This window comes from Phascolarctos cinereus, unplaced genomic scaffold, assembly GCF_003287225.1.
Source record: "Phascolarctos cinereus isolate Bilbo 61053 unplaced genomic scaffold, phaCin_HiC Scaffold_1;HRSCAF=81, whole genome shotgun sequence".
In the NCBI taxonomy this organism is placed as follows: Eukaryota; Metazoa; Chordata; class Mammalia; order Diprotodontia; family Phascolarctidae; genus Phascolarctos; species Phascolarctos cinereus.
Genome location: NW_027555514.1, coordinates 213,652,789 through 213,941,146, shown reverse-complemented (window position 1 = coordinate 213,941,146; position 288,358 = coordinate 213,652,789). Strand labels below are relative to the sequence as shown.

The 288,358-nt window shown below is 41.3% G+C and overlaps 3 protein-coding genes and 1 non-coding gene across 5 annotated transcripts; 2 read left to right on the top strand and 2 right to left on the bottom strand.

The window, feature by feature from the left end:
* The first annotated feature begins 5,878 nt into the window (after positions 1–5,878).
* On the top strand, positions 5,879–54,557 carry FIGNL2 (fidgetin like 2). The gene is given in 5 exon segments (XM_020966285.2): positions 5,879–6,097; positions 52,417–52,709; positions 52,711–53,556; positions 53,558–54,151; positions 54,153–54,557. Coding segments are annotated over 4 exon segments (2,022 nt in total). The 5' UTR covers positions 5,879–6,097; positions 52,417–52,427; the 3' UTR covers positions 54,453–54,557.
* On the bottom strand, positions 50,947–51,053 carry LOC144455160 (U6 spliceosomal RNA). Its single transcript, XR_013483871.1, has one exon. It is a non-coding gene; the product is annotated as a U6 spliceosomal RNA (small nuclear RNA).
* Positions 54,558–61,908: 7,351 nt separating the features above from the next.
* On the top strand, positions 61,909–63,315 carry TMDD1 (transmembrane and death domain 1). The gene has a single exon (XM_078149092.1). It carries the CDS (start codon positions 62,168–62,170, stop codon positions 63,020–63,022), a length of 855 nt encoding a protein of 284 aa, XP_078005218.1. The 5' UTR covers positions 61,909–62,167; the 3' UTR covers positions 63,023–63,315.
* A 1,467-nt stretch (positions 63,316–64,782) lies between these two features.
* Positions 64,783–278,755, bottom strand: SCN8A (sodium voltage-gated channel alpha subunit 8). 2 transcript variants are annotated; one of them, XM_020966210.1, is made up of 27 exons: positions 278,635–278,755; positions 201,903–202,236; positions 168,688–168,806; positions 166,561–166,650; positions 165,957–166,085; positions 163,824–163,915; positions 155,855–156,076; positions 153,397–153,460; positions 147,600–147,741; positions 145,177–145,383; positions 144,215–144,502; positions 139,150–139,512; positions 129,121–129,256; positions 120,945–121,183; positions 117,042–117,215; positions 113,758–114,114; positions 109,234–109,701; positions 108,514–108,631; positions 107,846–108,000; positions 93,003–93,176; positions 86,595–86,717; positions 79,620–79,904; positions 77,907–77,960; positions 77,168–77,305; positions 75,930–76,034; positions 73,298–73,568; positions 64,783–71,456 (listed from the first exon to the last, which is right to left on the bottom strand). In XM_020966210.1, exons 2-27 carry the CDS (start codon positions 202,176–202,178, stop codon positions 70,309–70,311), a joined length of 5,937 nt encoding a protein of 1,978 aa, XP_020821869.1. In that variant the 5' UTR covers positions 202,179–202,236; positions 278,635–278,755; the 3' UTR covers positions 64,783–70,308. The 2 variants fall into 2 exon arrangements, with proteins under 2 accessions (XP_020821869.1, XP_078013049.1); XM_078156923.1 differs by lacking the exons at positions 168,688–168,806; positions 201,903–202,236; positions 278,635–278,755 and having other exon boundaries at positions 166,561–166,645.
* Between the last annotated feature and the right edge of the window lie 9,603 nt (positions 278,756–288,358).

Genomic DNA, 288,358 nt, shown 5'->3' with positions numbered 1-288,358 from the left:
AGACAACCTCACACATACATGTATATCCTATAGAGAGAAGATGCCAACCTGCATTGGTAGAGGGATTATCCTTACCTGGTGGTCCCCTATGCCAGCAGTTCTCAAAGTGTGGTCCTCAGACCCCTGGGGTTCCCTTTTAGGAGGTCCACAAAGTTAAAACTGTTTTGCTAAAATACTAAAATATTATTTGCCTATTAAAATACTTCTCCATTTTCCAACTTAATGTCTGTGTGAGACTGGGTTTTCTTTTTATACTTCAACCAAAATAATATATCACAACAGATTGAATGGAGAAGCAAATATGAGAATCCAACTGTTGCCTATTAAATCAGTCATCAAAGATGTTTCACAAAAATATGCAAAACAAGTCCATTCTCCTCACTAATTATTTTTAAATAGTAATTTTTCATCACAATATTTTTATATGAACATGTAATCAGTTTATTATTGTTACTTTTAAATAAATTAATATTTTAAATTAGTATTTTAAAATAAATTAGTTTTTTAAAAATTTATCAATTTTCATTTCTAATATGGAAACCATCAATAGATAAAACTCACATAAGCAAAAGTTCATAGAGATTCTCAATTTTTAAGAGTCTAACAGAATTCTGAGACTGAAAAGTTTGAGAACCACTGCCCTGTACAATTATGGGTCAGTTCTTTTCTTTCCTTTTCTTTTTTTTTTTTGACCAGATGCATGATTTTATCCACATAGGGAGCTCTGGCTGAGGAGTTCCCACTACCAGCCTCCCTATCAATGCAGAGTCGAATGTTCTTGGAATCTTCTGGTCAGACAGATTTCTTCACCAAACCAGGGGCAGAGCATAATGGATGATTTTGATAATTTACAATTGAAAGTTTTTGTACAAACAAGATCAAAATCATTAAAATTATAAGAGAAACAGTTAACTTGGAAAAGTCCTTGCAGTGCCTAGGGCACTGAGGGCCTGGGGCCTGGGGCCTTCCATATATTATTAGGCTAATAAATGCTTATTGAGTTGAGTTGGAATTAGTATGGTATTGCAGGGAGAGCACAGACCCAGGAATCAGAAGATCTAGATTCAAATCCCAACTCAACTGCCTACTACTTGTGTGACTGCTCTGGGCCTCAGTTTCCCCATCTAATTAAAAAAAAAACAACACTCGCTTGTTAAGACCTGTCAGAGGACTTGAGCACTGGTCAGTTGTAACTTGCATTTTTTGTGTTTATTTGGAAAATAATATAGTCACTGTGACTTTAACTCTGTTGCACAACAGATGAAACATGTACTAACAGTTTTTCAAAATTTTCTTATCTTCTTTCCTTATGCTTCTACCACCCCCTTATTTTATTTTTATTTAAAACTCCCCCACTTCACCCCCCCCCCAGATCATTCCAGCACCCCCAGGGACAGTATTGTTCACTTTGGGAACCTCTGAAAGCCCAGGGCTGTATCCTAGCTGCTCTCTCCAAATTACCTTGTCTTTAATTATTTGTATAAATGTCATATCCCTACCACCCCTCCCCAATATACTTTTGTGCAGCTTAAATAATCACTTAACCTTTGTCTGTAGGCCCTTTTGCTTTAACTATGAAAGGAGAGGATTGGATTAGGTAAATTCTAAAGTTGTTTCCTGCTCTAACTCTATGGATCTTTTGTCCATAAGCTTCTGGAGGGAAAGGATTTCTTCCTTATAAGTCTTTGTATTCCCAGGGCCTGGCTCAGTACTTTGCAAATAGTAGACACTTAATAAATGCCTATTGACCTGAACTAAAATGAAAGACTGATGTACCATGGCCAAAAGTGACCAGCCGCTCCCCATTTTCAATAACTGCACAGAAGAAAGTTTGACCTAAGAAAGAACTTCCCAGTGGGGAGGGGCAACTGTAAGGGATGATCAAGGGAGGCTCTGCCATCTCTTTCACTGGGCTGGATGAGTGGGATTCTCTTTGGAGGAAGAAGCCAATTCTTAGGCTCGCTGATTGTTAAAGGTAGAAGGGAATTTAGAGGTCTAGTCCAAACCCCCCATTTTACAGAAGAGGTAACTGAGGCTCTCAGAGCTGACTTGAAATCTTCAGACTCAAAGTTTCCTCTATGACAGGAATTCATAACAGAGCCCCAATACTCCTGACATCAGAGTGGATTAGCCCTTCTTGGTCCTTGGAGCAGGAGGGGACAATAGTAGAGTGTATGGGGGGAATCTGAATCCTCACCCCCCCCCCCCACACGTACCATCCACCATTCTGGCTGAATAGTCAGGAAATGAAGTGTAGCTCCTCCAGCCTCAAGCTCATTAAATCCCTGTTAATACATCATCCCAGCCTCCCTGGCTGACAAATACCCAATCCTAGAGCAAATGACCCTTAATCATCTGATAGGAGGGGGCAGGGGCAGTTTTAGCCTCAACCTCTGCCTGCCCATCTCAAGGGACAACTTGGAGAAACAAAGGTGGCCATAGTAAGGGGTCTAGAGAGATCAACCAGTACAGAGGACTCATGGCAGGTCCATATTTTGTATAGGTTTTGAGTACATATTGTCCCTTTAGATCATCTTGTAGATCAGGTCTAAAACAATGGACCGACCTATGATAACATCTTACCTTTATGGGTGCATTTTCCCAAGTCCATTCACACATACCGCACACAGACAAGGAGAGCCTCCGAACTGAACTCGAAATGAGATTAGACAGTCTAGCCCTCTATGAGTGCGTTTGCCTATTTCTGGTTCAGTGTTCATGTTTCAGCATCTGTATGTTTTATGTCAGAGATAAATGAGATAGCATAGGTAAAGTAACTGTCAAACCTTAAAGCACTACATAAATTATAGTTATTATATGTGACTGTATTAATGTGTGTCTGTTTGAGAATGTGCCATCTTTCATCCTGCAGAAAACTGTAATGGGTTATTTCTGTGAATGTAAAGAAAATATAATGAAGTCCACCTGGCTCAGGTAGTTCATAGAGAAGGTAAGAAGGGATCTGAATTAATAGGGAAGGGAAGGAAGGAGTGAAGAGAGAAGAAAGGAAAGAGGGAGGTAAAAAGAAGAGAAAAAAGTTGGGGAGGGAAAAGAAGAGAGTAGGTAAAAGAAGAGAGAGGAATGATAGAAGATTGTGAAGAAATAGAAAGGGAGAGAGTAAAAGAGAAGACAGGTTGGAAGAGCCTTAAAAGAGGTGATCATTTTTCCTATCCATCTGCAGTACTATTTGGTAAATGGGAGATGAGAAAGAGAACTCTCAGCCAAGAGCAATCAGGACGTTTTGGGGAGCTCTGCTGGGGAGCTCTGCTGGGTTTGCAGGTGAGGATTATGGTACTTAATTGAATGCTGATTGGAACAGGGATGCTCTAACTTTGGAGCTTCACGGGGCTTTTCCATGAGCACCCTGAAACTCTAGAATCTGACTTCTCTGTCAGATGACATACCAAACTGGACTCTGTATCATCCAGGTAATTCAATTCAATTCTATGAGCATTTATTAAATCCCTACTGTGTACATGACATTCAGAGCAATCAAATAAACATTATATTAAGTACCTGTCTTGAGCAGAGCACTGTTTTGAGTGCTAAGGGGATACAAAGTTTAGACGAGGTATATCTTTGCCTTTAAATGTGCTTGTAGTCTAGTGAAGGATGTGACACACAAAATAAATATGACAAAATATGTGTGTATTAGAGAGGAGCAAACAGAATTCTATGGGAGGTATGGTGCTGAATGAAGGCTTGAGGGGCTGGGGAGGTCCGTCTAGGCTTCCTGGAGGAGATGGCATTTGAGTTGGGCTTTAAAGGATAGGTAAGAATTGACTAGGCATTCTAGGCAGAATACAGAGATACATCTTCATGTGGTGGTGTTGTTTTTTAAATCCAGCTCAGTTTGACTGGAACTTGGGAGTACGTTTGATCGTTACTCCACCAACTGAAATAATAAGATTGTACTGAGGGCCTTCAAAGAAAGACTGGGTTTGAACTTTACCCAGGAAACAAAAGGGAGATCTTGCTGACTTCTGAGAAGAAAAGTGAGTGACTGTGATCAGATCTACAGCTGTGTGACCTTGGGCAAGTCACTTAACCTCTTTGGGACTCAATTGTCTCATCTGTAAAAGGAGAGGCAGCATGGAGTCATTGATGGGGAGTCAGGAAAAACATACTGTGTGATCTTGAGCCTTTCTCTGTCCAAGAGAATTTTCTAACACTCTAAGTGTAGGCTGCTGGTCTACATCTGCGTAAAGAGTTTTTATACCAGGGATTCTCAGGCTGATGAAAAAAGTTGTACCTTCCCATATTCCCCCTATACTCCAGCCCTCTCCCCACCCCCACCCCCAAATTAAGGACCTTTAGCTAGATTATCTATAAGATACTTTTCACTCTTTTTTTGGTTGGGCAATGGGGTTAAGTGACTTGCCCAGGATCACACAGCTAGTAAGTGTTATGTGTCTGAGGCCACATTTGAACTCAGGTCCTCCTGAATTCAGGGCCGGTGCTCTATCCATTGCGCCACCTAGCTGCCCCTACTTTTCACTCTTAAGCAGAAAAATGGAAGCAGTCTAAAGCAGAAGCCTTTAGGTCAGGAGGCTGGTTAGGAGGTTGTACCCTCCTCCATGAAGCCTTCCTTGACCACCTCAGCCCAGAAGTGATCCTTCCTTCCTAGGACCTCATCATTTACTTCCTTTCCTGCTCAAGGCATAGATTGCCTCATGACATCTCTGGTATTGCTGTTTTGTTTCAAGGTTGTTAATTTTGCTTCCTTGTGTGGTGGAAAGAATACTGGAGTTGGAGTTAATAAGACCTGGATGCTCCCCTACTTGCTAACTGTGTGACCTCAGTCAGGCCTGTCACTTGACCTTTCTCTGCCTCAGTTTCTTCATCTGTAAAATGGGGGTAAAAAATCCAGAGTTAGTTGTGAGAACCAAATGAAGTATGTATGCAAAAGGACTGTAGAACCACAAAATGGGATACAAATGTAAGCTATTATTATCATAATTAGCGTTTAGTAAATATTTACCGAATGACTAAAGGATACTAATCAGGGGAAGAAGGCTAGCCTTTCCGTAGAAAATAGTTTCATTTGCTCACATTGGTTAGAGGTACAGAGGGAGCGCTTTAGCAAGGAATGGGGTTTTCGGATTTCCATTTCATCACCTGACCCTTTGCCCCCACCCCAACCCAGGAAGCTTGCTCAGATCCCAGCAGGCCTTGGGCAGGAGGTCCACAGGGAAAACCCAGTGTCCTGGGATCAGCCACACCCCACCCACTCCTGCCTAGTCCTGTGCATAGGGGTCATCCCTCAGCTGTTCCCTGGCCTTTTCCCCTGAGTCCATTTCTATTTAAACGTTCCCCTTACTTTCCTGAGCTTTCTCCAACTCTCCCTCTTTCCTTGTCCCCCAATCTCCAGCTCCGAAGGCCCCAGATGGGAAGGGGGAGGGGAGAGAGGAAAAGGGACGCCACTGAGGCGCTCCTGGAGAGAGAAGCCAGGACAACTCTCCACGCACCATTGGCCACTCGCCTTTTTTTCCCCCTTTCCTCGGGGCTAATTTATCTTAGAGGAGAAGGAGAGGGGAGGGAGGGAAGGGGGAGGAACTGGGAGACCCCTGGGGAGGTGGGGGTGGGGGTAGAGGTTAGGAAAGGAGAGAAGAAAGGAGGTTCGGAAAGGAAGAAGAGACTAAGGGGAGGGAGCAGAGAGGGCGGAGAGAAGGGGGGAAGGGAAGGAGTGCAGGGAAGCGAGGGGAGAGGGAAAGGAAGGAGGGCGAAGGGTTGGAAGGAGTTGGGGGAGGGAGGGAGGGGTAAAGGTAAGGGGGAGGGGGCGGGGAAAGGGGCGGGAACTGAGGTAGCGGGGGAGGAGAAGAGGCGGGGGAGGGGGTCCTGCCCGCTGGGGGAGCCAGGGCCGCCCCTTGTCCGGCCACCCCCACTGCCCAGTCCCGCTCCCAGCCGCGGCAGCGGCAGCGGCAGCAGCGTCCCCAGGATGGTCAGCGTCGCGGCCGGTCGGCCCGCCGCCGCTGCCGCCGCTCCCCCGGTCCGGCCCGCAGTCCCTGGTCCGCGCCTCTGCTCCCGGCCCGGCCCCGGTACCGGACGTCCCCCCGGCCCTCGCACACTCACCTAGAACTGGGGCCGGGATGCCGAGGTACGAGCGGGCCAGGGGCGGGGGCTGCGGGCCGGGGTCGGGGCCAGATTGAGGCGGGGACAGGGGGCAGGGGGCAGGGCGCAGGAGGCGAGGAGTGGGTGATCGGCCTGGGCGGGGAGTCCCGAGGCATTGTCCGAGAGTCGGACACTGGCGGGGCCGGGTTGGGGTGGGTGGGGTGGGTGGGGTAGGGCTGAACTGCTCGGCCAAGCCGGGACGTAGGGTCGGGAGGGCAGAGAAGGCCAGTAGCTAGTGCTTGGGAGCCCAGGGTCACCTACTCCGAGGAAGGCGATCCTCACGCCGGGACGCCACCAGGCGCTTTCCTCTTCCGAGGAGGCTCCGAGGCTGCACCTTTGGGGAGGAGCCTGCCAAGGGTTGCGGGCTAGGGTCTTCGGGGTCCTGGGTCAGAAGGAGCCGCAGGGGCTCTAGGAGCTGAGGGGCTGGCCCTCTGGCCCCTCCCACCCCGGTCAGGTCTTTGTCCAGAGGCCTGAGTGTGTGTGTGTGGGGGGGGAACAGTAAGTAGACTGGGAGATGTCGGAGCAGGATAGGTTCTCAGTCCACCCCCTCCCCAAGTGACAGGAGAATAAGGCAAGCACTATCCGGCATAGTCCAACCCTGCCCCCACTGCCTGAATGACGCCCTAACCCCTCCCGGCTCCTGCCTAGTGCCCCTTGGACATTTGGAGGCCGCTAGTTCTTTGCAGTTCATTTCCTCCCTCCTGGCCCCAGACTCCAGGCTCCAGAGGGAGCAGTGTATTTATAAGAAAGGCAGAAGGTCCCTCTTTTTTCCCAGTCCTCTTCTCCACCAAAGGAAATATCAGACCCAGATTTCTCTGGACACCCAGTGACATGCCAGGAAAACCCTTGAGATCTGTCCAGCTCCTCCAGAGATCTTGGATCCTCTAGATTTGAGCCCTGGAGGTAACTACCCCCAAACCACCAAATATTAGATATAGAAGGCATAGTTAAGAGTTAGGTTTAGAAGACACCTTAGAAATCATCTAATACCCAGAGCCCTTCGTTACACAAACGAGAAAAATGAGCTACAGAAGAGGGGAAGGTGATTTGCCAAGCTAAGAAAAAGCACAGGCAAATTTCATACCAAGTCCTTTGACTCTTGGGCAGGGAAGCAGGGGGCAACACAGTAGCTGGAGAGCTGTACTTGGAGTCAGAAAGACCTCTATTTGAATCTAACTTCACCTACCAGATATGAGATCCTGACCAACTCAGTTTCCTCATTGGAAAAATTGCACACATGTCACAGCTGTGAGGATGAAATGACATAATATAGGTAAAGTGCTATGAAAAGGGGAACTATTATTATTGGGCCTAGGAGGTCATGTAAGTCCAACCCCTCATTTTACATGGATCAGTTTTGATCAGAAAGGTCACTTCATCTCCACCCCACCACCATCTGGCCAAAGGGCAGAAAACCCTTTACTCCTAACAGCACCCCCAGCCTTGTGTCCTGGACCCCACTTTTAGGATCTTTCAGGATCCTTATCCTCTCCATCTAGCTAAGGAGAAGGCTTGGGAAATGAGAGAAGAGAAAAGGAGAGGAGAGGAGAGGAAGGGGAGGGCCTGAGGGAAGCTGGGCCCAGGCTGCTGGGGTGGGTGGGCTGTTAAAGGGATGGTCACTAAATCAGGATTAGGCTGTGGGGCTGTCAGGCTGCCTGTGCCTGTCTCCATAGAGACCTAATTTGGAGGAGAATAGAGGACGGAAGAATGTTTGTGTTGTGTTTTGCTGTGGCCGGTGGCCAGTGGCTGGGCTAGGGGCTGTTGAACCAGGCAGGGACTGGAGGGGCTGTCTTGTCCCAAGACCTGTGCTGGGAGGGAGGAAAGGAGGGAGGGAGAGAGGGAGGAGGTTGATAGGGAGAGGGAGGAGGGTTGAGCAGAAGGCAAAGAGGCTGGTGGCTACAGGGTGAAATCCTGTTAAAATTTCCCTCACAGCTCTAGAAAAAAAATATTCTCAGATATGGATTCCTACATGCCTGTGCCTAAAACCTGCCTCTCTCCTTGCCTACTATTCCCAAAATCTTTACTACAGATGACGAAGTGTTGGGAGAGAGGAGCTACAAGAGGCCAGGGCTTCAGGCCATAATTAGTTACAGTTTCCTGTGGTGGTGGGGGGGAACCTACCGAGGTAATTCCTTGTTGGGGGAAGGAAGGGGAAAAGAATGAGAGGTTCTGAATAAAAACTACTGCTGTCCACTAGAGACTGGAGATGAACTGGTCCTAGTGACCCTACTTGGGATCTGAATTAGAGAGTCAGGGAACTCTCCTAGACAAGAATCTTTTCCTCTTGCAGAAAGTGTCCAACTCCCTGGGCCTTAGGAGCTACTCTGCCTATAATGTCCCTTATCCACTGGAATGGGCAGGGAAGAAAAGAGACAGACAAATTATGCTTTCCCCTCAAATGCCAAAAGTATTTCCCAGAAGCCTCAGGGACAGCCTCCATATTCTCCACATCAGGAGTTATTTCCTATGAATTTAGCTCTGCCTTACTATTATATATGAGACAGGGTCAGACACCTTTTCCCTAAACCCCCTCCAGTGAGACAGACCAAATCTCCATGATGCCAGGCCAATTAGACAGAGGTTGGGAGTGGTGTGGGGGTGGAGCCAGGACCTGGAGTTACTGATATGTGTGCCCCTGCCTAGAATGTATGGAAGTGGGGACTTGATGACCTGGGTTGTAAGTCATGAATTATCACTAGGAGATAGAGTCTTACTAGGCTAGATGACACTCCATGTGATAACAATAACATATTTGCAACATGATGTTTTAAATTTTGCCAATCATTTCTTCACAACTCTTTGAGGAAAGCAGTGCAAGTAATATTATCCTTGTTTTACATATGGAAAACTGAGGCCCCGAGGTCACAGAGATAGCAAGTGTTGGAATCAGGATTAAAAGCCATCTATCTGTCTAGCCTCATATCCAGTGCTCTTCCTACGTGTAGATCAAACAAGCATTTATTAAGCACCCACTCTGTGGCAGGCACTGTGCTAAGCAATGGAAATACAAATGAAATGATTCCCTGCTTTCAATGAGGAGACAACATGTATATTTTTGTGTAACTGGATTTTAAGATCAGTCACACTCATGTGTAGCCTATATGTACGGAGTGGCTATTACTGTGCCTCCTATTTGCCTTGTGACCATAGTCATTCTCATAATCTTGCATTCTAAGGTAATTGGGGGCATGTTTATATATTTCTTTATCAACTATGAAAATCTCAGCCTCGTTAATTAAGCAATCAGTTCTGAGTTCCAATGGCAAACATTTTTATTTAATAAACTAGAGAAACTTATTTTCTCATGATAGTGCTTATCTCTCAAAAGATCTCAAACCCCTACTCTGTTAGGCCTAAATAAATGTCAGTTGCCAACTAGGTAATTTATTAATAATGTAACCAATAATAACACAAAGACATAATTATTTACAGTGTTTTAGCTATGAGGAAGTTAGTAGCTAGAGTCATTTCTTAACCATTGCAGTTATTCTTGTCTTCACTTCTGGATCACAATCTCATCATTCTGTCCCAAGAAAATCCAAAGTATTTTAAGAATCCTCTTCTTACTCATTTTACAATATGAGAACTAAACTCACTCCTCTCAGGAAATCAGTACTTTCTCTCTGTTCTTTCAGTCTCTCTCCAGGTGCTACAGGTAGCTCCAGAATGATAATTAATTTTGATGTCTCCTCACAGATGACAGTTAAACCTTAATCTCTTTACAGGTGACAGTTAAAACTCAAGTCTCCTGAGGCAATTGGGGTTAAGTGACTTGCCCAGAGTCGCCCAACTAGTAAATGTTATGTGTCTGAGCCCAGATTTGCCACCTAGCTGCCCCAAAATTCAATTTCTTCATAGATGATACTTAAACTCTTCATTTCTTCACAGAGTCCTTATGGTCCAAAGTTAAAACTGACATACTTACCACTGACTTCTCAAGGAATGAAAGTTCGCTGTTCCTTTCCTTATATTTAAGCTTGGTACTTTGGTTCTCTTTCCTCTAATCTGCCACCTTAGAGTTCTCTATAAATGAAGTTTTAGTCAGGGAAGTGACTGCCTATCCTCCCTTTCCCTACTTTGTCTAAATTGGGTTTGAGTTTTGTCTGAAACTCCTTAGTCCAAACCAACGTTATTGTATTTCTTGACATGATGTCAAGCTCACTGGAAGTATACCTTTCTGAGCTCATACTTTTCTAACTCAGAAAATCTAGTTATAATTGGTGGACGGTCTGTCCTCAAACACCTCTTAATTAGTTTCTCATCTTTACTTTCTTCTAGATTCTCAGAGAGTCCAACTAAAATAGGCAATAGATGGTTTAAATGAATTGTATTTTATAGAACCTCCACGACTTTCTAGTGTTATTCCATATGCTCGCAAGTTATCCAGTCTCTTTCAACTTGAAAGGGTTGGACATCTCTACATGTCCTATTTGTGGTGCGTTCTTTGAATCCCAAGGTTTCTCAGCAAAGCTGTACCACCTGTTGTAGTTTCTTAATAACGAGCTTGGGCACCGTACCTTTGTTTATTTCTGAAAGAATTCTTTTAAGCTGAGGTTATAGCTAGCTGGTAAAAATTCTTCAACTTCTGTCAACTGAGATAAGTGTTGTTTGTGAGTGACTATATCTGTTTCAATTTCTGAAACTCTAAATCATGCAATAGGTGTACATGATTCATGGCCAGATGTCAGTAAATATGTTATAAAACCTAGGGTATAATTTCTAGTGGAGTTGTACTAATGAACTAAAAATACAACATGTTGACCCCACTGAACTTTTTGTTCAGCCTTCAAAATGTTCTCAATGTGTCCATCAACATCTGGTGAAACATTTAGATTGTGGGTCTCCTTGAGGGTGACAATGTGCAATTCCCAGTTAGCAGCCAAAGCTAGCATTTCTTTAAATAACTTGATTTCAAAGACTCTTTTTGCCTTGGCCAAAATGAATCCTGGCAGCGAATCCATACACCAAAAGATACTTCTCCCATGTTACTTTAGCAACTATGGGAGCTTTTGGGTTTCTATTTGGGTAGGCCTTTGCATACCTAGTGAAATGATCAGTCAGTACTAAAATACAGCTTATGTTCTTCCTATCTCCTTCCAGTGATAAAATGTCGATACAGACAAATTCCAAAGGTTTGCTGGTGCTTGTGTTCTATAAATACTCCGCCTGGGTTGGTAATACTTTTCTTTACAGTCAGTTATCTTGGGCCAACAAAATTTGTTATTTACTGGCTCCGAGTCCTCTCTTGACCCCCATATCCAAAGTTACTGTGTAGAGCTTTTAAATGAAATAATATTTGTAAAGGGTGCACAGTGCCTGGCACATAGTAGGCACTCAATAAATGCTGGTTCCCTTCGTGGCTGTAATAAGAAATGATCTGCATAGAACCAATTACTTCCTGGTATCCCATGTGTAGTAACAGTGACAATCTTTGTACAGCTTAAACTTCTGCCATCATTGCACCAGTGGAATCGTTTCTGAGGATTGGATCTTGAGGCCTTTTATGTATCACTACCTTACTTCTTAACTTGTATTACTTTTTTAAATCCATCATCAACCATCCGCAGACAACCGAGACAAACAGGGGTTACTTTAATGAAACAAGGTTCACGTGATCTGCTGACATTCTGTCTAGATACACTTCCATTTGGTTATGACCCCACTTCCTAGGTATGACATTCAGGTTGAATTTCCTCCTTGGGAATTACTCTGGCTTTTGTGTCACATGGCCTTCAAGATGGAACAACAACATTGGCGTTAGTTTTCCCAGGCTAAATTAAAAATTGGCTGTTGTCACCATTCTCTGGTGAACAGCAACTAACTTCCTACTAGTCAAAATATATCAGTAGATTTTTGTCAATTTACACTTGGCATTTAGCTCCATATATATAATCTTTGAATTTTTCAGTGACAGTCCATTTTGAGGGGGGGGGTTCCCAAGTTTGTTGGAAAGAAGTCAAAAGTAAGTATTAATCAGCTCTTCTTGGTGGAGTTTATTTCGACAGTGGGCTGGGTAACTTGAAAGCTGGACAAACTTCCAAAGTCCAGGAGTTTCAACATTTCTTTGGTATCAGGGTCCACTTCAGTGATCTCCTGATCCAAAGGGGAGACTTTAGGGACACAGTTATCCCTCCTTTCTCTTTCTTCTTCTAGCAGTTTGATAGAGATACCTCTCACAGGGCCTCTCTGGATCCACTTCATCGGATGAGTAACATATCTTCTTGCAGAGCTTCTTGCTGGGGATGATGGCAATGTCCTAACACAGGCACTTGGTGTGGCCCAGGCAGGCGTAGACACTTTCTATGGTGACCCATCCCACCTTCTTCATGGTCTTGGTACGAGCATGATCCACATTGGCTCTCAGGGCAGGGGCGAGGGCAGGACTGAAGGGTGGTGGCGGTGGTGGTGGTGAAGGGAGGACAATCCACTTCAAAGAAGAATTCCAAGTTACCTACAGAACAGCTAGTCTGACTGTCACTAAGTGATTTCGTGCATGGGCACATCGTTTAGTGCACAGGACAGTGGACTTGGATTCAGGAAGACCTGGGTTCAAGTCTTGCCTCATACATTTACTAGCGTAATTTATCTTCTCCGTGTCTTGTTTTTCCTTACCTCTGCTGGTGAAGGCAAATGATTTCCAGTGACATCACTCTTGGTATAAAACTACTCCTAAGCTTTCCAGGCTAGCATCAGTGTGCGTGACGAAAATCTTGTCTGGATCTTCATAAGCTGTTACTGTTGAACACTAAATTCAAAATTTTAAAAGTTGGTTCACATTTACTTAATGATCTATAAATTACTTCAAGAAGATTAGTTGTTAAGGGTAGGACTGATTCAAGCCATTACCTTGTTAATTCAGGTTCGGAACTGGATCAAAATGTGGACATTGAACAGTTAATAAAAGGAGGTATACTTAGGCCTAACAGAGAAAGGACATTCAACGACAATACAGTAACACTTAGCCCACATAGATACAGGCCACTTTCATTTCCATATGGAAACATGTCAGGTCATCAAGGCCTAATATGGTGATTTACATGGTCTTGGACACCCACCAAGTCTGAAAGACACCCCCACCCCCACCCCACCCTATGAAGATGAGGCTTTGCTACTGGGTGACCAGGAAGCCACATCAATACAGCCAGAGGCTCTTCAGAAGCTGTATTCCCCCTTTTCATACCTCCCACCCTACCCCAGGCTAATCAAGTCCTAGCCTTTGTCACATCTTAGGGAAAAACTAGCCTTAACCCATATTCCTAGAAGGAGCCAGAGCCCAGGCAGGTTTATCAATTAGCTCTGAGCTTCAAACCCAGTTTGTCAAACATGTATTTAATAAACTAGAAAAATCTCTTTTCCCATAAGGAGTTGCTCACCTCTCACTATATCTGAAACCTCTACTCTCCTAGGCTTAAACAAATATCAGTGACAATTTATTAGCATTGTAATGAATATTAGCACAAAGACAAATTATTTACAGTGTTTTTAGCTGTGAAGATCATAGCCAGTCACTTCTAGCCATCTCTATTGCCCTCAACTTCTCACTTGTGAAACACAAGCAATCCATGATTTCCCAAGATTACATCCAAAGTCTTTGAAGAAGCCTTTTCTTACTTACTCACAAAAAGAGCTAAATTCACTTCTCTTAGGGTATCAGTTTTTTCTCTCCATTCTCATAGTCTTTCCAGCCACAAACAGGTAACTCTTCTGAATTACAATCTTTTTGTTTCTTCATTGATGATGATTAAAACTCTGTGTCTTAACAGATCATAGTTGAGACTTTTCATCTCCTCACAGACTCCTCATAAGTCAAAGTTAAAACTCATGGGCGCATAATTTGACTCATCACTGACTTTTCAATGGGAGTTTATACTGTCACTCTGTAAGATTCCAAAGTCTCTTAAAGCTATGGTAACAATATAGTCTCTATAGGAGAGACTGTTGAAGCTGATGGTATGTGACTCTAGATAAAATATACACATTAAGAACATGCAGAAAAAGTACAAAATCGATACAAGGCATCGAGGGCACTAGCAGTTGGAGGGGTTAGTAAAGATGTCTTGTAGAAGATGCTGCTTGAACACTGTCTTGAAGGAAGTGAGATATTGTAAAAGACTGTCATTTGGCAATTGAGAGATCACTGAAAACTTTGGAAAGAGCAATTTTAGTTGAGTGATCAGGTCAGAAGTCAGGTTGCAAAAAGTTGGGAAGTGAATTTGAGGAAGAAAAGGAGGAAATAAGGGTTGACAGCTTTTTTTTTCTAGAACTTTGACTGAGAAAGAGGAGAGGTATAGGATGATGGCTTGAGGGAATAGTTGGGCTAGGAAAGGTTTTTAGTTTTTCTTAAGGATGAGGGAGACAGGTATGTTTGTAGGTAGTATTGAAGGAACCTGTAGAGAGGGAGGATCTCCTGGAGAATACAAGAGGGAATGAGATCAAGGGCACACGTGTCAAATCAGATCATCAGGCCAAATGAGATCATTTTTGTGAAGTGCTTAGCTCAGTGCCTGTCACATAATAGAGTCTCTATAGATGTGGATTTCCTTCTCCTGTGTTGAAAAGGAGTGCTTAATTATCATAGAGCAGAGTAAAGGAGAGAGTGAGGGATGATGTCCAGGAGTTTTGAAATGAAGAAGAGAGAAGAGGGAGCTTGTGGCATATAGTTTTTATTTTCTGTCATGAAATAAGCATTTATTAAGTCCCTACTGTGTACTACTGTATACTTAACACTGTGTTAAGTTCTGGGAATACAAAGAAGGGCAAAAGTCAGCCCCTATTATCATGGAGCTCACACTCTAATAGAGGAGAGAACATGTAAACAACTACGTACAAACAAGATGTATACAAGATAAATTGGAGATAATTAACAGAGGGAAGGCATCAGAATTAAGGGGGACCAAGATGTGGAAAATAGGCTTTTAGCTGGGACTTTTGAAGGAAGCAGAGAAACCAGGAGGTTGAAAAGCATTCCAGGCATGGAGGACAGCCAGTGAAAATGTCAGGAGTTGATTGATGGAAGTGGAGTCCTCAGCTGAGAGAGTGGAGGAAGAGGGAGTCTTGGGGACAGGAGAGAAGGTTTGCAATAGCCTCTGTGAGGAGTGGGATGGAGCACTAAGTAGGGAGGAGCAAAAAGACTGTTTAGCTGCATTGAGGGCCCTGTTGAAGTTAGATAACAAATCTGTCATGGATCTAGGTGGCTCAGGTCTGTTTAGCAGTTCCTGAGTAGGAGGGGGAAAGGTAGATGGAGGGAATAATACAGCATTGGCATTTGGCAAGGCACAAAATGCAGCATGGTTTGATGCATAGGGCACTGGACTTGGATTCAGGAAGACCTGGGTTCAAGCCTTGCCTCATGTATTTACTAGCTGTTTAACCCTGGGAAAGTCACTTATCCTCTTTGTGTCTTAATTTCCTCATCTGTAAAAAATTGGGATTGGTTTTTAAGGTAAGGGCCAGCTCTAAGTCTACATTCCTATGTAATGTGAGGGATGTGGATGGGAAGGGACTTCCTGTGCTGAGTGACAAGCCATGTAATATGTGGGAGGGAGCTGGCAGCTCTGGGTGGAAGGGATCCTCAGCCAACGATAATTTAGCTAATTTGGACACTTTGAAATTTGGAGGGGGGATATGATAACCTCATTATTACTCATAAAGATTAGGCTGAAGGTGACATGAATACTAGCAAGCAAGGAGTCACATCCTGAAAATCCCAAACCAGGACTGATCTCAAAGTACTTTCTCTGTCACTTTGGAATGCTCCAGAGGGTCTTTTTCTTTCTGCAACAACCTGGCTGTAGTCTGGGTCTAGGCCAATATTCAAACAAATTTGCAATTCCTAGGAGAAACTGAGGGGAAGGGGCCCAGACCCTGTAGGAGAGGGAAGGTGTCTTATTAACCAATGGCTAAGATCTTGGTTATCTAATGCTTTCCTAAGATATTGTTGTCCTTTAGCTCTTAATTCTCAAATAACTGTATGGAATAGACAGGGCAGGTAGAATCATCTCAGTTTTTACAGAAGAGGCTCTGAGGCTCACAGGAATGAAAAATGACTTGCCCAAGGCCTCACAACTCTTTAGAGAATAGGGACTCCAATCCTGGTCCCTTCACTGCAAGCTAGAGTTCTTCCCATGTTGCCTTTCTCAACTCAGTGGGTTGCAGACCCTTCCCCCTCCCTGATTAATATAAATCCATTTAAATAAATATTTATTAAACCCCCTACTCTGTGCTTGCTGGGGATACAAAGACAAACACACACACAAACATAAAAAGGAGACAATTCCTCTGCTCTACAAATTGAGCAGAAGGTGGGGGAAGGTTAGTATCTGGTTCAAAATCTACCTCTCATACTTGAGTGGGCTAGTTACCTAACCTCTCTGAGTTAGTTTCCTCCCCTGGTGGTGGTGAGGATCATATATAAAGAGCTGGAGGGGATGTCAGAGGCCCTTTACCTGAGGCCCTACCCAGATGTCATATAGGTAGTAAACATCTAGGATGAAATTTGAACTGAAGTTCACTAACTCAAGAGCTGTTGTACTTTCTTTTAAAAAGCATTTTAAAATTTCTTTTTTTTTTATGATCAAGCATTCATTTTTTTACTCCTACTTACAGAAAAAGAAGAAAGGAAGAAGGGATGGGGAGAGAGGAGAGGAGGAGAGAGAAAGGAGAGAGAGAGAGGAGAGAAGAGACAGAAAGAGAGGAGGGGAGAGAGAGAGAGAGAGAGAGAGAGAGAGAGAGAGAGAATGAGAGAGAGACATAGTTAAAAATGCACTTCACATATGGCATATTGGTCCATGATCTCTCATTCATTAGGTGGGTAACATTCTTCTTTCCTCTGGAGACAGGGTTGATCATGTGGGTGATCAGAATTCTTAAGTCTTTCAAAAGTATTCATTTTTATAATACTGATTTATGCTATATTTATATATAAGTATGTACTTATTAATATTATAGTATAAAATGTTTTCCTGATTCTACTCAGTTCACTCAGAATCAGTTCATACCAGTCTTTCCATATCTCTCTGACATCTTTTACCTCATTTTTTACAGCATAATTGTATTCTGTTTCATTCAGATACCAAGATTGGTCCCTCACTATTTTCACTCTTCTACTCCCACTCTACCTCCCACTTTGTGTTAATTATTGTTATTATTTGACTGTGGGGGTGCAACATGCATACAAATAAGAAAATACAAAGAGATTTGAGGAAATAGAACACTCAAAACTGGGTGGAGGGGAAGGGAGAGCTATTGGGAAAAGATTCAAGGTTGGCCTTGAAGGAAGATAATTCTGAGAGGCACAGATACCAAAGGCCTGCATTCCAGGCATGGTCGGATGGCCCCTGGGAATTCAAGGACTCAGTAAATGGAATGTGTTTAGGGAACAGCTAGGCTTATTGTAGGGAGGGACTTGAAACAGATCTAGAAAAGCAGATTGGACCCAAATTATCAGGGCCTTAAATACCAGGCTGAAGAGTTTGGCAATAGGCATCATCCAATGAGATTTTCCAATATAAGGATTATAAAATGTAAGCTTTTTGATAATCCAGAAATCTCTTCCCTGCCCTTTTCCCAATAGCTTCATTCAAATTCAGCAAACATTTTTCCTTAATAGTATTTTATTTTTTTTCCCCAATTACATGTAAAGAGAGTTTTCAACATTCATTTTTGTAAGATTTTGAGTTCCAAATTTTTCTGCCTCCCCCCTCCCCAAGACAGCAATCTGATACAGGTTATACATGTGCAGTCATGTGAAGCATATTTCCACATTAGTCATATTGTAAAAGAAGAATCAGAACGAAAGGGGAAAACCACAAGAAAGGAAAAATTAAAAAACAACAAAAAAAGTGAAAATAATATGCTTCACTCTGCATTCAGAACCATAGTTCTTTCTCTGGATGTGGTTAGCATTTTCTATCACAAGTCTTTTGGAATTGTCTTGGATCGTTGTATTGCTGAGAAGAGCTAAGTCTATCATAGTTGATCATCACACAATGTTTCAGCAAACATTTTTTTTGCTTTTTTTTTTTTTAGGCAATTGGGGTTAAGTGACTTGCCTAGGGCCACACAGCTAGTTAAGTGTCAAGTGTTTGGTCTGAGGTCGGATTTGAACTTAGGTCCTCCTGACTTCAGGGCTGGTGCTCTATCCACTGAGCCACCTAGCTGCCCCTTCAGCAAACATTTTTAAACCACCTGCTATGCATAGGTGCTTTGTGGAAAGCTGATACCTAAATAAAAATAGATGGGAGAAAATAGAGACTGTCCTCAAGGGGTGTGCTTTTTTGGGGTGGAGGGCTGGGGGAAGGGAGAGTAATTAGATGAGTATGTAAATAAGCATGAAACAAAGCAGAATGAATGTCAGATAAAGAAAAGATGCAGACCAGACCGCTCTTAAAAAGCCTCCCTTCTTGGCTGCCTTTCTTTATGAGCAAGTACCTGAATTGTACCATGTGGGACAAGAATGATATCAGTCGGTAGGAATGAAAAGGGAGTGGGTCCCAGCTTTTGGGGAATTCTGGGAGAGGGATGGTTTGGCCAAATCCAAGAGGAGCTTAGTGGTCCAGTTTGGCTGAGATATACCACATATAAAAGAGCATAAGAAAAGCTTCAGAGTGGGCTAGAGACAGATTATGGAAGGCTGTTGAATGTCAAGCTGGGATCACTGTGAGTGTTTTTACTGAGTGTTTCTACTCCTTTTCCAAAATAGAAGAAGCTGCTTGAAGTCCTTTTACCAATTCCAGTTGGAATTACTCTCTCTTCCTCTGTAGCCAGGGAGGATGGGCACCTTCTTTCCCAGAATACCATTCTTTCACCTCAACTAGGGTCAGTCAGCAGGTCAGTGGGAGTCCACATGGACTGAATTACAGTGGAACAGTGATCATAAGCTCTGGAATCTTCTTAGAAGTTTTAGGAGGACTTCTAGTCCAGTGGTATCAAGCTAAAATAGAAATAGGGGCCAAAAAGGGGTATATAAGCATCCCTGCGGCATATTGATTTAGAAAACCATGTAGTATTAATATCATCTATATTCTATTGTATTTTTATTTGTTTAGTAAAATATTTCCTAATTACATTTTAATCTGATTGGGCTGTAATCTGTTTTCGACACCTCCAATCCAGTCCAACGCCTTCATTTTACAAATGAGGAAACTGAGTTTCCCAGAGGGGAAAAGACACTTGCCCAAGGTCACACAACAAGGATGATAATTATGGAGACAAGCTAGGAGTTTACAAATTTTGTTTTTTTTAACCCCTTGCTGCAATTCAAGGGGTGTTGCATGGAGTTGAGTTGGTTCAACATGCCTGTTGCTGGCTCATTGGCAATCCCAAAGCATGCTTTAGGTTAGAAGGATCCATTTCTGGAATGAAGCTTGGATAGTTTTAGTCTGGTGATTTTTTTTAAACCACTTTTATGGGGTCTCTGGTGCTAAGTACTTATTTTTCTTCAAAGTTCTACCCCAAAGTCATTTTATTCAGGAAATCTTCCCAGATTAATCCCCCTGGACTCTGGACTCAGCAGGAATTGATCCAGCTTGCATAATATTTACTTAATCTTGTCTCTCTGATGTTCAATTCAACAAATATTAAGTCCTCTACTGTACAAGGCACTGAGTTAGGTGCTGATGATATCAGCAATATGCAGCCATACATGCCCCAGACCCTGCTCTCAAGGAGCTTACCGCAGTCAAATAAAGGGAGAAGTCATAAATGTAAATAGCTAAGATACAAGATAGAACATGATAAGTACAAGGGAGTGTGTCTGATAAAATGCTCTGAGAAATTTTAAGGATGGATCCCTTTCCCACGGGGAAAGGCAGAAAAGGAATCCTGGATGAGTTGGGTCTTGAGGTTAAGGGAGATATTTTAGGCGATGAAGATAGTGCTTTAGTCCATGAAAGGCATGATGGATGGTTGCGAGCGAAGGAATAGAGAGGAGGGAACTTGCTTGGGAACAATGAGCAGGAAGAGAGCAGTCTAGTTTGCCTGGGATTCTGAGCATATAATAGGATCACAAATTTAGAACTGGAAGGGACCTTAGAGGCTACTGAGTCCAACTCACTCATTTTACAAATGAAGAAGCTGAGTCACAGACAGTTAAATGACTTTCCCAAAGTCAAACAGCTACTAAGTGTCTGAGGCAAGATCTAAACTTAGATTTCCCTGACTCCAAGTATACCTTTACCCACTATGAGGTCCAGTTTACCTTGAATACAAAGGTAATTGATACAAAATACAATAAAAATAAATAAATAAAAATACAATAAAACATACAAAACAATTTCAGATTATTATCTGAGATAAGGCTGGGAAAGGAATTTGGGTCCATATTTTGGAGGGTCTGGAATGTCAGAATCAGGAATTTTACCTTTTATTTAATAGGCAATGGAAAATAACTGAAAGGTTTTGCCTGCAGAGTTAATTTCACAAAAGCAGTACGTAAGAAAATTTCCCAGGCATCAGAGTGAAATATGTTGTTTTATAAGTCTCCATGAATCACCCCAGTGTAGGAGAAGGAACCCTGGATTTTGAGTCAGGAGACATGGGCTCAAGTTCTAGTTACTACCGCTGGGATGTTCTTGGGGAAGTCATATTTACCTATCTGAGCCTCAGTTTCTTCATCTGTAAAATGAGGATAGTACCCTCCTCTGGCCACTTCCCAGGGCTGTTGAAAGAATCAGATGAGATGGTGGATAGAAAAGGCTTTATTGCCAACAAATGTTTTACAAATGGGCACCATGCCTTCTATTATTACCTGTGTCCTGAGTATGCCTCTCATCACATGGTTCATCTTCTCTATGGAGTCCTATCCCCAACCTTACCCTACCCCAAACTTAGCCTTTCTTCCACCTCTCAATCACAAAGATACTGTGGTTGAGAGAGGAATGAAATGATGTCCAAGGTTATTCAGCCTTTCCTGTGGATTTCCTCAGAGGTCAAAGGTCATTTCTCATTGATTTTATGCTCTACTTCCCCTCAGCCAAGGAAAAGCAGAAGGAAAGGCTGCTCTTTCCTGGTTGTACTTCAAGGTGTTAGGTTGTGGGCATGAATTTTCACAATGGTCTGAGGTTAGGTTGTTCTTGGAGACAAACTGAGTCAGAGAATAATGGAGGACCAGAACTGGCAGGCTCCTGGAGAGTGACCCAATCCAACCCCCTCATTTTTGAAAAAAAGAAACTGAATCTCAGAGTGGTGAAGTGATTATGTAGAATCACAGGGCAAATTGTGACAAAATGGTGATGTTCAAAGAAAATCAGAATTGATCTCCTCATTCTGTTAGACATTGACTTTGGCCTTTGTGGGTTATCCAAGACAAATGTTTGCTCCAAAAAGGATTCCCTTCATTCCTTTGTTACCTTCTGAAAGGTTCCTAGGGCACTCCCCTGCCCCCACCCTCGTTATTCAGTGAATATTCAGAAAACTCAAGTTTGCTCAATTTATTTAGCTGTGTAACTGATTTGCTATAGTAATAATATCTGTAAGGTTTGCAAGGGGCTTGACATATATTACCTTCTTGAGTCTCAAAACTCTGAGATAGATGGTCCTATTAACCTCATTTTACAGATGTGGAAACTGAGGCTGAGAAATTAAGTTAATTGCCCAGGGTCTCACACAGCTGGCCATATACCTAAGACAAGATGTTACACACTCTTCTATGTGGTTATAAGGTGTGCAAAGTACTTTCCTCATCACCCCCATTTTACAGATGAGAAAACTGAGGTCCCACAGCTAGAAAGTGTGAAATGAAGTCTCTTGGCTCCAGATCCATCCCTCTTTTATGCCAAACTGGGATAACAGAGATGATAAATGATACTCACATCATATACTGGTGGACATTGCCAAAGAATCCCTCATCTAGTAGCCAATGGAATGATGACCCTGTATGTCCTTAGCTGGGCTAGGCCTCAGATAGCAGATCTGTTGCCAGGAAAGCTCTTCTAGCCATTAGGACCTGATGGAGCATGGACTCCACTGGTACAGTCCTCAAGAACCCAGGGTCACCTCCATACCTTGGTGAAGTATCAGAAGATGTACACAATAGACACATGGATATGTACATGCACATATGTATATCCACATATATACTCACATGCATAAAATTATATGTAACATTAGCAACAGAAGATATTAACATGTTTTATAATGTTTATAATATAATATATACAAATCATGGGGTAGCTAGGTGGCACAGTGGATATAGAACACTAGGCTTTGAATCAGGAAGATTCATCTTCATAAGTTCGAATCTGGTCTCAGACACATAATAGCTGTGTGACCCTGGGTAAGTCACTTAAACCTGTTTGCCTCAGTTCCTCATCTGTAAAATGAGCTGGAGAAGGAAATGATAAAAACACTCCAGTATCTTTGTCAAGAAAACCCCAAATGGAGTCATGAAGAGTCAGACACTACTGAAAAACAACAATTTCAGGGTCAAGCAGGACTAGCTTTTGGAGTATTGGCTCTTTGGGATTGTTTATGCACTGGACCCCTCCCTAGGTTTTCTCTTTCTTCCTCCCCCCCCCACACATAAAGAGGCAACCATTCTCTTTTCTCCTTAAAGGTGTCTCTGAGCAAGTAAATAGCAGGCAGGCTTGAGGCTCACTGGGGCAAAGACCAGTAGATTTGACCTATAGCATTACCTAATCACAGACCATTAGGACAATTTCTTTTTTCTCAGTAGTGTCAAGTTTTGTGTTCTAGACTTCAGTCAACGATGCTTAGAAAGTGGGACCATTCACTATGGGCTTTTATCTGTGATAATGTTGATGATGATAACACCTAACACCTAAAGTTTGTAAAGAGCTTTACAAATATTATCTCATGTAAGCCTCACAACAACCCTGGGAGGTGGGTGCTATTATTATCTCCATTTTACAGATGAGGAAACAAAGACAGAGGTTAAGTGACTTACCCAGGGTCATATAGCTTGTAAGTATCGGAGGCCAGATTTGAACTCAGGTCTTCCTGTGCGTTCTTCATCTGTAGCCAGATACATCATTGCCTCCGGGACCTCTTCAGCAGAATCCTATCACAGAACACACTTAGGATTTACTTATTTTCCACATCCCTCAAACCTCTTAGAAGCAGGGTGTGGAGAAGAAAGGGTGCTGCCCTGAGAATCTGAAGACTTGAGTTCCGGTGCTAGTCCTGCTGTGAAACCTTGGCTGTGCCCACCCCCACTCCCACCCCCACTACACCCAATTGGGTGGCTTTATATTCGACATTTCAAGACTTGAACAGCCTGTCTTAGCTTAGCGCAATGCTTAGCACAATAAATGTTTTCTCTCTCCCAGTCTCTCAACTTTTTGTTCATTAATTCATCTATCTCACAATTCATTCCTTTATTCGTTCACCTGTTAATTTATTGAGCACCTACTATGTGCATAAGACTAAGGGATAAGATAGGAATCTGGTTCTCTAGAAGCTTCATATCGATTTGAGGGGTGGGGTAGACAAATATAGGGAACAAAATGAGGTAATTGTTATGAAGTACCTGCACAGCGCCTCGAACAAACACTTGTTTCTGTTTCCCTTTCCTTCCTCTATAGGAAAGGGTAGGGTCACTTACAAAATGAACAGTGCAAACTGCAAGTATTTTAGAGGCTCAGAGGACCAAGAGATCTCTAGTGCTTCAGAACAGGCTTCATGGGGAAAGTGGAACTTCAGCTGGGGCCCTGAAGGATAGAAAAGATTTGAATAAATAAAGTAGAAGTGGAAGTTTGCTGGTGCCTAGACTAGATGGTCACTGGGTCTTCCTTCAACTCTAAATTCTGGGATTTGGTGATAAATTCATCTTACGAGATAAGATTGTGCCCATCTTTCCAGCTCGTTTAGATCTTTTGAGTCCCAGCTCAATCCCTCCATGGTAACCATCTCCACCAGTTTTGTGCATTCTGCAAATCTGACAAGCATATCATTCAAGTTATTGATAAGATTATTGAAAGCCAGGGCCAGATTCCTGGGGCTCTCTTCTAGAGCCTTCTCTCACAGAATCTCCAAAGAAATACCAAGTTGTCCAACCTATTAATGTCTGTTCTTTGGGTCTGGACACTGAAACAGATCCAAGTCCACCTGACATTGTTGGAACTGTAAAGCAGTACATGCTTTTGGGACAACTGTCTGCTCAAGTAAAGTACCAGTTCTTGTGAAGAACCCTGGGGTTTATAAGCTCAGTGTGAATCAGCTGGGTGTTATGGCATCCCCAAAGGCTAATGCAATCTCAGGCTTTCTCGGTCCCTTTTATTTTTACATAATAAGATCTAGTTACTTTTTCTGTTCATTATTCAATAGGTAAAAATATTTCTTCCCTCTGCTTTGTTGTTCAGTCATTTTTTTCAGTCATGTCTGACTCTTCATGACCCCATTTGGGGTTTTCTTGGCAAAGACACTGAAGTGATTTGCCATTTCCTTCTCCAGCTCATTTTACAGATGAGGAAACTGAGGCAGGCAGGGTTAAGTGACTTTTCCTGAGGTCACACAACTAGTAAGTGTTTAAGGCTGGATTTGAACTCAGGTCTTCCTTATTCCAGGCCTAACACTTTATCCACTGCACCACCCAGCTGCCCTTTTTCCACTTATGCATCAGTAATTTGAATATCTGTGTGGCTATTCCTTCCACCAATCATAAATCCATCTCTGGTCTAACACTCATTTTCTTTAAAATTTTTTTTCAATTAAAAAGCAATTATTTTCTTTCTATCCTATATCTCCCCTAGCTGAACAGAGAGAGAGAGAGAGAGAGAGAGAGAGAGAGAGAGAGAAGAGAGAGAGAGAGAGAACCCTCATAATAAATATGCATATGAAAGAATTTGCTTTGCTTTACTATGTATATTTATTGTGAGGGTGCAGAATGGATTGGAAGGTGGAGAAATTTGAGGATATCAGGCAATCAATCAATCAATAAACAATTATTAAGCACCTATTATGTGCTGAGGATATGAAGAGAGTGAAAGATAGTTCCTGCCCTCAAGTTGCTTATAGTCCAGTGGGGGAGACAACAAGCAATAACTGAAGGCTAAAATAATGAGGACTTGGATTATGGTGGTGACTTTCTATTTAAACAAGACTTTGATATTTCAAGAGGGCTGGGTTGGAGTTTGACTCCAAACTCCTACTTGGGTTTAGATCCTAGCTCTGCATTTATTAACCATATGAATTTGGATAAGTCTTCACCTCCCTAAATCTCAGTTTCTTTATCTGTAAAAGCAGGGATAATTATACTTCACTGGGGTTATTGTAAAGAAATTTGTAAACTCAAACATGATATATAAATGTGAGCTATTGTGATGAGCTCATTTGGTCCTTAAGAGAGCCCTGAGACATAGGCAGGGGAGAAAGGAACAAGCTCTAAATACTTGTTAGGTGCTAGCCAATGTGCTGTGTGCTTTGCAAATGTTACTTCATGTGATCCTCACAGTGACTCTGTGAGGTTGATGTTGTTTATTATTATTATTATTATTATTATTATCATTATCATTATTATTGTTATCCTCATTTTGTAGTTAAAGAAACTGAGGCCAACAGAGTTAAGTGACTTGTCCAGGGTCACACAGCCAGTAAGTGTCTGAGGCTGGATTTGAACTCAGATCTTCCTGACTCAGCAGTCTATTCACTGTGCCTCCCAACTGCCTGGTTAGGTATTGTCCCCATTTTAATGAATGAAGCATTCACATTTAATGATATCCCCTGTAATGATATGCCAGTCACTTACTTATTCATTCTTCAGCGGGTGGCTAGAGAACCTACTCTGTACAAGGCAAACTGGGGATATAAAGAAGGGAAACAAGACAGTTTCTTCCTTCTTGGGAATTTATAATCTACCACCAGGGTTCTTCACTTTGGGGGGTTCTGGCCCCTTTTGCAGTCTGGTCAACCCTTCTCAGGATTGTGTTTTGTTGCCTACATTCATAATCAAAAGGAATGCTAAATTTCTGTTAAAAGTTATTGAAATAAGGAGCTGAAGTGAAGGAATCATTCAGTGTTCTACCTGTATTAAAATGTAGGGGAAAAAAAAGAAAAAAAAGTTATTGAAATAAAGATATATTTCTCCCGTCCAAGGTCAAGGACTCTCTGAAATATTTCCATGGACTCTTTGGGGTTCTATGGCCCCTGGCTGGGTTAATAAACCCTGAGGTAGTAGGATCATAGGATTTAAAGCTGTCAGGAGCCTTATTGATCACATTACACTCTAACCTCTTCATTTTACAAATGAGGAAACTGGAGCCCAGAGAGTAAGTGATTTGACCAAGTGATTATAATCCAGGTCATAAGTGTCAGAGCTGGGATTCAAAGATCAGTGCTCATACAAAATGACAATGCCAGGCAGAAAGTGCCCTACGCCGCAATAAAGGCTCCTAGTGCTGTGGGAGTTCAATGGAATCAGGCATCCCCTTTGGCTGGGAGGATCAGGGAAGCTTCACGGAGGAGGCAGCATCAGGGTTGGGCTTTGAGGGTAAAGAGGATTTGGATAGGCAGAGATGGGTGAGGACAAAGGAAGCATAATTTCAGGTCCAGAGAAGGTATAAACAAAGGTACTCAAAGGCAAAGATCCCCATGTTTGGGGAATAGTTTCTAATCCAGTTTGGTTAGAGCAAGAGGTACCTGCGGTGGAGTAGAGAAAGATGCCTATTATTTAATAGATACTGGAGAGTCATTGAAAGGGCTTGGGTTTTTGTTTGTTTGTATCTTTGTTTGCAGCAGGGAAGTGGCATTTCCAGAGCTATGCATAAGGAGAATTAACCTGGTAATAGTGGGAAGAATGATCATAGAGCCTCAAGGCTGAAAGATTTGAATGAGCAATTGGGAAATGGAGAGTTGGGGATAGGGAAGAAGGAAAGATACCAAATTCATAGTTAATTTTCAAAAAGCCTTATCTTAACCACTCAAGTTCGCGTCTCCCATCAAATGGTTTCTTACCTGATCTCTTCATTATTAGGGGCAGAAATCTGTCTTTTGAGAAGAGTTTTGATGAGGAAGGAAAAGGGCTGAGAGGAAGGAAGATGAGAAACCAAGGCTCTTTGGAGTCCATCTGGGCCTAAAGTAAGAATTAACATGCAAACCTCAGATTGCTATGTAAATGTTAGCTGTTATTATTGGGTTTTGATCTCATTTCTAGCCAGGTGGGGAAGCAGAGAGAGCTGGAAGGGTCCATAGTGCTCATTTTGACCAGCCTACTCAATTCAGATTAGAGCTGGGACAGACTTCCTGGCCCCCAGCACTGAGAGGCTGCTAAATTGCCCTAGTATTTCTCTATCAGAATGTACAGAATATAGACAAAATAAGTATAAGGTAGTGTGGGGAGGAGACACTTGACCTCTCCACCTGGATGTCCCATAAGCATCTCAGACTCAGCATATATGAAACAGAACTTGTTATCTTTTCCCCTAAACCCAACCTTCCTCCTAATTCCTGACCTATTTCTTACCCCAGCATGCACTTCCTGTCAAGTACATAGCTAATCTTCCAGTCACCCCACTTCACAATCTCTCTAATGCCTGGTGTCCAGCCAAGTGTTATTGATTTCTCCTTCTCGAGCTTCTCTTAAATCAGACCTGTTTCACTACCCATATTACAAACACCCTCATTATCTCTTGCCTGGATTATTGCAATAGACTGTTGTTTTTGTCTCCCTGAAGTGCAGTGGATAGAGTGCTAGACTTGGAATCAGGAAAATCTGAATTCTAATCCTACCTCAGATACGTACTAGCTATGAGACCTAGGACAAGTCACTTAATCACTGTTTGCCTCAGTTTCCTCATCTGTAAAATGGAGGTAATGATAGTACTTATTTCCCAGGGTAAGGATCAAATGAAATAATATTTGTAAAGTGCTTTGCAATCCTTAAAGTGTTATATAAATTATTATTATTATTATTATTGTTATATCCTTATTCCTTCCACATGGATGTTAACTAATGTTAACAAAGCACAGGTCTGCTTATATCAATTCTCCACTCAGGAAGCTTCAGTGGCTCCCATTTATCCTTGGATTAAAATACAAACTTCTGTTTGACCTTTAAATCACAATCTGTCTCTGGCTTCTTTTTTCCAGGCTACATAATTCCCCTTCATGCACAACACCCTCTGGCGAAATAGGCATGCTTGTTGCTCTCCATACGTGACATTCCATTTCCCACCTCTTTACCTTTGTACAAAGCTGTGCCCCAGGCCTGGAATGTTCTTCCTCTCCTTCAGCTCTTGGAACTCTTAATTCCCTTTAAAGCTCATCAGCTTAAAAGGACTCTTGAGTTTTTAGTGGTTCCTTCCTCCCTTCCCCCCTAGATCACTGTAAATTTATTTTGTTTATATCCTTTACATGCTTATCAGTAAGCATGCTAAGTGAGGGCAGGGCCTATTCCATTTCTTTATTCCTATCCCCAGACCAGGGCTAACTACTGTGCCATTTTGATTGATTGATGGGTTGATGAGATAGTGAGGATGAAATAACTCTAGCCGGCTAGATGAATGAAAACAGAATATACTCTGCCTCAGGAAGCCACCACGTTTGGATTCTTGGGACTGATTGAAGATAGCATCGAAGAGCTGGGGGTAGGGGGTAGGAGGATGTGACCTCTAATTTTTGGGTTGGAGGAAGCCAAGGGTGGCCCTTGAGATGGAAGGCATAAGCCAGATTGGGGTCCTTCTGTCTCCCCCCCTGCAGTTCAGGCAAGGCCAGACTCAAGCCATGGAAAGGACACATTCTATAGCCTCCCTAGGTCATCCCCTCCCAGAACTTAATCATCCCAGGTGAACCCTTCTCTTCATGTTCAATGCAATAAAGATTTGTTGAGGACCTCCAATGTACAGGTCAGTATTCCTATATTGGGCAGGACATGAACCCTTTCAAGAAAACCCCAGTGAATTTCTAGAGCTTGATAACTACTGCACCAATTTATTCCCAGTTTTTTGGCCTTAACCCTCTATCGTGGGATTGGTAACCGTGGTGTTTTTATACATATTTCATAGAAGAGGAAATTAGGATTCAGAGTTTTAGGGGATTTGCTTAGAGTCACACAGCTAGTCATTGATAGATTCAGAATGGTAATAGTAACTTCTAACATTTAAATAGTATCTACTATGTGTCAAGCACTTAATAAATATTATCTCATTTGACCCTCACAACATCCCTGGGAGGTTGGTGCTGTTATTTCCATCTTACTGATGAGGAAATCAAGATGGGCAAAACTTAAGTGACTTGCCTGGAGTCACACAGTTACTAAATGTCTGAGGCTGGATTTGAGCTCAGGTCTTTCTGACTTAGAACAGAGCCTGCCGAGGGTGGGTCTGGAAGCCCCAATATACAAAGAGACATTGATGAAGTTGGGGTTGTTTAACCTGGAGAAGAAAAGACTTGGGGAAGGAATGGGAGATAGCATAGTGACTTATCTAAAACTTTAAGACCAGGATCCCTATGGGAGGAATATTAGAGCAGGGGGAAAGTGAGACCATCAGCTTGTAAGGCGGCAAGGTCATATGGAAGGAAGGGATCAGATCAGGACAGCAGGCAGGGGGGATGGACAGGATGTGTGTGTGGGGGAACTATAACCCAGTTTCACATGCCCTTAATGGGCCCAGAAACTACCCGGAAGGTCAAGTATCATATCAATGTGCCTTGGCTAAGGATGTTAATCCCCTGGTGTTTCCTATCTGAGAGCAGGGGTTTCTTTTCATGGCTACAGGGGAAAGGAAAGAAGGGGGGGGCGGGTGGGAAGAAAGAAAGAGAGGAGGGAAGGAAAGAAGGAAGGAAGAAAGGAAGAATTTCTGATTGGTAAATAGATTTCTTCATAATAACTCTCTGAGGAAGGTAGTGTAAGTATTCCTATATTCCCATTTTACAGATAAGGAAAATGAGCCTCAGAGAAGTTAAGTAACAAAGCAGGTAACAGACCCTTGGCTAATAGGTGACAGAATCAGAATCCAAACTCAGGGCTTTCAATCCTCAGATCAATGCTCTTTCCACTATATTACTTTTTTCCCCTTAATACTTCTCTTAGGAAGAAATTTTCAAATGGGCCCAGCCTTGGAGACAAGGGTGGGGGTGGGGTGGACTGTTTGTAACTCTGGAAGATGGGGATGGTGGATTCTAGGGCTTGGGGACCATTGTTTGTAGGATAAGGATGGGGGGTTGGAGGGGAAGATTAAGTGTGAGATGGGGGGAGCTTAGTATAGCGAATGGGTGAATTAGTATAGAGACTTTAGGACAAGGAACTGACTGGAAGGATAAGTGAACTTAGTCCAGGGAGGTGAAGGTGAGCATAGGGGATGGGGGTACTGAGTGTAAGGGATGAGTGTAGAGAATGGGATGCTATGTAGGGAATGAGGAAACTGCCAGAGATGCCAGGCTTGGGGTAAAGGATGGGGACCTAGGGTGTGGGATGGGGCTCATGTGGCAGATAGGAGCTATCCAGAACACAAAGGGATGTTAGGCTGAGGGGGTGGGGGTGGAGGTGGAGGTTGAGCTGTCTACAGGACAAGGGTGATCAATGTAAGGAATGGGAAGCTGAATGTGGATGGAGGCTAAGTCAGATGAAGCCATATCTAAGGTCCCTAAAATATTCTGCAATATTCTGAGATGACTAAGAGTGATTTCTCTTTCCGCCTTATCTCTCCCACTCTCCACTTTTCACCTTGCCCACATCTGCCTGGGCCTGGAGGGATGGTTTTAGCCAGGCAGGGCTCACCTGGAGGGGTAAAGCTTCTGGGTCTTGGAAGGCAGACAACCTGGCTTCATTACTGGAGTTTCTAATGTTCTGGATTTCCTTGGGTCTGGGGACAGGATGACAGTGGGGATGGGGGGAGGAGTTGCGGAGGTGGGGAGGGAGAAAGGAAGAGAAAAGAGAGGAAGGGGCAGGAGGGAGAAAAGGAGTTCTGTCGAGGCAGTGCTTTGGGAAGCCTGTTCCCTGACCTTGGGTAAGAGTGGGTACCATGAATTTCACAATCTACTTGCAGCAGTAAAGATTTCCAGGGGCCTGGGATCTCCCTGATAGTTCTCCCAACCCAGAAGCTCCCATTACAGTGATCCTCTTAACTCCCACCCCCAACTTTCTCCTTCCTTCTCTTCATTTAGAATTCCCTAACTTTTGCCCAGCTAATAGAAGGGAGGCTGTCTACGCAACCCAAAGTCAACAAATTTGACTCAAATGGACTTTGTAGACCTGATAAGAGAAAGGTAATTTTGAGGAAAAGCTACATGCAACTGGGACATCAGGAGAGACTTTATGTAAAAGGTAGCATTTGAGCTTGAGCCTTGAAGGACATTAGGGATTCTAAGAGGCAGAGGTAAGGAGAAAGTTCATTCCAGGTGTAAGGCACAACCTAGGCAAAGACACAGAGGCTGGAGATGGAATGTTGCATGTGAAGAACAGTAAGAGGCCTGTTTTGACTGAATAACAAGTGTATAAAGGGAACTAATGTCTATTTTTTAAAAAATGTTTTATTAATTTATTTTGAATTATCAGCAATCACTTCCATAAGCTTTTGAGTTTAAAATTTTTCTCCCATCCTCCCTTCCCAAGATGGCGCCCAATCTGATATAGGCTATACATATACATTCCTATTAAACATATTTTCACATTAGTGATGTTGTAAGTAAGAATTAGAACCACAAGAAAGAGGAAACAAAACACAATGGAAGAAAAACATAGCAAACAGTATGCTTTGATCTGCATTCAAACTCCACAGTTCTTTCTTGGCTGTGGATAGCATTTTCCATCATGAGGCTTTTGGAGATGTCTTAGATCCTTGTATTGCTGAGAGGGGTTATGTCTATCAAAGTCAGTCATCACTCAATGTGGCTGTTACTCTACACAAGATTCTCCTGGTTCTGCTCGCTTCACTCAGCATCAAACCATACAAGTCTTTCCAGGTTTATCTGAGATCTACCTGTTCATCATTTCTTATAGAACAATAGTATTCCATTATATTCATGTATCACATTCACAATTATGATTATTATTTGTGTCTTTCTATCTGTCCTGCCCCCCCCACTGCCCCCCCCCCCAACTAATGTCTATTAAAGCTGTGAAGGGTAGGTTGTATCTAGGTTGTGAAGGAAGATTTTGTATTTTTTTTTCCCCTAGAGGTAACACAGAGCCACTTACTTTCCAGAGAGATTGAACCGATCTTGAACCAACTTTGCATTAGTGGGCCCTTCCTCCTACTTTCCTTCCAATAATTGTCATTTTTCCTTTTTTGTTACTTTGCTAATCTAATTAATAAGTGTGAGCTTGAACCTCATACTTGTGGTAATTTGCATTTTTCTTATCATTAGTGATTTGAAGCTTTTTATGTGGCTGTTGATAGATGTATGAGGGATGGCTTGGAGACGGCAGCAAGGTTAATTAGGGGGTTATTGCAGTAATCCGTGTGAGAGGTGGTGAGGGCCTTAAGTAGAATGATTTGAGTGAAGTGCATGGGACAGATACGAGAGATATAGATGGAATGTACAAGTACTGTACATACCAGCATAGATTTAAAGTAAAAAAAGAACCTTAGAATCCATGACGTGTCAAATGATTAAATATGTGGGATGAAACAGAATGAGGTATTGAGGATAACGCAGAGGTTTTGATGTGGGAGACCAAAAGGATGGTGGTGGCCTGGACAGAAAATAGGGATGTTAGGAAGAGGATTTGTAAATTTTGGGGGAAAGATTAAGTTCTGCTTTGGACATGAGATTCTCACAGGAAAGAAACAGTTGGAAATGTCAGAGCAATTAGGTGGGGCAGTGGATAGAGCGCCAGGCTTGGAGTCAGGAAGAACTGAATTCAAACATGATCTCAGATACTTTCTGGCTACAGGCAAGTCATTTAATGCCTCAGTTCACCATCTGTAAAATAATAACAGCATCTTCTTCCCAGGGTGGTTGTTAGTATCAAATGATAAAATGCCTGGCACATAGTAAGTGCTATATAAATGTTGGCTCTAGTCATGTTCAGTAAACAGTTTGTGAGGTGGGATTGGAGCTCTAGAGAGAAACTCAAGCTAGGTAGATGGCTTTAGGAGTCATTTGTGAAGTAATGCTAATTAAACCACATGAGGTGATGAGGTCATTTTACTGAGCCAAAGTGTAGAAAGGGAAAAGGGCTGAGGATGAGAGCTGTGGGGTATGCAGGCAATTAGACCGAGAAGGAGCTGTCTGACAATTAGAAGGAAAAGCTAGAGGCAGTAATGCCTTGAAAACCTAGAAAAGAGAAAGTATACTGGAGGAGAGGGTGATCCACATTGTCCGAGGCTGCTGAGAGGTCAAGAGGGGTGAGGCCTGAGAAAAGACCATTGTCTTTGTCAGTTAAGAGATCACTGGTGACTTGGGAGAGAGGAGGAGAAAGAGGGTATGACCTTGGGCAAGTCATGTGACCTTTGGGGGCCTCAGTTTCTCAAGTATAAATGAGAGGGTTGGATTAGATGACCCCAAAGATCACTTCTAACTAATCTTTGATCTTGTGACTTCTAGGTGGCCACTCATTACCCCCCCAACCACACATCACCTGAGCATACTCCATGCTTCTGGGATGCTGTGGCAAGAAATTGGGGGAAGAGCCACGGCCCCTTCAGTGTTTTGGTGTAATGGGCGAAATGAGGTAGATACATAAGATATATACAGAGACACAGACTGGACAGACTGGACTGTTTAAAAAGCAGCAAATAAACAAGGGTAAATGAACTCATCAAGGGTAAATTTTCTCATTAGTAAAAAGAGTGGATGGGAGTAAATGGTACCTTGTGCTCTAATATTCTGGTCAAGATTTTGTGATAAAGTGCAAACTGAGCACTTCGGTGTATGTGTGTGTGAGGGGGGCAGGTGTATGTGAATGTAATCTATGGCCTAGAGCCCCAAACTCCAGGCTTACATGATCAGAGTTCAATCTTGAGGACTTCTCTCTTTGGGGTCCTGATGGTAGGGGAATAGTAATGGAAGTTTATGAGGTTTCCTAGAGAAAGAAAAGCTAGGACGGGACAGAGCTGAGGTGGGGGTGAGGGTAGGGAAGGGGTTTTATTTACTAGGGGCAGTGAGTAGGTTGTGCTTATAAACCACAGGGACTGGTCAGGGAATGGGGAGCAGGTTTGGATACCTAGAGTAGAGAGGCTGAGGCTTGGACAATAAGCACGGTGTAATCCTGAAGCTTATTCATGAATGTCTGGATTCTAGATGGAGAGAGATCTAGGGAGCAGGTCTGAGGCTCTGCAGCCTCAGGAACCGGGATCTGAGAAATTCTGCTCTTGGAGAAGAAGCAATATATAATCTTTAGAGTAATGTGTGAAAGGATCTGTCTAGGGGAGCCCCTCCCTCCTAATCCCAGCACTTTCTTTCACTTTGAAAGTCTGTTTTGCCCAAGGCTTGGGTAAAAGCAATCAGAAGCTTAATGAGAAATCAGGCTGTGAGCCTAATGGAGGGGGCATCCCACTGGCTTCTGCCTTCAGGCCCCTCTGTGCTTCAGCTCTATCCCAGAGGGAATGAGATTGGGAAAGGTGGAGGGAGGGAGGGAGGAAGGGAGGATCCCCTTTGGGGGGGTTATAGAAAGAACTCTGGTTTTAGATTCAAAGACCTTAGTTTGAATCCCAGCTCTGCCGAAGTGTAACTTTGAACAAATCACTTCTCTCTTGGCCTCAGTTTCCTCGTATGTAAAATAAGGGTGCTGGACAGTAATTATTCCTGATGTCTCCTACAGCTCTGAAATTCTGTGACTCAGACCCTGACTGAATTGCTACCACAAATGAGATTTGAACTGGAGACTAGAGAAGCAGGGGGAAGAGATGATTGGGGAGGAGGGAAGAGAGGTTGTGGTCACTGGGGGCTTAGAGAATTGGGAATAGTAAAGTAGTTTTAGCCATCGGCAATTTATGAAGGGTTATTTTTCAATTCAAAAAGTGTTTATTGAAAAATAATTAAAACAGCTAAAATGTATGTAGAGCCTACTATGTGCTAGGCACTTTATAAATATCATCTCATTTGATCCTCACAACAACCTTTTGAGATAGGTGTTGTTATTATCCCCAGTTTATAGTTGAGGGAACTGAGGCAGCCAGAGGTTAAGTGACTTGCCCAAGGTCATACAGCTAGTAACTGTCTGAAGTTGGATTTGAACTCAGGTCTTCCTGGCTCCTCTATCCACTCTATTAATATCATTATCACTATTGAGTAGATACTTTAGACACCTTTGAGGAGTCCTAGATCCTGCCCTTCAAAAACCTTAGAGTAGGGGAGGGGAACCTTCGGCTTGGAGGCCACGTATGGCCTCTAGGTGCTCAAGTGTGGCCCTTTGACTGAATCCAAACTTCACAGTTCTGTGCCCTGCCTTAGAGCCCAGTGAAAGAGTTACAAGTATAATTACCCAAAATGACAAGTGCTTAATTATTTACTTTATTGGATGTGTCAGACACTTTGTGATCTCATTTGGGGTTTTCTTGGCAAAGCTCCTGGAGTGATTTGCCATTTCCTTCTCCTGCTCATTTTACAGATGAAGAAACTGAGTTAAGTGACTTGCCTAGGATCACATAGCTAGTAAATGTCTGAGGCCACATTTGAACTCATTAAGTTTTCCTGACTTTAGGCCAGCACTCTATCCAATGCGCCACCTAGCTGCCTAGATCAATACTCCATGAAAGGTACCTATAAGATGTTCTGAGTGTTTCAGAAATCGCCTCTAAGTCAGTTGTTTGCTGCTGAGAAATATTTTCAGGGTGCCACTATGTTACATGGGGGTAATTAGGTTCCCAGGCTAGCCCAGAAGACCTGCTTTCAACCAGAAAGGAACAGAGCTTTGATCCTTCTCGGATGTTGCTGGTGTGGGAGTGATTCCGGGCTCTCCAAGGCCATTGGAGCACAGGCTGGAAAGGTACTGACCCAGTCAGGCCACTCTGAGGGCCACCTTAGTTAAATTTGATGAGGGCCATTGTTAAATTGACCATAGGGGTGATTCTTTTTGCCATGGCCACTCCAGAAGCCGTTTCTACTCAGTTGTGGAGGGGTTGCAATCTGCTTCAAAGCAGGGCATGCAGAATTGAAGATTTGTAAGTACTGGAGTAGAATCCTAATAGTGCCATCCTGAATTTGGGGTCCTAAGAACCCCAGGTCATGTGGCACAGGAAAGAGAGAGTCCCTTGGTCAGCTTCCTTAAGTTAGCTCTCTCTCAGCACCTACGTCCTTTTCTCCTGTTCTGAACCCACATATTATTTAAAAGCTAATACTGTAAGATTTTTTATTTTGCTCCCTTCAAGGGTTCTTGGGCAGAAGGTCCAGAGACTGGGGTGGGGTGGCATTCAAGAATCAAGATTCCGACCCAGGCTATCTGACGCCAGATCCAGCACCTTCCTATTTCTTTCACAGCTATGGGGTGAACCTGTGAGTATTATCCCAGTTTTACAGATGAGAAGAAATGTTTGGTCACTTACCTAAGATCATATAGTTACTAAGAGGGAGAGAGTTTTTAGGATCATAGGATTTAGGACTGGAAGGAACCTTTGAAGATCGTCTGGTCTAACCTCATTTATGGAGGTGAAGTGACCGTATGTCCCTTACCAAGGTCCCACAGGCAGAGCCAAGGATATGAACCCAGGTCCCCTGACCCCACTTGTTCTAGTGCTGTGTTTCTATATGAGGTATTTCTGAATTAGAGGTGTGAAGCCAGTTTACAGGGATCCCTGTGTGTGAGTGGGGCAGGGGTAGTGTGGGGTGTGGGGCAGGCGGCTTAGTGGCCATTGGAGGCAAGATGCAAACAGGGAAAGGCTGTGACCGGATCCCTGTAACTGAGGCCTGGGGAGGGCTCCGGCCCGCGGGGGCCGGGTTTTCGGAGAGGAGAGGTGCTGGGTGATAGTGAAGGACTAAGAAGAGGAAGGGCAGAAAGGGCCCACGAGGGGGAGGGGAAGCCGCGGGAGAGCTGCAGAGTTTGGCCTGAAAGGACCACCGCTGGAAAAGCCATTAGCTGTTCGAATGAGGTCGGAGCCGGCGCCGAGAGCCGGAGCCCGCTTGGAAGCCCCAGGGGCGCCACAAACGAGCTGTCACTCAGCGAGCGAGCAGAACAAAGGGTGCCGGGGCTCTGGTCCTGAAAGAAGGCCAGATTGCAGGGGGAGGGGGGGGGAGGCGGAGAGCCGGCTCCCTGCCCGCCGCCGCCCCCCTAGCCACTCCTGCTGCTTGCCCACTGGCAGATGCCCAGGCTGGGGGATGGATATGTGTGTGTGTGCATGTGTATGCATGTTGGGGTTTGTGTACGTGGGCCCTCGTGGGCTGTGTTGGGGGGGAAGGGACCAGAATGGGGGGGCGGCCGCTTGAGGGGCGGAGCAGGGGGGAGGAAGGAGGAGTTAGCTTGTTCATTTGTTCTCCATCGTCCCGCCTCCCTACAGAGGTCGATGGCTGGGTGACAGTGGAGGAAGGGGAGGACTGGGAGATAGACCCTCACCCCTCCAAGACCCCAGGGCAGAATAGATGGACCATTAGACTCTATTTCTGGAAGCTGTTTTATCAGTGATTCATTGTCTTAATTAGAAATTAAGTGCCCCTGGAATTGCTTACCTTCAGCCCCCTATATTCTTGGGGACGGAGGGGAGCTGAGGTTGGGGAGGGGAATAAATTCCCTTGCCCTTTTTTAATTTAAAAAAGACCTCCCTTCATGGCCCCCCCCTTCCCCTCCGCCTCTTGCTTTGTTAGTTGTGGGTTGAGTGGTTCAAAAGTGCTAATTCCCTCCCTTGGGACTGGGCTGGGCATTGGGACTTTCTCTGAGCTGGTTGATGATTGGCCCGGAGCCTTACAATACTCCAGGGGCTGGTGGCAGCTGGGAGGCAGCGGGGTTTGTGGGGGGGGGGGAGAGACTGGAGGAGCATCCCTTCCTGTCCTAGTCTCCTCTTCCCCTCCTCCCAGGCGCTCCCTCCCCTCCACCTGCCTGGGCCACTGGGCAGAGACAAAGAGGCTTCGTTCAGGCCCAAAGAATGAGGGAGTCCCTGGCCCTTCCTTGTCGTCCTTTCTGTTACCCTCCTCCCACTTCCATCCTCCCAATGTATAGATAAATCTGACCTTTTGGAATGGAGATTGTAAAAGTGCATCTCTCCTAGCTAACCTTTAGTATTCTAGGATGGGCCCTCTGCTTCCTGTACTATATTGTCTCCAGAGGCTTTTTTTCAGTTGCTCTTATTCCCTTTGCTGTTCCTGGGATATAGTGAGGATGAGGATGATGGAAAGAGTAAGAGGTTAGAGAGAGATGGTGAGGTTGGGGGAGGGAGAGAGATGGGCCGGACCTTAGCCTAACAAACCATTCACCTTCCCTCACCCAAGGCTTCTTGAATGGGCATGTTTGTGAAGACATAGCATGTGGAAGCCAGATGGGCAAATCCAACCATCTTACCCAAGGCCTCAGATGACCATTCTAAGGCCCTAAAGTAAAAGCAAAGGACATCAGTTGTATGTCATTGGCTTTATTACTGAGATTAAAGATAAAATATGATGTAGGTTTTGACTGCAATAGGCTAGATATGAGGAAGGTCTTACTTGCCAGGATAGGTGGCTAGGAATATTTGTAGACTGGTCATCTTTAGAGATGTATTAAAACTGTGATTGGTCAGGATTGTTCATCAAAACCCCGACTGTGAATGAGCCACTTTTTGGGCAGTGTTGAAGCTCAGTCTAGTTTTCTCCTATTTTTCTCCTCGATAGGTGGGAATTTAGAGGAAATAGTTGATCTAGACACATAGGATGAAGGGGAGTCATAGCCCCACAGAACCTCTGACCTGGAAGGGGCCTAGAGTTCATGTAGTCCAAACCTTTCATTTTACAGATGAGGAAATTGAGACCCAGAGAAGATAATGGGGGTCATAAGTTTAGAAATGGAATGGATCTTGAAGATTATTTAAATGACTAAGGCTCATAGAGGAGTAAGAGATTTGCTCAAAGTAACACAGATATAAATGGTAGAGCCAAGATTCAGACCCAGGTCCTCTGACTCTAAATCTGGCATTCTTCCCACTGGACCATGGCAATTTAGATGTCAGAACCAAGGTTAGAATGCAGGTTTTTCTGACTTTTAATTTACTACATCATGGTATCATCCAAATAATTATAGCATGCCACGTAGGAATGATTTTTTAAAATAAACTGCTTTTTTTGGAGGGGAAGAATTATCCTTTGTACAGGTCAGTACAGAAGTTGAAGAACTGGTATTAGGGGAGCAGGCAATTTTTTTTTTCTTCTGACAGAGCAGAGTATAGACTGAGATTGGGAATAAGTAGCATCCCCGCCTCTGTGTCAAGTTTGGCTGGGAGCCTGGGGATATCACCACATCCCCTTTGAAGAGCACTGACCTGAGCAGCCTCTTCCTGGGGAAGGGAGCTGCGCCCCCCTCCCCTCCCCAACCCTGCCCCATCTTCTTTGATTTTATTGCTATATTTTATTTTTGCTACATAAGAGTTCTCCTTGTACCATCCCCCCTCCTTCTCCCAGAGAGCCATCCCTTATGACAAAGGATTTTTTTTTACAGAAAAGAAAAAACATTCAGCAAAATTAATCAATACATGGGGGGGGGGAATCTGACTGTATACCCTGTTCTGAACCTGTGGGTCCCCTCCCTCTGCCCCTCCCCGCTTTTCTGCAAAAGAGTAATGTGGAGATGTCTTCTCCTCTCTCTCCTTTGGGGCCAAGCTTATTCCATGTCATTTGGCAGCATTAATATTCATTTGTTCTGTAGTTATTCCTGCTATTTACATTGTTGCAGTCATGTTTTCCCCCTGGCCCTGCTTGCTTTACTTTGTATCAGGTCATGAAGCCTTTCTGATATTCTTCCTGCTGTAATTTCTTACAGCACAGTAATATTCCATTACATTCCTGTGCTACGATTTGTTTACCTTTTCCCCAGTCCATGCCTGCCCCCTCCCATCTTCTTGAGACTACTCAGTTACAGGCCAACAGATAGACACAGCTCAGCTGTGGCACTGACTGAGGGGACAGAGAAGGGACTTCTCCATTGCTTATCACCACCCCCTCACATACAGTCCAGATGGAGGTAGTCTTTTGGCCAGACAGCTCTCATACTGACCTCCTGCAGTTTGTCTTTTGACATATGAGCAGCCGGGGCTGCTTCTCTCCCTGATCTGGGAGAGGCGAGAGGGCAGGATGAGTGGCCCCACTGTCCACGAGGAAACGGGATCAGAATCACAGTGATGTTTTTACCATGTGTAGGGGTCAGAGCTTTGATGGGCATTCCATCCCTTCCCTTTGTCAGCATCAGGGAGGGGAGGGGAGACAGGTGGAAGGGAGGAACAGGGGACAGAAGGAATTGGCAGATGGACTTTAAAGCACAAATGAGGTGTGGCCTGGAGTGCCAGCCTTGGGGCTAGGAAGAGCTGAATTCAAATCCTGCCTCAGACTTGCTTCTTGCAGCCTCAATTTCCCTATCTAAAAAGTGGGCACAATAATAGCACTGTCTCACTGGGTTGTTGTGAGATGAATGAGATAATATATGTACAGCACTTTGTGCATTTTAAAGTTTTAACCTATACACGTTACCTAGTTTTACTGGGAAGGGGGAAGGTAATGGTGAGGAAGTGGGATCTGTCATTCATCTCCATATCAAGTCTACATTTCTATTTGAACCCCACATTTTCCTCATCCCAAGGACTCCTACCTTAACCCGCTGTGTATCTAAAAGAGACAGACATACAAAGGTGCAGGTGGGGCATCTTCTGGAAATGGAGCTTCCCCTCCTCCTGTGCCAAGGTGCTCTCCACTGTTTGCAGGCCTTTCCTTTTCTCTTTGCTTCCTGCTCTGCTCCTCCCTGCCTTCTCAATTCTGCTTCACCTGCTCCTCTTGCAGAACTCTTCCTCTACTGACCCCTCGGTTCTATTACCTCTGCTATTCACCTGCTATTCCTCAGCATCATCATCGTCATCATCATAACTGACACTGATAGGTTTGCAAAGCCCTTGAAGAATATTGCCTAATTGGATCCTCCCCAAAACCCTGAGGTAGATGCTATTATACCCATTTTACAGTTGAGGATATGGAGACACAGAAGTTAATTCCCTTGCCCAAGGTCACACAGCTAGGATGTTTCTGAGGTTAGATTTGAACTCAGGTCTTCCTGACTTCAGGCCCAGCACCCTAGCCAACATACCATCTATCTCCCTTGATTTGATAGTATAGGGCTCTCCCAAGCTGCTCCCAATTCTTTCATTTTCTCTGTGTCTGCATGTATGTCCTGAATGTGTCTTTATCCCCCTGTATCCTGCTGGGAATTTCCTTAGGGCTTGGGTCTCTTCCTACTTCCTGGTCTTTCCTCATTCCTCTTTGCTTAAGAAAGGCATCTGCCATAGGAAGTGGAGAGTGCAGTAGGGTACAGAGAGAATGGTTGGATAAGTAACTATTAGGCCCCTTCTGTATGCCTAACTTCAGTAAGCTACTGAGAAGCAGAAATTTTGTAGTCTGACTAGAGGGAGGAAACAATAAAATGAGAGATGACTGAGGCATCATGCTGTAGTGGAAAGAGTTTGGAGACAAGGGCCCTGAATTTGAATCCCACCTTGGGCCCTTCTAGAAGCAGGAATTGGTGTGAGCCATCCTTCTTTTCTCTAGGCCTCAGGTTACTCTTCTGAAAAGTGATCAGTTTAGACTTGAACTCTGAGGTTCCTTCTAGCTTCAAAGTCCGTGAGTTAGAGAAGGAGACGAGGCTGGATAAAATGGTGTAGTATGGTCAGGAGGGAGGGATCACTGGAGGGGGTGAGATTTGAACAAGGCCTTGAAGGTTGGAACGTTGGGATTTCTATAGACACTGAGAAAGAGGAAGAGAATTCATCTCCCACGGGGAAAATAGCAAGAGCAGAGGCCAGAGAGGGGCATGGGCTCAGCCCATTCAGCTGGTCAGGCTGGACATGGGGGAGGAAGGATTACTTGTCTCATAGCATTATTTCCTGGTCCCAGAGGGGCCATAAAGACCTGTGGTGTCAGTTGACTTTCACAGATGGTCAAACTAGGGCACTGAGAAATTATACAACTTGCCCAAAGGTACATAGCTATTCACCCATAAAACAATGAGCAGAAACTGACCAGCTGACTCCTCTCAGCCCTAACTCAGCAGCAACCTCACCACACATACTCCCCTTTAAGCTCTACCCCACCCCCTTTCCTATAGTTAAAGGTCCCCAAAGACCCAGGAGTCTAATCCGATAGGAGGGAGGGGGTGGACGTCTGAAGCATACCCATTTCATGGATAGAAAGGGATGAAGGAAGGACAATGTTGGAGTTGGGGCAAAGTGCTTGGTGTTCCAAACTGACTACTCCACTTGGTCCTGGGCCTGAAATTGGACACATTTAATAAAATCATAATCCTAGAATTGGAAGGGACCCCCGGGGCTGTCTAGACTCAGTTCTCTCTGTTATGCAGTAATTCCTTTGGCATCAACTTTGACACGGGGTCATCCAGTTTCTGATTACATAGGCAACCTTGTTTCATTTTTGGACAGTTCTAATTGTTTTTTTTTTTTTGTGACAGTTCTAATCGTTAGGAAGTTCTTACTTATACTGAGCCAAAATTTGCCTCTCTCCAATTCACACCCATTGCTTTTAGTTTTGCCTTCTAGGGTCAAAGACCACAAGTCTCATCTCTCAGTATCTGAAGGCAGGGATCACACATCTTCTAAGTTTTCTCCAGGCTAAATATCTCTAGTTCTTTCATCCATTCAATTTGATCCCTGTGACTTCCCCCATCCCCACTCCTGCTCAGGCTCTGGTTAGAGGAAGGTATTGAGTAGGACTGAAGCCTTTGGGAAGCCCCTACCTTAGCTGAGCACAAGAGTTTGAGAAACTCGGCTTGCCTTTTGCATCTGCCTCCCAGTTTCCCTTCATTCTAGAAGGGTAGGATATTGAAGGGAAATATCATGGCACTGATTCTTATGACCAGAACCTCACAGAAACCAGGCTATGGTTTTAATGGAAGTAAGGCAGGTGATTTGATAGAAACTAGGTAGTGGGTTATATAAAAAGCAGTCAGCCTCTCTCTGACCTTCCCCCCACCCCACTCCCTCTCTGTGGGCTTCCTTAGGAATCCACAGATGTAAGTTGCAGACATTGGACAATTTTTATATGGTATCATGATATCTATGTTATATATAGCTATTTTAAAGTATATATTATATTTAAATTATATATTAAAATTAAATTATATATTATATTTAAAGTATATATTAAGTTGAACTCAGTTGTTTCAATATTATCCTTGTTTTGGTCCCTTTTTGAACTTCATTCTCTCTTCTGTGTATTTTTAGATACTTTATTGCTTTCCCCCCCTTTTTTTTAGGGGTATGTGTGGCATTATGCTCCTCCCTTGACTTCCCCTCATAACTCCTCACTCTTCCTAAATAAGAAATCCACCCATTAGCCGTGCCTGGAAATGTGTGTTACATTCTGCCCTATCTGTCCCTCACCTTTCTGTCAAGAGATGGGAAGGAGGCATGCTTCATGATCAGTTTTCTAGAGTTGTGTTTGATCATTGCATCCATCAGAGTTCTTGGAACTTTCACAGCTGTTTTCTTTTATCATAGCAGTCATTGTAGAAATTGTTCTCCTAGTTCTGTTCCTGTCCCTCCTCAATCACTCATACAGTTCAATAATACACATACATTCCTGTGCCATAGTATGGTCAGCCATCTTCTCGCTGATACACATCCACATGGTTTTAGATCTTTACGATAATGAAAAATGCTGCTAAAAGTGTTTTTATGCATATGGGTCATTTCCCTCTTTCCTTGATCACCTTTGGGGTATATGCCTGATAGTGGTATTACTAGCCCAAAGTGTATGCACACTTTAGTGACTTTTGGGGATATAGTTCCAAATTCCTTTCCCTACTGTTTGGATTAATTCACAATTCCATTAACAATGCATTAGTGTGTCTGTCCTCCCAAACCCCTTCCAATAATTATTATCTTTTTGTAGACATTGGGCTTTTCTGTGCTGGATGGCAGAAAGGGAGAGGAGGGGTTCCTTTTCTAAGACGGGAACAAGTGAAAAGGGTAGGGTTAACAAGGAGTAGCATGGGGGGGGAGGTCAATGTTAATTCAGCAGACCTCTCTCCATTCCCTATTCTTATGCCCTTCTCTCTCTTCTTTTAATCAATCAATCCACAAGCATTTATTAAGTGCCGACTGTATACCAAACACTGCTAAGTGCTAGGGATACAAAAGCAAAAGTAACCTCTCCCCTTTCCCTTTCCCCCTTCTCCATCTCTTTTTTCTTTTCTTGCCCCTCTCTGTTGTATCCTTCTCCTTTTTGAGAACCTTTTTCTCTTTGCCATGTCCTCTTTTATTCCCCTACTTGAAGCAACTGGGGGGGGGGTTGGCATTTGAAGAGGATGTGGACTTCCATGCCCAGTGAGCCAGGTCCCCCCACCCCCAATTGACAAAAAGGCTTCCATAAAAGGCCTGTCAGAGCTGTAGTGAATAGATTAATGAGATTTCCATCGGGAGACAGAGGACAATAGGATCCTCCCCTCCCAAGGCCCCCTTTGTCCCAGCCTGAGATATTGGGGGGGTATGGAGGCTAGAGAACCTTTTAAATTTTTTCTTTTTTATTATGAGCTTAACATCAACAAACACGAACATTTCAGTATAGAAGAAAAAAAGAAAGCAGATGGTATACGGAATTTTGAACTTCTGATGTGCACTGTTTGAGCTTTTCTCCTCAGTGTCAGAGTTCTTATCTTCTTTGTGTCACAGACCCTTTTGACCATCTGGTGAAACCTATGGACCCTTTCTCAGAATCATGTTTTTCAATAATTAAAGGAAATGCTAAATTTTAGCTAGAGGTCAGTGAAAATAACAAGGCAATTATTTTTTTACATCCAAGTTCATGGACTCCCTGAAATCTACCCCAAGTCGAGGGCCTCTAAGAACTTTACCCCTAAATTAAGAACTCCTGCTCTACACACAGCTTGGTGGTTTTTTCAAAGATTAAAATTTAACAGAGTAGTTTCGACTGTTCCTTGCTTATCTGTGTCCCCTTCTCAATTTTCTTCTTTTCTCTTCTGTTTATTTTTATATGATTTGTTTAAGCTCTTTTCTTTCTTTTCATCCTTTAAAAAACTACTCCCCCCCCATTACTCTTTGGCATTGCTTTCCTACTCCCCCTCCCACCCCAGAAAAACAAAAAGAAAAGCTCTCCTTTAGAACAAATAACCATAGTCATGCAAAACAAATCCCCAATTCCAGCTGTGCTGGAGAAAGAATGCCTCATTGTGCACCCACCTCTGGTCCATTGCCTCTCTGCCAGGAGGTGGGTGAGACTGTAAAATCTTCATGGGGGAAGTAATGTCTCTTTATCGCACCACATATCGAACCTCCACATGTTCCGAGCCTTCCAATCATTTAACAACTTCAGAGTCAAGGGCCCTAGGTACCATGATACCCTCTTTCTTCAGTAAATAGAGCACTGGGCCTTGAGTCAGGAAGATCTGAGTTCAAATTCAACTTCAGACACTCGCTGATTGTGGGCAAGTGATTGAAGCCCTGTCTGCCTCGATTTTCTCAACGGTAAAATGGGAATAATAATTTTACCTACTTCCGAGGGTTGTTGTGAACGTCAAATGAGATAATATGGTAAAGCTCTTAACGCAGATCCTGGCATATAGTACTTACCCTTTCCCTTATAAATAGTGGTCCTTTGTATACCTTAGTAACTAAACTTCCTTAGATGGAGTCCTAAACAAACCAGCTTTATGCTAATTTTTCCCCTTAGAAAACAATGCAATAGGGAAGGTTCAATGTGTATTCAGGGCACTCCCCCCACCTCTACCCCCCTGGGGAAAGGGAAATCCCACTTACTAAGTTAGAGATTTAGCAGCATGAGCTAGAGCAGAGAGTTTTAAGAGGCCATGGATTATTTCTAGGATAATCTTTGCCAGGAATTCATTCTGTGACTTTGGACAAGGCGTTTCGTTTCTGGGACTCAGTTTCCTCATCTGAAGAACGAAAGGCCAAGTCAGATATTTCACAATGGCTCATGTTTGTATGGTGCTTTCCTCACTTCATCGTTGGGAGGGGAGTGCTGAAAGGAGTATGGACCCATTTAACCAAAGAGCAAACAGGCCCAAGGAGGCCCCAGGGGATTGCACAGCGAGTGTTAGTGGAACTTTTCTGACTGCAAGGCACTTACACACCTAAACAAGCCAAGAGCAGGTATGTCATGTGGGTGGGGCGGGCTTCGGAACAGCTCACGTAGGACCAGGCAAGTATTAGCCAACTCTCCCCTGATCAGTTCTGCAAGGTCTCCTGTGGTAGAATGAGGAAGAAGAGGTTTCAGAAATTATTCATTCAACAAATGTTGTTTGGGGGAGTCTAACAATGTAAAAGCAGTGTAGGGGATATTGTCGTACACCAAGATATGTAAGACTTGGTCCCTGACCATGGAGAGAAAAGGCTGGTGACATTTTGGGGAGCTAATACTCCGCAAGTTTTTGTAGCACTTAGGAGGGAAGGAGGTTCAAGTGTCTTCCTTACACGTGCTACTAATTAGAAAGGGCTTTGGAAACCAAAACCTTTAATTCGCATATAACTATTTTTCAGCTATCTATTAATATTCAACAATTTTTATCTTTAAAACATGTTTTAGTGGAAAACTCAGAAAACTGGTTTTATTTACCTTGTAGACAGTTACATTTTTTAAAAAAATGTAACTAGCAGGTAGTGATGTCTGGCAGGGTTTGTAAGTTTAAAATAGAAGGCAAAAATGAAAGCCCAGCCCTCTCCACCTTTCTAATATTGGCATGGCAACTCTTCCCAGACCACACTTTTATCCTCTTACCTAGATGAACTACCCTACTACCTTTGCTCCATGGAGCATATTTCCTGGAACAGCTAGGTGGCACAGCACACAGAGCACTAGACCTAGAGTTTTCAAGAAGACCTGAGTTCAAATCCAGCCTCAGACAACCACCAGCTGTGTGACCTTAGGCAAGTCACCCAACCTCTGTTTGCCTCAGTTTCCTTGTCTGTAGTACAGGGATAATAATAATGCCTACCTCCCAGGGTTGTTGTGAGGGTCAAATGACATAATAATCCCATAGCACTTAGCACAGTGCCTGGCACATAATAAGTGCTATATAAATGTTAATTATCGTTATCGATTATTGTTATTCCTTGCCCTCTTCCTTCATTCTCAGGATTGCAGTCCAACAGGTTGGTCATCATATAGCAAGTTTAAAAGGAGAAAAGGGAGATCTCCTTAAATTGACTTGCCAATGGAAATTGGGAATAAGTCTTTCTCCAGCCTGGAAGGGAGAGCAGGCAGAAATGGGATAGGTTGGTTGATTTACCATATGGAGGATGGAAAAACCAGATAATTCTCCAGTTCCTTTTGGATTCAAATAAACAATAATTTATTATGCTTCTTCTATCTACAAGGCATTAGGCTTAGGAAGTTAGTCTCTCTCCATGCATGGTTCATTCTTCCTCAGTCTAACTTGGTTTACAGAGCAAAGGTAACAATACTTTTATACTTCATCTTATTGACTCGTCCCAATGTTCTAAGCCTGTCGAGATCTTTATGAATCCTGACCCTTTCATTTTATGTTCTAATTAGGCTGTTACTACCACCTGGTCTTTCCATTTGACTGACAGCTAAAATGTTCCATGTGTATCGTCTCCCTCTATTAGAATGGGAGCAAAGTGTCTCTTACCTTTCTGTTTATATCCCTGGCACCTAGAGAGTATTTTCCATGTAGTAGACACTTAACGAATGCTTTTTAAAATCATTCCTTCATCTCACAATAGGAATTCCATCTATTTTTTTTCAAGTCATTGATAAAAAAAAATAAATAGCAGAGGGCTAAGCACAGATTGCTAGAGTACCCCACTGACCTTCCAAAATAGGGATGAATATTAAGTAGTTAAGCCAGCAGTTGAACCAGTCTCAACTCAAAATCTAGTGCTCTGTCCACTAAGCTATGATATATATTTTTTAAAAATTAATTTATTTTAACATTTTTGTGTTTAGTATTTTATTTCCCCCTAATTACATGTAAAACAATTTTTAACATTCATTTTTAACATGTTGAGGTCAAATTCTCTCCTTCCCTCCTCACCACCCTCATTGAGAAGGCAAGCAATCAATATAGGTTATACATGTGTAGTCATAACATTCATTTTAAAAAAATTTAAGTTCCAAGTTCTCTCTCTTTTTCTAGTCCCTTTTCCACCCAAAAGCAATGATACATCTAAAGGGAGTAAGGCCAGTGGATCTGTTGTGTGTCTCTTTAATAATAGGGAGACTTGACAGAAAAATGAATGTGTCTGGGGAAAGGATAGGCAAAGTAAAATCAGAAGTCTGTCAGTTAGAACACTAGGTAATTCTACTGTGGTTGACTGACCCTTGGGAGCCCTGAGACCTCTTTGGCTCCCATTCATCCCTTTCATCATTTCTATCTGATTGGGTGGAGTGTGATAAGAGGAGCTGGGCCTACCAGAAAACCTTGAGGATAAGGGGACAGGGCCAATTGTCAGGACGCACTTACCCAAGATTCACAGTCTATGCCTGTGTGTACATGAAGGATCATTCATTGGATCTGAAGCTATAAACTTTCGAGATAATCTAGTCCAACCTTTTCATTTTACAGATAAAGTAAGAGTTCAGAGAAAGGATAGCTGGATCCCACAGATGCCAGTTCTATGGGGCACAAATCAGCTCAGGTAGAATGGGAAACTCTCAGAAATTAAATTCTGAAGACTAAACTAGAAGCAGTTCCTGTGAGGAGTGAAAAGGGGAATTTTCTAATGAGACTGATGCGGTTGCTAAGGGAATTAATTACCCAGCTTAGATGTTTAAAAGACATGGGAGCGAATTGCCCTCGATTCCATCCCCCCCCTGTCTTTTCTCGTGGATTCTCCTCTCAATCACCTTCCTCCTCTTGCTAAACTTCAATCTCTCCATATACTAAGTGAGGTAACATATATAAAGGTCTATATAAAGTCCTATATAAATGCTAGCTACCGTTGTTGTTAATGGTGTTGTTCTTATGCACTGGTTTCTTTCCTGTGGTCTACCAACAGCCCAAGTCTTCCTCATTCTTAAAAAACAAAACAGAACAAAAACAAAAACAAAAAACCTTCATTAGACCCTTGAGCTATTGTCCTATATCCCTCTTCACTTTCTCTACTGAGCTCCTAGAAAAAGCTACTCTCACTTGTCACCTCTACTTCCTCTCTTCTCACTTACTTCTCAACAAATCTGGCCTCTGACCTCATCACTCAGCTGAACCTGCTCTCTCCAAAGCTCCTAGTGATCTCTTAATTGCCAGATCCAATGGCCTTTTCTCAGTCCTCATCCTTCTTGACCTCTCTCTGCAGCCTTTGACACCGTTGGCCACCCTCTCCTCCTAGATACTCTCTCTTCTCTGGGTTTTCTTGACATTACTCCCTCCAGGTTCTCCCCTCTCTCTCACTGCTCCGTTTCAGTCTCCTTGGCTAATTGCTATTCTAGCCTCTAAATATGAGTGTACCCGAAGGCTAAGCACCCCCTTCTGTCTCTGCCTCTCTATCTCTGTCTCTCCCCTTCCCTCCCTTCCTCTCTTTCCCTTCCTCCTGTCCCTTTCTGACCTCATTAGCTCCTATGGGTTTAATTATGCAGATGACTATGCAAATGATTCATCAATCTATGTATTCAGTCTTAGTCTCTCTTCTGAGCTATTCTGAGTCTCTCTTCTATCCCAAATCGCAAACTGCTTATTGGACATTTCCAACTCCATGTCCCAGAAAGATCTTAAACTCAACATGTCCAAAACAGAACTCATTCTCTTTCCCCCCCAAAGACATTCCTTTGATCAACTTCCCTGTCTCTGCCAAGAGCAAGACCATTTTTTCCAGTTTCCCACATTGGCAACCTTGGCATTATCCTTGGCTACTCATCCTCCCTTTTCCCATACATAGTCAGTTGCCATATCTTGCCATTTCTATGTCCACAGCATCTCTCTTTTCATATCTCTTCTCTTTATTCACACAATGACCACCTTAGTTCGTCACTTCTCAATTATATTATTGCAATTTGTGTTTCCCAGTTGGTCTGTCTGACTCAAGTCATTCTCTGGACTTCTCTGTCTCTTCTCCAGTAGCCTTTTATCTGTCTCCCCTTACTGATATGTTGCTAGCCTAAACCACCATCTCAGAGGAGGCCTGAGCTAGGTGTGCTCACTTCATTCCTGGCTTCACCCACCCTTTGAGCTTCTCTCCTGTCTTGCTTTTCACTTCCCTATGTGTATTGTCTTCCCCTATTTGAATGTAAACTCCTTTAGGGTACAGATTGCCTTTTTTGCTTGTTTTTGTATTCATAATACTTAGCACCAAGTACGCCCTCTCTTTCTCTCTCTCTTTCTTCCCTCTCTCTTTCTCACTTTCTCACTCTTTCTGTCTAATCTGTTTGACTCATCTATTTGTCTGTCTGTTTTACCTGTCTGTCTAAGCTATGTATCTATCTATGTCTAATCTGTGTCTTTCTAATTATCTGTTTAACCTATTTATCTGTCTGAGCCATGTCCATCTGTCTGTTCCACCTTTCTGTGTGTCTATCTGTCTTTCTGTCTGATTAATCTATTTGTCTGTCTGTCTTACCTGTGTCTGTCTGTCTAATCTATATATCTATCTGTGTCTTTCTGATCTATTTGTCTAATCTGTCTGTCTGATCTATGTCCATCTGTCTAATCTGTCTTTCTATCTGCCTGCCTGTCTGTCTAGTCTGTGTCTTCCTGTCCATCTGTTTATTCATCTATCTATGTATCCCATGTCTGTCAAATCTATTTGTCTTATCTATCTCTGTCTATCTTTGATCTGTGTATGTCTGTCGAATCCATTTTTCTGTTGATCTATCCATTCATCCATCTATCTATCTAGAAATATAGCACCTTTCCCCAGTCTGCCTGTCACCCTTGCACAGGGTTCATGGTAATCTTTTCTATATCATTCCAATTTTAGTATATATGTTGCCAAAGTAAGCATGCCTTCAAGCATTTAAAGGGCTTTTACGTGAAAGAAATATTGAACTGGGTCTGCTTAATCAGAGGCCTGCTGATGAAATGTTTAACAAACGGCTCTCTTCATGCTTTTAAATTTAATTCACATTATTAACATTTTCTCCATCACTTTCTTAAGTCTAGACAATCAGCAAAACAATGAATCAAGCCCTGAGTTGTAGTGTTTGTTATTTCCAAGGTATAAATGCTCACAATGAAAATTTCAAAGCCAGCTGGCAGCAACTGCCTCTAGCACCCCCTGATTTGGGTAGAGAACTTAGGCTTGATATTAGGAAAACTTTCTAATCAGGGGAGCTATGCCTCTGGAGGTGGTGAGTTCCCCTTCAGTGAAGGTCTTCAGGCAAAGGCTGGGCGAGCAGCTGTTGCCTAGGTTGTAGAGAAGACACCTAAGGTCCCAGTGGGTTTAGACGGCCTTTGTGGCCCCTTGCAAATCTGAATTCTGTGATTCTGTGAAACTGAGGACAAGAAATGGGAACCAGCTTGGCCAAAGTCATTCAGACAATATGCACCAGAATATGGTTTTGAACCCAAGTCAAATGGACATGCATGTGTATATATCTTTGAAAATGTATTCTGGGTTGTATGCATCTATACCTGTGCATATGTGTCTGTCTGTTCATGGCCAACCCTCTCATTTTGTAAGGAAGAAACCGTTGTTTCAGAAAAGGGAGGTAACTTACCTAGGGTCATACAACTCCTTAGTGGTAGATGGCTAGAGGAATCAACACGTGGCTTTTCTGGTGCATGCATATGATGCTGCCAAGAGAGATGCTCCAGGCTTACCCTGTTGGGTCGTGTTGTTTTTTATGCATCTGTAAGTGCATACATGTGTGTTATAGCTGTAAGGGGCCCAGGTGATCTGGGGCTCCAATCAGTTTGATCCAAAAAGAGACAGCACTCAAGATTTTTAAGCATTCAGGAAGCCCCCTACCTGTGAACCTAAAATCTGTAGGATTTCGGACAGTTGTCCAGATATATGCCGTAATAGAATAAGCAGCTTGAATCTTTTAAAACAAATGAAAACCTTGTTAGAGCCTCAAAGGTGGGTGGGGCTCCTAAAGAGGAATTAGGCACTTGAGGTTGATTGTAAATTAACCCCTAACATCCTGGATGAGCTCCCAAGGTTTAACCCATGCTGTGGGGTCGTATAGGCCAGGGGTCAACAAATCTGACCCTGTCTGTTTTGAAGACCCCTTTTAAGTCTAGGGGGAGGACTTGACAGCTGGAGGCTCTCTGGGTCTGACCCTGGTTGACGCCCTCACTGGACTGAGCAGCCTTGGCAAGGCCTAGGTTTGGGTTTCACAGATTCCTTTCTTCTGTTTCTCCAGTTCTGTCGAAGATGCACTGGACACCAGAACATGCCCAGCCCCTCAATCAGTGGGCAGATCAGCACCTGGATGTCTCTTCTACCACTCCGTCGCCAGCCCACAAGTTGGAGCTGTCCTCTGCGGGCCGTCAGCGATGCCACTATGCCTGGGCCCACGATGACATCTCTACTCTCACAGCCTCCAATCTCCTCAAGCGCTATGCTGAGAAGTACTCAGGTGTCCTCAACTCTCCCTATGACAGGCCTGCCCTGGGTGGATATGCTGAAGCCACCTTTGGGGCCATCAATGGGGCCAAAGGGAGATGCGGAGTCCTGGCCTGGAACACCTGGGACAGAGCCGCCATACCCAGTTACCTCCCTCCATGAGGGTCTCCCAGGAACGAAGTCAGCCAGTGGGGGTGTGGGAGGGGGGCCAGGAGGCCTAGGAGGGTCTCCCGTATTATCCGGGAGTCTTCCTGAACCTCTATACACTGGCAATGCCTGTGGGGGGCCGTCTGGAGGGCCAGAGTATGGTCCTGGATATGGTGGGGGGTACCTTGCCACTGGGTACTGTGGGCAAGCAAGTGCAGCTCTGCCCCCACCACCCTCAGCAGGGCTCCTCCAGCCACCTCCTCCCCCTGGCTATGGCCCCTCCAGCTCCCTGTACAACTACCCCTCAGGGGGCTACCCAGCCCAGCCTGGATTTGGGGGCCTCCCCCCACCCCCACCCCCTGCCCCTTACCTTTCCTCGGGTCTGGCAACACCCACCCCCTTGCCCCCACCAGCCCCTGCCCCACCAACACCTGCAGCCTACAGTTTCCAGCCTCCCCCACCAGGGAGCGAGCCAGGCATTTCACTAAAGCGCAAGGCATTTGATGAAGGTGGGGAAGGCCGATACCACAAGTATGGTTATGAGCCCACCAAACCCCCCATCCCCGATGGTCCCCCCTACCCTCCTTCAAACAACAATGGTGAATGCCAAGGCAACGGTTTCCGAGGGAAGCTGCCAGGGACCAGGGAGGAGGTGTTGGGAAAGTACGGTGGTAGTGGGGGTCCTTCTCTTAAGGTGCTGGGCTCTCCAGCCTACACCCCACACCAAGAGTCCTTTGAGAAGTTCCCAGAGCGGGTGTCTGTGGAGCGAGGGCTGGCTCCACCCTCTCGGGGGGGGCTTTGCTGTCCCGGGGGAGCCTCCCAAGGGTGTGGACCCTGTGGCTCTGGAGCTAGTGACCAGCAAGATGGTGGACTGTGGCCCCCCAGTGCAATGGGCTGACATTGCCGGGCAGGGCCCCCTCAAGGCCGCCCTTGAAGAGGAGCTGGTATGGCCCATGTTGAGACCAGCCACGTATTCACGTGGGCCTTGCCCACCTCGGACTCTGCTGCTTTTTGGCCCTCGGGGTGCAGGCAAGTCCCTCCTGGGCCGGTGCCTCTCCACCCAGCTGGGCTCCATGCTGCTGCGCCTGAGTGGGGCAGCCTTGGCAGCCCAGGGTGCAGGGGAGGGTGGGCGTCTCCTCCAGGCTGCCTTCTTTGCTGCCCGATGCCGTCCACCTGCTGTGCTGGTGATCAGCGAGCTGGAAGCCCTTCTGCCTGCCCAGGATGAGGCCCCCACCTCTGGAAGCCTGCAGGCCCAGCTCCTGGCTTACCTGGATGGAGGGGGTGGCACCAGTGGGGAGGGGGTGGTGGTGGTGGGCACCACCCCCAGGCCTGGGGCGCTGGATGAGGCTGCCCGGCGGCGCTTTGCTCACCGATTCTATGTGTCCCCTCCCTGATGCATCTGCCCGTGGGCAGATCCTCCAGCGGGCACTGGCCCAGCAGGGTTGTGGGCTGAGCGAGGGGGAGCTTTCAGCTCTGGTGCGGGGCACACAGGGATACTCAGGGGGTGAGCTGGTACAGCTGTGCCAGCAGGCAGTGGCCAGAGCTGGGGGGGGCCTCCCAGGGTTGCAGCCGGCCCCCTCCTACAAAGACTTTGAGGCAGCTTTGGCCAAAGTGTGTCCCCAAGCCTCACCCAAGGAGTTGGACTTGTATGTAGAATGGGACAAGATGTATGGCTCAGGACACTAATGGATGGGGGGGTGCCCCCTCCCACCCCTCTCCTTAGCAGGGAGCATTAACTACTTTGGGATGTCTCTGTAACCAGGCGGTATCAGGGAGGGATGTATGGGAAGAATGTGGGGAGGGCGGGGGGGAGGGAGGGGAATTGGCTTCTTCCTTCTGCGGTCAGGAAGATGCTTTGGGCCTGCCTGGTCACCCAAGGAAGGCTCAATATACTCAGGTCTCTACTATTTATTACCCCAGCCCTGGGCTAAGTGACCTCTGGTCCCAGGAATCTTTCTTTCCATCTGTGCCTCTCTTTTGTGGAGATGGTTGTCTTGTTTTCTGTCTTCCCACTGTCTCGTCTCCATCTTTCCCTGCCTCTCTATGTCTTCTTGTCTTTCTGGGCCTCTTTCAGCCTCTCATCCCATTTCCATCAGTCTTACTCTGTTTATTCTCCCCCATCTTATTCACTGCCCTCTCTTTGCTTGTCTCTTTCTGTGTCTCCCTTCTTCTCTTGTCTCTTCATCTCTGACATTTTGTCCCTAGCTATAGATAGCTAGAGCAGTATTCACGAATAGCAGACGAGGGGGTCTCTAGCCTCTGTCCGCTTAAAGATCCCAGGAATGGGGAAATAATTCAATACTCTTTATTTCTGTCTCCTTCCTGGGACCCCTACTCTGCCACCCCAGGCTACCTTCTAGCCTGGGGGAGCCAAAAAAAGGCCAAATAATACCCCAAGTGAGGGATTTTTTTTTGGAGTAGGGGGAGTAGCATGTTTAATATTCTAGACCTCCCTGTTATTTTTGTAAGGTTTGTAGAAGTTGCTGTTTTCTGTCTTTTTTTTAATGACTCAGGAAGAAACCCCAGAAAGAATGTCTTTGAATTTAGCTGCTCTCCTGTGTTCCCCACTGGGGCTGAGAGCAACTTCCCCCCAAAAAGGGCTTGGGAAACAGAACTAGCATCAGAAATTCCTTGACCCCTGGCCCTCCTCCCAACTCCCAGCTCTTTCTGGAAGGGAAGCTGAATGTATTTCTGGGGCTTCTTTTCCAGGTCTGAGGCCATAAGTATAGGGTTTGGGGTGGAGTGGCTGGGTTTGGTTATTTAAGGCAAGGGATGTTCCTTACCCCCTCTTCCCCTCCATCTTGGACATCCTTATATCCCTCAGTCCCTTTCTCTCTGCCTGTCTCCTGCTGGATTCTACAGAGAAGTGAGTTTTGAAAAAGCTATCTGAAAAAAGACCCAAACCCTACCCTGTGTCCTGGGACCTTTCTTATCCTAATTCAGAAGCTCTGTGTGCTGGTCATCTCTAGAGCTGGGAGGAGGAAAGGGCCCTGAGGGTTTGGCAGGAGTTCAGGGGGCTCTAATGGATGGTGGCTAGGAAGGGAAGCTCCTTGAAAGTCACCTCATCTCACCTCCTGGGATTTAGGACCCCATCCTTCGTTCAGATGTAAATTTGTGCTACGAGGTCTCTGGAAGGGTTTTGTTTCTTAATTGGTGGGAATAGGGAAGCAGCAGTGGTGCCTAGTAGGGGCTCATAAATACCTGGGCAAATAGTTCTCAGGGCTACCTTAGAAGGTTCAGGGAAAGTTGAGTTTTCCATAGTTGGAATGGGAAAAAGATTGGTGTCCTGGTTCTAATAATAAGGAAAATGCAGTCTTAGGGCCCTGGATTAGAGCGGAAGATGAGGAGAGAGGACGGCTAAGGATGAAGTGAAATATCTGTTTGCTTCTTCCCACCTATACCAGAGACTCCCAGTAGTGGCGTCCTAGGCAGCTTTGCATCCTGTCATGGACACTCCTCTCCTGGGAACTGACCGCAAGCCCAAGGGATCTTCTCCACCCTGTCCATATCTCAAAGTGCAAGGGATTCAGGGTGGGGGATTCAGGTCCTTGGGTGCAGCCCTTTGACTGAGGCCAAGTTTTACAGAACAAATCCTTTTATTAAGAGGGTTTGTTCTGTGAAGTTTGGATTCAGTCAAAGGGCTGCACTTGAGGGCCTAGAGGGCCACATGTGGCCTCAAGGCCTCAGGTTTCCTACCCCTGGGATAGATAGTCCCAAAGGTGGATAAGAGATTTTAGCCTTCCTCCTGTCTTCGGGGTATTTGTACTAAGCTCCTCCCCAATCATTTCCCCTTCCCTCCATCTCACTGGGAAACCAGGCTATGGGAATCTTTATCTCAGAGATTGAGATGCTTCCCTCCTCTCCACACATCCAGATGCCCAGGGCTCTTCTTGTGCTAACCCACATGTGACTGTGACTGATGGAAGGTGTTTCTGTGCCTTGGTCTATGGAACTAGGAGTAGGGATGGTCATTAGCCCCCAGTGTCAGATTCCTTTCCTGATAACCTCCCCCTGCCCTGTCTCTGCCTCACCCCTCTTTTCATTCTCTCTTCCCCTAATGCACATCCTCGATTACTTTTCCATTCCTGTCTCACACTGTCCCCATTGACCTACCCTCATCATCCCAGGTCCTCAAGACTCCTGGAGTGTTAATGCTGGGATGAAGGATGCTCTAACTGGGACCTCTCCCTCCTAAATGAAGCCAGCTGTTCCCATGGTCCCCAAGGAGGTGGCCCAGCCTGTAACAGTGGCCTTTCTTGACCCAATCATCAAGCAACCTGAAATTAACCTAAGCCTCCCCAGTGGGTGTCTCTCCTGGTGTTTGCTCTTGAAACAGGGGGAAGGGAAAAGACAAGGATTCCCATTGCCTAGACTAGGCCCTATCCAAGCCACAGGGCAGAGAGGAACATGGCAAAAGTCATTCAACTCCCCCAGTTCCCAAGCTTAGGTTAGAAGCCTGGTATTTACGTTTAGGCTGAAGCCGAGATCTCTAGAGGGGATGCTGGGGCATCTCTGAGATCCTCCCTGGTAGGGCTGGAGTGAGAAAAGCTCGGGACCACTCAGGATCTAGCTGCCCCATTCCGTTTCTTCATTAGGTCATGCTTACCTGTCTTGCAGGGTCTGTCCAGACCCTGGGGAAGCTGTGTCCAAGGTCTTGCCCTGGGAGTGGGAAAGGGAATCATCCCTCCCTAGTTTTGGTTCTCCCTTTCCTCCCTCTGTCTCTCCCTCCACCCCTGTTTCTATCTAACCCTTCCTCCTTTTGGCCCTTCATTATCCTTTCCTTTCTCCCCTATAAATCTAGCCCTGCCCCCTGGCTTCTCAGTAACAGCAGGACTATTTGTATCACAGGAAAAAACATAGGGAAGACCAGGGGAGAGAAGAGATTTGCAGGTTCTCACTCAGACTTTTTTTGGTGGGGGACCGGGAGGGAATGAGCTAGATCCTGGAGAGGTGGGTGGGTAGCATTGGTTTTACAGATTTCCTACTAAAAAATCCCCAGCATCCAGGGAATTTTCCTCTGATTTGTGGGCTTGGCTCTCTGGCAGAGATATGTATGAAGATCCCTCATTGACTACTCCCTCCCCACCCCGGAGGCCCCAGGGATCCTCTCTTTTGCTGGGTACTCTTCCTCCCTCATATTATTTTATTCCCCACTGTTTACCCCCAGGCCCCACTTTGCACATGGGGAAAGTTCCCCCTCTCCCCCAATCCCCAAGATGTCTCAGTCTACCCATCTATACAGTGGGGGCACAGAGATACACCTACCTCAAGGGGAATTGGGTGGGGAGAAGGGCTAAAACATCTTCAGGTGACAGTGGAGCTGAAGATTTCAGGTCATGGGGGAGGTGCTGGGAGGGTTTACCAAAGAATCCCAGGGGCAGGGGGCCTGGGAGGGGCCAATGCCCTACTTTACCAACTGGTCCTTTTCTTCCTCCTCCCAGATTTTGTCGGGAGAGGAGGTATGTAACTAACCATTTCTACCTCATTTTGCAATGTATTGTACATGGGCATATTTATCTCCTGTCTGATCCATGCTCTGGAGTTGTGGTCTGTCTACCTCAAAAAAGACTGTATTTTAAAGAAAAAAAATTGTATTACACAGTATTAAAAAAAATGATGTGAGATGCCAGTGGTTTTCTTGGGGAACCCACTAGGGCTGGGGTGGGTGACATGAGTACTTGGGAAGTGACTGGTCTTCACTCATGCATCAAACAAAAATTTATTGGGTGCCTGCTAGTGTGCCTGGCTGTCTGATTTGAATTTGTGTTGCTAAATCCTCCACTCAAGTCTTACTAACATGACTCACCTCGGTACTGAGATTGCGTTCTTGAAGGCTATGCAGACAGTTGAATTAAGTAAGCTCTTGGCAGGTCCAAGGTCTTAACAAGCTTGAAAGTCTTCGAGTGTGACTCCAGAGATAGACCATACATATCTCAATGAGGGGCTGAGTTCAGAGGCTCATTGCCACAGAAACTCCTGAAAGACCACTGACTACATCATATGTTCTATATTAGTGGAAGAAGCATTCACAGGGTCAAAATCAGATCCTTGAAGTACTGAAATGTTATGGGGTCAAGTCCATGAAGATTTCTTAAGCACCTACTATATGATAATAATAATAATAATAATAAATCAGATTTGCAAAGCACTTTACAAATATTATCTCATTTGATCCTCACAACAACTCTAAAATAAAGTGCTATTATCTCGATTTTGCAGATGAGGAAATAGATGGGCAGAGGTTAAATGACTTGCCCATAATCACATAGCTAGTTTCTGAGGTAGGATTTGAACTCAGGTCTTCTCAATTCCAAGTCTTATGCTCTATCCACTGAGCCACCTAGTTGTGCCACCTTGTTAATCTCAATCAAGCATTTATTAAGTGCTTAGTGTATACACATCAGCTCTTCATGTCCATTTCTTCTGTAACTAAAGAAGCAATACTGTAGTTATTAAGGAGTAACTTTTTGCTCTTCGGCACATCCCTTCCTCATCTAGGTTTTAGTTTCTCTAGCTGTATAATTGAGAGATCAGACTCCATACTCTCTGAGGCCCCTTTCAGCCTGTGGTTCCTAATATAGTAAGAAATGAGCTAAATTATGCAGCCCAGCCCATGACTTTGGGGCTGAGTTATGAGGGGGAGGCCAGAGTAGTGGTGGAGGGCTTCCAGGAGAAGGTGGGGCCTGAGGTAAACCTTTTAGGATAATAAGGGGCATTTAAAAAATAGTGGGAGGGGCAGGCACCAAGGAGGGGAGTGGGGTCATAGAATGTCAAAATTGGCAGGCACTTTAGAAATCATTTCATATTACAGAAAAGGGAACAGGCTCAGAGAGATTTTGATTTGCCCAGGGTCTTTCAATGACAGGTCCTAGATTAAAACCCAGGTTCTCTGGCACCCAAGTCAGTGTCCTTTCCACTACAGTCTAAATACTTTCCTGATGTATCTATCCTGTGTGGTCGTGTGGATAGTGAATGGTTAAGTGTTTCTCTGTATGAGTGGAGTTCTGTGAATGTGTGCATACAGGTACATGTGTATGTGTCTGGTATATTCTACTTTTATTGGCAGCACTAGACTTTTATGAGACTTTTTTGTGTGTGTTTGTGTGTGATGGCACATCTCTGTATGAAAGAGAGATGGACCCTGTCTTTATGTCTTGGCATACCCATAGCCTCTGTCCTTCCTGATTAGGGTGGGACTCATACAACTCGACTCACCTCTTGCGCTGGGCAGACAGACCTTCCTCTCCCTCCTCCCACAACATCCTGCTGATCTGAGCCAGCCAAGGGAACTCCCTCCCTTGCCACATCTTTTCTCTTTTCTTCCCAGTGGAAGGAGGGGAGACAGGCTCACTTCTCTCCAAAGGCATTCACTAGCCCAGTCCTGAATAGGAGGTAGAGGGGCCTGAGGGAAATGGAAGGGAGGAAAAGGAGAAAGAATGAGAACTAAGAGGGAGGAATAGCAGAGGTCAAGGGCCTATACAGGCTGGATACTAGTTCTTGGATCACAATGGGGAACTAAGTGGAGACTATTGATATTATAAAGTGCTTTGAGATCCCATGGGACACGATATGGGGCTGAAGAATAGTCCAGGTTTGACCAAAGTTAAGGATATCTCCATAATTGGGGATGGGACGTGGAGTGGGGACAGCAGAGACCTTTGTTTAAAAAACAAACAAACCCTGGAACAAATTTGAAGCCTCTATCAAGGATTCTGGGAAGGCCCTGCTCTGATGCGCCAGGATGACAGACAATCTTAGGTTATAGAGTCATATTAACTTTAGAATCTAAGGAAGCAACCCCAGTGCTTATGTGGACCAACCTCTGTTCACATGTAAAAATAAAATCTTTCTGCAGAGTGCTGGAGTTAGCTGTTGGGCAGAGCCCAACCCTGTGGAACCTTGGCCTTAAGACTGCACCTCCCACCCCCACCCCAAGCCCTGACTATGTTGTCCATCTCACAAAATTACCCTAGGACACAGGCCTCCCTGCTATCTCTCCTCAGTAGGGAACTTGAATGAATGCATGCAGTGAGGATACAAGAGAGTAAGGGAACAGCCTCAAAAGCCAAAGAGTGCTTGAAAGAGGAATAATGGACTTTTAGAAGAGGGATTTTGTCCATGTGTATAACTCCCCTCACTCCCACCATGTAAAGATGGGAAAATCAAGGAAGGGAACAGGATCTGCCCAAGGTCCTACAGAAAGTAAGACAATTTTTGTCCCAGAGTCCCTTGCCCCACCATATAATCATGGAGGCCATATGCAGAGATTTGCCTAGATGGAGGGCATGGCCTTAGGGAGGTTGGCATACTGATAGTCTTTTGTCCTCAAGAGGTTTTACCTAAGAAGAATTATGGTATAATGGAATGCAAGTTAGGAAGCTTAGACACAAATTAGACACGTGTGCTGTGATCATGGGAGCCTTAGTTTCTTTATCTTTAAAATGGGTGTAATAATTCCCATACTGTCTGCTTCACTGGGTTATTGTCAGGAAAATTCTGTAAAAATGCCTCCTGTCATAATAGGTCGAAACAACAGTGAAAACCTTTTGTGTTTCCAATAATTACTGCCCTGACTGTAAGTGGCTGGGGTAGGGGTACCGGTGGGTGACGCTTTTAGGGACTGTAGAAGAAAGGCACTAGGGAAAATGACCTTGGCCCCCTATCTGCATGGAAATTTAGTTCTTTTTGGTATAGGGATGCCATAGGATCTGACCCCTCCAGTACTAAAAGGCAGGGGATGGTGGGGTCCTTTATCTCTCTCCCCCCTCCAATACCCACCTGGGCATAAGGGGTTTTAGGACTCTTAAAAAGGAAATCAGCTGAGTTTCACTATTATCGATCGGATGTGGTCTCCAGGGATATGAGTGCAAGACAGGAAAAGGTAAGAGGGAGGGAAGGAGAGTCAGGAGCCTTGGGTTCTAGTCTTAGCTCTGCCCTTAAATTCATTGTGCTTCCCCTCTCCTGGCTTGAGTTTCCTCATGGGAAGAATGAAGAAATGGGACTAAGAAACCTCCAAAGTCTCTTCCGGGGCTAAATCTATGCTCTTCCAACTTCAAAGGTTTCTACATTCTTTTTTGGGAAAGTGTTAAGGGATGAGAAAGTCGCAAAGACGTGGGTGTAAGAGAAAATGGGATTGGCATGAAAATTACTGTTGTAGAAAGTGCACTGAGATTTCAGGGGGACACTCCCAAAGGGTCCAAGAGCGTAGCCAAACGCAGCCATGACCTGAGGCTGAAAAATCAGAGCTAGGGATACTTTACTGCTTGTAAAAAAGGTGTGTCTCTAGGGCGAAGATCGGGGCAGAGCCTGGACAGAAGCCACCCCTCCCCATTCTCCCTCTGTGTTCTCAGCGTCCTCCCCCCACTGTCCTTCGAATCTCCGAGCAGTGGCCGGTTGCGACCATGGTGCGTAGGCGGGTGCGGGCTCCGCTCCTGGCGCTGGTGTTGATGGTGTTAGGGGGCTGGAGGCCGGGGCCGTCTGCGGCCGAGGACGCGATGGGCCCTCACATGGCGGTCCGCCTGGCCGAGATGCTGACCCCAGAGGAATGCGAGCTGTTCCGAGCCCTCCTGGAAGCGCCCGAGCCTGACCCGGAGGCTGAGCTGGCCCGACTGTCCGAGGACCGGAGGCCGCGAGACGCAGAGCCCGAGGGTAGCAAGGGGTGGCTGCTGCTGCGGCGGCGGCGGGAGGAGCGGGAGCCGCAGCCTCCCGACCCGGACGGCGTGTGTCGGAAGGGGCTGGCGAGCTGGATGGAGGCCAAGGCGCCAGCCCTGGCGTGGGACCGGGTAGCCCGGGTTCTGCGGCGCTGCGGCCGCCCGGACGTGGCTCGGGAGCTGGCCAAAAGCCTGCACCAAGAAGCCACCCTGGAGCTGCGGAAATTCGCGCTGCCCTACCGGGAAGCGGCGGCGGCCCAACCGTCCCCAGCGCAGCCCCTTCAGCCCCGCGCGGTCCCTCCCGACTCGGATGTCTGGGATGCCTGGGACGCGCTGGAGCTGATCGTGGAGAGGCTGCCCCAGGCCCCGTACCCGCGCAGTCCCGCCGGCTGGGCCGCGCCCCTGGCCCTCGGCTTCTTCAGCGGCTTCATGGGCGCCTTCGGGCTCGGGATGCTGATCGTCCTACTCACGCTGTGCATTACCGAGAATGATGGGGATGAGAAGCAGGACAGGGAGGACAGGCCCGAGAGCCCCAGCTTAGCCTCCATGCCCCTCTTGAGACCCAGCGGGCCCCACTGCCTGTGGGAAATAAAAACTCTTCCTTAATAAAGGTCATCTTGGTGTTCTCACCATCTCCTAGGTGTCCCAGAGCTGTAGGGACACACCCCTGGTCTGTAAGAGAAGAGGGTAACCGCACTGTGTGTGAAAACATTCGGTTTTTATGATTCTTAGTTTCCCAATCTGCAAAACGGAGAGAAGTCTGTTTCCTAACCAGACATCAAATACTGGTAGGATGGTAGGATGTTATAATCACACAATTACACACACACACACACACACACACACACAGAGGAAAAATAACACGTGATGGTGTCTTGGAAATAAACCTTCAAAAACAATACAAAAGATGTTTATTTGTTTATAAAATAGGGGTAGAGCACGGGTTCGAAAAGACTTGGTGTGCTGATAATTATCTGGACCTAAATTCTTTCTCCTTACTCATGTGAGGACATAAAGAAGTAACAGTCATCATTTAAATTGCCCATGCCATCATCCCAGCAACAGCATTTCCAAACTGGCCTCAACAAATCATGTATTTCGAAAACTTAAGCTCTAGTTGCAGGCCAAATTCAGGCTCAAGCAGGAGAAGGGAGCGGTAGCCTCAGGGGACCTTCAGGAGCAGGGGAGAGCAGAAGGGATCAGAACCAGAGCCCACTTCCCTCCCTCTGGCCAGAAGTAATGAGGGGGTGCTTTGGAGGGGGGAAGGGGAAGCATGGGGGTGCTGGGTGGACAGAGGAGGGGGCAGCAGGCAGAAAATGGAAGAAGTACCTACAGGTGTGTGACAAGAGTCATCTTGCAACAAGATAGTCTGAAGATTGGTATTGGGAACTAAGCCAGTGAGGAAATTCCCTCTACCAATGAAGGTCGACAACGTCTCTGACAACCACCATGGACAGGTTAAATGACTTACCCAGAGTCACCCAAACAGTATTTATCAGAGGCAGAATTTGAACCCAGGTCTTCAGTCTTTTCTGTTATCTCTTGTTATGATCATCACAATCACCTTGTGTGGAAAGAACTTGACCCATTTTACAGATGGGGAAACACGTGTCCATGGTCACATAGCTAAGTCGGTGACTCAGAGAATTAGAAACTGTCCTATGATAGGATTTTAAAGATAGAAAGGAGATCAGGGACCATCTAGTCCAATCCCCCTATTTTACAGAGAAGGAACTTGGAGTCCAGGAAAGGGAAATGGTGCTTAAGGTTTCACAGCAAAGTCGGGGACAGTCAAAGCGTGAATCCAGAAACTCTGACTCCAAATTCCACTCTACTGTTTTTCCTATACCAGGCGGTGATGCTGTAGACTCTTATTTTGGCTGTCACTGTGGTCCATGTAAGTGTGCAGGGTACAGCCCTCTCCTTTCTTCCTCAACAGGCTGGGCAAAATCCTAAGAGTTTAGGCAGCCTCAACTATAAGCTTAGCCTGCTGAGAATTGTCTTTCTGATCTTTCCCAAACAGTCAGGTAGGTTATTGAGCATACTGGGGTGTGTGTGTGTGTGTGTGTGTGTGTGTGTGTGTGTGTGTGTGTGTGTGTGTGTGTGTGTGTGTGTGTGTGTGTGTGTGTGTGTGTGTGTAATACGGACCAAGGCCAATTTAGCCCATACTCATCTCATCCCACCAGGTCGTTTCTCACCTAGATCTTGGTGAGCTTCAGGGTGGGCTCAGGACTGAACCTGACTCCTCTCAGTCATCCCTGATGGAAGCCTCCTTCCCTCCCTCCAAGGCTGGGCTAAAAGGGCTCTGCTGAGGGAGATGAAGATTGACAGCAGTGAGAGAATGATAGGCCAATCCAAGAGGAGAGTTGAAAACAAGATTGACGTAACCCTTTATTGCAAATTCTAAAGTAAAAAGATGTACAGTACAAAGTAAAATCAAAATTTCAGACTGTGATCTTCCAACCCACTATACATTCTCATGTCTCAAGCATGCCTGCCTTTCTCCGAAGAAACGGGAACAGGGAACAAGCCAAGAGGGAAGGGGAAGGAGATACAGCAAGGAAAACAATATAGACTGTCTAGTTATCACCAACTCTGGAAGCAAGTGAAAAGAAAGCCATTTTTTCGACCTGCTGTTCTGATGCTGAGAAGTGGGGGTGGTTGGAGCAGTGCAATTTAAAATGGCTCTCATAATAGCAGCATTTATGGTACTGTTTCGTCTTCCTCAGTTCAAGAATAGTAATAATAATAATACTTTTTTGCTCTTCCCTAGTGCCTTTGCCTCATGGACCTCAAAGCGCTTTACAGACATTTAGTTGAAGCCTCACAACACCCCTGTGAGGTAGGTCAGTATTATTATCCCCATTTTACAGATGGGGAAACTGAGGCACAGAGAGGTTAAGTGACTTGCCCAAGGCCACAGAACGAGCCAGTGGCAGGAGCTGAGGGTGGAATCCAGGAGTCCTGCCCCTTCGCTGAAACCACTGGATCACACTCCCCTTTACCTATAAATGTCCTATACACACACACACACACACACACACACACACACACACGCACATACATACAATACACACGTCCACACCCACACCCACCTCGAGCTTCTCAACAACATCTATATACAGCAGCAGCAGTGGGAGCCCCAGGAGATTGTTCTGACTTTGGGAAGAGCTGGGCTGGCTACCTTTTGAGAAGGAAGACCAAGGCAACCAGGCGCTGAGCGATTTGTTCCATTCTGGTGCAACCCTTGCATTCTCTCCCCGATCCTGACCTGATGTCCCCACTGTGCTGGCCAGTTGGTAGCCAATTCCACGGGGAGTGTGAGTAGGTGCAGTGAGGTGGGGTGAGGTTTCTGAAAAATGAACAAAGCTTTTTGCAAAAAACTTTGGGCACTGGGGAAAAAGTAGGCAACATGGTTGAAGATGCTCAGGGTTCAAGTCCTAACTGATGGCAAATGTGCCTCCATTGCAGAGCCTGGGGGCCAGGGAGGGCTGGGTGGCCGGGAGAAGAGAGCAAGAGTTGGCTTTGGGGATAGGTCCACCATCTACCTCCTTCCAAAACTGCAGCTTCCCAACCGGAACAAAAAACACTTGTTTTTGCTACTATGTATTTCTGGACCAGAGATATGGCCTAAAAGAGGGGTGCCCTTCACCTGCTTGTTGTAGAGTGCTCTTGGGAGTGATTTGTATTCAGAACCAGCCCCGTTTTGTCCAGCCGGGGAAGCAGTGTAGCCAGGGGTCAGCGTATTGCATAGCAGAGGAGGTGGGGAGGCTATTGTGCCCACTGAAGAAGGGTGAAATTTCTTTCTTATGTAATGGGGAAAGCAGCTGAGACCAAACCAGCAGGACCAACACTAGTGACCCCTTACAGAACCCAGCCAGGGAGGCTTGTAGGTTTTCAGGGGGTTCTGGGCCAAGATCCAGAGTGGGCAAGTGAGGGTACATACAATTGACAGAGGGAGGCATCTGAGTCTGAGTCATGTTTTCCACCCCCATCTTAATATGCTCTTCCCCCTCAAACCAGAGCCTTCTAAGAGACTTTCTGACCTCTCCTTCCTCCCTTCCCAAATCAAATTTGCTACCATCTCATTTTCCAGACCCAAACCAGAACTCAAGAACCGGGACAGTCAAGCAACAGACACACACCAAGACGAACTTCCCTTGTATAGTAAAAAGGGTAATTTTTATTATGTTTCCTTTTGGCTTATGATCGCGATGCATTTGATCACACCTGCCTCAGAGCAGCATCGGTCTCCATGCATTCACTAATACACTCATCTTTCATTATTGGTCTTTTACAGGCTTACAGTTGTTTCGGCAGAAAAAGAAAAGGACTTTGGGTGAAGTGACCCCTAGGGGTTCTGCCTCGGGGTCTCTGCTTCATTCTCCTACATTGGACTCCCCATGCCAAACAGGGTGCATTCAGCGAGGACTGAGAGCAGCTCATCTGGATTTGATCAGTTTTTTCTACCCTTCCCCCAACTCCCATCTTGCCCTCTGCTCGGAATTCCTCAAGAGCAAACACAGTTGGAAGGAAAGAAGGGAAGGGGGGGAGGGGTGGTACGGATCCACCACCAACTGCAATGCCTGATGCTGCTGCTCGTGGCTTTGGCTTTGCTTTGTAAATGGACAGCATCGTGTGTCTGTTTGCTTTTTTGTCCTCTTTTAAAGGTGGATTCCCAAGTATAAATACTGCACCAAGGACCTGGCTACCAAAAATAAATATTTATATTATATTTATATATCTATATATATATATCTATATCTATATATATATGCGCGCAGTGGTACTGCGGATGCTGTTGCTTTCCTGATTGGCATTTTTAGTTTTTGGCAAAGTATTGCCACTCACCTGCTCAGGGAAGACATACAAAAATGTCAGTAGTAATTCTCTCAGTTCAGTGCCCATTCTCTGTGGGTGTAAACTGCTGGTGATGGTGTCATTTGCTACCAAAAGGAGTGTGGAGTAGGGTGGAGGGTTAGAAGAGTTATTCTTTCTTTTTTTTTTTTTTAACAAGAAAAAAAAGATGAAACTTCAAATGACAGAGGGAATGAAATATTCCCCGGGAAGCTGGTGGAGGGATGTCAGACACCAAGGCCCATGTGGTACTGAGGAAGAAGCCTGTTGGGATTGGGAACGGGGAATGTGGGCAAGGAAAAATAAGTCAAATTTCAGGAAAAATCTTATTATTATGCTCTAGTAGCTTAATGACATCATTATCATGAGCACTCCATGTACCTGCCATGCTGGATATTACAACTCTGTTGCCCATCTCAAGACCTAAGAACAATTATGAAGTTTAGCCAAATCTTGCATAGAAGTGGTTAGAATTTATTGCACATTGGAACAAAAATAAACTTTTTTTGTCATTTTGGAAAAGACCATTAGCAATAAAAAAATTTTTTGTCTGTCTGGTTTGGGGATGTACATTGGCTGACAGCATCTAAGACCTAAGAAGAAAGAAAGTATAAAAAATAAAAATAAACATGACAATGGCATAAGCCAGAAGCCATTTCCTATTTAATTTAGTTAATCTTTTGTATTTACAAAAGGCATGCCAATAAAATAAAATGATGATATATTACAGTATTTATAATTCTCTTAAAAAGTTTAACCACACGTCTCAGCTTTTTTTGTGCTGTTTACAATGGAGCCTGTACATATGTTTGTGACTATACAACCTAGCGGTAGGGAGGGTAACTGGCGGATAAAAATGACTTCCCATTCTTGTGTCTGGTATAGTAGGATAGACAGCTCTGCTGATGACACTGCTGGAATTGGCTTAAGAGAACTGAATGGAGCTCACTCCCTCCTCACTCAGTCCAGCCAGATGGAGAGCTCTGCTTACTGATCGCCTGTGGTTTGGTCTATGCAAAACAAGCCAGGTACACTGTGAAATGACAGCCTAAGTGCTTCTATTGCAAGGCAGGTCGGTGTGTATATGTTTTGGGGGCATCTCCCCCCTTTTCCTGGTTCCAGAAGGTCGTATTTGATTTGGTCCACACTTTAATATCTTTCTCCCTCTTTTCTTTCACTGGCACTTGGCTGCAGCATCTCAGTTTGAAAACCAAAAGTCAGCACAATGAGAAACCACGGGACTGAAACATTCTTTCCTTAAACAGGAAATGGAAAGGGATGTTTTTTGAGGGGCAGTTCGTTCTTTGGGCAAGGGAACCCTTCCCTGAAATCACAGGCCAGTGGAAATGGACAGCAGGAATACAGAACTAACTAAACGGACAACAAATCTGGCAGAAACCAAATGTGCTGGGAGAAATGAGAGCTTCCTGGAGTAGGATCATGAAATCCCTTTCTCATCAAGAGCACTGCAGAGAGGAACTCAAATGAAATCAGGTGAAAAGGTGGCTCCGTCTCCACCTCCGGACTTTTCAACTCCTGCTCTACCAGAAAGGCCAGTGAGAGCCCCAGGACTGTCCTGTTGCTTCTGTCCACCCCATTCCAGGGAGGTCAGTGAGAACCCCTGTCTGGTGGAAAATGTTATGGAAGCAAAGAAAGGTCATGCAGAGAGCCAGGCTGTACATACCACCCCACTGCAGAAGAGCCAAAAGACCAGGATAGAATATCTGAACCCCTCCTCCCCCCACTTCCTCCTTCCAGAGAAAGCAAGAATACAGAAAGACATGATGCTAAGTGAAGTGAGCCTTGGTGAAGTGAGGTTGGTTCAAGTTCCCGAAATTACCAAGAGATAACGTGCTACTTTTCAACAGCACCTACCTCAATCCAAAATAATGCCTATTCTCCAGTGCAAAGGCTGAATAATCATCAGAAATATTGCAAGATACAAACGAACTGGTTTTGTTTGTTTCTGTAAGCCCTAGGATTTGGTTTTACAGTGATGCTTTTAATACAAGCCATTCGGTATCAGTATCCCCATGAGTAGGACATCGAGCAGCATTTAGGAGTTCATGGTTTAAATGTGCAACAATGGCTGTATGTCAGAAATGGCTGTGAAACGTACAAACAAACAACGATTTGGTCTGCTTATTGGTTTGGTTGGTTGGCTTTGTTTTGTTTTGTTTTGTTTTGACCTGGGAAGTGTACGAAAGACTTATAAGAATTGATTAGGAATTGTAGTGGGCGTGGACATCTTACCGTTTTCTCCCAATACAGTGGCCGGTGCAGGGCTGGGTCCGGTCTCAAGGATGACCCAGTGCAGTGGACAGGTCATTAGTGTCCTGTGGTGTATGGTTCTCATGCATGACTTCTGATCACAGCATGCCATCATGCAAATCATTTCTACGCATTGAACGAGCACAATGTTTGGAATTGGCCTGAGCAAGTCCTCCTCAGCCTGAAGAAACCTGGTTGTTTTTCCCACCCATCTCCAAACCATGTGAAGCCCATGTAAAGAAGATGCGGTTAATACCAAAGAAACTGACAATTAAATGACATGGGCTAAATGTGTTTTCTTTTCTTTCTTTTTTTTTTTTAGCTGCTTAACTAATGTAAGAATGCAAATATAGTTTGCATGAACAAACAAACTTTTAAAGTGGTGCTTTCTGCTTCTGAGAATCAACAAAATGAGAAAATAAAACCTGTTTGGCTGCAACGGAAATCTGCAGCCTATTCACTGCGTCCTGTTTTTGTTTCCTCTTGGTTTTGTCCTAAAGTTGCATTGACTGATGTGAAAACATGCAGTAACCACCTGCCCGAGCATTAGGAAATCCGTGTGTCTGTGAGAAGGGTCCTTTGCTTCTGGCAGGTCACTGCTCAAGACGGCAACCTTGTTATATGGGAAGCGGACTACGTCTGGTATAGATCTCTGGGGAAGGGTTTCCACAGCTGTTCTGCACTGACAATAATCAGGAAGTTTGTAAACAATCTTTCACTTTCAAGTTTTAAATCTGTACAATATATAATTTTTTGCTTTTCCTCTAACACTTGGATTCCCTGACCTCTTTTTGTCTTTTGGCTCTTTCCCTTCTTCCTTCCTCTGCGCGCTCTTGCTTCTCCTTTTCGGGCTTAGTTACACTGTCATAGGACGGAAGGGAGGCTGTAGAAGGGGTCCCCTCTTTCTTCTCCTGGTGTGTGACCCCATTCTCCAGCTTATTGGAGGTTAGCTTTCGGCTGATGAAGCCTCGTCTGGCTAAATGTCCCCGATAGGCGCGCTGAAGGACCACTGCTGACACGTCTTCTTGTTTGCGCCGCAGTGTGGTGGTGATGGGCTCATAAGACATTTTGGAAGGGTTGGATGCTACGAACCTCTCTTCCATCTGCTGCCGAAGGACATCCAGCTCTCCGCTGTCCCCAAGGACCCTCTTGGTAAAGGCAAAAAGGATGTCCAGGCAGTGGATGCGATCCCCACTTACCATTGGCAGATCCATAGCAATGAGCTCAATGGTGTTGGGCTTTGGGACACGAAGCGGGTGCTCTAAAGCGTCAGCAAAGTCTGCAAGTTTACAGTACTCAATGAATTGGGTGGCATCGGGGTCAAACTTCTCCCATATCTCATAGAAGGTCTCAAAGTCATCCTCACTCAGAGGGTCTGCACTCTCCTCTGTGGCCACACTGAAGTTCTCCAAGATAATGGCAATATACATATTTACCACAATTAGGAAGGAGATGATGATGTAGCTGACAAAGAAGAAGATCCCTACTGAAGGGTTCCCACAGTCTCCCTTAAAGCCACTGCCTGGGTGCTCCTTGTCCAGGCTGCAGTCAGGTGGGCGGTTCAATATGGGCAGCAGGAGACCATCCCAGCCGGCTGAGGTGGTGATTTGAAACAGGCAGATCATGCTGTTGCCAAACGTCTCAAAGTTGAACATATCATCGATGCCAGCTTCATGTTTGACATAAGCAAAGTTAGACATCCCAAAGATGGAGAAGATGAACATGACCAAGAAGAGCAAAAGGCCAATATTGAAAAGGGCTGGCAAGGACATCATTAAGGCAAAGAGAAGGGTACGGATCCCTTTGGCTCCTTTGATAAGACGCAAGATGCGTCCAATTCGGGCCAATCGGATGACTCGGAATAGAGTTGGGGACACAAAATATTTCTCTATTATATCAGCTAAGAACATTCCTAGGGAAAAAAAGGGTAGAAGAAGACAAGTCAGAATATGGACACAATCTAGCCCTAATCTCCCTGCCCAGGCTCCATTAGTTCTAAGAAAGCCATACTAATTTATCAGCCCAATTCCCGCCACCAGTCATAGGTCTCCTTAGAGAAAATATTCCCCAATTTCTCATAGGTTAAAAATTACAGGACCAGTACAGTAAACATGCAAAGTGCCTTTCCTACAAGGGGTTTGAAATAAATGTCAAGTTTACCATCTCCTTCACACTTACAACATCCTTGAGAGACAAGAAAAGGACACATGGGAATGGAATGGCATCCCTGGGGTTACAAGGACTAGGTCCTACATAGACTAAATTCTTGTACCTAAGGTCTCAACATGGTACCACAGTTAAATGTAAAAAATGCCCACATTGTCAAAAGACGCAAACACGCTGGCAAAACGTACAGGCCAGGTCTTTTTCCCTTTACATTCAGCCTGGATAAGATCCTGACTACAGTTCTATAGTGGTCTATGTAACTGAAGAGTGAGGGTAGAGAAATTAGAAGCATAGAGAGAAGAAATATGAGATGGTGAAAAAGTCAGAACAAAAAACCTGCACGGGAAAATCAGTTTCTGAAGAGCTTTCTCACAGAAGGTGGTAAGTTATTTTTTGATTTCTTCCAAAGACAAAATAAATAGGAAGAAGCTTCACCTGGGACATGAGAGGGTATAAATTAGAACAACTCTACCAAGAAACTGAATATTGAAATGTGTTAATGAGGCGAGGTGGGAATTCCCCTCCTTGAGAGGATTAAAAGCAAGAGAACCTTCTCTTTCAGGAATGTCCAAAGGAAGGGAGCTGGATTGAGTGACTGACCGACCTCTCTGGACTTCTTCTAGCCTAAGGATTCTGTGAAGTATTCAAAAAAGCTGAATATGATCTAAGCCCAACAAAGAATAACCTCACTGCCCATAGTTCTAATCCAAGGTTTTTCCTGAACTCTTTTTACCTTGGGTAACACCTACTACTTTTTAGTGCCTATCGGGTTTACATGGTGTCTGGTCATCAGGAGTCAGTTCAAATTGGATTTTTATTTTCAGGGAAGAGAGAGGCAAAAATTGGAGAAGCAAGCTAGCTTTGGGGTTATTGGAGCTGGCAGATGCAGAATTACAGCACCCACCACTGTTCCCAAGACAGCATTACCTCTACTTGTAGCTACCAGGAGAGGATAAGTAATAATGGTCAATAGTCCCAAAAGTGGATGGGATAAGGAATGATAGCAAATAGTCCCACCTCACATGTCAGCCCCTCTTTTCTCAGCAGGACACCAAGAAAAACTTCAAATGTCTTCTGGGTTGAGTCTCACTCTGAGAGCCAGGATTCAAGGCCAATTCTGAAGTGAACCAGGGAAGCTTCCCCACCTTGTCCTAGTGAAAACCTCCAGTGGTGGGACAATATACTCAGTCTGCATCCACTTTTAGCTCCTTATACTTCAAATGTTGGCATAAAGCCACCTACTCCAAGAATTTTTTTTCTGGATTTTCCTCACCATTCTTTAAACCTAAAAATCTCTGACTAGGTTTTTTCCTCTCTTCATACTTCCCTTCAGTATTTTAAACAAATATTTTGATGATGACATCTATTTTTTCTTCCCTATTAGACTGTTATATTCTTTGAGAGCAAGGACCCAGCCTAATTTTTTCCTCATACCTAAAGCCTGATACATAGCTCAGTCATCTCTCTCATAGATGCTCATGATTTCCTTGTTGACTGCAGGTAGTATAAATGTTTCTGAGCTGGGTGGGGGACCCAGTCTGTCCCCAAAATGCCAGAAGCCCTCCCCTCTTGATCCCTGTGGCTCACCAACAATGGAGAGGATGACCACCACAAAGTCAAAGATGTTCCAACCAATAGTAAAGTAGTAGTGGCGCAAAGCAAACATCTTGAGCACACACTCGCATGTGAAGAAGATGACAAAGACCAGGTTGATCCAATAGAGTATGTTCTCCATCTGCTTGCTCTGAGTGTCCGTTTCCACCATCATCGTCACCATATTGAGGCAAATGAGCATCATGATCATGATGTCAAAAGCTTGTTGAGTTACAAAATCAAAGACGACGCCTTGGATATTGTTCTGAGGAAAAATGTAGAGGAAGAAAGAACATAAAGATTCAGAAGGACTTTCTCAAGCAAAGGAAGCCTTCGACTAATAGATATAGTATTGGTCACCCTACTCTAGTAACCCAACAACTCTCCCCTTTTGTTTTATAGTGGTCTGCTCTGGCATCCTGCTAGAAGCAGTGGTTGCCCTGTCTTACACAGAGATTTCTAAAATTGTCTGGCTGCAAAACCTTCATTTCTACCCACTGATGCCATGCCTACTTCCCAATATCCCAAGCAGAACTTCAGAGTTGGAAGGGGCCTCAGTGGTCACCTAGCACAACCCATACCCGAAAAGAATCCCCACTACAACATAACCAACAAGTTGTCATCTGGCCTTTGCTTAAAGACCCGCTAACTTATGAGGCAGCCAGTCTGACCAGCTTGACCCTCTGCGGTCAATCTCTTTTCTACACGGCAGCCTCTCTGGTTCTTGTAACTGTTCTCACGTGCCCTTTGAGGAACCTTCTCTAGGTTAAACCTTCTTAGTCCCTTCAAAGGATCCTCATATGGTAGGGGCTTGGGCGTCTTCTTTCCCAGTCTGGTTGTCTGTCCTCCTCTGGCAGTTCCCCAGCTATTCCCTCATCCTCCTTGCCCCTGTCTCACAGCATCTGAGTTGGAAGGACACCCAGTCCAGCTGATACTTAAAACAAAAATTTCTTTTACAAGAGGCTCAACAAGTGGTCATCCACATTTACCTAAAGACTGCTAGAAAAGGACAACAAGCTACCTCCCAAGACAGCCCCTTTCATTTTTCCACAATTGCAAGCTGTCAGGAAGTTTTCCTTTCACTGAGTTTTAATTTGGTTCTCTAATTTCCACCTTCTCCTTCTAGGCCTAGTCCAGGGGTAGAGAACTTGCAGCCTTAAGGCCACAAATTTCCCACCCCTGGCCTGGTCCTTGGGATCAAGCAGAACAAGCCCCATCTCTCTTCCACATGACAGTCCTTCAAATATGTCAAGTGGTTATCATGTCCTTACTAAGCCTTTTCTTCTCCAGGCCCTTCAAAGGCCCTTCTTCAGCACTGTCTCTAGTCCCTTCTCCACCCTGGTCACCATCTTTTGGCCATTCTTCATCTTGTTAAAGTCCACTTTAAAATGTGGCCCCAAGAATCTGACTTCCTTTGGCCTGGACGCTCCAGGCTATCTTAGTGAGGTCTGCGGTAACATTAATGATTTGAATTCGCTCATCCTACTGCTCATCCTACTGCTCCCTATTGCACTAGCTTCAAAGAACACAAGCATCCACCTGAAAAAAACATATTCAAGTTCATTCTCTCCTATCCTAGAAGATGATGAAGATGACAAAGCAGATGTACATGTAAACGTTATCTTCAAGACACAAATTCCCACAAATTTCAAAAACAAGATGGGGGAGCAAAAAAGTAGCTAAAAATAATATTTTAGATCAAGTTGGAGCAGTCTGATGAAGCCTATGGACCCCTTCTCAGAATCACGTTTTTAAATGCATAAGATACACAGCAGTACAAAGGAAACCAATTATACTGACATTTCATTATTAAATTAAAAAATACTAAATAAGTTCATGGATCCCAGGTTAAGAACTCCTGTTTCAGATGCTGCCTAGGAGAGAAGTTATTGCCATGGTGACTTTAATAAAAAGGAATAAAGGAAAGAACCTTGGGACTGCTGGGTGATGCCCCCCCTTTTTTCCCAGATTTCTTTTTCTTCTTTTTTTCTTTTAAATTCTGAGCTCTAAATAGCTGGGCTATCTCCTGTTTTGGAACCAGTTTAGCAACCTACCAATTAAGTGCAGCAGGTCGGATGCATCTTCTAAGATGTTATTTGCCTAATGATACCACCCAAAAAATCGGCTCATGTAAAGAGCTTTGACTTTAAGCCCACAGGGAGTGTGAACCAGCAGAGGCCTAGGCTAGCTTCCCATTCTGCCATCCTCTCTGCTCTTTCCAAATGACTATCCATAGAATCTCTGCTAATTTCAAGAAACCGTCTGTAGAGATCAAAATGTGCTTTGTGGAGAAAAGCTGAGAAGACAATAACTAAAAAAAGATGCATTTTTGGATTTATTCTCCCAGCCAGTTCTTGCTCATCTAAACCTTTGGTCTCACTAGGCTCTTTGCCAGTTATTGTTAACGTGATAACTCTTTGCTCCTTCATCATATCTCCCCCCTAACCAATGAAAGGCCCAGGGTTGTTACCCGCCTCACCCACAGATCTTCTGGATGGCATGGTTCAGTGAGGAAGAGAGAACGAGAGAGAAATAATTTACCCTTTTCCCTCCTTCCCAGTGCCCAGGATACTTCTTTTCCCAACATGCATTGCCTTCTTGCCCTTAGCTCTCAGAATACACTTACAAGGGGCCTGGGGATGGGTTTCTGGGGTTTCTTTGAGCCCAACTTCTTCATGGCATTGTAGTATTTTTTCTGTTCTTCAGTCATAAAGATGTCCTGACCTCCAAAGTAAAGGAAGGAAAGAGAGGAAGAGCTATTACAACGGATGCTCAAATACTAGACTTTTTATTTTTCCATTTTGAATCTCCCCTAGTGTAGTTCTAAGGGACAAGGTGAGGCTGAGGTGGTCCTAGGGCATCAATCCTGTTTAGGGAAAGCCTGGGGTGTCTGGCTTGGTCTGCCTTTTACTTGAGTTCTCTCAGATCCAAGCTAGAGAAGACCTAGGCCACTATGTGGCTACTGAGTTCTTCCAGTCTCTAGGTGGTCAGGGGAAAGTTCTAGTTTTCCTGGAAACTGACAAGACTTCTCTATACTGAGTACTTACTTTCAGGAGGGCAATGACTTTTTAAATAAGTACAAATGTCTTCACAACCACATAAGTATATCCTGGACCTGCCTGCCATCTCTTCTAAGAGGTATGTAGAATAAAAAGTGAAAACACATAAAAAAGAAAGTCATTCTACAATTATAAGACTTCCCATGGCTCATTTAGTTCAGGTAATATTTAATACCCCCAAAATCTGTTTTAACAAAATAAATTAGAGAATCCTTAGGAATTTTTGTAATTGAAGCCGGCTTATAAAACGAATGAAAGTCTTTCATACAAGCTCGAAATAAGTGGTCCATAGTTAGCAAGAATAAATTAAATGCCTCAAACTTTATTACAACAATTCACAGCGCATGGCACATAGTAGGTGCTTAATAAATACTTGTTGATTGATTGATTCCTATTTCCTATTCCTCTTCTATCGCTTTTTTTTTTAACCAGAATGATTCTCTCTGGTTCTGACAGCTAAATAATAGGATAATAAGTAATTAAAGTGCTCAGGAGCTGACAAGAGAAGGGAGGAGAAAGAGAAAACTTGGATAATCCTCAAGCTGCATAATTAACCCCTGAAACACCAAAAATGAGTGTTAGCAACAAGGCGAGTGAATAGGGAGCTGTCACAGAAGGGGCCTTATGTCTCAGGCTGGGGTTGGGCTAGATGACCTCTGATCTCCCTCTCTTTCCAACTCCCAGGTTCTATAATTCTGTGAGTCAGGAGAGGAAGCTCCACTTGTGAGAGGCCCAGTCTTATGCTGATGACAGCTGAGAGCTCGGATGAGCAGGGCAGGGGGTCATGGGAGGGGGGAAGACCTATCTTTTTCTTTTGTTGATTGAAGTTGTCAATGATGACACCAATGAACAGGTTCAGGGTGAAGAAGGAACCGAAGATGATGAAGATGACAAAGTAGATGTACATGTAAATGTTATCTTCATATTTAGGCTGCTGTTCAGCCTGCCACAAGACAAGAGAAAAATTCCAAAGTCAAGTTCCCCTCAGAACTGTGTGTGTGTGTGTGTGTGTGTTTTGGGGGGAATTATAGCTTTTAGACTGTGACATATGAAAAGCAGCAACACCTGTTCTGCCCTGGTCATCTCTGTTGTGGGAGGGGACATTGCACGTCATTCGTTCTCTCCTGCCATTGAACAAGAAAATTTTATGCTTCTCATTAGACTGGTTCAAGAGTTCTGGGGATAAAATGGACCTATCCTGACCAAGCCTCCCCTGGGAAAAAGGGGAAATCTAGTGGGAGATACACTGATCTGCTGGGAATGGACTTGCACAATGTGCCCCAGATGCCAGCATCCCACTGGGCCAAGCAGGAATCAGCATCTGAGCTCTAGGAGTCATTAATCAATTGGTGCTAACCTAGAAGAGTGATGGACTTTCAGGGGGGAAACCAGGGTCTGTAATTAACATGTAATGCAATAATTTCCCCTAGACGCTAATCCCAAACCTTTTCAGAAACACTTCCTTAGACTAAATTCACTTTTTCTCCCCTCTCTTGCTTTCTGCCCAAATCAAGAAGGGATACATTGTGTCATCTTGCTCTTACCTTTCGAGAATCCACAGCTGCATACATGATGTCCATCCAGCCTTTGAAGGTCGCCTGACAAACAAAGGCCATAGTTAGACTGTGCAGGCTGCAGCCCAGCCTGCTTTGGGATGGGGGAAGGAAGGACAAGTAAATAGGCTGGAGTCTCAGGGAGCACTCAGGAGGTAAGAGTCTTGCTCTGTGAGAGTCCAGGTACATTCTGGCTTAGACACAACATTTCCCAACTGTTTGTTAATATGGTTCCCAAGGGGGTTTTGTTCAAGTCACTAAGTACACCTGAGACAGTCTGGGAAAGAACCACATTGACACTTGGGTGAAGAATAGATGTTTCATTTGGTCTAAAACCCAGACAAAAGGGATATTTTGCTAAAATAAAAAGAGAGAGAGTGCCTACAAAATGGACCTGGGGGTAATTTAACAGTGAAGCAAAGACAATGAGGTCACACTACTGTGCCTATGGAAGCTTGAGTCCGTGGCGGGATGGTATTCCTGAGCCCCAGTGGACACCTAGTCTCTGAATTAAGGGCATTTACAATAAATAACAGGGGTCTGAAAAATGCATGGTCATATTTTAAAATGGCTACCCTCCTCCTCCACAAATACACTTCATCTAAGGCAGCAGCCTCAGAAACCTTACCACCAGCTCCTCCCTCTTTGTCTTTACCCATTTTATCTCTAGTCAAGATCTAAGCTAGTCATGAGACATGGTTAAGAGATTGGGGGACAGGAAAAAAACCAGGCATGGAATAACGAAATTCTGTAGTAACTTCTGTGGAATTTTCTGTAGTAAGAGAAAACAAAAACTATCTGTGTGCACATCTATAAGTACATATCACATATTATACAAATACATCCATCCACATATATATATATATATATCTCCATTCTCTATCAAGGCAATCTTCCTTAGACTTTCAGTGACCTTTCTCTGGTGCTGAGCATGAAAGTGATTTTGAGTAACAGTTTCAGAACACGACCATATGCAAGGCCACTGTCTTTGTAATTTTCCACTCTAGACATATATCTGCACAAATTATGCATGGCTTTAATACAATTGATTATGTATACTAGGATCTGTCTCAAACTCTGCTGCCCCTGCTGGATCTGACTTGCTTCTTGCCAGCCCGGAGAGAATGGGCAGCCTTTCTTTCCCCTCTTCAAACCACCATTTTGTCATTCCTCTGTCCATTTTTTTTCTTAGTGGTTGCCAAACAGAAGAATGCTGCTGAGCTACAAGAGAAGAATTCCTTTAAATAAGATCTTAGATGTTAGAAGGTTCTTTGGGAATTAATGCTAACTGACATTTACATTTGTAACACACGTTAAGGTTTTCAAAACCCTTTACACACATTCTCATTTGTATTCTCTCAACAAACTTGTGAGGTAATTCTTCAAATATTACTGCCTCCGTTTTACAGAGAAGGAAAAGTGAAGGCCAGAGAGGTTACAGAACTTGCCCGTAGTCACACCAGTAAGTATCATGGGCCAGGTTTGAACCCAGGTCTTCTCTCATGAGTAAGTTTAGAGCTCTTCCTACTATACCATACTTGCAAAGAGAGAATCAGGGTGTTTGCTTTGGATGGGCTTTAGAAATCATAAAGTTAGCTTGGGCCTTTGACCTGAGGAGAGCCATTTGTGACCCTGGCTCATGAATCCTGCAAGAGATGGCACCAGGTGGGGAACAGCCCGGCGTTGAGGAATATCAGAACTTACCACCTGGAGAAGAGCCAGATAGCCTGCCCCTACATTGTCAAAGTTGATCTTTACGTTCTTCCACCGGATCTCAGTGGAGTTTCCATCCATGAGTGCTTCACAGTCTGATTTATTGTTGACTTCCTCTATCTCAAAGCGGTACTCTGATGTTTCATTGAAGCAGTAGTGGTACTTCCCTGCAAACAGGTTCACCCCCATGATGCTAAAAATCAGCCAGAAGATCAGGCACACCAACAGAACATTCATGATGGAGGGGATGGCACCAACCAGGGCGTTCACCACCACCTGCATTGGAAAGGGGGAGAGAGCTTAGACACGGAGGGAGGCTCCAAGAGCACATTTCCTTATTTCCAGGAGGGGAATGATATTGTGTGGCTTATACTGGTCAGGAGACCATCGTGTTCTCTTTTGGACTGGTTCTACTCTGACAGTTCCACAGGGAGGAAGGACTAAACTTACCCAGGCCCGTGAACTGTATTTCAGGAGCATTTTAGTGAAATGTGCCACAATTTCAATGCAAATGAATTCTCCAGCCCAAGTTGTCCCGACACTTCTTTACTAGGCAGCAACTTTCTAGACTGACAGACTGCTCAGCCTGTTCTCCCCAATCCCAAATCCTTTATAAAATAGGAAATCCCAGATCTAGGAAAGCCCAGAGTAATGTCAAGCTTCCCAGCTGCCTTTAACAGACATTCCCCCACTGTAAAACAAGGTATGATCAGTCAAGATCAACCAGAGAACTGCCTTTTGAAGATAACAGTGAGTCAGTGAACAATACATAGAGTATTTTTGTGACTATGCAAGACCAGTTATCTTGTTTCAGGCAATAGCTGAGCATGCATATTTTGCAGGCTCAAGGAAAAAAAGCTATATTCCCTCTACCGAACAGTCAAATGAAATTGGAACCATGTGCTTTCTGCAGGCTCTTTCTCCTTCACGGTTTCTGAATTCATATGCTGCTGAGTTTCTGAGAGCTGCTTTTCACACAATGAGCCAGCCTTTGGTTCAGCAGACAGTCTACTCCCTACCCTGTCTGATGCCGATGACCCTTTGCTGGGTCCAAGCCGGACTTGCTTCTTCAATCTCATTTTTAAATGCCATAAAAACTCTCTAGGGAGTCTCTGATAGCTAACCAAAAAAGGGCATTTGTTGGTGACCAGCGATTGTAAGTCCCAAATCAGAAACAAGGAAATAATCATTACTTTTCAGCTCTTAGGCCCTTTATTTTTGTTCACAGTGTGGGTGACGAAAATAACTACCATTTATATAGCACTTTAAAATTTGCAAAGTAGCTGGTTATTATTTCCACTTTTTATGCCACTTTTCACTAGAAGAATTCAAAGCACCTTAAAAAACAATCATATAGTAAGAAAAAATACTCTGTTGGTACAACCTAGACTCTAGTCCCTACTCAGTTTATTACTCAAGAAGATCTGAGTTCAAATGTGACCTCAGACACTTGTAAGCTGTGCGATCAAGTCATTTCACCTCTGTTTGCTTCAGTTTCCTCATCTGTAAAAAATAATAGCATCTACCTCCCAGGACTGTTGTGAGATCAAATGAGATGATAATAGTAAGCGATATAGAAATGTTAGCTATCATCATGATCATCAAGAACGAATTGCTTTTCCTAGCTCTCCCTTAGAGGAAATGTAACCAGTTGCTTACAGTACAGATAAACCAAGTGTGATCTGCTTTCAGTTAACAAACCCAAGAAGGAGTGTCAGTGACCTCGCTCTTGTCTTGGACCTCTGGGCAAGGCTTCCTTTTTTTTTTTTTCTCATCTCACAGACTTTCTCCTCAGGCTGCTCTGTCACTGTGCAGAATGTGGGGCCGAGAAGGGCCATCTGCCCTTTCCAAGGAAGGAGGAATAACCTTCTCCTATCACAACCTACGGACCTGATCTTTGTATTAAAATGTGGGTTCTGGCTGTCTCCAATTTAGGTTCTCTGAATTGTTTGGGAGGTGAATGTCTCTTAATTTTCTGATCAAAAGGATCTCTCCAAGATCCACTAGTTCAGCTATTTGAATCTCATTGGTATAAAATTGTCAAATTAGTCTAGCCAGAGAAAACCTAGATGATTAAAATCCGCAGACAATGGGCAAATCTCATTTTAACTAACAGCTTTAATTTTCCCTGTCACTAAAATTTCTTCTTTTCTTTTTTAAAACAAGAACAGCTAATAAATTATAAAATGGGTTTGATTTCAGCTTCACCTCCTCCTGCTGTGCCCTTGTTCACCTTTTGACAGAGAAATGACCAAGCAGCAAATGAGCAAAGGAAGAGACAGAAAAAGAAGGGGGAGCAATGAGGGGGATGGATACTTCCCAAATGGACTAATCAAACCCTAAACATAATGAGAATAAGCTGCATAAAGATACCAAAATACTTCAGGGCCCAATTCAGGACCTTGCATCTGGTGTCTAAGAACATAGCACTCTGAGATAGAGAACTTTACAAGTTTGTATGAAGTCCATCTAAGCGAAAGGTTACAAAAGCCAAACCCATTGCTTTTTTTTAAAACTCAGTTAGGTGACTACTTCTTTGACGAAGACTCCTCTGACTCATCTTTAACCCAGTCTAATCTACACAAGCACAGAGAGGCTTACTTACCCTATAACCTGTGTATGTACCACAGCTGAACATGTCCCAAGAATGGAAGAGCTTCTGGCTAATTCATTAATTGATCTTTCAGTCATGCTTATATTTTAATGGCTAATTATTATTTTTTTTCTGCATAAGAATTAGAGTTGGAAGAGACTATTGAGATCATCTCGTCTAATACTCTCATTTTAGAGATGAGGAAGCTGAGGCCCAGAAAGAAGTGACTTGCCCATATTTATATAGGGAGTGATGCTGGGGCTCAAATCTAGGTCCTTTGACTCCAAATCCAGGGCTCTTTCCACTATGCCAGGCTGTTTCTTATAGCCTTTTTCCTTTGATCAGAGGCATGAAAGATATGGTGGACCCGAATGAAATTCAAATATGAACATACCACGTAAACACACTCATTGGCACTCGAATTTATTGGCACACTCATTTACCGGCAATCAAGGAAGCCATTTTATTTTCAAATTAACTTTATGAATAGAAGAACAAATACAAACAGAATTCATGAAGTTGTTAATTGTTGTTCTCTATTCTGGAATTAGCTACCAAGCTATGATACATATAGAACTAGTTTTTCTATTGTCTGTCTCACTGTATTGCACTAGTATGTTGGTTCTTAAAGGGCAGAGAACCATGCTGACTCCTTATTCCAATTTCCTAGTCCACAGGATCTAGTATAGTGTGTGGACACAGCAAATGTTAATTCATATTTTCCTGCTGTGATCAATGAATTAGGCATCGAAATATATTTGAACTTTTATTCCCTAAAACCTCTTGTGTGGCCATCTAGCCATTGAGTCAATGAAAGTACTCTGTCTTTACATAGACATTCATTCTCATTTTTTGTAAACTTATCTAGATGCGAGTGGTATTATCAATGATGATAAACCGAAGCCAGGTTATACCAAACTACAGACAGTCTTCTTATCTAGCTGATGACACCACAATGAAATGTGTATAGATTATATTTGACTGATAATGAGATTAAATCCCAACTATAGGTCATTGTTCTAAAAACCTTTTCTGTAATCTCTCGATGGCACTTAGCACATTGTGGATGCCCAATGTATACATAAAATCTGTCAATTTTTAACATCTGGCAGAGGGAACATGGCTTTCCAGTGCAGACTGTACATTGACAACTGACAAAAATGCATGCATGTATCACAGCATTACTATTTTATGTCCTCAATAATTTAGTAGCACACCAAGATCTTTAGAATGCAGACTACCACGAAGGAGAGAAAAGCAAAGAACTACATTGTGGATTTTCCTTTGCCAATAGCACAAGCATTTCAAATTTCTGGACTTTGGCTTGAGGGAGGAGAGAGAGAGAGAGAGAGAGAGAGAGAGAGAGAGAGAGAGAGAGAGAGAGAGAGAGAGAGAGAGAAAGAAAGAAAGACTGAAGTCAGTTTCCACCAGATGGGGTTGGGGACATCTATTTCCTCTCAAAAATGAAAACGAAGCACAGCTGTTTTGTAAGGGTCAGAGCCCTGATTTAAAGTAGCACAGTGACAGTGGAGCCCATTAGTGGTGAGCATGTTCAGGTGATGAGGATATTTAAAGATTGGAGGAGTATTTCAAAATTCTGGCTTAAAGGGAAAGCAAAAGTAAAAAAACAAACAACCCCCCCCCCAAAAAAAAAAAGCAATCCTTGAATACATTTGATTTTGGAAGTTCCAGTTATTACAGAGGAACTCTGATACGTGGCTGAGAGCCTACTGGCTGCATTCAGTCTTGGCCTATGGAAGGTGCTTTCTAGGGACCTGCTGGGAGACTGCATGATGAGCCTGCGTCCTCCCCATCCTTCCTCCTTCCACAAACATCCTGCCTTGTTCTCCATTCGGTATCACCATTTGCTGCATTAACCTGGTGGTTGTGCAGAGGAAATGGAGGTTGCTACAAGACACAAGTCCAGCTAATCAAATGTTGTAGGGGATACATTTACAGAACAATTTCCACTGGACATTTAATATTTAAAAGTCTTGGTGGAGCACACAGCTTTGTTTACATCATCTTTGGAGACAACCTGAGCAGGCAGTTTCACTGTCCTTATGTTCATCTGAATAGCACCAGTATGAAGCTTTCTCTAATTCTGAGACTTCTGGCTCACAGATTTTGCCTGGAAGCTAACAGGAAGGAAATGCTTGTTCTGGGATGGGGACTGGAATGGATGGGAGAGGAGGGGAGAGAGGAGTGAGGAGGCAGAAGATGGGGGCAGGGCCAACGAAAAAGCCCATTAGGCATTCAGATAACTTGTCAATGAGCCAGCAGTTATTGGCCAAAGAGCCAATGAAGACTCTTCCTTGAGACAGTAAAGTCAAAAAGCCTCTAGGCATGGGGATGTGAGAGAACTAAGGTCTATTACGTACTTTTCGTTAGCTTTCTGTATGTAATACAAACCTAATTCAGGAGAGTAGTTATCAATCTACCAGAGCCTATGGCACTGTGGGTCAACTGAGCAAACGTTCATGTATGTAACATGTGCTGTATTTAAGGAGCTTCTGTTGCAAGTCCCAGAGGTGGGAAAAGGTTTAAATAGCCTACCTATCACATTGCTAATGTGGTCTTTGTACTGCACTGACATCTCTTGAATAAGCTTGAGTAGCAGGGAGATCATTAACCCTCTTTTCCACGACTCTGAACCAAGATGAGAAGAGGGCTCCAGATGCTTAGCCCCTTGCTCTACTCACTCACTACAAGACATTCCCTCTCCTTACAGAGGTTTAGCTCTGAATCATAACACTGAAATAGAGACACACATTCTCTTAACAAAAGGAGGAAGACGAGGAATATCTAGTTGATCAATTCAGACATTCAGAAGTGGATTCTATTCCAATAAACTGGTGGAGAACTAAGCTTCCAGAACCTTCCATGGATTCATGGCAGATTCCAAGATAACTCACACTTAGGAGACCCAACTGTGACTGTGCTACAATAGGGAAATGAGGTTGCTGCAAATGGTACTTGGCAGGATAAAGACAATAAACTCTACAAAGACACAGTGAAACGTTGAGCTTCCTCTTCCTCTATAGGTAGGTCCAAGGCATACTAGACAGTGATTCCAGGACAGGAAGCAAATTCAGAAACCCTGTGCTGGCAGATAGTTTCCCCAGTTTGCTTGTTTCATGTAGACTATTACAACTGTTTAATTTTCATTTTTGGATTCCAGAAGGCAAATCCAACCCAAATGGTCTTTATGAGAAATTCTGCAAATTCTCTACATATCCTCTGGTTTGCTCTCCTGCATGCATTCAACATCTGAATGGAAACGTGAGTCTTTTTTTGACCTCATGAAGGGTAACAGACCTCTCTGATATTTGCCGGGCAACAGCTACCACTCAAAAATCAGCTGTTCCAGTTGTCTGTTTTGGTTTTAAAAAAAAACCAATGAACTTTTTTTGAGGGGACAATGAATGATTCAAATGACTTGAGGGGACAACGACAACGACCAAAAAAAGAAAAACCCAGCCAGAAAGAGGCATCCCGATGGAAGGAGCCTTGTTTTTCAGTTGGCAGGGCGACTACACCTTGCATTGTTTGGATTTGAAAGTGAAGTCCCCAGAAGTAAGAGGAAGGGAGTGGTTGAGAGATTTCTGGAGGACTTGCTAATGGCCAAGACTTTTGCATGGTGTTTTGTTGCTAATTTGACAGTGATAGGACAAGGGTCCATACAGCATGGGAAGAGTGAGGAGGGGGTGAAGAGGAAAGCTTTGCTATCAGACAAAGGCTGCCAGTCCTCATCTGGACTGGGCTGAGAACAACAAGGTGCAATAAGAGGAATTAAATTGGGGAAGGGGGGGGAGGGAACCATCCATCTCTTCTCCCAGTCAGGCCGAATTCCACCCAGTCCCCAATTCCACTCCTGTTATTGTGGTTCTAGGCCCTCAGGAACCCCCTCATGTTCAATGGCTTTGTTAGTGACTTTAGGCCACTGACCCTCCCCAAAGGCTTCCCTACACAGCTCTCTCCCTGAGTGAAGCCTAGACTTTTCAATGAGTCTTTGGGTTAGAATTCCCCTTCTTTGCACCTGGTGATTCTCCCTACTAAGTCAACAGCCCGGAAAGCCGTCTGGAGTGCTAAAGGAAAGCCAGGCCAAATGAGAACAGCCAATGTTAACATGTTTTGTGAATGGCATGTTGTTGTTGGGGGAGGGGAGGGGCAATATTCATGTGATGAGGCGGCTTAATGCAACTTCCCTTTTTAAGGGGAGGATGCAAGGGAGAAATAAGAGTGGAGGATCAAGTCAGCAGCTGTATCACAAGTTTGTTTTTAAATGATCTTTCCACCAGTGTGATCAGTTCTAGCATGCTTAAACAGTTTCCATTGGCATGCAGAAGGATCAGCTGCTCTGAGTATCTTACCCTCATCCCTTCAAAACGTGATAAGGCTCTTAAGGGTCTCAAAGCTCTTAGGGTCCTAAGGGACTTTATGGCACCTAGTTCCGAGTAGCCCAGGGCATTAGCTATAAGGCTGACTAAAGAGACCTACACAGAAACAGAAGAGAAAAAAAAAGGGAAAAAAAAAAAAGAAAGAAAGCAGAGGTTCCAGAAGGTTAGAATAAAGCCCCTAGCACTGATAACGCAGACTGGGCCCCCCCAGGGTACAGGAAGGTGGGTGGCACCAGCTGCCTACTTCAACTTGACTCAAACGACCTGGAAGGAAAGGTGGTTGAGAGAGGCAGAAGTAAAAAACACACAGAGGGAAGAGAAAAGTGAGAGAAGGCAGCACAAACGGGTCAGAAAGGAAAAAAGAGGGCTGGAGGGGGAGGGTAAGAGGGAGGAAATTCCATTGGAAAGAGAAGAGCCTGAAGAGATGACAAGAACCTTACCCTCGCCCTTTATAGTCTCTGCAGGTCCCAGAAGTTCCCATTAAATTAAGCCAGACAAATTTAAAGGTACCTATGAGAAAGAATACAGATAAATACACACACACTGCACCAGCTGTCCCCGCCTCAGTTTATTCACCACTGGTTTTCCAATAGGGATAATTTCTCTTAATCCTGGTGGTGGGGTGACCACGATAACAGTTGACAAAACACCATTTGTTTAAGAGTTTGATGAGTTAATAAATGAACAAATAAAATATACCGGATAAACAACACATCAGACCTAAAAACTCCCAATTGCAAAGGACTAGAAAGATGAGCAGTCACTGAGGACGGTCCTAGCCTTTTCACAGAAACTTCGCCCCTCCTTGCTTCTTCCTCCTCAGCCACAACCAACCCTTGATCATCCAAGAGGCAGAGTTGAATTGGATAACTGAGTCCACAATTCACCCCTCAGTAGCTAGTCAAGAGCTTTACTCTCCCATTCTCAAGGTTCTGAACCCCAGGCCATGGAATTTTCAGGTCTATGTTCTATCGAATCACTGAATTTTAAAATGGGGTAGGAATGTAGTGGTCATTTAATCCAATCTCTTTGTCTTTTACATAAGGAAACTGACGTCCAAGAAATGACTTGTCTAAGGTCCCCACGCCAGTCAGTTAACCGGGCCAGGACTAGAACCCAGTTCCCTGGAACTCCCAAACCAATGCCCTTCCCAATATAAGTTATTTCAGGTGCAATTAAGCAGTGAAATGGCCAGAAAGGCAGGCAACAGAAGAAACAAGAGGTAAGAAAAATGTCTCCGAACAATCAAGAGTTGACTAGACATGGAGAAGAAGCAAAAAAAAAATGAAGTAGCTAGACTTCCCTGGACCATAGGTTAAAATAGTGTTAAAACAGGCTTTCGGGTTAAACTCCCCCTCCTCTCTCCAGCTGAGTCATACTTACCTCAATCTACACGAGTGCCTGTACCAGGTACTACGGCACAAAGGCCTCCAACCACATGAATTGGACAGAGAGAGGCACAGGCAGCTTCTAGGGCTGCACTGGTCCTGGATTTTGCTATGGTCTGACTTTTGTTCATCCAGCTGGGAAACTGAATTCTAGCTTCCAGGACTCTCACTATAATACTTCCTAATTTGGTTCTAAGAAAAACAAACAAATAAACCCTAGTGTATACAATATAGGGCCATTTTTAATTTGTTGTTGTTTTTTGATAGGGTGACATTTTAAGGCAGAGTTGGAAAAATACAGAGTAGTTTTATTTGCTGCCTTTTCTGTATTCTATGTTAGCATTTAAATATGTAATTCCTGTGCCTCTGGATTGAATGAAGACATTTTGGGTTGTTGTTTTTTTTTTTTTTAAAGAAGGAATAATCAGAGCAGAGGATCGGCATAGGTGGGTCTGGGGCAGGGAGAAATTCAGATCCCAAGGATATAAAGACTCAAGGATTTACATTTTTTTCAAGTTATGGGACCTTTAATGAAGCAGATTTCTTAAGCCCAGAATGTTCTAAGCTCCAGGAGGACACCAATGGGTTTTCTGAAAGTTAAAAGTCATTTTACAGGGCTGTCCAAGGAATGCAGATAGAGAACCTGCCTCCTGCCCTACCTGGGGACAGAATCTTATCAAGGCAGTTAAGTCAAGTTCCAAGGGGTTTAACTGAAATAGGAGTTGGGGCTGCAGAGGCTTCCCAAAGATTACTGAAAACACCAATATCAGAAAGATTTACAAAGGACATGGTAGATATGGCCAGCACAAGATCCAGTGGCACAGATTTCAATCTTGCCCAAGATAAATGTAGAGGAAAATAGGGAAAGCAGCAGCACCCACCAATCTGTTGTCCTCTTTATCATCACCACCAGAAGGGGGCAATTAAAGTCCATTCAGTGCCATGCTGCCTAATCTAGGGTTTCCATATGAAGATAATACTAGCCCCAGTCATTCTCCATGTACTGGATTTTGGGAGAGACATTAATGTAATGCATCGATGAAATTGTCTTGTCCCTAACTGAGGCACTTGATCAAAGCCGACCCATAGTTGTCCTGTTTAACCACCTCTTTATAAAAAGCCTAGGAACTCCCTCCTTAGTGGCTTCCCAAGCAAGGCACACTGAACCCAGCTCATCAGGGTGGGTGGTTAAACCTAAGATAAATACATCCACCTAAAGTGGGGAAAGGGGTTGGGGGAGCACAGAGACCAATTCAGAAGCTGCTGTAGATGACCTGTCCCCAGTTGCTGCTGATAAGATTTGGCTGCTCAACTGGTCAGTCCTGTAGAGATTTATCAAGATAGATGGTGGTGGGCAAAGACAGAGCTGCCTGGATCATCATACAATAAGTTGAGAGACTCACTTAAAATTCTCCAAGTCTCCATACTGAGGCCTCTGGTGGAAATATGCAGAACACCACTTAGGCTGACATAAGGAACAAGAAGGAGGCTCAAACCTAAAATGAAGATCAGGGAACAACACGTGGGGAGTCTGGGGGATGGTGTAGGGCTGGAAAGATGAAGGGGATGCCAAGAGATTTCCACATTGATGTGAACATTGTTGAATGGAGAATGTTTCCATGGTTACCAATTCCAGGAGATAGTTGGTATAATTTGAAGATCTCCAGCCCCGAGCATGGCACACTGGCTTATCCCAGGGTTGAACACTGTTCTCTGTGGAGAAAGGGAATATAACCCCACCCCCACTGACCCCACTGCAATGGGAGGAAGTGTCTTCAGTGTTGATGAGGATCTAATCACAAGTGGTTCCAAACTCATGTCCTTGAGAGTCAACTGTCTTGCAGAGGAAAAGAAAAATAAATTGGAAGTTACCTGGATTTCCTCATGACACTAAGAAAGAAAGTGGGTAAAGAATGAGATGTGTGGCATTCATAGTACAACAGCCTGGGAGGCCTGTCAGGGAGGAAAGGAAATCTGTTAGACATGATGAACATGGTGAGGGAAAACTGATTCAGACACAAAAACATCCTGGTGGAAAAGCAATGGGCGGAGGGAGTGGCTTAGCAGCAGTCCACACGTCGCTAGGGGAGCCTTTGAGAGACAGTGTACTGAATCAGGACTCGAAACTTGTACCTGCTGTTTTTTACAGAAAAGTGCCAAGGAAGCTTTGGGCAGTCAAAAGAGCACCTGCTGGGACAGTGACAGCCCTGGTCCTCCCTGCCAGCTCCAATGTGAAGGTGGCAACTAAGTGACTCTCTGTCCTTCCCCTTCTCACACTCTCGGCACAGTCCAGCCAGCCTGGCCTTCTGGCTGCCCTCACACACAACAATCCATTTCCCGTCACAGAGCTGGCCCCAGTATTTGGAAAGCACTTCCCTTGCACCCCGTGCCTTGTTCAATTCCTTTAAGACTCAGGTCAAGGTCTGATGCAGTTTCTCCCGATCCCTCATGTTCTCTCTCCTTGTCTTCATTTTGCATTTATTCCGGATATGTCCCTAAATATGTACCCATCCCCCCAGATAGAGTATAATCCCCTTGCAGGCAGGGCCAATTTTGTCTGTGTATTCCCAGGGCCTGGCACAGTGCCTGTGTATAGTAAATGCTCGCTGAGGGACAGAAAGAAAATACTATGTGACTTAATCATTAAGAAGGTAGAGAAAAAATATTTAAAAAAGGGCAGTTAGGTGGTACAGTGGATAGAGCTCTGGCCTTGGAGTCAGGAGGGCCTGAGTTCAAATCTGGCCTCAGACACCCAACACTAGCTGTGTGACCCTGGGCAAGTCACTTAACCCCAATTGCCTCACCAAAAAGCAAACAAACAAATAAAAGGAAGAAGGTAGAGAAGCTCCCTGGAGCTTGTGTTGGGTTCTGTCCTAGGATGATACAATGCCAAACCAACATTCCAATGAAGCCTTTGACTACTGTGTCTATTGGCTATATGTCTGCAATCTTTGTATCATTCACAGAACCTTGTACAAAATAGGTATTTAACCAATATTTGTCAAGCGAATGAATGAAAGAATGAGGAAGTGGAGGACAGAAAAGTACCTAATAAGTAGCTATAACACCTAATGGACACCATTGGTCGTTAGGCACATACCTCTGAACTGCAGGGCTGTTTACCTCAAAATGGCTAGAAAAGTGAGTTCAGAGCAGGATGGGACAGGGCAAAGAACTTACTTTAACCTATAACTTCTTGGACCTCTTAAAGGTCTAGAAAAGGCTTCCTATTGGCTCTAGACTCTCAAAGAGTCAAAACACAAACTGGGTCTCCATGGTCCTTCTTAGGACAAATCAGAATAAAGCAATGCGATGGACCAGAGCTCCCTAAACCAGCCCAAAGTCACCTGGAACGAGAGTAGGTCTAGGCTTAGAGCAGATCACCTGAGTTCCATTGTAGTTCTCCTTCAGCTTCACAGTTGCTCCAAGAGGGCAGAGCTACAGATTAATCCATTATCTGACACACAAATCGGCTTGAAAGGAACAATGAAATCTCCTTTGTTGTCTTCTCACTCTGATGTGCCTTTATCCCATAAAACCATGACACTTACCACCAAGCCCAGTTCTAGCAAGAAGCTCAATGTCCCTGAAGTTAGGCCTTCAGCATCAAGTGCTGGAATGGAACAGAACCAGCCTTCTGGGAAGGAGTCCCTGGAGCCAAGCACAAAGAAGCTGGGGAGGTGGGGGAAAAAACCATTTCTAGCTCCCATCTCTGGGCTTGTTTCCTAAGAGCCATTTCGATGGGCTTCTGTCTAGATCTAAATCGGTTCCTCGGCATCTCTCCCGTTGTGCAGCCAATCAGACCTAAAAGTTAACTGAACTAACCCAACCTCTACACAGCTTTGCTTCCTTGGCACTTTTCTGTACTCAGCAGGAAAGGAATTCTCCGCAGGTACTGGCGCTGTGCTCTCTGCCATCTCCATTCACCCTTTCCTTAAGAGGCCGCTTCAGCTGGAAGAAGTGGGCTTCAGTTATTACTCAGGAAAAAATACTTCCCCTGTTAATAAAGCCAACAAGGAATAAGTAACAGGGGGCTAAGGAAGAGTCATGGGCAATTCGACCTTCAACTGGAAAGAAAACATTCACGAAAATAATATTCAAGGTAATGCTTGTCACCCCAAAGTGGTCTCCAAGCATGGGGGGGTGGGAAGTGCAGAAGAAAAAGTCTTCTGATGTTTGGTCCTTAATGTGGAAGGAGGTGGTAGTAGGCAAGGAGATAGATTCGCCCAATGTGACTTTCTTAAAACATCAACAGCCAGGCCAGGCCCCGTTTCTATGGCATACTCATTTTATAAAACCTGAGTATTGGGAAATAGCCATTAATCAATGGCCATTGATTAATATCATCAGCCATTGATTCCTCAAACTCTCATTTCAGAAAACAAATAGGTCAACTTTACTTTCTTGGGAAAAGTCTTATCCTTTCTCCATATGTATTGTATTATTCAGAGCAGCCTGGCGCAGAGAATCAAACTGAATGGATAATGCCTCTGGGTCTACGGGCCTGGCCAGGAGAAGAACTCTGAGAGTTCACTTCTCCACTGCCTTCTTCCCTATTCAGAGTTTGCTTTTTTTTCCTTCCTCCCAATAACAGAGAAAGAAAGAGAGAGAGAGAATTCATACTAATCTGGAGGCCAAGGATGCTTCTCGTCCTGTTTGCCACTGGGCTGCTTTCTAGCCACTGCATTCTAAGACCAACAGGTACAATTCCCAGCCCCAAACTGCTGCTCCACAGACCCTTTCTAAGGGGCTAAGGGCTAGTTGACTTGTGCCCAAAGCATTTTCCGTTTTATGAAGTTCACAACTACTCCAACCCACCATTTTGGAGACTTCTCTCCCTTGAAAGTCCAACCCCCTCCATCCACCCTTATATTGAGCCTCCACTCCCTAGCCCGACCCTACCAGATCCTCCCAAGAAGAGTTCAGATGGCCCAGTTTCCCTATGTCTATTTCCTTGCTAGAAAGGGTGGGAAATAGTAAGTGAGACACGTACAGCCACAATGAGGAAGTCCAGCCAGCACCAGGCATTGGTGAAGAACTTGACAAAGCCATAGGCTGTCCATTTGAGCAACATCTCCAGGATGAAGATGTAGGTGAAGACCTTGTCTGCATATTCCAGGATGGTGCGGATGGTTTTCCTCTGCTCAATATAGATATCCTCAAAGGCCTGTAAGAGAAAAAGCAGCCACTTATGGCTTTGGGGCCACCAAACAAGCATCATTAGTCATCCTGCTTAACTTCACTTGGCCATACAAGCTTCTTTCTTTTTTCTCTCCTGCCTCTGCTGTGGACCTTCTTTATATGAAAAATGGTCTCAGCCTCCAGACACTACTAACATTACGGATGGCATTCATTGGCTGAGGGTATTTCAAAGGACCGGGAATTCTAGCTACTTCCTTTTGACTCTTGTGTTTCCTGGAAATGAAGGAAGGAGGACTGAGAACTCCCATCACCTGCCACTGCAGAAAGCCAGACTCACTTCCCAGGTATAATGGGGCTTAATCAAGCAAGTTCCCAATGCTTAAGAGAGGTGGGGGGAGGGTGTTAAAAAAAAACCACTCCCCCGAAGTAGAAAGTTCTTGTTCTGCTCCTGTATCTTATTTAGTGAAATACTCTATAGCTCTAAGGGATCAAAGAATCTTGGAGTTGGAAAGGACCTTGGAGACAATCTGATCTAACCCTTACTGAACAAGAATCGATCTTCCCACACACCTAACCAGCGTGCACCTAATCTCCGCCTGAAGACCTTTAGTGAGGGAAAACCCACTACCTCCTGAGGCAGGCAATGCCACTTTTGTGTAGCTCTAATGGGTAGGAAGGTTTTCTTCAGGTGAACCCTAAAGATGTATCTTGCACCTTCTAGCCACTGATCTTGGAGTAAGAGGAACAATTCTAATTTTCTTTTCTAAATGACAACCTTTCTAGTACTTAGCGGCAACTATCACGTCTTTTCTCTCCTAGGCTAAACAGCTCCACTTCCCCTCAACCAGTCCTATTATGGTCTGAAACTGAGGTCTTTCACCTTGATTGCCCTCCAGCTAACACCTCCTTTTTATTTTTTAGATCTTGTTTTTTCTTTATTTTGTTAAATATTTCCCAATTCCATGTAAGAAAAATTTAACATCCATTTAAAAAATTTTTTAATTCCAAATTCTCTCCCTCCTTCCTGCTCTTCTTCTGCCCTTTGAGAAGGTAAGCAATATGGTATTGATTATACATAATGACGTCCTTCTTAAAAGAAAACTCTAGGCTGCAGATCTGGCCTGACCAGGGCAGAACAGAGTAGGGCCATAATTTCCCTAGCCCTGGGCACGATGTTCCTCTCAATGTAGCCTAGGATTGCATCAGCCTTCCAGGCTGCCTGGTCACATTGCCGTTGACTCACAGTAAACTTCTGACTCCATTCCCAGGATTTCCCCTCAGTGAAAGGATGATCACCCCTTTCATCTCCCCATCAGCCACAACTGTTTCACTTTATGATCAAGAACTAGAAATTCCTTTATCCAGTTGTAACCTCCTATCACTTCCATCTCTCGCTCTATTTTACTCTTCCTAAACCTTGTGTTTAATTGGTGTTCTATATATATGTGTATATATGTATACACATATAGATTCACACCCATAGTACATACCAGTGTGATTACTGCCTGTCAGTCTCCTCTGTTAGACCATCATTCATAACATGGCCCTTAATTGTGGGTATACCCCAAGGATCTGTCGTGAACCCCATTCTTTCCTCTCCCTACCACTCTCTCTATCTCTCTTTCAGAGACCTCATCAGCTCCCATGGTTTTAATTATAAACTTCATGTGTATGAAAGAAGGAAGGAAACAATTATTTATTAAGTATCTACTACATGCTAGGCACTGTGCTGATATTATCTCATTTGATCCTGACAATAATACTGGGAGGTAAGTGCTGTGATTGTCATCCCCTTTTTGCAGTTGAGGTCATGGAGGCAAACAGAGGTTAAGTGACTTGTCCAGGGTCACTCAGCTGGGAAGTATCTGAGGCTGGGTTTGAGTCTTCCTGCCCCAGGCCCAGTGCTCCATCTATGGTGCCACCAGCTGCCTCCTAGGTCTATATATACCATCTTGGTCTTTCCTACGGCTCCAATGCTGTGTCACCAGTCATTTCCATGTTGTTTTCCTCATGATAAAATAATTACTTAAGGACAGAAGATGTTTTGCTTTTGCATTTGCATGTACATCTCTTAACACAGAGTATAGCATGCCACACTCGCTTGCTGTCGGATTGATTTATCCCGCCCATGACTCACAATCCTTTCAACCCTCTGTAATCTCACAAGCCATCAGCTCTACTCAGGCTTCACTCTTCTCCCTCCCTATATTCCATCTTGACCTTAGCCAGCTCAAAACTACATTGGCCTCTACATTCAAATCTTTTGTTCCCTTTATAGGCAGCCGATGGCTTGGTGGAAAGAGTGCTGGGCCTGGAGTCAGGAAGATCTGAGTTTAAATCTGCCCTCAGACACTTACTAGATGTGTGATTCTGGGCCAGTTGCAAAAAAACAAAAACAAAAACAAAACTCTGTCTGCCTCAGTTTCCTTAACTGTAAACTGAGTATAATAATAGCATCTACCTCCCAGGGTTGTTGTGATGATCTGAGATAATATTTGTAAAGCTCTTAGCTCAGTGCCTGGCATACAGTAGATGCTATATAAATGCTTCCTTTCCCCCTCCCCCTGTTCTATTGCTGCTTATGCCTTACCAAACCCCAACTCTGGAACACTCCCACCATCTGCCTTCTCAGCTCCTCCTCACATGCTGTAGAATGGAGGTAGAAGACGTCATGCAACTGAGATGATTGGATTCATTACAAATTTATATTATCTAATCTCAACTGGGCCCAGCGGGTTTAATTAACAGCTCTGTGCACATAATTCCTACACCTATATGTTCAGCCCTACTCTCATTCCTGAGACCTAATCCTGTTTCACTAATTTTCTATCTGGCATTTCCAACTGGATGTCACACAGGCATGTGTCTGATGTGTCCGAAATGGATAACTTTCCCCTCAAACATATTCCTCTCTTGAATTTCCCTATTTCTATAAAGGGCACCACTCGTCACGCAGGTTAACAGCCTCGATGGCACTGTCAGCTCCTCGTTATTAGCTGTTGCCCCAAAGATCCCCTCAGTTTTCCAACCTCCTCCTTGCTCCTACCTCTACAGCAATTCCTGCATCTGCCTCTTATCTTCACTCACATAACCACCTCTTGCCTAGACTACTGCAGTAGCCTGCTAACTGGTGTCCCTGCCTCGCATCTCCCCCCTGCCAATACATCTTGTGCTTGTGAAACTGATTTTCTGAACCTAAGTGCAAGACTTTACATTTATTATTACTGAATTTCATTCTATTAAGTTTGGTCCAATGTTCTAGCCTGGCTAGATCCTTTTTAATCCTATCACTTACTTAGTGTGTTAGTTATCTCCCCCAGTTTTGAATCACCTGCAAATTTGATGATAAGTCCACTATCTATGCTATTATTCGGGTCACTGGTAAAAATGTTACACAGTACAGGGCCAAGCACAGATCACTAGGGTGGTCCACTGGGCACTTCCTTCCAATGTGTCAATGAATCATTAATTATTACTCTTTAAGTCTAGCCTTTTGACCAGTTCCAAAGCCATTCAATTGTACTTCATCTATCCAGTGTTTCTCTAACCTTTTCATAAGAATAGCATGAGATTATCAAATATTTTGCTAAAATAAACCTTAGTTAAATTACATTTATATCATTCCTCTAATGGACAAGTCTAGTAACCCTGTCAAAAGAGGAAATAAGATTTTTCTGGTATGATTTGTCCTTGATTCTTTATAAAGCCCTGTGGCTCTCTGTGTTTATTGCTTCCTTTTCTAGAGAACTACTAACCATCTCTTTAATATCACGTTCTAGAATTTTGCTAAGAATTGAAGTCAAGATCAGAGACCTGTATTTGAAGAATCTATCCTCTTCCCTTTTTGGGAAATGGAGAATGTTTGCCCTTCTTCAGTCATGCAGTTCCATTCCCATTCTTTCAAAGATGACTCAGTCCATGCATCTGCTAGTTCTTTCAGTATTCTCAGAAGTTCATTTGGGACTGCTGAATCCCAGCAGGAAAGATTATGTTGAGAACACTTGTGATCTTCTCCTCCTCCAAAGTAAGACCTACAGTCTAAGTGTACAAGTAGCAAGTATCCAAACCAAGTAGCAAATATCCAATCATTTGAAGGTGGAGACTACTGGCACCATAGCTCGTGGGATGATCTATGTACAGCACCTTCTGTACATATTCAATGAGGCACTACAAATTTCCCCTTAATTTTCATTATTTTCAAGAAATCCTTCTTAGGTCACCCAAGTTACTGCCCTGCATCACCACATCATTGAATTCCTTATTGTCCTCCACAACCAAATTCCAGTTCTTCTCTGCCTCATTTAGATTCTGAACCTCAAGTCCAATTCTGTACAAAGCCTTCTTCTATAGATTCAGGTACACTTGTGGTTCTTAATAAACTTTCACTCATAAAATGTCCTTTGTTCACTCAGCCAAGGCAAATCAGGATATTATCAGGCAAATAATAAAGACACTTGGTATTGATTTTGTCATTTTCATTGTTTGAAAGTGGGAGGGAAGGAGGGAGAGGGGAGAAGAGGGATCACTTCCTTAATTAATATTTATGCACACTGCATTCAATTATAGATTCCTTTCTAATTATTTCCTTTTTCTTTTCAGGTATGAATGTCTGGTCTCCTCAACTAACCTATAAGTTTCTTTTTTTTTTCTTTTGCTAGGCAATGGGGTTAAGTGACTTGCCCAGGGTCACATAGCTAGTAAGTTTTAAGTGTCTGAGGCTGGATTTGAACTCAGGTCCTCCTGACTCCAAGGCCAGGGCTCTATTCACTGCACCACCTAGCTGCCCTATAAGTTTCTCAAGTGTAAGGAGCATGTCACTTCTTTCTTCTATAGGCTTTAAAGGATCTAAAAATATAATACTAGTCAAAGGCAGTGTCACTAGCTAAGTGTGCAGGGGGCTCATTTCTAGTATGTGGGCCAGCAAGTATTTCTTTGGTCATGGCAACCTGAGAAAATGTGAAAAATGAAAAATTTTCCCTTAGACTTGTTCAGCTTCCTGAAGCTTCACAGTGAGGAGGCGGAATGGTAGGAATGGGAGCAAAGAGAACTAAGCATCACTTGGTCTTTAGATGCCTCTACAGACTGATTTAACCTTTGATGTTACAAACATGAGATTTTTGTGTAACAATCAGGAAATTACCATACTATCACATATTCCACATGAGTAGAACAACTGAGCCCTGTCAATATTGACATCTTTGCTAGAAATGAAAAGCAGAAGGAATTTGCAGCTGAATACTTCATAGATCCCCCTGGGAAAGGCAAATAAAAGAACTGTTGGAGTATATTTCATTACGTGTCCAAAGGAAACACAAACCATTATTTCGTGGGACACTTCATGGCATTCATTATGAGAATAAACAAAGATAACATGAAATCATGGCAGTCTATAGACCAATATCTGTTCCAAAGAATGAAAAGGTCAAGAAATTCTGTGAACAGTTTGATGAGGCCTTCCCAATGAAATCAATGTACACCTTAGTACTTAGTGATTTCAATGCAAAGATGGGCAAAAGAAGGGTATGTGAAAAAAAATAGAAAATGCAGTTCAAGTACTGAGAATTGAAAGTGGTCAAAGATTTATAAACTAGACAGAAGCATCATATCCATATATCATGAACACTTTCTTCAAGAATAAAATTGGAAGGTGTTAGGCATGGCAAGCCCTGAATATCATGAAAAGTGAAAATAATTCATCTCAGTATAGAAGAAATGAACAGTTTTCAATGTGAGAGCCATTTCTGAACCAGCAGCCTATGTTCTGTCAGAACATCAATCTGGTACAACAAAAATCAAAACCAATTCCAAACTGGAAAAAAAGGATAAAGATGAGAAGATAGAGTGTAAATTAGAACAGCTCCAATCTGTCCCATTCAAAGTAGTGACACCAAGAATTGAGAAATGGAAAGAGGAAGATACCAACAATTGATTACTGCTTGAGGCAGCATTGTAGAGAACTAGCCTCAGAGTTTGGAAGACCTGAGCTCAAGGCCAGCCTCTGGCAGGCCGGCTATGTGATCCTAGGCAAGTTACTTATTCTTTTAATGGCCTGGGCACCAAAAATATGACTATACATTGGTAGAAGGAGCTCTGCCCTGGGAGCTCCCCACACTGATGAAAGCATAGGTCTAATTTTAAAAAAATCCCACAAAACACAATTGTTACAAGGATGAGGCCAATAGATCATGGAAATTACCTCAGTCATTAAACATGTGGTCTCCACACCAAATGTAGGGACATGGCAGCCAGAGCAACTCTGAGGAGTTTTAAGTTTAAAACTCCAGTAAGTCTTTTGGGACTCTCTATATTCCTTTACAAGACTTTATGGAAGAAGATAGTGGAAGTTAATGAGTTGTATGACTTCATAAAATAATGAGGAGGGATTGAGCAAGTTTGCAGAAAGCTAGGTGCAACATACAGGTAGGCCAGGTCCTCCAATAAAACTGGAATTGTTATTAACAAGGTAACGACCAGCCATGATTTCCAAAGAAATAACAATGAAGCATGCTTTCCACCTCCTAACAGAGAGGTGATGGACTCAGTGTACAGAATGAAATATATATCTTTTGGATGTGGTCAATGCAGGAATTTGTTTGGTTTAACAATGTATATTTGTTATGATGGTTTTGGGGTTTTGGTGGGGAGGGGCAGGGGAGAAGAGCTGGGAAGGAGAGAAAATAGGATTCTATCAATTGAAAAAAATTCAAATGGAAAATCTCTGAAACTGGAAAGACAACAAAGAGATTAAAAATGGAATAGCTATTTCAGCATTTCTATTAACAAAATATCTTATTTTCTTCTTCAGTGACAATGGAACAATTATATGTGGACTCTAACATCTTAGCTCCTAACCTGTTAAATGAGGGAGTAGAAAATGGCAATACAGATGACAAGCCCAGGCAGAATAGTTGGACCAGATGAAGCACACAGAAAAGAAATCCATGGGGCAGCTAGGTGGCACAGTAGATAGAGCACTGGCCCTGGATTCAGGATGACCTGAGTTCAAATCCTGCCTCAGACACATAACACTGACTAGCTGTATGACCCTAGGCAAGTCACTTAACACCATCGCCTAGACAAAGAAAAGAAAAGAAAAGAAAAGGATCCATGCTGGAAGCAACACAATTTTGAAGGTGTGGAGGAAAGGATTCTGAAATTATTTGAAAGAGCAGGAGACACAGAGCAACTGGGAAAAAAATCAGAGTTGGTATTACTACTACCAAGAAGACATCAAAAATGACCAACTCAAATTCTTCTGCTCTCAATTCTATAAAATCTTTAAGAGAATGATTAAAGGCATCTTTGAACAAAATAGGCAGGCACTTGACTGAAAAGTGTGAGGACCCCAGATCCCCACTCTGTTTGCTGTTTGTTGATTCTTAAAAAAGCATTTAATTCAGAAGTTCAAAATGCTCCCCTAACGGTTCTCCTATAACAAGGCACCTCCCATGCATATGGCTATGATCATACAAGATTCGTTGCTAGACACAAAACAACGCTAACAAGATCGACCCTCTGATAAGGAGTATCAAGGCCACAAACAGGGAAGAGGGTGGTTGTCCACGGTGTTTGTCACTGTTGTGGAGAAGATCTGGTGTTCAGTCCAAATGAAATACACTCCAATTTGTGGATGATTTTGTACTCCCTAGGGAGATTACAAAGCTCCCTAAATGAGATCCACAATCATTGAAAATATCTCAACATGACAATCCACATAGGGAAAAATCGAGTGGGTAAAGACTGCCCATTTGAGTAATGGAGAAATCATTGAGCTGGTCCATCAATACCTATATCTTGGACAGACACTAGAAACGGTCAATGAACTAAGCCCAGAAATGAATAGGAATTAGCTGAATTGCTTTTGGGAAATTTCAATGATGCCAACATTCTATATGAAACAAAAATGCATCTTTTCAACACCAATATGCACCACCAATATGTAGCTTTCCATGAAAAATCACAGTAACTGAAGAATCAAAATTGCAGGCGACTCCAAGACGGAGGTAAGTGTAAGCATGCTGGAGCATATTGTCAATGATGACCTAAAAGAAGTGGCATAAAAGATTATATATGAGATGTATGTTTTGGAAAGGAAGGGGCCAATCACACAGCAGGATCCCTGGTATACTCTGCTTTGATGAGATCATTTCTGGAGGACTGTGGTCAAATCGGAGTACACCACATTTTAGAAAAGGATCAATTGTAAAGAGTCCAGAGGAAGACAACCAGAATGGTGACGAGCCAAGAGCTGGTGCTGTTGGGGTGCTTGGGTGCTTATGTTTGGGTGCTTGTACTTGGGTCCCAATTTCTCCCTAGCCTCAGAAACACTGTCCCTTGATAATCATTTAAGATCAATTGAGCCCCAATAAGGGCCAAAAACCTAAATTAATCTTTTTCTCTGAGTGAACTAAAAACACCCCTTCCTGTGTCAGCAAATTCCAGGACCAGATAGAGCTGATCAGTATTCTTCCTGTTTGTTATCACTGGGCCCAGGATGTCTGGGACCAGATACTCTCTTGAATAATGGGACTTTTCTTATCTTGAGTTTCAATTGAGAACTGACCACTCCTTAACCACTCCCTAATCCCACCCTGAATCACCTAGTTAGCATATTTGACATATGTTTTATTGCATTTTATCCTATATAAACTTTACCTGCACCTCTCTAAGGTTGCAGAATCCTTTAAGAATCCTTGCCTGCTGAAAAGCGTAATAATAAATCTTTGCCACCTTGAATTAAAGAATGCTTGAGTCTGTGAATTCATTCCAGACGACCCATCCTGTAATCTGGTCTTTGAGGGGTCACAACCTCTCAACCTCTCAGCTCTCAACATTTATGGCACCCAACGTGGGGCTAGTCTGAAGTCTCAAGCCTTCTTCGACTCAAGGTAAGCCTCCCCCCTCCTCTCGCCCTGTAGTTGGGTCGCCCCTCAAGCACCTAGGAAGGCTTGCTGGGGCTGGGTTGAGCCTGCAACAGGCTCTAGCGGATTTCCCTCTTGACAAGGGACGCCTTGTTGGGAACTTCTGCAGGGTTTTTCTCCCTCACCAGGATGCTGGTCGAGATGAGTAGACTACAGGAGCAAGTCCTTCTTTTTTTGTTTTTTTTAAGGCTTATAGGCAAAGAGGATGGGCCGATCTCCCTCTACACCTTGAGATTTGCCCTTAGGTTGTCTTTTACACAACTGGAGAAAGCTCATTCTTCAAAACCTTAAGAAAAATTTTTTGCCTGGTCTCCATAAGATCTGGAGAATTTCCCTGCTTTGTGCAGGGGGAAGTCTCTCTGAGTTTTTGGAGTATCCCTGTCATTATCACGTTATCTGTTCTCCTGTTTGTGTTTGTCTGTGTGGTGTGTGTCCGTGTATAATCTGAGAAACCTTTTGCAGCCAGGGCTGTAGCTGGACTCTGGAATGCCGTTTTTTTTCCCTTCTTTCTCTCTCTCCCTGATAACAGCAGCTTCAGAGTTGTGGGTGGATGAGAAAGAGAGAAAAATACTTTATTATTTAGGTTACATAATTGGTAAAAAGTAAGTTAAGAAGGATCCTCGAAGTGTCAGGTCAGAATTAGAAAGATGTGTGCAGTTTTAAAGGGACTTTAATCAAAGTCCATCAGAGGGATAATTAGGTAGAAAGAAGGCAAGAAAGTTTAAGCATGTAGGAGAGAGGAGTATGTGTAGAAAGCTTAAGGAAGGTATAATTTATTTACACAGTATGAATAGAGGTTTGAGAGTAAAAAGGTTTTGAAACTTTTGGAGAATTGTTAAAAAAAAATTCTTTCTCCCTCTCTCTCTTTACATTCCAACCTTGGCCAAGTTGTTAAATGTGGAAGAGAGAAAGGTGAGGAAAGAAGAGGTCAATCTTTTCCCAATCTTTTCTGCCTCTCATAAAAAAGTTTTTGTGTACCAGAACACAACCAAAAGGTAATTTAATTCATTCTGGTAATACTTCAAATGAAATGTGATGCTCTTAATTTAATGCTTAAGTCAGAATTTATTATAGTGTTTGGAAGTAAAGTAAATTGGGAAAATGTATGGATCTGAAATTTGCTAACTGGGTGACATTAAGCAAGGTATCTCAGTTTATCTCACATGATTGGAAGGTACCTAACACAATGCCTGGTAGAGGGCAGACACTATGAATGTTAACTACTGTTATTAGTTCCTTAATTAGATGTGACCAGTATGCAATGTCAATGGTGAAGAGATGCCTGATTTTCTTTGTAAGGAAATTTGGAAATGCATTCAACAGAATTGGAGTCATCAGATTGGTAAACTTTTGTATTGTTTTCTCAAGCAGTTTTTCATAATTTGGATGTTATTAAAGTGTGAACTTAGAGAAACTACAGTAGGAAAACTGCAAAACCAGTTATATTATTTTGTCAGCCCTGCTAACCCTGTCCTATAATGTTTTATAACTGTCATTTAGTAAACTAGGTACTTCCACCTTTACCTGTAATTAAAGAAGGGCTTATAGCTAAAACAATTTGACTATCACTTATGAAAGTTACAAGATTGTTAACTAAGTTATTTGAAGTTACTGTTTTAATGTTAAAACCTAGAATTGTTAATTGATTACTGTGTGAAAAGGTGGGGATTGGGTAAAAGCCTTATCCAGATCAGTTCTGCCTATTCAAAACAGTCCTCTTTGGGATAAAGAAGTCGGCAGGCAGGGGCACCAGGATTAGCCCCTCCCTGGGGTATAAGGCAATTCCCCTTATTTTGTAAACCTGCCAAGGTCCCTGGAAAAAATCTGTGTGGACAAGATCATCTACTGTGAGAAGAGAACTTGTTTGGAGTTCCTAAACAATGAACTTGACTTGCTGAGAAGTTGCAAGTTTATGTACAGTAGATAGAAATGATTTCTAATGATTGGCTTTAACACCAGGACAAGTTTAAGTTTGAGAAAGAAGATGTTAAGTGAAATCTCTTATGTATGTGAGTCCTGGTAAATCTTTATTGCTTATTGCAACTCCATGGGTGTAAAATTAACTGTATCTGGCTTTAAGCTGTGATTAGTGAAACTTGCTGTTTAGGGTAAAAGGCTCTTGGGACTATAACTAATTTTGTTTTGAGTTTGAATTTGGGCATAATTATCTGCGTTAAATCAGTATCAGAAATGCCACAAGCTACTCAGAACAGGTGGATGTCTGCATCCGGGAAAAAGCTGTGAGGACAATCTTAGCCTCAATCTAGGATGGGATCTTCCTGGCTCAGTCTCCCCATTGTGTTCCCTAGAGAAGGAATGTTTCCCACCTGACTATTCCTATGGCTATGATGTGGAATTGATACTGCATGATTGGAGAACTGTGACTGTTATCTGAATTCAAACAGAGCTAAGGATATTCTGTCCTGTCATATTTGGATGTCACATGTCCCTGCCTTTTCCTGGTAGATTTCTCTGATCAGAGCAAGTGGTCAGTAAAAGACATCAGCACAATATAAGTATGTGAGATCTTGCTGTTTTGATCTGAATTTGTAGTCATCCCATGATTTAAGTGTAAAAGTAGTATTTGAATTTATCATATGTAAAAGATTCAATTTCTGGTGTGTAATTAGAGAAGGATAAACAAGCTTGTGGAACAAGATTGTGTATCTATTCAGTTGTGAGGTTAAAGTTAGGAACCTCTTTTGTTTAAGGCAGTTTTTGCAAGAGCCCCCTCCCCAATGTAACCTCAGAGGTCTTTGCCACCCTTTTGTACTGGCCACTCCTTTATGGGAAAATTTTTCTATCTCAACATCCTGTTTCTCAACAGAGAATTATTCCTTTGCTTGGGAGACAAGTTCTATGGCCACTATACAGGTAAAGGCCCTTGCCAGGGGAGGGATTGTAAATGTCTCTGCTGGTCTCTTGACTTGCACCACCTGTAATGATGCCTGCAGTGATGTGTCCCCAGAACTTTACCTCTGCCAGCCGTACCACCTGTTCTGAGGGAGCACTCCCTACTTGCTGCACCTATGACCAAATTCTTCCAGCCACTCTCCTAGTAGGTATTTCTTATTTAACCTTCTCTTCCTAGTTGACACACAATGTTACTGCCCCCTTCTAGCTGTAACGCTCTTATTGACCTTTTGAAAGTTTCTCTCTTACCTGTAATATTGGCATGTAATCATACTGATCCATGGGGGCATCCATGCTCAGTATCTTTTATAAACAGATCCCATCTGTCCCCTAAGGGATACTCCTTCCTTTGTGGGATGGGTGGGCCAGGTGGTGAGGATTCTGGGGAATAAGTAAAGCAAAATGCCGCTACTTGGCAGGACCCCAGGATTGTTGTTCTGGCCACCCAGTGTTTAGCACCACCTCTGACCATTTTCAATATTACTACACCCAGTACCTCCACCCGAACAAGAGTGAAGTGTGGGTTCTGGGACAATGTTCTCTGCTATCTTAAAAGGGAGAAGAGTATCTCATGCCTTGGTATGGACATTTACAACATGAGTTCATTCTTTCAAACCAGACAGGGACCATTCACCAATTGGCAAATGACACAGCTTATAGTCTCTGGGATATTCAGCAACCTCTGTACTCCCTGGCAAATGTGGTCCTGGATAATCAGATAGCTTTGGATTATCTACTTGCTTAGTGGAGGTATCTGTGCCCTGGCCAACACCTCCTGCTGTATGTATATTAACCACTCTCAATAGGTGGAGCTCAATAGGACTAGAGAAAGTCACCTGGATGTGAGACATCCATAACAACCCTTAGTACACCAGTACATCCTCTTCTTGGGGATCCTGGTTTCTCTCTATGTTAACCCCCCTATTCTTGTCTCACTCCTGATTATATTCCTTTTCCTTCTTTTTGGCATTGTCTGCTTAATCTCCTTGCCAGATTTGTTTCCTCTAGGCTCAGTGCCCTCCACTTCTGGATGACTGCTCAAGCTGGGTACCAACCTCTGTCCCAGACCACAACCCATCACCCCCTGGATCTGGCATTGGCCAAGTTCCGGACACTGGTTGAAGAACCGACCCCTTGAACAGAGAGACCCCAGGAGGGTCTACGCCCAAACCCAGCAGGAAGTAGTTTCAGAAGCTGAGACCTTCGTCCCTAACCCCAAAAGATTTTGGGTCCCATCTGTTTAAGGGGGGAATGTTGGGGTGCTTGGGTGCTTATGTTTGGGTGCTTGTACTTGGGTCCCAATTTCTCCCTAGCCTCAGAAACACTGTCCCTTGATAATCATTTGGGATCAATTGGGCCCCAGTGAGGGCCAAAACCCTAAATTAATCTTTTTCTCTGAGTGAACTAAAAACACCCCTTCCTGTGTCAGCAAATTCCAGGACCAGATAGAGCTGATCAGTATTCTTCCTGTTTGTTATCACTGGGCCCAGGATGTCTGGGACCAGATACTCTCTTGAATAATGGGACTTTTCTTATCTTGAGTTTCAATTGAGAACTGACCACTCCTTAACCACTCCCTAATCCCACCCTGAATCACCTAGTTAGCATATTTGACATATGTTTTATTGCATTTTATCCTATATAAACTTTACCTGCACCTCTCTAAGGTTGCAGAATCCCTTAAGAATCCTTGCCTGCTGAAAAGCGTAATAATAAATCTTTGCCACCTTGAATTAAAGAATGCTTGAGTCTGTGAATTCATTCCAGACGACCCATCCTGTAATCTGGTCTTTGAGGGGTCACAACCTCTCAACCTCTCAGCCCTCAACAGTGCCATCTGGGTATCACCTGAAAGGCTTTGGGATGGTTAGTGTGTAGAAGAAGAGGCTCCAAGGGGCATGGTGGCTGCCTTCAAATACCTAAAAGGCTACAGCATGGAGGAGGCAGCTAGGTGGTGCAACAGATAAGAGTGTTGGATGGAAACAGGAAGACCTGCATTTGAACCCTGCCTTGCACAGTTATTGGTTATGTGACCCTGTGGAAATCACTTAAGTTCTCTCAGCTTCATCTATAAAATGGGGATAATAATAGCACCTAGCTTACATGGTAATTGTGAAGACCAAATGAGCTATTTGTAAAGCATTTTGCAAATCTTAAAATGCTATTTAAATTCTAACTATTATTGTGGTTGTTGCTATTGTAGGAAGAATTAGATTCCTTCTGTTCAGTGCCAGAGGGCACAATTAGGAACAATGTGAAGAAATTGAAAAGAGGCAAATTCAGTCTTAATGGAAGAAGCTTCCTGATAATGATGACTTGCTGGGTGTTTTGCAGTGGGAATTCTGAGGGGAATGTGGTTTGTAGGGGATGGCTGCTGAGGTCCTTCCTCCTGTAAACATTCTGTGGACCTGAGGGATAAAAGGGGCAATACCCAAATGTTTGTCCTTTTATCCATGTGATGTTAAAAAACCTAGAGAAGTACCTTTAGCCTCCTGGGTGAATCATCTACGAAGACTTTAACTGAGAACATGGGCAAGAGTTGCACAGGATGAGAAAATATGGGTGAGTTCCAATCTGCACTCCAGGAGGGAGTACTCAAAGTGATGAGGACATAAATCTTTTGAAACAGTATACCAGTACAATGTTACTGCTCAGAAGATACTCAACTGATGCCTAAATGAACGACTTAGGTTAGAAGAAAGACATGGCAGCCTTGCTCCTATCGATCCCATTCAATCTGAAAATTGCTACTCAAGTTATCCTTTCTGCTCACTACTGTAATTATATCATTCTATTGCATAAAGCCCTCTCTTGACTTTTTATGGCTACCCACCTCCCATCAGAATCCCCTACAACTTACCAAAGCACCACTGCTCAGCAGAATCATGAAGATGATGAAGGTCTCAAACCAGTTGTGTTCCACAATGAGGAAACAGGTTTTTCGTAGGATCCACCAGGACTTACCCAGTCCATCCTCAATGTTGACCTGGCAACACTTGAACCTCTGGACACAACCTGACACCACAGGAAGCAATATGTCAGAGAGACAGATGTTGCTGACCCAGGTGTACCTTCTTACATCCCAACTAGGCCATGTCTCAGCACACCACCAAGAACATGATAGCAGAATGAGAATGCCTGACTCAAAGATGAGTATGCCCTACTCCACACAGTCTCCACATAGTGACAAGAAAGGAGCAGCCATCAAGCAGGAATGGCCTCCGTGGCATAAGACCTTCCCACACATAGTTTTGTGCTGGTGATGAATGAACAGAGGAAAAGCAGAGAGGAATCACTTAGGAGGAACACTGCTGGCTTTCCCTTTAAGGCCTGTACTTTCCTCCTATTGCAGGCCACACCATTCCTAACATAGACTATTCCAATCTCTATATTATTCATAGACAGTTTAGGAAGGAGGCACTAAGCCTCTCTCCAACTCTTCCATAGCCATGGCCGTTGACAGCAGCTAATTAGGGGACTCCTTCTCCCCCATCATCTAGATCAAGCCCTGTGCAGACCCTTCCTCACCTTCTGTGAAGCAGGCATCTGGATCCAAGTATTCCTCAGGTTGCTCCACAGGTACTTCCTCCACTTCTGGTTTGATATCAATGGTGCTCCCCTCAGAGGAACTGGTATCATCCAGTTTCTAGTTTCACAACAAAAAAGAAGTTCAGATAAAAGCTCCCTCATTCCACACTGACAACTCCACTTGGCATACTGCACGGACCATATATCATGTGTAATTCTAATACGCATTCCTATTTTCCAAACTCATTACTGGTAACTCCTGATGGTCACACAATTACTGTGAGGACTTAGGAATTTACTAATCTTCTCTCAGTTGGGATCAATAAAGCAGGCAAAAGATGATGCCCCTCTCTGCAGCTAATTTGCTTCCAGATTAGTCCCAGGGGTTCATGTCTAGAAAGGTGTGGACTTTGGAAAGCCTGCACGACTCTAAAATTGTATAATCTTAGTCTTAGAAAGGGCTTTACAGGTGATTTAGTTTAGCCTCACAATATGACCTCAAGTCATCTCTGACCTGGAAGACCCAGTGAAGAGTGGGGTGGATAAATACAGGTCCTTTCTAAGGATGATCCTGCAAATCCCCAAATGAATCAGATTTTTAAGCTCCCCCAAATCCTCTAGAACAGCCCAGAGCTAAAGCAGCCCATAAAGGAGGGAGAAATCAGGCCCCTTTGCCTTGAGCCCCTGGCTTCCATGACAGGACAACCCTCTGGTTCTTACATCTTTGCTGCCCTCAGGATCCGACTCACTGCTGACATCCTCAGTATTGAGATTTTCAAAGTCAGACTCGCCCACAGCAATGGGGACCCGCACAGTTAGGTTGGGGTTGTTGATGAAGGACATGTGGTCCTCATCAATGATATACTTCTCCACACTGCTACCGATACCACTGGTGGTGCCATTCCCATTCTTCTGGTAGTCGCCATTACGGTGGATGTCAGCCCCGGTATGGTTGGCAATGCAGTTGGCCTTTTTGTCATACAGCTCATCTAGTGGCTTCACCTCATCAGCCTCACGTTTGAAGTGGGTCTGAACAAAAGCATGTACTTTCAACTTAATCCAGGCTACCCCCTTCTTGATGCGGATGACAGAGATCTGTAGATTGTTCATTTCTCCATCATCATCTGTGGCAGCCAGGTTGTCAGCACTGAAGGAGCTTAGAAGCAAGGCTAGAAACAGATTCAGTACCTGTAGTGAGTGGGAGAAGAAGAGAGGTTCAAGGATGCTGAGCGGGTCAGTCCTTCCAACCATATTTACTAAATCTGTCCAGAATTGGGGAATCACAGGATTAAGTCAAGCCAATTATTTTATTAAAACCAATTGTGTGGAGCACACAAACAAGTGCCAGAGAAAAAAAACAGCTCCCTAATGAGCCTACAATTATATTTTCTCTTTATAGTGTCTTAAGTAGACACTTAATGTTTCATTAAAAATCACCCCTACAAGCTATCAGTATTTGTGTGTGTGTGTGAGAGAGAGAGAGAGAGAGAAAGAGAGAAGAAGAAGAAGAAGAAGAAGAAGAAGAAGAAGAAGAAGAAGAAGAAGGAGGAGGAGGAGGAGGAGGAGGAGGAGGAGGAGAGGAAGAGAAGGAGGAGGAGGAGGAGGAAGAGAGAGGGAGAGAGAGAGAAAGAGAGAAGAAGAAGAAGAAGAAGAAGGAGGAGGAGGAGGAGGAAGAGAAGGAGGAGGAGGAGGAGGAAAGAGAGAGGGAGAGAGAGATTATTTATGTATCCCCTTACTTTCTCAGCCAAAATCCTTGAAAAAGCTGTCTTCTCTCTTTGCCTCCCACTTCCTCTCCCCTCACCTTCTGCAATATGGTTTCCTGCATGATCATTTCGCTCTTTCAGAAGTTACCACAGATCCCTCCATTGCCGAATCTGATGGCCTTTTCTCACTCCTTGTTGACCTCTCTGCAGCAGCACCTGACTGTTGACTACCCCTCTTCTGCTGGATCTTCTCTGCTCTCGGAGTTTTCATCACACTGCTTTCTCTCATTCCTTCTCAGTCTCCCTCCCCACATCATTATGCATCTCCTAACTGTGGGTATCTTCCAAGACTTTGTCTTGGATCCTCTTCCCTCTATATACACTTGGTGGCCTCATCAGGTCCCATACGTTTAATTATCCTCTCCACGCTCTTGAAACCTTCTTACCTCCAGGATCAAATACCAAATCTTCCGCTTGGCATTTAAAACCCTTCACAACCTACCCCACCCTACTTTTCCAGCCTTTTGTACATGACTTCCCTCCATGCATCTGGCAGGTTAGCCAAATCAGCCTTCTTATTTTGCCTTAGAGCCAGTATCCCATCTCCTGCTTCTGTGGCTTTGCCTAGCCCTCCCCACACCCCCATTCTCCCACCACAGGCTAGTTCTCTCAAAATCCCTATTCCTTCAGGGCTCAGAACACGTGCCACCTTCTCCATGTGACCATTCCTTATCCCCTTGGCTGTTAATGGCTTCTTCCCACAATCACTCTGTCTTTCCTTTATATCTGCTTATACATGTACATATTCTCTCCCCCGGCCAGAATGGAGGCTTCTTGAGAGCAAGGAGTGTTTTCGTTTTTGTCTTTCTATCATCAGTGATTGCTTAGCATATGGCCTGAAATTTAGTAGGTGATTAATAAAATGCTCCTTAATTGATCTTGAAGTTGATGACCCGGCACACAATAACTCAAAGACACCACAGCCACCTAGAAACTGAAAATCCTTCAGATAGGGGTCTGGAGACAGACCAGTCCAAAAATCCTAAATACTATCTACCTTAGGCATGGAGGAATTTTTATTTGATTCAATGGAAGGAACACACATACACTGATGAAATCACAGATCTTTTAAAATACTGAAATGATATTCCAACTATCTAGAACCCAGTCATCTAGCAATCTCACCAATTTAAGTGGTTTAAATGGAGAATAAGAAAGTAACCAAAACAGGTTTCTGAGCAGTCAAAACAGAAGTCACAAAATCTATACGTTAAACTTTCTGAGCTTTGCTCACAGAACAACTCTACTTGCTGTCACTTTCATTCTAAAAAGTTTAGTGAACCGGTTTCCTAGTCTACAGCAGACAGAAGGGGATTTTACAAGTAGGTACACGGACAGCAGCAATAAACGAAAGCTGATAGCAGGGAAAGAGACATCAAACTATAAGAAGTTGACATAAAACCTTCAAAAGGGCAGATGTTTGGGACCCCTGAGGCTAAGAGTATAATAGTCATAGTTATGGTCCTGAGTCATGAAGAAAGGGTTAAGTCATCTTCAGCATACTCTACTTAAGAAAGCAAGGGAGTATATAATCTATTTTGGAAGAATTTTGTTAAAAATCATTAAAATCAAGTTTTGGTACTCAAAAGGTTAAATCACTAGCTAGTTGAAAAATGATGATTCATAATGATTGCTTTAGGGCATTTTGGGCTTCAGAGCCCAAAACTACTTTAGAGTTGTGGTAAAGTAGCTAAGTGATGGAGTTTTGAGTTATATTATCAAAGTGACCACATTTCTTGATTGTCCCCTTTCCTCTCAGAGGGCCACTACCCTAATTCAAGTTCATCCACTATCTACTCTCCAGCACTACGGCAATAGTTTCCTTCTTGGTCTCCTCACCTTCACTCCCTCCCCTCTCCAATCCAGTCTCCACACAGATGATGAAGCGATACTCCTTAAAGCACTGGTGTGACCATGTCACTCTCCTGTTCAATAGACTCCCGTGGTTCAACATAACCTCCAGGGTCAAATACAAACACCTGTTTGGCATCCAAAGTACTTTGCAGCCTGGTTCCAGGTCTTGTAGACATCATTTACCCTTTACATACCCAAACCACAATCCAGCCAAAGCAGACCTTCTTGCTTTTCTTCACCCAAGACACTCCTTTGTCTGGGCTGACCTCATGGCTGGAATGAACTTCCTCCTCACCTCCACCTCTTGGAATGGCTCCTTTACCTGCCAAGCTCAGTTCAAAGGCCTTTCCTGATCTTGATAGCACTGGCCCAAGTGTGCACTCCACTGTTTCTTTTTTTTTTCTTTTTTCTTTTTTGTGAGGCAATCAGGGTTAAGTGACTTGCCCAGGGTCACACAGCTAGTTAGTGTCAAGTGTTTAGTCTGAGGTCAGATTCGAACTCAGGTCCTCCTGACTCCAAGGCTAGAGTTCTATCCACTGTGCTACTTAGCTGCCCCTGCACTCCACTGTTTCGACCTCAGAGAACCCAGGGTCAGTGCCATGCCATGACAGGGCACTGGAGCAGGAGTTTAGTAGTGGTAATAAAAATGGCTTATAATACTATTTCTATAATGCTTTAAGGTTTTCAAAGTGCTTTCTACACAACAACCCCATTGACTCCATTTTACAGATGAAGAACCTGAAGCTAATGAGAGGTTAAATGAAAAAGAAGTTATCATTTATATAGCACTTTATCGTTTATAAAGTGCCTTACAAATATTATCTGTTCTGATCTTCACAACAACCCTGGGAGATAGGTGCTATTATTATCCCCATTTTACAGGACGAGGAAACTGAAGCAGACAGAAGTAAAGTGATTGGCCCAGGTGGGATCAGGCCTTCCTGACTCCAGACCAGTGCTCTATGCACTGTGCTACCTAGGTCAGTCACACAGCTAGCATCTAAGGTGGGATTTGAACTCATGTCTTGTGGCACCATGCTCAACACTCTTCTATTACTCACGCTGCCTATAGGATAAGGAGCCACTCTAAATTCTGAAGGGAATGCAATTACTATAAAGAAGTCTGAAGAAGATCATTCTGGTAGCTGTGTGTACAGGGATCAAGGAGAACTGGCGGAAAGCCAGGAGGTTACAGAAGAGTCTAGGCAGGAGCAGAGCACACTCCCAGTGGTGAGGACAGAGCAGGTAAACAATGGGACTAGAATAATAGGGCCTTAGAACTATTACAAGGATTTTAAGGTCCCCTCCTCTAACCCTTTCTGATACACAATCTCTTTCTGTAACATTCTTGATGTACTCCACCCAGCTCCTGGCTTGAGCCTCTTCAGGGACGGGACACTCACTATCTAATGAGGCAACCCATTTTCCATTTGGTGAAACCCTAAGAAATACCATGATAGCTTAGCTGAAAGGGTCTATTTAGGTTCTCTGTGCATATAGAAAGCAAAGACTAGGAATGGCCACCATTTTGACTGGCAGCAGAAAGGCTCAGCATAGGGGGTTTGGGGAGCACATGTAGTGAGTGACATCTGAGTCAGAGCAAAGAGATCGATAAGCTGATACTAACCACCAAGTTGCCAATCACCATGACCATCATGAAGACGATGAGGCACATGGCCTGGCCTGCCACTTCCATGCAGTCCCACATGGTTTCGATCCATTCCCCACATAACACGCGGAAGACGATGAGAAAGGAATGAAAAAAGTCATGCATGTGCCAGCGAGGGAGCACACAGTCTTGGTTGATCTTGCAGACACACTCCTTGTAGCTCTTCCCAAACAGCTGCATCCCCACCACAGCAAAGATGAAGACAATGATGGCCAGCACCAGGGTCAGGTTGCCTAGAGCACCCACTGAGTTCCCAATGATCTTGATCAACATGTTCAATGTGGGCCAGGATTTGGCCAGTTTGAAGACTCGGAGCTAAGAAAGAAAAAAAAAACACCAAAAAATATTATATTCATTTTCTTTCTTACCAACCACAGCTAAGAAAACAGAATAAGGCCAAAAAAGTATAAATATTGCTTATTGAGTGCCCCTGGAGAGCTCTCAGCACTTTATATAGAGCATATTGGTAGGAAGATGTAGGTCATCCCTGCCAATGCACAAAGGGAAAAACTGAGGCACTGAGCAGGGAAATAACAGGATTTCCTTTCACAATGAGTCCATGGGAGATACAGAATCCAGGAATCCTGCTTTGAGGACTGTGTTCCACCGCTAGGTCAGCTTGCCTCATTTAAATCTAAACACAAACAAGTAATTTTCCCATGGATACTTTGCTTGAGAAGACAACAGGAGGGTCATAGGAAAGGGCCGGTTTTGGGGAAGCCAAGGTACTGGCATGGTAAAGAGAGATTCCTTACCCACTTAAAAAATGTTAGGAGAGAATATCAATAATAATGGCCAATTTTCCGTGTTCATAGACATAATTTACCTATACTATATATTTCCTGCTTCACTAGTGCTTTCCTAGTGAAGCAACTTGATATAAAATGTAGAGTGCTAGACTTGGAGTCAGGAAGACCTGAGTTCCAATCCTACCATTAGCACTCAGTAGCTGTGTGGTATTGGGAAAGGCCTTTAACTTTTTTGCATCCCAAGCACCTCTCTCAGACTATGGAGCTGAATTACAGGTATAGATTTGCATTGGCAGATGAAGCTTCTGCACTAGAAGTTCACTACACCAATGAAATCACAGGTGTGAACAACAAAAAATTAATACCATGCCTTATTAATAGCCTCACTATTATGTTGAACATATAAAATTGGTAACCTTTAGGGTTATATTTCTGAAAGCAATTCTGAGGACGTGCTTTAAAAATCTAATTTTACAATGAAAGACAAAAGAACGATCTCTTTTCCTGATTGTCAAAAGATCAAATGCCGAAATGAAAATAAAGCCAAAATCTTTGTGATGATAACATAGGGAGCAACTTAGAGAAGAAGAGTCACTTATGAGTAAGGTAGTTCCACATCTGCAACAGCTTAAGGAGTGGGGGACCAACAGGTTCAAAATGACAACAATGGATGTTTATTTGGTTCTTGGACACCTTATTTCATTTTAGCCTCACTACCACCCTGTGAGGCAGGTACTTCAAGGATTCCCATTTTACAGATGAGGAAAATGAGATTCAGAAAAGTTAAAGACTTGCTCAGGATCACATAACTATTAACCATTAGTGGTGGGATTTGAACTCAAGCCTTGTTGCCTCAAGCACTCTATACCTTACATCAAGTTGCTTCAGAAGGCAGATGACCATTAACTTCAAAATGAATGACTAGAACATATTTGGACAAGTTTTGAATTTCTGTTTTATGTTAAAACTAGGAAAAGCTGAGCCATAGAAAATAATAACCATCTGTTTTACATGATACTATCTATATGTGACTATTCTGGTAAAAATATAAGTGGCTGTGATGTAAGAAATTAGCTAGAAGGAGACATCACAAATTGGATAATATTCGCCTTTTGCTAGATACTACTTGGATCTAAACTGAGGAGCAGGAATAGGCTGTCCTCTGTATCCTACATATCTGTCTGAGGTCCCCAACCCCCTTTATAGGGGGCTTGATTACCCACAGTCCTTGCCTCTCTTTTTTCTCTCCCAGATATAACAAGAAATATTAACAAAGGAAGATCTACACTGGATCTCAACCAAAGAGTCAAAAAAACAAAATCTTGGAAACTATAGGAATATAACTCATGTCTTATTCTCCATTAGTTTGCTGGATTCCCCATCTAAAAGGACCTAAACATCTTCAGTTTCAAATGCTAAGGCATTCTCCAACTGACAAAAGCGATTTAGGGGAAAGTGAAGTACCCAAAAATAGTCTAAGGATGTTCAGAGAAGATAAGAGTTGAATTTTTTATCTACCTTGGCATGTCCCAGCCTTTTTAAGGGATTCTTTGAGGATATCATTTCTGCCTGGCTAGGTTTTAGACAACTTTTCAGAGCAAACTTACCAGTTATTCTTTCAGAGACACATTTTTGTCATTTTACCATTATTTCATTAAAGAAAAAAAAGAATTCTTCTTACCTAAAGATGTAGGAATCAAGACAAATGTTCAACTCAATTTAACATCTCACATATTATTCAAACTCATTTTATAGGTGAGGTAACCAACTTGGAAAGATTATAAAACTTCGTCTTTTTAGTAGAGAGAAATTGATTGTCATTTAAAGGTGATGATTGTCCAGGGCAAGGGTTTCTAACCCAGGGTCCATGACCTCTTGCAGATCCATGGATAAATTTCAGGGAGTCAGTGAATTTGAATGGGAAAAGAATTACATCTTTATTTTCAACTTTCAGCATAGCTGGTTTCCTTTGTAATCCTAAGTATTCGATTTTATGTATTTAAAAACATTATTCTAAGAAGGGGTGAATGGGCTCCACCAGACTGCTAAAAGGGTCCATGGTGCAAAAAAGGCTAAGAACCACTGGGTTATAAGAAGACATATCTACGATCACCTTAAAAAAATGGACCTAGAACAGAAGTCATGCTTGGCTGTTAATTTTATAGAGGAACCAATGCCTCTTACGAGGAATTACTAAAAAAGAATCTATGCCTGTATCTTAATTTCACAAAAATCAAAACAGAATAAATACCCCAAAACTAAAAGACTGGATATTGGCATGAAACCATAAGTTTGGGAGATCTTTGTAGTTAACTCAAAAGAAACTGGATACAGGATTAAGGATTCAGACTGGATGAACTTGGAGGTTCTTTCCATCTCTTGGATTCTGAGGGTAGAGTATAATGTAGGAACTTTGTGGTTATCAGATTGACTTTTATAAAAGGTAAGAACAAGATATAAAACTTTAAAAGAAACTGAAGAAATTTGGAATACCAAACGGAAAGATCTCAGCACCGAAAGCCCCTCCACATCTGCTAGACCAAGTTCCATTAAACTGAGGGAGACAATAAATCCATCAAAAATGTTCCAACCTTCTTGGAAATAATAGTAGGGATCCATGGCTATGAGCTTCAGAAACATTTCTGCTGTGAAAATTCCAGTGAAAACCTAAGGAAGAGGAGAAGAGAACAGAAGGACAAGAGGGGAAAACAGAGATGTTTAAATTAGAATGCTTTAATTACTTATCTTTAAACATAAACTTGCCCAAGAAACACCAAGATGGCCCCTTCATTCAGTCTTGTCTTATCTCTGCCATGGCCTAAGATTACTCATCTGTACTTTGCTATCTCAGAGACACCTGAAACCCAACACAGTGAAGAAAAAGTTTTGCCTTTTTCCCCTAAAGCCTTCCCTCCACCCAGTTTTTCCTCTTTTGTTGGCAAGGCTATCATTATCTCTCATTATCTCTCAACCTTGAAAATTGGTCTTTACTCTCGTTCACATATATCATATTCCAATAGAGAATAATCTCCTTTCTTTATATCACCTTCTAAAATCCCTTGTTCACACCTGTTTACAGTCAATTCACAGAGATATTCAGGCTTCCAACAGGATGGACCCCCTCCACCACCCTTCCTCCCACATAAATAATGTAAAAGAAGTTGATGTGTAAATTTAGGACATATTGAGATTCCTGACTGAAGTGTCAGTTTTCAGCATACAAGAGTTTGCATTGTTGGCTGGTGCTTGATTATATACTTGGGCCCTGACTGATCAGGGAACTTGTATTGCTATTATTCAGATAAGAGGAGTAATATTTTTTTTCATTAAAAGTCTAACTTCTAAAAAAATATATTGTTTATAAGATTAGGACATTCTCCAAATTTCAAAGTGTCTCATCAAGGAGACTAAAATGTAATTAACGTGGGATAAGCTGTGATGGAATGAACCGTAACATGGTTAAGGTGACATTATTTTACTAGAACAAGGGGACTAGAAAAAGGAAAGTCAAGAATACAGAATCATGAGTCAAGAGATACAGATCAGATAGCATTCTGATCACTAGGAAGATCCCCTTGGTAGTTTAATGTATGAAATGTCCCCTTGGATGAACCAGTTTCCTCTGCTTTGCTTTTTTTTTCTGCTGACTAAACAACTTTCTGCTTGCTCAGCTGGTTTCCCAGGTATCATAATGTATATCTGGAAGACAGTACAGATGCTAACCATTAAAAAAATTGTATCCCACCAGGACAGATGAATAAATTCTGGTTTGTCAATCTGCTGTGAATTTGGTTGGGGTGAACCACCTAGATTCATCCTTGCCACCAGAGATGCTTTAACCTTGGAATATGTCCTAATGTGGGTGAATAGTCTACAATGGAACCTATTCTTCGTGATTTTTAAGGATTTGATGTCTCTGTACTAATGGATGGCTCTAAACCAGGTCTTCTGAAAGATTGTGACTAGATTGAGTTAAAAAAAATGGGAATAATACTTACCAGGGACAGATTTTTTTCTGAATTATGAGCCTGGGAGGTGTCACCCAGGAGGCTATCATTTTCAAATTTTGAACTGAGAGGAAGACTACTATTTGCTAGTCTGGGGCAGAGTAAAGAAAGAAGAGCCAGAAGAAGAATGTACATGATGGCTACAGTGATAGAAAGGAAAACTAGATTCAAATGTGGCTGAACTCAGATTAGACAGTGACCAATGTAGTTCCTTGAAAACAGATGATGAAACACATTTCCTTTCTCTCTGGAGAAAGGCAGGGAGTTCTGTGGGTGCGTAAAATTGCAAATACTGTCAGACATGGTTGCTATATTCATTTGTTTTGTTCAATTGCTTCGTTATAAGGAAGAGTTCTACGGTGGGGTGACTGGGATGTGAAAACAAAAGGAAGCAATAAAACTTCTTTTAAAATTCCTTGGAGACCTGGAATCCTATGAACTTGTTTAAAATTGGGAAAAATAATGGCTTGACTGGGGCGGGAGAGTGTAAAAACAAAGGTCATAAAGTCAGAAACTCTCTCATTTGTAAATCTCTGGCTGACAGAAATAGATGTACATGGGCTTTTCATAATTTTGCATGACATTATAAGCTATTACAGTTAAATAAGGTTTAGGAAGTACTTATTTAATAAATAATATATAGAACTGGTTAAAGAGAGTCCTGTAATCTCCAACCTACAGGCGGATTAGTTGTCACTTGGCACATTAAGAGTTCAATCCTGAGCAATCTCAATTCACATGAGCTGCCAAAGCAATGAATCCTCATCACATATAGGAGACTTCTAAATCATCCTTACTATGCTCTCAGACTACAGGCTGGGGAAGTGACTGTGTCAGGCTGTGGGGGTCCAATCAGCTACAATTAACAGTCCTTTCCAAACTCTTCTACAGAACTCCCAGTACTAGACATGATGTTAAGAGGGATTCTTAGAAAATATTACAGTGCTAGTGATATTTTCTTTCTAAAATGTTAAATATAAAATTTTATATAAAAATATTTATATAATGAAGAAATTTTTTTTCCAATAAAAAACAGGCCTAATTTCACTTATTGTGCTCCAAAATTCCTCAACTTCCCTCTGCCTTTGAGAGCATTCCATATTACCAGATATCCCCAAACAAGCATTAATGGATTAATTTCACATATTTCAAGTCCCAAAAATTTTCTGTAGCCAAATTGACTTGGAAAACATTGGTTTAGAACAGCAGCATGCTTTTATAATGCTAGTTTTTAGGGACAAAACTAATGTTCCCTTTATATTCCCAACAAAGTATGTCAGGCCTTAATTATATATGATATTTTAAGGGACATTATCCAGCTTGAAGTATAACCAAAACTTATGCAACAAACTGTCTTATAAGCGGATTCTGTGTTATTCTGATATTCCTATGATGTCTCTCCCTAGGAATGATGGAAATCAGACGATCTATCTCCTTCAGTCAAATTTTTACAATTAATTCGAGTAGCATCAAGTCAATTTGTTCAATAATGAAGATAAGCATAAGCAAAACAATTCAATCATCACTTCTATCTGACTTTAGAATACATTGCGTAACTTTTTCCCCTCAGCATATTTATCTTCCCAATCACAACTCTGGCTCAGGCCAAACATTATGATGAATTTGGGATGAATGAGATTCTGGTTGCTCATATGCTAGAAGGCAGAAGGAAACCATTCTAGGTTAATTATTTGCCCTAGATAATTGTCAGTGGGTAGTCAAGAGTTGACTGGGGAAAGAGCAAGCCACAGTATCATTTGGTGTACAGTAGCTCCCTGGTCTGTGTGGTACTTCTTACTAAAACTTAGAAGAAAAATTATTTTGGTGGGCTAGGGGCACATTTATTTATTTATTTTTTGTTTATTTGTTTTTTTGCATTTTTGGTAAGGCAATTGGGGTTAAGTGACTCGCCCAGGGTCACACAGCTAGTAAATGTCATGTGTCTGAGGCTGGATTTGAACTCAGGCCCTCCTGACTCCAAGGCTGGGGCTTATCCACTGTGCCACCTAGCTGCCCCAATCGGGGTACATTTAGAAGAGACATAGAGGAATCTGTCTTATAAACAGAATGAGAACTCAAGAGCCCTTCGCTGTGGTTCCTGAAACCAGCTTAGTGTCCCATGCCTCCCATCATGGCTTGGTCTGCAGCCAGTAACTTTAAGTGACATTTCTCAAGTTCTCCAGAAAGAGAAAGGAGTCAAGAGATCCCCAAATCTAGGAGTGGCTGCTACTACACCAGTCTTCCAATTAACTATCATCTTCTTTTCTACCCAAGTCTCTCATCCGTAGTGACCAGCACACAACAGAAAAGGGTTTCTCCTGTAGAAAAAACAAACAAGTAAAGAACCCATGTTTAAATGACCAAATCAGGAGACAGTGCTCTGCCTTACCAGATTTCCAACAGCCAAGACGTTTTCAAAGTGTGGCGTCATGGGATGATGCTCCATCGCCATAAACAAGGTGTTCAGGACAATGCAGATGGTAATGGCTAAGTCCACAAAAGGGTCCATAACGATCATGTTCACAATCTCCTTCAGCTTGATCCAGTATGGGTGGCACTCCCAGATGAGGAAAGTGTTGGCAAATTTGTACCAACACGGAGGGCACTTTCGCTGAGACTCTTCTAACTCTGTAGTAGCGCAAAAACAAAGGGAACTTCTCAATCAAGCAGTAAAGGAAAAGGAAGTACACTTTCTAATACCAATTCCTGGTGATCATAAACTGTAAAACTGAATTGACAATGCATGAGCTTCCCTGATTCTTTATGAGGAGGAATTATTGCACCTAAAGATCCCAAATGACTCTACTAGGAGAGAACTCCCTCCTCACACAGTTTTTGTTCCACTAAATGAAAAGAATTAGAATGACCTACACAAGGTTACATATAAACACACACCAGTGATACAGTTTGTTGTTCAGTTGTTCTCAGTCTTGTCTAACTCTTTGTGACCACATTTGGAGTTTTCTTGGCAAAGATACTGGAGTGGTTTGCCATTTCCTTCTCCAGCCCATTTTACAGATGAAGAAACTAAGGCAAACAGGGTTAAGTGACTTGCCCAGGGTCACACAAGTAATAAGTGTCTGAGGCCAGATTTGAACTTAGGAAGATGAGTCTTCCTGACTCCAATCCTGGCACTCTATTCACTACATCACTTAGTTGGCCAGTGATATGGTAGTCTTAAATAAAACAGAAAGTCAAACAAATGAAAAAATAGTTATCGAGTTCTAAATGTGTGAAGGCATTGTGTTAGATGTTATGGGAGATATTGAAGAATGAGATACTATGAGTTTGCAGGGAGGGATTGAAAAAATGTCACTGAATGTTTCCCAATATCTCTATACTGTTTCCCTTACATAGTCATTCAAAATAACAAAAATAAAGAGGGGGAAAAGCAAAAAGAAATCAACAAAACAAATCAGCAAAACAAATCAACACACCGACCAAGTCCAACAGTCTATGGAATGTCCAGCAATCATCGTCTCCCACTTCTGCACAGAAGAGAAGGAGCTGAGTTCTCATCTCTTCATTGGGTCAAGCTTGGTTATTACACTTACCCAGCATTCAGTTTGGTTTTTTTTGTTGCTGTTTTTCTCATTAATTGTGGTGATTATGAATGGCTCAGCGTGTTTCACTTTGTATAAGTTTAAATGAGTCTTTCCATGCTTCTTTGTATTCTTTACATTTATTGTAAAGAATTCATTGTCCCCCCATTTATTGTTTCCCTTCTTATCTTACTTGCATCAATTGTATTTGAGCAAAACTTTTCAATATCGGGTAACCATAATGATCTGTTTTGTTATTTCCTCAAGCCCTTGCATGGTTAACAAGTCCCCCCTCTTTGCATCCTCCTCTTCCACCCCACCCCAAGATAGCTTTGAAAGATTCCTGATCAGGTTCTCTTCTAATATTGCTATGATATGAACTTTGATATTCAGGTTGCATATACATTTTGGGCTTATTCTGGTAAATGGTGTAAACTGTTGGTCTAAATCTAATTTCCACCATACAGTTTTTCAGTTTTCTTAGCCTCTCTTATTAAGTAGTGAGTTGTTTTGCAAGTAATTTATGTTTTCCTGTTTACTAAACGCTGGGCTGTTGAGCTCAGTGTTTTCCAATTTTTCCTTATCTTGCTTATTCCACTGATCTTCTGTTCTTTAATTGTTATATTTTTATAGTATAATTTGAAGCCTAGAAGTGTTTTTCTACCTTTACTCCGACTTCTTTTTATTAGTTCCCTTAAGATTCTAGACCTTTTGTTCTTGCAAGTGAATTTTGTTATTATTTCATCTAGCTCCATAAAGTATCTCCTGGGTAGTTTAATTGGTATAACACTAAATCTATAAATTAATTTAGGTAGCATTGTCATTTTTATTATGCTGGTGCAGTTGAACCATGAACACTGAATATGTAGGGAAGGAATTTCAAGTAGCATGAGCAAAGACATGGAAGTGGGAAAGCCTAGTATTGTTTGGGGAAGATGTAAAGTTTTCCAGCTTGGCTAAAGAATGTATAGAGGAATAGTATAATATAGATTACTAGATCTCAAAAGAAATTGAATGATCTGACTACAGAATTGGGAATTTATCTTGTAGGAAACAGGGAACCACTGAAAGCATCTGAGAAGGTAAATGGCAAGTCAAAATCGTGTCTTAAGAACATTAATATAGCAGGCCTGTTCATGAGGAATTTCAGGGAGAAAAGTAATCATGTAAATCATCATTCAGTCAGTCAATAAGCATTTGTTAACTACCTGCTGTGTACCAGGCACTATCCAAAGTGCTGAGAATACAAAAGAAAGGTATAAGACAGTCTCTGCTCTCAAGCATCTTACAATCTAATGATAGAGAGACAACATGCATATAACTATGTGTGGAAAGAGGAAAACAGGAATACACTGGGGGAGGAGAAAGGGAAATAATCAGGGTGACAAGTAGACCTCCATACAAACAAGGAGGAAGGGATGGGCAGAGGGGCTAATATTTAAACCTCACTCTCATCTGAACTGGTCAAAAGAAGGAAAACTATATACACAGTTGGGCCCAAAGTACATTTCACTCAACAGGGAAACAGGAGGGAAAGGGGAAAAGTGGGGAGGGAGAATTAGAGGGAAGGTAGATTAAGGGAGGGATAAGTTCTAGGAAAAAAAAATACATAAAAATATTTATAGTTCTTTTGGATATGGGAAAGAATGGGAATCCAAAGGGGTGCCTGTAAACTGAGGAATGAATGAACAAGTGATGGCATATAATGGGATGGAATATTATTATGCTCAACCCATATCAATGTAATGACCAACCAGAATTCTAGAGGACTAATGAGGAAACAGGCAACCTACCTCTTAATAGAGTGGTGAAGGACTCAGAATACAGAATGAAATAAATATCTTTTGGACATAACCATTTGGAAATTTTTTTTCTTGACTATACATATTTCTAATTTTTTGTTTTTCATGTATTCTCAAATGGTGATGGTGGTAGGGATGGGGAGCAGAATTGGGGTAGGAGAGTGAGAAGGTAGATCTTGCTTGAATAAAACAAATATTTAAAAAAAAGTGTTAATGGATTAATTTGAACTTGAAGAGAAGTTTCCAATTAGGTATCATAAGGCTATCCTTGGTCCTATCTTAAAAGACATTTTATAAACAGTTTGGATAAATATAAAGCAGGAATATTTGTCAAATTTGAGGATAACACAAAACTGAGATGGTTTAATTAAAAAGATCACAAATTTACAGTAGGAAGGGTCCTTAGAGATTATAATGTGAAGAAGATGAAACTGAGGCTCAGAAAGCTTATGTAATTTGTCTAATTAATTAATCAGGTGACAGACTAAGGTTTAAAAAAGATATCACTGGGCTGGAAAAAGGAGTCCAAACTAAAAATTTAAGATGAAATTTAATAGCGACAAATCCATTAGGTTAAAAAAGTATTAGATAAGAATGTTGGACAAGATATTTAAAACAGTTTAGGTAAAAAATATTTTGAAATTTTAGTTGATCACAAGCTCAGGGAGATATGGTTGCTAATAAACAAAAACAAAAACAAAGCCAACTACTTCAAAACAAATGTAATCATGGATTATGTTTGATGGAATGATATTCCCATCAAGAAAAAAAAACACTCTTATTGCATTCCATACTCTGTGCTATATCAGAATTATGTCTGGTCTGGAATTGAAGAATTTAAGTTTTAGAATTCAATCTGGATTTTAATCTGGAATTTAATCTGGAATCTAGAATTTAAGTTTAAGAAGGACACTGATGTGTATAATGTGAGGGGTGACCAGGAAGGCAATACAGTGGGAACAGAAGGGCTCTGCACAGAGTGCTGGGTTCTAATCCTACCTGAGACACTTACTAGATAGGTGACCCTGGGCATGTCACTTAACCTCCCTCAACCTCAGTTTCCCTCATCTATAAAATGGAGATTATAATAAAAGCACCCACTTTACAGGGCTGTTGTGACCATCAAATGAGATAATATATGTAAAGAGCTTTGCAAACCTTAAAACATCATATAAACACTAATTATTAAATGCTATTTGTCATCTGTGACCTCGACCAACTTCCTCTTCGGACTCATAGATAAGCGTCCTTGCCTGTTGAATGAGGGGATTGGATTAGGTGACTTTTAAGGTTCCTTCCAGTTCTAAATCCTGTGATCCTAAATCTGGAGGCCATATCATGTAAAGAATGGTAGAAAGAAGTGGGGATTTTTAGCCCGGAGAAGAAAAGGTGTAGGCAGGGGAAGGACATGATGGCTGTCTTAAAATCGCTGGAGAGTTGTCACATATGAAGGGAACAGACGTTCCATGTGACTTCTGTGGGAAGAATTAGCCCTACATGTAGGAGTTACTATGACGCAGATTTTATCTCCATATAAGGAAGAACATTTTAATAGAATTATCCAATGACTGAATAGGCTGTTTTCAAGAGCAGCAAGCTTCCTATGAACAGAACTGTGCAGGCAGAGAGAGGCTGGATAACCCTGTGTCACAGATACTTTGAAGGGGGTCCTGTATTCAGGAAAACTGGATAGAAGAAGTTTTAAGGTGCCTTTCATACTAATCCCTTGTCATCATTGACCAAATTCTATAGACACAGGGAATCTTATTAGGATGTATGAAGTAATGGAAAGAATCTTGATATCAAAGCCCTGTGAAAACTAAAAATGCCAAACCATTGTCAGGCATTGTTAATAATTCTTCTTCTTCTCTGTCTTCTTCTTAGGCCTTAGTCTACAGAGTCGCCATAGAATACCTGACGTAAACACCAAACAATAGTCTCTTGAAGGCACAGTTTTGAAAGCTGAACTGTCCTTGGAAAAAGATGCTATTTCTATAAGAATGAATTTATAGGCTCCCTTCTCCCCGATGCAGATAACTGAATCTGATATTTGGGGGGAGGAGTTCTCTATTATTTGACCAAGAACAAAACAAGTCTTTCTTTATTCTGACCAGGAGGTACCCATGGTAATAGCTTTATTTTAAGTGAAGTGGCTCTGACTGGGATTTCTGACTGGCTGCTAGTTGCTAGGAAAATGGTTGCCTTGGTTCGACAGATTTTAGGGCCACAGTGCTGCCATGTGGGAGTCTGCGTGGGGAAGGAAGTCTGTTAAAAAAAAAAAACAACTTTGCTTTGGCTTCCTTTCCATAGAACTCACCCCTCCCCAAGGTAAATATAGTTTTCTTCCCAAAAAAGAAAGGGAAAAAGAGGCTCTCATTTCCATAAATTCTTATAGTACATATTTGGAATCTGGGTCCATTCCCTTTTTTAAAAATCTCTAAACGTCTGCTGTTTGCTGGCATGTGGAAACTAGAGACTGAAGTGGTGACTTCTCATTTCAGAATTGCCATAGTGCATGGGGAGCTTGGGTCTGGCTCTTTGCCAGCCTGAAGATGGAAGTAGGCGTTCCCATATCCTAAAGAAACATAAAGGGGATTCCAGAGGGTATCCTCCAGCTCCCTTGTCCATGTTCATTGGGAATGGAGATTTTGCAGCCCAGGATAATTTTCCCTGCTTCTGTCACAATAAGAGCATTTGGATTCTGTGAGTTGGGAGAGAATCCAGAGGGACTGGGAGGTTTATTAAATGACTCACAACCTTGCAAACAGTCACTCGCCCCCATATGCTTGGGATGGCTAAGAATTTGGCTTGGAGGGAACGGGCAAGCAGATGTATAAGTGAGATGATTCTCTCACTTTGCCTCGGATATTTTCAGAGGTGGACGCAGCCTCTAAACCTAGTGGGAAGGAGAGCCTTGGCTACAGTCATGGCTGCCCAATTCATTCAGGGTCATGGCTTGGGAAGGTCCCAGTCAGACAGGTGATGTCAACATCAGCTATGGCAGGATGCCTCTGGACACTCTAATAAAAGATCAGCAATAAGAAACTCTTCTGTCTCTTACTCCCCATTCTTCTTTTCACTAATTTCTTCCTTTCTACTATGTTCCTGCCTTTAAGATGCTTCCATTCCAGTAGGGAGATATAACATGCATACAGATAAGTTAATAGAGAGCAACTTTAAGAGGGAGAGGGCATTATGAATCATGGAAGGGTGTGTGTGTGTGTGTGTGTGTGTGTGTGTGTGTGTGTGTGTGTGTGTGTGTGTGTGTGTGTGTGTGTGATGGGGGTCAGGTCAGAGAAGGTTTCATGGAAGTGATACCCAAGCTGAGCCTTAAAGGAAAGATGAAATGGGAGTACATTCCAGGCACGTGCAAATACAAAAAGGTGGGAGATGAAATGAAAAGTTTGGGGAATAGCTAGTACTACAGTTTGGCTGGAAGGAAGAATGTATAAGAAGGAGAATAATGAGAGAAAAGGAGAAAGACTGAAGCCAGACTGTGAAGGGCTTTAAATACCAAACAGATGAGTTTGTATTTTAACCTAGAGGCAAAGAGAGAACTACGGACAGTTTTTGAAAAGAAGCGTAATCAAGTCAGACCTATTCCATAGGAAAGTTATTTAGTGGAGGCTAGGTTAGAGAGGGAAAAGATTAAAGGAGACCAATCATGAGGCTGTTCTTCCAGGGAAGACACGATCAAGACCTGAATTAAGGAGGTGGCTGCGTAAGTAGACAAAGGATGATGGCTAGTATGAGGATAGTCAGTCAACAAATATTTGCCAGGTGCCAGGAACTATGGCAGCACAAAGAAAAGGCAAAAAACAGCCCCCATTTTCAAGAGGCTTCCAGTTCCAGAAAACACACAAACAACAATATACAAACAAGATGTATGCAGGATAAATTGGAGATGCTCAACAGAGGGAGGACAGCAGCCTGAAGAACTGGGAAAAGCCTCTTCTCTCAGAAGGTGGGATTTTAGCTGGCAGCTTGAAGTGGGACCAGGAGGTTGGGGCTGAGGAGAAAGAGAATTACAGGCATAGGAGACAGTCAATGAAAATGAACGGAGTCAGGAGATGTCCTGTTGGAGAGGAAGTCACTTATCGGCAGATTACTGAGTACAAGGGGCAGGATGATTGAGGCAGAGAATGAAGAGGGGAGGTTAACTGGGAAACAATGTGCACCTCGGCAGATAACGACTCTGAGTCACAGGCATAAAGAGAGCAAATGAGAGTTTGAACATGAAGCAAGGCCTGGGCTCCTGATCGCTAAGGGCCTGAAGTGAAGGCCTTTAATGTCCCTGGCTCCCTGAGGCTTGAGCACCCTGGCAGATATGAGTACCCTTTGGCATAGGCCCTCTCCACCTAGTCAGCTCATTTTTTGAACCTAAGTGCGGGTATTTATATTGATCTCTCTTAAATTTTTGTCGTGTTAGATTTAGTCCATCATTCTAACACTGGAATGTCTTTAAGCAGGTTAGGTATGTCTTTAACCAAATCACTGATCAAAAATGTATTAAAAAATTGGAAGAAAGAAAAGAAAACACCTGGCTAAGGAAGGAGCCTTGTGACATATGACTGACTATTCTTCTGCTGGAAGACTGATGACATCATAAGGGGAAATGCCTAGGCCCCTCTTTGCACCAGGCAGTGTCACATAGGACCTACCCCAATACATGGTATTCTAGCACTGACAGCAGTGTCACTGCAGGTACAGGTCTAGCAACAAATGACTGCTATTAGTTTCATCTTTCCTATTCCCACAACAAATATATATGGATTTTTTTGGGGGGTGGGGTGGGGGAACGGATTCAACAGAGACAATTTTAGATGCAATCAAACTGCCCAAGTACATTTTTTTTGAGGCAATTGAGGTTAAGTGACTCACCCAGGGTCACACAGCTAGTAAGTGTCTGAGATCAAATTTGAATTCAGGTCCTCCTGACTCCAAGGCTGGTGCTCTATCCACTACACCACCTAGCTGCTCCTCAAGTAGATCTGAAGGGGAAATCCTAATGGCCATAAGTAGTCAGAAGAAAAGGAATGTCGGAAGGATGCCATCTTTCTACCTTTCTTTGGTTCTTTGATCTGTGTGTGTGTGTCGTGCGTGCACACGTGTGTATACACACACACACACACACACACACACACACACACACACACACACACACTCCCCACCCCATGTGTGCTTACCCAAACTGCCTGGATTTCAATCACAAAGTACATACCTTCTACCAGCGTATTTGTAACAACACTCATGACACTGTTGACTCTGTCCTTCCTTCCATATGAAGCATTCAGCTGGTTCATAGAGACTAAGAGGGATCCAGGGCCTTTCTTCTTAATTTCCACCTCAGTTGTTGCCTGCAAAATTACCAAATCGGGTGAGTGGGGCCTTTTAACACAGAGGGCAGGCCTTAGTGGGTGGACACTCCAAAGTGTTAGCATGGGTTTAAGCTTTAATTTCATCTCCTAAGCTGGTCTTAGAACTCTATATGCTACATGAGCTAACTCCATTGACAATGGGTCTTCAGTAATCTCTTTTTTAAGGCAATTGGGGTTAAGTGACTTGCCTAGGGTCACACAGCTAGTAAGTATCTGAGGCTGGATTTGAACTCAGGTCCTCCTGACTCTAGGGCTGGTGCTCTATCCATTATACCACTTAGCTGTCCTTTCAATAGTCTTTAGACCAAGGAGACTAAGTTGGTTAGGGGTCCCCTGGGGAATCTGTTTCATCCTTAAGTGAACTCAGGAATCTGGCTACCCAGAGACCACTGGATAGTGAACAAAACTTCTAGGAAACGAAGAAGGTAAACCAACCTAGTTTCTTTGAGAGTCATCAGACCAGACTTTGCACCTGTTTAAATAACTTGTGAGCTAGTCTCAAAAGAATGGATGCCATGGGTTTCCATTACCCAATCTCAAGGTATTTCGTTAGAAATGAATTAGCCTTGGATATATGCATAATACAAGGAATTCTTATATCATGTAAATTTTTCTTAGCTTCCATCTCAGCCTTTGATCTTACCAAACATCACTGGTTTCACTTCATCAGCATAGAAAGACTAGAACTACTGGCAAATTCTTGGTCAACAACACTAGAGCGATGGTTGCTATAACTATTATTGTCAAGTCGATCTATCTATGATGTATACTTTAATCTGGAATATAAGGAAACACGGACAAAATAAACACATTTTTAAAAAGCTATTTAGTTTTTAACAAAGGCTACAACACTTATCTTACTTTTCCCTTGTGGCTAGGAAAAGAAAAGAGAAGTTTCTAGAGGTTCTGCCAAATCCAAACCATGTAACTGAAGCTGCTCAGCGATCAAATATCAACAAAATTAAAAATTCTGGGAAATCCATCATTAATCCATTCTCCAGGAGCATGTGTTTCATTCCCATCCCATGGGCAGTATTCGTGTGGTAACGGACGGAAAAGATAATAAATGTGCACCTCAGCTTTCCTTGTTAGTGCACTCTCTACACCCTTTACCTTTCTGCATCTAAACTGGCTTCTCTGGGTGGCTCAAAATCCAGCCAGAACGTCTTCTGGTCTTGTAGCTCATGTCTAGCGTAGTCTAAGAATCTTTAACAAACACATACAAAGTACAGAGAAGGGAAGTGTTTACAAAGGGCTGGAGGAGAACTGAGTAGAGTCAAACTGGCCCTTACTGTGTGAAAAGGAAATAAAAGCTAGGCCACAGCAAAATGTCTTTATCCTAACATATGCATTAGATTTACTTTTTCAGGTCAATAGGAAGATATTTTCTAGCAGATGCTAGGTTTGTCGTTTATTATCTGTGTGACTCTGCGCAAATGATTTCATTTCTCTGAGGTTCAACTTCCATATGCATAAAATTGAACTAGAGGACCTCTGAGGTCTTTTCTAGCTCTAAATACATGATCTTATGAAGGAAAACTACTGCCTCTGGAACTCAGGCTATATTAACGTTCAAATATTTGTATACTTATGAATATGTATAATAAGTGTCAAAGGTGACCACAGAGTGAATTTCTCTGAATAAATCCTCCTTTGCTGCTCCCGGCATCTGCACTAAGGCACAAGATTTCCAGAGCCACAGAAATCGGGGTGACCTGATGATTAGCCTCCTCTTCTTCCTTCCCTTTCTTTTCTAAAGCAGTCATTTCAAAATGGCCATAGAAAGTAGGTGCAATTCTGATTACCAAACCGTTACTTCTAGACATCTATTAACAGTAATTCATGTTTGCAGTGATAACCCTGAAGTACCAGAAGATCTATGGTGATCAGCATGGCAGCTCCATTTTTGACCTGAGCTGGTTTGTCCCTCCTTCTAGGTTGGTGGCCCCCTTTCTCTGAGGGGCTCGTCAAAATGATGCTGAACTTCGTGCTGATATTGGCAGAACCCATTGCAGCCCAGAACCCCTCAGGTTAAGAAAGCACTCTCCATGGTAGCTGGCAGTACACGGTCATGTACCACTACACCCAGCAATTGTACCCCTTCTAAGTGAAATTAAAGAAATTTTATAGAATGAATATGTGAAGTCACCTGCTACAGTCCCACAAATCTGTTCCTGATCAGAGTAGTCATATTTGCTTCCAAAAGAGAAAGAAAGAACTCAAAATTTTTAGAAAATGAATGTTAAACATTGTGTTTACATGCAATTGGAAAAAATAAAATACTATTAAAAAAAGAGAAAGAAAGTAAGATCGCTGGGAATTCAAATTCTTCAGTGATTTTACTAAAGGACTTTTAAGAAAAGAAAAGCTGGAAAGGTAATATTTCAAGTAACCAGCTCCCATTTCTTCCAACACCAAATGCCAAGTCTTCCTGAAATGTAAAAAGCCATCAGACCTATTTCCTGACCAACAGGGATGGGGGCTGGACTTGTGATTTCATCTTTAGAGGGAACTCCCTGATGAGGGAACTCCTACTGAAGAAGGTTGGCATTTCCTCTGTAATACTTAGAGAGTTGCCTGGAGCATCGAGAAGTTAAGTGACTAGCCCAAGGTCACATAACCAGTTTGTGTCAGAGGTCAAACTTGAACTCAGGTCTTCCTGGGCCAGCTCTCTACCTGCTATGCCATCTGGCTTCTCTCTCTATTTCCTAAGATATTGTGCAGATGGCAAGCATTTGTGTTCTCCTCAAATTTTAGTAGATTTCCCTGGGGAAACTCAGCTTATTGTTTTTTTAAAATAAGTTTAGATTTCAAATTGAAACAGATAAATGGAAATCTACCATCCCACAGTTTTTTCTGTTTTTGTTTTTGTTTTTTTGCTTCAGAGCTGAAATGCATATTATAGCACTTCAGACATGGCATTAGAAGTTAACCAATGTACCACATACAAAAATCTTTCACAAAAAGTGATTGACTCCTTGGCATCATCCCTAATGATCCCATCCTTTACTCTAGTCTCTGATGCAGAGGTGGCCCTTCCTTTGCTAACACCATGTACCCTTAATTCCTTCCCCAGAGGATGGTTCCCAGTACCAAGGCCCCTACCTAATTTTTAATTTCCTTCATCTAGTTGTTCTTTCTCTGCTGCCTGCAAACATGCCTGAGTCTCTCTCCAACCTTAAAAAATCCACACTAGGTCTTCCCATACTTGATAGCTATCATCTTATACTATCTACACATAACATACATCTATCATCCTACGTATCTCTCCTGTCTATCTCCTTGAAAAAGCTGTCTTCTTTCTTTGCCTCTACTCCCACCTGATCGTTTTCTTCTAAACTTTCTGAAATCTGGCTTCTGGTTTCATCACTCAACTGAAACTAGTCTTTCCAAAGTCACCAGTGCTGTCTTGACTGCCAATTCTAAGGGCATCTTCTCAATTCTCATCCTTCATAACCTCTTTGACGCCTTTCCCAGTCTGGTATGTCCTCTTCTCCTGGATATTTTCTCCAGTTTTCATGAAATCACTCTCTCCTGGTTCTTATCCTAGTCATCTGACTGTCCCTTCTCAGTTTCCTTTGCTGGATCAATATCTGGGTCATGTCCACTAACTTTGGCACCCTCCAAGGCTAGGCCCTGAACTTCTCTCTTTTCTCTATTTACCCTCTTACTTGCTGACCCCATGGATTCTATGATCTCTATGAAGATAACTGCCAGACTGATATATCCAGTCCCAATCTTTCTCCTGAGCTCCAGTCATGTGTCTCTAATTGCCCTACTAGATGTTTCAAACTCAACATGTTTAAAACAGGACTCCTCTTTACCCCCAAACCCACCCCTTCTTTTAAATTCTCCTATTTCTTTTTAGGTTACCACCATCATTCTTATGATCCAAGCTTACAACCTCAGTGTGTCATTCTTGACATCTCTTTCTCACTCCACAAATTCAAGCAATTGCCAACTTGTGCTGTTTCTATTTCCAAATGTCTGGCATCTCTCCCCTCCTTTCCACTTGCACAGACACTACTCTAGTTCAGGTCCTCATTGCCTCTTGCCTGCTCTTGGTATTCTTATTTCAAGTTTCTCTTTGTTCCAAATCATTATTCACATAGCTACCAAAATGATTTTCCTGAAGTTACCTTCCTAGTTATACCTTCCTAGTTAATAAACTCCAGTGGTTCCCTATAACTTTTAGAACCAAATATACTCTGTTCCCCTGGAACTCTGTGATCCCACAATATTGCTCCTAACGTGATACTACATCTCTCACTTCCATACCTTTGCATGTGAGGCACCCATGCTTGGAGGGTACTTCTGTCTCTTAGAATCACTAGTTTCCTTCAAAACTCTGCTCAAGCACGACCTTCTATCAAAGGGGTTTTCTGATTTTTTACAGCTTGTTAGGTCTCCTCTCTCCTCTCCCTCCCCTGACCTCCCCTGATGACATCAACTCAAGGTTCCTTCATACCTGCTTTCAACATGATCTGTATATACCAGTATAAGTGTACTTTGTCTCCTCTGTAAGAATATGAGCTCCTTGAGGGCAGGGACTCTTTCATTTTTGTATTTATATTCTTAGCACCTAGGACAGTGCCTGGCAGACAATATGCATTAAATAAATGTTTATTGATTAGCTACATGTAGATATAGATATCCATATATCTATATCTATATCTATATCTATATCTATATCTATATCTATATCTGTAGTCACCCAGACTATAGTTCCATAAGGAGCTTATGACTTCTGCAGTGAAGACAGGCAAAATGAGATTCATGAATAGGGCAATCAAGCCAGGAAAATTTGAAACTCAGAAATACAAGGAGTAAAGCCTTCATGGTTTCACATTGTGGGCAACTTGAAAAGTATGATTTAATCAATCACGCAGAATAAAACTAAAAAAAAAAAAGAAGAAGAAGAAGAAGCCTCTCAAAGTGAAAGGCCAGGTATAACAAGAATTATCTGGGGCAGGTCTGAAGAATAAATCATCCTATACTCTAAATAACCATAGTTCTCTTTGTTATGCCTAGGAATCAATCAATGAATCTAATTTTTCTGAAAAGGGGAAAAAATACCAATAGAGCCACAAAATTATATCTTCTTACTCCTAGGGCAGCCAATGGAATCCGAGTCACTTGTCTGATAAAAAGAAATAGACGAGAGTCCATAAGAGGCCCATTATACCCTCTGCAGAAGTTCTGAAGTGGAAACTGAAACAATCTTATACTTTATACGTTGGTTATGCATTTCAGGTTTCACCTGAGATGAACCTGTTTCTATAAAGACAAGGACCAGTAAGTAACTTACCTACATTTGAGTGACATAACACTGATTACAGGCCCACCCATGACCTCAGGGCAGTGTTTTTAAATGAATCTTCCTTTCCCCCCAAAAAAGACAAATTGTACCTCTTAATCTACCAAAGAAACACCGGACTCTTAGTTATTCAGGGAATGGTTATTCAATTCACAGATTACACATGTCCTTTTCTTCCCTTCTCTTTAACTGTCTATATTTTGGTCATCACCCAGCTAATTAGCAACTCACCACAGAAAAGGCAGGGGAGCTGAAAGGATGCTATTTGAAGAAGTGCAGTTTGATCCTTAATACTTCTCTTTGAGGTTTGGTAAGGAAGGACAGTGAAACTATCAGAGTGAAGTTTTAAAATTTTCCATGGATTTTAATCGTCTATATTCCTTTAACTTCCATTACTGCAGATAACTAGGAGTTAACCATATAAATGGCTTTTTAAAAAGTAGCTTTTTTTAAAAAAAAATAAGATAAATTGTTTTAATAAACAAAATGCTTCTAAGAAACTAGAATGGGGGCTGTTCTGTCTGGATAATTAATGTTTCTACAAAGAGGCCTTCAGCAGGTCACCAAAATGAAATAGGCCTTGGCTCATTTTATGCACTGCAGATCTGAAAAGCCCCAGGAAACAGATCTTTGTCTAAGTGATTCCATGAAAAAGGGAGTCTTTATTGCATCAGACCCAAAGATAAGATAGATGACATCAAGATGAGTTTTGCTCACATCTCTGTCACCTTTTTTATGTCAATTCAGAATAGAGACTATTCCTAGTTAGCCTAAGTTTCAGGACTGAGTTTGTTTGTAGCTAATAGTCAATTATCTGTTATGATTTAACTATGTAATAGATTACCCGCAGCAACATTTTAATCCTAGAAGCTTCCCCCTACCATCCAGTACACTCCCAGAGTAGTTTCCTCATCAATTGGTGTGAGTTCAGGGAATGCTGTAGCAAGGGGACATACAAGGAAAGCAATCCTACACCTTCCCCCCACCTTCCAAAAAAAGCCAAAACCTTAAAGCATATCTACTTCCCTCCTACTTAGATCCACAAGACCACTACTCAGGCACAAGTACTATTGACTGACACACCAATTCTTCCTCTTCCAGTCTCTGTGTTGATGAATAGCTAGTTGTCTAAATATAAGCCAAATCCCTCCCCCAAGAACCACTTCCCATTCTCTCATCCCTATTCATCTCAAGCCTACTCCACTCACGTCCCAATTCTACTCTGTTGGCCTCATTGCTTATGTCCCTTGGAATTCCCACTCCAAAACGAACAAACTTCCCTTCACTTTAGACCTCTTCCTGGTCTCTTTCTACTTACTTACAGAGACCTGGCTATCCCCAGATGACATTACACTTTCTCTCATTACCCTTCTTTCTCTCCCCCTCTTCCCAACAACAACCTAGTCCTGGAAGAAGAACAGGAATATTTCTTGCTCCCCACTGCCACTAGCACTCAGCAACATCTCTTCCTTTGAGATTTACTCTATTCAAAGTTATTTACCCAATCAAGATTCTACTTGAAATTATATATTAGCCACTAAGATATCTTCATCTCTTTCTCAAGGAATTTAGTACTCAGCTCAGTTTTCCTTTCCATCCCAACTGCTAAGCACCCTAACCTCCCAGTTCCTCAATATTATCAATTCCCATTTTTCCACTCCATCTCAGCTATGTACAAGATGGCCAAGTCTTTGATCTTGCTATCTAAATTAATAGGAAGCATGGCATTGCTTTGAATGAAACATCAATGATGTGGCATCTAATTTTTATTAAATATAATTCTTACTTTATGCCAGGAACAAAAATACAGCTGTCAATAAAAAAAGATACATGATTCTTAGGATATTGTAAAAGATTAATACATAGGACCAACCTGAAGATCACTAATAGTCTCTGAACCAGTCTTTGAGAACCTCTAGAATAGAACTTTTAATATACTCTAAACAGTCAAGGAAAGGGATGATAAGCTTTGGTTGCAAGAATGCCAAAAGGTCTGAAGCTACCCATTGAATTCCAGCAAAACAAGATATCAAATAGAATCTGGTACAAGCCCCTACCTACACACACACACACACACACACACACACACACACACACACACACACACAAATATCTCACCCTTCCAAGTTGTGGTTATTTTGCTTTTCTGATCTTTAATCACTTCCTTAGAGGACCAGATCTAGTATCTGATCATTCTCACTGCACGGTAAACCTTTCACATCTAACCTAAAAATGATCTTCTCCTGGGTTGGAAGCTGGCTGGGGATGCCAGCCCTGTCCTGATCTCCTGCTTAGCTCTGAATCTGACTCCAGTTTGAATGGATGTTTCACAACTGCTGACGTTATTGTCATCAGATTCAACCAAGAGTATGTGCCAAATGCCTTGACCCAAAGCCTGAACCATACCCATCCTGCTCTTGCTCAGCAACCATTCCCTAGGAGTCTGCTAAACTGACTCCCCAATTTCATGCCCACATCACACACTGTGCATGCTGCTTTGAAACCTGCTCCTACGCTTTCAAGCAGAGATTCAAGTATCTTCTTAGAACAAAGGCCATTTTCTTTTCTGGCCTCTTCTCTTTAGAAGAAAGTTACTAAATCTAACCTGGCCTATTGACTACCAAAATTCAACTTGATTCCCCACTTGCCACTTCCTCCCAACAAGGGAAATTCCTATTAAATAGGAAAATACGAATTTTTGAAAGCTGTCCTATTCTTCTTCATTATCAACTCCTTGACTTTCTCCCTCATTTATCTGGGAATTCAAAGTTTAGCTACAGACATAGAATTCATGAAAACCAAACAAAAATGGAACTCAAAGGACAAACAAGAGTGTTTTTTTTAAGCCAACTGTTCAATTTACCTGGGATCCTGGGCATATTAAGCAATACTTAATTTATTTCTGAAGATTAGCCATACAAAATAACAACAACCTTCTACATCAGTAGTTACATTTTGTAAAAAAAATGGGGGCTGAGGGAAGCCAGAGTCCCAACTTATTCCAAACTGTACACTGAATATCACCTTAATAATGGAACTGCCTTAAATAAAAATTCAATTCTATATACCAAACCATCCATATTAGTCGAGTTGTCCTATACACATGCATCATGCTAATTAGAGGAGCTGTGTCTCCATGCCATGTTAGAGGGAACTAAGGTATTAGAACAAAGTACACTGACATGCTATTTTAACAAGTTTAATACCAACTGAGGGAGGAGACAGGAAAGTCAGGAAGCAAGAGGTAGGAGGAACCAGGGCTAATTAGGTGCCAAGAATTTAAAATTAAAAAAAAGAAATTAAACAGCTTGGAATTGAAAAACTGGACAGGAAAGATGGCTTCCATAAAATTGGAAGTATCCTGACTTCTCAACAAATATGCTTAATCTCAAGTCATGGATGATTTTATACATGTACATGTAACTCCTCTTGCAGTTTAACATCTCTATACTTCGTCTTTTGCTTTTCTTTCCTTCTTCCTCTGTAGATCATGTGTTCCTGCCCCAACTTTCCATTTTTTCCTCCTGTTGGGTCTTTTCTCTTTCAAACCCTTTTGAAAACCCTGTTTAATGTTGATCATCCTATTTTTGCCCTCTTTTATCTCCTGCCTTCCCATATAACACTCAGTCATCCTTGGATAATCTTATCTCATTCATGTGGAGAAGACTTAAGAATTAGTAAAAATTAATGAAGCAGTAAAAAAAAAGTTTTTAGATAAGAGAAGTTTTAAATTCCAAGCTGTTTTCCTAGGAGGACCAAAACAATTAGTTCAGGAAGAAGAGGCAGTGATAGTTTTCAATTGGCTCAGACGCTGTCATTGTTGTGACAAACCCAATCTCATTCCATCAGAGCATCATCGCTGGGCCAGAGGCATTCAGTCAAAGCAGGTGAGGGAACTAAAAGTGACAGGCACACAAACAAGGGGAAAAAACAAGTGAGAAGCTAGGGGGAGAGAGAGAGAGAGAGAGAGAGAGAGAGAGAGAGAGAGAGAGAGAGAGAGAGAGAGAGAGAGAGAGAGAGAGAGAGAAAAGATAGGAGAGGAGAGAGGAGAAAAAGGGGAGAGAAAGGAGGGAGGGAGAGAGAGAGAGAGAGAGAGAGAAAAGATAGGAGAGGAGAGAGGAGAAAAAGGGGAGAGAGAAGAGAGAGAGAGAGAGAGAGAGAAAGAGAGAGAGAGAGAGAAAGACAGAGGGAGGAAAAACGAAGACAGAAGTGAATTTTGGGGTAGGATGGTGGGGGAGAAGAAGACAGAAAGAAACAGAGAGATAATGTTGAATAAGAAGGAATATGAGACGAAAAACAGGGAAATAATGGACAATAAAAGAAGAGGAGGATGGAAAGGGTAAGTCAGAGAGATGAAGACAGAAAGAATAAAAAGAAAATAGAGAAATGTATTGAGACAGAAGGACTCACACAAATAAAAAGAGAGACATCAAGGGCAGGCAGGAAAGAAGGCCTGGAAAACAAGGGGCAGAAAGGGAGAGACTGCCATGCCTAGCCTTGATCTATCCATTTACTTCCTTACACTGTTATCGGTAGCTGCCTTATCTATTTTCACCTCAGGCAGAAGACGCCCCGGTGCCATGGGCCCAGGCCCCCCGATGAGGGACACCACTCCATTGCAGTCGACTGTGCTGTTACGTTTCACACTGCGTCGCAGACTGGGAAAGATGCGAGAAGAGCGGCTGCCCTGGCTGTAGCCGCTGTAGCCGCTGTAACTGCTACGCCGCTCGTGGGCCCGAATAGGGATGAAGAGCGAGTCTCGACGGCCTTCACTTTCCTCTACAGTGCTGTGCTCGTCGTCTGCAAACTCATTTTCAGAACCAGGATCTCGGAACCTGCCAGGTGTCTTAAAACTGAAGATGCTGCTCTTGCTGTTGTGGCGAGAAAGGAATGGGGAACCCGGAATGCTGAGCAGGGACTGTGGGAAGCAAAGAGAGAAAGAGAGTGGGATCTCCTGCGTCAGAGCACAAAGCAGAGGTAGACAGGCATCTCAACCCCTTACCCCCTGCCATGATCAATAGTGACACTTCTACAGGTTCCATTTCTGTCCAGTGGGAGACAGCCTGGGCTCAAACCCTTCCCCTCTCCCCTCCTCCCCCACGTATACTTCTTATGTGACCCAGGGTGAGTTAATTAGCTTCCTGGTCTTCAGTTTCCTCACATATGAAATGATGCTGGAAAAGATGGCCCCCAAGGCCCCTTCCAGCTCTGCAGCTATCGTCCTCAATGGTAAATTGCCACCACTGCCCCTAAGCCCTACAATGAATTTCTCTTTGATTTAGGAAGTAAAAAATTCACAGTCTCTTCATGCACGGATCTGATGTTTTTCTTTTGTTCCTTTTATGTGTTTTCCACATGATTCCAGATCAGTATGTATCTGCCTTAGGTTATAAAGTCAGGGAGGATAGGGACTGTGTCTATGCGTTGTCTTTGTGTGTTAGTGAACCCCCTCCAGAGGATTACACACAATCAGATGCTTAATAAATGTGTTGTGTCATAATGAAGATGACAGAGAAATCACTGAGCAATGTGGAGCTCCATTAATAAGAATCCCATCTATCATCCTTGCTTCTTCTAACCCAACTTTCTGGCCCTATTCCCCTAATATTGCCAGCCCCAGGACCCTTCCAATAATGTCCACAATTTGTATTCTTTCTCATTGCATTTTTAAGCAATACTCTAGACTCCTATTCTAATCCATTTTCTCTGGAATGTTTTCTATACTCATAATTCTTTGCCTCTAGCTTGTCATTTTTTCTAGACCTAGGTCTTTCTAAGCTGCTTACAGTGATCTGAAATGAGTCAATGACTTTGATCAGTACAAGTCACGACAAGGAAGCCACGAAATTATAGACAGCTTTTTGTAAAACTGTTTACCATAAAACTGACCATATGTTGTCAACTTCTAATTATGCATGCAGATAACATATAATGTGGATTACCCAAGAACCTTAGGTGTATTCTATACTCATAAGCTGGGTTAGGATCATTGCCCCATTTCCCATGGCAAATTTCTTTTCTTTGGAGGTTATGGCTATATGGTTATGGCTGGTTATCCATGACTTTCCATCATACCAATGTTCCTTTTCACTGAGGCACATAATTAAATACTAATTGTATTGTATAGGATGAACAATGCTAAGGATAAATTATTGTACCATAATTAATGTAACAGACTATTCTTGGTCCTAGAGAAACTGGCAAGGAAGCTAGTGACCTGTTTCACCTGGTATGATACAGGTTCTGATCAAGGCTTGGAAATCTGGATGTTAAGGTATAAAATGACCTACAAGGAATCCAAGGTGAAGAAGCTTGATTACTTATTCCACCCTGGGGAACTGACTCAGTGAAAAAATGGTGCCTCCCCTCAGGCGCCCATCCCCAGGTGGGGAGAGCATAATGCCCATGATAAAAATAGCATCTTAGATTTATGCAGTGCTTTCCAATTTTCCCCTAAAGAAGCTGCGATAGTTTTGGTCATGAGCTAGGTAGGACTATGGGTCAACTCAAAAATGGAGTAAGCAGTCAGGTCTGGTTGTTGAATCTGGGAAGCTTTATTTTTCATTTGAGACTAGTAAATGCCTCATCTTAGAAGAGCTGAGAGTAGAATAGTTTGACAGCCATTTCTAACATGCTGCTTGGGATTTGAAGAAGCCTAACTATTAGAACTGAGTTATTAAAACAGAAGAAATGACCATTTGCCCTTGTTGCCCCTCCAGGACAGTTCAAAGAAGCCATAAGAAAACATAAGTCCCCAGGACAGGGAAAAATATCACTATTTGGCTCCCAAAGTAAGTTACTGCAGTCAGTTATGTGCTCTAGGAAACTAATTTTTGATGGGAGAAAATCAAGAGGAAGTGAATGTTCTCATGCAGTCAAAAGACCAATTTTATTTGTGAGGCAGGGGGCAATCGGGGCACCCCTCTGCTAACATATATATATATATATATTAATCACAATTAGCAAAAAGCTAACAGCACCTCTAATTTCACAGCACCAATGCTCTCATTAAATGACCCAAAGATCGCTCTCTTAATTATGACAATATTTTGATCATGCTGTACCTCAATGAGGGAATGCACAAAAAAATAGAAAAAGAAGGTGAAAGTAAGTTAGATATGACTCCTGACCATAAAAGGGGCCAGAATGGGGTGAGATCAGAATCCTAACATTTCATCAAAGACATAATACACCCTGACAATGACCCATTCTGGGAAAAAAGAAAGAGCCTGGACAGAATGACACATAAGGGGAATCTCTGCTGCACCTGAATCTCTAAAACTCTTCAGCATGTCTTTAAAGCAGAAAAAGAATGTCACCGCCTAGAGAAAGCCATTAGACTTGAGAGATGTGTGTGCTCCTGGAAACACCAAGCAATTATCCTGAGGTGATACTGAGAAGAAGAACAATTACCTGGTATAATGGAACGAGCACAAGGCAGCCAGCAAGCTGGAAGTTTCTCTCCTAATCTACCCTTCAGTTTGCTGATGGGGTCAAGACTGGGCCAAACAAGCTACTAAAAGAATGACACATTCCCAGAAGTGCTGAGAAAAGAGAAAATTCTATCAGCTTAGGATACTCTCAGTGCAGAAACTCCTTTCAGAGAAGCACATGGGTAATTTATCTATGATTTGCCATCTTGAGAGTGGAGAGTAAGAGATTCGCCCATAGTCACATAGTCAGGCAGAACATGAACTCCAGGACTCCAGGGTCAACTGATCCTCCAGCCACTAGAGCAGTGGTGTCAAACTCAAAAAGAAACTGGGGCCATCAAATGTACATAAGGATCCTGGAAGCTTCACATTAGTTTAGAAAACCACATATTAACATCTATCTTCTTCTGTATTTCTATTTATTTTGTTAAATATTTCCCAACAGCATTTTAATCTGGTTTGGGCAGTGAGTGTTTGACACCTATCCATCAATTAGAGCTATCCCAAACAGGGGGATGTGATTTCTTAGGAGCCAGTGTGTCCCAACCCCCTCACTGGGGATCTTCATACAAAGGCTAGATGACCACCAATAGAGGGGATTTTTGTTCAGATATGGATTACACTAGAGGGCCTCTAAACCACTTTCCAACTCAGATCCTACAGGTATTTTGAGGAGGGGGGTAAATCATGACAGGCTAATGGGTTGAAGGAACTGGATATGGAGAAGACAAAATGTATGTAGGTATCTTTAAGTATTTGGAGGGTTTAATATTAGTTAAAGGTATACCACATGGAAGAGGGATCAGGTGTGTTCTGTTATGGCCCCAGGGGCAGAACCGGGAGGAGCAGGTGGCTGTTACAAAGACATTAATGTAAGCTGGATGTCAGGAAAAGCTTGGTAACAATTAGGGCTGCCCACAAGTGGGGTGGGTGGCCCACAGAGGTGATGGGCTCCCTCTCCTGAGAGGTCTTCAAGCAGGGGGTGGATGACCACTTATTGACTAGGTTTATAGTAGGGACTGTTTTTATGTATGGGTTGGCTTAGACGGCTGCTCAGGTCCCTTCCATGTCTTACTTTATGTGGTTAGGATAACAGTGCATGTATGCGACTCAAAAAATGTCATGTTTAATTAAACTTGGTTCATGATTTAAAAGATTTGTTACTCCTATTTTCTATACGTGGTCATATATAGTTCATAACAAGAATTATCCGGCATTAATTCTGACCTATATCAGACAGGAAGAGAAATTCTCTCCTAGGAAATTTGGGGCAAATCTAAACCTTTAGAACCTGCAGCTTGAGAGTATCATCTGACTGCCACTGGAGTATACCTATCAATGATGAAAACATGAAATCATAGAATTATTTCCCAAGCACACAAATAGTTTGAGCAAGGGGGAAAAAAAGCAGAAATGCTTCTTTTCCTTTCTCTTTTTCCTAGAATGTAGTCTCCAAATTGGTTCTAGCTACAAAAGGAAAGAGGAAATAAAGAGGAGGCACGCAAAACTTAGAGCCTCTGTGGGCTGAGAGTGTTTCTAAAAGCCAGTTTGTAATATTTGCCCCTTCCCTGGGGCTAGCTCCTTAGCTAATACGAATTAACAAGAGTGACTGACAAATCTAAAAAGCAAGAGGCCAACTCTAGTTTCCTGGTTAGTTACTACATTAAATGCTTTCTTGGTATTGATGTTGTACTCCCTGTTACCCAGTGTGGAGCCTGAGTTCAGTCTGCAAAGACTTGCTGTAATTGTACCTGGTACATCTGCCTCTATGGATATTGCCCTTACTTTAAATAACAGGACCCAGCCATTGCCGCTACCCTTCAGCCCAACACAAAGGATTCTGGCCCCCAAAAGCCAAGGTCTAGATCATCTGGCCTATACTAAACTGCTGTGGCAATCCTTAACATGAACAAACATTTAACATACGGCCTTCTATGTCAATTCCCTTTTAAGCTGGTTCCATTTGAATTTATCTCTAATTTCAGGGTATTTCAGCTTCCTGCTACAAACTACAGTTAAGGGGGCTGTTTGGAGCAGAGTGAAGTTTAGGAAGGCAGCACTAAGGATTCAGGGATGAGGCTAGAGGACACGTAGGGAAAGAATAGTAGGACTTAGCAGCTGGAGGACTGACGAGGAACCTGTAAATCATTAAAAGTCATTCTTGGCCCATGCAAAGAAGTACTCTACCTGGTTCATGATCGAAAATTTCCTCCCTATCCTGTTGTCCGGTAGGCGAAAGGCCTTCCTCCTCATGCCATCTTCTGACTCTGATTTAAACACCTTCTCACTGTCCCCTTTCTCTTCTCCCTCGGAGAGCTCCTTCTGCTTCCTCTTCTTCCTCCTGTTACGTCTCTCTTTGGCACTCTTTGAACTGAGTTTGGAAACTTCTGATGAGCTCCGAGACCCCCTCCCTCCACCTTCTTCTTCTATAGCATCTTCGGAGACAGTTCCAGCGGAAGTGGCCATTGCAGCAGCCTGTGGGAGTAATCACAGGAACCAAATCAAATCAGGAGGAAGCAAATAGTGGCAATTGAAGAGAAAAACCTACAACTGCAGACAAACTGCTCTACCAGAGATTTTAAGCAAAAGATGAAGGGATGGAAAAGGAGAGGAAACAAGCCTCTTTAACAGGGGGACTGAAGTTAGGGCCTCACAGTTAAAATTCTTTAGTTTACATTGCATCTTGAGCAAGTATTTCTAAGGGCATTTGAACAGGATCTTAAAAAATAACAATTCTAGGTCGTATTCCCATATATGCATCCTCAGTAAATAGATCAATTGCCTTCTCAGCACAACAAGGAACCACCAGAGAAGTTCTGAAAATGAGTGTTAAGAAATTCCTTTATGATCTCCAGAGGGAAGACAGAGAACAAATGCCCATCCAAACAGAGGTGGGGCTGTGGAGACACTAAATCAATCCCTTTGGATATTTGTTTGTTTGTTTTTATCTCCAGCCATTAATAGATCCTAATAAGAAGCAATCTGGTTATTAATAAAAGTGAAGTAAGTGGACCAGCCATTTGTGGTTCAGTTATTTCCATTGCTCTGCTGACATCTGCAAATATTAGATTTGCATCCAAATGCACTACACTGGGGAGACAGAGCTCCAGCTTCAATGATGCACTGCTGCCATGAAGCTCTTTACCAACCTGGGCTTCCTCCTGTTGCTTTTTCAATTGTTCCAGCATCGCCTTGAACTCTGCCTCCTTTTGCTCTGCCTCCTCCAAAGTCGCTTGGTTCTGCTCTTCATAGGCCATGGCCACAACAGCCAAGATAAGATTGACCAAATAAAAGGAACCCACAAAGATAACCAGGACAAAGAAGATCATGTATGTTTTTCCTGCTGCTCGTAAGGTCTGCAAAGACAAATGCCATTTTCTGAGTGGTGTCGAATGAAGGCACTAGAAAAACATTCCCAGAACCAAACAATTCCTGGGGAAATTTTTAAATTTTTTTGAAAGCTCAGAAATAGATTTTACTTCCCCAAATGGCTCCTAATCAAGTGTAACACGCAAAATTTAAGACATTAGCTCACTTGTTCACTGGTCATTACCTAAAAGTAAACATTTCGTCAATTCAAATGCTATGAAACCATCAGAACCAAGCTATTCCTGGGGAAATTCTTAACTTAAAAGCAAAATAAAACAAAGCTGCTCAGAAATTGATTTTACTTTCCTAGACTGGTACAAGAAAAGGAGTGCTGGATTTGAAAGCAGAAGGCATGGGTTCAAATTTTGGCACTGCTATTTACTATCTCTGTGACATTAGGGAAGTCATTAAACATTTTTTAGTCTCAGATTCCACATCTATAAAATGAGAGAGTTGGACTTAAAGCCTTAAAAGCCCCTTGTAACCCTCAACTGTGCTTCTATGATCTACTGCCTTCTCACCAAACAATGGATCTGCTTTGTATGTCTTGGCTATACCTATGCATGTACATCCTGTCTCTCCTGTTGGAAAGTAAGCTCCTTTAAGGCAAGGAGCTGTTATGCTTTTGTCTTTGTATACCCAGCACTATGAGCCTGGAACATAATAAGTGCTTAATAAATGCCTGCTTGCTTAGTGATTCTTTTCTGTGGCCATGTCAAAATTTTGGGTAGTGGCTAATTAAAAGGCTCTAATACTCAAGTTAGGAATTAAAAGGCTCTAATTTAATTAACTGAAATGCAGGTCATGAAAGAGGGGCACACAGAATAACACGGGGAGTAGAATGGGGCTCAGGCCTTCTTCCCCTTTCCTTGACAGGGAATGATTAGACCACACCCTGGTGTTGTGTTCTTTCTTATCTATATGACTACTTATGGTGCTCTCATTTTATCACCAACAAATATTAAGTGCCTTCCCACGTATGCAGGGCACTCTGCCAAATCCCAGGGAATCACTTTAGTTGTTCCCACTCAGGAAGTCTAACTTGGGTTGCCTGGGTACACGTTAGAAATGCACTGAAGATTTGACCTGGAGTCTTCAGTTGCAGAAGCCACCCCCTCTCTTCCTGAGGGGGGTGCTTCTCTTTCTCCTCCAGCAGCAGCTGGACAGCTCAAAGCCACACAGAATCATAGCATTTTGGCTCTGGATCATATGACTCCAGCCTTCTCAGTTTTCAGAGAGATCATCTAAGTGATAAGGTTCTATGGCCCCGTGGAACACAAATTTATCTTTCTTCTAGCAACAAACTGAATGTTTCCAAATAGATACCCAAGTGCTGAATGTAAACAAAATGAAGCCCCTTTAGAGCATGAACTATATATTATACTTTGTTATACTATATTTATTATACTTTTAAAAAATCTCTTCAGCGCCTAGCATGGTGCCTTCCAATACACAGGAGATCTCAATACATTTTTTGATTAATTAAAAGTCCCAAGCACAAAAGCCTGAGGAGAGGCATAACTGACTCCTGGGACATAGGGGAAAACAGTTGAAATTGTGAGTACTTCCATATACAGTGAAGCACTTTCTTCTCTAGCCACCATTTTAGGGACAGACCAGGCTGACCATGCTTCATTCCCTGCCCAGCTTCTGACTCTACCGACTTTCCCACCATGATTCAGCTGTCTTCTCATTCTGGGATTACCCTCAGCCTGAAACATCCCTCTGTCATACCTTCTCCCCTTGGTGAATTCCCTTTCAGGGCTCCCATCTGAGCCCTGGCTGGCCATGCTTGACCATTCCCCTCCCCAGGAGTGCTTCTGACTCTGTGGACTTTCCCACCGTGGCACTGGGTAGGCAGCTTCACACCTCCCTCCTCAGCTCCCTTTACGTGTTGTCATCTCTTATTAGAACAGAAGCTCCTTGAGGGCAGAGACTATTGTTTTGCTTGTATGGTATCCCCAGAGGTTGGCACAGTGCCTGACACATAAGTACTTAATAAATGTTCGCTGCTTGTTTGGCAAAGAAATAGGTGACAACTAGAGAGCCCAGATCTAAACTGATAAACCATTACTGGCTAGGAAATGTAATCCTACAACCCTGACTGGAATTTCTCACCACACTCTCACGGAGAATGCTGCCATGTCTCTACCCAGCACGCTGCCATGTAGATCCTCTCATCAAAGAAACTGATATTACTCACCAACTGATACAAGTTTTCCCAATAGTCTTGGGTCATAAGGCGAAACAATGCCAAAAAGGCCCAGCTGAAGGTATCAAAGCTTGTATAGCCATAATTTGGATTCCTTCCTGCTTTCATACATAGGTATCCTTCAGGACATTGCCTGAGAAGAGAACAGGAAAGGAAAGAACTTTTCAACTTGGTCAATTCAATTCAGTTTAAAACAAGTTATCATGCACCATTTGCAATGCATTCAATTAAAGACCACTCAAAAACCAGCAACAAGTCACTACCAGACCATGGAGTATTGTGCTCAGTTCTGGGCACCAGGTTAGGAAGGGCATCAGTAAGCTGGAGAATGCCTAGAAGAGGGCAACCAGAATGGTGAGGAACCTTGACCTCATGTTGCAGGGGGGGAAAACTGAAGGAACTGGGGGTGTGGTGGGAAATGGTAGCTTGCTTCAAGTATCTGAAGGGCTGTCCTGAAGAAGGCTTTCTGTTAACTCCAAAAGACAGATGTAGGAACAATGGTTGGAAATTACAAATACAGGTACAGGCTTCCTCTTTTTCAGAGGTCTTCAAGCAAAGGCTGGATGACTACTTGTTAGGTATTCTGAAAGTGCAGGGGATACTCTCACGAACTTTGCATAAAGCTGGGCTAAGAAGCTGAAAGCATAAAACCTCAGAAGAGCAAAAAACATAGCAGCAGTTATTCACTAGTTCAGTTCTCCATACCTCAGATCAGTGGGAAATTTGACCAAATTCAGTGCTTGTTTATTAAGCCAAGCTTAGAGTCAAAACCAAGGAAATACGAACAGAGATTCTTAGCAACCTTTTATCCCTTTAACATTTGCTGCAGCAGTGGGATGTTAATAGCCTCAGATCAGTCACTGACATTGCTCCTGGAATTGCTGACAGATCCCCTAATGCCTGCTGCAATGCAGGTAGTAAGAGGGAGCCTCTTTTGTCATTGGTCACCTTACACTGTTGATTTCCAGAGGAATACATCTTAGGTAAATTCTGAATAACATCTACAAATATTGGCTCCTCCCTCAGTTTTAAACCCACCAACAAAATCAGATTTTTATTCCATCTTTATGCTGTCAACTACATTAAGGAAGACTGAGAATCTAGCGAGTACAAAAGAAGGGCAGGAATCTAATGTTCTGGACCCATACGTTATTCTATAACTGAAGTCTGTGAATATGAGCTTAAAATGGAGAAAGGCCAGGAAGGTAGAGAATAGGTAACCAATAAAATTATGTTTCTATTACCGATGTCTGGGGACCCTTCCAAAGCTGCATATTATAGCTCATCCATACAGGGCCATCATTTGGAACTCTTGTCCTTATTTTCCCTTAAATCAACCACAGAAGGTCAACCAACGTGCTGGGGGCTTTCCCCAAACTCTTTCAAGACTGGATATATTCCAGTGGATCATCCATCATATATACTGTCTTTCAAGTCATTAGTTATCTCTCTCTCAGTATGTGATTGGTTCATCATTTTTTCTGGTCTTACATTTCTCTTCCTTCTTGACCCTTTTCTTACATAATTCCTTGTTGTTCATATTCTGTAGCCTACACATAGCCATCATGTGCTTCTCCACCATCTTATGGGGGACCTTCAACTTTAATTCTTCAGAGACTGCAGCATTCCATGACCTACAGTGATATAACATCAGGGGAATTCTATCGTGCTAAAAAAGATGGGCCTTTGTTTCAGGAAGAAGCCTGAGGTCATCTGTGCAATTTCCCAAGGGGAATCTAGTCTACTCTCTTCTTCCTCTTCAATTCTGAGCCTAGCTCATTGTCCATTTAAAGTTTACCAAAGGATTAGCTCTCTGGGGTGTATATCATTATCTGCATAATAGGCATTCTTTACCCACTTGGTTTTTCCTATACAGAGAGTTAAGTATTCTGCTTTTCAATGATTGTGGATGCACCTATTCATTCCTGAATCATCAGGATAAGTGAGCCAGCTGGACCTGGATAGTGCAGAAGCTTTTTCCTCAGAAGCTTCCCTAACACCTGATGCCCCCATAAACGTGGCTTCCCCTCCTCTTCAAAAGCCCTTCCACTTCTTAAACCAAAGCTATTCTAGGTTTAGGAACTCATAGGCTCGATGCTAAAGTCCAGTCAGGACACATTTTGGTAGCTCCTGGACCAGGGTGCAGGGTGGCAGCACATGCAGACATGCATCTCTTTCTACTCCTTGTAAAACACCCCCCCCAACACACAATTTATATATTGTTATTTAGGCCAACACTGCTACACCTGGAGCAAGAGACCTTTGACCTGACTACTCATATCTTCTACCTTACTCTCTAACTGCTACTGAGTGACTTAACCAATTTAACCGTTCTCTTCCCCAACCCCTGAATCCTAGAAGATGTCCCTCAAAAATCTACTCAGCTGACCCTACTGCTGAAAGAGGAGGGAGGGACCACCATTTTTCAGTTGAGAAGATTTTTTTCTTTGAGGGAAAAGACCTGTTTCAAGTGGTATCCATTGGTTTTTCCATTTGGTAGATTTGGGGAAATTTGTAATCTTCTAAAGGGGTTCTCTGTTAGGTTATGGGGGACAGGAATTATATTCTGTAAACTATAGCAAACAAATGAATTGGTCTTCATCTTTGCGATTCTGGATTGAAAGGCTGGGGCAAGGTTGAGGAGAAGGGGATACCCGCCATCTTTTTTTTCTTACACAGGTCTGACCATGTTATTTTCCTGTTCACAAAACTCAAAGTATTCCTTATTATTTCTAGGACAAGATACATACTCACTTCTTTGGCATTTAAAGACCTTCCCAATCTGGCTCCAACCTACCTTTCTAAATTGCTGTCACATTATTCCCCAATACAAACTCTATATTTCACCCAAAACTTCCCTATATATAGCATTCTGTTCTCCCAATCCTATGTCCCCTTCATGTCTGAAATGAGATGAACTCTCTCCTCATCTCTTGGAATTCCTAGCACAATCTCTCTCTCTCTCTCTCTCTCTCTCTCTCTCTCTCTCTCTCTCTCTCTCTCTCTCTCTTTTTCTCTCTCTCTCTTCTCTCTCTCTCTCTCTCTCTCTCTCTCTCTCTTTCTTTCTCTCTCTCTCTCTCTCTCTCTCTCTCTCTCTCTCTCTCTCTCTTCCTCCTCCTCCCCCATCAGGTCCCATGGGTTTACTTATCATCTCTATGCAGATGACTCCCAGATCTATATATCCTGGCGTGGTCTATCTCCTGAGCTTCAGTCCCACCTTACCAATTATCTATTCAAGCTTTTTAACTGGACATCATGGAGACATCGCAAACCCACCATATCTAAAACAGATCAGGTTAATGTTCCCCTTCTCAACTTCTCTATTTCTGCTGAAGGCACCACCATCCTTATGGTTACCCATACACAACCTCACAGTCATCCTCGACTCCTTCCTCTCCCTCACCCTACTCATCCAATCATTTGCCAAGTCTTATCTATTTCACCTTCACACCATCTCTCTTTCATCCATCTCCTTCTCTCTATTCACACACCCACCACTCTACTTCAAGCCATCATCACCTCCTACCCAAAGTATTACAATAGCCTCCTAATTCATCTCCTCACCTCTAGTCTTTCCCCTCTCTATGTCATTCTTCATACAACTGTCAAAGCAATATTCCTAAAATATACGTCTGACTACATCACTCTCCTTCCCAATAAACTCCAAGGGCTTCCTATCATTTCAAGCGTCAAGCACTAACTCCCCTGCTTAGCATTTAAAGTACTTCACAACATGGCTCCAACTTATCCTTCCAGAACTATTACATCACATTATCTCCCTGCTTGTGCTCTATGGTTCATCAAACTAGCCTGTTTCCCATTTGTCACACACAGAATGACCTTCCCTGTCCAGTCCCCATGCCTCTGCACAGGCTACACCTGTCTGGAATGCACCCCCTCCTCACTTTGGCCTCTTAGGAGTCCTAGTTTCCTTCAAAGCTCAGCTCAAGCATCATGTCCAATATGTGATCTTAACTGATCTCCAAGTGCCTAGCCCCTTGAAATTATTTTGCCTTATGTATACACCTGAATGCACTCATTTACTTTTGCACATACAGTCTCTCCTGATCAAATGTATGCTGCTCCTTGAGAGCAGGAGTTGGTTCACTTCTGTCTCTGTATCCCTAGTACCTCACCCAGTGCCAGGTACATAGGAAGCAAATAACAAACGCTCACCAACTGAATGATATCCAGTTGTTAGTGCTGTCCTCCATTGGCCCAGATTATTTTGTATGTATCTATATTAATTTACCTGTACAGATGTTGCTTCCATACTTCCGAGAATGTATTCTCTTTCCCCTTCCTCCTTGAACTCCCAGGGCCTAGCCCAAGGACCTTGCCCATAGGAGGCACTTAAATGCTTGATGAATTGTGCCAAAATATGAATCTAATTCAGAAGGCTCTGAGGCCTGATACAATTACCACAATGTTCACAATCAGTCAGTCAGACAACAAACATTTGTTAAATGCTTACAATGTGCCAGGCACTATGCTAAGTCCCGGGGAGCATCCCGAGGAGTTCACCAGTCATACAGAATCCCTCTTAGATGTGGTCTCAGTGCTGGACCTCCTCTATCACCAGGGAGAATGCCTTAGACGAGCCTACATGTCTTCATTTTATGCCTTGCTAGATTTTAATAAGTAGGGGGTCGCTGAACGAAGTTATTGCTCTTGTTAAATCTCTCATTTCTTACTCTTGAAATATATTTTTTCACCATCTTTCCCTACCTCTTCCTTTACAGTGAACTCACAGATCATCAAACTATATGTGGATTTATTTTGGAGGGTCTTATCACATTCTTTATTGAATTTCTATATTTTCTTATCCTTTGCAATTGATATTACTACATAAGTTGTGATTATTTCCATGGTAATCTATTGACAAATACCATAAAAACTGAAAATATTGCATGAAATAATGGGGTTTCTTTTTGAACACACACAGTAAAACCAATTCTGTCGACTGTCCTATTGGCCCCGCTAGGAAAACCAGGACATCTTATATTTTTCTCTGTTTCATGGGTTTTGTTGTTGTTGTTCAGTCATTTCAGTCATGTCTTACTCTTTGTGACCCCATTTGGGGTATTCTTGGCAAAGATACTAGAGTGGTTTGCCATTTCTTTCTCCAGCTCATTTTACATCATCTGATGAAACTGTGGCAAAAAGTGGTTAACTAATTCACCCAGAATCACACAATAAGTATCTGAGGCCAGATTTGAATTCAGGTCTTCCTGACTCCACACCCAGCACTCTACCTATTGAGCCACCTAGCTGTTCCTTTCATGGGTTCATCACAAAATGGCTAACCTATACATACAGTACTAGCTCCAAATGTAGAGGTGGCCTGTTGCTGGGACCATCCTCATTTCGGCATGGTAGAGTCCAACAGTGTTTACAACACTCCACTAGCATAGCCTTCAAGAAGAGAGCTGCCTACAAACAAGGATTATGCTTCACAGTAGGACTATAATTTACTATATAAGGACAAATCCTAAATAGTTATATTTGTTTAATTCTTTACAATTTACAAAGCACTTTCACAAGTCATCTGATTCCTCACTTCAGTTGATTTAGGCAGGGCAAGAATCTTACAAATGAGGAAATGAAGTCATTGGAGTAAGTAAATGTAGAACATAAAAACCAAAATCCAGTCAGGTCTAATAATTTGTTCTTTTTTTTTTCCCCTTATGCCACACAAAGAAAAGGGCATGTGGAAATATTGTCTACCTTCAACAAAATCTGAAACATTATTTTAAGGGAGGAGAAAACAACAAAATGGATTACTTACCCTGCATCAGAACTGTTCCCACAAAGTAAAGGATCTAGCATGCCAGGTATGGTGTAAAAATTTGCTAATAAATTTGAAAAGACAGAGAATGAATTAGACATATTTAGATAAATAAGCATCTTACTTTCTGCAAAAATTTTTTTGCCCCAAACATTTTCAGTACATGTAAGTTTAACTCTTTCCTGAAAACAATGAAATAATAATTTCCTTCCATTATGGATTTTCCTGCATATGACATACACTGATCAGTCTTTGGAGATTCTTGACATCATGAAGCACTTCTCAAATTAATCTGGCACAACAAACAACTGATTCTGAAATACACTGACATACTACATAAACGACAGTCCACGGTACTTAGAAATATGCGTACTATCCTCAGGATAAAGACAGGCTAAGGGAAACACTTTTTTTTTTTAACAATATAGAACTTAAGCCTACTTTCATAATAGGAAAAACTGACTGTAAATATATCTTGATCTATAATTTAATACAATATCCTTTTAGAATGAGGAATATCACTAGGATTGAAATTTTCTCATGAAACCCTTCTTCATATTATGCAATATAATAGGGTTTTATAGAACCTAGTTTGGGAATGTGGAAATACACACGTATATATGCACATATGTATGCGTACACACAAACATATGTGTGTATCCTTATCCTTACCACCCTACTCCCCTCAACATCCCAAATCTAGGCCATAGTCACGACGGACCACAAATACATTTTCTGAATCCAACTGTTTTCTGTTCTTCCATCCCTTCCTCTTCATTGTTTTAGTACCAGGCATCTCCTAAGACTACTAACCATAGAAGCATCTTGTTCTGGAAGAGAAGTCACTCCTTCCCTAATGTTCCCTTCAAGTATCCTTCCCATCACTTTCTTATGGATATGTCACTTTAACTAGACTTCCAAAGGAGAGGCTAAGATAGGGACAAGGAAGGAAGGAAACAAGCATTTATTAAGCACCTACTATGTGCTGATCATTGTGCTAAATGAATTACAATTATTATCTCATTTGATCTACAGTAACACTGAGAGGTAGATGCTATTATCTCCATTTTACAGATGAAGAAACTGACACAAACAGAGGTTAAGTGACTTGCTCAAGGTCACAACAGCAAGAGAGCAAGGATGGATTTGGATTTGAACTCAGGTCTTCCTGACTCCAGGCCTATTACTCTATTCCCTGTTCTACCCAACTGCCTCTACCACTAACTTTTTCCTTTATTTATAAATCTGCTTTCCCAGTTATCTTGAATACAATAGTCAAAAGCACTGCCCTACTATTAACATGATCAAATAATACTTTCAGTCTAAAGTCTAGCTGGAAGTGAGATTAATTAATTTTCTTAACTCAACATGGTTCTATACATGGGTTCTTTCCTAATGAGTCTGTCTTAAGTGACCACCCTTGAATTCAGGGGCCATGAAGCTCCCCTCTCTGGGAAAATACTCTCAAAGCCTGATTGTTCCTTAGGCACATTCCTGCCTCAGCTGTCGCATAGTAGAGTAGCTTCCTTGCTCTCTGGCCATTGAAGACCCCTCACTAATAAAATCTGCAACACCTCTAACATGATCCTGTGATCCTAAAAATAGTAGCTTACATTTAAATAGTGCTTTAAAATTCCTAAAAACACTTTATAAAAAACCTTCACAGCACTTTAGTGAGGTAGTAGAAAAGAGACAAACTTATCATAGGCAATAGATGGCAGTGGAGGGGGACAGATGAGAGAGGGTGGCATTAATCAAATTTAGAGCTTAAAGAAAAAAAGTCTCAGGGCAACTCTTATTCTTCAAGTGAAAATGTAAGGCCTCTCTTTTTGAATATTTGAAAGGGGGGAAAAAACCAAGAGAATGACTATTCTGGTAAAGTTTGAGTGCTGTTTGGCTCTCAAGGAGATGACCTGGATGACCTTTCCAGGTCATCTCTGATAGTTGTGAATAGACTACTGAACAGACATTCTATAACTTATCAAGCCTATCCTCTGGGGCTCCCTTTTTAAGAACAAAACAAAAAACAAATAAAATATTTTACGGGTGCCTTTGGTCTTTATACAAAAATGCAGCCACTTCAGATTGAATCCTCCCTTTTCACAAAGACAACAATTAAGTAAAAACACCTGATAGCAAAGACATCTGAATACACACACACACACACACACACACACACACACACACACACACGCACATGCACACGCATGATTCCATCTCAGTCGTCTCCTGCTTCTTTGCTGTGAGGAATCACATATGTTTCATAACTGTTCTTTATTGGTTTAAAAATTAATTATTTAGCATTTGACTTTCTCCTAGTTTTTTTTTTTAATAATTTACATTGTTGTAGTCTGGTGCTTCCTTCTTGGAACATTCATGTTCTAAGCCCAGCACAGATTTTCTGACCATGTAAGCCAGGAAAAGACTGTCTCCTTCCTACAAAGAGGGGAATACCTACTCTTATTGTTGATATACTCTTCCCAGTCAAAGCCTTTGGTGCCATTTTCAAGGAAACTCTCATTGAAATTGATGGGCCACACAACACACTTGTTCCGCAAGTTGCCCATGAACAACTGTAGTCCAATCAAGGCAAAGACACTCAGGCAGAATACAGTTAAGATCATCACATCAGACAGCTTCTTGACTGACTGAATAAGGGCTCCTACGATGGTCTTCAGACCTGAGAAGAGAGAAACATCAAAATTAGACTAACTCTCTGGCCCTCCCAACCTCCCAGCCTCCCTTTTCGTCTTTTCCAGAAACAGGTCCATGCCTACTCTTTACCCAAGAGGAACTCATTCTGTATAGCAGCAATGGAGAGACAAGAGTCTTCATGCTTTAAAATATGGCATCACTCTCAACCCCGAGAACATAAGTAAGAAAGGATGTTTTATTCTAAGCTCAACAATATTTAGAGAAAAAAAACTGTCACCATTTCTAACCCAGGGCTCCTTTTAAATTAGAAATATTCTTTTCTCTTCATATTATAGGTAAACCCAAGAGAGAATAGCAGCTAGAGGGCAGATAAGGAGCTAATAATAAATGACAACTTTTCAAGAGTTTCCACGCTGGACAGGTTTTCCCAAAAGTTCCCAAACTACCAAGATAGCTGCAGGATTGGTTCAATAATAACAATGATAATGATAACAACAATAATAATAATTAGTACTTGGAATAATGTAGTCCTTGGAAGTCTTCAAAGTACTTCACTACTACTACCTCATTTTGTCCTCACAATAATGCTGAGAAATCAGTACTTTTATAATCTCCATCTTACAGTTGAGGAAATCAAGGCCAGATTTGAACTTAGGTCTTCCTGATTCCAAGCCCCAAGGCACCCTATCCACTACCCCACCTATTGGACTCCAATAATGATCCCATCCTTGTGTTACACCTACTCTTAAAGGTAACTCCTCTTTCTGCCATTCCCTGTCTTTTTTGAAAGCATGCCCTGACTTCCCCAGCTAACCTTTTCTGTCACATCTAAAATTAAAAAAATAATGCCAATAATCATTTAAATTGCAGATTTAGGATCAAACCACGGTTTGAATTTGAAACCACAGCTGAACTGCCCAAATAGGGTATAAGGAGAACAGGTCTGCAGCCACATCTTAATCTTTGGGGCTTTTTAAAGGCAACATGGACTAAATTCTAGCATTAAAATACTAGGCGGGCTGAAAGGTGGTGGTGGGGGGGGGAAATGAGTCTAGATACACCGCCCCTACTCCACATCTACCAGTAAGTAAGATGATTAGACAGAGAGTTAAGAGACCCCAGGCCCCAATCTCTGCTTGGCCAGTATGATGTTAATTAAGTCACATAACTTCTTGGTACGGTATGTAAGAGCTTCTCTGTTTATAAGAATATAGTGGAAATAAAGATGATACATATAAAGCAATATAAGCTGTTTTAATTAAAAGTTTTAGGTTCAAGATACTGCTGCTATAGGGCAGCTAGGTGGTGCAGTGGATAGAGTGCGGCCCTGAAGTCAGGAGGACCTGAGTTCAAATCCGGCCTCAGACCAAACACTTGACACTTACTATCTGTGTGACTCTGGGCAAGTCACTTAACCCCAATTGCCTAACCCCTCCCCCCCCCAAAAAAAGATACTGCTGCTATTATGCATGGAATAGAGTAATACATTACCCCCTCTATAACCTCTATGGCTCACCAGTACTAGCCTGCTAGCTGTTCCGGGCACAGGACATGCCCACCTCCTGCCTCTGTACTGGCTATCCCCTATACCTGGAATATTGTCCTTCTTCACTTCTTTGCTTTCTTTTAAGACTCAGCTTAAAAGCTACCTTCCACAGGAGGACGTCCTCTTCTCCCCAAGTCTTTGAGTTTTCCTCTCTAAGGTTACCTTCTTTCTACTGTATCTATTTTGAATGTCAATTTACTGTATGCAGTTCTTCTCTCTGTGCCCCCTCCCCCCCCCACCTCCTTGAGGGGAGGGACAACATCTGTGCATTTTGCCTTTCTTTTCATCCTCAGTGCTTAGCATGGTAACTGGCACATTGTAAGCACTTAATAAATGCTTTTTGGTAGGCTGATTGACTCTTCCTATGTCTTTCTCTGCACTTGGCTAGCTGAAGTTTAAGAGAGACTAATGGGTAGGTATCTGGTCACTGAAAATTTTAGTACAATGGCAATCATGAACAACATTCTCTCCTCTATGTTGTTGTTGTTGTTATTCGTGTTCAATTCTTTGTAACCTCATTTTGGGGCTCTCTTGCCAAAGATACTGGAATGGTTTGCCATTTCCTTCTTCATCTCTCCTCTATGCTCAATGCTTGTCATGGAAAATCCAAAGATAAAGAAGGAGGCACAAATGAAATGCCTCTCCTCCAAAAACATGCCCTACAAACCCAGTAGGGGTCAAATATGAGAAATATCATGGCCACGGCTTCTCTTAATCCTTCTAGTAAAGAATACTTGCTCCTGAGTCAGAAGACCCTGTGTTCCAATCTCACCCCTGACATTTACTACTTGTGGGATGTTAGGCATTTCATTTTAATTTCCCTGGTCTTTAGTTTCCTCATCTATAAAATGATGGGGTTGTATTAGATGGCCTCTGTGGTCCTTCCGGCTATAGAGCTTTGGTCTTATAAGACGAGGTAGGCCCTTTCCTATTCTCCCTCTTATGGGTTCAATGATCATCTCTCTGAATGATTCTACCTGCTTATCTGGCCCTAACCTCTCTCCTAGACTGCAGTGTTGCATTATCAACTGCCTCTACGATATCTAGAACTGGATATGCAGACTAAGCATGGGAGTCTGCACTGTTCAGACCAAAACTGAACTTACTATATTTCACCCCAATCCTCCCTTGTCCCAAATGATTATGGTCAAGGGTACCACCATCCTTCCAGGCTTACAAGCCCACTGTCACCTTTCATTCCTCATTTGCATTCACCTCACACAACCAATCTGTTGCCAGTCTTGTCAATTCAGCGTTCACACCATGCTTGGCATATATCCCCTCCCTCTCTCCACTCGTGCCAGCTCTTCTGTAATATTTCAACAGCTTTCTGATTGATGTTCCTGATTAAAGTCTCTCCAGACTCTACCTCATCACGTACTCAGCTACCAAAGTAATCTTCCTAAAGCACAGGTCTGCTATCTCAGCTGCCCATCCCCCCAGTAAATTCCAGTGGCTCCCTAGTACCTCCTGGATAAAAGATTAAGGCCTCCATTTGGCTTATAAATTAAGTCCTTCACAACTTGAGCCCTTCCTAACTTTCCAGTCTTCTATTACTTCCCTTCACATACAATGTGATTCCATAACACTGGCCTTCTTCTTGTTCCTGTCTCCACGTCTTTGCACTGGCTGTCCTCCCTGCTGGAAATGCTTCCCCTCTTCATCTGCTTCTTTGCTCCTCTGGCTTCCTTTAAAACTCAGCTTAAATCGTACCTTGTACAAGAGGCCTTTCCTAGTCTCCCTCTTCATCCCTACCCCCACCCCTAGTATCTCCCCTCTGATAGAGCTACCATTTACACTGTATAAACTTATATGTTATGTAGCTGTCTGCAAGTTGTCTCCCTTATTAGAACGTGAGCTCCTTGTGGGGCAGGAAATGTGTTTCTGTCTTTCTTTGCATCCCCAGTACTTTGAACCTAATAAATCTAATAGATGCTTGTGGACTGACTGAAAAATACAGATTTTCAACTTCCTTATATTCAGGCCCATTGATAGATTTGAGAGAAGAAAGAACTCAAATGACAGGATGCCCTAAAGGGCACTGTTGCACACAGACATGATTTTGAAGGGCAGATTAGCCCTATATTCTAGTACTGTAGAATTGTAGGGACACAAAGAACATTTTGTTATTTATGGAGGGCTCCCATAAATAACCTATAAACTGGCAAATGGCTCCCTAGAAAAATCCAATCCCAAATTCTTTCCTCTAGAGCACTGGTTGGTACACTAAAAAGTTGTCCCACCATCCTAGGAGTGAGGAAAACAAAAAGAGAGGGCTTGCCTAAAGATCTAAGAAACAAACCATTTCATCACGACTCCTACAGTCTGACTTCTTTCCTATGGGCTGGTCAGTATTGGACAAATAACAGCAGAGTCTAATCCCAGTTCTGTCCCTAATTAGCTATGTGACTTTGGGCAATTTACTTAACCTGGTTCAGACTTAGTTACTTCAACTGCAAAATGGAGACAGAAAATAGACGCTTTAGAGGGTGATTTTTGGGATGAAATGAGATAACAGATGCAAAAATGCATTAAAACAGTTTTATGCACTATACAACTATAAGGAATTGTTTCTAACTATTCTGACTGGTTCCAAATCCTGGCATCAGGATTGTCGTGGTGAGAAAAGTTTGAAAACCCCATTTAAGCTATGTAATCTTACCCCTAACCCTACTCATCCCATGAAAGCTTCAGGAGGTAGACTGTATCTCAGTTATACTTGTATCTCCCTCTTCTCCCTCAGTGTTTATCACACTGTATTGTACATAAGAGGCATTTGACAAAGGTTTATTCCCTGAGGGAATCTTGGAATCCCTCAATCATATGACTAAATGTGTTCTAACAACCCAGTCCTATGAGGGTAAAAGGAGTATGATAGCCTCCAAGGTCATGTAAATGACATCTAGAATCACTCTTGGCAGCAACTAGAGAAGTCTACCACACACTTCCCCATCCTCACAGGAGCTACTGAATCTCCAGCAGTTGGCCCCTCTCCTGCTGAACCTCTCATGGCAAAACCAAAATAAAATAAAAATCACTCCCCAAGAGAAAAAAGCTGTTAAACTTGATTTAGAAAACACAGAATCCCTTTCAGATTCATGGGTGCAGATTAGAGAGGCACATTTAAGAAAGATGTACGGGAAACTGAAAATACAGGAGTTCAATTAAAAAGTCACATAAGAGCTCACTAAGCCCTGGTCAAAGGTCATTGGAATTATTCAAAATAAGTCAACCAGTCAATAACCATTTATTAAGTGGTTACTATGTGCCAGGCACAATGCTAAGTGCTAAGGATAGGCAAAAATAGTCCCTGCTTTCAAGGAGCCCACAATTTTAAAAGAGAAAATATATAAAGAAGAAAAAGCTAAGGTGAGGCTTAGTTAATGGCACCATTTGAATCTATGATATCTTTTCTTCATCTTCACCAAAGAAAGAACAGGGATTTGATGAAACCGCAGCATGAGGGATTTAGAAAGGTTAAAAGGAAGGTGTGAGACATAGTGGGTGGAGGCCTTTAAACACAGGAGAGATTCTCTTTAGTTTGGGAGGTTCTGTTTGAAGGCAGGGGCTAAACTAGCTGACCTATAAAGGTATCTTTGAGCCCTAAGACATGACATATAGTGTCTTCGCCACAAGTAAAGATGGGGAGGTAGCAATTATTAAGAGTGTGAACACTGAAATGGGGAAGCTCCTTTATGAAACGATCCTGAAGAACAGGAAAGACTCCATTCCAGTAGGCAGGGTTGAGGCAGTTCTGGACTCCTAAAGTTATCTGGCTACCCGGTGAACAAAGCCAAAGGGAAGGACTCATCTTGACTTTCAGGATGATAAAGACACTGGAATGGGTTGCCAAAGGAAACTGAAAAGTCTGCATCCCTAGAGCTTTTTATGAAGATAACAGAAGATAATGGTACCAGATAATCTTTTGAGATCTCTCTTCCATTTCTATCTTGTGACTCTTATGAGTGATCTACGAGCTATTTATTAGTATTAATAAAACAGTATAGTGCCAAAAAAATGTGTTGAATCAATACCAATTACTTTGGGAAAGGAAATACTTTGATTAGCTCCACTACTATTTTTCTAAAACTATGCTAGAAAAAAGGGAATTAGAAACTGCTTGGGCAGAATCCTTTTTTAGGATTTCAGAAAATTCTAAAACTCACATTTTTAGAATCACGCCCAACTATGAATGAACCTATAAGACAATGGTTTCTATTAATTTAATTTCCTCTCTCTCATTGACTAGATATCTGTCATGATGGGCCAAAACAATGAAAATGTCATGAAAACTCATTACACATTTTCTTTTGAACCTGAAATAATCTCTGAGGTGAGAATGATTTTGGATTTCAACTAGTTAAAATGAAAATAACACAGAAATCATGACCACGGCTTTACAGTAATTATTACACTTGAGGAAATTGAGGCAAACAGAGATTAAGAGACTTGTCCAGGGTCACACAGCTGGACAAGTGTCCAAGGCTGGATTTGAATTCAGGTCTTCCTAACTCCAGGCTCTATGCTCTATCTGCCGTGCCATTAAGATAAAGAATAACTCAAAAGTTAAAATGCAACCACCTGGCTATAGTGATATGGGTCTAGAATGGAGCACAGGATTCATTTGAAATGAATTTAAAGTGATGATCAAATATCAACTGATCATGTTTCTTGCCAAAACAGACAAACTTACAATGATTTAGTAAAAGATCCCTCATTGATAGTCAAAAGCTTCATTCTGAGTCCACCAATCACCCTCACTTGCTGGTCCTTTCCATGCCACCAGTTTTAAATAGAAACAACCAGGTCCCCAAAGGCATGAGTGACTTCCCTAGGGCCCAACCACTACCATTCTTCTCACAGAATCTCAGCTCTAAAGCCACCTTTCCAGGGCAGTTGAATCTTCTATGAAAATGCTGGGAGGAGAATGATAAGCAGGTTTCCCAAGTAGGGGTTTTGCCAGGGTAAAGCAGGGCATCTGATTATTCTATGCTCACCAACCTGCTTCTCCAACAGCTACAGACACCACAGCTGATATAGAAGACCTCCTAAATAATTGCTGAATATAACTGGAACTGATCCAACTTGATATAACCAGAATACATTTTACATTAGTAGTTTAGACACTTCCTCCCTTGCCCCTCCTCTCCTCAAATTATAAAATCTCATTCACTGAATCAAAAGAACAGAAAAGAAGATAAGTCCTCCCACCTCATCCCCCAATCTTTAAGGTACAGCACTGTCTTGAGGCAGTAAATATAAAAGAAATCAGTAAAATCGCTGATGGGATTTTCAATCAGCTCTCTTCCTTCCCCCCACCAGAGGATTCCATCTTTTCCTCACCAGTCTTTGCTCATTCTCTCTTTGTACTATCCCTCAGGCCCACCCTATCTCTCTTTCCATTCACACTGAAGTGCATCTCCCAAAACTTACCTTGGGTTTTTATAGCTCCTATTGTCATAGGATTTTTTGTTTGTAAGTAAACTCTAAACAAGTATGGTTGTGACTACGTTCCCGTATTTCAGTGAAATGAGAAACAACAGAATGAATGAAGAGGGTTGGGCTTATTAAAATTAAGGTAGAATGGATAAACATTTTCACCAGCTCCAAGGTTCTTAAATTTGTCAACAAGATTGGACTAGATTATCTGCCTTAGTCTCTTTGATTCAACAATTCCATAAATATAATAATAATACATATGGTCATGTGAATAATAGTCAATGAGTAAAGGAAATGGTCAAAGCAATAGTCAATGAGCAAAGCCATAGGAAGCCTATCAGTTGCAAGCAGTGGAATAATGGTTAATGTTAAAATACTCTAATTCCACAGGGATGAGAAGCAAATATCTTATTCCCAGAGAAGAGTTAGTTTTAAGGCAATTTTGCACATATTCTGAGATCCAAGTGTTTCTCAAGTGCATGCTTTTAAAAAAAATCACATACAGCAGTGGAAATATCTACCAGGGCACCCTGGCAATACCCCCATCCCCCACTCCAATCAGCCTGGATGGTGCAGTGGGTGCACGGCTGGCAAGTAAAGTGAGAGACCGACACCTAAGATATGCAGAGACAGCCACGTCAGAGACCTTCTCCTGGCAGTCATGCATATTGCCAAGCACACAATCAAATGTGCACGTGCCATTTCAGAATTCAGCAGATAGGAAAATGTAAGGGAAGGAAGAAATGGGACCAAAAAAAAAAGTGCTGTTGGGTTTAAGTGTTCTCACCTGGAATTACAGAGATAGTTTTCAAAGCTCGGAGAACCCTGAATGTTCTCAGCGCTGAGACATTGCCCAGGTCCACAAACTCTGTCACATATCTGCAGTAAGGGAGGTCACACACAAAAACAAATGACAAATACACACACCAAAATAAAAACCAAAACAACAAGCACAACAAAACAAAAAGTACAGTACGTCACAGCAGGGCCCTACCCCAACACCTAACACCAACCCCAGGCCACCTTACCTGGGATTACTGAAATAGTTTTCAAAGCCCTCAGTACCCTGAAAGTGCGCAGAGCTGAAACATTGCCTAGGTTTACAAACTCTGTTATATACCTGCAGAATCAAACCAGAGGTGACTTGTAATGGTACCACCGGGCAAGGTATTGGGAACAGGGGGAAGGAGGGACTGATACTAGGATTTTATCTTTTGCATTCTTGGAAAGGAAAGAGGTTAAAAATGTAAACACAAGTTAAACCACATTAGGGAAGAAACATCCAGGAAAGGAACGCCCAGAAACAAAAAGAACTTTGGAACTTTGAAGGAACAGAGGTGGCTAGGGGAGTGGGGCTTTCTCCTGGCATTGTCTTGTCATTGTTTTTCCTGGGATTGTCTGGATCAGAATGATTTTGTTTTCTACTCTTTTCTTTCTAAAATGAATTTAAAAGGAGACAGAAGGAAGTGGCTGGATCTCTTTCAAACAACTGTATAGCCAAGGAGGGACAAAATTCAAGTTGTGTGGTTGCCTGCCGAAAGAGGCCTAAAATACAAGAGCTCCGCAGCAGACAACAGTAAACGTGGCTACATGTTTGCAAACCCTTTACCCGAGAATTGGAGACATGCCCCAAAACATGTCTGATCTATGACATGTGAAAGCAGTACACAGGAAAACCCTAATCATGGTATAAGTATACATGCTCATTTTATCATCTGGCAGTGCTACATTTAAAAATGTTCATTTTAGGGACAGCATTTGTAGAGCACTTTAAGGTTAGTAAAGTGTTTCACACTATTATCTCATTTGATCCTCACAACAACCTTGGGAGGCAGGAGTGATTATTATCCCCATTTTACATATGGGGAAATCGAGGCAGACAGTGGTTAAAGGACTTGCCCACGGTCACACAGCTAGTGAGTATCTGAGGCCAGATTTGAACTCAGGTCTTCCTGACTCCAGACCCAGTGATCTAACCACTGGACCACCACATTGGCCATCTGTTTAGAAATGACAGCATGGCTTGTATTACTGAAAATGAGGGCAAGGACATGAGTTAAAAATACAAGACAGTGTACATTTTCAATACTGGAAATACATTAGTAACCTCAATACAAAAGAAACTCAGCCTTGCAGGCCTCTCCATGCAATGGGTCTCATTCATTACTCATTTTCTCACATTACAGCAGGGGCATATAACTACTTTACCCACATGAGTAACAGATGCAACACCCCTTGTATGCCACCATTCTTCCCCACCTCCCTCCCAACACACACCCCAGGAAAATTAAAAGCTGGAAAGAAAAAATAAAATCCATTAAATATTTTCCACTTTCAGTTTAGTTTTTAAAGGAAATGCATTTTCAGTGATAAAGTAACACAATCATTAAGTGCACCAGACACATAGGAATAAGGAGCATCATTGAGGAAGAAATCTTCTAAGACCCTAAAACATGGCTAAAATAATTAGTCCCCTTCATTCTGTTGGCAACAACAACAAGAAGAAGTCTCTTCCTCCTTCAGGAAGTGACTGGTTTGAGATTTGTGGGTTAGGATCTTGCCTCTTTTAAAACCCCCAGCATCTCCTCCCAGGCTTCCTGGAAACGGACATAACAAAACAGACTCAGGAAATTCACCCCCACTCCCCCTTTTCCCAGATTTCTCCTCCCCCACCTCAAATCCCATCTGGCTCCTCACCAAGGCCCCCTAGTGGTGAGGCAGGAAGGAAAAGAAAATGAGTGGAGAGGCAAAGTGGAGTCTTCTTTGTTTGATCTGTTTAGGATTCGGGGAGTATCTAGACCACACGCCACATTCATTCAGTCAGAGTTACTGCATATCCACAACCACACACCCCCCCCAACACAATCATGCACAAGAGGTACAATCATACCCAGAACAACAAAGTAAACAAGAAACTTACGCCATCATAATGACACTGAAATCTAACCAGTTCCATGGATCCCGTAAAAATGTAAAGCCGTCTATGCAGAAACCTCTGGCGATAATTTTCACAAGTGATTCAAAGGTATAAATCCCCGTGAACGTGTACCTGTCACAGAAACGAGTGGATTGAGGATATCTGTTTTCTTCAATGGACAGAAAAAGCCATAATTGGCCATTTCAATGAACATTCATGTGACTTAATCCCTCCCACCCCCAAAAGATGAAAGAGTAACAGGTGAAAAGGAAACCTCTGACAGTATAATGAAATGTTCGAACCCAAGGAAGCACCTCCATGCTGCCCTCCAGGGATGCTCCAAATACCATGACTCTGAACTGCTGAGAGGCAGCACTCAACAAAGCTACTCTGAACTTTGGGTGGGGAGTGGGGGGAGGAATCTAATTATAGGAAGAAGAAAGTATGGGAGGAGACCCAGTTCCCCCCCCCAAGTTTAGAACATTGCTCGAATATCTTACTAATCATCACCTTTCCCTACGAAACAGTGAGGAGGTAACAGCTACTTCCTTGTCCTTGAAGGAGACATCAAGGTGGATGACAAATCAGAAAGAAAACAGTTACTTACTCCACATTCTTCGACCAGTCTGGAGGGTTACTAAAAGTCATGAATACACAGTTGGTCAAAATAGTGCACATAATGATCATGCTAAATACTGTAGAAAGCAGTCAAGGGAAAACACATGGAAGCAGCCATGTTCACAAAGCACACACATTTCCACAGCACATCATGACATCAAATCATTCAACCCTCAGAAGCCTGACCAAGGCAGGATAACTACAGGTCACAGGGGAATGAAAACCAGCACATCACAAATTCATTCAACGCCTAACCAGGGCTTGAAATGGGGGTGGGATGCCATTCCTTCCTTTAGAGAGAGCCTGAAACCATCCTGCTCCCTTTTGGTAGACTAACCACTTTCTCAGCACCCCCTCCCCCACCCCCACACTGTGGGAACCTAGGAAAGGAAGAAAAAAAATCCACTAAATGCCTTACATTGCAATGATTCAAATTGCCTTCCAAGACTGAATGGCAAATCATTACTAAAATGTACCAGGCCACCAATCTGCCTTTCCTACAAAGACTGGAGATATTTATTTTATTTATTTACTGAGATAAAAAGGCTAAGGAAATCTGAGCATGGGTAATTGCTTACATTTTTTCCTGACAATATATTTCACATGCAGAACTTTCAGCATGAGTAAACAGCACAGCTCTAAGGTCTTGAAGGGTTGGATGGTGCCTGGGGTGAAAGCAGTGCCAAGGACCCCTCTAGTGCCCTAGTATGGAGAAACCAGCTAGAAGCCTGTGAGCTAAGGATCACAAAAATATCTGTAACCGTAGAAAACTTTTAAGTCTGAGGAATGCTGACAATTTTAGAAGCACCCAGGGCCACACAAGCCTATTAAATGACTTCAGCGGACACATTAATCCAATTAGCCACCTTTTCCTATCCTTTTCTGGCCCACGGCTATCAGGAAAAGTTACTGTGTCACTGAATCCTCTTTGATTTAAACTCAGGTTTAAAGTAGCAAGAGTGTTGCCAAGGGTATTCAAGCTGTCACTTTAGCAAGCACAGAAACTGTTTCCCATTTTATGCAAGCTGATTTTTTTTCTCCATCTTTTTTTCTGCTACTGGTGTTTTTTTTTCCCCCCAGAAAGATTAAACCCACTTTCAACCTACATCTCCCAGAAGGCATAACAAAAAATGAGGAGGTTGGTCTGGAAGACCTCTGGGGTCACCCTCCCAGCTCTAAGCTCCCTGATCCTGTGAAAATGTTATTTGGGACCAGAGATGAGAGAAAACCTTACACACTGCTGTTCCTGCAGCCAGTGAGGGAAAATGGGATGAATTCTTTCCTCTACCATAAACTTCCCTAGGGCTTATCTCTCCTTTTTTGTTTTTGTATTGTGTAGTTCAGTTGTGTCTGACTCTTTGTGACCCCATTTGGGGTTTTCTTGGCAAAGATAATGGAGTGTTTTGCCATTTCCTTCTTTACTTCATTTTACAGATAGAGGCAAACAGGGTAAAGTGACTTGCCCAGAGTCACACAGCTAGTCAAACGTCTGAGGCCAGATTTGAACCCATGAAGACAAGTCTTCCTGACTTCAGGCCTGTCACTTTCTCCACTGCACCACCTAGCTGCCCCCTTACCTCTACTAATCAATATCAACCCAAAGATTATTTTATTATTTCTGCTGCTTGCCTCCAAAAAATAATTAAAAGAAAGCAGCTGAGCAACTTCTGGTTTTAATGGGCTAAACAGCTACTAACTCTCTCATCTTATCTTACTGGAGACAAAGATAACATCTTCAGGAGCATCTGATGGGAAACCCTGGACAAATGTGTCAGTCACAGTTAAACTGCTGTCAGAGTGATAATGACTATAAAAGTATGAAGTATCTAAGTAAAGCTGCTAATTCTTTTACCTAGGTTTTCATATTTGTCTTTGATCTTTCTATTATATGAATAATTTAAGGTAAATAAGAAATGTTTTTCCCCATTTTTAAGGTTATTGAGACAAATGACTTAACATCATACACTTATATTCAAAGCATAGCACATACCCAAAAGTATGCACATTCCCCAGAAACCTACATCTAAATTCAGTCTTCAAGAAATGAGAAAATCAAGGGAGGCTTTAAGTGAGACTACAATCAGTGCCCAGTTTTAATATTTGCAGAAAAGGATATGAATGTATCAAAATTTTAATAGCTATTCTCCTCAACAGGTTAAAAGGACTTAAAATGTACAAGGCAGGTGTGGCACTAAATCGGAAGAGTGTTTTCCCTCTGTTTAGTACTACAAAGGTCTGTGAAGAAAGAAAAGAGAGAAGAATTATTAAAACGTTGTTGTTAGCACAAAGCATAAACTTGAAAGCCATAATATTTTTGTAGACAAGGATTCAACAAAAACAATTTTCTCCCCTGAAATGGCTTCCTTTGGCAAGAATGTCTCATTTGTTTATCATTTGTCCCTTCTTCTCCTCCTCTCTCCTCCACTCTCCTATCCCCACCCCCTCCTCCAATATTGTGCCAAACAGTTCCAGCAGTTTACAGGATAAATTTCCTTCTTTTAGGATAACTACAAATCCTGTGGCCCAGGCCAAAACGGGTTCATTGTCTTCTCTGGACACAACATAGAAGTTTACTTGTTAAAGTGCCCTGTTCCCAGAGTTCCCTCATTTGATGAGAATTATCATGATAAAAGAGGTCAAGAGATCCCTCTAGTGAAGCGGTTCTTAACCTGGATGTCAACTTGGACAGGAAAAAAATCAAATCACTATTTTCACTAACCTTTAACTAAAATTGGCATTTCTTTCCATTATGAATGTAGGCAACAAACCACAGAACAGTAGAATCAGGCTCTAACAGATTGCCAGTCAGGGCCAACACACAAAAAAGATTAGGAACCCCTGTTCTAGTGCTTTTCTGTCTGCTTTTCACAGAATCCCAGAGTTACAACGACCTCAGAGGTCATCTAATGCAACCTATATGTAGATAGCCTCTTCTTTACATCACCCAAAAGTGGCCACCCAAATTTTGCCTGAAGGCCTCTAAGTAAGAGGGAACCCATTACCAACCAGTACAATCCGTAACCCATCCTCCTTTTTGAGAGCTCTATGATTAGGAAGTCTTCACTTCTGTAAAGCCTTAGTCTGCCTTCATAGTCTAATCTAGCCCCATGGACCATTATCACCAGTCAAATCAGTTTCCATATTGTCTTCCACATGTTGTAAGTCTTGCTTTTGTGCCTCTGCTTATACTACATAGTTAGTCTTATAATGTTATCTCTCTTGAGAGAATATAAGCTCCCTGAGTTCAATAAGTGTTTCATTTTTCTCTTGGTATGTCCACAGTGCCTCGAAGGAAGGAAGGAAAGAGGGAAGGAGGAAACAAGCACTTAATAAGCACAGGTACAGCACTAAAGTGTCTTACAAATATCATCTCATTTTATCATCACAATAGCCCTGGGAGACAGGTGCTAACATTACGCCCATGTCACATAGTAGGCATTTAATAACAGCTTGTCAATGGATCCTGCTCCCCCCGGCTGAAATGTTCTCTTAATTGCATCCTAACTTTTATTCTCTATCTCATGGATGTTAGCCTCTTTGAAGGCAGGGGCCCTATCTTATATAAGATGTCCTAAAAGTCTTGGTGCTATTTTAAGCTATTAAAGTTTTGGGGACACTATATTCATTGGTATCTTCCTTCCACAGTGGCAAGCACAAATGGTAAGCATACAATAACGCTAAGACATTCAGTAAACAAACATTGGCTATTTACTGATGTGTCTGCTCCTTTCCTACTTCCCATAAAAATTTGACAGATCTATGTCATTCTCCTCCAGAAAGAGAATCACCGTGATTACTAAGCAGTCAGCTTCCTGGCAATATTCTTTCTTCTAGTACCAATGGCTTGAATCTTGACATTTTTGTTACAACATTTTTCAAATATTGGGAGAGACCACACTGCGCATTTCCCACCCTGCTGTACGCTACAGAGCAAACATTATAGGATCGTAAGATTTAGAGCCCACAGGAAAAACTAGAGATGATCTAATTTGACCTCTTCATTTTACAGATGAAGAAAATGAGAAACAAAGAGGTTATTTGCCCAAGATCATACAGGTAGTATGATTTGAATCCTGAGTGCTCGCTCTCTCTCTCTCTCTCTCTCTCTCTCTCTCTCTCTCTCTCTCTCTAATAGTACAGACACACGCCAATGTTAGAATTATGGCTGTGCTCAAATCCACATATGTCCAAAGTGGATGTCAGGCTTCTGAAGGCAACAATCAGAACAGGACTTTCCCCGACATCCCCTCTTTAAAGCAATTCTACTCCCCCTTATGTTTCTATAGCAACTCTCTCCGAGGAGCTTCCAGATATTTTTATTAAGTCCTCATTCATCCTCATGACATTACTGTGCAGCACAGATGAAGCAGGAATTATCGGACTCAGATTCACAGGGCAGGAAGGAACTTTAAGAATCCTCTTAGCCCCACACTCTCATTTTATTGATGAGCCCATTTTACTGGAGTTCAGAAATGGTAAGTAACCCTATTTATTCTCCACCTGGCTGTATTCTTTGGCTTTCTCATCATGCTCCTTCTCCAGCACCCCTCTTCAGCTTCCTTTTGCATGTTGACTTCCCCCACTATATCATCAGCACCTTGTAAGGCAGGAACTGTCTTTTTCATAATTGTATCCTAAGCACTTATCAAGGGGCCTGGTATATAGTAGGAGCTTAATAAATGTTTAATGACTCACTGACTTGCCCAAGGTCAAACAATTATTAGAGACAGTAATAGAATATAGGTCTCCTGCCATCTGGGCCACTTGGTCTTTCATCATATAAATTTACTATTTAACTCACATTTCATACTAGGTTTTAAGTTTACATCTCAATATCCTTTATTCATTTTACTGAGGGAACACATGAGAGGAAAAAAAAAAAAAAGAAAAAAAGCCCAACTTCAAAACAAGAAAACCAAACCCCAGGCCTGGAGCTTCTCCACAGCATCCATAGGGTCAGGGGGGAAAGTAATTTTTCTTCTTCTTCTTTTTTTTTTTAAATTAATTTATTTTGATTTTTCAACAATCACTTCCATAAGCTTTTGAGTTTTAAATTTTTCTCCCCCTCCCTCCCCAAGACAGCTCACAATCTAATATAGGCTATACATATACATTCCTATCAAATATATTTTCACATTAGTGATGTTGTAAGGAAGAATTAGAACCATAGAAGGAACCACAAGAAAGAGAAAACAAAACAAAACAGAAGAAAAAAAGAGCAAACAGTATGCTTCAATCTGCTTTCAAACTCCATAGTTCTTTCTTTGGATGGCCTTTTCCATCATAAGGCCTTTGGAGATGTCTTAGATCCTTGCATTGCTGAGAAGTGCTAAGTCTATCAAAGTTAGCCATCGCACAATGTGGCTGTTACTGTGTACAACGTTCTCCTGGTTCTGCTCACTTCACTCAGCATCAGTCCATGCAAGTCTTTCCAGGTTTTTCTGAAGTATGCACAATAGTATTCCATTACATTCATATACCACAACTTGTTCAGCCATTCCCCAATTGATGGGTATCCTCTCAATTTCCAATTCTTTGCCACCACAAAAAGAGCTGCTATAAATATTTTTGTACATGTGGGTCCTTTTCCCATTTGTATGATCTCTTTGGGATACAGCACTAGAAGTGCTATTGCTGGGTCAAAAGGTATGCACAGTTTTATAGCCCTTTGGGCATAGTTCCAAGTTGCTCACCAAAATGGTTGGATCATTTCACAACTCCACCAACAATGCATTAGTGTGTAAAGTAATTCTCAAATTACACTGTCCAAGACTTATTTATCGAAACAGAAGAAAGGCACAGCCAAGTAGGGTTCCATTCAGGCCTATCTCTGCCCTTCTATTTTGCAAAAGGAACTATTACAGAATTCTATTAAAGTGATGGTTATCTTCAGTTAAATATAGTCTTTAAATTATATAAATAGAACTTATTAAGAATACACAAAATATATAAAGCTAGGGACACACAGATTAATAAAATTAGTATGCTACTAGGAAAGTTCCTGAAGTTTGTGGAACTACTGTATGTTCCTTAAATACAGAGGCAAATATTTGTCAGTCTGTCACTTACTAGCTCTGTGATCTTTAACAAGTGACCTCAAAATCATCACCTGTAAAATGAGGGTGTCTACCTAAGGAGGTCGTTTAAAAAAAGAGAAAGGCACCTTACAGGCTAAAATATTTATAGCAGCACTTTTTGTGGTAGCAAAGAACTGGAAATAAAATAGATATCCATTGACTGGGGGAATGAGTAAACAAATTATGGTATAGGAATGGAATGGAAAATTATTGGGCTGAAATGACAAACATGACGAATATAGAGAATCATGGAAAGCTGTACCTGTGGACTGATGTTAAGTGAAGTGAGCAGAGCCTGGAAAACAACATACAATGACTACAACAATGGAAAGAACAACCACAAAACAATCAAAAATTAATGTTGCAAAATTATAAAGAATGAGCTTAGCCCCAAAGAAATGAGAAAACAACTCTGCAGGTGTGGAACAATGTACCTAATGTCAGCTTTTTAAAGTATGGATTGATTTTGCTGAAGTTTTTAAAATGCTCTTCCTATTTTTTTTTTTAAAAATTCTTTGTTACAAGGATTGAGTATCTGAGAAGGAGAATTGAGAGGGATATAGGGTGGGGAATCTAGGCAATGTAAAAATAAAATATATTTGTAAAAATCTCTTTAAAAAAAGAAGAAATGAGAGTTACAGTAGAAGACTATGGGCTTTTCTAGTACTAATATTCTTTAAAAAAAAAAAGTCTTACACAGCCCTAAAATTCACAGACCCACAGAATTTGAGAATTGGGAAGGAACTGAGCTGCCATCTAGTCCAGCACATACAAAAACAGAATCCCCACAATGACATGTCCAACAAGTGAGCATCCAGCCTTTATCTGAAGACCTCTAAGGAAAGGGAACCCAAAATCTGTCAAGGCAGCCCATTCCATTTTTGGACAGTTGAAATTGTTAGGAAACCTTTTCTGATATCAAGCCTAAATATGCTTCCTTGTAAATTCCATCCACTCCTCCTGGAAGACTTCAGTGTCCCTCCTACTAGAAGCTATATCCTACTTCCTGCAGCCCAAGAGATCACATGAGCTTTTTTATTTATCACATTACACAGCTAACTCTCATTGAGACTACCGCTCAACAAAATGTCCAGATTTTCTTCAGAACAAACTACAGTCTAACCACACCTCTTCCATATTATTCTTATGAAGTTGATTATTTTGTACCCAAGTAAAAGACTTCACATTAATCCCTATAGGATTTCATCTTACTAATCCAATGCTCTAGCTTGTCAAGATCTTTTTGGATCCTGATTGTCATCCAATGCATTAGCTACCTCACCCAGCTCTGTATCAACTGCAAATCTAATGAGAGTACCAACTATACCTTTATTAAAGTTTGACAGAAGTTTGACAAAAATGTGGAGATCTCCTGCCACACCAATGCAACTAAACATTTTATAATTTTAACTACAAAATTTTATTATCATCTAGACCACATCTCTCCATCTTTTCCACAGGAAGAAGATGAGATATTTTATCAAGTTTAAATCTTGGTAAATGATATCCACAGCATTCTCCTCCATCTGCTAGTTTAGTGGTCCTGTCAAAAAAGGAGATGAGGCTAGTCTGGCATGCCTTGTTCTTAATAAAGCCTTGCTGGCACTTTGTAATCTCTCTTTCCCTTTCTAGGTGGTCAACAATTATCTCTTTAACAATCCATTCTTGATTTCTCCCAAGAACTGAAGGCAAGCTCATTGGCCTATTGTTTACAAACTCTGTTCTCTTCCTTTCTTTGAAACTTGTTTGCCCTTCTCCAATATGGTGCTACTACTCCCATTTCCCAAGGTCTTTCACATATCACTGACAGTGGCCCAGAAATCACACCTGCCATTTCTTTCAGGAACTGAAGATGAAATTCATCTGGGTCGAGGGACATGAATTTATCAGGGGCCACTAGGTGCTCTCTTCCTACATCCTTACTTATCCTGAGCATCAACTTTTGGTTAATCGCATTTTGTTCTGTCATTTCCAGTGTAGAGAAAACAGAAATGAAAGAACTGGTGTAGCCTTGCTTTCTCTCTGTTGTCAGTTTTTATGTTCCCATCCACCCCAAGAAAAGGAGAGATCCCTGATCCCTCCTTTTCTCCCACTGTACCTCAAAAAATAAAAACACCCAGCTATTCTTTTTGTTGTCTGTAGGTTCCTACTAATTTTTGGATGTCTCTTCTTCCTTCTTTGTGCCTCTTTTCTATAGTACATAACTATGGGTCTAGACACAGGTCTATACCTTTTTTCTAGCATTTTTATTGTACTTCCTTTTCTTCACTGTATGCCTAAAGAAACAAACAAAACCTCCCCTTGTCTTCAGTTTCACTCAGCAGCTCCAGCTGACTCTAAGCTTTAGCATCTGGGGCACTATTTTAATAGCACTCTGCCCTGTTCTCATCTTCATCTTTTGTTACCCAGTCTTGCTTCCAGCTTCTGTACATTTATTTTAAAAATCAAAGTTGATTAGTGAGTTTCTTGTGCATCCAAATCAGTCTCTTCAGTTATATTCTATTTTTTATCCTTGTTAGAATTAATGATGTCTTCAAGCCTTTCATTTGAAACATTTCCTATTGCTCCTGGGTTGACTTCCTAGGCTGCATTTTACTCCATCGCATCCTACTTATCTTTCCTCTGCACACTTTGAAATATGCTTTTCCCAAACACAGGATTCATGCCAAATTGTGCCCAGATTTTTTTCTTCTCTCAAATTTCTTCCTTGTTGGTTTCTCCATCTGGCAGTCAACCTTTCTGGGATGAACCCTGTTTAACTTAGGGAGGCCAGTTATCAGTTAACAGGTATGATGTTTGCCCTAACTCAAAGACTACCATTGCATGGACATAGCTTTTAAGAACCCAGAGCTACCTCCACACCACAGTGAGGTATCAAAGTGGGACTTCAGGGGAGGAAGAAGACAGTTCTAGTAATATTATCCCCATTTTACAGATGAAGAAACAGAGACTAAAAGATCATAAAGCTTAAGTAGCTTCTTCAAGGTTAAGTAGCTTCTTCAAGGTCACTAACCTAGTAAGAACTGGAATCCATGTCTTCTGACTACAAATTAAACTTGATCAAGTCCAGAATATATGTGTGTGTGTGTGTGTGTGTGTGTGTGTGTGTGTGTAGTGGGCGTGGTTGATTAACTATTTTAATCACTGTTAAGAGGCATCATGGCATAGTGGAAAGCAAGCCCACATGGGAGTCACAAAGACATGGGATCAAGTCCTGTCTCTGACACATACTGACAGCGTGATCCTAGGCAAGTCACAACTTTTACAGTGCCCTAAGACACCGGTAGAAGCAGTTTCTTCACCAAGTGTTCTCTATACCAAAGAAATCACAGGTTCAGACCTCCACCCCTCCCTACACAAACCACTTTTAAACTTCTGGGATGGATCTAGGAGTAAAAAGCATCACTCATTTGGAGCTCAGGGTTAGATCCCTCAGAGCCCAGATGGCTGTAGGAGGGATATCAAGCCTTTGATTCCTGTGAGAATACTTCTAAAGCAAAAATCAGTTCTCATGAAGCACAATAATATTTTACCTCAAAAAGGGAAATTGAAATCAGATAGTGGTTTGGTGCCCAAGGGAAAATATCAGTTTATAACAACAACCACTGAATGTGTTTGAGCACAGGGCCCATTATAGAACTATGGAATATCACTTAAGTTATGGCATGAAGTATTAATAAATCTGTTGTGCCAGTATAAAAAACCTTCTAAAAAAGCCTACGCTTTTCATTTCTAATTAGTGGTAGCAGGTTTGGAACACACAGTGCAGAAGCATCCCTACTATTAACACAAGGGAAGAAGTTATCTCTGCCATGTCTACAATTAGGGAAAAGTCTAGTTTGTGTTTGCTGGGGGTAGGTGAGGTGGATGGAGAGAACCTGATTTGGCCATTGGTGAGAGCCTCCTCCAGATTAGCTCTGACTGCTGCTTATGTCTATCTCTAAAAGGGAAGTAGGTTAATATAGAAAGGTGGGTAGTATTACTGCTTGCTGTTTCATTAGCAATAAGCACCTTCTATCTATTACTGTGATCAGCAAAGCTGTTGCCTTTCTCCAGGCATAATATAGAAATGATTCTCCAGATCTGAAGAGTAGATCTATGTTTAGACCTGTTTATCACAGGCTGCCTCACTCTGGAAAAGTGGCTTGCCAGGGAATAAGGCCAATCCTGGATCTGGAGACTGATTCCTGAGGGGGCATTTAGAGAAAGGAACCTTCTGGCCCAATGCTGGAGAACAGCAGGGATGACAAAGGACATCCTTTGCCTAACCACCAGAATCAATCAGCCAAATGGCCAGCTATACAATAGATACAGGACATAATTAAATACCTGCATTAAAAAAAATTCCACTGAATAATAAAGCAGAGCACAACATAAAAACTAAACTGATTCTACTTTGGTTAGCCAAATCAGTTCTCTGCTTGGAGGTCTGCCACTGGCCCAAGGCCATCACTGGGTAGAGATATCTTGCCAAAAATAACCCTGCCACATGAAAAAAGAATCTTGTGGGCCTTCCTGACATCTAGAATCGTCTGTTGGATCCCTCAAAAGCACTAGTCAGGTTGAAAAGCCACATCAGATCTGATAGCAAGTAGATACAGAAATTATTCTAATTCTAATTCCATAGCACCTGCTGCCTTGGTACTAGGTGCCCTGAGAGAAATATTCAACCAGAGCAGAATACGAAAGGGGAAGGGAAGATTTTTTTCCTGAGTTCACTTTTGTTTGAATAATTTAAGAGTCCATAACTTTCAGGTGCTTGACTCAAATCTAGTAGGAATTCAAAACAAAACACATCATTACTTGAAGTCAGAGAAAAAATAAAAGTGGAAGGATTTACATATTTCAGTTGGAGAAATTAATAAGTGGGATATTTTATCCACAAGACTTATAAGGACATTGTCAGCTCTGCAAAGTCTCCATGTTTTTAATGCCACTTCGCAAATCTCTTTTTCTGCTTCCGCCCGCCAACTACTGAAATATATGTGTGTGTGTGTGTGTGTGTGTGTGTGTGTGGAGAGAGAGAGAGAGAGAGAGAGAGAGAGAGAGAGAGAGAGAGAGAGAGAGAGACAGAGAGAGAGACAGAGAGATGAACAAAAAGTCATCTGTGTAAAAGGTGTTTCCACAGTTATATCCATGAGTTCTCACAAGTACAAGCTCAACACAGAATTGGTCTGGCAACAATAGTGTTATTATCAACATGGCTCCATGTCCTCTGGGGGCATGGTAAGTAGAATTCTAAAAGACTGTCCCAACAAATTTAATATTGCCATCAATGATATGGCTGGACTAAAGAGTACTCCTCATCTACTAATATTACCAAGGGTGATCTCCCTAGAGGAACATGGAGAAAAGATTAAAATTCATGACAAATTGAATATTACATCTATCATGATACTTCCCAAAAGACTACAGGGTTGTGAGAAGATATACAGTTACTGCTTGCTATCTCACTAATAATAAATACTTTTTTCTTACTTCTGTTTTCTTGGTTTTTGATATTTTCTTGTTTTTTATTTTAGGCAATTGAGGTTAAGTGTTAAGTCCAGGGTCACACAGCTGATAAGTGTAAAGTGTTTGGTCGGAGGTTGGATTTGAACTCAGGTCCTCCTGACTTCAGGGTCAGTGCTCTAACTACTGTGCCACCTAGCTGCCCTCTTTTTCTTACTTCTTAAAAGTTTCACAGGGACAGTTGGAAAGTTAGTCACTGCAGCAGTTGGGGTGGGGCAAAAAGAAGGGGATAGATGAGTTACATACGTTCAAAGTCAAGTAGGATTACAGTCCATTATAATATTGTTGTTTTTCAAAAATCCATATAATTTGATGGTGGATAGTATGGCCTCCTAGATAGAGATCCAATCTGGGACTTGGGTTCCAGTCCCATTTCTGACTCACAATGACTGCTTGACCCTGAGGCAAGTCCTTTACACATGTCCCAATGTCCCAGGCAATGCTCTTAAGACTGTAAGTTGCAGAACAGGTGCCCACATGAATTAGTAGAGCAATTTTCCTCATTAGGAGTTCCCAAATCCAGTGAAATCACAAGTCTAGATAAACAAAAATGGATATGTACTCTGACTTTTCTTTCTTCCAGAACTAAGCAGTAGGGAGGGCAGTTGTGTTTTCTCTGCTGTTCCAAAGAATTACGGCCTTATTTAGTGATTACCATAAAAAAGCAAAACAAGTGTTTTCTTGTTTTGTTTTATTTGCTATTGCTGATGCTCTCCTCAGTCAAGTGGTCAGAAAGAAGCAAGCACTGCTGCTTTACTTAGCACTTTCCTGATCAATCAGAAGCTACAAGGAAAGAACAGGAGGATGAGCAACTGATTTGGGGAGCAGAAGGAAGACTGTGAGAAGGCACTGATACAACTTCATGTCATGATCTCTGTTCTCTTGTTTTTGGTTTTTTGTTTTAGGCAATTGGGGTTAATTGACTTGCCCAGGGTCACACAGCTAGTAAGTGTCAAGTATTTGGTCTGAGGCCATCTCTGTCCTCTTCTTATCCAAACTTGATAACTCTGTAGTATTTTGTTCCACTACATTTTAAAGGAAGTACATTGAGAAGATGGGAAATCTCCACATATTTGGGCTGCCTCATGTTCAGAGCTCCCCAGGAGGATGATTTCCTGTGCTGGATTACTCACCCCTTGCAGAGCCATTCGAAATGGGGACATTTTTCATCATCATCATCATCATCACATTCCTTTAGCCCATCTTCTTATTGTTCCCCCAATTTAAAGAAAAAGCCTCCCTGTTTTTTAATCTCATTTCTCTTTGTATTTGCCTTAATATACCCTACCAGACGAGCCACCTTCCTTTCTTTGTGCTTCTCCAATGGCTCTCTGCTTTGGTTCACATCCAGTTCAAACTCTCAGAAGTGCCTGATCATATTGCTTTGGCCTTCCTAACATCCTTCACCTACCACTCTGCAAACAGCCCAGCTCTTTTCCTCAGTGAGGTAAAGCTACATGGGACAGCCATCACAGACAATTTCTTCTCTTCCCCAGCTCTGTCATGTTTCCCACCCTTTATTCCTCTAGCTCCAAACTTGGCCATCTTTTATGAAAGCAACTAGACACTATGGTGCAATGTTTGTGTTTTGGTTCCTAGATTTCCTACGGCTATACTCTGAAATAATTTTAAGGTAGGATTAAGCCCAAAGTGATTGTGCACTAAGAAAGGGGTATCTAGTCAAAGGCCTGATGTTCTTTGCCCATCTTACCAACATAAAGATACCCAACACGAGTCACAGTCTACTTCCTACATGAAATCTTTGCTGACTATTCCAATGAATTGACATACTTTCACCTATACTACTTGGTATTTGTGCATACCAATTCTCCTGGACTCAAGGTTCTTCACCATCTTGGCTGCCCTCTTCTGGACACTCTCCAGCATACTGATGTTCTTCTTAAAGGGTAGAGTACAATGAGTTTATCACCTCCCCATTCCTGGGAACTCTGCCGTCTTAACACAGCTCAAGATCATAGTAGCTCTTTCTTGGCTGTCAAATCACATTGCTAACAATAATTGCTGCAGTGTACCAAAACTTCCAAGATCTTCTTCAGTACAACTGTGATCTAATCATACCTTCCCTGTAGCATATTTGTGAAATTGTTTATTTTGTACCCGAGTAAAAGATTTTACATTTATCCCTATGGGATTTCATCTTACTAGTCCAATGTTCTGGTGTGTCCAGACCTTTTTGGATCCCGACTGTCATCCATTATCCCTCCCAGCTCTGTGGCATCTGCAAATTTAATGAGTATACCCTCTATGCCTTTATTAAAGCACTGACAAAAATGTTAAACAGCACAAGGTTAAGCACAGATCCCTAGGGCACTCCACTGGAGACCTCCAGCCATATGGACACTTCTTCAACAACAACTCTTTGAAGTCCATCATCCAACCGGTTCTGAATCCATAATCCATAATCTACACCAGGGGTGTTAAACTCAAACAGAAACTGATCCCAGCTGGTAGAATGACTTGGAATCACATACTAACATGATCTGTTGCATTGTATTTTCATTTATCTTGTTAAACATTTTCTAATTACATTTCAATCTTCTTCAAGCCACACCCAGGAATTTTGTGAGCAACAGCCTACCAACATTGAGTTTAATACCTATGGTCTAGACTATATCTCTCTATCTTTTCCACAGGAAGAAGATGAGATACTTTATCAATACTAATCCAGGTAAATAATATCCACAGCATTCTACTCATCTGCTAGTTTACTAATCCTGTCAAAAAAGAAAATGGGGTTAGTCTGGCATGCCTTGTTTTTTAAAAAATTTATTTGGTATTTTATTTTTCCCCAATTACTTGCAAAAACAATTTTCAACATTCATTTTTAAAACTCTGAGTTCCAAATTCTGTCCCTTCCTCCCTCCTCAACCCCTCATTGAGAAGGCGAGCAATTTGATATACGTTATGTATGTGTATTCATGCAAAATATATTCCCATATTAGTCACCTTGTGAAAGAAAACAGAGACCAAAAAAAAAACCCTCAAGGAAAATAAAGAAAGTAAAAAAGTATGCTTCAACCTACATTCAGACACCATCAGTTCGTTCTCTGGGGATGGAGAGCATTTTTCATCACAAATCCTTCGGAGTTGTCTTGGATCACTGTATTGCCAAGAATAGCTAAGTCATTCACAGCTAATTATCTTCCTATATTGCTGTTACTTTGTACTCAGTACATTTCACTTCGCATCAGCTCATACTAAGTCTTTCCAGGCTTTTCTGAGAGCATCCTGCTCATCATTTCTTATAGCACAATAGCATTCCATCACAATCACAGAGTACAATTTGTTCAGTCATTGCCCAATTGATGGGCATCCTCTCAATTTCCAATTCTTTGCCACCAGAAAAGCACTGCTATAAATATTTTTATATATATAGATCCTTTTCTTTTTTGTTTTTTATCTCTTTTTGGATACAGACCTAGTAGCAGCATTGCTAGGTCAAAGAGTATGCATAATTTTATAGCCCTTTGGGCAGAGTTCCAAATTGCTCTAAAGAATGGTTGAATCAGCTCACAACTCCACCAACAGTGTATTAATGTCTCATCTTTTCCCACATCCCCTTCAACATTTGTCATTTACCTTTTCTGTCCTATTAGCCAATCTAATAGGTATGAGGCAGTACCTCAGAACTGTTTTAATTTGCATTTCTCCAATCAACAGTGAGAGCATATTTTCATATAACTATTGATAGTTTTGATCTTTTCTTCTGAAAATTGCCCGTTCATATCCTTTGACCATTTATCAAATGGAGAATTGCTCTTATTTTTATACATTTGGCTCAGTTCCCTATGTTTTTGAGAAATGAGACTTTTTATCAGAGAAATTTGCTGTAAAAATTAGCTCTCTTAATTTCAAACATTTCATTATATGAAAAATGGCTAAGGGACAGAAGAGAGCTGGCTGTCTGAAGAGTCTCTGATGCAACTGAATTTGGTGACTATATTTCTTCTTTCCCTAGGTATGAAAATGTGTGGCTTTGCCAAAAATGCGAGTTAAAGGACAAGAGTACAAATGGGCCTTTGGCCCATGGCCTTGAGCCTGGGATGATCAGCCTTATATAAAATCCCACTTCCTGGAGAATTGTTCCAAAACTGGAAACTAAAAAGGTGCTCACCTGTTGGGGAATGGCTAAACAAATTGTGGTATATTAATGTAATGGAATATTATTGTGCCATAAGAAATGATAAAATGGAAAGTCAATTAATAAACATTTATTAAGTACCTACTATGTGCCAGGCACTGTGCTAAGTGCTAGGGATACAAAAAGAGACAAAAGTCCCTGCCCTCAAGGAACTCACAATCTAATGCAGGAGACCACAAGCAAACAAATATGTACAAAAAGCTACATACAGGATAAACAGGAAATAAATAAGAGGGGTTGGGAAAGGCTTCCTGTAGAAAATGAGATCTTGGTTGGGCTCTAAAGGAAGTCAGAGAAGCCAGCAGATGGAGATGAGGAGGGAGAACATTTCAGGCATGGGTGACAGCTAGAAAAAAATGGCTGAAACCAAGAGATAAATAAGAGTCTTGTTCATGGAACAGTAAGATCAGTGCCCCCTCTATTAAAGAATATGTGTGAGGAGTTAGGAATAAAAAGACTGGAAAGACAGGAAGGGGCTAGGTTTTGAATGCCAAAACAGAGGACTTTATATTTGATCCTGGAGGTGATAGGGCATCACTAGAGTTCACCAAGTGGGGTGGGGTGGGGTGGGGTATGACATTGTTGGACCTGTGCTTTAGGAAAATCATTTTAGTGTCTGAATGTAGAGTGGACTAGAGTAGGGAGAGACTTGAGGCAGGCAGACCCACCAGAAGACTACTGCAGGCATGTGGGGATGAGGGCCAAAGTATCTAAGAGATGTTGCAAAGTTGAAACCAACAGGCCTTGGCAATAGACTGGATATGAGGGGTGAGGGTGAGAAGTGGTAAGGAATCTAGCATAACTCCTCAATTGCAAGCCTAAGAGACTAGGATGAAAGTGTTGCCTTCTACAAATTAATAAAGAAGGGAGCGGCCAGGAGGGTTTAGAGGGGAAATAATGAGTTCCATTTTGGATATGCTGAGTTTAAGATGAGTATTTATTAGATATGAATTTTGAGGTGTCTGAAAGTCAGTGGAGACATGAAACTGGCGATAAGCAGAGAGGATGAGACAGGATTGGGAGATCTGAGACTGCAGATGGTAATTAAATCCATGGGATTTGATGAGATCACCAAGTGAAGCAGTATAGAGGGAGAAGAGAAGAAGGCCCAGACAGTTTCAAAGGATACTGAAAAGATCTCTATGATGCAGAATGAACAGAACTAGAGCAATTTCTACAATGACAACACTGAAAGACTTTAGAACTCTGATTGATACAATGATAAACCATGAGCTCAGATGGCTGAAGATGAAAAATGTTACCTATGTCCTGCCAGTGAGGTGACGGGCTTAAAATGCAGAATAAAACATGCATTTTTGACGGTCAATATTGGAATTTGTTTTGTTGAACTATGTATATTTGTTACTAGGGTATTACTTTTAATGGATCAAAGGGAAAGCAGTAGGAGGGAAAAATACTACTCTTCCAACTGAAATTCTAAATCAGTGACACAAGTTGCTCCAGGAATTTTCTAGCCTAGATATCAGACTCTACTTTTTCCTCAGTAAACTCATTTATTATATTAGAATTTTAATATTTTCATTTTTAATTTAATGGGGAACAAGAAGCATTAATGCAAAGTTACATGGTCCTTGCCCTAATTTCAGGTATTCTTCAATCCTACTCCATTTCTATTTTCCCATATCTTTCTCTCATCCCCCAATTCCTTCAGTTACTCAATGTCACTTATAGAACTGTCAAATAAATCTCTCATTCTAAAGCCAGACAGTCCTCAACCTCTAAGGAATGCCTCCTGGGTAAGCCTGGTTGATTGCCCCACCCAAAGATACAATCACTGAAATATTGGTATATATATATATATATATGGGATGGGGGAGTGTATGAGAGGTCTGGGAAAGTATTGCCCTTCTGGAAGTGCCATCCCAAGAAAACATAAGTACAAATCTCAAAACTGTTCAGCTACTAAAACAGTGATGTTTTGTCATATCTACAACCATCCAGTCCCCTTATCACGTTAGTACCCAGGACAGTATCTGATACAAGGCACATACACAACAAATGTCTGGATCATATAATCTTTTTACATTCTTTCAGTCCTTCAAACAGGCCATATTGAGGACCAAGAAAAGAAGCAGTTGGCAAGTCCCAGAGTGTAATCTCTCCCCCCTCTATTTTTAGTTACAAACTAGAAGGTCATAAATCTTTAAGGGGAAGGAGACGGGCTAGAAAGTGATCATTGCTTAAATCATTAGGATTCTTTTTATATGAGTTTCCTATAGAAGTTTGGACAAAACAACCTCTCCTATCAAATCCGGGTTTTAAAAGGGATCCTCCTACTGTCCAGAATGTTCCCATTCCGCTTCCCTTTTTATGAAAGCAAAGGAAAAGTCAGCTTACACACATTCTCCTGATGAGGAAGCTTTCATTCCATGGAGCTAGCTCACTGCCCCCTGGACAGACACATTGATATGAGGACAATGAGAGAACTATTAGATCTCAGAGCCCCAGGGCATGTGCAGCTAGTCTTCAAACTTCAATGAGCTTTTTGAGTACCAGAAACCAATTGAAGAGGATTCACTGCAGCAATATTCATCTCATCCAACTACTACGTGTAAGTCACTGTGCCGTGTACAGCAGGGAACACCCAAGGATCAAACAATCCCTATCCTCATGGAACTTAGCTTGTCTTCAGCTCTTCTGAACATACCTCTGAGAATAAGAATGAAATTACCTTGGGTCAGGAGAACATACTTCCAAACACAGTGGCTACCTTGCAGAACTTATCTAACCTTCCTCTTCCACTCAACCTAGCCATTCAAAGGCAGCAAGGTAGCATGGTAGATAGAGTGCTGGGCCTGGAGACAGGAAGACCTAAGTTCAAATCTGCTCACAGACATTTCCTAGCTGTGGGACCTTGGATAAGTTACAATCATTGTCAGTTTCCTCAACCGTAAAATGGGGATCATAAAAGCATCTACTTCCCAGGGCTGTTGTGAGGATCAAATGAGATCATATTTTTAAAGCATTTAGCACAGTGCCTGGCACGCTGTAGGAGCTTAATACATTCTTGTTTCCTTCCCTCTTTCCTTCTCTCATAAGTATTCAGCCAATCAGAAATCTTACCATCTGTTTTTGTCACCTACCACTAACTGTCCCTACACATAAAATCTTAGTTGTGGGATGTGGCTCATGTCTTCAACAGGTTGACCCTCATCTAATTTTATTCTCACCAGCCATATACTCTAATCAATACAATCAATACAATTTTTGAGTCTTCCTCTTATTCCAATTCTGGAAGTGCCATCCCAAGAAAACATAAGTACAAATCTCAAAATCGTTCAGCTACTAAAACAGTGATGTTTGGTAAATCTAGAACCATCCAGTCCCCTTATCACATTAGTACCCAGGAGAGTATCTGATACAAGGTATATACACAACAAATGAGATAGGAAGTCCTTAAAAGGCTAAGGAGGAAATGGGCCACTATGTATGCTTCTCCTCAGCCCAGCTCTAGCCTCAAGGAATCCCAGTAATATTAGCAATAAAAGTCATGTACAGCATCATGTAATTCTAAGTACAAAAAGAAAAATAGATATTACTTTACAGTGTGTCATATCCTGTATTAGGAATTAGAAGAGCTTTACCATTTACTAGATATATGAGCTTGAACAAACGTTTGAATCTCTATGGATCTTGGCTTTCTCAAGTGTAAAAGGATTCTACAGTTTTCCAACTGTAAAATGTTATGATCTGTGCTGTCAGTCAAACTTGGTATGTTAGACAGTTCTGCTTAACTATTTTTTAAGGAAAGGGGATATTTACTGGTGGTATTCAAATAAAAGTTATCAATTACGATCTATGACTCTGAAGAGGGTCTGAATCATATATTACAATGATTATATATCCTATCATGGAATGTGATAGAATAGGGAAGCAAAAGTAGAAATAATGATTTTTTAACCTTCCTGTCTAGTTTGAATAGTTTTCTTCAAGAGGCTTAGCAATTAGAGAATGAATTCCTTCATACACCAAGCTACAAGCACTTTTTTCAATTAGTTACCTGGAAAAGTAACATTGATAATGACAAGGGTGAGTTATAGCCACTCTGGTTTCAGTCAACACCAGGGGATCAGCCTCTGAGATGAGTCCATATGCTAAAAATCAGTTTCTCCCAATTTTGATTAAGCTCCCTAAAACAAATGTGGCATCCCTTACTGTATGTTTGCACACATCTCCCCTTTATTTTACATACCAATCCCTCAAATGTCTAGAATCAATATGAAACCATTCTCACAGTTATTTGTTAACTGGCCTAATTCTAGGAGACTTAAACACTGGAGTTGGCATGAGTTCTGCTAAGGATTCATCTATAAGAAATCTGGATTGGGAAAATTCTCCATGGGCTCTTTTTACTAGAATAACCACTTGAACCAAAGAGGAAATTACTTGGTCAAACTCATTATCACAACCGTATAACGTTAAATGAAGTCTCTGGGATAGTCCATGAGGAATTCATCTCTCTCTAATTAAGAATCCAGCATTATTGACTATATTAGTCCCCCATGCTTACCTCCAACATAAACTTGATGATTCAACAAACATTGATTAAATACCTAATGGAGGCAGAGTTAAGCTCTTAGGGAGATTCAAGGACAATGTCTGTACCTTCTAGGAGCTTCCAGTATCATAGGAGGCACACCATGACTTTGTAAAAATTCACCATTTCCCTTTAAATTTGTTTTGTTCCTCAGCCCACAAATACACATGTTGGAATGATGACATTTTCAGAGATGAGGTGGATCACAATCTAAAAACTAACTTTCCAAGACTTGAGGATTTGATAGTACTTTGCTTACTCTACCTTTTGGGAGAAATGTCCCCTTTAACTATATACCAACTATAAACAGGCTAAAATCAGCCATTTGGTAACCTTGTTTTGAGAAAGACCACCATGGAATAAAAAAAATACATGAGTGAATGAAAATATTTACCAAAATTATTAGGATATCACCACAGATGGAAATCAAGTAAAGCTACCTATCAGCTGGGGTTTCGACATCTAGTGATAAGCCTCTCTGAATTTTAGCTGGACTGGTCTTCTAATGCTGAGTTTATACTTGAAGACTTTCCAGCCATGCTGGATAGACCTGACAAAGCTTGTAATTTGATGGCATAATCTTAGAGAATACAGGGATATATACAAGCCAAGATGAAGCATCAGAGTAGAACTTTAGTAGAAGATAAACACAAAAAGATCCCCTAGAAGAAAACTGAATTAAGATCAATTCCAAAGGGGGACTTTCGATCCAGCTATTAGAGATAGCAAGTACAGGTATGTAGGCACTACTGTTCAGGACACGGCTTTTGTAAGAAGAATTATAAAGCCACCATTTCCCACAGATAAATAGAAGAGTCACTTCACACACCTAAATAGTTGGACAACAGTCTTCAGTTTACATACTGCTAGAAGTTCCCTTGCCAGAGCCTCTTAAGTTTGTCTACTCTAAACTATGTGGTTCACTTGATTCCCTGAATAGCTCCCCTTCTCTCTCTTTACAGTTGGCTATTGTTAACCATTTCAGAAGGTCATAAATTTAGAGATGAGGGGACCTCATGGGTCATCTAATCCTTTCAGATGAGGATACCTGAGACTCAGAGAGATTAAGCAACTTGTCCAAACTCACATAGTAAGCAGCAGAAGCATAATTTTAAATCTAAATCTTCTGACTCTAAATACAACATTCTTTCTGTTATATTGTTACTGCTGCCTCATAAATACTGCTCCCATTTTAGAAAGGAGGAAACCAAGATTCAGAGATGTTAAGTGACTTTCCCTAAGTCACACAGCTAAAAAAGTGAACTCTGACTTAAACAAAGGTCTTCTGAGTCTTTCCATTTCATCATGATGCCTTGGTAGTACCATGGCAAAAGAGAAGACTTTTATCCTGTGTTCAAAGGGGACATGGAGTAGATAACTTTGGCCTTTGATGTGCTAACTATATGTTAGTATACCTCATGGCCTTGCCTGTAGTGTTCTTCTGTCCTCTTTTTAACTGCTAAGCAGATAACTCTCCAAATTCATGCATTTACTGCTAATCTCCACCCTGAGTCCTTTCCAAATGCCTGCTGGATATCCAGACATTTCCGTTTAAAATGGGAATAGTAACACTTGCAGTATCTACTTCATATTGATCTTGAGATAATTTATGTAAAGCACTTTGTGAATCTTCAAGTGTCAGCTATTACTCCCTACTATCTCTCTGGGACCTTAATGCTGACCACTAACTAGGACCTCAGGTTTGCTCAAAAAGCAAATCCAGATGGATGGATCTTTCAGCTAGACAACCATGTCCCAATCTGGGCAAATCCCATCTTCTCTCTAAAAACACCCATTCTGGTTCCCTAGGGCTCACCTCAGGTAGACAGTATAGGTACACTTCTATAGCAAGCAAAGACAAGTTAACAAAAAGGGAAAATGACAAATATTGGAGAGGATGTGGGAAAACAGATTTTTTTAATGCACCATTGGTGGAGTTGTGAATCAACCATTCTGGAGAGCAATTTGGAATTCTGCTTAAAAAACTATTAAACTGTGCATCTCTTTTGACCCAGAAATACTGCTACTAGGTTTGTGCCCCAAAAGAGATCAAAGAAAGAGGAAAAGAACCCATACATATCAAAATATTTATAACAGCTCTTTCTGTAGTGACAAAGAATTAGAAACTCAAGGGTTGCCTATCGATTGATGGCTGAACAAGTTATGGCATATGAATATGATGGAATACTATTGTGCAATAAGAAATGATGGAGATAGTTTCAGAGAAAAAGCTGTTTTTTTCTGAAAGAAGAATGGAAGACATATGAAATGATGCAAAGTGAAGTAAGCAAAGGAGAACAATTTATACAGTAACAGCAGTATATTGTAAAGATAATCAACCTAGAAATATTTAGTAACTCATTAATACAATGACTAACCACAATTCCAAATTCCTCAAAATGAAATATATTATCTACCTCCAGACAGAGAAGTGATGAAATCAGAGGGAAGATGAAAGAATATTTTCTTTCTTTCCTTCCTTTCTTCCTTTTCTTTCTTTCTTTCACATGACTAATTCAGGAATTTGTTTTACATGACTATACATACATACTTGTAACAGGCCTTGGTTTTCTGGCCTTCTCAATGGGTAGGTGATTTGGAGGGGGAAGGGGGAGAATTTGGAATCAAAAATAAAATGAAATTGAATTATAGAAAGCAAAAACACTTCTTTTCCACCCCTTCCTCTAGCTTCAGTGGGGTATGCTTTTCTATAATGTAGTCTCCTCCATCTTTCTTTCTCTCCTAGACCTATTCCTATTCCCATCCTACTAATGCCTGGAATCTTCTACCATCCACTTTTTTGGCTTCTAGTTCTCAAATCCTGAAGTACTAATGGACAAAATCCCAAAGCCATGCTACGTGAATCTCCTATGAATGTATGCTGACCATTAACTAGGTCTTTACTGCTGCATTGGGATGCGAGCTCCTTGAAGGCAGGGGCTGGCTTTTGCCTACATTTGTATCCCCAGTGATTGATCCAGTGCTTGGCACAAAGTAAGAGCTTAATAAATGCTTGTTGACTGACTAGACAGCAATTGTTTCATTCATTCCTTATTGATGCACTAACATATTCCCCAAAAAGTTTTAAAAACATCCTCTCCTCTCAAGCCCTCAAATCTAGCCCCACACATCAACCTAGTAGATAATCTTGACTCTCACTTTTCTGAGAAGATGAAGACCATTGAACAGGAGCTCAATCATTTTTTTTCTTCCACATCTCAAAGATCTGTCTTGGTCCTCTCCACTTTCCTTCTGGTTTCAGAGGAAGAGAGGAACTTCTGCTACAACTAATTGTTATGCCTGTATTTCCTCCTTGTGACCCCAAATAGCAATGGGTTTGGAGTCAAAAGCCTTAGGAGTTGAAGCCTCAGCTCTATCATTTACTATCCTTGGACAAATTACTTAAGCTCTTTCAGCTTCAGTTTCCTCATTTGTAAAATGGGAATAGTAACACTTGCAGTATCCACTTCATACTGATCTTGAGATAATTTATGTAAAGCACTTTGTGAATCTTCAAGTGTCAGCTATTACTCCCTACTATCTCTCTGGGGCCTTCCTATCTATTTTGATCATATCCCTCCCCTCTCTTTAATTGTTTTATCCCTACTAAAATTTTGGGGCAAGAAATTTCCCCATTCTAAGTCTCAGTTTCCTCACCTCCAAAATGGAGATAATATACTTCACAGGGTTACGGCAAACAACATGCCTTGTAAACCTTAAAGTACTCTATAAACCGAGCTATTCTAATCTTCAAAAAGAAGCTTTCTTTTCACACCATTTCCTCCTCTCCTCAACCCCCCTCCCCTCAGCCAAATGATCATCTCTCCTACCCTTCACTGTTGGACTTTTAGGATGAGTAGTCTGTACTTGCTGAAATTCCTCATCACCCACTCACTCCTCAGACTCCTGTAATCTGGCTTCTGTCCCCATTACTCTACTGAAATGATGCTCTCCAAGGTGAAGGACATACACTCTTCTCAGTCTTTGGCTTCCTTTACCATGTGCAACCTTTGACATGGCTGAACAACTACCCTCCACCCCTTCTTGACACTCTCCTTATCTGGCCGTGTCTCTTCTGGTTTTCATCCTACCTCAGTGTTCCTTCTTGGTCACTGGTTTTTCCTCTTCCTTCTTCCCACTATATGTTCGCATACCTCATGGCCTTGCCTCTAGTGTTCTTCTGCCTCTTTTTTAACCACTAAGCAGATAACTCTCCAAATTCATGTATTTACTGCTAACCTCCACCCTGAGGTCTAGTCCCACCTTTCCAAATGCCTGCTGGATATCCACATCTAGACAATTTGCTGACATCTCAAACTTAACATGTCCAAAAGAGAATTTATTTTGCTCCCCACACCTTTGCGTTTTTCCAAGCCTTTCTTTCTATTAATGGTGCCATCATCTCCCAAGTCGCCCATCTTGGAACCATAAGACATCTCTGATTCTTCCTTCTTTCTCAAATCTTATATTCAAATAGTCTGCCCAATCCTATCACTTCTATTTCCCAATATTTTTCAAATCCATCCACTCCCACTTCCAATTCCCTAGTTTAGGTCCTCTTTACCTCTCAGCTAAACTATTCCAACAGATTCCAAATTGGTCTCCCTGATGCCAGTCCTTCCTCTTTCTAACATAGCTGCCAAACACTCTTCCTAATACACAGCTCTCACAAAATCACTCCCCTGCTTGAAATCCTTCAGTGGTTCCCCAAAGTTTCTTGAACAAAATATCAAATCCTTAGCCTGACATCTGATGCTTTCCATAATCTGGTTTCAATCTATCTTTCCAGGCTTATTTCATACCACTCCCTCTTTTTCCCACTATGCTTCACCTAAACTCAACTGTTCATCATTGCCTGACCTTTCCCAATTTTCCCCATCTATGTACATGTGCACCCATTATTCCTCATACCTGAAAGCACTCCCTCCAGATCTCTGGCTGTTGGATTCATTCTCTTCCTCCAAGGAATAGCTCAGGTACCACCTCCTCCACAAACAGTGACACCCCCTCCGTCTCCCTCCCATTAGAAGAGATCCCCTTCTTGAATCTCAAAAGAAATTATCCCCTTTCTCACATCACTGCAACCTCTATTTACTTAATCATATTCAACAGTGAAGTATATATATGTCTCTTTCTTTACTGGGTTTATAAATGCTTTAATGCAAGAATTAATGTTAGTTTTCATCTTTGTATCCCCAGTTTCTAGCACAGAGTAGGTACTTAACAAGTTTTGTTCATTCAAATACTGAAAAAAGTTCTGATGGCTTGCCACCAGAATTATTCAGAAATTATTCTGAGTGACAAGCCCCAAACTACTTATCCTAATTAACATTACAGGCGCAGTTCCCTCAGAACAAGCACATCACACATTCTACTCCAGCTGTTAAAAGGCAAATCCTTTATTACCTCCAAATTACAGATCAGTTAGCCTGCCAAGTATTTCTTCCAACTCCTACATCAGCTTCAGCCTCAAAAATTACAGAAATCAATCCCCTAAAATATTGTCTTACATGAAGAATGAACAAGATTCAGGTGTCATTATTCCATTGCTGGCCACAGTCATACCTTGATGGCGCTCATCAAGAAAGCTATCAAGGGCACAACTTGAGACTATTCGCTCTCACATGCATGTTAAGCATCTGTATGTCTGTGTCACCTCAACAAAGCTCCTAGGATACAGGCTTGGCTAAAAACAGAATCAATGAAAACAGTCTCGACACAGAGACAATCAGAATCTTGGGTTCTCAGTACTCCTTTCTTAATACGTGAACAATCAGCTGATCAGTCAAGGAGGGAAGGAGGAGGGGAAGGAGCATTCATACAGCCCCTATCATACATTAGGCACTGTGCTGAGCACTTCATACATACGATCTCATTTGAAACTCACAACAGTCACTCATTTGTTTGAGGTCAAACTGGAACTTAAGTCCTCCGCACCCGAGGCGGAATGCTCTCTCCACTGTACCACTTAGCGGTCTTCACCCCAGTCAAATCCAAGCCAACAAGGATTTATTAAGGATTTCCCATGCGCTGAGCACTGAGCCAAATGTTGTGGATGCAGTTAAAGCAAACAGTCCCTGCTCTCAAGGAGCTCATATCACATCCCCCTAATGGGGGAGACAACATGTATATAAACATACAAGAGACATACAGAGCGGACTGGAAGGACCAGGAAAGGCTTCTCAGAAGGTGATGCCCGAGCCGAGTCTCGAAGGATACCCTGGTTTCTAACAGGTGAGGGAAAAGAGGGAAAGCATTCTAGGTGTGGAGGACAGCCACTGCACGGGCTGGGACAAGAGACAGAGCGTCACGTACGAGGAACAGCAAATGGGTCAATGTGGTCGGATTGCAGAGTGCACGGACGTGAGCAAATAACTTGGTAGAGCTATCAGACGAATTAGATTCATGATGTAGGAAACAACAATCAAAAAAAGCATTTTTCTTCATGCTGATGGTATGGTCTCATCATCCTTTGTTAGGTAAGGTCTCAAGAAGCAACTGGACCTTGGTTAGTTGTTACCAAAAAAGAAAAAGCTACTCAACTTCAATTACACTAAAATTAGTTTTTGTATTTGGTAAGCATTCACCCACATTTGAATGATCAAATAATTTCATCCAAAAGGCCAATTTATTCAGCTACTTAGAGGTATGTGTGTCAGCTAACTCAGTCCACAAAGTCACCAGGGAGCAATTCTTAAAACGCCAGAGGTCATATCAAAGTTATTTTTTGGTAACTGGTGGGTAATATGTCTCCAATCCTTTAAGGATCCTTAATTTTCTTGACACAAATGTGCCAACTAGGGCAGACTGAAAATTCTCTATAGCTTAACATGTGGCTTTTGTAAGTTGTTATAGCCAAAAAAATCCATCCCCTTGCAGCCAATCTAGTTATGAGCCCTTCGTATTTAGCTAGACTGGTCCACAGAAACAGACTTGCCAGTCCCTCCCTGGGCCCATTTTCAAAGCATTTCCAGCTCGGTAGTACCTGCTGGTTCTTGTCTTTTGGATAACCTCTGAGAATCACAGTTCATCTCCATACCACAATCAGGCATTTGGGGATGGCAACTGACACTTGTCCTAAATTTTTTTCTAGCTCAAAATTCTTCAATCAATGTGGCATTGATTTCACTGTTCCCTTTTATGTCTTCTAGCATCTAAAATGTCTGACTCTCACTTTAACCGACAACAGTCTGTCTCTAGGCAAAGCATGAATTTTCTGTGATCCAAGGCCAAACGCTTGTTTAATACATCTGGTAATTTCACAGAGCCAGTCCAACAAACACTTTAACTATCGAATCCATGATTTTCTAAGGTGGATCCCTAAATGCCTTTACTGATTTTTTATTCTTAAGTTATACATGCAGTCTTTATGAATGGGCAATAGAAAAACCTTCTATTTGAAGGGCATTTTTAGTCTTTAGCAAAACCATAGTTGAAGATTTCACCTAGTGTTCTTTATTTACTGCCAATACAATATATTTCTGCTTAAATTCAGTTACAGGAAAAAGTTCCTACAGATAATAAACTTCCTTTTGGGAGAATATGAAAACTATATAGCTCTATTTGTTTCCCTTTTTGCCTTGGCTCACAGGAGACTTATAATCAAATTTAGTGCTCTAATGTAGTAATCAGCTCATTTCAGGTGACTGGTAATATCTACTCACCTTCCTTAGATGGGCTCTATTCAATTGCTTTCTACATCATCCAGTTCCATCCTATCTCATATTAAGCTCATCTTATCAGTTATGAAATTATGTCAAACTCTTTTCAAAGTAGACAAGGTAATCATATTCAATAAAAATAGTGTCTATCTTTGGAAAATTTGCATTTCTTAAGTACTTAAATGTTCATTCTACTTGAAATTCTTTCCTACATATTTATCCAAGTAGCAAGAAAGTCAGTGGGTCAAAAGAAAATGGAGCTAGCAGATACCAAGGCTGTCTGGGTCTCCAAAACCTAACTGCCAGTGCCCAGGCCTCCTTGCCATTTAGCAATTAACCTGCACATCTACATGACAGAGGAGGAATGAGGGATCACACTACATCAATATGAAACTTTAGGATGGCAAACTCAAACAGTATAGAGGCTAGCTTTAGAGGGAGAGAGACCAGAAAGACAGAAGGAATATGGCAGTCAAATCAGTGAAGAGAAAAAGAAAGAGAACACATTCGAGCACTGGAGAGAACGTTGAAAAAATCTGCTGATGGCATTCCCTGCAGATTCATGTTATCAGATTTAATTGGGCTTCACTGCAATAATTCTAACTTTATTTTCATCTCTTCTATAGTCCTGTCACATTTCCCACAGTGATGATTCCAGACTTTTTCCACAAGCCCTAACCCCAACTGTTCTTTCCTCACTCATCAGGAGGTTTCACTTTCTACTTTACACTAAGTTGGAGGCCAGTGGATATGTGTCCTTATTTGTCCTCCTTCATAATTCAAAATTTCTCCATCTCTTCAACCGTCATCTCTCCTTTTGTCCTCCTGTCTCAGAGGAAGAAGTGGATCTCTTCTCCTTTCTAGGCAAACCACTCCATTTTGCTCTTAATCCCATATCCCCTGCCTCTTCCATAACCCTGCTCCATCAATAATTCCTTCCCTCTTGCTAATCTTTAATCTTTTTAATCTCACTCTCTCTATTAGTTTCTTCCTCTCAATGTATAAACATGCTTAACTCTTCCCATCCTAAAATAAAATTTCCTGATATTCCCTATTCCTTTCACTGCCAAACATTTGAAAAAGTATTTATTGTACACCCATTCTTAGTATTCACTTCTTAGTGAAGTGCATTCAATTCTTAAAATCTGATATATCTTTCTAACTAGGCTCATCTCCTACATTGGCTCCTCGAATCAAGGAGGGAAGAGGGAGACAAAGGACTCTTATTTATCTTTGTATTTCCCATGATGCCTTTGTCTCATAATTGTTTGTTGGATAAATCACATTTCACATAACATAAACCAAAAAGGAATGCATCCCACTCCCAATAACTATCTCCTTCCTTTCACTGGAGGCTCAGATGCAAAGAACGTATAACAACATGAACATCTAAGGAAAATGAATCAAGATTACAGAGAAAGGCAAAGAGTTTTCAAGGAAGAGACTTTAGGGGCCATCTCGTCCAGTCTCCTCATTTTACAGGCAAGCAAACTGAGCTGAGAGAATCGGCAGTCAAAATCCAATACACACTTGAGATGGATAGAGACGTTATTCCGCTCCTCTACTCCCTTTTGGCCTAAAATTGGTTCTCTTATGGGACTAGTAAAAAAGACAACATATGTGACCTCTCTGCTGTTCTTTGGCTTACTGACAGAGATGAGAGCACTGTTGCTAGTACTAGAAAATTATTGGTAAATGTTACTAGATTATTGCTGGGGTGCTGCTTTTCCCATTTTGATTTTTTTCTTCTTTATTGGCAAAGGAAATGTCATCACCCTTTAAAGAAGAGTAACAAATGCACACAAAAGTAGTGAGTGAGTTACATCAAACTGCAGCAAGGGCTACGCAGTGAATTCTTTTCTTCCCCCACCATCAATAAACATTAAGGTGTCGTCTACCTATGCAGTGAACTGGTCAGTTCAATGAAGTGAAAATACCTCAAACCAAATGCTTTTTCCATCTATAATCACCACCAGCATCAGAGCTCTTGTAAAGATTTGTTGTTTCTATTGTAGAAATAAATCAGTTATTCATAATTAAATTTCCAGGTGGTAGAAAACTGACAGATCTTGAGATCAATCGAACTTTGTCTCAAATAACTGTTGAATGTTCCAGAGAAAAATGCAAAGTCCCAAGTTTTGCCACTACGGGGAGAAAAATCTTATGACGAGCTTATGTTGATTATGCCTGGAAAGGTGGTAGGTTTTATCACACTTTGTGTAAATTTCAGCCTGACTGGTACAGTAGAAAGAGTGATAGATTTGGAGTCACAAGACTTGGGTTTGGAAAGCAGGAAAAGGGGGAGAGAATTAGGGGTGAGAGAAAAAAGAGAGGAAGTCGTGTGTACCCACATATATATATATCTACACACAAGTATACTTCACTTTACCTAATAAAAACTTTTGACTTGTGTGACCTTGAGAAAGTTACTTAAATTCTCTAGACTACAGTTTCCTTATCTGCAAAATAAGGGGATTGGGGTAGATAACCTCTACCACCACTTCCAGTTCTAAATGCACAATTCTGGGGTCCAAGGCTATTACACAGCTCTGATTGGAAGTCCATGTTTCTGCAGATAACTCAAATGCTGTTCTCCTAGCAATAATATTCTCAAGCTATGCCCAAATTATTTTGTTCAATACTTAAGATTCCTCTACTTTCTTTTTTCCTAGAAAAAGAGTTCAAAGATCTAACAAATTCCAGGGGTTACTCAGGAACAGAAATCAAAACGCAGTTCCATTTTTTTGACTACATATTCTCCTGACAAGCTATAAAAAGAAATAAGACAAGAGTTGAAGGGGAAAAACTGGGAAGGAGAGATGAAAAGGGGACCAAGGAAGGGATAGGTGAAGTGTTTGGGTATGACAATTTTGCACTGTATATATTAAATACACACACACATAAGTATATACATACTATATATAAATTATACTTATAAATATACACAAGAATCCTTTACTTCATGTAATAAAAGTTTTTTCCCCCTAAAAAGGTGTAAATCAGACATTCTTAACCTTTTGGTTGTCTAAGGAAGGACCCCTTCTCAGAATAATGTTTTTAAATGTATATAGGATCACAAAGGAAGTGAAAAATGATTAGTGAAAAATAAAGATGGCCTTCCCCTCCCCTCTTCTCCCCCAACTCCCCTGCATCTAAGTTCATGGCTCCCTGACAGCTATCCACAGACTCTTCGGTAATCCATGGACCCTGGGTTAAGAACCCCTCCTGCAACATAAAATATTGTCAGCCAGCATTCCAATACTTCAAAAATCTATGATATATGTACCTATTCCTCTCAACTACGATGGCAACCTTTCAACACCTTAGTAAATTGTCTTAATGAGATAATATGGCTGGAAAATGTATCCCCTGACAGCCAATCCAGTGATGAACTTCTCCTAACTTAACTAGGTTGGCCTTTGAACAACAAACACTCAGTCCATTTGCTGGACTTGAAGCCTCCCAGCTTCAGAGGGTTTGCAGGGACTAGCCTGCTACTGACTCAGACATAAAGAGACACCACACCATAAAGAGACAACAGAGTGGAAAGCTGTAAACAAAAATATTTTGAATGTACTAGAGAAGTTCCCTACTTAAAGGAACTTTGGAATGAATCTATCAACAATGTGAATTGTAAAACTGCTCTCAATTTTTTCTGTTTGGAATTTGGGTTATTTGCATATCACACTTATGCCTGGCAACACCTTTGTGATAGAAAGGATATAGATACTAGTTACCAGGTTCAGGAAACAGGAAAGGGGCAAGCAAAAAGACTATGAGTTTAAGTTGAAATGAGGTACTTGGAGATAGTTTTTTTTTGAGCTCTGGACTTGGAAGTCAAGAAGTACTGCATTCAAATCTAGCTTCAGACATTTACTAGCTGTATGAACCTAGTCAAGTTACATAGTCTCTTTATGACTCAGTTTTCTCATCTGTAAAATGGGGATAATAATAGTGCCATCTCCCATGATTGCTGTGAAGAAGATAAAATGAAATAACATTTGTAAAGTGCTTTGCAAACCTTAAAGCACTATGTAAATGCAAGCTATTGTTGTTATTATTATTGCTATTATTGTGGTTGTTGTTACTATTTTGTTAATATTAGCTTTTAATTCCACAGAACTTCAGCACAACTTTCTTTGATCATCTTACTGAAGTGGCTAAGATTCACAGAATTCCAACTACCCAAGCAATCACTGGAAATAATACAGCTGACTGAATAAAATTTAAGAAGGCATTAGTGTTGCCTGGAAAGTATTTTTTGATTAAAAAAAAATTTAGAAGGCATCACTTGGCCAGAAGGTAAAGGTGGGGAAAGGCAGGGGGAGGGAGGGAAGTAGTCTTTGATTTCAAACTCAAGTCAGGAAAAATCAATCAAGTTTACTATATGGAAGGCAAGCTTGGAGGAAATGCTTATACACTGATAAAATTTGAGATATGTCATTTAAAGGAAGGGCAAAAAATCAATCAATCAAGAAAATCAAGTTTGGAGACTTGAAGAAGGTTTAGGAAACGAGAAGCAAGAGAGCCTTCACCCTTCCCATTCCTACCCATGTGAAGAGACCAAGAACCATGGAACAGGAAAGTTCCATGTGCCTTAGGGAGGTCATATGCTCACCAAGCATAGAAACAGAAGAAGACAATACCAACACACAGGAAGAAGTAAGTTTGGTTGACTAATATGGCTAACAGAAAGATTCTAGCAAAGCCAAAGTACTCTAAGACACGGAAAATTTAGACTGAGAGAATCACAAAGCCTAGTAGCAGACTGAGACTGCAGACTTAGTGAAAAGAGCTCCTGCTTTAGCTGAGAGAAGGATGAGGCTCTATCAGGGAGGGTCTGAGCCTGGCAATCTTACTTAAGTGCTTTCTAGCCTCATGAGTCTTTGACTGGGGGGCTAATTTCTCTGTTTTCTAGACAGATGCCAGGCTGAAAGAAAATCCTGGCTAGAAAGACATGATACATGGGATCAATAAAAGTCTGAAATTAAAATTTCAGAAAGCATAGAGATTTCTTTAAAAAAAAGAAAAAAACAAAGCAAAACAAAAAACTAGTGAAAAAGCTGGGGCTTGAAAGTACAATGCGTTGGTTACTTCTGAGTACATTTTTCAATGTTAATGATAAGGAAAAAGAAGCCAAATGTTCTTTCATATAAAACTGCCTCCATAGCACAGCTCTACCAGCATCACATCTCCCCCAGCCAACAAGTAAAACTGGTCAGGGATTCCAAGATCTGTATTCTCTGGGACCACTGAACAGTTTCCACTGCCCAGACATACTGCTAAGGTGTTGTAAACTAAAAGCAGCAGCAGGAGGCTGGAAAACCAGTGAAATGGTGCACAAAGGAAAGCTGGACTCCAGCTATAGTATTTTAATATTTTTTTTTATGTATGAGCAAGAGTTTCAGAAGTGAGTGGAAGAAAAGAGGATAAGCACTTATATAGCATCTACTATGTGTCATATACTAAGCGGTTTTTACAATTATTATCTCATTTGATCCTCACAATAATCCTGGGCTGCAGGTGCTATTACAACTCCCATTTAGAAGACCATCATTCAAAAAGTCTGATGTATCCCTCTACTGCTAAAACTGAATTCTCACCTTAAAAACTCAAACAATTGGCCATTTTTACCTGAATTAGGACTTTATAACTCCTGAAAACTGAAGAAGAGACAGAGGCAGAATGAGGAGAAAGACAGAGAGGAGGGAGGAAGAGAAGGGCGGAGAGGGAGGGAGGAGGGAAGGGAAGAAGGAGAGAGAAAGAGAGAGAGAGAGAAGAGGAAGAAAAGGAGGAGGAGGAGAGGAGAAGAAGAAAGAGGAAAGAGAGAAGGAGGAAGAGAGAGAGAGAATGAGACAGACAAACATTCTGAATAAATGTCAGGCAGAAAAAGAAATCTGATAAAAGTTATAAAATTGAAAATCGTCACATTTATTGTCAAGAAACTTTTTTGCCCCATGATAACCTACTTTAACCAACAACACAGAAGGAAAGCTCAAAGGCATCTTTCATATTCATAACACAAATTCAAAATTAAGTTTTTAAAAAGTGAATATCAAAGAATCTAGGAGTTGAAAGGGACCTCACTAGCTAACTGAGAATTAGAATTTAGTCTCTATTTGAAGCCTTCCAAGGAGAGGGAGCCCATTGCTTCCCAAGGTAGCCCATCTACTTCTGGACAGTTCTAACTATTAGGAAGTCTGTCCTTACCTCAAGCCTAAATGGACGTCTTTCCTGGTTCTGCACTCTATATCCAAAGAGAACACATCAAATCCTTCCACAGGCCAGCCTTCCAAATACCTGAAGCCAGCTCTCATATTCTTTCTCTTCTCCAGGCTAAACATGTCTACCTCCTTCAATTAATTCTTATGACATGGATGCAAAGATTTTGATCATCTAGGTTGCCCTTCTCTGGATATTTTCCAAATGATCAATATCCTTCTTATACTGTGGTAACCCGAACTAAACACAATACTCCAGATAGATGTGATGAGGGCAGAGTACAGTGAGACTAGCACCTCCCTGTTCCTGGAAGCCGTGTTTCCCAATGCAGCCAACATTTTACTCCAGGGTTGCTTTAAATAGGGAGCTTTTATAGTGCATTTAAAACAATTTGATTTAATACCTTCCTCTCCAGTGCCTACTAAAAACTCTAGATCTTTTCTAGAACCATGCCTCCTCCCCTTATATTTGTGAAATTGATTTCTTGAACCCAAGAGTAAAATTTTACATTTATCCCTACTGAATTTCACTTTAACTGATCCAACTCAATGCACTAACCCATCCCCGCCCCTACTTTATGTCATCTGAAAATTTGGTAAGTGTGTCGTCAATTTCTTTATCCAAGTCATTGATAAAAAAAATCAAATAGCACAAGAGTATTATTTAATATATCAAGCAAACCCAGATCCCACCCCTGCCCTGCTGACAATGATCCATTACTACAGCTATCTAAACCATTCTGAATCCATCAATTCAGTTTATCATCTAATCCACAAGTCACCTTTCTCCACAAGAACAATGTGACAATACTTTACCAAAAGCTTTGCTAAAACGTTAATAAACTTTAATTTCTCTCATCTACTAGCTTAGTAATTTTACCAACAAAGAGAATCAGGTTAGTGTGGCATGAGCTGTTCTTGATGAAGACATGATGACTCTATGTAATCACCATTTCCCCTTCTTATTGCTTGCCAAACATCTATCATACACATAAGAACCAGGAGAAAGAGAACATTTTCCCATCTTTTCCAACCTGTGGCAAAGAGGTTAAGATGCCTTCCCATTCCCATTCCCATACACCTGTTAGTCCTGCCTCCAACCCAGAAATGGGTGTCCAAGGCTTCTCTTCCTCCAACTCACTTTCTGTGTCAAATAGTATGGATCAAAGTCCTCCAGTGGTACAGCAACAAGGCCTTGTGGGATATCCCCATAGATGAAAGGCAAACTCTTTCCTGCCTCCAAGTCACTGTTTGGCTTGGGCTTGCTGTCCTCGTCATCATCCCGGTGGCTGCCATCCTGCTTTGGTGGCTTCTTAATCTTGTCCTCAGCAATTCGCTTCTCAATGTTAGCCAGGGACTCAGGGGTGAAAGGCTTGAAACTATCAGGGCCTGGTGGTGCAAGCAGCCGAGCTGCCATCTTCTCATCCTGCAGCAGCTTTGTTCGTTAGTTATAGTGCATTCAGGACAGGTCAACTCTGGAAAGAAACAGGAACACAGACAACATTAATCAATCATTGAATCCAAAAGAGGCCAAACAAAAGCATCTTATTCTCAACTTACATCCACACCCTTTGCAATCTGAGAATAGTGGCTTATGTCTCACTGACAGTTACTTTTCTCTTTCATTAACTTGTGGTAATTATTGTGAATAGCTTCTGATTCAAAACTTTTAACTGTTAACCTATAATGATGCTGAGACACTAGAGTTATCCCTTTTACATTGCAGGGGTTAGGGGTGTGGCACCCCTGCAAATTGGAAAATCTGCATGAATTTTTTGGCCCTCCTTTCATACCAGAAAAGAAGTCTGAATTTCTTCTTTTTCTTTCATGAGGCGTAAACAGTACCTTATTATGAAATTTGGGTTGATATTATACAATACTATACATATATTTTATGCATTTCTGAGTTTCTAAACTTTTTCTGTGTCATCTCCTGGTCTTCACATGTTGTCTGCAGCTTCTGCAAAACTCCCCCAAAATTCCCATTTAATTTCTTATGCCAACTTGTGATATATCGAAACCATGGTGGGGAAAGTCGTGATAAGGAAGGGATAACTGTACTGCCTTTGGGCCTCTACACTTAGCTGGTTGTGAAATGTTGAGTCAGTTCCGACCCTTGACATGGTCCCCAGGCATCCATATGATGAAGATGTGTTATTATTTTTCTGTTTTCTTAACAAATGACGAAGGGTAAGAGGAAACTTGCTTATTTGGAATGCAACTACTGTTGAATTTATCTATATGGATATATACAAGACTAGAAATTTTGCATATAGGGCTCTTGGTAAGCATCCCTAAGCAAGAAGACCTATCTTATATACATCAAAAACAGATGAAAGGAATGCACGATCCATGATGGCTCTGAAACTTTCCTTCTAATCTATGGAACTTGATCCACCCTTCAAAGCTTTTAAACAACTGTAATATCAATGTGCAGAACTGTGGTACTTATGGAACCGTCCTTTAAGGATGACTGATCAAGAAAAAAAATCAAGATAAATAATACTAAAAGTCAATCTCTGGTAAATAAAAGATTAAAGGCTATGAACAATTTTAAAACTGATTGCAAATTATAAATGATCACATTGAAAGCACAGTCCAAATTAATAATAAACAATTAATTATAGTAAATTAATTATTAATAATGTTAAAATAAAACAAATAACAATAAAGAAATTAATAATAAAGAAAATAGCAAACTAAAACAACTCTGGGCTATACATATATAGCAAATTTGTCAGAGCTGACAAAAGATAGGTACAATTAATGTTGGGGGGGGGAATGTAGGAAAACATTAATACTGATGCCTACTGTGGGTGTAGCTATGAAACAGTCCAACCATTCTGGAATATACTTTGGAATCACGCAAGAAATATCACTACAAACTGTCCACTCTCTTTGATCCAACAATGCCATTACTTGGCATATACCTCAACAAAATCAAAGACACAAAGGCCTAGTATAGACAAAAAAACACAGCACTCTACGCAGTAGCAAAGGGCTAGAGAATCTGATTGAGGAAAGGCTAGGAAAATGCTGTTATATTAACATAATGGAATATTATTGTGCAGCAAGAACTGAGGATCGTGAGGGATTTAGAGAAATATGGAAAGACTTCAATGAACAGTGCAAAAAATCAGGATCAAGAGGACAATATACAGAATGACTTCCAAGCAACTGAAAAGCAACGAAGGATCTAGAGAACAGACAATGAAATATATCTCCTCCCTCATGGCAGAGAGGTGGGGGACAACAAGGACAAAATGCTGTACAGGTTATCATACATTATCTTATCACTGTATCAGGTCTGCTTAATTATTTTTCTTTTGTTCCAAGGGGAGGACTCAGTCTGAGGGGGCAAAATGAAATTCTTATGATTTAGACACAAAAGTCATCAATAAAACTTTTTCTCTTTTTGAGATAACTGGTGGCCCAGTAGATGGAACTTTGGGCCTGGAGTGAAGAAGACATGAATTCAAATCAGCCTTAGACACTTACTAGCTGTATGACTCTGGGTAAGTCACTTAATATGTTAGCTTCAGTTTCTGCATTTGTAAAATTGGGATAATAATAGCCCCTATCTCTCAGGGTTGTTATGAGAATCAAATGAGGTACTGGTTTATAAACAAAAGAAAAGAAAAGAAAGAATAGTAGGTGCTATGTAAATGCTTATTCCCTTCCTTTCCCTTCCTGCCCTTATTCCCTTTTAAGTCATAGAACAGAGAACTGATTAGAAATGAGTAGTGCTTGATGAAATCTTAACTATCCACTAAAAGGAATAAGAAAATTCTAGCTGAAGGATTTAAATTCCCTTCAAAATCAGTTACTCACTTATCTGTGTATCTCATAGACAAAGCGTCTCAGAGTTTGCTATGCTTTCCAGGCACCACACACACTAACTATTTAACATGGGTTAAATCTGGTCCATCTGGATTTTGCATACAAAGCTAGCACTGGAAAGCTAACAGCAAGAGTCTTTCTTCAGCTGGCCAAAAGATGCATAAATTTCATCAAAGTCAAATGAAAAGGAACAAATGAACTTTCTGAGGTGCAAATAAGAGAGGGAAAAGTGAAAGAAAAAAATAATACTTTAACAGAAATTGTCAATAAAGTATATGCATGAAAGGAGAAAAAAAAAGAAAAAATCTTCAAAGGAGTCAAGGAATTAGGGTCTCTTGAATTACTAGTATTTCTTTTTTTGAGAGGCAGCATGGCTTTAGTAGACAGAGAGCTGGCCTAGAAGCAGGAAAATCTGGGTTCAAGACCTACCTCTGAAACACACTGGCCAAGTCACATAACCTCTAAGAAAACTCTCCATTACTTGTAAGTTATAGAAAACGTGCTTTGGAAGTTCCCTCTGCCAATGAAAACACTAACTCCCATAATCAACTAACCCTCTACTGGGAATTATATAGAATGGACAAAAGTTTCCAGCTCATAAGGTATGTCCATTCTAAATTCTGAGGGGACATATAAAATGATCCAGAAAGTGAAGAATGGTCAGCTTTGCAGAACTTCTGTGAGCAAGCCACTTTCCTGGGATTCCATTTCCTCAAAAGACACTCCACATAGTATATGGAAAGCATGCAGAAGACCTTATAGCCAGTCACTCATTAAATTCATCCAAGACTGACACACAATTGATTCATCCAATCCTGAATTGTTACTTTCCAAGTTCTAGCTTCAAAAAAGGAAATAAACTCCTTAGGACATGGGATATAAGAAGGTTTAAGAAATAAAGATATAAGAAATAGCTGCTTTCATATTTAAGTCTTTTGCCTGAGGAAAAATGTCACTTTGGCCATATATAGCATCATTATGTGAGGGTATGAGTCCTTTGAGCCAACAATCAAGTTGCCCCATCACACTTAAAGTGACAGGCTGCTATGCCTTGGTACCTTTATCACGTTAGAACACACCTCAACTGAATCAATTAGAGCTAGAAGTGCCCTCAAAGATAATTCAGACCAATCTTCTCCTTCTACAGATGAGGAACCTAAGGCATGGGAGTGGGGGATGGGGAGAGAAGTGACTTCTCCAAGGTCACACAGTAGTACCTGGCAGTGATCTTTCAGTGCAGTTTCAATGGAGGCTCCAACAAGAATGTAAAGAGAACAGGGAACAAAGAGACAAGGAATGGACAAGCCAAAATCCCCATCTAAAAAGTATAAGTAAAAATGAACCTATGATAGAGTATTAATTTCTAAACATCTTTGAAAAGCCAAATCTCCATTCAAATAAATGATTGTGTATACCCAATGATCCTAAATTACTTACAAAAATGCTTAAATATCAAAATGGTGCAAAAGAAAGAACCAAACTTGGAATGACAGGACCTGATATCAAATACTAGCTCCGCCATTTACTACCTGTGTCCTTGGACAAGTCATTTGATCTTCCTGGGTCTCAGTCGTCTAATCGGCAAAACAAAAAGGTCGAACCAGAAGACTTCTGGGGTTCCTTCCGGCTTGAGATCTACGATCCTGGGGGAACCAATACTCAGTCTCTCCAAAATTAAATTCAGTAAGCATGTATGAGCACAAGCAAGAGCACTAAATTATCGAGTCTGAGGATTTCCCCTTTCCCCACTCCCCACAGCTTCTGCCTGATGAAACTCTGCTCACTCTTCAAAGCTCAGATCAAATGTCACCTCCTTAATGAAGCCATCCTGGACCCCCAGCTCCCCAACATACACTCCCACAGGCAGTATGATCTTTCTCCTTTCAGAACTAGCTAAAATAGGCCTTGGAGATCTAGGCCAACTCGATTTTACAGATGGGGAAGCTGAGGTACATAGAGATTAAGTGACTTCCCAAGATTGCACAGCCATCTCAGATATCTTGATGTACTTTGTACCTCTCTTACTTAAGGATACATTCTAGCTGTTTACGTGTCCTATCACCGTTCTGGGCTGTTACACCCTTATAAGGAGTCACGTCTCATTTCATCTTTGTCTCTCTTCTTGCCCTTAGCACAATGCTCTTCATAGAGCAGGTTCTGAATAAATGCGTGATGATTGAATGAATAAATAATGATTTTATTGGCAGCTCACCAGAAAGGAGCCTGTGCGGCTCTGCTTGTTTTGTTTTTGTTCTGGTTATTTTGTAGTGAGTTTCCATTGGCTTGGGGGAGGTTTTATTTAGTATCTTTTTGGGTTTTTTTTTTTAAAGTCTGATATTATGAAATATGTCTGTGGAACAGAGTTTCTAGAACTAAGGAGCTCTTTCTAGTGCACTGAATTTATGGCAGCCTCCCTTCCATAGATTCAAGAGACACAAATGATTAAAGAATTGGGAGGGGCAGCTAGGTGGCGCAATGGACAGAACACCGGCCCTGAAGTCAGGAGGACCTGAGTTCAAGTCTGGCCTCAGACCAAACACTTGATACTTACTAGCTGTGTGACCCTGAGCAAGTCACTTAACCCCAACTGCCTTAATAAAAAAAAAATTGGGGAAGAAATACCTAAAAAAAAATTAGGAACTCAAATAGATCTGTCAAATTTCAATCATCTTCTAAGGAGATTATCCAAAAGGTAATCCTCTCATACTCAAACAATTCCTGAGTTTCCTCTAGAGAAGTCAATGCTATTAGTTTACTTTATCAATCAACCAACCAAAGAGAATCTATTAAATGCCTACTATGAGCCAGCTGGGGATACAAAGACAAGCTGACAGAGTACTTGTCTCCAAGGAACTTATAATTCTGTCAGAGGGACAATATGTACATAGACCGGACCTGTAATTTCATTTAAGTAGGGAATTCTTGGGTTGGGAGTTGGAAGACTTCCAACTTGGTTGGCATGCTGTCTTTCACAGGTATAGTCTTAGAGAATTGCCTAGGGGCAGCTAGGTGGCACAGTGGATAGAGCTGGAGTCAGGAAGACCTGAGTTCAAATCCAGTTTCAGACACTTGACACGAACTAGCTGTGTGACCCTGGGCAAGTCACTTAACCCCATTGCCTAGCCCCTCCCCCCCAAAAAAAAGAATATAGAGAACTGCCTAGCTGAGAAGTTGTGTTTTGTCCAAGGTCATACAGCCAGCATCTAAGAGATGTGGGAAATCTTCAGACAAAACCTGGGTGCCTACTAGTCACATATATCACAGAGGGGCTTCTTCTTTAAGGGAATAAGCATTTATTAAGCACCTACTATGTATCAGGCACTGTGCTAAAAAGCTTTTACAAATATCAGACCTGACTTCTGAGGTCCCTTTTAACCTTATTATTTTCTGATTTCCTGGAGCAAATGCATGGAGTATCATGTAGGAGAACAATAAGACTTTAATGACTCAGGACTGCACAACTCTGCCTCACTTCAATCCAATTCATGTCCAAGTGAAGACATCATCCCTGGTGTCACTGGTCCTCTTCAAAAACAAAGGACCGACAAAAGCAACAATAGAGGGGTGGGAGCTGAACCTGGGTCTTCTTGACTTTGAGGCCCATTCTCTCTCCCCTATGCTACTACAGAACTTCTCTGTACATGATAACAACCACCATCACCACCGCAATAATAATGATAGCTAGTATTTACACAGCAATTTAAAGTTTACAAAGATCTTTACAAATATCTCATTTTATCTTCACAACTACTCTGGGACGTGGCTGCTATTATTATCCCCAATTTTATAGATGAAGAAATTGAGGCAGAAAGAGGTTAAATGACTTGCTCTCATACATAAATAAGTATATTCAAAATATATGCAATATAAGTACCAGGTAAATGGAGGGGGGAGGGGAAGGGTTGAAACCCTAGCAGCTGGGGGACTTGTATAGTACTTTGTGGGCACAAAGAACTTTGGTTAGTCATTTCAGTCGTGTCTGATTCCTCATGACCCCCATTAAGGGTTTTCTTGGCAAAGATACTGGAATGGTTTGCCATTTCCTTCTCCAGCTCATTTTACACATGAGGAAACTGAGGCAAACAGGGTTAAGTGACTTGCCCAGGGTCACACAGCTACTAAGTGTCTGAGGCCAGAATAAAACTCAGGTCTTCCTGACTCCAGGCCCAACCCTATCCACTGTGCCATGTACCTTCTTCACAAAGAACTTTATATACATTAATCTATCATTTCATTTAAGCAACCCTGTGAGGTAGATAGTGAAAATATTACCATTCTCATTTGACATTGCAAGGACACTGAGGCAAAGAGTTCAACAACTTGCACAAGGCCATTAAATGGATAAATTTGAACTTGACTCCATGCCTTGTGACTTCAAATTGAAGTACACCATCTGTCAACCTATGTCAGAGACCCAGATTGAGTACGCAGAAGGATGGATGCTCCGAGACAACGTGTGTGTGTGTGTGTACTCTGCAGCATTATGCTAGAATGATGAATCACATATCAGATTCAGACAGGCCAGTTGTGATCACATACAGTTTCACACAACCTTCTAAGCCATCTTTTCATCTCCACTCTCCCCACTCCAATCTGTCCTTTATACCATTAGCTGATTAATCTGGTCGTGCTCAAAACTCTCCAATGCAAAATTCTTCCTATCGAATAAAAACTAAGGTTCACACTCCCTAATCTGATACATATCAACACTCAATCTCTTCCACAGCTTGAGCCATCCTCCCTCTTTATCTCATACTACTCTCTCACACATACTCTCCCACCAAACAGAATTACCTCTCCTCCACACATATTACATGTTGTGGGGGTGGGCGGGGGGAATCCTGTACTCTGTGTTTTTGTTACTAGTCTTCAGAAACATATCATATTAATTCTGATTATTCTGAATTCAAACATTTGTATGCTTAGAGACCACTACCAGAATCTTTTCATGTCTTCACCCATTTCTCTAATATGAGACATTTTGAAGCCACAATTTTTTTGGTGATTCTTTTGTTTTGTTGTTTTTTCTGACTGTACCAAAAGCAAGATGTAGTACTTTCACAAAGTGGGTGCTTAAGAAACGTTTGTTCAGTCAATATCCCTTAACCAAAGGCCACATCTTCCAGGTCAGTTCAACAAGAATTTATTTAGCATTTATTACATTTCCTACCATCAAGGAGTTCACATTATACTGAGGGGGAAAAAAACCCAACATGTCACCGATTATTAAGTGTAAGAGATATAAAAAGTAAATATAAGGTTCTATTTTGGGGAGAAAAGGCCCTAAACAACTGGAGGGAAGGCTTCTTGTAAGATTCTGCCCTTGAGTTGAGCCATAAATGGAATTAGGAGATCTAAAAGGCAGAGGTGACGAGGAAAAGCATTCCAGCCATGGAGGACCAGCCTGGGCAAAGAACCAAAGACTAGAGAGGGAATGTTGTGAATGGGAGACAGCAATTAAGCCAGCTTGGCCAAAAGAGAGAGGACATGAAGGGGAGCCCTATGTAACAAGCCTGAAAGTACACGGGAGCCAGATTGGGACAGGTTTTAAATGTGAACCGGAAGAGCTGGAATTTAACCATAGGACAACTGGGAGGTCTTGTCAATATCATGCAAATGACAACACTACCAAATTAATTTATAGATTCAGTGCCTTATTGATTAAACTACAAATAGCAAAATTCATCTAGAGGAACAAAGGGTCATGAATCTCAAAGGAAAGAATGAGTGGGAATAAAGGTCTAGAAGTAACCAGATTTCCAATTATACTACAAGGCAATAATCAACACTATTTGTTACTGATTAAAAATAAAAGTCAAATAATTTAGCTACACAAAACCCAGAAGTAACCAAACGCTGGAGCATAGCATTTGATAAACACAAGAACTCCACCTACTGGGGGTAAGGACTTATTATTCATTAAAAACTATTCGGAATGTTAGGAAGCAGTCAGGCAGAAATCAGGTTTGGTCCGACATTTCATACCACATATTAACACAAGCTCCAAATGGTGAACTACATGTCCCATATATAACAGGCAATAGCATAAACACATTACAAGGCTAGAATTGGAGATCACAACTCTAGCTAGGAGAAAACCAAACAAGGTACTAGGGAGGATAATAGGAGATAAAATGGACAATTTTAATGACATTAAATTGAAAAGCTTTTGCACCAAAACCAATGCTTTTTGAAGTAGAAGAGAAACACTGAATTGGGAAAAAGATCTTGGGAACAAGTTTTTCTGATGAAGGTCTGATATCTAAGACATATAGGGATCTGATACAAATATATAAGAACGTAATTCATTCCTCATCAACTAAATGATCAAAGGATATGAACAAGTAGTTCTTAAAAGAAGGAAGGTAAGAAATCAACACTGTGTGGGAAAAAGTGTGCTAAATCACCTAAAAGAAATGCAAATTAAAACAACTCTGAGAATCTACCACACGCCATCAGATTGGCAAAGATCAGATTGTTGAAGCAGAGATGACAGGACAGGCCCAAGCACTGCTGATTGAGCTATGAAGCTATCCAAACACTCTGGAAATAAATTTGGAACTCTATCCCCAAAGTCCCTAAATTGTGCACCCTTTTTAACCATTACCACCACTAGGCTTATATTGTAAAGAGATAAAAGAAAAAGGAAAAGACCCTTACACACAAAAGTATGCATAGCAAGACTTTTTGTTGTAGCAAAAACTGGAAATAGAGTGGGTATCTACCAACTGGGAAACAGCTAAAGAAATTATGGTATCTGAATGTAATGTAATATTATTGTGCCATAATAAACAACAAAAAAAGAAGATTCTGAAAAACCTGGGAGAACTCATATGAACTGGTGTTGAGTGAAGTGAGCAGAAACTCAAGAACAATTTGTTTCATGGCTACAATAATGTAAAGGAAAACAACTGTGAAACACACAACAACCAATCATAGGTCCGGTAGACTAGTGATGAATCACACTGCCTACCTCTTGACAGAGAGGGGAAGGACTAGATATGTGGAATCATATATATATATATATGTATACATGTATATATATATATATATATATATATATATATATACACACATATATGTGTATATATATATATATACACATATATATGTGTGTGTGTGTGTATATATATATATATATATATACACACACACACACATACACAAATACATCTTAAGACACAACCAATGTGTGCATTTTTAAAAAATATAACTATATTTGTTACAAGGGAGGGCTTTCAAGGGGAGGAGCTGGGTAGCAATAGTGATACTTAAAAAAAAAGAACATCAATGAATCAACAACAAAAATAAACAAAATGAGCAGAAAGACCCTCAAAAGGGAATCAAGGCAGTGTTGCAACTACCATGTTAAATTTAAAATACACATTAAAAAAAACTCAAGCTGTACACAGCAGAGATTCCTGACTTAACATGAAATCTTCTTCCTGTTCATCCCTGTACAGGGAAATGGTGAAGGTTTGTTAGTGTTTCTAATAACAAAAAGGGAAATTTCAAAAGAAATAAAAACAAAATGAAAATAATCATAGCTTTCAAAGCTCAAGCTTATATAATAGGGGGAAAAAAGAGAGGTAAGAATGTGCCTATGTAGATTTTTAAGCAGGTGAGTGACATAGTCAGATGGAGGTCTCAGGTACATCAATTTAGCAGCTGGGTGGAAAGTACTTTGGAGAGGGAAGAGAACAGTTTGGAAGCTATTACGATAGTCCAGACAAGAGCCAATGAGATTCTCGTCTAGGGTGGTGACCATAGAAATGAAGAAAAAGTGATGGATGTGAGAGATGAGGACATAGGATCAACAGTCAATGGATTACATATAGGCTGAGTGACAGTGAAGAGCTGAGGATAACTCTGAGACTGTGACCCTGGCTGAGTCATAAGATAGTGGTCCGCTTTATAAGAAACAGGGAAGTTAGGGAAAGGAGGAAATGTGAGGGGAAAGATAATCAGGTATGCTGTAGACATGTTCCATTTTTAGATGCACAAGGGACATTCAGTTAGAAAATGTGATTCTCAGACAACAGACTAGGGCTGTGTGTGTGTGTGTGTGTGTGTGTGTGTGTGTGTGTGTGTGTGTGTGTGTGTGTGTGTGTGTTATCTAAATAGAAAATGACTGAACCTATGAGAACTCATAAGATCATCAAGAAAGATGGTATATATAGAGAAAAAAAGCCTGGTATAGAATGTTATAAAGCATTGTCAGAAGAGGTAGGTACATCAAGCTGTTCTGCTAAACTTTTTTTCTAATCTTTGTTACAAGAGAAAGCAGTGGTGGATATATTCAGAAATGAATGTGATGGCATCAATAAAACAAAAAGTGAAAAGAAATAAGAGAACCCAGCACTTATCCCAGACCCTGACACATAGTAAGCACTTAATAAATGCTTGTTAACTGACTGATGGAGCCCAGGAGAGACTCTTTATGACACTCACAGTTAAGGGTGAGACATGAATGAATGAATGAATGAATGAATGAATGAATGAAGTGGCATTTATTAAGCCTAATAAGTGCTTGCTATATGCAATGAGCTGGGAATACAAAGAGAAAAGCAAGAACGTCCCTGCTGTCAAGGAGCTCACGTTATAACAGGAACAAACAACACATAACAGGATATTTCTGCAAAGCATGTGCATTTTTTTTTCAACGTCATTTCCACTGAATGAACCATATCCACGTCTGATGTTGAACCACTTCAAAGTGCCAAGGACTTTCGTGGGAAGCACTTTATTTTCCAAGTTTTCAGCTTCTGGGGACTGTGGAAGAGGCAAGAGCAGCAGCATACACACAGAAGCAGTCACCAGGTCTCAGCACCACAAGGACTAATTCCCTGGATGATGGCAGCTGGGCTTAGGAGCAGGACCAGTGGTCTGGAAGACACACTGTTATTCCTGGTCCTAGGATGTCTCCGTCACAGTCTGAGGCGAAGTGGTGATTGGATGGGGTAGCAGTGGTTGGACTCAGATGACATATGATGCTACATCTTCTCTCTCCCTCAGGGACACCTGACTGCTTCAACTAGGTTGGCCTGAATGTCCCTGTCAAAAGCAAGTGGTAAGAAAACTCTTCACTTCTCCACAAGGGTTGTTCCCCTGGAGGATGGCTTTACAGAGGGGACTGAACGCAAGGCCAGTGGTCTAGGTAGGACACTGCTATTCCTGGGGCTCTTGGGCTTACCTACCCTAACGTGACAGCAGGCTAGTGGTTAGTGGTGGTGAGGATGGCAGGTTCATTCTACAGAGGGCTTGCTCCCCTCAATGATGAATATGAGGGGCCAGGGATATGGGGGGCACTGTTGTTCCTCTAGCTGGGGATCCAAAGGAGATTGAGTAAAATGGCAGGTGGGAAGATCACCGATTTTTAGTTGAAAAGGACCTTAAAGCATATTTAGTTCAACCCTTGAATAGTGAGCCCTTAACCCTAGAAAGAGGAATCTTTAGGTTTATCGAATACTTTACAGATGAGGAAACTGATGATAAAAAAGGTGAAGTAATGTGCCTGAAGTCACACAAGTAGCCAGCAGTGGGACTGGGATTCCAGACAAGTCCTTCAGACAAGTCCAGCGTCCTTTTCACTCTACCTCAGGTGGAACCAGGAGAGAGCAGAGTCACCAAACCCAGCAAGGAAAAAGTATTCAGAAGTGGGATGGCCAACACTGTCAAATGCTGCACTGAGTCAAGAAGGAAGAGGAGCAAGGAAAGGCCATAGGATTTAGCAAGACTTACATGAATTCTTCCCCAGTCCTCCCGGTTTGATACACCTCTCTCATATTATCATTAACTTTTGCATCAATTTTTCTTATAGTAATTTGCTTGTGTGACATACTCCCTGACTATGAGTTCCTGGAGAGTAGGGACTAGCTCTTATCCCAACTTAGTGTATCTCCCTATTGGCTAGCACAGTGCCCTGAACATATTAGACATTTCGTAAATACTTACAAACTGAACTGAAAACAAAATTGGTGAACACTGTAGTCCTTAACCCAGCCCAGTTTCTCAGAAGTGTGGCCATTGGTCATAAGGCAGATGAGAAAACACATGCATCATCTTAACTGTACTACTGGAAAAACAGCTCAAGCACTACAGATTGTGAATCAATAGTTCAACCTTCACAGCAGTCATAATTCTGGAGCCAAAAGGAGGCTTGGAGGTTTTATCCAACCCCCTAATTTTATAGATGAGGAATCAAAGGCCCAGACAAGTCAAATAACTCTCCAAAGGTAAAAGAACTATAATCAGTAGTGGAGCTGAAACTAGAACCCAAGTCTACTAATGCCTATTAGTTAGGAGTCCAGTGCAAACCCAGATCTACTGTATTACATGTCTATATACAGAATGGTTCCCATCTCTAAATCTCTTCTGTGCCTTTAATTCATCCTATACTTCCTACCATCTTAGTCTTCCTAAGACATTATTTTTTTAAATCCTATGACTTCCCTGCTCAAAAACATCCAATGCAAACCTACTGTCTTTCATTTAAAGCCCAATTCTGATCTGATCTTAACTACCCAAACTTGTACTCTGGTACTCTCCTAAATGAAACCTCTGGTTCAGCATGTCAGTCCCCTGAATGTGGCATAATCATTGCAGACATTGAGCCTTTGTTCAAAGTGTCCTGCTGGGTTGGAACGCTCTTGCCTCCTCTCTATTTTGCAATCCTCCGGGGTTTGGTTGATGCCCCACGGCCTCCACAGGCTCCATGACAACTCCAGCCCACACTAATCTCTCCTTTTTATGTATTCCTATGGAGTTTACTGCCTGTGATGTTCATTTTGGCACTTAATTATACACTGCTTTGACCCCTGTTTGTTTCACAGCCCTTATCTCACCACCTAGATTGCAAACTCCTAGAGGACATGAATCTTGTCTTAAGCTTCCTTTGCCTCACCTTCATCACTCCTTTTCTTCCCTACCCAATCTCAGACCATCTCCAACATTTGTTTTTTCCACTGTTGTTTCAAAGTCACAGACTATTGCTTGGGGAGAGTCTGGGAGACGGAATCACACAATCATTCTGCTACATGTGGCAGCTGAGTGGTACAGTGGATGGAGCACTGGGCCTGAAGTCAGGAAGACCTGAGTTCAAATCTGGCCTCAGACACTTACTAGTTAAGTGACCTTAGGCAAGTCACTTGACCCTGTTTGCCTCAGTTTCCTCAACAATAAAATGAGGATAATAACAGCACCTACCTCCCAGGGTTGTTATGAGGATCAAATGAGATATCTGTAAAGTGCTTTTTTGTAGGTGTTATATAAATACCAGCTATTAACAAACTATTGCTGATAGGATATAGAAATCTATCCTGCCCTACAGGAAAATAGAAGAGGAAGGGGATAAGAAAAGCGTGGGGGGGGGGAGATAGAAGGGAGGGCAGATTAGGGGAAGAGGTATTAAAAATGAATGCCATCTTGGGGTGGGGGGGTGGGACAAGATGGGGAGAAAAACTGGAACTCAAAATCTTGTGGAAGTGAATGTTGAAAACTAAAAATTAATTAATTAATTAAAAAAAATAAAATACTATTGCTGGCTATGATGACTGTTGTTCAATAATCTAAGATTTATTTTTCTGTTTATGTCAGAGCATAAAGCCAATCTTCTCCCACCTTTTTTTGAACATTGCTCCCACTAAAACCCAATGGCTTCTTCAGAAGGCTATCTAGCAGAAGGTTGTAAGGCACAGAAGAATGACTGAGTAAGTCATCAGCAGGTTGGCCAAGGACATATCTTGGTGGATCACAAGTGGTTTCCCTAGCTACCTCTTTCTTCACCAAATTAATGCCCTTGAATCTACTGCTAGTCTGCCCTGACTCAGGAAAAAACCATCAAGCTGAGACAGGATAAAGCTGTTGCTGTCCTGGACCCAGCCCATAACCAGGCAGGGTGAGCTAGCATGCCTCTCACCTCGAGGACTTAATTAGACAAGGATAGGAGACTCAGATACCAAACCTCTTGTTCTCAGAACCTCATCTACCAGAAGAGCCAGTGTCATCAGGTTCGAACTCCTTTTTTCCCTAGACCTTGAAACAGAATTAATGCTTGCTCTCTATCATCACAGGACTCAAGGGTAGAAAAAAAATACTGAAGAAGAGATAAAAGGGATTGCTAGCCTAGACCTGTATCAGCAAGGAAAAACCAGTTGCCTAGTTATAAATGATAAGAACTTTGCAGAAAAGTGACCATTCCATCTTACATTCATTAACAAGAAAAGAAACCAGACATGCACCCTAGGTTTTTGGGGGTTTTTGTTTTGTTTTGTCTTGTTTTTTAGGCAATTGGGGTTAAGTGACTTGCCCAGGGTCACACAGCTAGTACGTGTCAAGTGTTTGGTCTGAGGCTGGATTTGAACCCAGGTCCTCCTGACTTCAGGGCCAACACTTTATCTACTGTGCCACCTAGCTGCCCCTACCCTAGTTTTCGGAAAAGTATATTTTAGTTTGGGATTCTTATAATCTAGCCACTGCTCAGATTCTTAAAATCTAGCCACAGGTCAGATTCTTATAATCAAGCCAACAGCTTACTAATGTTCAGACTCCTTAAGAGTCTGCCCAATATGACAAATAATAAACCTAATAATAAACCTTGTCTTTGGCTGAAAGAAGGCGTGGGTCAAATTCTTTCAGACAGGACCCACGTGTTGTGATTTTGGGGTCCCAGGACTCCTGAACCCCTAAACCGCATCATTTTGGTGGCCCGTATGGGGAAACTGCCTACCCCCAAGTTCTTCTCCAGCCAAGACTGGAAGGTATGTAAGCCTCCCCTCTCCTTTCCTTTCTTGCTCTGCAGTTGGGGTCACTCTCCAAGCACCAAGGCTTGGAGATGCTTCTCTGGCAGACACCTATGAGGCTGTCTTGCACTCAGGCTGACACTCTCAGGCTCTCAGTCCACTAGGTCAGTTCAAAGCCATGGACCTGGGTACACCTTCCACAGCATAGAGAACAAGAACAGACGCCCTATCTGGAAGTGTATGCTCAATTATGTTAATTCCCTGGGCAGTAGGGAATTGGGGAAAACTGCAGTTGCTTTTTGGTTCCCTGAGGCTTACATACTCCCTTCCCTCTGCACCTCTGAATCCTCCTTCACGGAGGTTACAGGGAAAGTTAAAACAGCTAAAAATATCTTGGCAGATTCTGGAGGTTGTATGAGTGATCATTAATTCCTTAGTTTTGAAACTCCTCCTTACAACCCTGGTCACTCCTTTCTCCCACTACCTTCCCTTGAGTCAAGAGGGTATGTTAACCCCACTCATAGGAGAAGCAAATTTCACCCTTTATCCCTCACTTTTGATTTCTCTCTCTCCCATCTGGGAAAGGAAGAAGGGGGAAGGGGCAGCAGCTACAGTGTGGGTCCTCCTGGCAATGGCCTTGGGCTCTAGGGCAACCTTTGCCTGAAAGCATCACCCAGGTTCAGCACATCCTGCTCAAGGTAAAGAAGCTGGCCTCTGAACTTGGGTAAGCATGCTCTTTTAAATTTGTAGTTTTAACTGTTAATGATGAGATGTTTTTCTGTGTAAAGTAATTTGGAAGTGCATTTAACAAAACTGAAGTCACCTGATTGGTAATGGGTTTGTTTCAAGTTTCAAATTGGTGAACTTTCTGTATCAGTTATGTCAAGCAACTTTTCATAATTTGGTTACTGCTAAAATAATTTAGCTACTGTTGGTTATTGTTTTAATGTGTAAACTAGCCAAAAAGCTTGTTTGGGTTGTGTATGGCTTGATGAGAATTTGCAAGTGTATAGAAATCTCTAATGATTGGCTTTTACACCAGAACAAATTTAAGTTTGAGATGTAAATCCTGGAAAAGTTTTTCCTAAGCTGTGATTAGTAAAACTTGCTGTTTGAGGTAAAAGCTCAAAGGATTTTATTTTGAGTTGTCTGATGGGTCATAATCCATCATTAATCATTATTCCACCATCTGAGAGAAATGCCACAAGCTACTCAAAGAAGGTGATACCAGTGGGAAGTCAGCATTGGGAAAAGCTGAGAGGACAATTTTAGCCTCAGTCTAAGATGGGATCCTTTTGGCTCAGTTTCCCCATTATGTTCCTTTGAAAAGGGAATGTTACCTACTTGTCTATTCCTGAGTCTAGCTATGAGGTGGATTTGATATTGCATGGCTGGAAAACTGAATTATTTGAATCCAAACAGAGCTAAGGATGTTTTATCCTCTCAAAGTTGGGCCCTAAATCTAGTCCCTGCTTTATATCTAGACCCTGCAGTCTTTTCTGTCAGATTTGTGTCTTCCAGACTACAGGCCATTCACCTACAGTTGGTAACAGTGAATACCAGCCAATGTCCCCCTGACTGTTCCCTGGATGCAGCCTGTGCTTGGTTCCAGTCAGTCAACCTCCTCTTTGGGATCCCCTTGAGGCAGAGACAGCTCTATGCCCCTTGCCAGCAGGAAACAGTTTCAGAAGTCGAGACCTTCGCCCCTGACCAAAAGAATCTGGGTCCCATTTGTTTGAGAGGGGTATGATGGGTTTGGGATCTAGACCCCAGAAAGGAAAAACCCTGGACTTTCCCCACTTGGCCAAATCTCTGGCATTCGCCTGAGGCTATAATCCCATCAACTGGCCTTTCATTGTGGCTACACACAATCTCCCAGTTCTGTTAATCTAGCCTGGCCTTCCTTTGTTTTACCTCCCTACATATGGCCTCCAGCCATTTCTCACCCTTAATCCTAGCTAATCTCCATTCTCCCTTGGCCACATGGTCCCGGTCCCAGGAGTTCTGTTCACCCCAGTTTACTGGCCACTCCTAGGTCCCTCCCACAGTCTTTCTGTATATAAGGTCCACCTCGTCTCCATTAAGATGCTGGGATTCTTATAATCTAGCCACTGCTCAGATTCTTAAAATCTAACCACAGGTCAAATTCTTACAATCTAGCCAATAGCTCACTAATGTTCAGACTCCTTAAGAGTCTGCCTAATATGACAGATGTTCTAATAAACCTTGTCTTTGGCTGAAAAAAAAAAGTATATTTTAAAGAGTTAAATGACAGGATTCCCATTGACAAAAATTCTCCTAAGGGAGTGAATTCAAGTGGGACGGCAATCTCTTAAAAATGAAATCTCGACACAAAACCAAACTTCCAAACAAGAAAAAAAGGGGAAGCTATCTAAAGAGACTGATGTGGATACATAAGGAACTCATTAACCAAGGGAGATTTTTAAGAAGTCTGATAGGGAAGGCAGAAGCAAGGACAGGTGGAGAATAATACAAAAGGATGGCATGAGCCTGTGAAAATGTGTCAGGAGGGCTCAATTTCAGAATAAGCTGGAGCTATTAATGAGTTCCAAGGGAAAGAAAAAGGCCTTTTACAGCTATATTGGGGTTGAGAGGAAGATCAAAGAAAAAAGGAATGACATCACCCCAAAAATGGCAGAGAGAAAGCAGAGGTATAAAACTCCCATTTTCCTTCTTTTCTTCGCCAAAGACAATGAAACTCAAGATAAATGAGGAGTCAGAGGACCTAGATGCTCTCAATGAGTACAAGTCATCAGATCTGTACAAACTATATTCCAGGATTCTAAAAGAACTAAAGGATATAAATTATTGCTGAGCCAGTGTCAGTGATCTTCTGAAAAATAGAGAAGATAAGATTCTTCATCCTAAAGGCTGATGAGAGGGAATGATTTCTATCAACATTTCAGAAAGCATTACTGAGAGTATAGTTTGAAACTATGGGCCCAGTATTAATCTATTGACATACGACCAGCCTTCCCATGCCTGGAACAGCTCATCACCAGGATGCCTATTTGGTGACGAATTTTTTTCATTTATAGAAGTTTGCAAAGATCATCTACTAAATTACAGCGTGGTCATGATCTACATCATTAGAATAGCCACACTGGTAAAAACACAGATTACTGAGACAGTGTAAACTCATACACAAAGAAGCACTAATCACAAAGAAATAGCCTGAGTTCATCAAGAAGCAGTCATATAAGACTAACCTCATTTACTTTTTGACAGACTAGTTCATACAGTAGGTGCTATCTAAATACTAGCTATTGATATATTATTGCTGTCCATGATGACTGCTGTTCAGTAATCCAAGATTAACAGACTAGTTAGTTCAGTTAACAGACTAATAGGTAAAGATGATACTACAGACATAGGATATTTGACTTTCACCATTTGACTAAGTCTTTGATATACTTAAGGACAAAGTGAGGGAGATGTGGTCTCAATGACAGTTCAGTTGTGTGATCTGGAACTGCCTGCCTGACTGAAAGAATGGTAATTTTAATGGATGGGTGTCAACTTACATAGAAGTCTCTAATGGAGTGCCACAGGTCTTCATAACTGTCCCTGTTTTATTCAATATTTTTTATCTGTAACTTGGGTAAAAACATGTTTATTATATTTCCAGATTATACAAACTTGAGGAGATATCTGATAAACATGAGTTAGATGACAGAATCAGAATCCAAAAGATCTCACCAGACTAGGCTAGATCTGATAAGATAAAATTTAAGATATAATGTAAATTCTGAGCTTGGTGATGGGCAGTACTTCTGTAATCTATAGACTTCTACTGAGTCATAGAAAGACTGAAAATCTGAGTTGGCAGGTAATATACATACTCACAGATCTTTGAAGGAAGAAAGACCTGAGCGTATAATTCTAAAGTTGGGTTCCAAAATTCAACTATACAGGGATAGAATGAATGATTAATAAGTTTATGTTTAAAAAAATACTTGAAGATCATAAAAAAGGGAAAAGGACTCACATGTACAAAAATATTTATTGCAGCTCTTTCTGTGTTGGCAAAGAACTGAAAATTGAGGGGATGCCCATCAATTGGGGAAAGGTTGAACAAGTTGTGGTATACGAATGTAATGGAACACCATTGTGCTAAGAAATGATCTGGAAAGACTTACATGAACTGATGCTAAATGAAGTGATCAGAACCAAAAGAACAGTGTACACAGTAACAGCAACATTGTTCAATGATTAACTATGATGGACTTAGCTCTTCTCAGCAATATAATAAACCAAGACAATTCCAAACAACTAGTGATGAAAAATGCTAACTATATCCAGAGAAAGGACTACGGAGTCTGAATGTAGATTGAAACATACTATTTTCATCTTTTGTTTTCTTTTGTTTTTTCTTTTTCATGGTTTTTTCCTTTTTGTTACTATTCTTCTTTCACAATATGACTAATGTGGAAATACGTTTAACATGATTGTACACATATAATCTATATCAGATTCCTCGCTGTCTTGGGGAGGGAGTGGAGAGGAAGGGAAAAAAATTTAGAACTAAAAATTTCACAAAAATGAATGTTGAAAACTATCTTTACATGTAATTGGAAAAAAATTAAATACTATTAAGAAAATTTTTTTAAATAAATAAATATGAAGGACTTGAAAAAACTACTTGAGCATGCCAATGGCCTACAAATTCAACGAGTTAACAATGTGTCATAGTAAAAAAACAAAAACAAAAAAACATGTAATCTTAAGCCGAAGTAACACATATACAGTGTCCGGAATAAGAAAGGGCTTTAGTCCAGCTGTAATAATCTGTCCTTGTCAGACCACATCTGGATTGTTGTTGTCAGTTCTGAGTATCCCATATCAGGAAGGACACTGACAGGCTGGACTGTGTCCAGGATGGGAACTGCAGATTGTGCTGTACAAGGATCAGTTGAAGAAGCAAGGGATGCTTAGTCTAAAGATGACTTAGAAGGACATGACAGCTGTCTCCAAGTATTTGTAGGATTCAGGATAGAGTTCAAACTCCTAACTCTAGCATTCAAGGCCTTACACATTCTGGCTCCATTCTACCTATCTAGCCTTATCTACCCATCTATGTCCTGACTAAAATGGACTATTAATCCTCCTCATTCACATCCATGTTTTCTTGCCTCCAAACCTTTGCTTTGGCTGTTCCCTACACTTTGAATATCCTCTTCTCAATTCCTTGCCACATGTTGACATCTGTTGCTGTTTTTCAGTTGTGTCCAAGTCTTTGTGACCCCATGGACCAGACTGCACCAATACCATCCTTGGGGTTTTCTTGGCAAAGTGATTTTTCATTTCCTTCTCCAATGGATTAAGGTAAATGGAGGTTAAGTGACTTGCCCAGGGTCACACAGCTAGTAAGTGTCTCAGGCCAGATTTGAACACAGGTCTTCCTGTCTCCAGGCCAAGTGAGCCACTGAGACATCTACCTGCCTCATGTTGATATCTACCTATCCTTAAAAGCCAATTCATATGCCACCTCTTTCAGAAAGCCCTATCAGCAATGAATGACTGTCATTCTCGGAACCCAAAGAGAACTTAATTTGCACTTCTTGTGCATTTGTGTATTACTTTGTAATGTAGATATTTCTGAAATGTCATTCCCCCAAGGAGACTAAGTTGCATTAAAGTAGGAGTCCTGTCATATCTCAACTTCCTATCTCCCCCTAGCATAGTCCTCTGCTGCTGTTTGGTCATTTCAGTCATGTCAGACTCTTCCTGACCCTATTTGGGGTTTTCACGGCAGATATACTGGAGTAGTTTGCTATTTCCTTCTCCAGCTCATTTTACAGATGAAGAAACTGAGGCAAACAGGGTGAAGTGACTTGCCCAGGGTCACACAACTAGTAAGTGTCTGAGGCCAGATTTGAACTCAGGGAATGAGTTTTCCTGATTCTAGGCCTGGCCTAGCTGCCCCCCCGTACAGTGCTCTGTACACTTACAAGATGTGTGCTGAGTTTAATTTAAGCCATCTAATGATCATCAGTGAAATATAACCAACTTTAGATAAGAAAGGAGCTGTAATTTTACTCAGTGTGTGGAACTCTCAGTGTGGAAACTCCCTCCACCAACTAGATTTAAACAGGCTTAAACCAATCTATGACTTAATAGATAAGGCCTAGGGAATTGCCTGAGATACACAGAAATTAGCTTGCCTAGGGTTATACAACCACTAAGAACCCAGGTCTTCTAGTACTCTGTTTGCACCACCATTATACCCAGTAAAATATAAAAGGTAATTTGTATTCTCACTGTCAGTGGCTTTCTATATCTATATCTCTCTATATAGAAATGTGTATAAAATCTGAAACAGACTTCTAGCTGCATTTGTTTTATGTGCTGTATATTAACTTAAGGTAATGATGAGATATTCCAAAATTAGATCCTGGGGTGCTCCTTGAAATCCGAATGAGAAACTAGAACCAAGAATCTGTATTTTCACCAGTTCCTCCAATAAAAGAGGCAGTTAATGGTTCAATAGATATAGTACTGGGTCTGGAGTCAGAAAGGCCTGAGTTCAAATCTAGCCTCATACGCTTATTAGCTGTGTGACCCTGGCAAGTTACTTCACCTCTGTCTGCCTCAGTTTCCTCAACTGTAAAATGGGGATTAAGAATAGTACCTATTTCCTATGGTTGTTGTAAGGATCAAAAAAGATCATATTCGTAAAAAGCTCTTATCACAGTGCCTGGCACACAGTAGGTGGTATATAAATGCATATTTCTTTCCCTTCTTTTCTCTGAACACAGATTAGGCATGGCAGGAAAGAAAACATACAAAGAAGGTCTGTGGTCAGCACTCCATATCCCAAGTACGCTTGATGAACAGGCACTAAAACCGAAAGTACCCACAAATAACTATCCTTTGAAACGGCAGCAGGAATGGTACTAAGCCAGGCCACGCGTGGGCAGTGACTTCCAGGCAACTCAAACACTGAGTTCTTCCTATTTAACTTGAAGTTCCACATGCAAAGCATGTGTTGCTCCTCCCCTCCCAAAAGTCCAACAGGGCCAAAACAGATCAGGAAGCCACAGCAGGAGGCAGGAAAACATATGTGGGCCAGGGGGCTAGGCTGGTCTTTCTTTAGCAGTCCTGAAATCAAACTCGAGGCTTAATTGGTTCAAGAGAAGAATGCTCAGGTGACGTATCAAGCCAACAGCTAAGAAGTCAGAAGAAGTTCCACTGCAGGCTTCTGACCAGCAGAGCAGCAAGGCCATCACAGACACAGAGGAAGCTGTGCTGTGTCCCACCAAATCAATGTTGTATCTCTGTTGACTATCCAGTCCCCGCTACAGCTAAGCAAACTTCCGTTGCTAACTGTTAGTTAGGTGTTTGGAGGGTCACATTTTGTTCCAGTCCCAAACCTGAAAGACCAGATGGACTTGAGTCAGTCCTGGCCTATGATGTTCAGCATCATTGATATGACTGAATTAGAGTGACTTCATAGAAGTCTGGGAAGTGAGAGCCGAGGGGTTTCAGTATTACGGTAGTGCTTTGGGCAATCCTGGCCACAAATTCTGAGGCACCCTCATTGTCCTCGGAGGACTAGAAAGTGAACTGTCAGTGGGCACTGAGCAGGTAGAAATAGATATGAATGTGCTCTGTGTCTAAACGAACCACATCCTCAACATGAAAAAATGCTATAAACTGTTGTTGGATTTGCATAAAATGTTTTTAGGAGTAAAAGTGATTTTTCAGACTCACTAGTTAAAGCAGGACTGAGCCTTCTTCCCACTATAGTTCTCTCTCTGGGGTTTTCAGTGAGGAGTAGATGAGGGACCCCTGCAGCAGGGGTCCCTACATCAGGAAGTAGCAGCAATACTTATGACAGAGCTTCCCTCCGTGTAGGGGAAGGAAGGATACAGGTGTAGTACTCTGGCCCAGAAGCAGCCCTTGTCAGTACTCTGGCCTTGTCCCAAATTGTGCAGTGACAGCTACTGAGAGGATGTTCAGGCCCCAGCACTAGCAGCACCGTACCATGAGGGACAGTAGTAGCATCTACGGGGTATAAAGGAACAGGGTTCAGTCACCAACAGTGGCAGCACCAACTCCTGGCAGGTTCTAGGTCCTGTCAAAGGCAGGTAGTGCTTTGCCTCCAAAGAGTGGGCAAAATGAGCAAAATGGGCCCAAGTGGCAGCCGGCACTGGCATAACAGGAAACGTGGTAGGCAGGTACACAGATTCCCTTGATTACTGTACAGTACCCAGTGGTCAATGGACAACTTCCCAGGGAGGGCATAGAGGACCAAAGGGTGGCACTATTCAGAATGCCTGACTTTGGGGATGCAAAAGAGGTAATGCCATCTACTCAGCCCTTACAGAAGAAAGAGGGCAATCCTTCAAACAAGGTCTCTAAAGGGGGCTACAAGATGAGGAACCTGCAGCCTTAAGGCCACATGTGGCCTTCTAGGTCCTTGGGTGAGTCCTTTTGACTGAGTCCAAGCTTTACAGAACCAATCCTTATATTAAGGGGATTTGCTCTGTGAAGTTTGGATTCCGTCAAAGGGCCACACTTGAGGACCTAGAGGGCCAAATGTGGCCTTGAGGCTGCAGGTTCCCCACCCCTGGGCTAAGAGTTGCAAGGTTCTGACTGGTGGGCTGAGTTACCCTAAGCAGAGGGTGGTGCTGGGTGATTACAGGATGATAAGGTCATAATTTTAGAGCTAGAAGAGACCTTAAAAGCCATCAAATCCAACTCCTTCATTTTACAGAGATTAAAGTGACTTGCCCAAGTTCACACAGCCAGTAAGTATGTCAGCCAGGATTCAAACTCAGGTCTTTTTTTATTCCAAGTCCAGCATTCTACCTACTGTGCCATCAAATCATTGATTTGCAACCCTGCTGCCTGGACACGCTGTAAACAAGAGGGCAATGGACTCTTATCAGCTTTACTATAGATAACCCTTATCGGTGATAAGGATACAGCCAAAAGTGTTTTATGGCCAAGGATATCCTCTGACCAAGCATCTAAGTGCCAAGCACTGTGCTAAGCATCACGCATTGCAGAGACCAGATCAGGAAGATCCTGGACTCGGTCCTTCCAAAAGGGGGCATTGAAACCTGACCTTTTTGGTCTCCATTCTCTTTTGCATTCAGTCATTCCTCTAGAAGAGCAGAACATTACTTGCCTTTCTTGTTGTTGTTGTACGTGTGTGTGTGTGTTCCTGTGGGTTTTTTTGTTTTAGTTTTTCATTTTCTCCTCCATGCTGCATATGTCAAACTTCTTCCATGCCCAAGATGAAGACTGTCTAGTTATAGGCCTAAAGCCATCTAAATGAGGGAAAACCCTCTAATAGCCCTGTAGAATCTGACAACAAAAGGATGGAGAGTGGGCAGGAGCAATAGCCACCATATAGGGTAAGCTAGTTTCTCCTAAAAACCATTCTTAATGGTTCAGGAACCAAGGCTTGGGTCATTCATGTAGTTTCCTGTGGCCCAGTGCACAAGGAAGAAGTCACCAGCTTCCCTCTCAGGCTTCTGATCAACACACCAGCAAGGCTAACACAAAGATCACTCAGTCAATACGCATTTAATAAGCACCTACTGTGTGCCAAACACTATGCTAAGCTCAGAGGCAGGGAAGCTATACCTAAATTATCTGATGATCTTTGTTGAATATTTTTTCCTGCCACAGAAAAGTAAACCTCCTTTTGTGAACTTTTAGATGTTCTATGAGTGCTTCCATTCTCAGAGCTAAACTAACACACTTGTCTGAGTCAAGCCCAGCCTACAATGAGAGCATGAAGAGCCCCAAGCACTGAGAGTCTTCTTTTACCCTTGAAGAGACCTCCAGTCAGCCATTTCTTTGGTGCTAGAAAGAGAGTAGGAAGATTAGGCCAAGCCATGGGGGAGGCAAGCACTCCTGGACTTGCTGGTCACAGCCAATGCTACACTAAGCTAGCTCCAACACAATTTTCAAACACGGCTGGCATGGCAGCCCAAGACTTTAACTCCCTGCAGCAACGAGGGAACAGGGCAGGACCACCAGACTAGACAAGGGCAGGCCAGGCATGTCTGAATGGGCAGCTTTATCTGAGGATGAGATGGAAAATTGGACCACCCTTTACCCAGGCCTCCTCTTTCCCTATAGGCTGACTATATCCCATATTTGGGCCAATCCTTCTCTTGAGTCCTACCAATAACCTTCAGATATTAGGGGACACAGCATCCTCATTCTCATCCCCACCCCCACCCTCCCTGGACATGGAGACGACGATGAGGTAGATCCGCTGGAGGCAATGGGGCTAATGTGGTCCACATGGTTGCTCCAAACCAGATTCTTCTTCATTTTCTTTGCACAATAAAGTATATGTGGCCCAGTATAGCTTGTCTGTGTAGGATACATTTTTTTGGTTGATTAATTATGTCTAACTTTTTGTGACCATGTTTGGGGTTTACTTGGCAAAGAGTAGTTTGCCATTTCACTCTCCAGTTCATTTTACAGATGAGGAAACTGAGGCAAAGAGAGTTAAGTGATTCATCCAGGGTCACATAGCTAATGTCTGAGGCCAGATTTGAACTCAGGTCCTCACGACTTCAGGGCCAGCACTCTATCCACTGCACCAACTAGCAGCCCCACAGGATATATAGTCAATTATATTGAAGGAAATTTCCCAGGCATGGGGTAGGAACAGAATCACATAGTTCTCATAATTCAGACAAAATTTCATCTTCCCACCAGACTGAATTTTGAATAGTTTGGAAGGGCTACCATACTGACCTAGGTGTAGCACTGGAGTGACCTTGTGAGAGGCACCCTTGGTCAGTGGCTAGACTAGAGTGTCACCTGGTGGGCAGACTGCACACTACATTTCCTCGCTGGTTAATGAATTAGCAGCGTGCATTTCTGTGCAGTCACCAAAAAAACAGGGCCCAAGGTGGGTATATATAGATTGCCAAAACTACTGCATTATCTCAAGCGTCACCTGGGATACTCACCAAGTGCATATGAACACCACACACAAATATGGTTCCAAACACAAAACTTTGTTATCTCTCTAAAAAAGATTATCATGTCATCACATGGGTACAGAATCTCTTCAGAATTATGTATATAGCATACTCCATCTTGATGGTGGGTCCACAGGACACGAACTATGCTCTCTCTACTCTATAAATATAGAATGCAACTCTCTACCACCCATAGAAAAGGGGTACCTGTAGAACCTGGGATGTAACATGCAGATCATGTTATCCGGCAAAAGCTGACGAAATCCAGGGCTAAGAAAGACTACAAACAAAGCAAGGCTTTCTATACTGCCCTAAAGAGTGATTTGGGGCATATTCCTTCACTTCTTACAACTGAATTTCTTATTTCCCACATTGGCTCTTTGAGGTCTAATTTCAAGAGCCTATTTGAGTCAGAATAAAGATGGCTCCACAAATAAGATAGACAAAGAAAACAGATGGTAGCAACACTCAATTCATTATATCTTTCTACCACTGAAGTTGGACCCCTATCAGCAGACACACCAGATGGGCTGGGGAGACCTCTTCCAGGTCAAAACCTAGGTCTCATTCTCAAGGAGCTCACATTCTATCAAATGAAGAAATTCATGTAGTCTAAGGGCAAGTATTACCATCCCTCCAACCTTAAACTGTCAGGTTTGCTCAAGGCTAAAATGAGATTTGGAGTTTTAAGCTTTTATGATCCTGTCACTCCCTTGAGTAAAAAAAAGAAAAAGAAAAGAAAAAAGGAAGGAAGGGAGGGAGGCAGGGAGGGAGGGAGGAAAAAAGAAAGGAGGGAAGGAAGAAAGAAGGGGGAGGGAGGGGGAAGGAAGGGAAAGGAGGGAGGGAGAGAGAGAGAGAGAGGGAAGCAAGGAAAACCCTTTAGTAGCTTAATATTGCCTACCAAATAGAGTCCTTGGTCTCCTTAGCTCCTTAGTCTAACATTCAAAGCCCTACTTTGGCTCTAACCTATCTTTCTAGCCTTACCTTCCATTTTCCTTTACATATCACTATACTATTTACTATTCCTTAAATATGCCTAAATATATGCCTAGAGGGGTAGCCATGACATAATGGATAGAAAGCTGGCCTGTGAGTCAGGAAGACCCGAGTTCAAGCCCCACCTCTGACACATAATTGGCTGGTCAAGTCACTTAAGTTCTCAGTGGCCCAGGCCAATCACTAAAAGTACAAGTTGCAGAACAGATACCAACCTGAATTGGAAGAGTTAGTTTTCTCACCAGGAATTTCCCATGCTAACAAATATGTGTACATACTTATAGATATATACATATGTGTGTACACATTTGAGTATGCATATATACACATACATGTATGTGTGTGTGCACATGATACTTTATACCATTCCCTCTACCTCCCTCAAATCTTTGTCTATCAATATCTTTTAAGGCATAGCTCAACTGTCACTTTCTCTGTGAAGCCTTCCTTGTCAAGCAATCTCTCCCTCATTCATTTCTTACAGACCTTTGACCTTTCTTCTGAGGATCACATTCTGCTTTCTCCTATATCATCCGTGTGCATGACTTCTCTTCATACGAGAGTTCCTTAAGAGAAGGAACTGTTTCCTTCAGCTTGGTATCCTCCACAGTGCTTCACATAGCACTTTGCACATAGTATTTTGGAGACAGCTGTACCCAAAGATTTTCTTGAACTGCAGTCATGTGCTTTAACTAGACCTGAGCTATAACCACAACGGATGCCAGGGGTGAGTCCTCCAAAGAAATCTTTCCTGATGTCCCAAGTAAAGGTGGCAAAAAGTTGACCAAGCAAGAAGCAACCAGAAAATTCAATTCCTGAGCCTCATTTTAAAGGGACTACCTGTCCTAGAGGTCACATCTTATCACAGCAATTATAAAAAATTATAATATGTTCTGTTCTTGTCTGTATTCCTGGTAAACACCGAATTCCTTCCATTTCCCATTCTGTGATTGATCTTTCTGTTGCTGTTCAGTAGTTTTTCAGTCGTGTCTGACTCTTTGTGACCCCACTTGGGGTGTTCTTGGCAAATATGCCAGAGTGTTTACCATTTCCTTCTCCAGCTCATTTTATAGATGAGGAAACTGAGGCAAACAGGGATAAGCGACTTACCCAGGGTCACACAGCTAGTGAGTATCTGAGGCCATATTTGAACACAGTGGATGAGTCTTCCTGACTCCAGGCCTGGCACTCTATCCACTGTGCCATCTAGCGACCTGGATTGATCTTAGGGTCCAGGAAAAAAAAAATGGAATTTGTTGAAGGTATAGAGCTAGTCCCAGAATAGAACCCTGGCACCCTGTCTCTCAGTTCACTTCTCGACCACATTACCTCCAGAAGAAACATTTGAAATAGTCATTCTCTCCCACCTTGTAAAAAAAAAATGTGCAAAAGCACACGATCAATGAATGAAACTGAGGAGGTGACTCAGCACTACACAATCGAAATCCTTCCTCTGAGTCAAGTCCAAAACCCAGAGCAGTTAGAACCATGTCTAGATAAGACACTGAGACATTAACTTCAGTGAGGGGTCAAAATCTGCTTTGAGTAATTCCTATCATTTCAGTAGTTGCTCTTACTTCAGATATTGGGGTTGCTAAGTTAGGATGAACCAAAGTCTACAACAGAGATGGACAAAGGCACTCTCATGAAGAAGTATAATAAGTGACTAGGCCACTAGATTAAGTTAAAAATTCAGGGTCACTTTTTCTTTTGAAGTGGAAAAAGCTCCTCAAAAGTAATAGCTTCTATCAGCCCTATAAAGTTACACACCTGGAAGCATGACTTTGGGATGTTCTGGGAAGCTGCCTAACCTGACCCTGTCAGCACTGATCAGTTTTGACTGCCTGCTCTCAGCAGGGAAGGTATCAGCCTCTCTACAATGACCCCTATGACAGATGGCACAGCTCAGACAGGAAGGACTAGCCAAAGAGATGCCCCTTCCCAGAGGGAATGAGCCCAAATTTGTAAAACAAAAACAAAACCAAAAACAAAACCCCAGGAATTTAAAGTAGCAATGCACTGAAAATGGTTAAGAAAAAAATTGTCCACAAGACATCAACAGGCCTCTGAATAAGAAAGAGCCTCAAAATCCCAGACAAGAAGTTTAAAGTCCTCCTTCAAATCAATCAATGATAATTTGTTAAGTGCCTTGGGTATGCTAGGCCCTGGGGAACACAGACTTATTTACATTCTGTCAGTGGAGACATGTATATACACATAGATATAATATATAATAACATGACACGCAAGATAGTTATCTATATTTGTGTAAATATCATATATACACATACACATACATGTACATATATGGACATACACCCACACACCATAAACACGAGATCAGTCAGTCAGCAAGCATTTATTACGCACTTACTGTGTGCAGCCAGGCTCTAACTAAGAGCAGTGAAAACAGTCCCTACTCTCAAGTCTAATGGGATAGATGCACAAACAAAATACATAGAGGATAATACTGGAGATAAAATTTAATGGAAAGCATTAAGTGGGACCTGGAAAGGCTTCTTTCAGATGGTGAGATTTTAGCTAAGACTTAAAGGAAGCAGAGGTGAAAAAGAACAAGCCAGGATTGCTAACAAAAATGCATGAATCTTGTGCAAGGAACAGTAAACCACTATTACTGGGTCATGAAGAGGAGTAAGGTATAAGAAAACAGGAAAGGTAGAAAGGAACCAAGTTATGAAGGGCTTTAAAAGCCAAACAGAGAATTTTCTATTTGATCCTGGAGTTAGCAGGGAGGTAGTCACTAGAGTTTATTGAATGGTGGGGTAATATAGTCAGGCCTAAACTTTTGGAAGATCATTTTAGCAGCTGAGTAGAAGATGGTCAGGAGTAGGGAGAGACTTGAGGCAGGCAGACCAACCAGAAGGCTATCTGCAATGGTCAGGCAGGAGATGATGAGGGCCTGTGGCAGCATCACAGGACAGAATGGGACATATACCAGAAATTTGTAAAGGTAGAATTGACGAGACTTTGTAATGAACTGGATATGGGGCATGAGTACAAGTCAGAAGTTGAGGGTGACACAAAGTTCCCAGAACGGACAGGAGGATGTAAGAGGAGCTGAGTCCCATCAATAGTAAAAGAAGAAGTTCAGGAGAGGGTTTAGGGGGAAAGATAATGAGACAGTGTGTATAGGACATATGGTCTGAGGTGTCCAAGAGGCAGCAGGTGATGTCAGGGGGGGAAAACAGCTCAGCAAAACTAACTATCACATCCAGAAAGTCTGCCATTCTATGCAGTGTCCCACACCTCTGCAAAGAAGAACAGTAACCTTCTCAAAACTCTTCTTTGGGCTAAACTGACTCAGTAAAATTTCACAGTCTTCAATTTCATTGTTTCCTTACTGTGGTTCTTTCTATTTGCGTTGTTGTAATCACTGAGTAGATTGTTTTCTTGGCTCTGCTTACTTCACTTTGTATCATTTCGTATGGTCCCATGCTTCTTGATAGTCAGCATTTGTTACTGCACAGTAATGTTTCATTAATGTACAAAAATCTATTTAGCCATTCTCTAATAGATGGGCATCGACTTTATTTCCAATTCTATGCTGTTACAAAAGTGCTGCTAGAAACATTTTGCTGCATGTGGGGCCTTCTTTTTATTACTGACATCTTTAAGGCATATACCTAGATGTGAGATATCTCAGTCAAAGAACATGGACATTTTAATCATTTTCTTAGCAACATTGCAAAGTGTTTTCCAGACCAATTCCCAGATCCACCAACAGTGTAATATTGGTGTATCTGCCTTTCTACCCCACTCCCATCACTGATTGTTTCCACGTCTTGTCATCCTTGCCAGTTTGCTGGGTATGAAAGTTAACTTCAGAGTTGTTTTTATTTTTTTCCTTTTATTATTAGTGATTTGACCCACATTTTTATATGATTATTAATAGTTAGCAATTATTCTTTTGAGAACTGTTCATTCATATCTTTTGACCGTTTAATAGAAATCGAAGTATATCACTTTTTAAAAGAGGCTGACTCCTGCTACAAAAATTACTAGGAATTCTGACCTACATGAAATACATCTACAAGTAAACTCGTCAGCCTAGTAGTAGGACCTTCATGTGCAAAAGGCTTTGTGGCTATGAGTCTTAACCTTCAAACATGCATCCACAGTTCTGGACCTCCAAGATACCATGTTTGGCTATATACATAGACCCTACTTATCTATACAGCATATTTCAAGGAATCACAATTTTATCGATACAGGTTCTCTTGACAGAAAGCCCGAAACCTAGTGGTTTTTAAGAGTTCTATAGCCAAAAACATTCCATCATTTGATGGACACTCTTTGAGTAATAAATCTCTCTGAATAGATTAGCAATGCTGGTCCATGGACAACAGATATTGAACCCATCACTTTACTCTAGTAGAGTACAGAACCCAACTCTACTCGAGGCCTTTCCCATTGGGCAGAAGCTGACAGAAGTCACATTCTACCAGTATGGTGTTCAAAGACCCACAGTTATCTTCATGTCATGGTGACTGTGAATGGAATTATTAGATTGTTAAAATAATCTTTTTTGTTTTTATTCTTATTTTCAACAAACAAAATGTCCTTGTAGACAGAGTATAAAAGAAGGCTGTCTATAAAAACACAATTCTCCATTTCATATTGCTTGCTTTTTAGAAAAGTTTATACTATGGGGACAGCTAGGTGTCACAGTGGATAGAGCACCGGCCCCAAAATCAGGAGGACCTGAGCTGAAATCCAGCCTCAGACACATGCTACTTACTAGTTGTGTGACCCTGGGCAAGTCACTTAACCCCGACTGCCTTGCCAAAAATTAAAAAAAAGAAAAGAAAAGTTTACACTAAACTCCACACCGCTCACAAAGCTATCCTATTTATCTGTCATTCCTTTTGAACTTTCTTCTGTTGTCTTCCGTGTATTTAAAAAAATGTCTCAATGGTCCTCTTTTTTGAGGGATAACTACTAATAACTCTCTCTCCTTCTAATCCACTCCCCCTCCAGTTAAAAGCAGGAAAAAAAATCTTTGTAACAAATTAACAGAATCAAGCAAAACAATTCCACAGAGTGGCCACGTCAAAAAACAATTTTCCTACACCTTACGTCCATCACCTCTTTCTTAGGAGGTAAGTAACATGCATCATCATATGTCCTCTAGATATGGGAATTAGTGATTGCTTTATTTCACACAATTCTTAAGCCTTTCAGAACGTGTTCTCTTTATGATGCTGATACTGTACAAATTTTTCTCCTGGTCCTGCTCACTCTATATCTATTTGTACCATGCAGGATTCTCTGACACTGTCTCTTTCATCATTTCTTATGATGCAATTTTTGTCTACTACACTCATACCACAATTTGTTCAGTCATTCTCCCAATGATAGACATTCCCCCTTAGATTCCACTTCTTTCTTCCTTTCTTCTTTTTCCATTTAATCCCCTCCTCTTCACTGTCTCCCTTCCTCTCCCTATTTGTTTCCCTGCTGAGTCTGACACATTTCTACACTACACTGTGGGTGCATGGGTAACTGTGTGTGTTCGATTCCCTTTTGTCTGGTTCAGATAAGAATGATGTTCATCTGTTCACTCCTCAACCCTTCCTCCATGTTTGTAAATAATTATTCTCATGTACCCTAATTATGAGAAACAGCAAGTCCCAGCCCTTACTCCTACTTTCTATATAAATATATTGTAGTTCCCCTTCCAGTACTGTCTTCACGCATTAGAATGTAAGTTCCTTAAGAGCAGGCATGGCCTTGCTTATTTGAACATATATCCCCTGTACTTGGCACATAGTAAGTATTTAATAAATGTTTCTCTCTGTCTCTCTTCGTATGTATGTATGTATGTATGTATGTATGTATGTATGTCGTATGTATGTATGTCATATATATGTATGTATATCTGCCTACCTAAACAGTATCAGACAAAATTTGTTAAGCACTAAGCTGCTTTGCAGATTCTAATGCTAAAGCAGTTCAGAGAAAGAGGAGACCCACAAATCTGCTCACAAAAGAAAATATACACAAACATTTTTGGAGTATCTGTTCCATATGAGGTGCTCTAAGGCAGTGGTATCCAACTCAAGTAGAAATCCCAACAACCCTGACACTCCACTTCATCACTATCCTCTGTCCCTCTGATTGGAGAGTAGAGCCATGAACTCCAAATCTCTGATTCAGGAGGGCGATCAACTCAGAACACCTCATTTCTCACCTGACTGCACTACTCTGGGACACTTCTGACTTCTCTACCATGATCCCAGGTCAGGCGACTTCCCCAACCCTTTACAGACTCCTTTTGTGTATTGTCTTTCCCATTAGACTGCAGCCTCCTTGAGGATAGAGACTTTCTTTTATCATATGTGCACAGTGCCTGGCACATAGTAGGCACTTAAAGAATGCTTATTGACTGGCTGACTGATGGATCCCTGTAGGTTGCATGTTAAGTTAAAATACCACAAATTATAATTACCTATGTTGTATTATGTTTTATTTATTTCATTAAACATTTCCCTATTACACTTTAATCTGGTTTGGGCCGCAGTTGGGAGTTTTGTGGGCAGTGGCTTTGCCACCTTTGCTCTAAGGTACCTAATGCTCTTTGAAAGCACTCTTACATTCATCCTCCTTTGATATAGCATTATTATCCTTATTTTATATATGAAGGATAAAAAAAAATCAGAGCCCACAAAGGGAAATAAATAGCCCCAAATGTCACACTGGTGACAAAGCCAGCACATGGCTCCTGCCTCCTCCCTGTCCAGTGCTGCTTCTTCTGATCAGTTCTGGATTAGTGATAAGGAGGGCAAAACTATTAGTTAAAAGTTATTCCAGACCCTTCTGGAATACCTAAAATATCTACACCAGCATTATGCTCCATTTTTTCTCCTAAAAATAATTAAATATTAATAACTTGCCTTTGCCTGTATTTTTCACAAAAAAAGTATGAAAACACTCCAATATCTAATCTCAGCTCTTCTAAATCTACAATTACACCCAAAAAGCAAGCAGGGAGGGGTTAGTAAACAAGGAAGTAGATTATCATTGCATAATTTCTTTATAGTTCAGTGTCCTCAATATTAAAGTTGGCAAAGAAGGAGATTTTGTTCAGTCAAATAGAATTCTATAGAGGAAAGTAGTTTTCCTGGATGCTCTATATTATTACCAGCAGCAATAATAATAAGTCAAATTTATGTAAGACTTAAAAGGTTTACAAAACACTTTCCTTCCAATAGCCCTACGAGATAAAGAATATGGATTATTATTATCCTCATTTAACAGAAGAAGAAACTTAGAGAGGCAAAACTATTCATCTACAGTCACACAATTAATAAATGGTGAATCCAGGAACCTCAAGTTTTCTGACTCTAAGTCCAGGGTTCCACTCTCCATGTACTAGAACTAAACTGCCAAGCATTCAAACTCTAATGCAGAGTGTGCAACTCCAAAGGGCTGGCCACATTACCTGAAAGACTATTTTACAGAGAATTCACAAAAGGCAAGTACTCACATGGTGGTCAGAAAAAGTGATACAAGGACACTCTCAAGGTCTCTCTTAAAAACTTTGGAATTGATTGCATGACATGGGAGACATTGGCACAGGACCAGCCAGCATCACATGTTCTCATCAAAGAAGGTGCTATACTCTATGAACAAAGCAGAACTGGAGTAGCTCAAAAGAAATGCAAGATGTGCAAATTTAGAGAATCCACCCCAAATGTTCATATTGACTATTTGTGTGCCACTTGTTATAGAGCCTTCTGAACTCAAATTGGTTTGATCAGCCACAGTAGCTTGACTCTAACATATTGATGTCATTTTGGTCCTCTTTGAGAACAAAGTATGACAGCCACCAACTATAGGGTCTCTCTCCTGTACCACACAGGGGAAAAGGAACCTATGCCCAGTTCCTATAAGAAGACAAGCAGAGCTGTACCTGGTCACTTCTGGACCCAGAGTGAGTAAAATAAAAGCTGGCCAAGTCAAATGGCATGAAGTACACCCTCAAATATGGTTGTTATGAGGTTACCACACCAGGGATCTGGGGGGTGTTAGAAAGAGCTCTGTCAAGAGTATAGACAGTGTATCTTCCCATTTCAACTGGTCATTTTCACTAACGAGGTACCAAGCTTGGGCACTGCTAAAGAACCCTAAGTACTGTCAGCACCTTCTATCTTTTGGAGACCTGGGGGTAGAACCCCATTTGCTATGCCCAGTTAGAACTCTGCAGATATTTTAGGCTACTGGAGTTTCCAAAGTATCCCTTTCATGTCATTCTTCCCACAAAGCTCTGAACTCTTCCAAGGACTCAGATTCCTCCTACTTCACAGCTAGACACACAATGAATGCCTCACAAATCCAATGAGTTTGTCATCTCACTGACGTGGTTACTCTCTCTAAGGAAACGGAATCACATCCCATCCATGCTTCCTTATCCTGTGTGACTTTTGTCCATGTCTTTCTATAAATCCTCCACAGAGGTTCCCCTCAACATGCTTGAGGGTCTTCCTCTACTTCTCTTGACATTGCATCATGGATACCAATGGAGAACGAAAACTGTTCATCCCCCGCATCACTATGACTGATCCTCCTGTTCTGATCATCTCTCTGATACAACCCTTACATACTTGCCTAACAGAATTCTGAGTGATGTTCTGCTATCTTGATATGTGCCATGAACTTTTCCATTGTCCTTTGGGCAATCTTCAACTTTAGTTCTCCAAAAATGGTAGTATTCCATAAATTGCAGTTATAAATATCACTAAAAGAATATTAACATTAAAAAACGGTCCTTTGTTTCAGTGAGAACCTTGAGATTTAAAAGCACTACACCACTTCCCAAAGGCAACTAAGCCCCATCTTTCCTTCCCATTCAGTTCTGAACTCAGCACACTGCACATCAGCACATGTATGCTGGATGGGCACTGCACATATCAGCTCTCTGAACTTTCCACCTGAGTATCACAGTTTAAAAACCCTTGGTTTTCGCACTATAGGTAATTATAACAAACTCTCTGGAATGATTATGGATGTTATTTAGGAGACTGCAGCATTCTAGGGCAGACCTGCACAACTTGGTGGTAAGTAGGGGCCAAAATTAAAACAGGCTAAACTTCTTTGGGCTGCAGACAGGTTAGACTAGAGACTGACTAATGATGGTTGATTGCCATGAGTCATGTGACAAACAGGAGAAAGTGCACAATGGTAACCCTCCATTTTTTGTGGGCCACCTGAAATCCTTCAGCGGGCCGCAAACGGCCTGTGGGCTGTACGTTGTATGGGTCTGTTCTAGGGCTAGGCAAGATGAACACAATGTTGTTCAAGCATGAACAACTGAAAGAATCAACCATCCTGGAGGAATCCCTGTTCCATGCAAACTCTGTACCAGATATCCTCCATAATTGTGGCAAACACCTTTGGCAGGCCTCATCTGATCGTAATATTAGAGGATCATAAAACAAAGTTATTTCTATCATTACATCTTTCCAGTAATCTTGACATATACACAGGAAACACTATGATGGAAGAGAACCTTTATGGAAGTATTTACTATTTCAAATAAAGTACATTTTTTATAGTCAAGAAATAGTAACCATGATGTGATTTTGTATTCTCTACACCTTTCAGTAACTTACACGACTCTAAAGATTCAGGCAGCTATTGAATGCAATTCAAAAGCCTGTCTGTTCCTTTCTCCACTTTCATCAAAGATGCCTTCAATGACTATGTAGGTTAATTCTCATAAAAAATTTTTAGAGATGTTAAAGTAGACACGTAGGTTGGTGGTTATTAATATTTTCTCAGCCACATTTTTTCTGAGGAAAAAGATAAGACTAGATAATTTTTCCCTTCTTGCTGAAATCTTGGAAATTAAACCTTTGCAAATCAATCTGTGCCTCCGGCACAGATTTTTGTATACTTGGACTAGACAATCTCTTCTCATATCTGTTTTCTGTAGTGCCATTTCTATTTCTTTGTGCAGCATTCCAGTGACTGTGGCAATGAGTTCAAATGTAGTAATGCTATCATAACTGATGGAGAAAGAAATTTGTTATAAAAATATCTTTACAATTTTTCCCATTATTTATCTGCTTATCATGCCCCTTATAATTTCAACCTTAAAATGCTTTCAGGTAAGTATTGCTTATTTAGATCTCTTAATAAATTTTCTGGGGGCAGCTAGGTGGCGCAGTGGATAGAGCACCGACCCTGAAGTCAGAAGGACCTGAGTTCAAATCCAGCCTCAGACCAAACACTTGACACTTACTAGCTGTGTGACCCTGGGCAACTCACTTAACCCCAATTGCCTTAAAAAAAAATTTCTACAAACTTAATTTTCCTTCCATTGTCTCTCATTGCTTTATAAAGAGATATGACTCATAACATTCCACCATTTTCAGCTACAAGAACTCACTGACAAGTTTCTATTGTAAACAGGGTGTTGGTTTTGGCTGCCACCTCCCTCTTTTTGTCAAGGAGATTAAATATTAGCTAGCCGAGATGGTTTCTGGGCTCTTTTGGTGTCCTTGTGGTGATTGATATCACTTAAACTTCCTTAGATCTACTCAAAGATGATAAATGTTGGAGGGACTGAAGGAAAACAGGAATATGAATGCACTGTTAGTGAAGCTATGAATTGGTCCAGCCATTCTGAAAAGCAATTTGGAGCAAGACCCAAAAAGTCACTAACCTGTATTCTTTGACCCAGCCGTACCACTGCTAGGCTTATATTCCATTGAAACCAAAGAAGGAAAGGACCTATTTGGGAAAAAATATTTTATAGCAGTTCTATTTGCAGTGTCAGAGAACTAGAAATGAAATGGGCAGCCATCAACTAAGGAAACAGCTCAACAAATTATGGTATATGAATGTAATTGAATATTATTGCACTGTAAGAAATAATAAAGGGGACAGTTTCTGAAAACCCAAGAGGATTTTGTGAACTGATGAAGAATGAAGTAAGGAGAACAACACACACAATAGCAAGAACACTAAAAAGAAAAACAACTTTGAAAGCTGTAAGAACTGTGATCAATATGCAAGAACTGCATGATTCCTGAGGCCCAGTGATGAAGCATGCCACCCACCTCCTGACAGAGAGGCAATGGGACTCAAGATGCAGAATGACACAAACATCTTTGGACAGGCGAATGAGGGAATTTGTTTTTCTTGATTATGAATATTTGTCACAAGAGTTTTGGTTTTGTTTTTCTTCTTTTTTATGAGGGGAAAGAGGTAGGAAGGAGAGAATAGATGTTTGTCAACCAAAACTAATTAACTAATTAAGTAGAAGTTTAAAAATGGTTTGTGTTGATATTTACTTTTTTAATCTATTTCCTATTTTTCAGAATTAACAACTTTTAAAAATAAATCAGAATGGAATTGCCTCCACTGCACATCATTATTCTCACATTTTCATTTTTTCCCTTGCTTTGATATTGACTTTTTTCTTTCCCTTAACAAGCCAGCAGTCCAATGTACAGACAGCTGACTCAAAAATGACTCACATGGTAACTAGTTGTTTCCCATCTGCTCAAATAAAATATAATCATTTACATTTTTAATTAAGTTATTTGGTGCTTACCATGTCCAGTGCCTCTCAACTCTCTTTCTGAAGAATTCATGATATACAGGCACAAGATTTCTGCATAGTCTAGATTAGGAGTCATCACATTACGACCTGTTTTTGTCCCATCTCACAAGCTAAGAATGGGTTTTTTTACAATTTAAAATACAATAAAACTTTATTTTAAAATGTAAAAAACATTCTTAACTCTCCTACTGGTCTGCCAATCTTTGGTCTAGAAGCCTTTCTTGTTTCCTTTTCCTGAACCACGCTTTCCAACATATTTTTTCTGGTCCTTCCCCATCCTTACACTTGCATTCTCACCAATTAAGTGGGGGTGGGAGGGAGAGAAACTCCATAACAGACAAGCCTCTAGGAAAGCAGGAAACACTTTAACAGAAATTAAATTTAGAAAATCTTATCATATATTACCAAAAAACTCAAAAAAGATACATGAACTGAATATTAAAGGACACATTGAAAAAAGGCACCTTTCAAAACTACAGCTTAAAAGTGAGTTCTCAATCAAATAAGGATTGTGGCAATCACGAAAAGATAAAATAAATAATTTATCACATAAAATCAAAAACTATTTTGCCCAAACAAAATCCATGCAGCTAAACTAAGAAAGGAAAATATCAACTAGGAAGAAATCTTCACAATAAATATAATATCCCTAACAAGGATGTGATATAAAATGTAAATAAGGAACTAATAAATGTTAGATCAAAAGCCATTCCCTAGTGGATAGTCAAAGAATATGAATAAACAATTCTCAAAAAAAAGTGCAACTTTTGCAACTATATGAAAGACTGCTCCAAATCACTAATAATAAAAGAAATTTAAATCAAAAAACCTCACACCAAGCAAACTGGCAAAGATACCAAAAGAAGGAAATCATTCTGGAAGAACTACAGAAAAATGAACACACAAATACCCTGTTGGTGGGGCTACGAGTTGGTCCAACCATTCTGGAAATTTATTTGAAATCATATAAAGAAAAGTGACTAAAGTATCTCTACCCTTTAATCATATTGCTAGTCAAGGACAGCAAGGAAAAAAAAAAGACTCATATGTTCACCAAAATATTCACTGCAGCACTTTTTGTGGCAGCAAAAAAAAAAAAGGAAATATAAAGGGGTTTTTTTTGATGTAAAAAGGTTGTGTTGTTTTTTTTTTAAATCTGCTTCTACTTCTCATTCCAAGGTTTCACAGACCACTTGTCAACCCACAGTCACACACAACACATCCTTCTACAGAAATATGAACTGATTTTTAAAAAATAGAAAATGTTTTTTCAAACTAGGCACACAGTCTGTACACTGAAACCAAGAATTGCTATGTATGTGCAAAGCTGTGCTACCTCAAGCCAGGAAGCACACAAACCCGTTTAAATAAATAAAGTTCTAGTCTTGGCTTTTCCTATTTTAAAACAGGTGAGTTGGATGAGTTTTGTTCTGGGTTTTTGGGTTTTTTTTTTAATTTTAAGTATTTACTTTGGAACAAAAGTGCAGTCAATTTGGACTCCAAACAGGACAGGGGCAGTGTGGGTAGGAGTTGATTTCTGACTCATGCAGACCCACCCGTGGCAAACCTAACTGTGCACACATGAGGCCCTTTAAGATGGGCCTGCTGCACACACACGCTGAACCAAGAAAAGGGGGCAGCACCTTGTTCTTTATTTAACAATGTACCTAGTCTAGGGAGAAGAGAGCTGTTCCTGCCTCTGACACCCTTACCACCTCAACTTCCACCAGTCATCATGGGCATTCATTACAAGGCAGGAAAAGGCTAAGGAGGGTTTTGTGGAAGCGACTCCCAGGCCTCAAGCAGGAGCAACGTGTACACCATCCTCTCAGGACCCTCCCCCCCGGCCCCCCCCCCGCAACTGGGGAAGGACATACTGGGCATTGAAAGTAAAGTAAAAACAAAAGCTATCAATAACATTTTTAAATGCTTATCATAAGTACTGCAGTGCAAGGTGAGCCCCATGAAATGCCAATGACTGCAGATGGTCTAAAAAAGTAGCATCTGCTGCTTCTAGATTTGTCTACAATTCTGCCACTGCCACTGCCACTACAGAAGCAGAAGAAGAAAGGGGCCATACAGAATTAAGAGCTAATTTGTTTATTTCTTTGATTCAGGGGTTGCTAAAGCCAAAGAATTCATCACCAGATTACAAACTTACTTATTGGTAAGATGACTCTTTGTTCTTAGCTAGGCTGGTGTTCAGAAAGGAGACAGTCTCAAGTTGGATATGCCGTGGGCAACTCGAAGTTAACAGATCCAAAACAGTACTCCTCCTGGAAACCCTCCTCTCCTCTTTCCAACCTTCCTGTCCTGGCAAGGACTCCATCATCCTTCCAGTCATTCAGGCCAGCAACCTTGGTGTCACCCTCAGCATCTCACTGGCATTCACTCAACACACCTAACCTGTTGGAAAATGTTGTTGTTTCTACCTTCATAACCTCTGTCACAGACATGTTCTTCTCCCTGCTCTTGCAGACACCACCCTAGCACCCTCATCAGCTCTCACCGAGACTACTGCAATAGGCTTCTAAGGGTCTCCCCACATCAAATCTCTCCCTACTCCACTTCATTCCACACTCGGCTGCTGCAATGCTAAAAGCACAGGACTGAGCATGCTCCTCCCTACTCCATAAATCACTACAGTGGCTCCCTGTTACCTCCAGGATAGAAGATGTTGTTCAGCCATTTCAGTCGTGTCTGACTCTTACTGATTCTATTCAGAGTTTTCTTGGCAAAGATCCTGGGGTGGTTCACCACTTTCTTCTCCAACTCATTTTACAGATGAGGAAACTGAGGCAAACAGGGTTAAGTGACTTGCCCAGAGATACAAAGGTAGTCTGAGGCCAGATTCAAACTCAGGTCTTTGCATTTAAAGCCTTTCACAACCTGGCACCTTCCTACTTTTCATCTTCTCATTCTTCACTCCCTTCCACACTCTACAATCCAGCTACACTGGTCTACTCACTGTTTCTCACACAAAAAACTAGATCTCTTGATTCTATGTCTCTTCACTGACTGTTCCTCAGGCCTGGAATGTTCTCTTTCCTCTCCTCTGACTCCTGGCTTCCTTCAAGACTCAGCTCAAATCCTTTCATATCCCATGCCAGTAATTTCCCTTTGAGAATACGAGTCACTTACCCCGTATCTTGTATGCCATAGTCATTCACATGTTTTCTTTCCCTTTAGAATGTGAGCCACTTGAAGATGGAGATTATGTTTTTGCTTTTTTAGGTATCCCCACTGCTCAGCACAGTTCCTGGGATGTAATAAGTGCTTAATAAAAGCTTGTTGACTTTGGGACTTCATCTAGATTTGGTTGGTTACATGGCATAGTTGTATGGTACATCCAAAAATGGCTTCCTAGCTTCCCTTTCTGTGTAGGAAAAGGCCCATCTCTGACACGTATTAGAGATGCTCCTTCCTTTTACCGGGTGAGGGGAGGGAAGGGGAAGAAGTTCAAAGAGTGTTATATAGTATTATGTTTGCATGCTCACAGAGCTATACTTTGGGATCAGTTAGCTAGTAATTGACAAGGATGAGAAAATGGGAGTGGAATATTCCCTGAATTACTTAACATTGGCTAATATGAAAAGGATATGGAAGGTCTTATGATACCAATGCTATGAGCCCCATAACTACGGTCCCATACATCTGGGCCTACATGGACACCTTTCTCTGGGGTTACTGGGCAAAGAATGAGACTTCAGTGAGAACTACTAGGCAATAATGACCAGAATAAACAGAATACATAGGATTTGGTTAGCAAAGATGGGTGTAAAAGTAAAAAGGAAGGGACAAGGATAGTCTGCGTAGCAATTATTTGGCATTTGCCAGGAAAATAGCTGTGGGTTGTAGTCTTAAGTGATGAAGCAAAGGTCTTATAGAGGTTTTTAAAGTGTTTCCTCTCTCTGGAATTCCACATAGGACATGGTATGCTTTATGCTACACGTAACCTAGATGTGGGAGAAAGAGAGCAAGAAGGAAATAAACTTCTAATACACCACTAGTCTGAGAGTAGGGACTAATTTTTGTCTTTCTTTGTATCCTTAGGAATTAGCACAATGCCTGGAACATAGTGGAAGCTTAATAAATGCTTGATAACTCACAATACAAAGATCCTAACAAGGGAATAAAAGCCTAACTTATTAATATAGCTCAATATAAGTATGTATATACATGTATATATTCCACATAAACAATATTAAATTATTTACATTCCTAAGGGCAAGGAAAGAATGCACTTAATAATCTTAGAAGTGAAATTTTACATATATATGTATATATACACATATATATATAATATTCATAAGGTATAAAAAACTATAAAGACCAGATATAATGGAAAGCATTATAGAAGTTAAAATTTCTTGACTCTGACACATCTACCTGATTGGTAAAGTTGACAAAAAAAAAGAAAAATGACAATTATTAGAAGAGCTATGAAGGACAGGCATCCTGATATACTGTTGGGGGAGGGGGAGAATTAGTCCAATCATTTTAGAAAGCAATTTAGAACTATTCCTGAAAATTTATCCAGTGATGCCACAAGTAGGCATATGTACATAAGAGATTAAGTGAGAAAAATGACTTATTTGTATAAAAATATTTATAGAACCACTTTTTTATTATAATAAAAAATTTAACAAAGCAGGTATCCATCAACAGTGTAATGGCTTAGCAAATTATGGTGTATTAATATAATGAAATACTATTATGCTATTATAAACGATAGAAGTGATGAATTCAGAGAAACCTGAGAATATCTGAAGGAAATAATACGAAATAAGGTGAGCAGAAGCAAGAAAATTATTTACACATTCACCATAACATTGACCAATCATGACACCAAAAGACGGATGATGAAGTATGTCTGCTATATCATAGGGGTGATGCAAAATGAAGCACACATTTTCAGACATGACCATTACAACGGAAGTTTGTTTTGCTTGACTATGCTGATGTTACAAAGGAAGCTTTTATTTGGAGAACGGGGAGAGGTGTAAAGGGTATGTGGAACCAAGGGAAAGATAATGATAAAAATGCCAAAATGAAAAGGAAGAAAAGAACACCAATGAAGTATTTTTAAAAAATATATTGAGGAACTTCAGATAGAGATACAGACAAGCAAGGCAATGTTGATACAACATTAAATGTAATATATACTAAAATGAAAGCCATGTATTGTAGATTAACAATTTCATATGTAATCACCATTTTCTAGCCTTTTATGATAAATGGAAACTTTGGAGGGGAAAACATAAAAGGAAGATTAAAAAGAGAGACAGACAGCATAAAAACTAGAGATCAGAATATGGCTTTGGTGAAGAAAAACTGGCTAAAGGAATAGGAACAAACCACTTCAATTACAGATTACTAGTGTTGACCAGATTCTTTCTCTTTCTCCAACTCCTTCATCTATAATAAAAGTGGAGGGTAGAAGGAGGAAGAACAGAAAAAATAAGAGAGGAAAAAGTTTTAGAGGATAAGAGAGAAATACACAATCAATAATCATAACCATGAATGTAAATGGGATATACTCAGCCACAAAATGAAGAGAATATAGCAAATTAATCAGAAAGAAAAATCCAACAATATATTGTTAACAAGAAACAAACTTGGAAGAAAAAAGATTCACATTTTATTAAAATAAAAGAATTGAGCAAAAATAAAGGAATGAAGCAACCTCAAAAAAAAAAAAAAGGACGGCTATTATGATCTTAGACAAAGCAACAGAAAAAATAGGGTTAAAAGAGTAAACAGGAAATTTATGTTATGCTTAAAAGCACAAAAGAGATGAATCAATACTTAATAAATATGCACTAAATGTCAAGAAAATTAATTATGGGGAAAATTTTATGGCAAAATCATAATAGTGGGGAACTCCAATGTGCTACTTTCAGAACTAGATAAATCTAATTAAGAGATAAGTAAGAAAGAAGTTAAGGCTCTGAAAAGAACTTTATAAAAGTTAAACATATATTTCTGGTGGTTACTAAATTGGAATTAAAAGAATTAAACATATTTCTTTGCAGTACATGGCAGCTATAAAAGACCAACCATGTACAAAGCAAAAATACTTCATAAATAAATACAGAAAACAAAAAATATTGAACAAATCCATTACTGACCACAGAATAATAAAAAATTATAATCAATAATGGGCCTGTGAAAATGGTTTCAAAGTTTCAAAAAATGACTAAATAATTTAATTCTAAAGAATTGGTATGTTAAAGAACAAACCAAATAAAACAATTTCATCAAAGAAAATTATGAGACAACTTACCAAAATTTTTGGTATGTAGCCAAATCAGCCTAAGAAGGAAGTTTATATCTCTCTAAATACTTTCTTTAACAAATTAACGTACAAATCAATAAAATGGGCATGCAACTAAAAAAGACAGAAAAGTAAGAAACCAACCCCATTTGAAGCAAAAAAACTATCAAATTGAGGAAAAATTAGAGATAGGCAAAATTGAAAACAAATAATAACCATTAAATTGATAAATAAAACCAACTAGTTTTTTAAATTAATAAACTAAACAAACCATTAGGCAATATGATAAAAAGAGTTAAAAAGGATAACATCAAAAATGAAATAGGAGAATTCACAATAAAAAGAAATAAAGGACATCAGAAATGACTTAAACTAATTATGCAACAAAAGTGAAACTCTAAGTGAAATGGTTGTTTGCAAAAAAAAATAAAATATCCAGACTAACAAAAGAAAAAGTAAAGAATTTAAATAACTCAATCTCATAAAGAGAAATTAGACAATCCACAAAAGAAGAAAAAAAAAAGCAGGACTAGATGGATTCACAAGTACATTCTGTTAAGGAAACAACTAATTCCAATATTACATAAAATCACTTGCAAAAATAGGGAAAGAAGGGGTTCTACCAAACTCTTCCTATGAGACAAATGTAGTACTAATATCTAACACGGCAAAAGATAAAGCAAAGAAATTAAATCACAGACCAATATCTCTAATGAATATTGATGAAACAATTAGCACAGAGATTACAAAAATATATTTAACTATACTCAATTTATTTCAGAAATGAAGTTGGTTCAATGCTAGAAAAACTAAATATAATGGATAATATGAATAGCAAAAGCAACTTTAAAATAATGTTAGTATATCATTATAGTAGATGCAGAAAAGGTCTTTGTCAAAAAGCCCCTTTTGTGTTAACAATATTAAAGAACATAGGAAGAACTAAACTTCTTCTTAATATGCAAATACTATCTATCTAAAACCAAGAACAGGTAATATCTGATATGGTAAAATACTAATGCCTTTTCCATCCACATCAAGGATAACACCATTATTATTTGACATAGTTCTAGAAATGCTTACTATAGCAATAAGAAAAGAAAAATAAATTGAATGAGGTAAAAAACCCAATATTATCATTTTTGCATGTATGATAATTTACTTAGAAAATTGTAAAGATAAATTAAAAATCAATTGAGCCAATTAATAACTTCAGTAAAGTAGCAAGATATGAAACAAACTCATAAAAATCATTAGTCTTTCCATACAGTGGCACGTGAATTACATGGGATAAGCAATAATTTTGTTATGGTCTCATTTTCTGACAGTAATAGCTATGTGTGTTCTTCTACTGTCTCTAGGCTGACCCAGAATATCTGATTTGAGCAGACGAACCTGGATTGAATTGGTTTCCCCATTTGGTTATTTGTCTGTCAAGTGACTCCTGAATTTCATGATATATATACTCATAATTCTCTTGTGGTGTTTTTAATTTGCTGGTTTTGAAGAATAAATATTATTCTGAGGGAACACACACAAAGTTGTAGCTCTTCAAGAGCAAACTTCAGTAACTGTAAGAGATGCTGCAGCAGCTTGTGAATGTGGAGAAGCCAAGTGTTTCAAGGATCATTCAAAACCATAATGAAACAGGATCAATGGCAAAGTGCAAAGAAAAGTGTTGCCGAAAATGACAAACAATATGAAGAAATGACAAATTATCGCTGTGAAACAAGCTACTTAATCCTCAGAAAACAAGCAGAGACCAGGGCAGCTAGGTGGCGCAGTGGATAGAGCACCAGCCCTGGAGTCAGGCAGACCTGAGTTCATATCCAACCTCAGACACATGATACTTCCTAGCTATGTGACTCTGGGCAAGTCACTTAACTCCAATTGCCTCACTTAAAAACCAAAAAAACAAAAAACAAGCAGAGAACATGAGATGTGCTTATTGATTCACTACAGGGAGGCACAGTTTTGGGGACATTTAATTCCAGTGGATCAGGAAGTCTTGTCCCCATTGAGGGAATGATGAATTCTAATAAAAAGCAGAATACCTCTGGAATTATGGAAATTCCACATAGAGATGGAATAATGTCATATGACCGTGCAACATGTTGCAAAAGAGTAAGTAATTTTATCCAGAAAATGGAAATGAATATACTTCATTGGTCTGGGAACACACCTAATCTAAATCCCGTTAAAAATCTGTAGGCAAAAATCAAAGTTAGACTTGGGAAAAATAGACTTCATCAAAAACATCCAAACTGAATACAGTTTCATTTTCATGATGAAATATTAAAGACTACATGGCAAAATATTGTGAACTCAAAGCCAAATTGTAAAAAACAAATGACTATGGAAAAATAAGGACATATTGAAGATTAAAAAAATCTTAAGATGTAAAAGGCTTTAAGGTTTATTGTATAAGTCAATAAATTTAATGGCCTTACTTGGTGCCAAGTAATTAACACTCTGGTGCATAGCAGAAAAAAAACCCAGCCAGAAGAGATTACATATAAGGGAGTAACGTTCAAAATAACTGAAAAATATATAAAATACCTGGGTGCCCACATATGAATTATAAGAATACAACCATAAAACACTCCTTCCTAAAGGAAGTCTTAAATAGAGAGGAATTAAGTATTCATGGTTAGATTACGTTAATATAATAAAAAATATCATTGCTATTGAAATTAATTTACAGGTTTCATGCCATATAAGTCAAACTACCTAAAGATCACTTTATGGAGCCAGAAAAAAAAATTCATCTGGAGAAAGAAAAAGTCAAGAATCTCAAAGGAAATAATGAAAATAAAAAAGGGGGAGGGGAGGAAGCCTACCAGTACCATATCTAATAGGATCTGAAAAGTATTGCTTAGAAAAGTATTGCCTCTGAAGCCATCAAGTCCAATTCCCTCCTTCTACTAACGAGGAAACTGAGGTTGTGAGATACCAAATGACCTGTCCAGGGTCACACCTACTAAGTGTCTGAGGCAGGATTTGAACTCAGGTTGTTCTGACTCCAAGACCAGTGATTGGTATTAGTTAAAAACTAAAAAAAACCTCATCAGTAGGGCAGATTATGTACCCAAAATCCAGAAGCAATTGAACACAACAGCTTAATTTTTTGCCTAAGTAAGAAAGGATGCACTATTTGACAAAAACTGCTAGGAAAACTAGAAAGCAAACTGACAGAAATTGGATTTAAGTCAGTACTTCACACCAAATGCCAATATAAGTTCCAAATGGATTCATAATTTAGATACAAAAGGTCATATCACAAATTAGAGAAGCAAGGAAAGTAACTATCACAGCTACAGATAGTTCCTGATAGACGGTCACTGGAGAAAAAATGGACAACTTTGATTACGTAAAATTTAAAAGCTTTGCAGGCAAAGCCAAGATGGCTGAGAGAGAGAAAGCGTTTTTGCCTAGCTCATCCAGTACACCTTCTCCACCACAACCTAGAAAGCCAGGCTGAATTCTAATCAGGAAAGCCAAGAAAAAGTCACAGTGAGTCATTTTTACAGTCCAGGCAGCTCAGAGAGACAGAGAAGTCTATTGACACTAGGGCGCAAGGCAGGGTACATTCTAGCACCCAGAGATGGAAAGAGGATTAAGACATAGCACCAGGGCAGGAAGCTCTGGGGTAGAAGGAGATCTCAGGAGATACCTGAACTAGCACTGGGTGTGGCAATGGGTGCCATCAGGCAGCTCTGTCACCCATTACCCAGTTTCTGTTCACAGAGCCAGGGCAGAGAGGAACAGTTGAGAAAGACTATGGAGTCTACCTGAATAACAAGCGCGTAACAACTTACCTTAAACTTAGCCATGCAGCTCTGAATGCAGGAGCAGAGAAGTGGCTTGATTCTAATCTTTAACCCAAAACATATGCCTGTTGTGGAATAACCAGGGCAGGAGACCCAGACCAAAAGAGAGCAACTGCTTCAGTTGTTCTTAACCAACACAACAGAACCTTCCAGCAGGTTAACAGCAACTGAGTCTAGCAGTAGCAGACTGAAACCCAGCCACACACAAGCCAACAGAACTTGCAGAGTTCAGACCAAGAGGACAATGAACAGACCTCCTCCTGTGGAGGCACTGGAAGCTTGCAGGTCCACAGAAGCTGTGAAAGCAGCAGAAAAATGTAAGAGGACAGAAGCTCAGGCTAGACATTCCTCCCTACTGTTTCCCTCCAACCAAAAGCATGTAGAACCTAACACTAACACAAATTCCAAAGTCAAGAAGTGGGCTAGAAGAATGAGCAAACCAACCAACAAACAAAAAAAGAACTCAACCACAAAGGGCTACTTTGGTGACTGGGAAGCTCAAGACTCAAACACAGAAAAAGTGACTTGAAAATATCTACAAGCAAAACTCAAAGAAAAAAATATGTAGACTGGATACAAGACCAACATGTTTTGAAAAGAACCCCAGAGGGGCAGTTAGATGGCGCAGTGGCTAGAGCATGGGCCCTGAAGTCAGGAGACCTGAGTTCAAATCTGGCCTCAGACCAAACACTTGACACTTACTAGCTGTGTGACCCTGGGCAAGTCACTTAACCCCAACTGCCTGAAAAATTTAAAAAAAAAGAGCCCCACAAAATACTTTAAAAACCAAATGAGAGTGGTAAACAAATAATGGGAAAAGAAATGAGAGCTTTGCAAAAAAAAAAAAGTTATGAAAAGAAAATTAATAGCTTGGTTAAAAAAAAGTACTCACTGAAGAAAATAATTCCTTGGAAATTAGAATTTGCTAAATAAAGGCTAATGACTCCATGAAACATCAAGAAATGACTAGATAAAGCAAGAAAAAAAAACTTAAAAAGAAGAAAATATAAACTATCTTAAAGGAAATACAACTGACTGGAAAATAGATCAAGGAGAGATAATTTAAGAATCATTGAACTATTTGAAAGCCAAATACAAAAGAAGAACCCAGACATCATATTTCAAGAAATTATAAAGAAGAACTATACAGATATCTTAGAACCACAGGACAAAGGCGAAACTGAAAGAATTCACCAGTCACTTCATAAAAGAAATACCAAAATGAAAATTCCCAGGAATATTATATCCCTAACCCTAACCCTAACCCTAATTGCACTCTAACTCTAACCCTAAATGAGCCAACTGAATAACAACAACAATTAACCCCAAACAAGATAAATATTTCCATATACAAGGAAAACAGAAAAGGAGAATTGCATATGAAGCTGTGCTGTTCCGCTATGCATGGCTTGCTTCTGGAGGAGAGAAAGGAAGGAAGAGAAGAAAGTCTCCTCCTCCCCAACTTCTAAGCCACAGATGCCTCTGCTGTTCCATGTTTTCTGTTTTTATATACAGGCCAAGAGATAGAAATGACTCTTGGCCAATCACAAGATATTTCCTGTGTGCTGGCAGCTGCCTCTGTCTAGTGGCTAAGACTCCATAACCCTCTTGAGTAAGAACCTGTTCACACGTTGTTGTGGGGTAACAGAAAAATTTTTTTTATAGTTATTCTGGGTCCTCTAAAACGAGATCAATTGAAGTGAGAAGGAATATTCCCTCCCCTACAAAATATGACAGTATGACAAGGCCCATGAAGAGTTGAATACTTTTTCTTTATTTGGTTCCCACCAAAAGTAATACATTAGTTGAGAATAAAAGCAACTGTGTAATAGCTGATTACAACCTGATCAAATTGAGTATTCCAAGAAAAAGGAAGTGAAAAAGCCACAAAATAAGTATGATTTAAATGTACTTAAGTAACAAAAGTCTAAAGAGTTAGATTTTTCTTTAATGAAATACAAGAAGCACAAGATAAAAAAAATCCTCACACAGAAAACATATGAGAAACACCTCTTATATTCATTCATTCCTCTTTTCTATTCCCAATGCCATCATCCTAATTCTAGTCCACGTTTTTATGAACCAACTCATACATAGATTTTTGCAACAGGCTCCTAACAAGTCTCCTTGACTCTACTTTCTTTTTACTCTAGTCCATTTTGCATATTCCTGCTATATTTTTAAATGCCTAAGTCAACATTTTGATCATGTTACTTTTCTTCTCAGAACTCTCTAATGGGAATTCAAGCCAAGACGGCTGCCTGAACAGAAATAGACTGCCTAGTTCCCACACAGCTATTCTAGCAAAAGACTGAAATTCACATCAAATCAAATAATGATCAAGAAATGTAATCAGAAACTACAGTAAATGCCTTCTACCATTCCAGATGCGCACAAAAAGTCAGCCAGAAGCCCACAGGAAATAGGAAAGGGGACTGCCCATCTTCCCACAGCTCCTCCCAAAAGGTGATCAAAAGAATGTTAATAATTGCCAACTCAAATGCCTACTTTATGAGAGTGATCCACATGTGCATTAAGACTATATTCAACTAAAATACGAGAAGGAAACAAACTATGACATATGAAGATAATTCTAAATGTTAATTAAATATTATTGTACTATAATTAACAATAAATATAAGGAATTCAGAGAAATATGGTAAGATTTACATGAACCTAATCTGAGTGGGGAAAAAATAACCAAAAGAAAACCATACAGAATGACTACAATAAAATAAGTGGAAACAAGGCTAAAATACAGCAAAATTCAGATTAAATGCAACGCTAAATCTTGGTTCCAAGGGACGGGGGTTTGGCGATAGACTACAGTTAAAGAATAGTGCATATATACTCCCAGATGTGGGAGCTATGATGGTTTGATTGCTTAACTGTTTTTCTTTGCTACAAAGAAAAGCTCTGTTTGAGTAAGGGGTTTCTTAGGAAGTGACCACAGTGAGAACAACATGCATCAATAATTTTTATTGTACTTTAAAGGTAGGTCAGTATAGCAGTGAAAGTGAGGGAAAAGAAAGAGGAAAAATGTGTACTGAATTCTGGGTAATTATAATGATCATAATTATGGTCATTGTAAGTATAATGAACAATCTTTGACTCCAGATAAGAGAAAACATACTTGGTTCCCTTCTTTGCAGAGGCAGGAGACCATGGCTTATACAGATACTGGTCAGTCTGGGTTAATGCATTGGCTAGTTTTGCTAAAATGTCTTGTTTCTTTCTTTTTCTTTTTTTTAATTTTTGGAATAAATGTTCTTTTTTCTTTTTTGCAAGGGCTACCTTACTGGATAAATGAGGAAGGAAAGATACATACAGATACAGAGGCAACATAAAAATAAAAGATATCATGAAAATGAAATTTATAAATGAAAGAAAAACCTAGAACTGTAATTTTTTAAAAATACAATAAAGGCAATGCAAGCTTTTACAAATGAATCTCTACAAAAGACCACATTCTTACAATCACAACATGTGGAAAATATAAGATCCTACTGTGCTCATTGTGCGTTGATTACCAAAAAAACATTTGATTCAGTAGAGCAAAAGTCAGTTTTAAAGGTTCACCTCCAACAAGCAGTATTTCATGCATAGTTAAGATAATAAAGACAAGTCTCCTAGACAAGTTCAATGGGAAAGAACTTTGTTCAATGACCTTCCCTGATCATTCATGTCAAGTGAAACATATAATAGGGGTCATCAGAAGTGTCCACCACTGTCACAGAATGTCTTACACAGAAGTCTAAATGAAAGGATTGCCTATAGATGGTAAGGTCCTCTGCACTCTTCTGGCTGCATATGATATTGTACTGACAACTTCAAGGCTAGGTTCCTTACAGAGTCTCCTCATTGAGGTCCATGATCATCCTTCTTATTCGAGTTTTAGTGTTGCCTTTTAGTTTTACACAAACCACTTACCATCACTACTCTGAATATACCACATTCCACATCCATACTCCTTCACTTCTCTACTAAGAGAAAGAAAGTGAATTTCCATATCTGTTCTCTTAGGATCAAGATTGTTCACTACAATTTAGAGTTCTACTGCCTTTTACTATTAGGGGACAGAGACTGGACCCAAGATTTCATTGGAAGAAGGAACTCCTGGTGAGAAAATCCCCTCTACCAGAAACACAAATCAAAACAACTCTGAGGTACCACATCACACCTATCAGATTGGCCAACATGACAAAACAGGAAAATGATAAATGTTGGAGAGGATGTGGGAAAATTGGAACACTAATACATTGTTGGTGGAGCTGTGAAATGATCCAATCATTTTGGAGAACAATTTGGAACTATGCCCAAAGGGCTACAAAAATGTGCATACCCTTTGACCCAGCAGTAGCACTTCTAGGGCTATATCCCAAAGAGATCAAACAAATGGGAAAAAAGACCCACACGTACAAAAATATTCATAGCAGCTCTTTTTGTGGTGGCAAAGAATTGGAAATTGAGAGGATGCCCATCAATTGGGGAATGGCTGAGCAAGTTGTGGTATATGAATGTAATGGAATACTATTGTGCTATAAGAAATGATGAACAGGCTGACTTCAGAAAAACCTGGAAAGACTTATATGGTCTGATGCTGAGTGAAGTGAGCAGATCCAAGAGGACTTTGTACACAATAACAGCCACGTTATGCAATGACTAAGTTTGTTAAACTGAACCCTTCTCAGCATTACAAGGATCTAAGACATCTCCAGAGGCCTCAGGATGGAAAATGCCGTCCACATTCAAAGAAAGAACTATGGAAGTCGAATGGCTATCACTTATTTTTACCTTCTGTTGAGTTTTGTTTCATCTTTCTGATGGTTCCTCCTATTGGTTTTAATTTGTGCTTACAACTTCACTGATGTGAAAATATGTTTAATGGGTATGTAAATGTAAAGCCTATATCAGATTGTGCACTGTCTTCGGGAGGGTGGGGGGGAAGAAAAGGGAGAAAAATTTTCAACTCAAAAGCATATGGAAAAAATAAAAAAAAGAAAAAAGAAAAGAAAAGAAAAGAAAATCCCCTCTACCAATGCATGGCCACACTTCTGCAACTTAGAGAATTTAGATGCTAAGAGATTTAACCAGTCAGAGGAAGAACTTGTGTCAAAGTCCTCCTAGGTTAGGGGCCAGCTCACTATCCATTACCCTATGCTGCCTCTCTGCCTTTCACTATTATAATTCATATTTTGATTCTGCTTTTTTCATTTTGCATCCTTTCATACAAGTTTCCCTGTTTCCTAAATTCCTTCTCTTCATCATTTCTTTCTATTTATTTATTTTCTTTTTTTTCTTTTTTTTAATATAAATTTATTTATTTTTAGTTTTCAATATTCACTTCCACAAGTTTTTGAGTTCCAAATTCTCACCCCTCCCCCCACCCCAAGATGGCATGCATTCTGAATACCCCTTCCCCTGGTCTGCCTTCTCTTCTATCTCTCCCCCCTCCCTTCTCTTATCCCCTTCCCCTTCTATTTTCCTGTAGAGCAGGATAGACTTCTGTACCCCATTTCCTGTATTTCTTATTTGCCAGTTGCATGTGAAAACATTTTTTAAAAACATGTGTTTTAAAACTTTGAGTTCCAAATTTTCTCCCTTCCTCCCTCCCCACCCACCCTCATTGAAAAGGCAAGCAACTCAATATAGGTTGTACATGTGCAGTTATGCAAAACACTTCCTTAGTAGACATGTTGTGAAAAACTAACTCTATTTCCCTTAATCCTATCCTGCCCTCCCATTTATTGTATTCTTTCTTTTGACCCTGTCCCTCCTCACAAGTATTTGCTTCTGATTACCCTCTTTCCCAATCTGCCCTCCTCTCTATCACCCCCCTGCTCTCTTGTCCCCTTCTCCCCCTATTTTCCTGTAGGGTAAGACAGATTTCCATACCCAATTGAATGTGTATGTTATTCTCTCCTTAAGCCACATCCTATGAGAATAAGATTCCCTCATTCCCTCTCACCTTCCCCTGTTTCCCCTCCACTGTAAGAGACTTTTCTTTTCTGTTTTTTTTTGTGAGATAATTTACCCCATTCTACCTCTCCCTTTCTTCTCCGAGTATCATCCTCTCTCATCCCTTAATTTTATTCTCCAGATATGACCCCTTAATCTTCAACTCACCCTGGTGCCCTCTATCTATCTACATATACATACATACAATTTTTTTCCTTCAACTACCCTAATACTGACAAAGTTCTCATGAGTTACAAATATCATCCTTCCATGCAGGAATGTAAACAGTTCAATCTTAATAAGTCTCTTACGATTTCGCTTTCCTGTTTACCTCTTCATGTTCCACTGGAGTCCTGTATCTGAAAGTCAAATTTTCTGTTTAGCTCTGGTCTTTTCATCAAGAATGCTTGAAAGTCCTCTATTTCACTGATTGACCACTTTTTCCCCTGAAGGATTATACTCAGTTTTTCTGGGTAGGTGATTCTTGGTTGTAATCCTATCTCCTTTGCCCTCTGGAATATTATATTCCATGCCCTGTGGTCCTTTAATGTAGAAGCTGCTAAATCTTGTGTTATCCTGATTGTGTTTCCACAGCACTTGAACTGTTTCCTTCTGGCAGCTTGTAATATTTTCTCCTCCACCTGGGAACTCTGGAATTTGGCTACAATATTCCTAGGAGTTTTCCTTTGGGGATCTCTTTCAGGAGGAGATCTGTGGATTCTTTCAATTTCTATTTTGCCCTCTGGCTCTACTATATCAGGGCAGTTTTCCTTGATAATTTCTTGAAAGATGATGTCTAGGCTCTTTTTTTGATCATGGCTTTCAGATAGTCCAATAATTTTTAAATTCTCTCTCCTGGATCTATTTTCCAGGTCAGTTGTTTTTCCAATGAGATATTTCACATTGTTTTCTAATTTTCATTCTTTTGGATTTGTTTTACAGTGTCTTGATTTCTCATAAAGTCATTATCTTCCAATTGCTCTATTCTAATTTTTAAGGAAGTATTTTCTTCACTAATCTTTTGGACTTCCTTTTCCATTTGGCCAATTTTTCTTTTTAGGGCATTTTTCTCCTCATTGGCTTTTTGGACCTCTTTTGCCATTTGGGTTAGACTGTTTTTTAAGGTGTTTATTTTCTTCAGTATTTTTTTGGGTCTCCTTCATCATTTCTTTCAAAGCAATAATATTCCATTACATTCACGTACCACAACTTGTCCATCCATTCTCTAATTAATGGGCAAACATTTGGTTTCCAGTTTTTTGTTACCACAGAGTGCTGCTTTTAGCATTCTGTTATATATATAGCAACTTTCTGTCATTGACATCTTTGGTATACGGTATATATTTTGGAGGCAGTGGTGGAAACTCTGAGATAAAGGGTATGAGTAGTTAAGTCACTTTCCTCACATAATTCCAAATTGTTTTTGAGAACTGTTGGACTATTTTACAATTCTACAAACATTATGGTAGAGCACCTATCTTCCCACAGTTCCCGAATGATTGACTATTTTCTTTTTATCTTCTCTGTCAAATTTGATGCATGCGATCCCGGTACAGCGGAATGAGTGCTAATCTTTCCTTCTAATGTTCAGCAAGTGGTCAAGAAGGCAGATTAGTTGCTCTCTGCAAATTCCTTAAACTTTTACATCTCCAAACAAAGGAAGTATGCATCAGACATAAAGTTATTTGAACAACATCCTCAAAATAAGAGACCCCACGAAAGACAGTTATTTTAGGAATTAACACCAGATAATTATAATATTTCATGGTTAGTGCCTTACCCCCAGTGAACACAAGGTCATAAGGTTGCAAGCCGAATATTCCCAGCCCACTGTAAAGGAGAGATATCACCACCACCATCATCCCACTGACCCTGATCAATTACTCTTGCCTCACTTACATCCAATTAAAGCAAGAAGGAGCAAAACCAGGACTGTTCCAAGACACATGAATAGAGAGAGGAAAGACAAGTAATGAAGCCAGGTGAACATGGGCTCCCTTGAATCTGAGGGAAACCACCCTGAAACCAGTATAGCACCCTAGAGGTTACAAGGCTAGGGAACTCCATATTCCCCAAGATGTAATGGCTGAAGCAGCCCAGCCCATGGTGCTTTTGTGGAACTGGTAAAGATGAAGGTTCAAAGAAAGAGTAACCAAGGCTGTTCTGGCTTTCCTAACCCTAACCCTAAACACTAAAGATGTCAAAAGAAAAAAACTTCAGCAAAATCCACTTCTCAAAAAGATAAACCAATAGAGAGGATGTTAAAAAAATTATACAGAAAAATGAGCAAAATCACAAGAAAATTAAAAAGGATTAATAAATATTATAATTGGGCAGCTAGATGGCGCAGTAGATAGAGCACCATCCTTGAAGTCAGGAGGACCTGAGTTCAAATGTGCCCTCTAACACATAACACTCACTAGCTGTGTGACTCTGGGCAAGTCACTTAACCCCAATTGCCTCACCAAATAAATAAACAAACAAACAAATAAACAAACAAATAAATAAGTTACAATATAAAGAAATGTGAACCAACAGTGCATGATGAAATAAAGAATTGTGTGGCTCCTTCAGCGATCATGGAACTATAAACCTCAACACAGCTCAAAAAGATAAATAAAACTCTTAAAGAAAGAAATTAGCCAGTAAACTGGTATTTATCAAGCTATAGTGCCAGGCACGGTGCTAAATACTGGACATGCAAAGAAAGGGGAAAAAAAACAGTCCTTGTTCTCAAGAAGCAAAGGAGTCAACATGCAAACAACAACGTATTAAAAAGACATAGACAGAATAAACTAGAAATAATCAACAAATAGAAGGCAGTAAGACTAAGGACTACAGAAGGGAGACTTTATAGCTGAGATATGAAGAAAGCTGGGGAAGCTAGGAAGTGGAGATGAGGAGGGAGAAATTCCTAGGACTTGGGGTTAGCCAGTGAAAATGCCCAGAGTAGGGAGATGGAGTCTCTGTGAAAGGAAGAGTAAACAGGACAGTGTCACTGCATTTCAGGGCACGTAGAAGAGAGTAAGGTATAAGGAAGACTGGAAAGGTAGGAAAGGGTCAGGTAATGAAGGGCTAAAAAGCCAAGGAGAAGATTTCATATTTGGTCCTGGAGGTGATAAGGAGTTGTATTTTATTGAATGGAGAGGTTATATGGTCAGAGCTGAGCTTCAGGAAGATCAGTTTCACAGTTGAGTAGAGGACAGACCGAAATGAGGACAAACTTAAGGCAGGGAGACCAACCAACAGGAGTGAGATGATGAAGACCTACACCAGAGTGGTGGCAATATCAGAGAAGGGGGTATATGTGAGAGATGCTACAAAGGTAAAATCAACAGAACTTTGTAACAGATTGGCTATTGGGGGACATAGGGAGAGTACAAATTGAGGATGATACCTAGATTGTGAGCCTGGATGTCACCTAGACACCACAAGAATGGCAGTAAACGTGATAGTAATAGGGAAATTAGGAAGAAAAGAGTGTTTAAGGGGGGGAAAAGTGTTCATGGACATGTCGATTTTAAGATGTCTGTAGAACATCCAGTTCTATCAATATAGATATCAATAGGTTGGAGATGTAAGATTGGAAGTTGGAAGAGACTTCAGGGCTGGATAAATAGATCTTAGTGACATCTGCTTAGAAATGGCAACTAAAACTATGGAAGCTGATAAGATCATCAAGTGAAACACTACAGAGGCAGAAGAGAAGAAGGATCAGGACAGAACCTTAGGGGAACCTCCAAGTTTCTAAGTCAAAGAAAAAATATTGAAAGCAGAAAGATTTTAAGTGCCGAAGTACTACACTACTTTGGAATACAATATTCCAAAAGGCAAACAGTAAGTGTTTAGAACTAAGAATAACCCTGCATAACTGACCATAATCATGGCAGGGTGTGGGGCGTGGAATGGACCTTTAATAAGAATCAAAGACTTTCAAGCATTTCAGAAGAAAAGAACTGAGTAGAAACTTTAAAATGAAAACGTCTGGATTCAAAAGAAACCTAAAAAGGCAAATACATTCGAGCAATTGGAATAGGGCTATAATGATGGAGTGCTTGCATTCTAATAAGGGTAGAAGAGACAAATGTCTCTTTGGAATTCTAATGTCTGCAAAGTTCACAAAGGCAGTTAAGTAAGAGAAACACATCCCCTAGGAATAGTTTCATTTGATTTAAAGGAGGAAAGAAAAAGGGAGAAGAAAGGGGATATACTAGAAAAGAAATGAGGAAGGAGGAAAAATTTACTATTTCACATATTTGAAAGAAGAATGTAAAGCCATGAACAAAGTTATGCAGAAACGAGCATCTTATTACCTCATTTTTTTTATGAATGGGTTGAAGGACAGCTGAACACACACACACACACACACACACACACACACACACAGAGTTTGTTGCATAAATACATTAAATCAAAATAGATACAGCAGGGACCTGGGAAAGGGGAAGAAGGGATATAAGAAGAAGAGTAGAATCAGGGAAGGAACAGTCACAAGCAAAAGAGGCTTCAGCTTCAAAAGGCTGATCACTGAGGGTGTAATTAAAAAGGTGTAGAAAACACAGATGGAGGTTGAAACTTAGTAGAGAGGGGTAGAGGAATAAGACAACTACTTCAATCAATTTCAGGTTACTAGTATTAATCAGATTCCAACTCTTCCTGTACCCCCTCCTGCTCTGTAAAGAGGGATGGGGAAAGAAAGGAGGAAAAGGTATGAGATTATGATAGAAGGAAATATATAATTAATATTCCTAACAGTGAATATGAAGATGATGAATTCACCCATAAAATAGATGAGTGAAGCAGAATGAATTTAGAAAGTAGAATCCAACAATATGTTGCTTACAAAAAGCATGAGCCAGGTGTAATGGTGCATGCCTTTAAACCCAGATACTGGGAAGGTTGAGTCTAGAAGAGCTCTTAAGCTCAGAAGTTCTGAGCTACTCTGAGTGCACAGACTAAGTAGAATATTTGTGAGCCACTAGGAGAGGCGGGGGGGGGGGGGGGGGGGGGGGAACCAGGTTATCCAAGGTGGGGTGAAGCAGCCCAGGTCAGAAACTGAGTAGGTCAAAGATTCCATACTAATTAGAACGGGATTGAGCCCATGAGTACCATTGTACTTCTACACTGGATGAGAAAGGGAGACCCAATCTTTAAAAAAATAATAATAATAATTTACAAAAAAAGAAATACATCTGAAATAAAGGTTTATAGAATTAAAAATGAGTAACTAGAGCAGAGTTTATTATGCTTAGGCAGATTAAAAAAAACTGGGAGTAATAATGATATTCATACAAGGTAACAGTACAAATGACCACAATTTTAAAAGATAAGCAGGAAAACTATAATATGCTTAAAGGCACTATGAATAATGAAATAATATCAGTATTTAATATACATGTATCTAAACATGTATATGCTTAGATAAGTATCTAAGCAATGGCATATAAGTACTTGAAAGGAAAATTACTTTAATTACAAGAAGAAAAAGACAACAAAACAATAATAGATGGAACCTGAATGTGTTCCCTTTCAAAACTAGACAAATTTCATTTTTTCAAAATAAGATAAATTAGAAAGAAATTAATGGTCTGAATAGAAGTTTTAAAAAGTTAGAAATGATAGATTTCTGTTAATTGTTAAATGGAAATAGGAAAGAATATACATGTGTCTCAGTTGTGCATAGAATCTTTACAAAAACCTAACCTGTGCTAGGACATAAAATTCTCAAAAACAAATATTAAACACATCCTTTAATGACCACAACAAAAGAAAAAGTCAATAAAAAACCTATGAAGAAAGGATTCAAAATTAAATGGAGACTAAATAAATTAATCTACTAGTGGGCCAAACAGATGAAACACACATAGGAACAATAAAGAAAATAAAAGCAATGAGACAATATACCCAAACTTTTGAGATATAGCAGTCAAAGCAGTCTTTAGGGGGAAATCTATATCTAGAAACATTTTCATCAGCAAAAGAGGTATGAATTAAGCATGCAAATAAAAGAAAAGAAAATCAAATTTAAAAAACAGACTAAAAACAAAAAAAGAAATTCTGAAAACCAAATGGAAAACAAAATTTAAAAATAAAAAACCCATTGAATTGATAAATAAAACTAGAAGCTAGGTTTTTTTCCCCAGAAAAACTAATAAGTTGGTAATTTTATTTTTTTTAAAGACAGGAAAAATCAAATTTCCACTGACAAAACTGAAATAGGATAATTTGCAACTAATTGAGAGAAAAGAAAGGAAATTATTAGAAATTATTTTGCCCAGTTATGGGCAAGAAACCTACTAAAACTAAGTGAAATGGATGAATGTTTAGAAACAACAACAACAAAAACACCCTCAGGTTAAAACACACTAACACTGAATTTAAATAATACAAGGTGGGGGGAAGGGAATGAAAGGATCCCACCAAAATCCTTCTATAAGATAAATACAATGCCAATGCCTAAACTATGAAAAAGCCAGAGAAAAACTAGAGAAAGTAAACTATAAGTCACTATCTCTAATGAATATTAGTTTTTAAAATGCTGAATAAAATATTAGCAATGCCGTGAAAACAACATATTAAACAGATTATATGCTATAACCAGGTTAAGTACATACCAGAAATACAGGGCTGGTTCAACATTAGGAAAAATATTAACAGGATAATCCACTTATGAATAATAAAATAACAAAACCACATGAAAATATTAATAGATGAATAAAAACATTTTAACATACTGCTATGTTTTAAAAAAGCATTAAGAAGCATAAGAATAAGCAGACTTCAACGTGGAAGAGTATCTTTCCAAAGAAGATCAGGGTAATGCAATAATATCTGTTCTCTGTTGTCATTAGTATTTGGTATAATTTTAGAAATGCAGTCATTTTGTTAAAAATTAAACGACTAAAATACACAAAGAGGAAACGTAAATGATCTCTTTTTGGGAATAGCATGATTGTTTACTTTTAAAAAGCCCTAAAGACTCACCAAAAAATTAATGGAAACAAAATTGGTAACTTCAAAAAAGTAGCATAAACACCAAGCTTTGTATATGTTACCAGCAAAACTGGTAATTGGGAGTAAGGACAAAGAAAGGAAGAAGGACAAAGAAATTCCATTCAAAATAACTAAAGAACGCATAAAATATTTGGGATTCTACCTACTATCACACACAGGAATTACATTAATACAACTATAAAACATTCTTTACAAAATGGAGAGATACAAATCGTTCATGGTTGGGCCTTACCAATATAATAAAAATGACAAACTACCTAAATTAATTTATTGATTCAGTGCTATGCCAATCAAACTAATGATAAATTATTTTATAAAACTAGAAAAATAACAAAATTCCTCTGGAAAAACAAAAAGTCAAGCCTCTCAAAGGAAATGATGAAAAAAAAAATGGGAAAGGGGATCTAGCAGTACCAGATCTCAAACTTTGCTACAAAATAGTAATCATCAAAACATTTTGATATTGCTCTAAAAACATAAAAGTTGAACAGTGGAAAAGTTTAGGTACCCAAGAATCAGAAGCAATCAAATATAGTAACATAATGTTCAGTATCTGAAGGATTCCAGCTATTGGGTATTCATTATGCAAGAAAAAATGCTAGGGAAAACTGAAAAGATGTTTGGCAGAAATCAGAGACTTAAGCTCCAAATGGATACAAAATCTAAATATAAAAGGTCATATCATAAACAAATTAGAGCAACAGTACAAGAAATACCTTTCATAGATATGAATAGAGGAAGAGCTCTTTATCTAACAAGGGATGCCCAGAAGTACAATTTACACAGTAATAACTATATTTTAAGAAAAGCAATTTTGAAAGAATTAGGAACTCAGATCAATGTAATGACCAGTCACAACTAGAGAGACTTAATAACGAAACAAGCTACCTAACCTCTAAAAGAGACATAATGGACTTCAAGGTAAAGAATGAGACATTTTCAGACAAAGAAAATGAGTAGATTATTTTTTTGCTTGACTATGATTATTTGTTACAAGGGTTTTGTTTTCCCTTTTTTTTCAACGTAGGGAGGAAAGAAAGGAAAAGAAGGGTAGTGATGTCTTCTTCTCCCTTCTCCCCCCAAAAAAGTGAAGAAAGAAAAAGAAGTCATTAAATCATTTAAAAGAAAATACATAGATGGGAGCACAAGGAAGGTTGGGGGGGGGGGAAGCAGACAAGCAGGGCAGTTTTGAAAGTAATACATGGAATTTTAACTATTTTTCATGTACTATTTTTTTTAAAAACACACCTGATATTGGTGGTTTCGTGCATTCATCTTTTTCTGTTATCCTTTCTGTATGAAAATGCTTTGAGTAGGGATGGAGGGTGTTTAAGTACAAAATAAAAATTAAAAACTAAGCGAATGATGTCAGAAGTCTTCCTCACTAGAATTTGAGCTCCCAGGGAGCACACTGACTTTTCTGCATTTCTAGCATTTAACACAGTGCTTTGCACGTAATACTGCTTAATACTTTATTCATTCACTCAACTCAATCAGATAGGAGCCAGTCAACTGGAAAAAAAAACCATAAGGTGCAAATTTCTTTGGTAAAAACCTAATATTCAATATAGGAAATTGATAAGAATATATAAGCACAATTTATTCCCCAATATATGTCCCCCAATGAAATGTCAATATACATGAATAGGCAGGTTTTTTTCAAGTTTTATTGATGTGTTGCTTTTTATATTACACTACACACATTTCCATTTCATGAAAAGGCTCTTATAACAAGGCAAAACAGTTAAGCAAAACATAATACAGTGAGTTCATCTGAAAGTTCATGCAACATTTCACATTTGTAGCCATATTCACTATTTAAAAAAAAAAACACCAACTATTTTCTCTCCTTCCCACACCCACTTCACTGAATGAAAAAGGAAAACAAATTTCTTGTAACAAATATGTGTAGTCAAGCAAAAACATTCCTTCAATGGTTGCATGCCAATAAATATATACATATGTGTATATATGTATATGTACATATATATGTGTATGTATGTGTGTATATGTCTCATTCTGTATTCTAAATCTGTCATGTCTCTGTAATAGATAGCATGTTCTATCATCTGTCCTCTGAATTCAGGAATGATCACTGCATTAATCATAGCTCTTACAGCTTTCAAAGCTGTTTTTATACTGCTTGCTGTTATTGTATAAGTTGTTCTCTTGGTTCTGCTCATTTCATTCTTTATCAGTTTATAAAGGCCCTCAAAATTGTTCATTTTTATAATACTGATGCTATTGTATAAGCTATTCTTCTATTTCTGCTCACTTCACCATGTATAGTTTGAGTTTTTCCATGTCTTTTGAAATCATCTATTTCCTTGGCTCTTCTGCCATCCCATTCATACACCACAATTTATTTAGCCACTCCTCAATTACTGGACATGTTCTTAGTTTTGGGGGGCATTTGGGGGGGGTTGTTTTGGGGTTTTTTTTGCTATAAGAATCAAAACTAACAAAGAATTACTTTATAGAGCTAGATACCAAATTTATCAAAATTCATGAAAGGGGATGAAAAGGCCAAGAACAAGGAGTTCTTAAAAGAAGAAAGGAAAGCTATTAACAACCATGTATTTTTTTTAAAGTTCCATGTCAACAATAATAATGGGAATGCAAATTAAAATAACTGAGGTTATATTCAAACCCATTAGACTGGCAAAGATGAGAAAAAAGGAAAATGGCAACTGTTAGGACTGTGGGAGGGCAGGGACATTAATACACTGTTGGGGGAGTTGTGAAGTAATTTACCATTTTGGAAATCAACATGGAACTAAAATTTGAATATACCCTAAAAGTCACTAAATTTTTTACCCAGTATTGTCACTACTAGGCAAAATTGCCTCCCACAAAATAAAATAAAGCAAAAAAAACCCCACTAAATTTTACACAACATTTTACAGTAGCATTTTTTTATTGTAACAAAGAACTAGAAATAAAGTAGGTACCAATCAATTGGAGAATGGCTAAACAAATTATAACACATGAATGCTGTGGAATATGATTGTGCCACACAAAATGATAAAAGGGATGCATGCATTTAGACAAATATGAAAAGATGTATATGAACTGATGTAGAACAAAGTAAGCAGAACCAGGAAAATAACTGATGTAACTATAGCAATGCAAAGGAAAACAACTGTGAAAGACTTAAGAACTATGATCAACACAATACCCAATCACAGCTCTAAAAGAATGATGATGACTTATGTTACCCAGAAGGAAACACAGGAACATTTACAGACACAACCAATGTGTGGAGGATTTGCTTATTTGTTACAGGCGAAGGCTTTTGAGGAGTGGGGTTTGGGAAGGGATAATAATAATGACATTTAAAAGAAGGAAAATAAGAGCTCAATGAATCAGAAACAGAAGAAAACAAAAGAAAGTTCAGAAAAGAAATTAAACAAGCAGGGCAAAGTTGGAATTACTGTGTTAAATCTGAAATACAACCCCCAAAATCAAGTTATACATAGTGGAGATGCACAGTAGTGTGGTCCTCTTTTTCTGTTCTTTGCATAGATAAATATCTGTGCATGTTATCTGTCAAACTCATAATAATAAAAAGTTTTAAAAAAACAAGAAAAGCAATGACCATGGTTCATAGTGGAAAATGGAGAAACACACTTTCCTTGTCTTGGCAGACAGGTGGGGACCTCAGATGCCAAATGTTGCATGGACTGCCAGATGCGGTTGCCGTGCCCTTTGGTTGCTACGTCCTTTGGTGCTGCTTAACTGTTTTTCTTTGAGACAAGTAAAGAGGTGGGGAGGATGGAAGGGCGGAATAACTGGAAATGTTTGTGATATAAAAACAAAAGGCATCAATAAAACCTTTTTAATTTAAAAAAATTGAGAGACTAACAGGTTTGGAAAACAAAAATGATAAAATATAGACAAATTTAGCAGGAAAAACCAAAAAGCACAAGAATTCTATAGAAGCCAAAGACAGTGACCTTGAAGACAAGATACAAGGATATAACATAATGATCAAGGTTTCCCAAGAGAATATATATCAGAAAACCTGAATATTATACTGAATATTATAATGCAATAAATGATCCAGAATTTCTGACACAGACAACAAAACACTGTTTGAAAGAATCCATAGATTACTACCAGAAAATAAAAAAACCAACCCTGTACTTCAAACTCCAAGACACATAGTGGTTCAATTTATCAATGTTACTGACAAATTACAAATTTTGTAAGAGGCCAGAAGAAACACCTTCAAATATCAAAGGAAATTTGAATAACACAGTATTGTAATGCAAGGAATTATGAGAAATTTGTAGAAGGGGATGGAATAATATATTACAAAAAGCAACAGAATTCAAACTGCAATGCCAAGTGACACATCTCGAGAACCTGAGCCTAGTCATCTACCAAAAGAAACAGACATCAACAACAAAAAGGAAGTTTTTGAGGCTTTGAGGGGGGAGGGCTGGGGTATAAAGGGAAGATGAGAAAGTGTTGGATGTAGGCTCAGAAGACCTTGGTTTGAATCTCAGTCCTGTAGGGAACTGTACCTGTGTGACCTCACCCTCTGTGGGTCTCCATTTTCTCCCTTGTAGAATGCCCAGGTGAGAAAAGATTATAGGATCATAGCTAAAGAGAAGAGACTTCAGAAGCTGTCTTGTCTAGGCCCCTCAATTTATAGATGAAAGGGTCAGAGGAATCCCAGGGAGGTTAAGGAGCTTGTCTACAATTACACAGGGAATGTCAGATGTAGGATTTGAACCCAGGCCCTATGACTCCTGAGTCACTGTATCACATTGCTTCCAATAACCTCTAAGATGTTCTCTAAAGTGCTTTCTGGCTCTAAATCTCAGAATCTATGACCTCAGAAGTTGTTTTTTATTTGCTATGCTGGACTTAAATTCGAACCCCTTGAGTTTCATACGACTTTTAGGGAAAAAAAGTCCTTTGCCTACAAAAATTACATGTGCGTCATCATTTTCATGTCCATTCAATACACATTTATTTATTCAATACCTATTAAGTGTGCTGGGTCTTAAAGAAGATGCAAAGATGAAAGAGACAAGATCTGTTCTCAAAAAACTGATTTAGTAAAGGTGATTAAAATACAGCAAAACAAAGAAAATACCCCTTTATATTTCTTGGTAGAGGCAGCGTGACAGTGGATGAAGAGTTGGTCTCAGAGCCAGATGCCAGAAGGGGTTCAAGAACCACTCTAATACACCCTGACTGTATGGCCAAGAGGAGTCACTGAGGCCTTCAGTGCTTTAGGCAACTCTCTGACACAACAAATTGCAAAGAAGGTGCCAGAGGAAGTGTACCAGCGAAATCACAGATAGAAGCCTTATCCCTATCCTCCTACATTTGTATATGACTTTTTCCAGTCTACAAAGCACTTTCAGATATATTTTCTAATTTAATTATCACAACAGGTAGGCAAAGCAGATAATAATAATTAATAATAAGTGATAATAGCACTTATATAGTGTTTTAAAGTTTAAAAAACACTTTACATATATTATCTCATTTGATCCTCAAAAGAACTCTCTGAGGTAGGTACTATTATTATCCACAGTTTACAAATGAGGAAAACTGAGGCTTAAAGAGGTCAAATGACTCACTCAGCTGTGAATGTCTGAAGCAGTACTTTAAATCTGGTCTTCCTGGCCCCAGAGCCAGAGCTATCAGGGTGCCTCACAGATATCATTATTAGCCATTTTATAAATGAAGAAAAATAGGATCAGAGAAGCTAAAGTCCTATAACTGATAAACAGTAGATCAAGAATTAAACTCAGAGCATCCTAATTTCCACTTACTCCACACAGAACTCTTAAATCTAAGCCCTACCCCCTGCACTCCCCCCCCACACACACCAAGAGGCAGCTGGTATTGAAATGAATGAAGTGTTGGGCCTCGAGTTAGGAAAACCTGAGTTCAAATACAGCCTCAGACACTTACTAGCTGTGTGACCCTGGGCAAGTTGCTTAACCTCCATTTGCCTCAGTTTCCTCAACTGTAAAATGGGGATGATAATAATAGCACCTACCTCTCAGGGTTATGAGGATCAAATGAGATAATATTTGTAAAAAGCACTTAGTATAATGCCTGGCACACAGTAAGTGCTACATAAATATTTATTCCTTCCTTTCTTCCCCCTCCTACTCAATATTTCCTTTCCCATTTCCCATTCCTGCTATGCTTACCTCTGCTCTCAGTTCCTTTTGTTTCCAATACCCTCCAACTAAGTCTTCTAATTTTTCCCTAGTTTAGAACAATGTCCCTCCTTACATCAGTCAAAGTAATCCCATTTTCATCCTCCAAAATTTACCTTAATCCCATCTCCTTCAAGAATCCTGTGGAAGATCAATCAATCAACAAGAACTTATTAAACATCCCTGCTAGACAACAGAGGTTAAAAGACAAAAACAAAACAACTGCAGCCATAGAGGAGCTTACACTCTAAATCAAAGGAAGGTACTCAGTTCTTTCTTATTTCCACTTGGGTCTAAACACTCAATTTTTATTTTCTTAAACAGTACTTGTAAAATAAGCAGGAAAAGCCTTCTTCAAGGCAAATTTTCATTCCTTTCCTCATCACTAAAATCTCTAGACTCCAGCTGAGAGTTCGGAGGTGAATGAGATCTCCAGATACTGTGTCCTTCGGGAAAGTTGTATTAGTCTCACTTGCAATATGCTCTCTTTCCCTCTGAAATGTAAGGAGGAATCAATCAGTTTTCATTTTAAAGGTTTGTTTTAATTCACCTTCTTAACAAAGAGGCATTATCTTTAATTGAGGACAGTCAATCTTATCATACTTTTCAAAATTAAGTGCTTGTTGCTTATATGGAACTCAGTCATTAACATGCTTACATCCCAGCTTTTAGCTGATACCAATGCTCTGACAGCTCAAATTTTGCGCTGTCCTTTTTAACAGGAGGCACCATGGGTTAGGCCAGGGAAAGAGCACTAACCTGAGTCTGATGACCTAGATTACAATTCTGGGTCTGCTACCTGTTAACCGCATGACCTTAAGACAAATCCTTAAATCTTTCCTAAGCTTGATTTCCTCATCTATAAAATGGGAAAAAATAATATTTATCTGATGGAATTATTAGAAGTAGTGATGAGAACATATATAAAGTGTTTCATAAAGTTATGTAAAAATACATTATTAATCAATCAATGAGCATTTATTAAGTACTTACTATATGCCAGGCACAGTACCAAGCATTGGGAATACAAAGAAAGGCAAAAATAGTTTTGCCTTCAAGAAGTTTCTGTTTTAATATGAGAGACAACATGTATATAGATAGGCACAAACAAGATGCATACAAAGTAAAGATAAGCATGATTAGAAGGGCAGGTTCTAGCAGTGTCAAATAGCTGAGAAGGTGGCATTTAATCTGAGTCTTAAAGGAAGCCATGGATTATAAGAAGCAAAGGTGAGGAGGCAAAGACCTGCAGACATGAGAGAAGTGAGTACAGAGGCAAGCCACACAAGGTGAAGTATGTTTAAGGAACAGCAAGAAGCCCAGTATGGCAGAGTTTGGGGAGGGGAACAAAGTGTAAGAAGACTGGAAGGTTAGGAAGAAGACAGGTTGTGAAGAGCTTTAAATGTCAAACAGAAGACTTTATATTTGATCCTGTAGGCAAAAGAGATGGGTGGGGGAATGGGAACAGCATGAGAAGAGAAGAGACCTAAATGGAAGATGTTGTAAAGGTAGAAACAACAGGATTTGGCAAATGGTTGGATATGGGTGTGGACAAGAGTGAGGAGGGGAAGATGACACTGAGGTACAAACCTAGTCAGTTAAAAATGAAATATAAATGATGTAAAAATGTCATTTGAGATGATACAGTGATTAAAGCACCTCCCATAGTTAATAAGTTCTTATAACAACTAAAATTAACAATTTTCATTTCATTAGACTCCTCCATTTCCATTCATTTTCTGGTAAAGATGTTAATTATCTATTAATGTCTGAGAGGAATGAAAAGACAAGGTAAAAAAGCAAAAAGGATTAAATCATAAGTTTGAGTACATGAGTACTCAATAGCTCTCTAATGCCATTTAGACATAAAAATAAAAGTAACTGGGTAAGCATGATTTTGAGTGAAATCTGTCATATAAGTTTAACTGGCAATTGATTTAGCCTCATCCATTTGTGGACTTTCTATAGTCCCAAGTGCCCAAGTTCCTTCTCCCCAACTTGTAACTCTCAATGAAACTTATACTACTCAACCTCCCTGCAGTGATGACATCCTATTCACCTCAATTCAACACGTCACCATTCACTCATGGCCAATGGTACTTGATCATTCTACTCCTATTCTGCCCTGGTTCCTGCACTCATCCCAAAATTACTTTGGCTACATTTCACACAATCATAATAATAACAATTCACATCTATATACCACTTAAATATTGGCAAAGCACTTTACTTGCATGATCTCATTTGATCCCCATGACAATGGTATGAGGTGGGTGGTATTATTATCCCCATTTTAAAGAATAAGAAAATAGGCTTAGAAAGATTAAGTATATCAAAAATTTATAGCTAGAGAGCACCTTAGGTCATCTAATCCTGTCCCTTCATTTTACAAATCAGGAAGCTGAGGCCCAAAAAGATTCAGAAACTCACACGAGGCCACAAAAATAATAAGTGGTAGAGCCAGAATCTGAACTTCAGTCAGATGACTCCAAATCTTCCCATCCAAAATCAAATTCCTTCTAGGTCCTGCACCACCTACAGCTCTTCATGTGTGAAAGGCCTGTCATAAAGGACAGCCCACTCTACTACTGCATTTATGGCAGGGTCATGGGTGAACACTTGGGCATATGTCATTCTCACAGGCATAGAATTTCAAGTGGTATAGGTAGAAGCCAAAATGGGAGAGGCCAGCCCTGATGAGGGGAAAGAAAATAAGTCCATTCCTTTATCACTACCTCCTTCTAGCCTGTTACTACTGCTTCTCCTCTTAACCTCTTCAGCTTTAAACTTCCCCCCTTTAAAAACACCTTCCCCTTCTTTTACCTTCCCCCATCTAATCCCATATGACTTACATGAATGCCACCTTCACATGAAGATACCTTTTGACCACCTAGAATAATCATTTTGGATTAGAACAAAATTATTCACAGGGCTTTCAACACCCAGGACACTTTCCCACATGCAGCTGGTTACCTAACCACTTGTGAGACCCACTCCAACAGTAGAGTTAAAAGAATACACAATAGGGAAACTAAGAATTGTGGTGAAGCCAAGAGTAACCTGGGCTACATAGAGAGTTTCACCACAATTCAGATTCTGAACACTGCCTTTTATCTCAAGTAATTATTAAGGTGAGTCTCAGCCCTTGGTCCTACTCCACAGCCTCCAGATCCTGGGCTGGAGCTAAGAACAGCCCAGTTGTCTGCCAGCTGTGAGTGCCAAAGAGTTCCTTTTTGGGTAAACAGTTCTCTTCTGATGTTGTCTGGGGATAAGAATACTGAGGGGTTACTTTGGTAATTAGATTGGCACTGAAGCTTGGCGTAGATCAGTAAAACAATAATTTAATCAGACCTTCCCTTTCTGACAAGCAATATTCATGTAAGTTATCTAGACTATCAATACTACATACTATAATTGAACAGTAAGTTTAACCCTTTTTTTAGACTACAAAATTTCACAAAGCATGTGTGTCTGCATGTCCGCTTATTCATACATGTATACACACATGGACACAAACCAAACTAGATCAATTTTCCAACTAAACTCCTTTCTCATTTAAAATGATACATGTAAGGCAACCCCTTAGCACTCTATTCTACCTTAGATACTGACTCTCTTCACCGTATTCCCAGGGTGGCTCTCTCTGACGTCACATAGACAGTATATCTTACGAGTTTAATGTAGAAAACAAGGAAGGACTAAGAAGAGAAAAGGAAATAGAAATTTCAAATAACTCAGCTGCAATGGAAGAAAGTATGGGAAAAGAAAGGTGGCGAAAAACTCACAAGGCTCAGTGTTATGGCCCTAAGTGACACTAGCTAATGTTATTATTAAATTAAGATTTTTTAAAGTATATTTTCAAAAAATCATCATCTTAGTGACTTGGTGCAAGTACTTTATACTTTCTCATTCACAAACTTCCTGGTTCTATGCTTAACTTGTACTCTTTATCCCAAATGAATGGGGCTATAAGGATTATATTTTTTTGGATATTTATTATTTGGAGAATATCTCTCTCCTATTGTTCCTCTGAAAGAAGAATTTCTTCCACAAATGTGATTCTTGAGGTGGTAAGTTACTACTACAAGTATTCAAATAAAGCTTGAATTGCCACCTGTTAAGGCTTTGAGTGAGACTGGACTAGAAGATCTAGGAAAGTGGACATAGAATCAGCTTGGTATCCTCCAAATTAATTCTTGAATTAGAAATTTTCTAAAGCACTTACAGGGCAATACACACAATAGGTGCTCAATAAATGTTTGTTGATTAACTGATTAAGAAAAGGTTCTTTACTCCATTTGCTAAATTACTAAATTTAAAACAAGAGACTTTCCTGGTCCTAGCATTCAATCCTATAAAAAATATTCGATACTATAAAAATTTTATCTGTAATAGGAGGCAATCCCACAAATATATACATATGTATATTTATATATGTGTGTATCCTTCAAAAAGGGGACTAATAAAATGGTCACCATGTGACTCTTCAGCCTCTCCATCTATCCTATGATGTCTTGATCTAGATAAACTCTTTATCTTTTGAACATTTTCTATAGAGTGTAGGCTTATTTCCCTTCCCAAGTATAATCCAATTCAACAAATATTATGAATTACTTATTGCTATAGAAAGTGTTCACTAATTCATGCACTGCCTTCCAGAACTTGTTACATAATATTAACACATTAAAGAGGGCATTGAATGTTTTTCTTGTTCAACTGCGTACGCTTCTATTCTTGTGCTCCTCTCGGGCAAGCATTTGCTTTTTGTACGATTCCTATAGAACAAAGATTTTTCAGCCTTTTCTCAAAACACCAGCATAAGAATAATAAGGGATGGCTTGGTAATTTATGGATGTTTTCATCAATATAGCTCCAACCCACATATCTTTAAATATCTTCTCTTAGGTTTGCATAAGTTACAAGTTCATACTGGGATGCTATTTTAAATAGTCAAGCTATTTGGAAATGAAACTGGCTACCTTTTTAAGTAGTGACCAAGTCTTCACCGCTGGAAGTATCCAAGGAAAGACTGAATGACCATCTGTCAAGGATAACATAAAAGATACTCTTGCAGTGAGTGAGGCTGGACTAGATGATATGGGACACTGAAGAGTAAGTCAGGGATGGAAAGAAAATTAGAAGTCTAACCCCTTCAGTTTTACAAATGTGAAAATGGAGGCCCCAAAGTCTAAGTTTTCTCCCCAAAGTTTTCTTTCTAAGATTCTAAAATAATTTCCTTGATAGTTTTATTAGTGGTACTACCACTGTGACTTCTGCTCTATGTAGTACCTTCCTCAGTTCACTATTTTAATCACTAGACTGAATCTCTTCTGGTTTAGTTCACCTTACCAACTTCACACTACCCTATACTTCTTATGGATACCAATTTTCCATAATGTTAAGAACCTCTAGCCATTTGAAATGATAAAACATGTTGAAATTATTCAGTCAGCATAATGTCACAATATAGCTTCAACATAGGTGTGTTATAGTTTGTAAACACTGTTCCCACGAGGACCAACCAAAATGAAAAACAACATAGGAACAATAAGATAAGGTATTAAGGAGTCTATGATCCTTAGACATCAAAGAACAACAAAGCAGTATTCAAACACCCACAAAAAAAATCCTGTAATTAAAAAAAAGAAAAGGAAAAGGAAAAGAAAACCCTAAACCATTTTCTGCATGTGTACAATTCATTCTTTCTCTGCTCCCAGGGAACTGTCCCTTTCAGCACCACAGCATTAAAAGCTATCAAATCCGAAGAACAGAGGTCCCGGATTGGGTCACTAAGAAAAAGGTCTAATTAGCTGCGAGAGATATCTAAAGGTAGGGAAATGCAGATATTTAAATTAAAATAAACAGAATATGTTTCACTTTATTCTGCATTAACAAGCAGCCTAGTACCATAAAAAGAACTCTGGCTCTAGAGCTAAAAGAGTTCAAATCTTGCCTCTGACACAGAACCTGCATGACCTTGGGCACGTCACTGAACTTCCTGGACCTCAGTTACTTCGACTGTAAAATGAGGAGATTAGACTATACAGCTTCTGAGGTCCCTTCCAGCTGTAGAGCAATGATCATATGATCCTTTCTTAAGGAGGTTTCATGGCAAAGCTGATAAGGCACTGGATTTGGGAGCCTGGAAGACCAGAGTTCAAATCTTACTTCAAACATTTACTAGCTCTGTGATCCACTTAATCTTTCTGTGCCTTAGTCTCCTCATCTGTAAAATGAGGGAATTGGACCCTATGGCTTCTCACGGTTCTTTCCAGTTCTAAATCTATGATTCTATTATCATGAAATAAAATCTCCCCAAAATTTTTTTTATAGTCAGCAAAAGCCTTGGGGATCATATGCCAGAAGCAAAAAAATCACAGCCTTGTCTGTCAGGCACTACATCTATGCACAAGAAACCCATAGGTTTGCTTCCCAATCCCCTCCACCACCCCTCTTGAGAAAGAGTTTTGTATGCACATACCCTGAATCAGAGATACAGAGGACAGGCTTCCAGCCCTCTCCAAGGATAGCCTTGATTTCTAGGACAGAAAATGCTTGCTGGACACCAAACCATCCCCCTAGCAATCAAATCCTCTTTCAGTGAGAAGTGCAGGCCTTATGGGTCATGAGTTCCCATGAAAAAAATGCTGCAGTGTTTCCAGAACCAGGTTACAGACAATGTGCTACTGTACAAAGCTCTCAGCATTCTAAGCTCCACTCCCTTGAGTCTCTGCCTTTAGGAATCCCACCAGGAAGTCAAATCAGTCACTTGCATTACACATCAAAAAGAAATTTAAAGGGGGGGGGCAGAAAGAAATCCTCCCTCTCTCCCAATACATTAGAGTACTTAAATAAACGTTGAAAAACCCACCCCATCCGCAACCTACCTTGGGAAGCTCAAACACCTCTGAAGCTCCCTCTCCAGGGGACCTCGACATTGAAATTTCAGAAAACATTTATAAAAAGGACTCTCTCCTGACCCCCAGGTCCTTAATCCTACTACCCATTTCCACCTCTGGTTCTCCTCTGCTTGTCCACTATGGGATCAGCAGCAGCATTCCACTTAAGGCAGAATCTGCAGCTTACTACCACCTCCCCACATCTGAATTTATCAGGTACAATTGCAAAGTTCCTCCCTTCCCTACAAAACTGATGACACATTCTACAGGGACTGGCCCCAAGCTGTATAGCCTCCAGATGTTCAAGCTGTGTGAAATGTATTCCCCACCCCTATCCCCACAAAGTGCAATGTAAGGGAAGGAAGAAGAGACCACTAAAGGTAGATGGCACTGGGTGGGGTAGTTGGAAAGGAACGTGATGAAAGAATTCTATTGATCAAGTTGAAAATCAATTCCCTTTTCATCTGGAAAGTCTAGGCCATTTGAAGGGGTCTGGAAGCCTTCCCTTAACCCCCAGAAAGTTCAGTGCCAGGTCTCCACTGGTGGCTGCGCTGGTGTTCAAGGGATGAGGCTGAGCTACAAGGGGAAATGCGGAGGCCTTGCGGTCCCAGGAGTGGGGGGGGGGGGAGAGAAGGGAGAAGGAAGGAGGAGAAGAGGAGAAGCCCCCGATGACTGACAAACAGCCCCTTAATGCCAAATGCAAACATGAAACCCAGATTGCTGGTGCTGCAGCGGCTGGGAAGGGGCTGGGAGAGCTGGAAAAGAGGAGAGAGACAGGCGCTGCATCGGGTGGTGTGGGGGTGGGGGTGGGGGAAGGGGATATTCTGAAAGTGATGTACTCTCTAATGCAGGAGCCTGAGCCCTGCTGGGAGTGGGAAAGGTGGATTCCAAAGGCAAGTCCTAGACTCCCCGAGCCTTAAAAGACCCACAGCACCCATATTCGGGGGAGAGGGGGAAGAGGAATAACATCGGGGGTACAGGAAAGGCAAAGTTGGGGGGAGAGAGACGTTGGCTTCTCCCACCAGCCCAAGAGTCCCGTTTCTGCAGCCGAGAGCGTTCCGGGGACAGGAGACGGGAGGGATGCAGTAAAGGATGGGAAGGGGGGCAGGGACGAGGGGCGGCGGTAAACAGCCCCGGACAGCTCCGTCCTGCCCACTGCAGCCCGGGCAGAGGCCCCGGACCCAGCCCTCAGGGTCTGCTCCAGGGGGGGAGCCCGAGCCAGGCCACGAGCCCCCCAAGGCTCCAAAGGATGGAGAGCGGACGAGGCGTGGGGGAGGGAAGGGGACAGGGTGGTCCGGGGTCCCCGAAAGGGTTCAGAGACCCCCGGGGGCCCCGACGGGGCGGGCGGCCCGGAGCCCGGGCACCCGGGCACCCGGGCACCCCTCGGGGGGCGGGCGGGCGGCGGCGGCGGCCCCGGCCGCCTCTCCGCACACTCTGCGGCAAAGCCCCTGACGGGGTGGCCGGGGACGGGGCGGCCGGGGCCGGGGCGGCCGGGGCCGGGGCCGGGGGCTCCCGGGGAAGCGCCGAGGGCCCTCAGCGGCAGGCGAGGGGGCACTTACGGCAAAGGCTGCGAGGGAGGCGGCGGCGGCCCTAGCGCGGGGCCCGGGAGGCGCGGCCGGACTGCAGAGGAGCCGAGGCTGCGGCGGGCGGGACTGCGGTGGGCGCCATCTTGGAGCGCTCCGCGCGCCCGCCCCCCGCGCCGCTCCCCGCGCCGCCGCCCGAGCCCTTGCATAATTGATGACTCGGGTCCGCCGCGCGCGCGCCGCCGCGCCCGCTCCCCTGCCCCCACCCGCCCCGCCGCGGGAGCGAGCGCGAGCGAACGAGAGACTGGGAGAGACAGAGACAGGGAGAGACAGCAAGAGAGACAGAAGAGACAGAGAGAGACAACGAGAGAGACAGGGAGAGACGGGGACAGAAACAGAGACAGAGAGAGAGACAGAGACAGGAAGAGACAGAGACAGAGGACACAGAGATAGAAGAGACAGAGACGGAGAGACAATGAGAGAGACAGACAGGGAGAGACGGAGAAAGAGAGACGGAGACAGGGAGAGACGGTGAGAGAAACAGAGACAGAGACAGGGAGAGACAGGGAGAGAAACAGAGACAGGGAGAGACAGAGACAGAGGACACAGAGACAGAAGAGACAGACTGGGAGAAATAGCGACAGAGAGGGAGAGACAGTGAGAGAAGCAAAGACAGGGAGAGACAGAGACAGACAGAAGAGATAGGGAGAGACAATGAGAGAGACAGGGAGAGGCGGTGAAAGAAGCAGAGACAGGGAGAGACAGACAGAAGAGATAATAAGGAGAGACAGGGAGAAATAGCGACAGAGACAGGGAGAGGCGGTGAGAGAAGCAGAGACAGAGACAGACAGAAGAGATGGAGAGAGACAGCAAGAGAGGCAGGGAGAGACAATGAGAGAGACAGAGACAGAGGACACAGAGAAACAGAGACAGAAGAGACAAGGAGAGACTGAGAGGACACAGAGATAGTGAGAGAGAGTCAAAGACAGAGAACACAGAGACAGGACGAGACGGTGAGAGAGAGAGAAACAGAAGACACGGAGAGAGACAGAAGAGACAATGACAGAGACACGGAAAGACCGTGAGAGAGAAAGAGCCAGAGGAGACAGAGAAAGAGAAGACAGAGACACAGAGAAACGATGAGAAAGAGACAGGGAGAAGCTATGAGAGACAGAGACAGGGAGAGATGGTGAGAGAGAGAAAGACAGACACAGGCAGAAAGAGGCAGAGAGACAGAGACAAACAGAAACAGACGGAAAGAGAGAGAGAGAGAGAGAGAGAGAGAGAGAGAGAGAGAGAGAGAGAGAGAGAGAGAGAGAGAGAGAGAGAGAGAGAGGAGAGAGAGAGAGAGAGAGAGAGAGAAGCCTGCTCGCTCTCCCCCTTCCCTTCCCTCCCAGTCCGTAGGCCCCCCCCCGCCGGTCCCCCATAGACAAGCTAGCTCTCGGTTGTCAGGGCAGGAAACCTCACAAAATCCACAAACTTTCCTTTTCACCCCCGCTCCCACACACATGCAAAATCGCTCTCAGTTATCCAGGCACAAACCCCACATGATCCAAAAAATTTTCCTTCTCCACCCCCACCCGAAACACACACACTCGATCTTGGCTATCCAGGCTAGGCAACTTCAAAAAATCCAAAAAGTTTCCTTCCCCACTGCCCCAACCCACACTTGCACTCAGTTATCCAGGCTAGGAAACCCACATGAATCAAAAAACTTTCCTTTTCCTCCCTTCCCCACCCCCACCCCCCCCCCCCATATACACACACTAGCTCGCAGTTATCTGGGCTAGGAAACCCCACGTAATACAAAAAACGTTTCTTCCCCATGACCCCGCGCCCCACCGAACACACACACACCCACACACACACACACACACACACACACTGACGAAATTGACAAGTTTGAGAGTGTGTTGTTGTTTTATTTGGTTTTGTTTCTTTTTGGGGGCAAGGCCTGGTCATTTAAAGTTGAATAATCAGATGGTACTTTCTTCTTCCTCCTCCTCCCAGGGAAATGTGTTCAGATTTATCTCCCTGATTTAGGTGGGGAAGGAGTGAAGGAACGATTTTTTTTCTTTAAATTATTCATTCATTCAACAGGCATATATTAGGCCTCGACTAAGGAAATCATCCATAGTCAAATCAATACTTCCATTGCCTGGCGGAAGGGCTGGTCCAAGGAAAACCCTTATTGTTTCCCTCCTCATTCCTAAGGCTCTGTATAATGTCCATGCTACCTAGGAAGTTTAATCTGTCTAATTAGAATATAAACTTCTTGAGGGCTGGGGCTGTCTCACCTTTGTATTTGTATCTCCATGGGATTGTTAGCACAGTGCTGGACAAGGAATAAGTCAAAAATAAATATTTTCATTAATTCATTTTATTTTTACCCAGTGCCTGGCACCTTGCTAGAAGCCGAATGTATAGAAACATAAACACAACAGTCCCAGCGTGCCATCAAGAAATTTACATTCTATTGGTCTATTTATTCTATTAGTTTTATTCAATAGTTATGTTGTTTGTCCTTAGTTCTCGGAGGGGACCCTTCTCCCAAAGAGGTCAAACCACAGACCAAAATATTCCATAATGCCATTGCAGTGCCACACAATACCAAGTCCCCCTGTAGTCATCAACTTTTGGAAAGCCAAGGAATAGAAATCCAGATTAAAGAGAAGATAAATTTTTGACAAGTAGACAAAAGGCTATGGTAGAGACAGTTTCCTTATCTTCCCAGAGCAGTATGTTTCAGTGGTCTCCGAAATGGGAGGCCAAAGTGTGATCCCGAGGAAGTATGCCATCAGCCAATAGGAGTGTGAGGAGATAAACTGCATTCCACCCACCTCCAAATAGCTAATCTGGGGGCTAGTCTCCAGCCCAATCACTCCTGCCCCAAGATCCTGCCTAATCCCTCCCACCACTGTGCAACGTTCATCCTCCCCACTACTACCTAGGTTTGGCCTTCAGGGTACTTACGGCCTAGTACACTAGTGTCTATAGTAGCAGCTGCTGCGCAGGTGCCAGTGGGAAAATCCTACCTTGCCCCACTGCCCCCCAGCACGCTCAACCTTTGCCCTTTCCCCTTTCCCTTTTCCCTTCCATCTTGTGGCAAGCTTTGGCAACTGTGGCAAGATATAGCGACTATAGCAAGTGCTGTTCTCTGGGTGACTAGTAAAAAGCCTCTCCTCATCTTCGTTTTGGAGGCTGCAAGAGTGAGTGTCCTAAGATGAGCTGCTATGGATGGGTTGCAATCTGCAGCGCTGATCTCATTAAACTGTCACTACAAATCCACTCAACTTTGAATTTCCCTATGCTTGTGCAGGTCATCACCAACCCTCTAGTCACCCAGGTTCACAACCTAGGTGTCATGCTGGACTCTTCCCTTTCCCTCTCATATTGTGTGTGTGTGTATGTGGTAATTGGGGTTAAGCGACTTGCCCAAAGTCACACAGCTAGTGTTATGTGTCTGAGGCCGCATTTGAACTCAGGTCCTCCTGACTCCAGTGCCAGCGCTCTATCCACTGCCCCACCTAGCTGCCCCAAATCTTTCTTTCTTTCTTTCTTTCTTTCTTTCTTTCTTCTTTCTTCTTCTTTCTTTCTTTCTTTCTTTCTTTCTTTCTTTCTTTCTTTCTTTCTTTCTTTCTTTTTGTGATTCCCTCTCCATCTCATATGAAAGCAGTTTCCCATCATTATGCCTTTCCTGGTCACTGCTTCTAATTTCCACACCAAGTCTTTTGTTTCTCCATTCATATGGTCACTGCCCTAATTCAGAACCTCTCACCTGTACTGCTGCTTTCACCTCCCAACAGGTCTTCCTGCCTCAAGTCTCACCATTCCAGTCCATTGTTTATTCAGCTACCAAGTGATTTTCCTTAAGAGTAGGTCTAACCATGGCACCTCCCCCATTTCCCCCCCTCAAATTCCAGAGGCTCCCTATTGCATCTAGGATCAAATATCAAGATCTTTGATATTTAAATCCCTTTCAAACCTGGTCCCAACCTACTTTTTCATCCTTATTGTAGTCTGCTCTTCCATGCTTTACAGACCCTTCTTGGGCTCACAGTCATACAAAAACACAACGAAAATGGCTAAACATGAATAGGAAATTAAGATATGATACCATACTTTAAGCAGAACCATGGGGGGTGGGGAGAGAAATGTATTTATATGAAAACTTTCTGCTGAGGTGAAATAGAAGACTTGTTTGGTGCTTTTGCATTGCATATGGTGAAAAGAAAGATAATTCCTTCTGAATAATTCCTTCTGAATTGACTACTGGGACCTATTATTTATAGGATTGTGTATATTGCAATAAAATGTATCTAAAAATTAATTCACCTACTTGACTAGCTGCACTAATATAATTAACTAAATAATTAATTACTAGCAAACATTATTTACAAGTCCACCCTATCTCCCAGACCATACACAGAGATTTTTTTGGAAAATAATGAAGACTATTGAATCACATTCCTTTCACTAAAAAGATTGTTACTAATAATAATTTATAGTAAAAGGAAAAATAATTTTGTACTACTAATAAATAAAATTTTTGTACATGATGTAGACAATTATAATTTGGCCATAGAGACACATGTTATCATCCATATTATTATTAGAGAATCATAGACTATCAGAGCTGAAAGGGACCTTAAAAGTCATTTCATCCAACCCTTACTGAACAAAGTCCCCTACAACTTACCTAATCAGTAATTATTCAATCTCTACTTTTAAAGGGGATGAACTAACTTCCTCAGATTACCTATTCTACTTTCCAAAACTCTAATTGTCGAAAATTTTTGCTTAAGAAGTCTACCTCCCTGAAATTTTCATCCTTTGCTCCTAGCTCTACTATGTTCAACCAAACATATCAAATCTAATCCTTTGTCCATAGGAAAGTTCCTCAAATATTCAAAGACAGCTATCATGCCCCCTGTCTTCTCTTCTCCAGGCTACACACCTCAGTTCCTTCAACTAATCTTTATTTTGGTAAGGCATGGGATGGGATGGGATGGGATGGGATGGTCAGCCTCTTTTGAATATTCTCCACATTCTCAATATCCTTCCTAAAATGTCAGCTACTTTTTATTGACTTAACCCTCTTATTTAAAACATTTACCCTTCTCCAACTCTGAGGCACCTCTCTTTTTCTTCATGATCTTACAAAAATTATGGACCACAAAAACCACGTCTGTCATAAAACTGGTCTCAATAGTATTGTATCATTATGTATTGGTGATGTGATATGCTTTAGTGGAAAAAAGACTAACTTTGGAGTCGGAATATCTGCATCTTAATCCCAATTTCAATATTAAGCAAGCGTGTGGCTGTAGGCAAGTTATTTAACTAGCCTCTCTGTAAAATAAGCATAGTATCTCTTCTGAGCTTACTCTCCCAATTCCCACTTTCAGTGCCACCCCAAAAGGTAGCTAACCACTTTTCCCCTCAGAGCTCTAAAGATATTTCTGAGGGATTTGGGTTTCTGGTATTGTTGTTTACGAGCCCCCATCTAGTATGTTCAACGATATCAATCAGTTGACATCAGTTAGCATTTACAAAACGATATGAACTGAGAAAATAAAGCGAGAAAAGAAGTTAAACCTGCAGAGGGGAGTCTTCTGTCCCAAAATACACATACCAAGTCCCTGAGGAGAGCGGGTTCAAACTTGAACACATTTAGAGAACCCATAAGACCAAGAGTTACTTCTAAACTCCTGAACTAGGGAGTCTTTTTGTCCCTTTGTGGAGTACTCATCAAGTTCTTCTTAGGTCTAACTCTCTGTGGACTCTAAGAATTTCTGTCTTTCTAGAGTCCATGACCAGCATTTGTCTTTGTCAGATCCCTAAAAGTGCCCCTGTGCTTAGCTGACTTTTCATTACTGCCTACGGGCAAGTTCTCTGTTGTTATTGCCTCTGGTGAGTTCTGTTATTGCCTTCACTTTCTGGGGATACTACTGATGGTTCTTTTGACCTTTCAAAGTTTAGACAATTGTAATCTGGTCAATTCTATCTCTGGATACTCAGTTACCTAAGATCAGGAAAGAAAAAACACACAAGTATCAGAGGTGCCACACATTCATGGCATGCCCTACTCAGCAGCTCACAGTTTTTGCTTCCCTCACCACCGTGAAAGAAAATGGCAAAAGGAGGTATGCGAATCCTTTGTTATGTGAAATCAGTTCTGGTTCATCTTGAGTCATCAGCTTCTCCAGCTCCTCAGCCAACCAGATACCCTCCTACCACACAACAGTAGTGCCTTAGTCACTTATGGCCAGAACGAGGATTGTTAAGCCTCGGCCTGTTAGATTGGAACCAGATAGGGAATATTGAATGTGCTCTCTATGACCCACCAGGAAGGTCAAATCTGATCATGCTGTAAAGACAAGGCCCTCATCAGTCAATCCCTCCCATTACGGAAAAATGTCTCCTTATCTCTAAAACGAACAGAGTGAACTAAATCATCTCTAAGGTTCCTTCTACCCGCAGAATTCTTTGAATTTATGTTAAAGCAGGAAGTTAGATATTAAATAGCTTGTTAGGGAAGAGAATCAAACTTCAGGTAAGATGACCCCTAAAGTCATTTCCAACACTGAGATTCTATGATTCTGTGACATTCCTTTCCCAGATACTTCATCATTAGAAACTCATAAATATCCCTTGTGGTGTTACTGGCATTATTTACTTAGTCATTGTTGTAAATAACATATATACTTTTCTATTTCAAATAGATACTTCTTTATCATTTTGTTGGGACAGGGAGGCTGTTTCTGAGCAAATAGAGGAAATCTCTACTCTTTCAGGGTTTATGTCCTTACAGTCACTAAATGGTCCATTATTTTGAAAACCTTGTTGGTTCAGTAGATAGGGTTATGCAGAGCCAAGGTGTCACAGATTTGAACAATCAATGGCCTTTTACAAATGTAGTAACCCCTTATCCTGCCTTCTTTGGAACATGCTCAGTTGCAGACGCCACCATGGCAAACACACAGAAACTTGAGGTGCTTCCATACATGCATGACGAAGGGCCCCTTCCCCCACACACTTCATAGTAAGCAAAAATTTCTGGGGACTGCTTCCTGTCAGCAATGATGGCTCAGGGATTCGTGCTGTGTGGTAACAAAAAGTCTTTTAATTAAACAGCGGAAGAACCAGGAGAACAATTTATACTATGACAACATTGTAAAAATGAAGAATTTTTAAAGACTTAAAAGCTCTAACCAATGGAATGATAAACCATGTTGGATGATAAAGAATGCTACCCACCTCTTGACAAAGAGATAATGGATTAAATATACAGAATGAAACTCATATGTTTGGATAGGACCAATATGGGAATTTCTTTTTCTTGACTTCAAATAGTTGGGGGTGGGGATAAAGTGGGAAGGGAGGAAAATAAATGCTTGATGATTGAAAAGTATTTAATTGCAAAATTTAAAATTTGGATACTCTGCCAGAAATTCATGAATATACAAAGGAATGATCACCACTCCTCAGGCTTCTTTCTGACAAGCTTGATGTTTAAGGACAACTATCTGAGCTCTCTAGAGTTTGCTGTGGGTTGCTGGCCTTTTAGACAAGCCTAAGCAAGCTAGAGGTAGATAAGTGGCACAGTGGATATAGCACTGGGCCTGGAGTCAGGAAGATTTGAGTTCAAATATTCATATATTACTAGCTGTGTGACTCCGGATGAGTCACTTAATCTCTGTTTGCCTCAGTTTCCTCAACTGTAAAAGGGATTATGATAGCCTATACTGGATCAAATGAGATACTATTTGTAAAACATTTAGCACGGTGTCTGCCACATTTTGTGGTTGTTCAGTCATTCTAGTCATGTCCAACTCTCTAAGACCCCATTTTGGAGTTTTCTTGGCAAAGATACTGGAATGGTTTGCCATTTTCTTCTCCAGCTCATTTTACAGATGAGGAACTAAGATAAATAGGGTTAAGTGACTTCCCCAGGGTCACATAGCTAGTAAGTGTCTGAAACAAGATTTGAACTCGTGAAGATGAGTCTTCCTGATTCCAAGCCCAGTGTTCTATTCACTGTGCCATCTAGCTGCCTGTCTACCACATAGTAGGTTCTTCCTAAATGCTTATTCCTTCCCTTATGCCTGAGATAGAAACACCTCCCATTTGTACCTTCTTTCATTTGGTACGAGACCTTGTGAGATCCAGAAAAGTAGCTGTCATCTTCTGCTTCCAGGGCACCTGAGCAGCTGCCTTAGCCACCTGAAGCAGCCAAAGTGAGGGATGGGGAGAGAGAAAGAAAGTGGGGAGCACACTAGAAAGTTAGAGCCCACTTGGCATTGATCTAGCAGTACTCAATGGTATTGAAATGTAAAATGGCTAATTAGTCACCCTCAAATAATTCTCTGCAAATGTCCCAATGAGGCTTGAATATTAGCTGTTCAATTAATTTTATTGGTGGCAGCAAATTATTAGACTCTATCCTAATCATCTTATGATTCTTTATTGCTTAGCATTCCCTTTTCTATGTGGGAATAAACTGCCTGTTCCATACCTGATTCATGTTTGTACTCTGGGCATCTCATTTTACTTCCTCTCCCTACTCTTATCCCTTTCACTGGGAACAAAAAATCTCTTAGACTAAGATCAAAAATAGAATTGTTTCTTGTGAATCCAAGGTGGGGGTGGAAGTGAAGAATTGGGAAACCATTGCCTCTCCACTTTGTTTGATTTGCCCCTCTTCTTTTTTAAATCATTCTATTCAAAGACAGTTTTTTCAATCTTCATGCTGCTTCCAAATATCATTGTTTCCTCAGATTTTACTCCTCTTCAGGGGAAACAGATTCCAATTACTTTTTTTATTGGGATGTCAACATTTTTCAGTGGGAAAGTGTTATCACTTTGTTTCTTCCTGCTCTCCTTCCCCATTTAATACACCCTATAGGCAATCAAGTCAGTGATTCTTCTGTTAAAAAGTTAGACAATCCTAGAGCAATGAAGCAAAGGCAAATTGAGAGGGCAGGTAGAAGGCAAGGATTGGTACAGATCTAGCTACCGAGCTAGACAAACATTATCAATTTATATCTTATTTGATGCTCACAACCACCCAGTGAGAAAGTAACAACAGGCATTTTCCACCCTAATTTACAGATGAGAAAACCATGACTCAGAGATGTTAAGTGACTTGCCCACAGTGACACAAGTATCAGGGGCAAGATTTGCACTCGTGTTCCTAACTCCAGGTCAAGCGCTATCCATTACGATAAAAATGGTTTGCTTCTGTTTCCTATACCCCTCTGCCCCTATAAAATTCCAGAGGTGAATTTATACAGCCTTCAAAACACTAACATATGAGTACTACTCTGTGTACTTTCTCATTATCAAATATTTGAAGAGTTGTCATGTAAAGAAAAAGAGTAGACTAAGTCTGTATTGGTCTAGAAGGCACAGTTTGAATTTTTTTTTTAGTTTTTTAAATATTTGGAACTTGAATACTAAATAAAATGAGCACTTCCACATAAATAGTGGAATAGATAAAGAAGCTTGCACACAAAACCAAGTATCTCTATTTTGTAAAGCTTACTTTTTAAAAGTATAGAAAATTCAACATGTAACTTTAAAAATGGGTACTGCTTGCTTGCCATTCTTTCTGGTCTCTGTTCTCTTTTGTATATTTTGTATAAAACACTTAAAGACCCCCTGTTTGATTTCCTTTTGGGCTCTAATCTATTTCTAAGCTCTCTTTCCCTCTTATTACTCCTCTCTCCCTCACTGAAAAAAAAATAGAAAGAGAAAC

What these genes read in the sequence shown, in the direction of transcription:
- TMDD1 (XM_078149092.1), top strand. Translation starts at nt 62,168, where the DNA reads ATGGTGCGTAGGCGGGTGCGGGCTCCGCTCCTGGCGCTGGTGTTGATG.
- SCN8A (XM_020966210.1), bottom strand. Translation starts at nt 202,178, where the DNA reads ATGGCAGCTCGGCTGCTTGCACCACCAGGCCCTGATAGTTTCAAGCCT. An exon ending in TCTTGGCTGTTGGAAATCTG is followed by an intron (nt 117,216 to 120,944) that starts GTAAGGCAGAGC and finishes CCTCTTCCTTAG; the next exon opens with GTTTTCACTGGAATTTTCAC. An exon ending in TGCTGAGCAGTGGTGCTTTG is followed by an intron (nt 93,177 to 107,845) that starts GTAAGTTGTAGG and finishes TTTCTCTTACAG; the next exon opens with GCCTTTGAGGATATCTATAT.